This window comes from Myotis myotis, unplaced genomic scaffold (assembly GCF_014108235.1).
Source record: "Myotis myotis isolate mMyoMyo1 unplaced genomic scaffold, mMyoMyo1.p scaffold_m19_p_2, whole genome shotgun sequence".
NCBI classification, from domain to species: Eukaryota; Metazoa; Chordata; class Mammalia; order Chiroptera; family Vespertilionidae; genus Myotis; species Myotis myotis.
The window spans coordinates 169085640-169332881 of record NW_023416324.1 but is presented as its reverse complement, the minus strand read 5'-3'; the positions used below and the strand labels follow the sequence as shown (position 1 = coordinate 169332881).

General features: G+C 39.9%; 1 protein-coding gene, 1 long non-coding RNA gene, 1 other non-coding gene and 1 pseudogene across 4 annotated transcripts; 1 reads left to right on the top strand and 3 right to left on the bottom strand.

The window, feature by feature from the left end:
* Nucleotides 1-59431: 59431 nt before the first annotated feature.
* Nucleotides 59432-232661, bottom strand: P3H2 (prolyl 3-hydroxylase 2). 2 transcript variants are annotated; one of them, XM_036350253.1, is made up of 15 exons: nt 231871-232661; nt 99956-100108; nt 96333-96522; nt 88593-88724; nt 87127-87269; nt 86682-86771; nt 84325-84365; nt 82620-82717; nt 74495-74622; nt 73846-73941; nt 73119-73269; nt 72127-72244; nt 71152-71227; nt 66110-66250; nt 59432-60443 (listed from the first exon to the last, which is right to left on the bottom strand). In XM_036350253.1, the coding sequence occupies exons 1-15, from the start codon at nt 232342-232344 to the stop codon at nt 60351-60353; spliced, it is 2124 nt and encodes a 707-aa protein (XP_036206146.1). In that variant the 5' UTR covers nt 232345-232661; the 3' UTR covers nt 59432-60350. The 2 variants fall into 2 exon arrangements, with proteins under 2 accessions (XP_036206146.1, XP_036206148.1); XM_036350255.1 differs by having other exon boundaries at nt 82620-82714; nt 231871-232344.
* Nucleotides 76966-77072, bottom strand: LOC118677845. Its single transcript, XR_004974571.1, has one exon. It is a non-coding gene; the product is annotated as a U6 spliceosomal RNA (small nuclear RNA).
* On the top strand, nt 109615-110025 carry LOC118676395 (annotated as a pseudogene).
* On the bottom strand, nt 203328-208405 carry LOC118676396. Its single transcript, XR_004974095.1, has 2 exons — nt 206311-208405; nt 203328-205159 (listed from the first exon to the last, which is right to left on the bottom strand). It is a non-coding gene; the product is annotated as an uncharacterized LOC118676396 (long non-coding RNA).
* Nucleotides 232662-247242: the final 14581 nt, after the last annotated feature.

Below are 247242 nucleotides of genomic sequence, written 5' to 3'. Positions count from 1 at the left end.
ACACCCCCCCCCCCCGCCCCCGCCCTGACCCCTTCTAGCCTGCTTCGTCCTCCACCCCAGGACTTTACCACCCTATTGTCTGTGTCCAAGGGTTATCCTATATGATAAAAGCCTAATATGTTAAGTGTTAGCCATTCAACCAATCAAAGCATAATATACTAATGATATGCTAAGGCTGCTCAATCACTCACTATGATGTGCACTGACCACCAGGGGACAGACAGTTGACTGCTTGACCAGTCGCTATGACATGTACTGACCACAAGAGGGCAGACACTCTGACCAGTAGGTTAGCTTGCTGCTGGGGTCCAGCCGATTGGGACTGAGCAAGACAGACCCGACATGCTCTGGAGCCCTCCTGAGGTCCCTCCCCAACTGGCCAACCTCCTGCATTCCTCTCTAGTTCCAATCATGCACCCGTAGGGTCCCTAGACCTGGCCTGCATCCTCTCACAATCCGGGACCACTCAGGGGATGTCAGAGAGCCAGTCTCGACCCAATCCCTCAGGCCAGGCTGAGGGACCCCATTGGTGCGCTATTTTGTGCACCAGGCCTCTAGTGCACATATAAATACAAGTTCTTTGGTTGATCTCTTCCCACCCATCCCCGCCTTCCCCCTGAGATTCCACAGTCTATTCCATACTTCTATGTCTCTGGGACTATTTTGTTCATCCATTTATTTTGTTCATTAGATTCCACATATGAGTGAGATCATGTGATACTTGTCTTTCTCTGACAGGCTTGTTTCACTTAACATAATACTCTCCAAGTCCCTCCATGCTATCTCAACGGGTAAGAGATCCTTCGTTTTTACTGCTATATAGTATTCCATGGTGTAAATATAGCACAACTTTTTTGAAACTTGTGCACCAAAATATGTTTTTCAAGTGAAAAAATGGTGGAGGTAGGTGTGTATCAAAGATACTAGGAAGAAAATTGATTATGTAGAAATTTAACTCATTGAATTGGTCACTGTAATGGTACTTAATAAATGTAAAAATATTTTTTTTTATTTTGAAGAAAAGAATATGGTAATCTTTTCAACAAAATTATGAGCCATTAAATGTTCCAAAATGTTTTCAAGTATTGCATTTTGATAATGCAAATGCAAGAGAAATATTCAGAAATAATCATAAGCTAGAACATATTTGAAATCAATATTTACAAGATGGTTGTATCTCAGATTGCATGACAACCCGTGAGCAGTTAATTGCATTCAGAGGCTAGTTCCCATCATATATATATATATATATATATATATATATATATATATGAAAACAAAAAGCAAAATTTTATATTTATTATACTTAAGTTCTTATAAAAATTTCTGAAGATGTTTTTCACTATCTTTTTATTGTCTATTTCATTCACAAAATTAACACAATTTTTTAAAGATTAATTACATGCTGATTATAATGGGTAATGACTTATTCCTGTTCACTGTTAGTTATTAGAATAATTTACCCAATATTAATAGTTACAGAACACTAAAGACAATGTCAATTATATGTGCCTGGATTATCTAAAATCTGCATAGGACTTCTGAGATCTAGGAATCATATTTCTATACCTTCTTGATTATTTAGGAAGGCAATCAAAGAATTCTAGTGGTTTACAAGCCATTCCTTTAGCAAAATAAAATAATGGAATAAAGGGCTGTGCATGAGTGGTGGGTACACATTGGAGCCTTCCTGACCTAGAGAAGATACATGTGATCTTGAGTCAGGGCACCCACAGACCACAGGAGATGGCGTTCATTCTCCCTTCAATGATTCTTTTTATATATACTTTTTTAAAAAATTGATTTCAGAGAGGAAGGGAGAGGGAGAGAGAGATAGAAACATCAGTGATAAGAGAGAATCATTGACTGGCTGCCTCCCGCACACCCAATGCCCACACAGGGGATCAAGCCCATAACCCAGGCACATGTCCCAAATGGAATCCAACCTTAACCTCCTTGTTCATTGGTCAACACTCAACCACATAGCCACGCTAGTCGGGCTAATGATTCTTTCTCTTTCTTATTTATAGTTATCTTACAATATTTATAATTATCTTATTTATAGTTATCTTATTTATAGTTTTCTTACTATAAGTAAACTAGAGCGAAGGACACTTCCAGCCTGCAGTATAGATTTTTCCAGCATCCTCTTTGCACCCATAAAAGCCTTGCTGTGTCCATTATTTTTTTTTAACTTCATCAAACTGTGTTTTGCCTGGTGCTTCAAACTCATTCCAAAACTTGTTATGTGGTTTTATAAATGTTCATGGAAATATCAAGAGGCAGAGTGAAAAAAACACTGGCTTGAACAAAGTGTGCTGACTAGGGCCAGATTAATTCCCTGCACCTCTGAAAATGAGTGTGTGAACTCTTAACTTGTTACTATTACAGTAGTGTTTTAGGAGAGACCTGGCCTGAAGGATGGCATAAAACAGCACTGCCAAAATGTGTATGGGGTTATAGCTTTAAGACAAATTATAGTCCCAAAGCTCAAGTATACATATATATATATATTTTTCCAGATAATTGTAGTTCAAACTGGTAGTTTAAACTGGTGCTTTTAGAGTCAATGTTGGGTGTGTGCTTAAAATTTATGAGATTTGTAACTCCTCACACTAATCCTGAATCTATGTGCCAAGTGGGTGGCAAGTACTGGCAGGTAAATTTCTCTTTTGTGATTCTGATCAGAATGTTAGGCCTAGGATCTTGAAGGTACAGCATTTTGTAATTTGAGTAAAAGTTAGGTACACAGGGCCAAGAAAGGGAAAATCATTTCTAGCTAAGAGAGTTTAGCTTAGGGAAAAACAGTTAGTAAATTATGAATTTTATGGCACTTTCACTCATCTGACAGTTGCACTATAATTTGGAGAATGCCACAATTTATCTGTAAAAAAAAAATTATGATGACTTGGCATACTAGTTTATATTCTTAAACTCTAGGTACTACCATCTCTAAGTGGATCATTCTGCCCTACCGTTTTGTAGCTAACTTCACAACAGCCTGTCCAATTTTTCTCCAACTTACCAATACCTTCCTAACACTACTCAGCTCCATTAATGAGTAAAAGTTGGAGAAAGCACTTGAAAGCATTTATAACACCTAGGGTACAGAAAAGTTGAAATTTTAAATGAGAGTGAAAGGAGAAAGAATAAGAAGATCAACCCCTTGTCAGATTCTGGGCTGTAAAATGAAATTTTGTTGTGTCATTCCACTGGGCCTCCTGCCAACTGTATGTTGGCTATGTTCTCAAGAATTCTGGAAAAATGGTGGCATCAAGGTGCCAACATGTTTAATATATTAGAACAATATTAATATATTTAGATACCTAAATATCCAACATAGAGATTGTAAATGAATGTTCTAGGAAATTCACTTTATGGAACATCACATGGGAAGGAGAAGCCCTAGGGAAAGCATCAAACATGCAGTGTTCAAAGTGATTTTTAGGCCACTGAGACATGTGTATGTATACGCACTGATATTTTTTTCTTCTATTACTACTTTTGGGAAAGGGACATTTCAACATCCTTTTCTTTTTCAGGAAACCTAAGGTGTTTCGCCCTAACTGATTCACTCATAAGCAGCACAGGCTCTCAGCAAAATGACGTAATAATTTTCTTTAGACACTTCCCTGCTTATTTCCCTCTCTTCCTCTCTATGAAAGACAACCACATCCTATTCCATTCTCCACCCAAACCTGATATTTCTGAGCAAGTGGTAGTTCCCTCTATAGTGAATTGGGCATTGGGCTTATTTCTACTTTACCCGGAGTGTCAGGCCATTTCTTGGAGGTAGTTGTCTGCCTCCTCATTCTTATTGACCCCCACTCTCAAACCCGTGATACCTTCCATTGTCACATGCAGCACAGGAACTCATGTCCAAGTGCTGTCTCACCAAGGCTCAGCAGTAGGCATGGTATTGTCCCATGGCTGGCTCGTGTTCAACCAGCATTTGGCACTCACTGGGAGTTCTGTCTTCTCAGATGCTGCCTTTCTCCTTCCCTCATATAATATCTTACACATGAGACATTGCTTGGCTGCCTCTCCCCTCCATCTTTCATCTCCATAGCCTCATTACTTCTTGTCCTGGGGTACAATACCACAGCCTTTGCTCATCACCACAGCCTCTATAACACTTTGACCTCCCTTGGTGAAGAAGGCAGCAGTGGGGAATGTCTGCCTCTCCCATGACTGTAATGCATTCTTTCCTTCCCTGAGGAAGGGCTCTCCTGTCTCTTGGCTGACAGACTATGTTCTTATGAACTCCACTCCAATTATTTCTGTGATACTCTTGTGTAATACCAGGCTCTCCTCCTCATGTTGAATGAGGTGGGTGCATTCATGGTGAGGAAACCAGAGGTGGTAAACTTTGGCAAGGTGTGAGAATCTGATGGGGCAGGCTGAGCTCAACAGAGGTCTGCACAGACATGGCCTGTGGACTTTGTTGCTATTAGGGTTTCCTGTATGCCTCCTGTCCAAAGGGTTCCTCAGTTTCCCTTGATACTCTCTGGTATGTATAAGACACTGTGGGAAATTCCAGGTTGAGAAAGACACTGCACTACAATCTTAGAAACACAGACAAAAAGGAACTAATGCAGAAATCATCTAGCTAAGTTTCTCATTTTAATGTGTAGGAAACAAGGTCCAGGCAGGAAAGAAGACTGTCCAGCATCTCACAGAAGAGCTGCATCCAACCGACCAATAGCAAGGAAGAACCAGCTGGTCTTGACCTTCCTTTGCCACTTTTAGTAAAACCAAACCAAACCTCTACTTAGAAGAAGCTTCTTTTTTGTGCCATTGCAAGGCCCTATTCTGTTGCTTGTTCTTGTTACTCTCTCTTTCTCAGTGGAACTTCACAATAAATATCGTTGGGTGCTACTTACAAGTGGATCCTTCTCTTACTTTCTATTTGCTTTACTCTTTATTACCCCCTTGCTTTTTTCAGCCACAAATACTCTCGGCCGGAAACATTCTCTGCAATCCACACAATAGGGGTATTGGAACCAATTATGGCTTTTAGGCTTTTAGTGCTATACAGATCATCTCCTGATGCCTCTGCCACTTTATATTTATATATTAATGCCAAAAAAAAAAAAGTTCATTGTGGTGCCTGGATTAAGGATTAACAACATTTCTGCCTACACAGATTTTTTTAAGGAAGAAAAAAAAAAAAGGCTAGATAGACAGTTCCATTGCCTAGCAAAAATTCCTTTTGGAAAACCTATAGCTCCTTGACCCAAGAAAGACAAAATTCTTGCTCTAAGCCTAGCACCCCTCAGAGGAACAGGTCAAGTGTCCCTCTCAGTTGGACAATCTCCTGTAAGGAAAATGTTTGGGTCTAATTATTTCATATCACATCTCCCACACTATAGTATTTTGCTTTGAAGAGTTTGTAGAGGAAATGCATGCTGGATGAAAGAGTGAGCAAGAGCTTAAGTTCTATAGCTGACCCCCTATGTTCTCATCTAGACTTCAGCTGGTGACTTTGGAAAAGTTACTTAATTTCTCTTTGCCTAGTTTGCCACATGTATAAATGGGGATAGTTGTGGTACCTCATTACTCTTCATTATGAGAACTTGATAAGTTAATACCTGCAAAACATTTTTTAAAAGCCTAAATCATACTCAGTTTCTAAGTGTCGATTTTATTTTATTTTTTCAATGAGAAGACTTCTATATCTCTATCATAGGTGAATCCTGGGAGCTTATCAGGTTAAAGCTCCAAGTCCAAGTCTGAACATTTTGCAGAAGAACTTTCTCTAAGAAAAACTGGTCCACACTTTGGAAGGAAGACATTAGGCTTACTTTTTCTACTTCATGTTCAGAGGCATGTGGGAATTCAAATCCAGAATAATGGGAAGATAACACGGAGAGAAATGAAAGGGGCTATACTATAAGGCATGGGAACAACCCAGACGGGAGAGTCCAGAGCCTGGATCCTAATATTCCCTCTGCTATGAATTTATAAATGCTTGGACAAGACATGTCAGTCTCAATCTTTCTCATCTCTAAGAGAATAGAAGTTTTTCTCCACCATTAATATTCTAGAAACGTATAGTTCTATATGAGATAACCTACCACTTGAGAAAAACAACAAGGACTTGACTACATTCTGACATTACATAGCTAAAATTAAGAGGCCATAAGAATTAATAGCATTTAGAGGAAAGCTGTGGGAGGTGCTAATGGAAATCCCTGGGATAAAAGCAAAGATTTGTGCAACAGCTATAGGTATTTTCCATGGCATTATCCCTTCATACCACGCCTTTCCCAGCTGAGGCATCCTCTTCTAATCTCTTGGTAAATAGAAGAGACAATGTCAACACAAGGGAAAATTAAGTGGCCATTTTCTAGATCATTCATATTAAATAAATAAATAACCTACCAAGAAAAATAAAGTTGTAGAAAATCTGGTAAAAGGACTTATGACTTAGAATGATTGCATAAGTAAGTATTAAATATGTCTATTCTTTATATATACTGATTTATAATTTAATAGGAAATTGTATGTAAATTATCTTCTTTGATTTCCACAACCCTATAAAATAGGCAGAGCAAATATTATCAGCTATACTTTACAGTTGAGACAGATGAGTCTCTGAAGGGTTACATATAGGTCCCAGTTAAAAAAGCTAGTTAGTGGAAGAATCAGGGATCACATCAAGTCTTTGCATTCTACTTCAGAGCTCTTTTCCATGGTACCGCTAACTCCAAATTATCAAGTACATTTTTAGTGGATCACTCCCCTTGAACCACACAATACACATTTAGGAAGCAGAAGTCTGTAGTCTTGTACTGGGCAGTTCCAGAATCTGTCAGCCTCAGATTACATCCATTGCTCCCTGCACCTCATTGGGGGAATATTCTTTCAAAGGCCACTGGCAACAGGCTAAATCCCATCTACAGCCTGTCATTGGTTTACTCTTTAAGTTTAATGTCATCCAACCATATATGACTACTCAACATTCTGTGCTAGAGTATAATCTTCACTAGGCAAGGTTCTTTATGTTGTTCACTGATGAATCCCAAAGTAGTAGTCACACAAGAACTACTTGCGGAATGAACAAACAGTTCTTGAATTGCCATATTTCTGTGCATTTTTCATGCTGTTCTCTCCAGTACAGTGCCTTGACACTACCTTCACTCATCTCAGTAAACATCTTTCAGGGCTACCATCTTTTAAGGATTAACTCAAACATCACCTCTACAACATTTCCTTGGTTATCCACCTTGAGAATGATTTTATAGCACTTAGTTGTATTCCTATTTCCATGTTCCATGATACAGTAAAAATGATCTATACAACTGTTTGATTTTTTTAATTTGTTTTGTTTCTGAATGAAAAAAAAATTTAATTGTTGCACTGTAGAATATAAAAAACATTTTCTTTACCCTCTGGGAGAAAAAAATAAATTATATATATATATATATATATATATATATATATATATATATAGAGAGAGAGAGAGAGAGAGAGAGAGAGAGAGAGAGAGAGAGAGAGAGACCAGATTATTATGACCACCTGACATTTGTAGGCAAAGTAGCTATAATTTTGTGCTGAAGTTTCTAGAGGGCCAGACCATTGTAAATAGGGAAGCAGTTTGTTTACCACGAAAGTAAAAGCGATTTTTTTCTGAAGATATGGGTAAACAATGCAATTTAACAGCTTTTGAATGTGGGATATATTTGAACGTGAGTGGCCAGATTATTATGACCACCCCATCAGTACTTCGTTGGGCCACCTTTTGCCTTTAATACTGAGGCGATTCTTCTTGGCATTGACTCCACAATATGTTAAAAGGTGATGCAAGGAATCTGACACCATGCCTGATGAATAGCACTGTCCAGTTCTGTGAGATTTGATGGTTGTGGAACCAGCTGCCTGATGGCTCTTTTAACTTCATCCCACAAATGCTCAATTGCATTGAGATCTGGTAATTGTGGGGGCCACCTAAGCAAGGTAAAGTCTCCCTCATGTTCTTGAAACCACTCCTGCACAATATGAGCACCGTGGCATGGCGCACTGTCTTGTTGGAAGAAGCCATCTCCATTGGGATATGCCATCAACATGAAAGGATGAACTTGATCAGCAATGATATTTAGGTATGTTGTGCTATTCAGACATTGATTCACATGAATTAAAGGGCCCAAATCATGCCAGGAAAACATGCCCCAAACCATAACACTGCCCCCACCAGCTTGAAGGGTTGTACTCATGCATGTGGTGTGCCTGCTTTCATGCCATTTCCGCCAAATTCTCACTCTGCCATCTGCATGATGCAACTGGAAACGTGATTCATCGGACCACATGACTTTTTTCCAATGCTCGACTATCCAATACTTGTGTTCCTTTGCAATTTGGAGACGTTTTATCTTGGTAACTGCAGACAGCAAAGGTGTTCGAACAGGCCTTCGGTTTCCATATCCCATATGATGCAGTGTATGGCTAATTTGGCTACAAAGTCAGGTGGTCATAATAATCTGGCCACTCATAATAATATATATCCCACTTTCAAAGGCTGTTAAATCATATTGTTTACTCATATCTTCAGAAGAAAATCACTTCTACTGTCGTGGTAAACAACCTGCTTCCCTATTTATAATGGTCTGACCCTCTAGCATCTTCAGTGTGGAATTATAGCTAATTTGCCTTCAAACGTCAGGTGGTCATAATAATCTGGACACTTAATATATATATATATATATATATATATATATATATATATATCCTATCTAATAAAAGAGAAACATGGTAATTGGCGTATGACCGCTACCCTTCCCATTGGCTAATCAGGGTGATATGCAAATTAACTGCCAGCCAAGATGGCGGCCGGCAGCCAGGCAGCTTGAAACTAACATGAGGCTTGCTTGCTTCAGTGACGGAGGACTCCAACATTCCCCGCCTGCCTTGCCAGCTCCTGGGCTGCAACTCTAAGCAACTATGTAACAAATATAGAAGCTAAACAAAACCCCAGAAACCTGCTTTAGTCCGCCGGGCTTCAGCCAGCAGGATGGCAACATTGTAAGCAAAGGCCAGAAACCTACTTTCAGCAGTGGAGGCCTAAGAGCTGGAACCAAGCCTCAAAGCTAAAGCTGGCCCAGAATAAAAAAAAGAAAAGAAAAAGAAAAAAAGGAGCTGTTGGAAGCTTCAGTCACCCCCAGCCTGAAAACAGCCCTCAGCCCCTCACCCAGACTGGCCAGGCACCCCAGTGGGGACCCCCACCCTGATCCAGGACACCCTTCAGGGCAAACCAGCCGGCACCCACCCATGCACCAGGCCTCTACCCTATATAGTAAAAGGGTAATATGCCTCCCAGCACCGGGATCAGTGTGACAGGGGGCAGAGCCCAAACCTCCTGATCGCCCTGCGGCTCTGTGTGTGACGGGGTAGAGCCATAACCTCCCCATCGGCCTTGCCCTGAGTGTGAGAGTGGAGGCGCCCCAACCCCCTGATGGACCCTGCTCTGTGCATGACAGGGGCGGTGCCCCAACTCCCCTATTGGCCCTGCTCTGTGCGTGACAGGGGGCAGCGCCCCAACCCCCTGATTGGCCCTTCTCTGTGCGTGACAGGGGGTGGCGCCGCAACCTCCCCATCGACCCTGCCTTGAGTGTGACAGGGGACGGTGCCCCAACCCCCCAATCAGCTCTACCCTGAGCGTGACTGAGGGTGGCATCACAACCTCCCGATCACCCTGCTCTGTGCATGACAGGGGGCGGCGCCCCAACTCCCCAATTGGCCCTGCTCTGAGCCTGACCAGGGGCTGCACCTAGGGATTGGGCCTGCCCTCTGCCACTTGGGAGCAGGCCTAAGCCAGCAGGTCGTTATCTCCCGAGGGGTCCCAGACTGTGAGAAGGCACAGGTCAGGCCGAAGGACCCCCCTCCCCCCTGAGTGCACAAATTTTTGGGCACTGGGCCTCTAGTAATATATATAATTATATATATACATACACACATATAATTGACCATCATCTTACCAGAAACTTGCTTCCTCTTGCATAGAAAAGATAGAAAAGATTCAATGTCAACAAAGAATATCTTAAACTCTATGATGTGATATGAAGGTAGTAGAAGATACAGAAGTATAAGCAAATATCTATAAGGCCTTTTGGTGAGATTGTGATATAAACTACTTAGGAAAGACTAGAGAAAGAAAAGGTGCTTTTGCTTGCAGCGGTTCTCAACCTGTGGGTCGCGACCCCTTTGGGGGTCAAACGACCCTTTCACAGGGATTGCCTAAGACCATTGAAAAACACATATATAATTACATATTGTTTTTGTGATTAATCACTATGCTTTAATTATGTTCAATTTGTAACAATGAAATTGGGGGTCACCACAACATGAGGAACTATATTAAAGGGTCGCGGCATTAGGAAGGTTGAGAACCACTGGCTTAGAGAGATCTGAGGCAATATTAAAGAAGAAGCAGAATTTGGACTATTTTTTGTGATAAACATCACATGCAAAGCCAAAATTTGTGTGACAATGTAGGGGGCTAGTCAATATGTGGCTTAATTAAATGGGGAGATGAGTGGGAACCAACAGTATCACATTTGTATATAACTAAAGGCCAGGAAGGAGAGACCACTGCATCACCTTTAGGGATTTTTGCCTTTGAAAGGATTACAGAATTTGTGGAACATCTGTTTTTCTAATGCTCTACAACTCAGTTGAGCATTCAAAAATTGTTAGTGGGACCAGCCACCTTCCAGAATATTCAGGCAATTGTTCTGTTACCCCTGGAGTAACTTGCAGTTTCTATACTTCCCAAGATATGGAGGGAAGATCTGTAAAGCTCTTATGCCTTGGGGTAAATTTCATATTAGGAGTTGTCCAGTTTTCTCTGCTGAGACTAGCTCATAGAGGAACCATTCAATGATCAGGGAAACACTGGATACTACTGAGAGAATGACTAAATCATAGAATACTTGCAGTGGTGACTTCAAAGGTACCACTTCATTCAATAGATAGGGACATTATTGCCCAGGTAATTTGAGTCAAGTCAACTAGAGTCACACAGCTAGTCAGTGATTGTTCTGGAATGACTTCCAGGTATCTTCTTTGCATACACTGCAATATTCTTTCTATCACTCCATGGTAACAATATCCCTAAATGTTTATCTGATTTTATTGGGCAAAGCATAACCCTGTTTAGCTTGAGCCAAACAACAGTATGTTAATAAGATCCTGACTGTGAAAATTACTCCCTAGAGTATTAAGTGAGGCCTGCAACCTGCCTTCACTGTTGGTCATATGCGGTAAAGAAACAAGTCTGTGCTTCCCTAAATCTCCTGAGTGTTTGGAAGCCCACTTGGGCCTCAGGGGAGAAGACCTGTTCTAGTCATCTGATGCATAACTTGTGCCACGGCATCCATGCACTGCTGTTCTTTGATTTCTACTGCAGGCTCAGTAGATGACACAGGGGAAGGTGGCATCTGTGGGCCTAGTTTGAGAGACAGTCCCATCAAAACCACATGCATATCTTTATTCTTTAAAGGCCTTAAGTATTAATACTGTTCCAATACAGCCAAGGGCCTACTTTGAAAAGAGATCTAGCATGCTTTTTTTACAGCAAAGCTAATCCCACTGAAAGCTTCTACAATTAAAGCAAGCTCTAGGGGCCAAGAAACAGACAAATGAATAAAGCCCTAGTGACTCAGCTTCTCCTTCCTCCCTGCCCTTGTCTACCAGCCAGGTATGTGGGGAGGAAATGAGTTAGGTCAAATCTATGCTTGAGCCACCTGAAGCAAAGAACTAGAATCTGTACAAGCCCAAGGTGTTCTTGCTGCAAAAATGCTATTCCTTTGAAGTAAGTCTTCTCTGGCACTTAGCTCCAGTGAATAAGAATTTCATATTTACAAGTCTGGGAAGAATGTAAATGGAGAGAAAGGCATAGATGACTATCAACAAGTAAATAAAGTGTGACCAATGTATTCATATTTGCACAAACAGAAAACTAGGTGATTCACTATCTTATGTTAGATTTCCCACTATCAAACTCAGAAACAAAAATTCATAAGGCACAAGTGATTTATCGACAAAGTGCTCCAAGGAGAAATAGCAAAAGAGTGGGTAAAATGGGAAGGGATAGGAGAGAATGCCAAAGAAGCAAGGGTAGACAAAGGCTGAAGGAAGCAGCAGCAGCTTGAACTTGAAGGTGCACTCTGGAATGTCAAGCTGCCTCAAAAGGTCTCAACCTGAGGCCAAAGTGTTCATAATCCTGTACCTATCAGTCATTAGTAAAAGGCTCTCTAAGAGTATATAAACTCCCAGGCACTTCTAAGCTACCCATGTTTTCCAATAAAGGGCTGCCGTAACCCAGGAGCAATCCTCCAAACATAGCCACAATTACAGGCTATTGGAAGTAAAATATACCAAAGCTAGGGATACATATTTAAGAAAAAAATATTACTTAATCTGCAAACAAACAATAAACCAAAATACATTGTTCTGAGGCATCTATAACCTACTAGCTTTTCTTTTGACTTAGAGATTTCTGTTCCCTGGGAAGAACAATTAAGCAGAGACCTGAATGAGGGGTGAGCCACAAAAACACCTGAATAGTGTTCTTGGGAGAGTTCAGAATAAGAGCTAAGGTCCTGGATGAGAATATACTTGACATATTACAGAAACATTAAGAAACCAGTGGGGCTACAATGGAGTGAAGCAAGCCACGAGTACTAGGGATAAATTCAGACAGTGGCCAGGACTAGACCAAAATCACATAGAAACAAGTAATCCATGGTAAGCAGTGTGACTTTTATTTAATCTGAGTATAATAAGAAATTAGTGGAAAGTTTTGAACAGACAGCGACAAACCTGAGTTACATTTTGAAAACACTAGTCTTTTTTCCCCTGTGCCCCAAAGGACACAAGAACATCTATGAGAATCACTTTCAAGAAACAAATCTGGATCTCACACAACCCCTAAGCTCAATGAGCAAACTGCATGTTAATGGTAAACATCGGTTACTCATTCATTCACGTTGTTATGTTGTCCTTCAGACAGTCACAGTAATGATCCCTAACATTTGCAAAGCAAGTCTACATATGCAATCTCTAATTTAAAGATAAGGTTGCAGATGCACCAGCAGAGTATCTTTAATCTACAGTTCCTCTACTTTGCTGGCTTTCGGTTTGTCTTAAGTTTTTCTGCCGTTTTGGCATATAGTCTCCCTCATCAAACTAACTAACTGCTCTAGTATGACCTTATGTAACAAGCCTGCCTTGTTCGCTAGAAGCAAAATTACACACTGTTGGAAATTAATATTTTCTCTTTTTTTTAAATATATTTTATTGATTTTTTACAGAGAGAAAGGGAGAGGGATAGAGAGTTAGAAACATCGATGAGAGAGAAACATTGACCAGCCACCTCCTGCACACTCCCCACTGGGGATGTGCCCGCAACCAAGGTACATGCCCTTGACTGGAATCTAACCTGGGACCCTTCAGGCCGACGCTCTATTCACTGAGCCAAACCGGTTTGGCTGGAAATTAATATTTTCGATGTATCCCACTTCACAGAAAGTTCCTCCATTCATACACCTCTGATGACTCCTCACTGACTATGAAGTTCAATCCTTAGCTGAGTGTTCCATACCTCCTCTTCCTTGGACCAGGCAGACCTCTTCAATGTGTCTTACCTATGCTCTAACACAATGGAATTATCTGCTATAATGCAGCTAGTCTTCACTGACTCTCAAACACCAGGCACTATTTTACTGCCAAGTCATTACTTATTTATTTTATTTGCCTAAGTGTTATGCACCCTCAAGGCCAAGTTCAAGCCCCACCTCTGTTGTGGGACCTTCCCTGACAACAAAGCCTTCACTGATCTTTTCTTCATCTGAATTTCTTCTGCAGTTGTTACACTTAGCATACGATCCTTTGAATTATCACTGAACTTTTAAAGAATACTAGTACATTTATCAATATAGGCCACCTGTGATTCTCTTGAAGGTCAGGATCACATCATACATGTCTTTGTATTCGAGGCACTGTGCATATATCACTTAACTTGCCCACCAAACTCCTCAATGATCAGTCATGCTGAGTTCACACTTCTGTTCATTCCCAGCAAACCTACTTCATTTTCTCCCCCTTTTGTAGCATATATGCATCTCAGTCCACAAACTTAAATATGAAAGAAAGTTATCTCTTATTTTTATTAAACCTTGACCATTTCTATTTAAAACTCTCCTTTTGTCAATATGGAAACAATCCCAATCAATTCAGGCTTTCTCCTTCCTTTTCCTGAGGTTTATTCTAAGTTCTGTTGGAGGGTTTAGGTCCATTTGGTCCCTTGTCCATTTAGATATTTGCTAAGAATTCCATGATCCAAACTGGTCCTTACTCAGTAATCTATTTCTTAGGGATTTATTTCTCTAGTGTAAATGTCTATCCCAGCTCTCTCCATGGCAAACTTAGAAACTTGAAAATCTCTCTGACACTGTTTAGACTTCACCTGCCTAGATTCACGCAAAACTATGTCCACATTGAAGCCTTACAACTTTCCCAGGATTCTGTCCTTAGAACAGGAAGCCTGGCTCTTCTCTTTAGTGTCTATCAATGCCTATATTCTCATCACTTTCCCATCATGGCTCTTTCTCTCCAATTGAAAACAAAACTTCTATGGACTAGCAGTGGTTCTCAACCTTCTGGCCCTTTAAATACAGTTCCTCATGTTGTGACCCAACCATAAAATTATTTTCGTTGCTATTTCATAACTGTAATGTTGCTACTGTTATGAATCGTAATGTAAATATCTGCCATGCGGGATAGTCTTAGGCGACCCCTGTGAAAGGGTCGTTCGACACTCAAAGGGCTCGCGACCCACAGGTTGAGAACTATTGGACTAGAGGAAGCCAAATCCATCTTCTTTCAAATATTTTTGGCTATGTCTAAATTCTGTAATTTCCCTTTAGAAATTTATAACCCAAATCCAGGAAAACACCAGCAAATCATTTTCTCATTCTATCATGAATTATCTCTCTCCTAAGACAATAAAGCTAGAACAACTACTGATTTGAATAGGCAGATAAAAGATAATGGTGATGGGCATAAAATGTTATTCTATCATAATTATTTTAGTAAATAGCATGAATTTCTCCTTCTCTTCTGCCTAATTCATTAACTTGGGACTTAATTTAGGCTCTTCTACTTACCCACCTCCATGGGTTCATTTTGCATGAAACCAATACCAAAAATAAACCCTTGGTCTAAAATTGGGCCCAATCATAACACTGAGCCCCAGAAGATTCTGCTTAAAAAAAATAGAATAAATAAACTAATTCGAAAATTCAAAGTAGGTGGGAAGAAAGAAGAGGTAATGTGTTCTAAACATTCAGATGCAGAGAAACCAATTCCACCTTAGGGTCTCTTATCTTCTCCAAGGCTCACACAATTGCTTACATATTCTAGATATTTAGTAGGCATTTGTCTTTGATGGTAATAATGTTCATGGTGTCTATTTGAAGATCAACTTGTATTTTTTTTGTTATAGGGAGTAGATTATCTTTCCAAAAACTCACTTAATATAGTAAATGCAGGTTGATCACTACATCCAAACTGTGACCTTTACTATAGATATTATATACTTTTATATTTGTGACAAGAACTATGGAGAGCTTTAAAAAAAGTGTTCTGTTCTAACAAAATCAGCCTATAATGTTAACTTTCCAATAAATAGAAGTAAAGGTCTTGAGAAAATAGCACTATTTTATCATTTATGCAGTTACCATATAGGTTTAGGATTTTTGGCCCTAAGTATCAAAGAACACCCTAATTTGGCCCTAAAGGTTTTGCTTTTAATAACCATCAAGCTTTAGAAATATATGAAAGATCATCATTTAGTTTCAAATAAATAAGACACACATCAGAGACCCTGAGGCCTCTTCTTTCCTTCCACAGCTGTGCATTAATGTGTGCAAAGCATGGTATTAAGTAACCACCTGGAAGGAGCTAAAGTAAGATTATAGAAGACCTAGTCTTCACCCTCAGAGAAGTTCATAATCTAATTTATGAAATAAAACAAAATTAAATAGTTACAGTACAATGTGATGAGAGGTGTAACTATTACAAAGTGTTAAGGAATCACCAAGAAAACAAAACAAAACAAAACAAAACAAAACAAAACAAAACAAAAAAAACCTAACTCTCTCTTATGGAGTAAGAGAAAGCTTTGGTGAGAAAGTCACAGTTGATCTTATGATTTTTGAATGAGTGGGGAGTTTCCAGGTAAAGAAGGTGGGGAATGCTTCCCAGAAAAAAATGAAATAGCACATACCTGTTTTAGGGAAGTGAATGATTCTGCTATAAAATATTACCTGAGCCTAGAACTTGGGCTGCTTGGGTGTGGAGAAGTATGATGAAAGGCAAATCTGGTAAGGCTGGTTTAAGCCTGGGAAGATCACGGAGGTCCAGTCTGCCACGGAGCAAAGAAACCCAACCCCATAAAGGAGAAATTTCAGAAGCTGTTGGGGAAGAGTGAGGCACTGTAGGAAGTGAGTTTTAGAATTGTCTTTCTGGCAGCACCATGGGTATGGATTGGAGGAAAGCAAAGAACTAGTGAAGGTGCTAGTTGAGGTAACAGAAGAGCAACCCTAACTTGAGGAACCTCTTAGGAACCTTTGGCTTTGCAGGACATGATCCAAAAGCCCTACCTGTCTTGTCAACAAAAACCTATCTCTAATACTCCTTTTCTGTCCACAGAAGAGCAGCTCAAAGTGCCAATTTCCTGTGTGCCAACCACTCTTGAGGCCCACAAAGAATAGAGATATTTGCAATGTCTTTATTATTGGCTCTCATATAATTGCACTTCTTTTTTTCAGAGTATTTTACTCATATTTGGAATGACCTTTTTTCATATGTGTGATTATTTAACTACTGTTTGATGTTCCTCACTAGACACTAATCTCTGAAAGATCAGGGATTTTTCATATACTTTTTGTGTTCATTACTATCTCTGGAAGCTTGCAGAGAACCTGGCGCATAGTAGATGCTCAGTAAATGTGGTTTTTTTTTGAAAATGCTGACTGAAATGTTGAAAAACAGTTGAAGTGATGACATTCTGCTCTAGAAAAGGTTTGGTCTTTAAAATGATAAACAAAATATTCAATATTTGATTTAAGTATTGTTTAGTAGATATTTTTTGCCCTTTATATCCAAATTTCCTAACACTGCATGTGACACACTAGCTCTGTACATTAAATTCTGTCTCTAAAGTTCACTTAAAATAGAAAGTAAAGCCCTAACCAGTTTGACTCAATGGATAGAGTGTCGACCTGTGGACCAAAGGGTCACAGGTTCGATTTTGGTCAAGGGCACATGCCTGGATTGTGGGCTCGGTCCAATGTGCAGAGGAGGCAGCCAATCAATGATTCCCTCTCATCATTGATGTTTCTGTCTCTCTCTTCCTCTCCCTTCCCCTCTGAAATCAATAAAAAAATAAAAAATTAAATAAATAAAAAGAAAGTAAATTTGACCAAATTATTTTATTTTATGTACTTTAAATTCCCCAAATAAAATAATATCAACTACTTAACCAGGCTTTAATTATTGCTCTTTCCTTTTCTTTCTTTTTTTATTTTCTTCTATAACTAAATAGGACTTTTTAACCTAAGGCAAACAATTTTTTAATCATGACTTTAAATTTGATGAGGTTCCATTAAGAAACTCCATGCAAGTCCTACTTCTAACAGGCATACACGTAGAGAGTCAAAGCACTTCATTAAAGGCAGAAAGATTAAGGCAAAAGATTACACAACAAAACCACCTACATTCAGTTTTGCAAGTTTAACAGTCAGCCTGAATCACCACCCTAGAGCGGCCTACATTCCATTCCAACCTGAAGCTTCAGCTTATTATTCAAAACCAAAGAAAGTAAAATATTAGTATTGGTGACCAAAAAGGCAGGTGCGTTTCTCTTTCCTTGGTTACTCTTAGCCCTGGAGGCATCAATTGTTTCTTGATTTTTACTTAGTAAACATATCTCTTGGGAGGTAATTACAGAACCGACACACATCTTAAGATCACCGAAGAATAACAATTAGTCCTATTTCTTGCAACAGAATCACTGGCTTAAGGATTTCAGAAACGAGTTTTTAAATCAGCCTTCCCCATGCCCAGCTCACTCCTACAACAATATCCTCCACATTATTTATCCCATTTTTTACCACACTGTCCTATTGAATGTTCTATTTTTCTCCTTATTCATGTTCTTTGTTTATCCTGAAATAATGGCCCTCTTCTGGTAATCCTGCTCATTCTTCAAATGTCCACTCAAATGCCACCCTCACGTTCTCCTTCATCATTCTTGTCAAACAATTATATTCCTTTGTCTGCATCCCTACAGCTTGTGGTTTATGCAGTTACATAGTTTACTATTCCAATCATTTAATTTTTTGTCTCTTATTCTCCTGATATTTGATTCCAATACCCTTTAAACCAAGAATGTGGAGTTTGTATCCATAGGTCTACTTAGAGCCTAATTTGTGCGTAAACAAATTCTAAAGAACAGATAAGAATCTGTACAATAATAAATATAGCTACAAGACAAATTACAAGTAAATGAATATTTGTTATAAGAACAAATTAAAAAGACTCTATATATCTCAGGTAGATTAAATACAAAGTAACCATCCTTAGACAAATCAGTGGAAAACTACCAAAAAAAGGGGGGGGGGGGCAGGGGACAGGAAGAAAATTTTTAAAGCACTCAGAAAGTCAGACATATTCCTTGACATATCCTTTCAAAGAAGCAAGAGACTGATAAGATAGCTCTTCAAAGGAAATGAGGAAATCCAGAAGACAAGAAAAGGACATCCTATATAATGAAAGGCTAATATGCAAATTGTCCCCTCAGAAGTTCCACCAACTGGGAGCTCGACTACTCGCTATGATGTGTGCTGACCACCAGGGGATGGTGCGGAATGAAGGAAAGTCCTGATCAGCCCTGATCACTGGCCAGGTCTAGAGATCCTACCTATGCATGAATTTTATGCACCGGGCCTCTAGTTGAGAAATAAAACTCACAATTTAAAATTATATGCCAAGTGAAAATAGCTTTCAAAAATAAATATGAAATTAAAAAATTTCAAATAAATAGTGAGAAAATTCATTAGCAGTAAGGGCACACTAAAAGATATACTAAAGTTGTCCTTTGGGAAGAAGGAAAATGTAAATAAAAATGCAAGAAAATTATTTTAGACAAATGTAAATTGGAAAAAAATTACTGGTAAGCGTAACTTTGTAGGAATAGAAATACTGTACCAATAGTATAAAATAGCAACACTACAACATACAAAAAGTGATAATTCAAAAGAATAATGGTAATATAATGTGGGGTTATATAATATATATATGTATATTAAATAGGTAATATGCAAATTGACCATCATGCCCTCACACAGGTGGTCACCCCCATGTGGTCATAAGATGGCTGCCCCCATGAGGTCACAAGATGGCTGCCACAATATGGCCAGCAGGGAAGGGCAGCTGTGACTGATCAGGTCAGCAGGGGAGGGCAGTTAGGGGTGACCAGGCCTGCAGGGAAGGGCAGTTGTGGGGGAAACCAGGCCTGCAGGGAAGGGCAGTTGGGGGTGACCAGGCTGCCAAGGGAGACAAGTTAGAGGCAACCAGGCCAGCAGGGAGGGAAGTTAGGGGTGACCGGACAAGCAGGGGAGGGCAATTGGGGGCAACCAGGCCTACAGGGGAGGGCAGTTAGGGGTGACCAGGCCTGCAGGGGAGGGCAGTTGGGGGCAATCGGGCTGGCAGGGAAACCGTTAGGTGTCAATCAGGCTGGCAGGGGAGTGGTTAGGGGGTGATCAGGATGGTAGGCAGAAGTGGTTAGGGGCAATCAGGCAGGCAGGCAGGCAAGCGGTTGGGAGCCAGCAGTCCCAGATTGTGAGAAGGATGTCTGACTGTCAGTTTAGACCCCCCGCAAGGAGTCCCAGATAGGAGAGTGTGTAGGCTGGGCTTAGGGACACCTCTCTCCAGTGCACGAATTTTGTGCACCATGCCTCTAGTATATATATATATATATATATATATATATATATATATATATATATATATAAAATATTTGATAATACCAAAAAAGGCTGCTCAGAGAAATATGGAATTTAAGTGTCCTCAAGTACTCACATTATCTGAGAAATGGTCAAAATGCTGATTAAAAGTCAACACTAATTAAAAAAAAAATTAGCACTAATAATTTAAGGATTCATGCTGAGATCCCTAGGGTAATTACTAAAAGAAAAGAAAAGTAATTTATAACTAATAATCTAATAGGTGGGGAGAAATTATCAATTAAAAAGAAAACAACAGCTCAGCCTGTATGGCTCAGTTGTTGAGCATCAACCTATCAACCAGGATGTCACAATTCCTGGTCAGGGCCCATGCCCGGGTTGAGAGCTTGATCCCCAACTGATCAAGAATTCTCTCTCATCATTGATGTTTCTATCTCACTCTCACTCTCCCTTCCTCTCTGAAATCAATAAAAATATATTTTTTAAAAAGAAGACAACAAAAGAAGAAACAGAATGGGGCAAACATAAAACAATATGGCAGATTTAAACTTAAAAATATGTGATAATTATCCGTAAATTGACTACATATTTCATATTTGATAAAAATAATGAGTCACTTCTTAAGCATAAGTATATAGAGATGTTAAAAACTTTTCAAAAATTGGGAAATAATATAATAACCAAATAGTCACTAAAATTTACCTAATATTACTTTATTAATATTAGGCAAAGTAGGCCCTAAGACAAAAAGCATTATTAGAAATAATGAGATTAAAAATTACAAATCTGTACCTAATAACACAATCTTGATATATAGAGTAAGATGTGACACAACTATAGTCAAGGTGAGAGATTTAAAACTTTCTTTGAATAACTGCTAGAATGAGCAGACAAAAGTCAGTGCAATTAGAGTTTTAAGCTACATAATTAACGAACTTGATCTTAATGTTTCACAATATTAAAAACAATACAGAATAAGTTTACTAGAGGGATATATTACATAGTATACTTATAAAAATAATGAAAAAATTCCAAATGTTTGCATATTAACCAAAAATAACTCATGGGTAAAATGATAAATTACAGTGTAATTTACAAAGTAATTTGAATGGCATACAAAAAATGTGGCATATTAAACTTGTAGTACACAGTTATTACTGACATAAAAGAAAAAACTTTTGGCTTTACAGGCCTGTACCAGAAAGACTATATATCATGATTCAAGTTTTCATCTTAGAACATTAGGAAAATGACATTAAACACAAAGAAAACATGAGGAAGAAAGTTAAGAATGTAAATTAATGAACTAAAAAACAAAAGTATAATAGAGAATATTAAAAAGCCAAGAGTTGGTTACTGAAAAAATAATTAATGAAATGGACAAAACTTTTTAAAAAATTGATCAGAGAAATAAAAAAGTACAATGTACCAATATTAGGAAGAAAAAGGGGATATCATTCTTGATACAGATATTAGAAAGATAAAGGAATATTAAGAAAAAATGTTTGACTAATAATTTTATAAATTAAATGAACAAATTTACAAGATCATAATTTACAAAAATAAACACAGGAAAGAAGAGAAAATCTAAATAGTGTAATATTTGATTTTTAAAATTAGTTTGTCATTTTAAAACAGCTCACAAAACACTTTCTGGGCACAGATGGCTTCAAAAATAAGTTTACCCAAACATTCCTGAAAGGAAGAACAGCACAGAAGAAGCAAATAAAGGTAAAATAAAAATTTTTGTTTTTACCTTTCTTAATTGATCTAAAAGATAACTATTTTTAATATGATAAGAACATATTGGATAATCATAGCATATAGCTAAGTGAAATGGATAACAAAAATGTCATCAGAAACAGAAGGGAGGAATTGAGAATCCTTTGTTATAAGTTACCTGCATTGCATGTGAACTGCTCTAGTGTTATTTAGAAGGTGGACTTTGATTAACTTGAAATGAATATTACAAAAACCAGGGCAACAACCAGTAAATAATTCAAAGTAAGTGGAACAGATTTGCTAATAGAGGAGATAAATGCAATAATATAAAATAATAAATTAACCAGAGAGTTGAAAAAAGAGGGGGGAAAGAAACAATTGCAGCCAATAGGAAACAATTAAAAATATGTTAGCTTTCAATCCAACTATACCAATCCACTAATCACTTTAAATGGGAGAGATCTATATACACTTAAGAAGGTAGAATGTCAAAATGAATAAAAATAAAGACCATACAACATGTTGTCTACAAAATAACATTTTAAATATAAAGACTCTGATTAAAATAATGATATAGTATGCTAACTCTAATCAAAAGAAACATTACAAAAAAAAAAAAAAAGACCAATATTCTTCAGGAACACAGATGCAAAAATTCTTACTAGCAATTTGAACTAAACAATACAGAAAAATGATAACAAACCATGCTATATGTTTTTTCCCAGGAATGCAAGATTAGTAGGTGATCAGACATATAATCAGTGTTTTTTATAACATAAACAGAATAAATGAGAAAAGATTATCATTTAAGTAGATACACAAAATTCAGCACCCATTTATGATAAAAATTCTCCTCAAATGAGGAATTGAAGACAATTTATTTAATTTGATGAAGGGTATCCAATGGAAGTAGAATGTAACTTTATACTAAATGGTAAAAGATAAAGTGATACAAACGCATTGGTAATGAAAGGTTTGAAAAAAACTCCATTTTTGATTCCTGCTTATGAATTTTCAATAATTAACTTCAAGTAAGATCAAGTGAGTACTTTACTCACTTCAGTAGGAATATAAACAGGCCTAATCTTTCAGAAAATCAACTAGGCAACATGTTCAAGGAGCTTTAAAATGACTATACCCTTCGGCCTAGAATTTTACTTTCTAGAATCTACTAGAGAATCTTATCAAAGATATAGGTAAATATTTATGTATAAGAAAGTTCACTGAGTGATTTGTTTGTATTCATAGAACTATATATTGAACTTGAACTTTACAACTGTGGTAATTAAGATTACTTAACTTTCCTTTTAGACCTAGCAATTTACCTCCAAAACTATTTAGGGACTCAGTTGTTCCTTCCTTCCACAAAGAGAAAGAAAGGTCATTCATTCAACATTCTGCTACCAATCTCTAAACTGACAATGAAAGAAACTCCTGATGAGTGGCAAGCCTCATCTAGGGAGGCTCACAGCTCATAGTCAGAAAAGACAAAAGACACACACAAAAAATTATGCTCCTCAAAGAGTTTCAAGGAGGACAATCTTTCATGAAATTGCCCCATCTTGGAGTAGCTTGACAAAAGTTTTTAGTTTAGGTCAGTAGAGCATTGATGTGATAAGTGCTAACCAGAAGGTAATCAGACTTTTCTTTGTTAAAATTTGGGTCATTTCCTCTCTATAAGCTGTTGGGATCATTCTACCCCCACTCTTTAGATTCTAGGCACTATCTCAACAGAGTGTCTTACATGTTTACTATTGCTTTTATTCCCCCACCATCTTAGGTTGTTTACAGAGCTACATAGTCTATTAACTAAAAATAATTATAATTTATAATACCAACCAATATACACTAAATGGCCAGATTATTATGACCACCTGACGTTTGTAGGCAAATTAAGCTATAATTTCAAACTGAAGTTGCTAGAGGGCCAGACCATTATAAACAGGGGAGCAGGTTGTTTACCACGACAGTAAAAGTGATTTTTTTTCTGAAGATATGGGTAAACAACGCGATTTAACAGCTTTTGAATGTGGGATATATTTGAACGTGAGTGGCCAGATTATTATGACCAGCCCATCAGTACTTCGTTGGGCCACCTTTTGCCTTCAATACTGCAGCGATTCTTCTTGGCATTGACTCCATGAGATGTTGAAAGGTGATGCAAGGAATCTGACACCACGCCTGATGAATAGCACTGTCTAGTTCTGTGAGATTTGATGGTTGTGGAACCAGCTGCCTGATGGCTCTTTTAACTTCATCCCACAAATGCTCAATTGCATTGAGATCTGGTGATTGTGGGGGCCACCAAAGCAAGGTAAAGTCTCCCTCATGTTCTTGAAACCACTCCTGCACAATATGAGCACCATGGCATGGCGCACTGTCTTTTTGGAAGAAGCCATCTCCATTGGGATACGCCATCAAAGTGAAAGGATGAACTTGATCAGCAATGATACTTAGGTATGTTGTGCTATTCAGACATTGATTCACATGAATTAAAGGGCCCAAATCATGCCAGGAAAACATGCCCCAAACCATAACACTGCCCCCACCAGCTTGAAGGGTTGTACTCATGCATGTGGGGTGCCTGCTTTCATGCTGTTTCCACCAAATTCTCACTCTGCCATCTGCATGATGCAACTGGAAATGTTATTCATTGGCCCACATAAATTTTTTCCAATGCTCAACTGTCCAATCCTTGTGTTCCTGTGTGAATTGGAGACATTTTATCTTGGTAACTGCAGACAGCAAAGGTGTTCGAACAGGCCTTTGGCTTTCATATCCCATATGATGCAGTGTACGGCTAATTTGGCTACAAAGTCGGGTGGTCATAATAATCTGGTCACTCAGTATATATATATATATATATATATATATATATATATATATATCTCACACATTTTATAGCATTGCTTATTATCTAATGTGAGGTATAGGCTCAAATGGCCTTCCAATGATTTAAGATTTTTGTTGTGATCTCACCCTACAATAACAACAACAAATGCTAGAAATCAAAATTTCCATCAAGGAGAGATTGGTCAAACAAATTGTGGTATGATTACACAATGAAATATTTTTTTCCAACAGTTGTCTTTATGACCAAAGACTGTGAGAAAATTTCGCCATTATGTATAGCAGGTGCTCAAAAATTTTTTGAATTAATTTGTACTTTATATATGTTATAATATCAGCATAATACTATATATACAATGTATATGCTGTTTTTCCCCATTTATCACAATTAAAATGTCTATAAACATTCTTTGAAAATGTGACTATTAAGTACCTACATAAAATTGTATTATGTGTCAGAAAACAAATTAGGACTTGCTGTAACAAACTATATCATGTTGGTCCCAGGAAATAAATGTAGATAGTATTTTCCAACTATTTATTTTATTGTACTATATTGATAAATATTATCAAGAAATTTTTTCTTAAGATTTATATATCTGTATCAAAAAAAAAAAGAAAACACAACAAAGAAACAAAAAACAGAGTACTCTTCTAAGAAGCAAATTTCTAATTGTCCCAGGCTACCAAAAAAGACTCCACTGTGTCTTCCATGAAATGATCATGTTTGTGTAGGATTTATTAGTTTTTAATTGGTATGTTTAATTATATATCCTATCTAATAAAGAGGGAATATGCTAATTGATCCTCATGCTGTCACAAAGATGGCAGCGCCCACAGTCAATACGGAGAGACTATGCTAATTGACTGTTCCACCCTCAAAGATGGTGGTGCCTACAGCCAATAAGGAGGGAATATGCTAATTGACTGTCCCGCCCTCAAAGATGGCGGTGCCCACAGCCACAAGATGGCAGCCCACAGTCCCCTCAGCCCCCCAGCTTCCCAGGGCTGGCCTGAGGCACAGGCAAACCTCAAATGGCAGCTCCCCAGACACCCAGGACCACCCGAGGCTCAGGTAACCAGGGCTGGCCAAGGTTTGTGTTGCTGGCAGGGGCAGCAGCAGAGGTATGATGGGGCATTGCCTTCTCCTGATCACCAGGTCGCCTCCCACGCCTGAGGGCTCTTGGACTGTAAGAGGCAGTAGGCTGGGCTAAAAGAACCCCCCTCTCCAGTGCATGAATTTTCATGCAGCAGGCCTCTAATATTAATATAATTTAATTGATTAATTTTAATTACTTAGATTATATTTGTATTTAGACTTATAATAAGCTTATTACATTTGTATGTCAGGCATTAATCCATTTTTAAAAATGAAATATGGAGATCAGAGAAGTGAAGTAACTTATCTAAAGTCACATGAATAATTAGTAATAGAAGCATGGCTCAATTTCTCTGAAAATATATTCAATCAATGAATTTATTACATCTTGTGGTCTCCCATGAACTGTTCTGCAATAAATAAGAAACATCAATAATGGTTTTAAATAAAATGCATGGGACATTTCTTGACTACATAACCAGAACCTTTATACCAATCTAAAGACTTACTATGATATTGCTGCTGTTGTGGTTTTTACTAGGTTTGCCTGACACTCCGAAATACTGAAATTCTAGGAGGAATACCTGTAATGTCTCAACTACCAGATTTTGAGGATTGTTCTAGGTTCTTGTTATACAGAACTGGAGGAAGGTTGATAAATCTTATTCTAAATCCCAGAATAAGGATTCACTAAATTGACAGTTGAAAATGGGCAACACTCTGAAAACAGCATTGCAAAAACCTTTATCTAGCTTCAGGGACTTAAGAACCACCTTAGAGCCCTGCCATGATGGTTCAGTTGGTTGGAGTGTCGACCCATACACCAAAAGGTGGCAGGTTCTATTCCCAGTCAGACCATATACCCAGGTTGTGGGTTTCGATCTCTGGTCAGGGAGCATATGGGAGGCAACCAATAGATGTTTCTCTCTCATATCGATGCTTCTCTCTCTCGCTCTCTTTCTCAACCCCCCTTTCTCTCTCGAAAATCAATTTAAAAATGTATCCTTGGGTGAGGATTAAAAGACAAACAAGAACCACCTTAGGGAAGGCTAAAATGCAGATTAGTATATCTGATTGACCCTAACAGATCCACTTAATTTTGGGTTTAGAATCTACACATTAACAAGATTCTTCAGGTGGATTTAATGCAAATACTAATTGGAAACAATTATCTACAGTGATGTAATTTTTTTTTAACGTAAGCTGTTTGACAAAACAGTGAAAAGGATTCAGAGTCCAAGTATCCCTCCACCAAGATTAGATTTTGTACAACTCTGTTCTTTTAAGCATGAATACCTCTGCCTAACAGTTGTGTATCATTCACTTTAAGAAGAACCTTAGTTATTAAATAGAAGAAGTTGTGAACTTAGAATTTGGACATCGGCTGCTGACTAGCTGTGTGGCCATGATACCTTCAGTAAAATGGAAAGAAAAATTCACTTGAACCAATGCACACAATGGTTACTAGAATGAAATGGGGTAATAGAAGTGAGACATCATTGAAAACCAATTTCCATAATAAAAGGGTATTAGATTTGTTCTCAAACTCTGCTTTATATTAGAATATGAGCAATCTTTAAAAATTTCTGATGCCCAAGCATGAATAACTTTTATAAAACTCCAGGTGATTTCAATGTGCAGCCAAAGTTCAAGAACAGCAGAGTAGACCAATCCTTGCATTTTTACCATCTTGCATGGTTTAATCTCATTAGAAACTACCAGGCATTTATAAATCCCTGCTGTAAAATCAGTTCATTCAAGACTCTGGGATCAACTCCACTTTCACCATAAGTCAGCACTGTTTTATGATGGGCATTAGCAGAGCTTGTCAAATGGCTGTTTTCTTACTGTCTTTCAACATAGCTTCCCTTAAGTACTAACTGGCTTGGATCAAGGAAATTGACAGCCAAGTCAGGGGATCTCAGGAAAACAGCTGCCATACTGTACCTTGCCACAGGGGAAAGGATCAACCCTTCATTTCTGGGAACACTTAGTCACCAACCACATGTCATCAGCCTTACAACTACTTAGTTCCATTTCCCTTCGGGTGAGACTGAGTCACATTTCTAGAGCGATGACGGCAAGAGAAGATGGTGGAAAGGAGAAATGTGTTACCAACATGGGGATAAGGATGGCTTATCTCACTTAATTTATTCAATGTACATGCCTCTGGGTACAATTAGTTCAAAAAACCATTAAATTATTCAGGCTCCAGTCTAGATAAGGTCCTTTACCTCATAAAATATTTATTTAGGTTTAAAGGAGGCAATGGTTTGCATCTGATAGAGATCAGCACCTAATCCCCAACCCTATCTTGAAATTAAGAAGCATAGTGTGATTGAGGAGCGTGTTGAACCAAAATGACCTGGCAGAGACTTTATTTATCATGTTCAGCCTTCAGATAGTTTCAAAGACATTTGGACATGCAACATTGCTCCAGTTTCCCTCAGATTTACCTGCACCAGAGCATCAACCTTGCAATTCACTACCTGGCAATTTGAAGTCATCTCCAACCCCAACCCACCAGTACCACCACCATTAATTCTCATTGCAACATCACAAAATGGCAGCTTTCTTTTTCATAGTTTCTTAACATTTAATTCTATATCAGGAATCAGAGTAGCTTCAACCTAACTATATAACTGTTAGCAGTTTACATATTGTTTCTGAGTCTCATTTTCCTCATCTGTAAAATAGAGCTAGTAATTCTGATTCACTAATGTGCTGGGAGTTTTCAATGTCATGTTAAAGTGGAGAAGATACTTTCTAAATTATAGAACTGTTAGAATTAAAATGATGACAATGATTCAGAAAACCTGAAGAGGTCCTAGTATGTCAGTATCTGGAACAAAATGCCCCCTTGAATTTGGAACTCTATAGCCCCCTTTTGTGCAAGGAGAGGGTAGTGTAATGTAGTACACTACTGTGGACTAAAAAGAGGTTCTATGAAAAGTAACCTCCACACAGGTGATCTGGTCATAAATTCCTCACTGGGCAGGTCAAGGTGAGTGGCCACACCCCAAGAATATAACTTCTTTACTAAAAGGTTTATCTTTGCTTTAAGCAAACCTTATCTTTTGTTCTTGTGCATCAAGGTTAACACACCTTTGAAATAAGTGTAATCACCCTCAAAAAAGCACATAATCTTGTCATCTATCTTCTCTTCCTTATTTTTTTTTTTAAATGGGAACTTTTTATTTCAAGAAAAATGATTTGAAATATAATAATGTTACATGCAATAAACTAATATTTTAAGAAAAACAATCTTAAATATAATAATGCATGCAATAAACATTAATATCTCAGGAAAAATGACTTGAAATATAATAATGTTACATGCAGTAAACACCAATTATTCAAGAAAAACAATCTCCAATGTAATAATATTATATGCAATAAACATTAATATTTCAAGAAAAGGATTTTAAGCTAATAATATTACCAAAACTGTACTAATATAGTATGATATCACAAAAGTTGTAGGAAATATTAAAAATCTACAAATAACAGGATTACTTCCATTATATTATAAAATACTAGGGGCTGCTACTAAAACTGAGAATAAAAATAAAAATAAATATTTCTTGCAAAAAAAATACTAGGGGCCTGGTGCATGAAATTCATGCACTGGGGGGTGGAGGGGAGAGGGTGTCCCTCAGCCCAGCCTGCCCTCTCTCATATACTGGGAGCCCTCAGGGGATGTCCTACTGATGGCTTAGGCCTGTTCCCTGCTCCCCTTGGGGATAGGGCCTAAGCCGGAGTCTGGCCACCCTTTGTGGGAAATGACCAAGCTGATCAGGGGAAGGCACCAGCCCCATCACCCTGCTGCTGCAGCCACTGCCAGTCACCATAGCCAACAAGGTGTTTTCATCAACACAGACTCCCGTCCCTTCACCATGAAAATATGACAACTTTCTTTAGGCATTTTCAAGATGTGTCTTTCATATAATAATTATTTCTTTATTGTTTTTTTTTTTTTTATCCTCACCTGAGGATATGTTTCCATTGATTTTTAGAGAATGTGGAAGAGAAAGTGAAAGACAGAGAGAAACATCAAAGTGAGAGGAACACTTTGATTGTTTGCCTCCTGCATGAGCCCTGACCTGGGCCCCAGCCAGGGAGAAGCCTGCAACCTAGGTACATGCCCTTGGTCAGAATTGAACTCACAACCTGCCATCGGCAGGCCAAGGCATTATCCACTGAGCCAAACTGGCTAGGGCAGGATATGACATTTCTTAGCCGTCCAGCAGTGGACCTTTGTTTTTTTCTCCAGGAGTGTGGTGAAAAACCTTAGATCACCTTTTTGGATTCTTATTACCAAAGTTACTAAGAATATTACCAGTGGCATACAGGGAGCTTAACCAATGAGCGGTCAGAAAAGGTGTTTCCTCTGTAGTTCACACCAATCGAGGGCTTGGCACCCCCTACTCCCCACTCCGCCCCAGGCCTGATGCCTCTGGCCCAGGCTTCAGGCCTGGGCAGGGGATCCCCATCTCCCTCCTATTGCCAGATCAGCCTCTCGCCCAGGCCTGATGCCTTGGCCAGAGGCGTCGACCCCCATCACCCTCCAATCGCCAGATCAACCCCTTGCTCAGGCCTGACGCCTCTGGACCAGGCATCAGGCCTGGGCAGGGGACCCCCATCTCCCCCCGATCACTGGCTCCACCCTCGTCCAGTCCTGATGCCTCGGCCAGAAGTGTCGACCCCCATCACCCTCCGATCGCAGGATTGGCACCTTGCCCAGGCCTGACGCCTCCGCCAGAGGTGTCAGGCCTTGGCAGGGGACCCCCATCTCCCCACGATCACCAGCTTCTGGGAGGCTTCTGGGGCTTCTGGGGCTGGCCTGTGGCCTGGGATGGTGGCTTGTGTTGGCGGCTGCGCTGTCCCACCCTGCCTGCAGTATGCAAATTAGCTGCCATCTTTGTTGGCAGTTAATTTGCATATTGTGCTGATTAGCCAATGGGAGGCATAGTGAAGGTAGGGTCAATTACCATGTTTGTCTATTATTAGATAGGATTATATTTTTCCCTCTGGCTGTATTTTTGTTCATCAGTTTATGTTGTTCATTATATTCCACAAAAGAGTGATATCATGTTATATTTATCTTTCTCTGACTGGCTTATTTCACTTATCATGATGCTCTCCAGATCCACCCATGCTGTTTCAAATGCTAAGAGTTCCTTCTTTTTTACAGCAGCATAGTATTCCATTGAATAGATGTACCACTGTTTTCTAATCCACTCATCTACTGGTGGGCACTTAGGCTGTTTCCAAATCTTAGCTATTGTAAATTGTTCTGCTATGAACATAGGGGTGCATATATCCTTTCTGATTGGTGTTTCTGATTTCTTTGGATGTATTCCTAGAAGTGGGATTATTGAGTCAAATGGGAGTTCCATTTTAAATTTTTTGAGGAAACTCCATACTGTTTCCCACAATGGTTGCACCAGTCTGCATTCCCCACCAGCAGTGCAAGAGGGTTCCTTTTTCTCCGCATCCTCACCAGCACTTGTCATTTGTTGATTTGTTGATGATAGCCTTTCTGACAGGTGTGAAATGGTACCTCATTGTCATTTGGATTTCCATCTCTCAGATGATTAGTGACTTTGAGCATGTTTTCATATATATCTTGGACTTCTTTATGTCCTCTTTCGAAAGTGTCTATTTAGGTCCTTTGCCATTTTTTTATTGGATTGTTTATCTTCCTTTTGTTAAGTTGTATGAGTTCCCTATAAATTTTGGAGATTAAACCCTTATCAGATGTAACATTTGCAAATATATTCTCCCACGCAGTGGGCTTTCTTGTTTTGTTGATTGTTTCTTTTGCTGTGCAGAAGCTTTTAATTTTGATGTAGTCCATTTGTTTATTTTCTCCTTAGTTTCCATTGCCATAGGAACTGTATCAGTGAAGATGTTGTTTTGCTGATGTCTGAGATTTTACTGCCTATGGATTCTTCTAAGATTTTTACAGTTTCCCATCTTACATTTAAGTCCTTTGTCCATTTTGAGTTTATTTTTGTGTAGGGTGTAAGTTGGTGATCTAATTTCATTTTTTTGCATGTATCTGTCCAATTTTCCCAACACCATTTATTGAAGAGACTATCTTGACTGCATTATATACTCTTGCCTCATTTGTCAAATATTAATTGAGCATAACAGCTTGGGTCCATTTCTGGGTTCTCTGTTTGGTTCCATTGATCTATATGTCTGCTCTTGTGCCAATGGCAGGCAGTTTTGAGAACAGTGGCTTTATAATATAGCTTGATATCTGATAATGTGATCCCTCCAACTTTGTTCTTCTTCTTTAGGATCGCTGCAGCTATTTGGGGTCTTTTTTATTCCAGATGAATTTTTGGAGAGTTTGTTCTAGGTCTGTGAAATATTCTGTTGGTCTCTTAATTGGGATTGCATTGAGTCTGCAGATTGCTTTGGGTAGCATGGACATTTTAATGATGTTGATTCTACCAATCCATGAACATGGTATATTCTTCCATTTGTTTATGTCTTCCTCTATCTCTTTTTTCAATGTCTGGTAGTTTTCTGAGTATAGGTCTTTTATCTCCTTAGTTAAGTTTATTCCTAGGTATCTCAATTTTTTGTTGCAATGGTAAAGGGGATTGTTTGTTTAGTTTCTCTTTCTGTGAGTTCATTATTGGTGGATAAAAAAGCCATACATTTCTGGGTGTTAATTTTGTATCCTGCTACATTGCAAAATTCCTTTAAGTCTAGTAGTTTTTAGATGGATTCTTTGAGGTTCTGTATATACAATATCATGTCATCTGTGAATAAGGACAGTTTTACTTTTTCTTTTCCAATTTGGATGCCTCTTATTTCTTCTTCTTGTCTGATCACTATGTCTAGCACTTCCAGTACTGTGTTGAATAGGAGTGGTGAAAGTGGGCATCCCTGTTTTGTTCCTTTTCTTAGGGTTTTAGCTTTTGACCATTGAGTATGATGTTGGCTGTAGGTTTGTTACATATGGCCTTTATCATGTTGAGATATGATCTCTTTATTCCAACTTTGCTGAGAGTTTTTATCAAAAATGAGTGTTGGATTTTGTTGAATGCTTTTTCTGTGTCTATTGATATGATCATGTGATTTTTGTCTTTCGATTTGTTTATGTGATGTATCACATTTATTGATTTGCAAATATTGTACCAGCCTTGCATCCCTGGAATAAATCCCACTTGATCATGGTGTATGATCTTTTTAATATATTGCTGGATCTGATTTGCTAATATTTTGTTTAGGATTTTAGCATCTATGTTCATCAGGGATATTGGCCTGTAATTCCCTTTCTTTGTAGTGTCTTTATCTGATTTTGGAATTAGGATAATGCTGGCCTGTAGAGTTTCTGCTGAGAAATCAAGTGTCAGCCTTATGGGAACTCCTTTGTAGGTAACAGTTTTTGTGGGTTTTGTTTTTTTTCCTCTTGTTGCCTTTAAGATTCTCTCCTTGTCTTTAATTTTTTGTATTTTAATTATGATGTGTCTGGGCATGGGTCTGTTTTGGTTCTTCTTGCTTTGGGTTCTCTGTGCCTCCTAAACTTGTGTGACTTCTTCCTTTACCAGGTTAAGGAAGTTTTCTGCCATCATTTCTTCAAACACGTTCTCTATTCCTTTCTCCCTTTCTGCCTCTTCTGGCACACCTGCCATTCTAATATTGTTACATTTCACATTGACCCACAGCTCCCTTAAGCTGTCCTCCTGTTCTTTAATTGTTTTTTTTTTTCTTTTTGATTCTCTGACTGAGTGATATTTTCAACTCTGTCTTCTAATTCACTGATTCGATCCTCAGCTTCCCCTAATCTGTTATGTATTCCTTCCAATGTGTTCTTTATTTGTGTTATGTCATTCTTTATCTTAGACTGTTCTTTTTTCATAATTACTATATATTTTTTATACTGTTGAGCATTTTTACCATCATTACTCTGAATTCTGTTTCAGATAAATTTCTTATCTCTGCTTCATTTACTGGTATCTCATCTTCTGAAGTATTCTCTAGTTCTTTCATTTAGGGATTGTTTCTTTGTCTCCTCATTTTGGTTGTCTGTTTGGGTTTGTGACTATGTTTTAGGTAGATGCTCTACACCTCTCAATCTCTAGTGCAGGACAGTATTAAAGGCTGTTTCTGACAAACTGGATCAGGCAAAGACTCAAAGCCTCCAGAGACCTCCACGCTCTGTCTACAGACTAATAGGATTCTGACTTGAATTTCCCCCAGGTAATCATCCTCAGGTGTAGGGAGAGTTTTTCAACAGGGAGGGGTGTTTGCTTCTACCTGGAGGCTAATTGTTACTTTTAATCTCTTAAGTGGCCTCAGGGCAAGGTGTTTTCCAATTGGGTATGTCAACTGTCTTCCTCCCAGGCAAGGCAGATATCTATGTGAGAAAGATGTCCTCCACTGTGTGAGGGAATGACTCACCCCAGGAAACTTGGGGTGTCTGCCTTCTGAGCTTTTTCCCCAAGTCCCAAGTCCTGCATTCTGCTCTCACAGCTCCAGTCCTCTTCACCCTCCCTCTGCCAGAGCACAAGGTGGGTGGTTCCACAGGTAATTTTTGTGCATTAGCCCTTCAAGAGGGTGCCCAAACTTTCAGCTGTCACTCCCTGGAAAACAGCACCCTGGTGCCTTTCACAGATAGATGTTATGTGGGTACCCTCCTCAGATTTGATGCTCTTTGCTGGGGAGCCCAGCTTGGGGGATTACATTCCAGAGCTCTAAATGGCACCTTCCCCAACCTACCCCATCCACCCCCTTCCACAGCTGAGATATCTTTCCAGGACTTCAGTTGCAGTCTAAGAGTCCAGCCAGCCCTTTCGCACCTCTGTCCCTTCTATGATTCTCAATGTGGCCTCTACCTTTGGTCCTCAGGTATCAAGACTCTCTCCTGTGAGTCTTCCATTGATTATTCAGGAAGCCTTTCCATATTTCAGTTGTAATTCTATCATGTTCCTGGGAGCATGTCTGCACAGCCACCATTTTTAATTGCCTCTTCCTTAATTTTAAATTCATAAAATAAACTGCAAAACTGTCATTCTCCAGAGCATTTGAGATCTTACATCCCAGAAACTATCATTAGTTTTAGCTCAGATAAATTTATAAAAATTCTTTATAGGTTTGGACATTTCTTACAAATAAGTCAACATTTCTTTGGTCGAGCTGGCATAATTACAAAGAAACCCACCCCAAACCACCCTAACAACCTGGACCTGGGAGGTACCAACAAAGGCCCATTGTGCTTCACCTTGCATTGGATGAACTTAAGCAAGTTTTCTCTTAGAATCCCAGACCTCCTTAATTTAAGTAGCAGATTCTGACTTAATTTGAGCTGTTCTTACAAAATCTTTAAGGTGGATAAGGTTTGAGATAGTCCAGGAAGAGGAGAAGAAAAATGAATGGTTGTTTTTAATTGGGTTTCTTACTGAGAGTCTGAAAAAAACTTTGCTGGTTAAATGAGAAATTGAGTTCTCTTTAGTTCCAAAGGAGAAAGGACATTTGCTTCCCCAACCCAAATAGCCAACAGACAATAGTTGTTGCAGATCCTGGAACCTGGAAGTGGCAAAGATGGATGCAGCAAGGTTTCCAAGGAGGCAATGCAACCAATCCTGGAGAAACATGAGGGAGCCCCAGGGACTAGGTGCTCCAAAATGGGTTCATCCCAAAAGAGGAGCCTATGACTTGGAAAGTGTTGTGGTTCTTGCGGCATCTGGGAAGCTTTTGTGGTCCCTTGCTCAGGTGCTCTTACATGACTAAGAATCTCTGTGAGGTTGCCTGAGGAAAATTCTCCTCTAGGGTATGAAATGGTCCTACGGGAATAATCACTGCATTTAAGTCCTCTGGTGAAGTGCACCAAAGGTTTTTCTTACAAGTTTGTTCAGACTCTACAGACCTCAAAGGAAACGCTAAAAGAACATGGGAAATCATGCCTCTGAGCTTGACAAGCCCCAGGACAGTCATCCTCTCATTAATACTAAGGTGGTGGAGATGAAGATCCTTTGATACTTCTAAATAACATTTTTGCATGTGCAATTAGAAAAAGCCAGCAATAAAAGTATGCGGAATGAATGGAAAGAATATTTAATTGGCCTCTTGGAGCTTCAAAAAGAGGATTTAGATAAATGGATTAATCTATGATGTCATTCAGGTGTCAAGCCAATTCACTGTGGTATTGAAAATGGCTGTCCTTGTTTTAAAAAGAGGAAGGTTATTTAGAACTTGACTTGTCACGGTCAGATATAAATTGTAAATGCTTCCAAAACAAAATTTAGGTCCAACTGTTTTTTTATATCACTAATTACTGAACATAGATTTGCTTACTTTTGGCTTATGAAGAGTATTTGTCAATAAAAGAGCCTATGTTTATAGAGGTTATAAAATGTCTTCATAAATCTTTCAAGTTAAAGAATGGTAATAGCTTACTTCTGAAGCTTCATTGACAATTGAAGTTTTAAGAGTTAAAATTTCAGTATAACTAAGAATAACTTGTGGTGTCCCACAAGAGCCCCTGTAACACCTCAAAAAGATTTATCTTTTATGTTAATTTGCTTGGAAAGCATTGTAAAATAAGGGATAAAAAACAAATAGGGTATATAACATGGGTAAACAAATAGTCAAGGCTATGAGAAACACAAAACAGCCACTAGGTTTTATCAGGCTCCATGGCAAAACCCATATTTTTCCATTTTCACATTTCTTCATGTGTCATAGTGTATTTAAGCTGGATTTGGGTTAGATAAAGACACTTATGAGCTGACATTATTGGAGAAAAAGACATCTTATGCTTTTGCGAAGGTTTGATAAAGTCACCTCAAGAAAATGCCAAATTGGTAATACTTTCTTTCACATCGAGCTCCCAAGAGACAAAGACTTTAAAGATTATTACTGCAACCTGGAGATTTTGTTTATTGGAAATGACATCAAATAAAAGACAATTTCTAACCTTGTTGGAAGTGGCCTTATCTGGCACCCAACTATGAATGCACATCTCCCTGTCCTTGACACTAGCCTCCACCTAAAACAGACATCAAAGTCTTCTCTAGGATGAGAAGCCACTGCATCAGAGGCAGCCAGCTATCCCAGGACATCCATGAGGCCTGTGTATCTACAAATTGATGTTGAACTCAGAAACCGTTTGTTTGATTGCCTCTACCTGTCTGCTAATGACATTAGTCATAATAATAGTTATGCTTTTTTTCTATATAGTCCCGTTAGCAGCTGAAAAATGGCTCCAGGTGCTAGCAGTGAGTTGGGCTGGACCTCAGTTCAGCAACCTAGGTACTTGAAAGAATTCAGAATCAAGGAACTCCAACTGTAATGAAAAGTTTATGTAGAAAGTTACAAGGGTCCTAGTAGAAGGACCCTTGAGGTTTAGGAGAAAGCAGGAGAAAGATATGCACCTTGAGGGACCAAACGGGATGAGGCTCGGGTGTGTTCCAGAAAACAGAGAGAGAAAGCACTGGGTCCTCAGTCCTGAGAGCTTTTATGTGGGGTCTCAGGGAAGGATCTCAGTAAAATATTCCTCAGTTTTTCAGGTGTGCACCTCATGGTCTGTCTCCACTGATTGGTTCCTGGGGGTCATTAGTCAATACAGCTGGTCCTGATGTCAGCCATGGCATCACCTTCTGATTTTGCTGCCTCTCTGGGCCTGGGGCTGAAACAAAGCTGACACCTAGATGTCATCTTTCAGGAGTTAATTCTTAAGGGAGTGGTTGTGCAAGGGCTTATAGTTTTCCTGTTGCTAGGTACCCAGGGCCCCCTGCTCTGGTAACCCTCTGTACCCGGCCAATTGTTCTTACTACAATCCAACTACTTTTAATTACTAAGCATACATAAGATAACTTTTAGTATTCTTTTAATAACTTATATAAATGTTATATTACATGAAAAATACAGAAAAATGATGATAAAATGAATCATGATAGTTCACAGAATAGAAATGATCCAGAGGATGTTTGCAATAAAAGTCATGAGATGTGATTGCCTTCCATTTACCTTCCCTTCCTTATTTGGGAAAATAGGGTCTCAACTCATATCCATGGTTATGGTATGGCCCCATCCCCAGTGGCCCACCATTTCAACAAGATGGAGTTGATACTGAGCCTTCCTGGAATTGAGCATTCTTAGCACAGTGAGACCATACTATCTGACCAAAAGGTTCATCACCAGTGCATCCCTCTCATTGATTTATGGCCAAAAGTGGGAATTGTGGATGAAAAGGGGGTTCTACAGAAACTAACCTTAGGGTTATCTGATCATAAATTCCTAACTGGCTAGGTAATGTTGGATATGCATGCCCCAGACATAAAACCTTTTTAGTAAACGGTTTTATCTTTAGCTTAAGCAAGTTCTATCCATTGTGTTTTATGCATCTATGTTAGCATATCTTTGAAATAAAGTATAACCACTCTCAAGAGAACACAAAATCTTAACTACCCTGTAATCCAGGGGTCCTCAAACTACGGCCTGCGGGTCACATGCGGCCCGCCGAAAACATTTATCCGGCCCGCTGGGTGTTTTTGCCGCCGCTGCCTGTCCTGCTTAGCAGCTGACTTGTCCGGGGCCCGCAGTGCGCATGTGTGGAATGTCTGAGGGACAGTGAACTGGCCCCCTGTTTAAAAAGTTTGAGGACCTCTGCGTGTAATCCAATTCTGCCTTGCTTTCTCTCACCTTAATGTAACTTTCCTTATGTTCCCTCCTTAATTTTAAATGTATAAAAGAAACTGCAAAAGTGTCATTCTCCAGAGCATTTGAGGTCTTGCTTCCTGGCCATTGTCATCAGTTTTTACTCAAATCTATAATGATAAAAGTATAATATGCTAATTAGACCAGACAGCCAAACGACCTTCCAGATGTCCTCCTGGACATCCTTCTGGACCAAGCTGGGGCTGCAAGGGCAGAACCCCTTGCACGAATTTTGTGCATTGGGCCTCTAGTAAGTTTATAAAAATTCTATATAGGTTTGAACATTTCTTACATTGACACAAGAATCATAGAAGGGCATTGATTATTTTCAGAAGATCTGTAATTTATTCTCATCATTGTTATTAATAATTTAAGTCCCCTGAAGTCCTATTTTCTCACCTGTGAAAATGGTTGTTGAAAGCTCTATCTCATGGCTTGAGAAGAATATGACTTTAATGTCCCCAGGATCTGCTGAATAATAAGTGGCAATGGTCCATGCTCATTGAGTCACACTCTACCTCTCTGCTGATACCTGCCTACAAGAAAAGAAAATGCATTTTGGTCTCCCAGGCATCTACCTCTTTTAATCTCAGCTGTTATCCATGCACCTTATTTCCTTATTTTTTTTAACCTAAAAGTAAATGCATGAATAAATAAATAAATAAGAGGGAAGCAAGAAAAATGATCAAAAAATATCACAGCTTTGCTCATGATGGTTGTTCTCAGAAGAAGAGAAAGAGAAGCGGTAAACATCAATGGACTGGAGGCAGTACAGACAAGGTACATAACTGTCTCCTAAAGATGCCAAACAGGAAAATTTACAGCTCCTTACACACCCACAGCCAGGGTAAGTTGGGAAATAAGAAAAATAAAAACAAAACAAAAGATAAAACACAAGGAATAACAACATTAAAAAAACACATATACACACAGATGGCTGTTGGGTGGTTCCCAGCCATCCTGCTGTAAAACTATATCAAGTAATTAAGATGACAGATGGAGTGGAAGAATCACCCAGAGCCAGCTAAGTCGGGGCTTCTGACTGACTCTAAGATAAAGCATCTTGGAGCCTTGAGTGAAAGGATGTGAGTTGTTTTTGTGTTTTTTTTTTTGATGCCTTAAATTGATCAACTCCTACATTACCCCCACCACCACCACCACCACCACCACCCACCCACCTCCTATTGATTTCCTGGACTACTTTGGGAAAACCAATCTTCCTATTAGTTTTTTTAAAAAATATATTTTTATTGATTTCAGAGAGGAAAGCAAAGGGAGAGAGAGATAGAAACATCAATGATGAGAATCATTGATTGGCTGCCTCCTGCATGCCCCCTACAGGGGATCGAGCTCGAAATCCAGGCACATGCCCTTGACCGGAATTGAACCCGGGACTCTTCAGTCTGCAGGCCGATGCTCTCTATCCATTGAGCCAAACTGGCTAGGGCTATTCCTGTAGGTTTTAAGTAGCGGTGAAAGTTTCGTGATAATTTTAGAGAATGACATGGCTGGGGGGAGCTATGGAATAATGTTTAAAAAATAAAATAAAATTTTAAAAAAGCTGAATCATCTACTTTGCCTTAGTAGCCCCTATTTACTTACACACATTTGTCCCTCTAACTGGTATACTTTGTACTGTGTGGCAAACTCCTAGTCATTTTTCCAGACCCAACTCAGGTCTAACTTCCATGTGAAGCTTTTACTTTCCCTCTCAACCTGAAGCTACTCCTGGCTTTGTGTTTCCATGGCTTTTTGTATATATTTTCATTTGTAGAAATTATAAGGCATTTAATATTTTATGGTTTATCTTTCCCTCTAACTAGAACTGTCTGAGTATCTTTATTTTCCCCATAGCAAGTAGCACAAGTCTTAATTCATTAGGGGCAGACAATGTACACTAATAAAATAAACAAAGGAGCCCTAACCAGTTTGACTCAGTGGATAGAGCATCAGCCTGTGGACTCAAGGGTCCCAGGTTTGATTCCGGTCAAGGACATGTACCTTGGTTGCAGGCACATCCCCAGTAGGGAGTGTGCAGGAGGCAGCTGATTGATGTTTCTCTCTCATCGATGTTTCTAACTCTCTATCCCTCTCCCTTTCTCTCTGTAAAAAAATCAATAAAATATACTTAAAAAAAACACAAAAACAAAGGAGTAGATGAGTTGGTTGGCCTTTTCCCTTCTCTTCCTGACACTACAGGCATAACTAGTGCTTTCTGGAGCACTTTGAGGACCTGCCACTGCCATGTGCTATTCTTGTGGCTTTCCCCATGTGAATTTCCCTGGCCTCTGTCATGTAGGTCATCCCTTTTGTAGGCTGGAGGGTGATCAAACATGGGTGTTGGAAGTCAGCCCCACCACTGAGTCACAGTGCCTCTGGGTGCTGTGGTTTCACTCCCTATGATAGGTCTCCCTGCAGCATTCTTGTAAGGTGAGTTTTCTTTCTCATTATCTTTCCCTTATAAGGTGCCAGAGGGAATGATTGATCAGCACTGAGGGCCACAGATGGAGAAACAGTAGCTAGGAGACTTTGTCTAAGGCTATGGAATGGTCTGAAATCTTTTAGTTAACATCTGGTGAGAATGTCATGACTCAGTGCCCTATTTATTCTCCACCCCAGGTTTCTTTACCCATCAGCTCTTTTCATTCTGCCAGGCCTGGACTTCAAGACCATGAGATAGAGTGATATGATTCTATGATTGAGCCATTGGCTACATTCTGGGTTGGTTCAGGAATGCACAGTCTTAAGTGAATTTGCCTTTAAATGACTAGAAGAGGCCGTGATCCTTCACTGAGTACCCTTTGAAACTAGGGCACATTTAGGGGGCTAGTTGTCAGGTAAAGTGTGACATAGAATGGTCCAGGGACTACATAATAACCAAATGTCAATAACACTCACATGGGATGTCTTTTTGACTAATTAAAAGACTTGTATTCCACTGTAAACTGCCTTCTATAATATGTAATTTAAAATATCTACTTAGGATAAAATTAATAAATTGTTCTGTGTTTAACATTAGAAAATATGGAAAGAAAAACACACACACACACACACGCACACACACACACATTTATCCCACCATTTAAAAATCACTACTGTTGGTTTTAGATATTTCTCCATATTTTTAACATAGTTTCTCATCCTATATAATAAAAGGGTAATATGCAAATTGACCAAATGGCGGCATGACTGGTTGCTATGACACACACCGACCACCAGGGGGCAGGCGCTCAATGCAGGAGCTGCCCCCTGGTGGTCAGTGTGCTCCCACAGGGGGAGTGCTGCTCAGTCAGAAGCTGGGGATCAAGGCTGATGAGCACAGCTGCAGTGGTGGGAGCTCCCTGTGGGAAGTGGCCTAAGCCATCAGTGGGACATCCCCTGAGGGCCCCCAGAGTGCAAGAGAGTGCAGGCCGGGCTAAGGGACTTTCTGCCCCCCCAAGTGCACAAATTTCGTGCACCAGACCTCTAGTACTTTAATAAGGGAATAATTATTATCTTATTTAATGAACAAAGGATTATAAGGTGCTGAGATCATAAGACGCCTGGAAGAATAGTTTAGGAACTGGAAGATTCAGGCATCTGATCATTTCCTACATGATCTTGGCTACATCTTATAATTTTTTGATGCATAATTCCCCTCTCCCCCCAAAGCAGGTGAGAAAATTCAGAGCCAATGTCAATGCTAGCTCAAAGCCCTGAGAAAAAGGTTGATCTTTAAATTCTAAGTATTAGTGTGATTAAAAGTTCATGTACATTTAATTGGTAAAGATACCAACTAAATTAACCTTTAACTTTAGGCACACTGCTGGGATTTGTATAAACTAAGGGACTGTCTTATGAGTTAATTATTTACCTGAACTATAACCTTTTTCACTTGCCCCAAAATTTTGAAATATAAGAAGGGAAGGGAATAAGGTAGCTCAAAAGACAGTGATATGAGAGATTGGCTACCATTCTGATTCAAGAAATAGCCAAAGAGTCAATCATGCCATCAATCAGTCCTACACTAGTAGTGAACTATAGTGTGAAAGGTAGTTTTTTGCATCCAAATGACCACATATCTTATGATTTTAGCATACATATTTTGTGGGCCTCACACCCCCTCCTCTGATGCCCAGACACCATCACAAAGGAATTCCTATGAAATAGGCAAAGACTGAGGGAGATGGGAAAATTCCCAGTCTTGGTCAGAGGAATGGCACCCATCTTCAGTACCTACACCATTAGACTGTAGGAGCTATTGGGCAAGAAAACAAAAAGGTTTAGGTTTTTCATTATTGCATTGCTGGTCTGTGATCTCTTGAGACTTTTTTCCACCATATTTTTATTTTAGTGAAAAGTTGCTTTCTGTGTAGGAAGAAACTTTGATTCTGGGGACCAAAGGGACCAAGGTAGGATGTAGAAGAGAAGGTCAGAGCTGGAGTTTTGGCTTAGCCCTGGGCTCTGGGCTCTGGGCTCTGGGCTCTGGGTTGTATAACCAAGTTTAAGGTGGAAGACAAGAGGCTTTCAGGGCAGAAGTTCCATTCAGGAATAAAGACGGGGTATTAGCAGGAGCATTCCATGTGTCCTATTGTGGATTGGCAGCAAAAGGCAGAGAACTCTTTAGGCATATAATTTACAAAAATACCCAAACATCGTTTAAACTAAACTGTGTTGAGTAATGGTGATAACAGTGATGGGGATGATCATAATTACTGCTCTTGAGTGTGTTCTGTATGCCACTTGGCATGCATTATTCTCTTGACAAGCCCATAAGATAGGTATTATTTATTTCATTGCACAGATGAGAAGATAATGTTTATATAGAAGGTAAACAACTCTTTCAAGATCACCCAGCTAGTTAATAACTGTACCAGAAAGTGGGGGTTTTCACAGCCTGTGAACTTTTTATCACTACTTGCTATCCCCATTTTGGAGTAAAAGCTTTGGATTTGGCCCATGATCACGGCTACAGCCCCTGAGCAGAGAATGCAGGATGCAAAGGCTGGGTTCTCTGAAAACTCCAAAATGTCAGCACTACTGATCCAAAAAGCCCTCACAAGCAGATCCAATTTCACTGGGTGGTAGAGCTGGATGGCATTTTGTAGCAAAGGCTGCCACCAGAAGGGTAAGATTAGCCTTCATGAATTACAAATTATTTCCTAAGGTGTTCTCTAAGGGAAGAAAGACTGAGGGGTGGGGTCCCAGACAGATGGGAGAAGGTGCAGTGGGGCCTGGAATAGATGCAGGCAGGACACTGATAGCTATTTCCTGCATCTGTCAGGGCAGACCACAGCTCACTTATCTTTCATCAGCTCCAAATAACTACTTTTTTTTTAGAAAAAAAATTATCTTTAAACAAATGTGGCACCAGTATCTTGCCACCTTGATTAAAAGAAGGATGAAGATAAAATGATTCCTGGCCTTGGAAGCCAGCGTCTCCCAGGGAAGTGGCCCTCTCCCAGTGGCAGCCTAGCTCTCCACTTTTGAATCTGCCCCTAAACCTGTTTGCTCTCAGAACCCCATTAAGATCTGTGCTCGCTGCCACAGGCTGGCCCAGCGAGGCTGCCCATGCTGAGACCATGGCTGGCTTCCCAGGTGAACAACCTCGACAATCAATGACATCAACCCAATTAGCAGCAGCACCCACCTTGTGCAAGCAAGGCTTCCCTGCTGTCTTACCCATGTCTGGAAAAGGGCTCCCGGGCCTTGGTGGGGAAGCTGATGCATTGAGAGGCTAAATGTTTAGCAGTGACCTACTCTCAGAACCCTCTTGTCTTAGAGATAAGTGAAAGAACTGGAAAAAGACCAATCTCTTACACCATAGTTTGCCAAGCAGCCAGCAGAACATAGTAGTTTTCAGATAGTTCCATTGGGAAGGAACACAGTCTTCCCTCAGCACCTAGTGAATGATCAGAGGTGCAGCTTTATCAGATTTTGCCTTCAGTAATGAGGCTATGTTTGCCTGCCTCTCACAGAACACTGACTAAGGACAGGGCCCTCTGCAGAAGGTGGGAGGTGGGTAAGGAAATGAAGCAACTGTTTTCTTTGGCCTCACACGCCTGCTTTCCAACTTTACCGAGAAGCAGAAGTCTGGGTTCAAAGGCAAAATCTAACCATGCATTGGTTGCTGACCTTGAGCAAGTTGCTTAAACTTTCTGAGCTCTGGGTTTTATTTGTTAAAAATGTGATTATACAAACCATAGGGATGAAGAACAAACCAGTGATTGCCCAAAAGTTGGGTTGAAATGAATGATGGCCAAGGGCAGCATACGGGTGATGGAACAGTGATTGTAATTGTGACCACAGGACTCTGTGCACTTGTCAAAACTAATATACTGTACACTAAAAAGGGTGTGTGCATTTTAAAAATAAATTTAAGAAATGGGATTAAAATAATTTTTAAAGGTCAGTTATAAGGATCTATAATAAAAGCATAATATGCTAATTAGACTGGAGAGCAGAGTGACCTTCTGGACATCATTCCAGACGTCCTTCCCAATGAAGTCACGACAGCGGAGGCAAGGCAGAGTGGTTAGGGGTGATCAGGTAGGCAGACAGGCAGGCAGGCAAGCAGTTAGGAGCCAGCAGTCCCAGATTGTGAGAGGGGTGTCTGACTGCCAGTTTAGGCTCATTCCCACAGGGATCCTTGTGGGATAGGGCCTAAATTGGCAGTCGGACATCCCCCAAGGGGTCCCGGATTACGAGAGGGTGCAGTCCAGGCTGAGGAAACCCCCTGGCCCCCCATGCACGAATTTCATGCACCAAGCTTCTAGTAAAGATGATCAAAGGTTTGAATGTACCTGGCAAAATGAATGGTCCATCTGTGTCCTAAGTATATGTCAGGGTTTTGCTGTTGTTGCTTTGTTTTTCCTTTCTTTCCACATTTGTTTTTCTCACCCATAGAATGGGAAATAAAATATTACCCCTCAAAAGCATAAAAAGTTTTACTGTCTTCATAAACGTGGTGCAATGATAATATGAGATTATGAACATAAAAACTTTATTAGTAGTCAAGATGTAGCCATTCATTCACTCATTCATTCATCTGCATTTTTGAATTGTTGTGTTAGATCCTGTGGTAGGCCCTCTATGAGGCCTGCTGGATAAGCATAACAGAGCCAGTTTCTCCACTAGTGCAGCTCATAGCCCAGGGAGGAAAGCAGTTGAAAACCTGTTATCTGTGTAAAGTTGTGGTGGCTATAGAAATGTTCTAAGGGACAGCTAATGCAGCCCTTCAAATAGTTTCTGAAATCAGACTTGGAAAGCAAGTAGGACATGAGCCCAAAGGGCAGTAGGGAAAGTGGAAGGGTACTGCAAGCTGAAGAACTATATGTGGAAAGATCTGAAATTGAGAGAGACCTAGGCTCAGTCCAGAACAGAGCACTTTTTATTTCCAGTTGGGGTTAGAGATGGCTCATTTTGAAGATGCTAGCCTTCAACTGGATACTGGACCAAGTGACCATTAGAGAGTCTTCTAATCTCATGGGCATATAATCCTATGACCAACCTTGTCTCCCTCTTTGTACCCACTCAACTATGGCCTTGGTTCTTTTCTTCTCCTTCAGTACCTGGATCAGAACCTAGAAGAAAGTTTCTCTCTTGGGAGAGACTTTTAGTTTGCTTGCATTTGCTTTTGCATAATCACCCAGCTTCTAACCTTGGGTTTTCACTACCAGACAGGAGATGACAGGAGTCATGGAAGGGGTTCAAATCCTCTGAGGCTGCTAGATGATGTCAACCGCATTACCAGAGTCAGCACTGTCTTCCTGGCAAGGCCCCTCAGGTATCTGCCCCTGTGTGGAATTCTTTCATGTGACATTTGGCTGGCAGAAATTTTGCTTCTTCTTGCCTCTTTTATCCCCTGCTGAAAAAGGAAGCAGAATCAACAGGGGGGCAAAGTCCCAGTTCTGCTGAATAAATACTTAAAGGCTAGGACTGATCATCTACTATTGTGCACCAGGATGGTCATTAAATAATCCCAGTCTATTTATACATAGCCATTTCCCTCATCTCAGCTCCTGGACCATCCCAACTCTTGCTGCTGTAGCCACCTCAATCCCTCCTCTAGGACCCCTGGGACATTCTCACAGTCTAGCAACTGATAGGGTAAAGCTTGCCATGAAGGGCCTCCCCTGGCCACTGGCCACCAAGTGCTTTATTTGTCCTGTTTGGTTAGAATAAACCAGTTGTTCTATATTGTAAATATCACCTCTCTGGTAGAAGGAGGACAATTTATGAACTTACTTTTCCTGAGAAAATCATTTCTTTATGGGCTTCTATTAGTCAACAAAAATTAAAATTATTATCATTGGTACATGGAGTTTTGGGACTTGTTGACTTCTCAGGTCTCTTTCACGTTTAACAGGCTATGACTCTGTACACTATGATAATATTCAGATTCCTGTATCTGAGGCCAGACTAGTTCCAGTACTCATCCAGAGGGAGGAGTTGATAGTCTGTATCTAATATGAGTAGGAACTTCTCAGAATCATAGATCCATAGCATTTTAGAGCTGAGAGCAACTTAGAGTTCACCCAGCAGGCTTTTAGAAATGTTTCACAGAGTTCCTGGGAATCCACAGAGGTAGATGAAGAAGGCCAAGTAGACAGGGCTTCAAAATCCTGACTCTGCTTCTATCCAAACATCCCTGATATTTCCTGTTTTAGACAGTGCTATTATTCCTAAGAGTTTATTCAAGAATATTTCTGTGTTTGGGGAACAAATCTTAAAATCCTGACTTGGCAATCTGCTCTTACTAGTCCCTAATGAGATTACTTAACCTCTTCGAGCCTCCGTGTCCATATCTGTAAAATGGAACCAATGAAACCAGCTCCCAAGGTGTTAGAGCACAACAAAAGCTTTCACCTGCCATGAACTAGGGGTGTGGTATCTACTGGCTGGCTCTAAATCCAATGCTTGGTTACTTCCTTGAGGTGGAACATAAGTTCCCAGAGTCTTTCTGTAAAGACTGAGGGGGATGAAACACACACACACACACACACACACACACACACACACACACACCTGGAACTGCCAAAAGGGTATTTCAACAGCAACAATTGCACTTGCAACACTTGCTATTGCTGTGTTACCAAACAAGGTGACAATAGCAAATTCCATTCAACCACAACAGCAGGGGAAGATCACCCTGATAATCACTGCAACACCAGGGATTTGGTTACTGCAAGTAACTCGCTGACCTTATTGGGCTCAAGTCTGTATCTACACAGTAGCTACACAGAAGTTGAATAACCGGTCTTGTTCCTGGCACTTAGGGTGTGGCAGCTATAGCGCTTCTAACGTCTTCTTTAAATTGACTAATTCAGCTTCTCCACCATCTCCTCACGTACCCTCTCCAAGATGGTGTCTTCTATCCCAGACAGCATGAAATGAACAAAAAGAGGTGTGCATCTTGAATTACTTTCCTTTTCTAAAGGGATGATACTTTTCTGAATGGAACAGCCTAGAACTTCCTAGAATCTCGGCTCCAGGAAACCTCTGTTTTCATATGACTAATTAGAGAATCCACCTACTCTGGAGGCCATTAAGAGGGTGTGAGGAAAGATTCCAAGCAGTGTTCTAATCACAAATTGTATCAGTCATGGCTCTGTAATCAGATGGGGGTTGGCCCGCCCTTGGTGTCATTTTCCAGGCTGTTGGGGCAACGGATCCTTGGTTTGCGTTCAATCCCAGCCCTAAAATGAATTGTCGAGTCAGCTGGGCCAGTCGTGTGCTTTCTTTGCATTTCCTCATAAATGGAAATTTTATGTTTCTTAAACATATTTTTTTCCTCAATTGGAACTTAAGCTATGTTTCTCTTTCCCTTATTAATGTTTTCTTGCTTCTGAGCCCTGTTTAATGACAAATTTAGATTCTGGTTCTTATCTGTCATTGACTGGCAAACTTTGAAAACACCACTGTTTGTGACTCCGAAAAGGTCAGTGAGCCCAACGCTTCATTTTACAGTTGGAGAAAATAAGAAATAGAGGGGGAAAGTCGTTTTATCAAAATCACCCAAATCCTGAGTGGCTGAGCTAAAACTTGTGACTCAGTCAACTGTCTCTTCTACTGTGTTTGTTCACTCATTTATTTAATCACTTAGACATGCATTCAATCTACTTATCTATGTTTTTTTCTCTTTCATTGATTTCAGAGAGAAAGGGAAAGGGAGAGAGAGATAGAAACATCAATGATGAGAGAATCATTGATCAGCTGCCTCCTGATGCTCCCTACTGGGTAGTGAGCCTGCAACCCAGGCTTGTGCCCTTATCAGAATCCAACAGTGACCTCCAGATTCATAGGTCAATGCTCAACCACTGAGCCATACCAGCTGGGCAATAACTATTTTTAATTTCTATTCCATACCATGTACTATTCTAAACTCCAGAAATAAAGTGATGAATAAAATTCCTACCCTAGAAACTGTATTCTGAGTAGAAGGGGACAGACAATAGACTAAGTAAATTAGATGAACTGTACATAGGAAGTTAGATGGTGATAAGTGTTATGAAAATAAATAAAGCAGAAATGGAGAGTGGGAATGTCAGGTAGAAGAGCTCAAGTATAAAGCAAGGTCTGAGAAGACCTCCCTAAGAAGGTAAGCTTGGATCTCTACTTGATGGACTTGATAGATGAGCCATGTGGACACCTGAGGGAAGAATAGTTCAGGCATAAACAACAGTAAATGGAAAGGCCCTGAGGAAGAAGCGTGGTGGGTGTGTTGTAGGAACAATGAGGAGGCCAGTGCCACTGGAGCTGACAGGAGCTTATAGGAGGTAAGAACTGAGAGGTAACTGGCTCAGATCTGTGGGGCACTGGAATGACTTAGCCAGTGAGATGGAAAACCAGGGGAGGATTTTGAGCGGAGGAGTCACATGATCTGGAGGTGGCACAAAGACAGTTACTGTGGATCGCAGGGAAGACGGACATAAAAACTCAGTAATGAGGAGAGTGAGAAGGGTCATGGAAGGGAATGAAGGGCGGAGCTGACTGCTCAGCAGAGACACGGAACTTAGCCTGAAGCTTTATGGCTGTATCAGGTCTGGAAGGCTTCCTAGAGGAAGAAGTTTGCAAGAAATAAACAGCCACCAGATGTAGGGTGACCACCTCTCCAGATCTGCTGGAGATAATCCTGGTTTGAACACTCCTCAGTCCCTGGAAAACCAAGACAGTTGGCCACTGTACTATGAGAGTTTCCTGGTAAAGTTGGAGGGGTGGTGGGAGGTATGAAGGGGTTCTAGAGTAGAGAGGACAGGTTGTAAACATCTGAGAGGCAGGAGACGGTGATGCTGGAGGTGGGAGTATGGGGAGGAATAGACAGGGCCCTGATGTGCACAGTTCTGTGGGCCATAAGAATAAACAAGCCATAGGATTCATTATCAGTGGAAAGGTTTTAAGCAAGGAATTGTAACACTAATAACCTGTCAGTTTTATTCCTCCCCTCAGTTTCCTTATTGTAATAGAGCCATAAACAACACCCATCATTTGTAAGTTTCTGATGAAAACTGAAAAGCAAGAAATCAATAAACAGAGTGGGGAAATAAATTTGCATCAAAACATTCCATTTGAGTGTTCAGTTGCTACTGGAAAGTCCTCATGTCCAACAAGGTCAAGTTCCCTAGAAAACTAGTTTATTTTTTAATTTCTGTTTGTATTAATGATGTTATTGTTTTACTAACCTCAAAATCTCAGATATGTGATTTTTATATTCTTTCCTTGATGATTCTGTCAGCCATTAAATCCTTATTTCTTTTTTCTTCAAAATATCTCTCCTTAGTTCTTAACTTATGTCCCATCGCTGCGAACCTGGTCAGGCTGTCCTCACCTGTGCCTGGCAGTGGTGGGCTGGCTAAGGGTCTGTGTGTGGGGGCAGAGGGAGGGAGGAGTGGGATTAGATCTCCCTGGGTGCAGGCGATAAGGGGGTGTGCTGTCTGAAGGAAATTTAAAAACAACCAATTTAAAGTCAGTTTGTTTTGTATTATTTCTTTTTAAAAAATATATTTTTATTGATTTCAGAGAGGAAAGGAGAGGGAGAGAGGAAGAGAAATAGCAATGATGAGAGAGAATCATTGACTGGCTGCCTCCTGCACGTCCCCCCACACTGGGGATCAAGCCCGAAACCCAAGCATGTGCCCTGACCAGGAATTGAACCGTGACCCCCTGGTTCATAGGTCATAGCTCAACCACTGAGCCACGCCAGCGGGGCTGCTTTGCATTATTTCTATGAACTAGCCATTAGTGGCTAGGATAAAATCTCCCACCTCAACCTCTAATCCTGTTGTTTCCTTCATTGGTCTTCCTGAATCCTGTTCTTTTTCTCCCAATCCTCATATGCCAACTTCGCTATGCAACTATAGTGAATAACCATGCATCCCTAGCTGCCTGAAACCTCAGAAGTCTTCCTGAGGTTTACAAGATCAAGCCCCAATACCACAGTTTAGCTCTCAGTCAAGCCCTCAGAAACCCAAAGCCAGCCCAACAGCTGAAGCTTATCCTGTTACTCTGCATCCCAGACCCTGTTTGCTAGGAGACTCTGTGCCACAAAAGCCGTGGTTTCCTGCTGCATTTTCTGGGAGGAAACTAGTTTTCAACCCCAGCACACCAGATACCACTTCTGTGCCCTTAAGCAAGTCACTTTCCCTCTAAGAAACTTGATATTCTCATTAGCCAAATTAGGTGAATACATCTCTAGACTGAAGCCACAGGATTGCAGGAAGGGCCAAATGAGACCGTGGTTAGGAAATCATCTGCCCACGTGAGCCAGGATGATGATTGTAAGTGGTGGAGATAATTATTGTCAGAGTAGCGGCTGTCACCGTTCTTGTGTTGTTCATGGCAATACATGACTGTTTTTGCTGTCCATTTTTCCTTCACTCCTCCCATCTTTGCCATTCCATACCCCACTCATCATCTAGAGTAGACAAACTTCCTCAAAAATCCTTCTCTTGCTATTCAATATTTAAGCCTACCCTGAACTCTGCTCTTTTCAAAAACTTGCTTGCTCCCTGTGCTCGCTAGTTCTCTCTCCGTAGCCATGTGGCCCTAGCAGCCTTGTGGTGGATAGCCACAGGAACTCTAAAGGCAGGCTCCACGTGGGAGCCTGGATACCACAGCACAGCAAGGGATTGCAGCCTGGAACACAAGCTAATCTAGCCAGGGATGGTGAAAAGGCTGAACTGCCCTAAGCTTTACTATGGCACAGGACCTCTGGACATTGGCCCTGTTTCTGGCCCTGATTTTCCATTGGGGAATAGGACAGACAGAGATGGGACACTGGAAATCCAGGAGCTGCCTTCTATTTTCACCCAAATAAATCTTACCTCCTGACCTCATCCTCCCTTGTGGGCCCTCGAAAATGCTTTTTCTCACAACACCAAGGACCCTACTTCCACCGGCAACAGAGGCACCTATTTTTTACCCCTGAAAGCAGAATATGCTGATAGTGCCCTCTGCTGCTTAGTAATGATGCTCTTTTCTACACAGTGGAAAAGCAAGTGAGAGAATGCTTAGTAAAATAGGTAGGAATTGTGTCTTTCCCCTAGCCATCGTGGCTCAGTGGCTGAAGAGGTCACGGTTCAATTCCTGGTCAGGGCACATGCCCGGGTTGTGGGCTCGATCCCCAGGGTGGGGAATGCAGGAGGCAGCTGATCAATGATGCTCTCTCATCACTGATGTTTCTCTCTTCCTCTCGGAAATCAATAAACAGATTTTTCTTTTTTTAATTGTGTCTTTCAGTGTGCTGGGATAAAGAGGACTGGGAATAGCTGCTGAAAGGCCCCAGTACAGGCGAGGCCAAAGAGTCAGATGGCCAGAGACGGCGGGTGCAGGGAAGCCAGACATCTCTTTACACTGGTGATTGACAACCTGTTTGGAATCAAAACATCCTCTAGATTTTGTATAACAAGTTTCTCTTCTCCTGTGCCCTTATCCCAGAAAAACATGTTACTGATAACCAGAGATGCTTTTTAAATCCAATTGTATGAAAGTTAACTTTGAAGGTTTCAAGATGCTTCGTGGGAGAATGCATTTTTTAAAAAATGTCATGAGAGCTGGAAAAGGATTGCTAGAGAAATCTCAGCCTTATTTATTTTCCTTCTTGTTAGATGCGCTGATATGTAGTAAAAATAACAATAGACTTTTAATAATTGCCTGTTGTGTGTTGGCATTTTTGTTCCATTATCTCAGTTAAATCTCATGATAACTCATCAGATAGGTATTCCTAGCCCTTTACAGATGAAGACATTGAAAATAAGGGCAAGAAATATGTCCATTATTCCTGAGTTAATAAGAGGCAGCAAGGGGGCCTAAGTGTAGGTGGCACCATCCTGCCTTCTTCCCTATTCTACCCTGACTCCTCTCATGATGGAGCTCTGGAATAGCAGCCAAGCTGCCTGGGTATAAATCCAGATTCTACCAATAACTTGTAGTAAAGTCCAGTAAATAAATTTCCTTTCTGGGCCTCAGTTCCCTCCACTCTAAATGAGAGGTTTTGGACCAAATCCTATCTAAGGCCCCTTTCACCTCGCAGTCTGTTACTGGTAGTGGCAGTCATTTACTGAACTCTAAATACAAAGCCTTGTGAAGATGATTGGTTCTTGAGGGTACACCCCAGGCTTGATCTTCCCAGTTTAATCAGCTCTGAACAGTTCAATGTTGGTTTCAAATAAGCAATGACCAAAAGCACTCTATGCTGAGCTTTGCAGGCCATTTGAATAGTTTCCTATTTAATTTGTACATCATTTTGCACGTAAATGATGCACACACACCCCCTCCCCCCTACAGAGTCCAAACCATGTTGCTGATTCTGAGGGCAGGGCAGGGTGAAATTTTCAGCATGCCAGCTTGTCCCATGTGACAATAACTAGGCGTTAGTTGGTGAGTGCCCTGGTGGGCAGTGTGCCCCAGGTTGATGGGCCCATCTTGATAGGGCAGTGTCCCCAGGAAAAGCCTCTCTGAGTGCTGCTGAGCCTTTGAAGTGGCTCACCAGTGCTTCAACGCCAAGTTCATGGTACAAGGAGCAACATCTGATGTACTTTTTTTACCTTTAGAGACAAAATCATTACTCAGAAGCCAAACGTCTGGAAGGAAAAGCTGTGCCCTGTGCTCAGCCCTATGGCCTGGAAGTTCAGAGAAGGCTCCCTCCGAGTGCTCCCGCAAGGAAGCCCGAGCTGCCTGAACAGAGCTGCAATCAGACCTGGCGCATCTGAGCAGGCGCAGCAACCATCTTGCTGAAGACCGTAGCCTCCTTCTGAATCTCCATGGGGTGTGGAGGAGTGTTGAGGCTTGGGGGTCATATAAGTCTATGATAATTCCTCCTGCCTCCTAGCTCTTCATAAAAAGTGGTCAGTACTGCAAAGTATCTTTAGAGAGTACAATCACTTGGGGTTTTTTTTGTTTTGTTTGTTTGTTTTACTTAGGAAACACATCTACTGTGACTTTGACTTTAGTCAAATTATTCATCTAGTCTGGGTTTCTTTTTCCCTATGCGTGGCTAATGGCCCAGTCTACCCGGCTGCTGTCAAATGCTTAGTGACCACAGTGGTGGCCAGTGAAGGGAAGGGGGACATTCCTCCAGGAATCTTGACTGTCTCTAGTCAATGCCTTCATGCCTGTTCTTCACTGGGGGCTAAGCAGCTAACCGTGTAATGAATTGAAAATGAAGACTACTCAGCGCAATTCTGCTAAAAACACACGTCTTCCTTAGATCTGGAGGGGAGAAAACGACTAAACAATTTTTATTTAGTTATCAATATTAACTTCAAGGAAGCATAATTCGAATTCATATTATTTGTGAGAAAAGCATGTCCTGAAACTCTGAACTTCAAGTGCAATAGAAATACTGGGGTCTGTTCAGTAAACATTGCTACACACTGGAAATATCATGAGAGCCCAGAATATTACTCTGGTGACCGAAGCCTTGAAGTTGGCTTCTAAGCCTCGGGAACTCTATAATTTATTCTAAATGTAAGCAGTATGATTGCCTAAGTCTCAGGCCCTAAGACCTTCAAAGGCTTTTGCAAAGTGTAGCAAACCAAAAGCAGGTACAGAGAACACACATAGTAAGTGTGTTGGACACTTATTGCATGGTGTCTCATCCAGTTCTCTGGATGTTAAATGAGGCAAATGGACCCCATTAATGCCTGTGGGGGATGATTTGCATCTAAACATTCCCAAAGCTTCCGACACCTGTTCCGTCTGACACTGGAAGCGATGTCCTTACCAAAGTATTACAGTTTTCTGGTTTTACTAAAAGCTTGACTAATTTTACCAGATGCTTCAGCTTTTCAGACAACACACCTGAGCATTGCCAGCTGGCAGGAATCTCTTAATTATTTCCATTCCTGGGATGAATGCGTAAGGATCTGAGTGAGCAGACTGGGCCTAGGGCACGTGAAGCTTCTCTGACTCGCGGGCAGAAGAAAATGCCCCTGGGAGAGCTCGCAGACTTCGGTCTGAGTGATGGGGTTCCCTTCAGCTCGTTTGCTTTCCGTAAGAAGCACGGTCCAGGTGGCTACACCCCAGCCACTTACATATACCTGCTCACAAGGGAGCACAATAAAACTGTATTTTAAATTGGTATTTATTTGGGTTTTCACAGGATTCACGAGAGGGCTCTTCCCAGGACAATCTATAGAAAAGATCCCAATCCACCCACCTCCAAAGAACAGTTTAATATGAACTTTCCCAACTTTCTGAAAGCTTAATATTTTTGAACCCAAGATATCATCCAGTTCAAATTCCACACTCTTTCAGTTGAGGACACTGTGGTGAAAGGAGAGGTCATCTGGCTCATCTGCTTTTGGGTGGTGGAACAGGCACTAGACACCCAGCTTAACTGTCACCTTCTCTGTAAGCCTTCCCTGTCCCCAGCTGCTCCCCTCTCTGAACTAAGATGACCTTTTGTGTACTTGCCTCTGTCCCAACTTTTCTATCACAGCACGTGCCTCACTTTATAGTTTTCATTTGTTTATATCTATGTTTTTCCACTTTACTTTGAATTCCATAAAAAAGGGTTAAAGTCTTACTTATGTTTTGACTACCTCACTAAAACCACTACTGAGTAGCCATTCAAAACTGCCTGAAGAATTAATTCATGAATGACCATACCTTTGCTTTACCAACTTCCCTGCAACGGTTCCTTTTCTCTGTGTACAAAATGAAGATTGCACCGATGTGTCTCGAGATAATTGTCCACTTACGTATGGCAAGTGTTTCAAGGCCCTAAAAGAGCTCTATAAATGCCAACCATGATTACAACCCTTTGAAACAATGGGATATATGATTTACAAGTGGAAAAAGATGAGACACAGCAGGTAATGTTTCTTGCCTGGTTCACATTTCTATCCCCACCCATCATCAGATAGTGATTCAGAGGTAAAAACATCAACTTGGGAAGAGTGAGGAGGGTGTAAGTAGGGTCTAGGTAGAATTTCCAGGACCCATGCCATCACATCTGATGGGGCCAAGGGCAATGGCTTTCTGGTGGAATGATAATATTCAATTCCCTTCTGAAGTGGAGACTCAGATGATCAGCCCTACCGCAGCAGAAGACAACTTGGGACCAGGACCAGAAATTTGTCCAACCCTACGGCACCCTCGACCTTCTCTGTGGTGACCTCCCAAGAACAGGGAGGGCAAGGCTTGTCTTGTTCACCTTTTCTTCCCTCTCCTCAAAGGCATATCACATCAAGTGGCCAGAAAAGGTGACTGTCTATTGACTGAAGGGAGCATTCAGATTTCCTCCCTAATAATGTGTCAGGAAAAGAGGGGGCAGAAACGTTTTGTTTGGTTATTTTTCTGTGGGCCCTTAACAAGATCGCTGAAGGAAGAGGTGACTCACTGAGCCAACGTCTCATACGGCTGAGGTCATCATCCATTGTAGAGCGGAGCCAGAATCAATGATCAGATTGTTCCAGACGTGACATCGTCTGGCCTCAGAGGTCAGCAGCGGGCACAGAGAACACTGTGATTTCCCAGGGGGAGGAGGACTGGGGGAGGCTCTGACAGTGTGAATCCGCAGCTCAGCCCAGCAGTGAGCTCAGAAGTGGTTGATGTTACTTGTCTCTCTGCGTTTGAGGAAATCAACCAGGTCCAAAACAAAACGAGCCCTGATGTCTCCTGTTGGAAACATCAAATTACCTGGGACTAGAGGATTTGTGGGTGGGCTGTGGGATTCTGTGGGAGGTCACTTCACAACACAGGCTTCTTGGCAGGAGCTGGAGAGGGCATCATAAACGTGGGCCCAGTCTAAATGACGCATTAGGGTTTTCTGCCACATGGCTCCTGTTTCCCCCGAATTCTGGATGTGGCAACAGTTCAAATTGTTTTCCCACTTCTCAGCCGAACCATTGTCAGTCACCTCAGAATGGTAATCCTTCGGCATAAGGAACTGGTGAGGTGGCCCCCATTACCTCCTTTCTTGACGTCAGTGAGGGGTTGTTTGCTGTGGCTCTTCTGTGAAATATTCAGCATTTGGACTGCAATTAAAATTCATAGCTATGTATTATTAAATGGTACTGACTCATTCCATGACTTCTCCACTGAATAAGTGCCAGAAAGTGCCATATCCACTGGCTGCATGAAACTAAAAGTTCCTCGTCAAACAATTTACATTCAAGGCTCCGAAGACAGCACGTTACACATCCAAGAATATCACTCAGTGTTTTCTCAAGGGGAAATTTAAGTTCTGGATTCTTTCTGCTAGAGGGAGAGGAAGATGCCTCCTGAGAAGAACCTTCTTCCCTTTTGTGAGTTTCACGAAAGCAGTGCCTGGCTCACAGAATTTACTCAAAAATGGGCTGATCTGATTGAATTGTGTACCCCATACGCACTATATCTCAGAGGAGAAGGGCAAATGTGCCTTTACACATAATTCAGCAGGAAAATAAAGAAGAAAAAGTTTAGATTTTATAAAACCAACCAATTTTTCTTTCCCGTCATGTATTATTTAGTATTGGATATGTTTGGAAGCATGGCCGAGAGAGCAAACCACCCTAGTCCTTTTCTCCCCTCCTGTTAAAAAAAAACAAAACACTGTACTTCTGCCTCAGACAAGGACACTCCAAGCTCACCAATCACAGGCTCGCATCTCACTGTCCCCCACCTCCCCATCTGCAAAATGGGCACGTGAACAAGCTGTGTGTTACAAGCAATGGAATCACGTAGGTGAAAATAAAGCTTTGTAAAACTTCAGGCTTTTTATACACATGGTAATTCCCCAAGAGGTAGAGATTAAGAGTCCTTGACATGAAGTGATAAGTTGGGTTTTATAGCCTGGCCTGCCTCAAGCACATAGAATACTGTTGAGTGAAACTAGAGAAAGGCACCCCTTCTAGACAGGCCCAGGTCTGCGGGTCCACAGAGTGGGGAGCGAGCATCATTTTTGACAACTACAAAAGGCAGCCCTTCTTCTTGTGGATGTTGCCCTTTGCCAGGATTCCTGTGTCCATAAGCCTCCTGGGCCAGGCATTCTCCCATCACTCCAATTCTGTCACCAGGTCTTTCCGATCTCTGAGCCTCGGTTTCCTCCCAGGCATGGAATTGAACTGTGACTTCTAAGCCCTCCTACACACCTTCACTTTGTAGTTCTAAAAACTACAAAAACTCAAATGGGCTCTTCCAGCACATGGACTGTCATTTTTGAGTTCAATTTTTTAAAGTCATCCGATGACACTCCCTAACTATTTGAATGAAATCATGTATGGTTTGATGTGGAGCAGATTAAAAATATAAATGCTTTCCAGTATATATGATGTCCCAGGTGTAAAACAATATCGGTAACTTACAAAACAAGAAAAACTCCTCCGTTGTCAGCAAAAGGTGGGAGATATGGATCTACCACAAAGTAGATTTATGGAGGCCTTCACCTACTTTCTGTGAGGCTGAATGTCAGAATCCCTGCTGAAGCCCCTTGCTTGCTCAGAGCACCCAGAGCACCCAGGAAATGGGACTGCAAGGAGCCAAGGGCTGTTTTCTTTGTTGATGCCTTGTTGCCAGAAAACAGAAATCAGATCCTTGCCCAGATCTTCCTATCAGCAGATCTGAGTGCCAGCAAACACTTCTCAGAGATAGCAAACAAATAACAATCTACCTTTTCAGAGCTCAGGAACTTTTATGGCCTTAAAATTGGGTTTAAAGTTTTAAAATCACATCCTATAAAATAAAGAGCTATTATGCTAATTAGACTGAACAGCAGAATGATGATCCAGGCAACTTTCTGGACGACCGTCCAGATGACCTTCTGGACGAAGCCAGGGCTGTGAGGGCCAAGCCCCTTGCATGAATTTCATGCATGGGGCCTCTAGTATACATATAATGAACCTAGTCACACAAGTCTCAAAATGTTAGTAGAAATAAATGCGGTTGAATTTGTGAATATTTCCAAAACCAGTTCTTGTTGTTGTTTGTTTGTTTGTTTGTTTGTTTAGAGCCAGGCTTCTGGAAACAAGTACAGCCAATTATATCACTTATAGCGAAGAAAACTGGAGCCCAGAAAGGGAAGGAGAGTAGCTCCAGGTCACACAGCAGGGCATGTGTGATCGCGCTGCGATTATAATCTAATGTTCTTTCCACTCTCCCATGATGGAAATGCAACTAGAAGGTTGGGTGGAAAACAGCACGTAAATCACAATGACTCATTTGTTCAGTCTCAAGGATGAATGTTCTTATCACTCACTCAGATCATAAATGGCGGAAAGTCAATGTGAGTTTTAGAAAAAAAAATTATTTGCTGCTTTTCTGAAAAGCTACAGCCTCTAGCACTGTCCATCAGAGAGGCAGGTGACCTCCCACTGTCTAGGGAAGCAGGTTCCCCTTGGCTAGAACCACCCCAGCCCCATCCCAAATAATGTCTCAGAATTGGCACCAAGGACCAGACGTTGTCTGGATGAACACCCATTTCTGTTTCTTCAAAAGCAGTGCTCCCAGCTCTTGCAACCACAGAACATCTGCCAGCAAAACTAATCATTGCCCAACGTTGCCCCTGGGTCATCTCCAAAGCTCCTGTGGGACCACAAAACCATTACCTGAAGATAAACCAAATATTTGGGAGAAGAAAAACAAATGCCAGATATTAAAATAAGGCTCCCTTTATTAAACCAACCAGTCACAAGAACAAGCCCACATGCTGGACAGTAGCAAAGAGGAGGGACCACCAAGCTATGCAATGAAGACTAGAATCAATTAGAAATACATTTTTCTCAAGATCAACATGCTCCTTCTCACCCGTGGACTCCACTCTCAGGTGACATGCTCAGAATCAGATGGGATTCAAGATTTTCTTCTAAAAGTCACTGGGGTGAAGATCCATTCTATTTCAAACCCCTAAGCAACCTCCAGAAGAACACGACTCCCAGGGCGTCCTTCCTGGAGCATTGTGGAGGACGGATCGAAGCTTCCAGTGTAAGTTTGTCTTCAGTGGGAATACCACCAAGGCCTTGGAAAGGTTGGGCCCCTCCATCTCACGCAGTACTTATCAGAGTGGTTCTTTCCCAGAGCCTGGGGACCCTCGGCCAGTGATAGGTGAGGCAGTGCAGATGCCGCCACCACCGGGCACCTCAGGCTCAAGCTCATGGCCATCAGCACTATGAGAGGAGGTGGCTGAGAGGCTCAGAGCCAGAAAGGCCTTCTGAAATGGCAACACATGCTAGCTTTAGAACTACATCACACATAGTGTACCCCAAAAGGACTTACTCTTTCTGCTTTAGCTCTTGTATCTGCAGCCAATGAAGTGCATGTGTGTGTGTGTGTGTGTGGCTGGGGGGGGGGGGGGGGCGGAGGGGAGATGACTGGGCTTTGAGAGATGAACTGATGAAAAAAACAAGACAGACAGACAGACTGAGTGAGGCAAAGCAAACATCCTTAGGAACAGAAGGGAGATCTGATGACTCGTATTAACCTGTTAATTTATACCATGGCTCTGTACAAAAATAAAAAGGTTCTCATAAGATTATTAACAATTTAAATAAATATCTGATAGAACACTCTCATTTTTATAGCTCATCTTTTGGGTTGATGTTCAGTTCGTGTTTCCCTTGTTGTTCTTGATCCAGGATTGCGATCACTTCGTCGGCTTTTATCCGCTCCTGCAAAAAAGACAATTGGCACATTTTTGTTAGAAGCATCATAGTCAGTCCTGGTGGCAGATGCTTTCCCAACACTTCCAGGCATCCATCTGTCCATGGAATGGAAGCTAATTCCAGTTAAGGATTGAGCCTCATCTCATCCCTGCAATGGTGCCTTCTCCTGATCTCCCTGTGTCTTAGTCAATCTACTTTGCAAAATTTCTCTCTTGCCAATAAGTCTTCTATATTCAACTGCTGACTCCCTTTTCTATGTTGTGGTCCTATAGACATCTCCAGGTCAGCTCTACAGTTCAGTATTTCAAGCTGAATTCACTGTTATCTTCTGCACAGACCTACTCTATTCCTCCTCACAAATCCCCTCTCTCAGTGAGCCTGCTCCTGCTCACCCCTGTACCCTAAAAGCCTGACCATGGATCCTTGGATCTCATCTACCTCCTGTGCCCACCCTTCTTTTCAGTGCACATTACTGTTGCCTTAGCTTAGGCCAGGTTTCTCAACCTCAGCTCTACTGACATTTTGGAACAGATCATTTTTTCCTGTGAGGGCTGTCCCCTGTGTTGTGGGGTGTTTAGCAGCATCCCTGGCCAGTAGCAGCTCTCCTCAAGTCATGACAACCAAAATTGCTTCTGGACATTGTCAAATGTGCCTTAGGAGGCAAATCAGCTCCCGTTTATGCTTTCATGATCTCTCAACTCAATTGCTATAGCAACCTCCAAATTATCTGTTCCACACCCCACACCTACATGCTTCTAACAGAACCCATGCACTTGACTCATGACCATGTCATCTTCCTGTTCACTGCTCGCAGCCCTGGCATGGCCTCTCAGTGCCTAAAGTTCCAGGTCCAATCTCCCTGCTGTGCTTATAAGGAGTTGTTTGATTTACATCATTCTTTCTTTTCCAGCTCACCTGTCCTCTCTCACTTCACCTTACACTCCAACCTCCTAACTCACCTCAAGGTCTCTGAACCATCACTCTCAGAAGAATTCCCCAGTTCGAGTGTCAGCTAAATGCCCCGCTCCGCCCCCCATCCCTGGATGCTTCCATCATATCCTGTGATTTTTCTTACCATCCACATCAATCAAATAGTCGACCCAGTTGGTCTAGCTTCAAATGGCATCTCAAGCCTTCCACATTTTTTCACCTTCTCTCTAACTACCTTCGTCTACAACATGCTGGCTGGACAAGTGGAGCAGCAAATGGATGTTTCTCTCAAATCAATAAATAAAAATTAAAAAAAATAAAGCTATTCTGTAACCCTTTCATACCCTTTAATTCACCAGGACTAAGGGAGGTAGGGGAGGTAGGGCACATTGTTTCTCTCCCACACCCCCAGTTAGAATACAATTTATCTTCCTTAACCAGTTGTTGAGTCTGACCCCTGCCTCCTCTATGGCCTCTTTTCACACCACTCTCCATCTTGCTCAGCACATTCCAGTCACTGGGTTTCTTGTTTCTTGACCACTTTAAGCTCCCTCTTGTCCCTGGGCCTTTGTAACCTGTTCTCTGCATAGAATTCTCTTCCCAAGGCCATTATCAGAGTTGACTTCCTGTCATGCAGGTGGCAACTCACCTCTCATCAGTCCCAGTGGCCCTCAGGGTGCCACCCCTTCCCCATCACTCTCAAATCAGTGACCTTGTTCTCTTTTCCACACATTTCTCACTATCTGAAAATCTCTCAATTATTTATTCTTTTACATATCTGTTGTCTTTTTCCACTAGAACGGAAGCTCCATGAAAGCAGGGAATCCTGTCATTTTGCTCACCGCTGTATTTCCAGTGACTAAAAAAGCTATTGTCACTTTACCATTCTATCTGGTACATTAATGTAAAAGTCCTATAAAAATATCTCTTCCTAAAGAAACTGTGCTCATCCTCTGAGACTCATGTCAAATGTCATCTCCTCAATAAAGCCATTCCTGGTTTCTTGTTTATATCCCTTAATAACTATGATCGAACTGCTTCTTGTGTTTTAATTACTCAGGCACCTGTATTCACTGTCCACTTTGACTTGAAGCTCCTTTAAAATAGGAGTTTTGTCTGTCTTACCTATTTCGTATCCCTTGTAGATAGTCCCTAGCACAATGCCTTATACTGTATGTCATGAAAGTAACTATTTTGCAACTTGAAAACAAAGCCCCATTCATTCAAGAACTTGTAATTGAAAATGACGTCGGATATAAAACTAAAAGGCCCAACTACACCAAATAACATAAATCTAAATTGCTGTCATGATGCCTAAGTAAAATGCCTGGATGCCACTTTGTGAATATGGGAAGAACAACCTGCTTCTTAACAACAGATGTACACACCAAACTCTCTCCCAGACTGCCCGGGAGACCGCTGCATCCTCTCTCTCCAGAAAGGAAAGAAGTTCCACAGCGGGGACGCTACACACAGGAACTGAAGCCTCTGATACTGGGCGTCTTTAAGAGTTTATGATGTGAGATACTCCGGAAGAACTAAGTACCTTTAAAATAACCTGTAACGAGCATGGGAGTTGCCAGCTCCGGTCATGTATTCACAGACAGACTTCGTCTGCTCAGCGATTCAATCTGAGAAGAGGCGCCTAATTCAGGGACTTTCCAACTTTGCTGCACATTAGAATTACCTGAGCAGCTTTGAAAACTTCCGATACCCAGGTCACACCCCATGTCAATTAAATCAGAATTTCTGAGGAGGGCAGCCTGATGTCAGGAGTTCGTAAAGTTCCCCAGTTGATTCCAATGTAGAACATTGCTTGAGGCTCTGGTCATTTTTTTCTGTGGCCACTAGATGTCGCTATTGTCCAGCGACTGGAAACATTTCCCAGTACTTGCCCTTCAGAGGAGCACCGGTGTTACTGGTTAGGAAGGAGCAAAGGGAACTATTTTCTGTTAAAACTTTTATTTTTATAGAAAATACCTTGGAAGAGAGTTGAGATACTGAATAATAAAACAGATGAACTGTTTGCTGAATTGAACACTAAGGAGAGGAAACAGTAAGGCAATTTTCAACAAGCTATCTTCACTGTCGGCTCGCTTATCTAGGCTCCCTAGTACAGAGTGCTGTGGCGGCGTGCTGGCATTTGGAGGTGGAGAAGCACAGGAAAGAAAGGAATTAATCACAGATGAAGGAGATTGCTCAGTGTCCCTTGAAGTTTTCAGAACTCTGTGCTCCTTTCCCTCAGTTGGGACCATTTCTTTTTCTCTTTCTGAACTTTTATATGCTCTTCTTTTTCTTTAAAAAATATTTTATTAAATTTTAGAGAGAAGGGAGAAGGAGAGAGAGAAACATTGATATGAGAGAGGAACGTCAATAGGCGGCCTCCTGTACTTCCCCCTGGCCCCCACCAAGGGGCATTGAGCCTGCAACCTACCCAGGCATGTGCACTGACTGGAAATCAAATCAGCAACCCCTAGGTGCATGGGACAACACCCAACCAACTGAGCCACACCAACTAAGGCTATCTATGCCTTTCTTGATTCCCATACAACTCATACTGCTGTCTTCTCACTTTCTACTTCCTTGTCGACCTCCCCAAGCTCCTCCTGGTCAGGTACTATGTTTTGTTCCCCTTTGTCCCCACCCCTCACCCCTCCCCAGGGCCTACCTAGCAGAGTTTCTCAGGCACAGTAGTAGCTCTTCTGTAAACATTTGTTAAATATATGAATGAATGCTTAAAATACGGGTGAGTTAGGTTTGATGGCAAAAAAGTATATGAGAAACCCGGTTAATTTTAAACAGTTTCTGATTAAATTGGATTCAATTTAGGGATCTAAAGAGGAAAATTGGATGGAATGTCATTTTATTTATTTTTTAATTAATTTTTAAATATAGTTTTGATTTCAGAGAGGAAGGGAGAGGGAAAGAGAGAAACATCAATGACAAGAAAGAACCATTGATCGGCTATCTTCTGCATGCCCCCTACTGGGGGTTGAGCCAGAATTGAACTTGGGACCTTTCAGTCCACAGGCCAATGCTCTATCCACTGAGCCAAACCAGCTAGGGCAGGTGGAATGTCATTTTAAAGAATAGAATTCATCTACAGCTGGGGCCAGATAAGACTTGGAAGCTGTCCAGTTGAAATTTCCATTTCAATTTCAGCATTCTATGCCAAGCAGCTGCTAAGGCTTTGATTGGAGCCATCCTGTGATGAGGAACTCACTACTTCCAAAGCAATTTCAACAAATAGTGGTGACGATTTATAAGTTATTTCTAATATGTTAAATCCAACTTTTTTTCTAGGGAATTCGACCCATTGATCTTCATTTATTCCTCTGCAACTTCACAGATAGACCCTATAACCTCTGCCCAAGGGCATCCACAGGATAAGATCATAGTCTCTTAACCAGGCTAAGTGTCCTCGGCTGCTTCCCATATAATAAGAACAATATTTTAATATTTAGGATTTAATTTAATCATAATAAATAACATTGAACTTCCAGGTTCCCTTACCTCTTCTACATGTGTCATAAACTAGTCAGTGCTGCTTGAATGATTTGTTGAGAAAACGAATCATTCTTCCCAGTAACCAGTAGAAAGTGGTTCCTCTCTTCTGATGCTACAGTTGTTGTTGTTTTTTAAATAAAGCTTAAGGACAGCCAAATATCATTGATATATCAACTTCTGCAGACATTCACTTATTAGAACACTTGTGATTAAAAATTGCCTTCATCGGCAATGAGTATCACCTCACACCTGTCAGAATGGCTACCATCAACAAATCAACAAATGAAAGTACTGGTGAGGATTAGAGAAAAGGGAACCTTAGTACACTGCTGGGGGGAATGTAGACTGGTGCAGGCACCATGGAAAACAGTATGGACTTTCCTCAACTGCCATTTGACTCAGGGATGCCACTTCTAGGAATATATACTAAGAAACATCAGAAGGAATATATGCCCCCATATGTTCATAGTAGCACAATTTATAATAGCTAAGATCTGGAAACAGCCCAAGTGCCCATCAGTAGATGAGTGGATAAAAAGCTGTGGTTCATTTACATCATGGAATACTAAGCAGCTGTAAAGAAAGGATCTCTTACCCTTTGAGACAGCATGGAGGGACCTGGAGAGTATTATGCTAAGTGAAAAAAGCTAGTCAGAGGAAGAAAAGTATCACATATCTCACTCACATGTAGAATGCAGTAAACAAAATAAACTGATGAACAAAATAGATCCAGAGACATAAAAACATAGAGCAATCTGATGAATCTCAGAGGGAAGGCAGGGGTGGGTGGGTAGGTAGGAAGAGATTAACCAAAGAATTTATATGCATATATGCATAACCCATGGACACAGACAATAGTGTGCTGAAAGCCTGGGACAGGGGAGGGCTAGAAGGGGCCAATGGGGAGGAAGATGGGCATCTGTAATATTTTCAACAATAACGATAATTTTAAAAAAACAAGAAGAATTGCCTTCATCCTCTCTCTCTCCTTTCCCCCTCACCCACACCACAAATATTAGATGATCAGGAAAATTTGCTCTTGCATAAAAGACGGTCTGTGTTAGAAACACGAGAGAAAGGATTCTGTAACAGCTATAAAAAAGGTTTTTGTTTGTTTCCTATGTTCTCTAAGGTTTTTGAGGGGTTATTCAAGAACTTGAAGGACTTTTCAGATAAATCAGTTTATGAAGCAGGCCTATGAGGCATCTAATTGGCTTCCTCGGTGGGACACTCACCAATTCTCTATAAATTGGGTCCAAGGTAAACCACAAAGCCACAGCACACCTCTGGCCCTTGGTGACTGCCTTCACCCCATGCGGGTTCTCCCCTCCAGACGAGAAGCTGATCATCCGTCCACACTTTGGTTTGATAGAAGCCTGGGGAAAAAAGTGAAAATCAGACTCTCAATTCCCGTGTCACAAACATCTCTACAACCCCTGTTCTTTATCCTTCTATGACAATATTTGGGTCAAGTGTTAAGTCAAAGAATAAAGGAACCCTGAAGTTGAAGAAGACACAGATTATTTCAATTGCCTCATCTGTAAAACAAAGGTAGGTCAAAATAATACTAATTCAGAAAATAAAATTATTCAGGTGAAGGCCTCAGGTGGGGAGCAGGGGTTGGGTAGAGGAGGACAAAGAGGGACATCCGTAATACTGTCAAAAATTTTTAAAAATGTCTGAGACCGAGGGGAGTGTGTGTGTGTGTGTGTGTGTTCAAGGAAAGAGCAGAGAAAAGGAGTCAGTTCCAGTCTTCTTTTTTAAAAAGTTTTAAATATATTTTTATTGATTTCAGAGAGGAAGGGAGAGGGAGAGAGAGATAGAAACATCAATGATGAGAGAGAATCATTGATCAGCTGCCTCCTGCACACCTCTCACCAGGGATCAAGCCCACAACCTAGGTACTGGCCCTTGACCCCAATCAAACCCAGGACCCTTTGATCCACAGGCTGATGCTCTATCCCAGTGATGGCGAACCTATGACACGCAAACTCATTTTTTTGGTTGATTTTTCTTTGTTAAATGGCATTTAAATATATAAAATAAATATCAAAAATATAAGTCTTTGTTTTACTATGGCTGCAAATATCAAAAAATTTCTATATGTGACACGGCACCAGAGTTAAGTTAGGGTTTTTCAAAATGCTGACATGCCGAGCTCAAAAGGTTCGCCATCACTGCTCTATCCACTGAGGCAAATCAGGTAGGGCCCAGTTATTCTTCTTAATATTGAGGGGTGATTTGTCTTTGCTAGGGAAAGTTGCTTATGTTAAATAGCTTTACCAAGATAACTTTTCTGATGGCAATCTAGAGAGTTTAGTAGTTACTGGTACCCCCAGTATCTATCTGATTTCATTTTTCTGAAGAAGGAATTTATTGTACATTTCCACATAAAACCAGCAAAATAAATACTACCCAATGCATATTGCATAGGATGGTGTTAAGACCTGGTTTCAAGTTTTCTGGCTGCTCATTCCCTGGCACTGGTCAGGACTCACTCAACACACAAGGTTGCCATCACTTCTGTGTGATTCCTGAATCTCAGCATCAACTTCTTAAAATACTTCTTACAAGAAAGGGCATGAGGACAATGGTGTGCTTTCACTCTGATGGAAGAGGGAGGATGGAAAGCATTTTCACACATGAAGAACTTTGGGAAAGTTTTACAGTGGTTCTCAACCTTGGCTGCACATTAGAATCACCGGGGAATCTTTTTAAAATCCTGATTTGTGGGCCTCATCCTCCAGAAATTCTGTTGCTTTGTTACTAATGTTGTGGCCCAACCCCATCACAAAGAAACAGAATTTCAGGAGCATGAGGCCCAGAAATCAGGATTTTAAAAAGATTCCCAGGTGATTCTAATGTGCAGCCAAGGTTGAGAACCACTGGTTTAGGAAAAGAAGCTATCAACTGCCTGAAGCAGTTGAAATTGACTACAGGTGTGTGGACTCACAGAGTCTCTGGGACTAATGTTACCATACAGACAGCCTCACATGTTACATATCAGGTACATGGAGGAATGGACAAGCCCAATTGATGACTCTGCTTCTGTAGGAAAATATATTCTGAAGCACAGATAAGTGATTGTAAACATGCTATGGAACACAGCTCCAGAGTGATTTTAATTTTTCATGAAGCGAATGAAACTCATTAAATTTTATCTTTTGGAAACTTGCACAGAGAAACCCAAATCCCTAAATACCCATGTTTCACAGATAAATGCTGCTCTTGAAATAATCCATGTATCTTCCCAGTACAATAAAAGCAAGCGTCTTTTGCTTTTCATCTAACGGCTGATGACGTGTCAGAGAAGCCTTTGACTGGAGTAAACATAAACCTTCAGCTATCATTCAGTTCATTATATTATTTTCAAATTTTTCAAAAATAAAGGCATTACCCCCTTGTTGTAGTCCCAAACTGGGTTATTTCCCTACTTTGTCTGTCCCTCCAGGGGCAAAGAAGGGGAAGCTGAAAAGGAAAACTACCCATTTCTCTTTGTTATTGGGACCAGTTACCTAGGAATTTTGATTACCTACAAAATAAGAACTCTACCATATAAATTCATCTGAAGTAGAACTAATTTGGGAAATAAATCTCCCAACTTGGAGATTTTGAATAAAAATGTTGTTTAAATCAGGTTTTTCTTTTACTTTTGAGGGGGAAGAATGGTTATAGTCAGTAATTTTAAAAATAGCTAAGTTCTTAAAGGGATAGAACCATTGAAGTGGAGTATTATCTACTTTCACATAATTAAAAAACAGGACAACGATTAATTCACTTACCAAAATGAATCAACAAACAAAGCAGACTCATAGATACAAAGAACAGACTGACAGCTATCAGAGGGAAGAAGGTTGGGGGGTTGGGTAAAAAAGATAAAGGGATTTCAAAAGCAACCCATCACCCTCCCCCATAGGCTCAGACAACAGTATGATGATTACTAGAGGGAAAAGGGGATGGGGGGAGGTAGAAGAGGGTAAAGGAGGGATAAATGGTGATGGAAGGAGATTTAACTCTGGGTGGTGAACACACAATACAATATACAGATGATGTATGGTATACCTGAAACCTATATAATTTTATTCACCAATGTCATACCAATAAATTAAATTAAAATTAAAAGTATATATAAAATTAAAAAATAAAATAAAAGCCCTGAATACAAAAAAAAAAAAAAAAAAAAAAATTCCAGTTAGTTTGCATTCAACAATGAATGAATTACTGATTCGGACACTTTCAAACACTGAGCATTTCCAAATCTGGCCACAAGGTGGAGTAGAAGCAAAGAAATCTTTTCAACCACCAGTCTGATTTTCTTACCACCTGGGCAAGATGCATTTTTCAACCTCAGTTTTCAGTGTTAGCAGAGCTCAACAATCAAATCCTTCTGCACAGAGGCTCTTCAAAATATTAGAATTTTGTATAGTGACTTTAAAATCCAACCCAGACCACCCATCTTGATTTAATTTCCCAGATAATGAAGCATCACACTACTCCCATGTTAGTATTTAGCCTTTTTACCAAAAAGTGTAGGCACCATAGCCTTTTAAATATACATTATTATATTAAATTGTATTAAATATTATTTCTTAATAATAACAATGTTCCAGGACAATTTTAACCAGATCCTTATATTTCCTCCTTTACAGTAACATACAGTTTTTGAATACCATCTTGTCTAGCAGTATGTCATTAATGATAAATGACTGTTTCACTATTTTTTAAAAATACGTTGTTATTGATTTTAGGGAGAGAGGAAGAGAGAAAGAGAGAGAGAGGAACATCAATGTGAGAGAGAAACATCAACTGGTTGCCTCCTGCACATACCCTGACCAGGGGCTGTACCCTCAACCTGGGCATGTGCCCTGACTAGGAATCAACCAGCAAGTTTTCAGTGGTGCTTGAGATGACACTCAACCTAATGAGTCACATTGGCCAATGCATGGCTGTTTCACTATTAAGAAAAATATGTAAAATTTGAGGAGAAAATCATAAAACTAAGAAAATGTTGCAGAAATAGCATATATAATGCAAAATCCTTGAAGTTTGTCACATGCATGCCTCAACTATTTATATTTTGTATAGAGAAAAGAGATCTCTCATGGTCTATTTATAATTCAAGGCCCAGTGCACGAAATTTGTGTATGGGTAGGGTCCCTAGGTCTGGCCGGCGATCAGGGCCGACCGGGGCCTTCCAATTGCCAGCCAGGACCTCCCTTCCCTGACTGCCAGCTGCCAGCCAGGGCATCCCTTCATTCTGTGCTGCCTGCTGGTGGTCAGCGCATGTTATAGCAAGCGATTGGTCTCCCAGTCTAACTCCCATGGGGACAATTCGCATATTAGGTTTTTATATATATAGATTATCTCCTCAATTGGAAAACCTGTTTTTCTACATAAGTATCCTCTTTGCTGAAAGACCAGAGCATACTGCCCAGTGGTCTGTAAGTGCTCTCCAGTCTACTTTTCCAAAGGCATCAGTTGGCTTAGAAAGATGACAGTTAAATTTAACTTTTGATTTTCACCTATGAAGGTATGTTTGGAATCTCATCCAAAACATGTCATGTGACCACACACACAAATGTGTGCATATGTGAATGTATATATCAATGTTCAGGCATAGGTTTATTTGCAATCATAATCATACATACACACTCACACATTCACACCAATATACATACATACACACACATAAATGTGCACATGTATAATAGCTCTGATAACTTGGGTCTGATGGCCAATAATCAATCCAAGTATGTACAACACAGGATTACTTGAAAGTCACTCTGTGGAATCCTTTGACTTGCCCTAAGCTTGGGTGACTTGGGAATTAGTATATTTATGCTTCCACCAGATTATAATTGGAAGACTGAGGTTCTACTTCCAAGTCTAACTTAACTTATATGAGGATCAGGAAATCCTTAATATTTCTATTCTTTAACTTACCTATCTTTAAAATGGACAGGAATATTTCTATTTTGAAGGTTACATTTCTAACATTTTATGATGCATAAATCGAATGGGATTCTTTGCACCTCTTGAATTCTTGATCTCAGATATATATAAAACCCAACTGTCTCAGTACTTGTAAAATGGCAAAACTGACATAAAAATGCTGAATAAATATGCTAGAGAATAAGTTTACTTATCATGGACACGGATAATAGCATGGGGGAGGTTTGGGGAGGGGCAGGGGTTGGGTGGAGGGGGGGAGGCAGAAAAATGGGAGACATCTGTAATATTTAAACAACAACAAAAAATAAAGAATAGGTTTACTTACAGTCACAGTCTTGGCATCCATTTCAGTGAATATGAATTCTCCTCCTTCAAAGTCATCATTCATGTATAGCAGAGCACTATACGAAGAAAGGGGAATCATTTGTACTATTAATGCTTACAACATCATTACCACAGAATACTGAAGATTGCTGATGAATTGACCATTCTGATTGGTAAGTTTCCTTTGAACTAGACATTGAAATAATTGACCCTCCTAACCTCAAGAGTAAAATCAAATGTAGTTTGGATCATACCCTTGAAGTATTTATTCCACTTAGTTAATTTTTAATTATAGTTTAAAGCTCATTTCACATTTCACTTACTTCAGAGAAAACCTAACTGGATTTAATCTAGCCCTTTGAACCTGCTCATACTACTTACAACTCTCTTCTTCCCTGTCATACTAGTAACTCTACAGAATGTATTTTTTCCCTAACTGGAGAGCTCCAAGAGGTGTAGCTTAGCTTTGCCGATAGAGGGCGCTCAATAAATGTTTCTGTATAGAGCACAGAGTAATAATAATTAACACACTATTACCTATATGGTGACTACAAATCCTGACTCTTCTCTTTACACACGAAAATATCTTTCAATAAGAGAAAACATTTTTCCCTCTTGAGTGTCCAGTTTTGTATTGATAAAATGCAGACATAGATAAGTGATGTGATAAGATCCCTCTGCATAAAGAATATGTTTCAGTGAATGCTAAGGGATCATATATATACTTTATTTTTATATTAAAACAAAGTGGACATTTTGTGGAATAGAATAAGAAAAATATGCATGCATTTTTAAGATTAAAATATGAGATGAAGTCACTTCTCAATTGTGACAGCTGCTTTAAAAGATTATTTGAGACACTCTGCTTCCTAGCGATGAATGTGATGACAAGCAAAAAAGATCAGCTTTCTAGTTTCCATGGGTTTTTGATAACTGTTGGACAAAAGCTTGGCTTTGCAGCAGGTGCTGGCTTTACCTATAATCCCGGAATGTGTAAGCGGGAGGCTCCTTCCAACATTCATTGGCCTCTGGATCCAACAGGCAGTTGTCAGCATGGATGGGATGACTGAGGTCATTTCTTCTATCCTGTTGACCTGCCAGAAGAGGGAACAGGGAAGAATGAAAGGAGGGTGTTAACCTCCTACAGCAAAAGTGACCATCAGACTGCCTTCTCCCATTGCTGGTGCCCTTGTAAATCTGAAGATACAGAAAGCTGAACACAACAGATGAAGGAACACTGGGCAAGCAGTCAAGAGACTCTACTTTGGCCCTGCTTTGATATGAGCCTGATGTAAAACTGTAAGCAAGTCACACCTGCTGCTGCAGCTATAGAAGCTATCTGCTATAAATAGACATTCCATGCATTTCACAGGTTGTACTTCATGGGGAGCAGTAATAGGAGGAGGATGAAATAAAAATGTAAAAAAAAAAAAAAAAAAAAAGATTTGATTCAATTGAACTGTCCCAAGTGTAAAAGTCTTGCCCTGTGACATTATCCATTCCCTCCTACGCTGAAGGGGTGTAAGGGAAAGTCTAGAGAAGAAATAATGACAGCAGGTTGTGAGGGGGTCTCTGACTTTTTAAGAATATTTATTTCAACAACCCCTTCATCTTCTACATTACCACTCAATGCTTATGGATGTAATAGGAGACTAATTTCTAGGTTCCTAGTTCCCTGAAAAGTAAAAGCGAGAACAGAAACGCATTTTTCTGTGCAAACAAGAAAGTAGGAGAAGTTGATTTAAATGGGGAAAAAGGTACAGTTTTGGTCTGCTGGTACTTTATGGGATAAAAAAGGAGAAAAAGAGGGAAAGGAAAATAAGAGCTATCCAGTTTCTTTTGTTTTTGGAAATTTAGAACTCTTCTAAACCATTTGTAATGGATTTTTTTTTTTTTTTTTTTTGAGCATTGCTTTCTTTCTCAGCTCTCTGTGGGTAGACGGAACAAGTTCAGACTCTGAAATCTCACCAGACAGGGCTGTTCGGCAGACCATGTGCGTATAGGAAAAATACAGGGTTGAGTTCAGCATGAAATAGGATTCTACAATCTTTCGAGCCTTCTCGCTGATATCATAAAACAGGCGTGCACTCTTCAGTGGGACTCGGCCTTCATAACCAAACTGAGGAGAAAGGAGAACATTAGATACCATGGGGTTGATTGGAGAGCTGGAGAAAAACAGATGCTCGGTTTCAGTCAGCCAAGGTACAATGGTCATCTCTGCATTGGTTAGTGGGAATACTACTACACGCTTGTGGACTTGGGTTAGGAAAATGAACCATTGAAAGGAGCCTTCCTAATCACAGAGAGAACATGAAGAGCTAATCACTCCCTTTTCTCTCCTAACACTCTCCTCATTCCTCTCTAACAACATTTCTTGAAATATGGAACAATTACTTATTTGGGTATGTTTTCACCATTAGACCATGAGCTCCTTGAGAAAGGGGTGGCATGGGGGGATGGGAGCTGTCTGTGATTAGTCAGATACAAATTTAGAAAAGATTAAGTTTGACAAATAGATGATAAATAGATAAATGAAGAAGGATTTAATGCGATGCAGGTGCCATTTCATATTTGCTCCCTTCAAATGTCCTGATAAAACTGTATTCTAAGCTCTTTTCTTTCCTTTGTCTGCCATTCACAGAAGGTCCTGGATTAACACTTAGGAACCCACACCCCAAACAAGTTAAGACTTTACTTTGAGTGCTTTCAGGACAGTTGCGCCTTCAAACTTTTCATTGGGTGTATGAGGTGAAGTTTTCCCTCTGTATCCATCGCCAACAATCATGATTCCCTAGAAGTACAATACAAGAAGATGTTTTCTTAATGATAACTCTGAATGCATCAGGTCTTCCTTTCTGCCTTGATTTCCAGGAAGCTAAGAACCAAAGTCATCCCCATTTTGTTCTAGGATCCTGGTATCATTCATTTTTCCAAGCAAAAGGGATATGCTAGTATTTATTTTACTTTTACACTCAATTTTTATTACAAAACACCACTTTTTGTAGAGATATGTAGACTAGAAATGATTAAATGTTGGTTATTATTGATTAAAATAAAGGAATTTCTCGGTGACTTTATATGGTAGACAGGGCCCATGCTGGATGATGTCTGTCCTGGGAATTTAGCTGCTAACTATTCCAGATCCACTAGCCATATTCAGATCTGGACAAAACTAACATCTCAATCCAAAGGCTATGAAAGTGCCTCTGCAATCAATGTCCTTCTCCCAGAGAAAGTGACATTGCAGGCCTGGTTCTCTGGCTCCAGGTGAGACCAGACCCAAAGCACTTGCAGGCTCACAGCAGGCCAGCATAGTCAGGTCCCGCCCTCCCAGGGGTCCTCACACTGGCCACGCTGTGCAGCTCCCGGCACTGATCTTCTGACAGGACGTTATCCAGGAGGACCCGCTGAGTCCCGTTTAGCTGCTCTGAGTTGTAGACGAAGGTGATGTTCTCGTAGATCAGAGGGCCACCTGAAGGGACAGAGCACATTGTCTTCTCTGTTACCTCCGTCACCAAGGGGAAGCACAGAACACCCACCAGCTAGCAATGTGCAGCTGAGGAGAGCCAGTACCCTCATGAATATTTAGGACTGCTATGACAAATGACAAATTCAGAATCTGATAAACACAATGTGGATTCAAGAAAAGGGCAGCTGTGTGACTACCAGGCTTTTCCAAAATGACAGGATGATATATTATATTTGCATAGTATCTTGTATTTGATAAAATATCTTTTTATTTGTTTCCGGTGACAATCCAGCAAAGCAGACTGGGCATCTCACAGGATTCTCCCCTAGGAAGAATTTCCAGGATTCTCTCCATAACTGGACCCACCCGGCTCCACAGCCTTTGGTTCCTACCATTGTTATAACATCATATGCAATTACTCCATGACATGCCTCGTGCCCAGGCGTGACATAAACATCAGTTTCATGGCTATGTAGAGCAATGCCTTCACCAGGAAGTCCAGGTAAGGATCCAGTAAATGCACCACCAGTAAGTACAGTCGCACCCAAGTCACCCAACTCCTTCCAAGTCTTCTTTCCACCACTACCTGACTCTATATCAGTGGTTCTCAATCTTCCTAATGCCGCGACCCTTTAATGCAGTTCCTCATGTTGTGGCCCCCAATTTTATTGTTACAAATTGAACATAATTAAAGCATAGTGATTAATCACAAAAACAATATGGAATTATATATATATGTGTTCCGATGATCTTAGGCGACCCCTGTGAAAGGGTTGTTTAACCCCAAAGGGGTCGCGACCCACAGGTTGAGAACCGCTGCTCTATATGGTCTTGTTTTTGGAATATTTATTGTACTCTGCTCTATGGACATATCGTTATATCACTGCCTTTGCATCGGATGGTTTCCTGCAGGCACCTCTCTCTCCCTGGATGGGGTCCACAACTTTAGGAAATTAGCCCCACACAGGCTCTTCAGAGAATGACGCATTTGGACCATGTTTAGGTGGTGAAATGATAAAATCTAGATCTGACAAGATCTTTTCCTCACAGAAAGTAGGATTAAAGGACAAAACCTCTGACGGTGAGGAAATCTTCAAATGTAACCGTGTGTAACCATCTGGATTCGAACCAGAAAAGTGAACAGAAAAGAAAAACACTGTTTTTCTACTCTTTACAGTACTCCTAAGGGACCTGACATATACCTGTCAATAACAATAACTCGCCCCAGAGGGAGTGGTGGGGAGGGCACAACTCCTCCCTTCCGCCCGAGGTGACCAAGCAATGGTCTTGAGCATGCAGGTCTAAAACATGTCAGTTGAAGGGAGAAGAGACAATTGATGTCCACTATATCACTTTAAAATAGAGTAGTCAAACTAGGGAGCAGCACTAAGTGTTCATTAATCTTCTTAGGATAAAATAATCACTATAGCCTACAATTAAAGGAATTGTCTGCCATTCACAGAAGATCCTGGATTGACACTTAGGAACCCAAGTAAACCCAAAACAAATCAAGACTTTACTTTGAAATAATGAGGTAGTATTTCTTAATCTTGAGTAATATTTGGTTATCTGCTAAAACAAAAAGTTTCCTAAGTAATACGGTGCTGACAAATTATTTATACTATAATTTCATTTCCATATTTGCAATTATAAAATGATGAAAACAGTATTTATTTTCATGGCTTCATAATACAGAAAACCAATTTACAAGATTAAGTAAAAGCAAGACCATAAACTAAATATATTAAAATGAGCTATATTAATGAAATGATCAATGTTATTTTACAGAAACAAAAAAAGCTACATTCCTCATGAATATACTACTAACTGATCTGGTCAAGGTTCTTTGAGGCAACGTTCTTCTAGTACTTTTGGTGTGTAATAACTCATTTATTCTACCACAACTTTTCTATATTGAAATTACGACAAAATCTTAGTGTACCATGATAAATTTTGTTCTTCAACTGGTCCTCATACATTATTTATAAATTTGTACTATTTTATTTCTTATTAGTCTTCAATCATTGAATATTATTAACTGCTGCCAATGTGATGGTAACTGCACCCATACCATGGAGGTGTGAAATCTCATGGGAGTACTTGGTTATAAGGTGGTTATTCAGATGCCCCACTAGTTGTCCCTCTTAATATTTTTAAATTGTCATCAAACTTTATTATTATAGAATTTCAGGAATATATGCACAAGCTCCCAGTTTCAGTACAAATCTTTTGGGTGAATAGAAAAAAATAAAAATATATATTTTTCTACAGTTCAATGTTTCTCAAACTTTTTTCTACAGAAATGTTTTTGATGAAAAAAATAGTTTCTTTTTTTGTTTGTTTGTTTTTGATATGAAACACTTCACAAATTTGTGTGTCATCCTTGCGCAGGGACCACACTAATCTTCTCTGTATCATTTCAATTTTAATATATGTGTTGCCGAAGCAAGCACGAAAAGTAGTTTCTTTTTTTTTTTTTAAATATATTTTATTGATTTTTTACAGAGAGGAAGGGAGAGGGATAGAGAGTTAGAAACATCGATGAGAGAGAAACATCGATCAGCTGCCTCCTGCACGCCCCCTACTGAGGATGTGCCCGCAACCAAGGTACATGCCCTTGACCGGAATCGAACCCAGGACCCTTCAGTCCGCAGGCGGACGCTCTATCCACTGAGCCAAACCAGCCAGGGCAAAAAGTAGTTTCTTGATCAAATGTGTTTGGGAAGTACTGAGCTAAACCAAATTTAAGAGGACTTTTTAGAGCATGCATTATAAATATCCTAAGTATTAATACAATATGTAGTAGTGCTCACTCTTAATTGAGCACAAGATCCTTCCTTCCTTCCTTCCTTCCTTCCTTCCTTCCTTCCTTCCTTCCTTCCTTCCTTCCTATGGCAGAGAGACTGAAAGATGAACCCTAATGATCACTGTGCCTCCTGGTGTTCATAGGCCTGTGTAATTTGTTTCCCTCAAGTGTGGGCAGGGCTTGGATCTTGCTTGTAACCAATAGAATATGGAAAAAAGTGATGGGATGTCATTTCTGTGATTGCATTACATAAGATTACAACTTCTATCTTGCTAGCTGACTCAGTCTATTACCTTCTCAGCTTGCAATCTGATGCAGCAAGTGACTGTATTGGACAACCTCATATGGCAAAAAATTGATGGGTTCCTCTAGCCAAAAATCAACTAGGGCCCTAACTGGTTTGGCTGAGTGGATAGAGCGTTGGCCTGCAGACTGAAGGGTCCCAGGTTCGATTTTGGTCAAGGGCCTATGCCCGGGTTGTGGGCTCAATCCCCAGTGGGGGGCATGCAGGAGACAGCCAGTCAATGATTCTTTCTTATCATTGATGTTTCTATCTCCCTCTCCCTTGCTCTCTGAAATCAATAAAAATATATTTAAACAAAACAAAACAAACAAACACAACTAGGAACTGAGAACCACAGTCAAATAAGCTTTTAAGTTCCAAATTCTGTCATCTGAACTTGGGAGAAAATAGTTCCTCAGTCAAGCCTTAGAAAAGATGCCAGCTTATAAAGGTCTTCAAGCAATAGACCCTAGCTAAGTTATCCCCAGACTCCTGACCCCAAGAAACTGAGAAATAGTAAATGTATTTTATTGGAAGCTGCTATATTTGAGCTAATATTTTTCATAGCAATAAAAATCAACAACAGTAGACTTTGTCTCCCATCATGGAACCTCTTAAAATAAAACACAGTTTGCTTGGGGAAGGTTACTCTAATCTATATAGTTGAGTGAGATTCATAGCCAAATTGAGGCTATCCCACAAATATTTGGAAAAGTTAACTGCATATTCCACTCCCATTTAGAAATATAAAAGCATTTTCTTGCAACAAGAAAGACAAGATACTCATAGGTTCACTAACCGCGTTTTCTAATTAGGAATGGGAGACAGACCAAGAGTTGAGTGAATTAGGCTGGTTTGTACTTTGCCATGTTTATCTTGTTTTCTATATTGAGAGTGTATTACTTTAAATATAATTTGACTTATTTTAAAAGTATAACTTTAAAAGTTACTAAAACTAAATAAAACACTTAGAAAAATGCCTACTATTCTTAAGCTCCATATAAGTATTTACTATTACTATGATGATTATTACTGAATGAGTAATATATGACTAGTATACTGTATTAATTCTGACTGAGTCATCTTAATAAGCATAATGGAGTATATTTAAAAGAGAGCTACTGAGCCCTGGCTGGGTGGCTCAGTTGCTCGGTGCATCGTCCCATGCACCAAAAGGTTGTGGGTTCGATTCCTGGTCAGGACTCATACAGGAGGCAACTGGTAGATGTTTCTCTCTCACATAGATGTTTTTCTCTTTCTTCCTCTCTCTCAAAACCAATAAAAACGTGTAAGGATTAATAAATAGATAGATAAAAGAAAGCTACTGAGATATTGACAATTCCCCCAACAATGCTACAAGTAACAATATAGATCAAGTGAAGGAGCAGAATGCAAAGGGAGTCTTAAATGCCTAAAGTCCAGTGATGGCGAACCTTTTGAGCTCGGCGTGTCAGCATTTTGAAAAACCCTAACTTAACTCTGATGCCATGTCACATATAGAAATGTTTTGATATTTACAACCATAGTAAAACAAAGATTTATATTTTTGATATTTATTTTATATATTTAAATGCCATTTATCAAAGAAAAATCAACCAAAAAAATGAGTTCACGTGTCACCTCTGACACACGTGTCATAGGTTCGCCATCACTGGTAAACCCTACAGGTTCAGACAGAATCTGTACTAGAAAACTGCCTTATATGCAGCTGACACTGTCACCACAATGCAGTTTTATTAAGAGGTTTCTCACACATGCATTTAACCAAAAAACAACTAACTACCCACTCACTAACCAAAAGGGAAAAAAAAGAAAATAAAAAAAGAAATCCTGCCATTCAAAAATACAAGCTGACCAGCCTACAAATGACTAGTAGCACATCAGACAGAGGAAAACATTAAAATAAAATAAAAATGTAGTCCAGTAAGTTGTGGTTCCTGGGGCCTGATTTGATAGCTTCAGCCAACTCTTAACCACAGCCCAAAGGGATTTCAACAACTGAATTCTTCTCTCATTCATAAAGTATGTGCCTGGCTCCAACTCTCCATTTGCAATAAGGAGGGATCATCCAGGAAAACACCCCTCGTGCTCAATGTCTGTGGCTCATAGTAAGAAGAATCATTTTGCCGTAAATATCTCAATGTCATAAAGGCATGACAGGGATATGCTGACTAACAAGCCCTTATATGAGCACAACCCTTTAAAGTTTACCAAAAACTTCACATTCATCCTCTCCAACAGTAGCTATCCTTGTTGTACAGATGGGGAGCATAGGGCCCTGGGAGATTGAGTCTCTAGTTATCCATCACTTCAGAGCACATAAGACTGAGGCAATCCAGGAAACCTGGTCTCCTGATTCCAAGTCCAAAATTAGTTCTACTATACCCCACTGGCTCTGGGATTATTATCAAGCAGGACCTTTGGAAAACTGATGACTGAAAAGAGAATAGATAAGTGATAGATGTTTTTTAGAAGTTTACATGTATGTTCCATGGACTAGAACAGGGGTCCTCAAACTTTTTAAACAGGGGGACAGTTCACTGTCCCTCAGACGGTTGGAGGGCCGGGCTATAGTTTAAATAAAACTATGAACAAATTCCTATGCACACTGCACATATCTTATTTTGAAGTAAAAAAACAAAACAGGAACAAATACAATATTTGTATTTGCATGTGGCCCGCGGGCCGTAGTTTGAGGACCCCTGGACTAGAGTCACCCTGGGCCACTGCCATCTTAATACGTGGGATCTGTCCAATATGAATATGACTAACTACTGTTAGGTAACCAAAGTAGATGGCAATGTCTTTGTGGAAAATGAGAAAAGCTGAAATACATTCTACTCTGTAAAGCACGCATCCTTTCTTGTCTCCCTGACACCTGCTTTCAGCCAGGCTATGATAGGAAAGTGTTTTCTGGTTGGGAACTTTCTGTCTACCACTGTTCTTAATTTAGACACTATTTAGGTCTCTAGTGACTGCACCCAAAGCTTTCAGTGGATTCCCAGAGAACATTGTAAGGTCCGTTGGCCTAATTCAACTAAGAAAATTAAGCAGAAATGATAGAATTTGGTAACCCAGCCAATCATGATCTTTCTCCATCCTGTGTTGTCTTCTATTCAACTCTTCCCATTAATCCTCCTCATCAGTTGCTGGACATCAGATTCCTGGGTAGGCAGAAAAATAATGCTTTGAAATTTGGCAACTCTTCTGGAGTTTCCCAAACCTTTACAGCAAAGTTCTGGCTTATTGTCATGTACTTCCTGGGCGACTTCTTGGCTTAAATAGCAGCATGAACTCTGGCTGACCATGAAGCACTTATGAAACAGCGTGGGCTTTGTGGCTACAAATTAAGGTCCAGGTCAGATTAGATGATCATATTATCCTGTTTACTACCTCAAACTGACTTGGAAACTAAGGAAGGAAAGGGCTGGGAAATATGAGCTGTAGAGAGCCAGTAGTTTTCAAATCCGCTAGAACCGTGGTCAGCAAACTGCGGCTCGTGAGCCACATGTGGCTCTTTGGCCCCTTGAATGTGGCTCTTCCTAAGCCTTAGGAGTACCCTAATTAATAACAATGTACCTACCTATATAGTTTAAGTTTAAAAAATTTGGCTCTCAAAAGAAATTTCAATCATTGTACTGTTGATATTTGGCTCTGTTGACTAATGAGTTTGCCGACCACTGACTGCTAGAAGAATGTGCTGACAAGCTTCTTTCTGGGAAAGTAGTACTGTACTTCCTCTCCATGAGAGATTCTGCAAAATTATTTAATTTGGATTATTTTTGATATCTAGACACTTCTATGTTCCAGCCTCAGATGAAGAAGAGAGAATGGGGTTTTGATTCAAAAGCCTGGGCTTAAATGCCTGGAACCTATTCTGAGCTGTGAGACTTTGGAGAAATCACCAAATGTCTGAGTCTGGTTTTTCTTGTCTATGAAGTAGGGATACTTTTCTCACATGAGATGCTGCCATTATTAAAAGGAATTGTGGCCCTAACCAGTTTGGCTCACTGGATAGAGCGTCGGCCTGCAGACTGAAGGGTCCCAGGTTCGATTCCGGTCAAGGGCATGTACCAGTAGGGGGTGTGCAGGAGGCAGCTGATCGATGTTTCTAACTCTCCCTCTCCTTCCCTCTTTGTAAAGAATCAATAAAATTTATTAAAAAATAAAAATAAATAATTAAAAATAAATAAAAGGAATTGTGGGTATTATAGGGTGTGTGATTGTCTAACCACTATGCTGTACACCTGAAACTAATACAAAATAATATCGCATATAAAAATTTTTAAATAAATACAATAAAATGCTTTGTGCATGAATTTGTTTGAGAAATTGTTGATCTTAAGTAAGCATATGATCCTCTGCTTTCTCCTTCTCTGTGCCTTTGTTCCATTTGTTTTATCCACTAGAATGGCTCTCTCGACATCTCTGTCAATTCAACCTAAATTCTACTTCTCTCACATAGCCTTGATCTCAGATATATGTGCCTCAAACATCTTAGATGAACTAATCTAACATCCCACAAAGCTGTCTCTTCAAGTTCTTCTGATGCATAGTCTATTCTATACTGTCCAGCACTACTCACACACTGTATGCCAAAAGTGAGCCATGTGACCTCTCTAAGCCTCAGGTACTGAACTGAGAATGGCAATGATCATACAGCCCCTACCTGTCTCACAAGATTCTTGTAGGAAACAGAAGTCCTTTTGCTGGAAACTAAAGATAATGATATACAAATCTGAAACGTTCTTGTTTTTAAGCCTTGCTTTCAGAATTTCATGAATTGTAGTAGCTTAGTCCTTTTCTTCATGTTCCAGAGAAAGCACGTTTTGCCTTGATCTGAATAACAACTGGTCAAGTCCCATTCTACCCCTACCCTCCTTCTAAGAGTAAAAGTGCACAGATACTTACCCTCTCTTAGGTCTCGGTCTATCTTGGGTGATGGTTTTTTCCCTGCTGACAATCCATGAACTTCTGCTCCTTCCACATTCACTCCTGAAGGGACCCTGCTTATTTAAAAGTGGAAATGGCAATTTCTCGTTGAATAAAGATGTTCAAAAGCAAAGATACTTTACCCAGGTACTCTATGACTCCATATTTTATATGCTCATTGTACAGAAGTCTACCTATCTTTCAAGAGAAAATAAAATGTCACTACCTTCATGCAGTTTTTTTTTTAATATATTGATTATAGGAAGAGAGAGAGAGAGAGAGAGAGAGAGAGAGAGAGAGAGAGAGAGAGAGAGAGAGAGAATCCTGTGTATCTGGACAACACTCCAAACAACTGAGCTACTGGAAGTTCATTTCTATTCCTTCATGGGTGTGTTCTATTTCACTTCTCTAAATTTTCTTAGCAATCTTTACTACAGTTAATTGTATCCATAACTTAGTCTCCCTAATTCAAGACTGAATCACAACCAATCTAGAAAAAATTATCATATGCATCTATATAATGCTCAGAGTGTCACATTATATGTCTTGAACATAGAGTGTTCATCACTGAACAATAATTGAACTAAAATAAATCACGTCCTAATGTAGTGGTTCTAAACTATTTCAAGAAGGAAGACACAAATTTGTGTCAAACTTTGCAAACACACAAATAATAGCATGATGGTTTTTCAAAATATGCACACATATTGAACACAACCAAATGTGCATATGCATTCTTGGATCTCTTGCAATAATTCCAGGGTAGCCTGAGGCTGAGTCTTTGACGTCTAGGGAAAGACCACAAGATTTTGAATAAGAAGATCTGGATGTGCTGTCCCTGGTGGTGTACGACTATAAAGGAGTCCTTTGCCTTGTCAGGCCCTCAGCTTTAAAATTTGAAAATGAATAGGCTTGTCCATGTGATCTCAGACATGTAACACCAACATTCTATGATCCCTTGAACTGTTCATGACAGGTAAATTGACTTTTGACTTCCATCATTTCAAAAAATGAGTTATCTTCCAATTGAGTTAGCAACACCTAGTATTTTAGCTTGCAGTAAAGCTTTCAAGCTTTATTATACTAATAAATTTTTAAAAATCCAATTTGCTCTGCTAGAGAATTACAGAATGTTTAACCCTCAGAGATCACCTGTTTCAATTCCTTAATTTGAATAAAAACATGAGACCCAGAGAGGAAAATAAATTACTCTAGGTTACACAGAAGTGACAGGAACAGCTGGGACCAGTTCCCAGTTTGGAATTCTTTTAATTATATCTTTTTGCCTATTCATAGAACTCAATTTCTTATAATAGGTCTGACTCTATATATTTCTTTTAATTAAAAATAAACAGTTAACAAACAATAGTATATTAGTTTTAGGTGTACAACATAGTGATTAGACATTTATATAACTTGCGATGTTATCCTCCCAGATAAGTCTAATACCCATCTGATACCATAAATAGTTACTACAATATTATTGACTATATCCCTATGCTGTACTTTACATCCCTGTGACTGTTTTCATAACTAGCAATTTATACATCTTAATCCCTTTCCCCTTTCACCCATTCCCCCATCTGGCAACCATAATTGAAATTTTTTTAAAAGGAAAATGAATTCTATACCTTTGAAAAATATTTTAAAATTAAACAGTTGGTGTTCTGAATAGAGAACTCACCGATTCTCATCCTGTCGTCCTCCATATCGAATCCAATAGTTCTATTTTAAATTAAACATGGTTTTTAATTAGTTTTGTCACTAAAACATGACTTACAGAAATAGAATACCTATAAAACACTCCAAAGGCCTAAAATGTTATGAAACATTCATGTTATATATGATACTTTATATTTTTAGTTAAAAGTAATAGAAAGAAAGGCTAAGATTAATACAATTTTGATAAAGACAAAATAATGCACAGATTTTTTTTAAAATATCATGGAATTGCCCTAGCTGGCTTGGCTCAGTTGAGAGAGCGTCGGCCTGTGGACTGACTGGTCCCAGGTTCGATTCTGGTCAAGGGCACATGCCTGGGTTGTGGGCTCGATCCCCAGTGTGGGGCATGTAGGAGGCAGCCGATCAATGATTCTCTCTCAGCATTGATGTTTTTATCTCTTTCTCCCTCTCCCTTCCTCTCTGTAAAAAATTAATAAAATATATTTTTTTAAAAATCATCCAGTCTAATTCTCTTATGTTTTATGAATAAAACAAACACAAAGTCCAGCTCAATCATCTCTACAGGACTATAAAAGTGACCAAGTGGCTTTTTCTGGGGTCTCAGAATTATGCAGTTTTGAAAAAAAAATCCTTTGTAGGACTAGATAAAACTATTAGAAATGTTACATTAGAATTGGTAAATTAAAATTAACCTAATTTTTTTAAATGTGCCAATAAAACATGATATAACTAAGACAGAAATGAAAAGAATATGTTACAAATAGGATATTTTCAAATAGTGTTTTTTATAAACATATAACATGCAAACTGTATAAAGAACACATATAATAGCTAACAGATAAATGAACAAAAAGTATGTCCAGACAATTCAAATTAGAGGAAAAATAATAATTAATAATATGTGAAAAGTTTGTTTTTACTGACCATCAAAGGAATACAAATTAATGCAACAATGATGTACCATTTTGTATATAATATATGATTAATACACATTATTTTAAAATGTTATTTCTCATTGCTGAGATGTTTGTAGTAAACTGGTATTTTTATGCATTGCTAGGAGCATTAAAGGTCAGAAAACACTCTTAGAAAAGCAATTTCAAGAACTTTAAAACTTCTCATATCCCTGAATGGCAGAGTAATCCCACTCCTGGGAATTGATTCAAACAGTGTAGTTCAACAGAAAAATGCTTAATGCATTAAGTATTAGAGAAAACAAATCAAATGTTCAGCATCATGAGAAGAGTTTATTTATTGAACATCAATTGTATATATGTAGCTAAAATAATTTTAGAAACTGTAAAAATATAGAAATTGCTTATGGTTCCTGAAATAAAAATCAATACAGAAACATATCTATATGCCACAGTACTAGTTCTGCCAAAGATATGTCTTCATATGAAGAACAATTAAACAAGTGAAGAAAAGTTAGCATGTGGGTACTATAATCATGAGTGATTTGTCCTTTTTGAAGTTTTTAAAATGTTTTAAATGTTTAAGAGAAAATACAAATGCATTCATAATTCAGGAAATAAAACAAACCTGAGGCAAATGTATCATGTACAAAGTACTTCACTTCTATCCTAACAAATTTGCTTTTGACTTAGGATCTCAGTGGTATGGAAATCTATAAAAATCTTTTAAAGTTTATCACTTATCCTATATAATAAAAGCATAGTATGCAAATTGTCCCCTCAACTGGGAGTTCGTCCGGGAGTTTGACCAGGGGGCAGGGCTGGCCAGGGGAAGGGAGGGAGGCCTTGGCCAGCGGTGGCAGGCAGCCAGGGGAAGAGAGAGAGTACCCGGCTGGCGGCTGGCAGCTAGGGACCCTACCAGTAAATGAATTTCGTGCACTGAGCCTCTAGTCTATATATATATATGCTAAGCCTAATATGCTAAGTGTCCAATCATTTGATCATTCAACCAGTTGCTATGATGTGCACTGACCACCAGAGGGCAGACACTCTGGTTGGTTAGCTTGCTGCTGGAGTCCAGCCAATTGGGACTAGGTGAGACAGCCAGACACACCCTGGAACCTTCCGGCAGGCCCTCCCCAGCCCCGATCATGCACCAGTGGGGTCTCTCAACTTGACCTGTGCCCTCTCACAATCCAGGACCCCTTGGGGGATGTCAGAGAGCCAGTTTTGGCCTGATCCCCACAGGCCAGGCCGAGGGACCCCACCGGTGAACAAATCCGTGCACCGGGCCTCTAGTATTGAATCATTCACACATATCCTCTTTTTGTTCATGCAGGGGATTAGAATCTTCAACAAACAAGACTGGGTAATAAAAGTATAAAGAAAATGCCCACTGAACAGTTCTTTTAAAAAACACTCCCTTTTTCCTTTTTGCTCTTACCGGTTCAGTGTATGAAAACCCCAGGCCCTCTGCAGCCGATTTTATTAGTTCTGATTCCAGTTTATGACGCTTCACAAACACAGCCAAATCCTAGAGGAGAAAAATATGAAAGAAAAATTTAAATTTAAATAACAGTTAAGAGGTATAATAAGCATTTAAGTGGAAATAGGTTTTATTAGACAGTGACAGTAAGCAAAAAGAAAAAAAAGAAAAAGAAAAGAAAAACAGAGCTGCAAAAATGTCTCCATCTCAACAGGCTTTTACATATGAAAAGCTAGTACATATGAAAAAACATGCTCCTGGAATTAACAAAGTTCAAAAGAACCAAGTTCTAGAACCGTTACTAAATTTTCAGGTATATTTAAGTGCAGTATTATATTTTTTACTAACTCTCCCTGGAGCACCTAGTAGAATGCAGAATTCCTTCTGAGAACATTGATCTCACCTCTCGGGCCTCGATGGATGCCAGGTCCATGCTGTCGTCCAGCAGGCTCTCATAGTAATCCACATTGTCTAGGACATCCTGGTCATCCGGATGGAGAAGAAGATAGGCCTTGGCACACTCTAGGGCTTTCACATATTCACCAACTGAAAGATCAAGGAGTTGTAGCATTAGAGTCAGCTGAGGTCTGTCTAAAGGAGGTTGAAGGATACTTCAACATGTATGTGAAAAGTCAGTATTATATGTCAATAAGGGAAGATAGCAATCAGAAATAGTTATAGGTAGAAGAAACACGGTTTCAGGTATTCCAAATGTACTACTTTGGTCATCTTTGATGCTAGTTGTTTTACATAAATTATCAAAAGTTTCCATCTGAAGATGTATGCTGACAACTTATATTATTTAATATAGATACACAGAATGGAATTTTAATTGTTAATTCTGATTTTTGTACTGAGTTTGACAACACAGTACCTAAGACTAATTTCAGCAATCAAAATTATATTCAGTGCTCTTAAATATAAGAAAAGATGCTCAGTCTCTTTCTTAGATAAATGGAAATTAAACTATATTGAGATATTATTTTTCACCTAATAGATTGGGACAATTTGATATCTGACAATTTGATAATATATTCTGTTGATGAGCAATAAAAAATGTACTCAATGGAGAAAAAATTGGCAACATCTATTAAAATTACAAACAAATAAACCATTTAATCATAGAATTCCAACTTATAGGTATTATGTGCAAATGTAAAATAAGATATGTAAAATGTTATTCATTTTATCATTGATTATCATAAAAATTATAAAATACAATACCCATCAGTAAAGAATCACATGAAATAAATTATATGATATGCAGATGTAAAAAAAATTAATGAGGAAGGTCTGTATGTATTGATACAATTAGGTTGAGTCATATAAAATTAACCAAATTTGACCTTAAGCAAATATAGGCCAAACCTACTAAAAAAGTCAGATATGTATTTTTAGGTAAAGAAATCAATGTAGAGAACAGTGTAAATAATATGCTATCTTCATTGTGTAAGATGCAGAAATAAGTCAGGGTGTGTGTGTGTGTGTGTGTGTGTGTGTGTGTGTGTGTGGTGTTGTGTATGTGTGTATTGTTTCCATATAAACTTTTTAGAGGGATAAATAAGAAACTATGTTGCAGGACATAACATCAGGCTGTGAGGAAAAGGAAGGGGGGGGCTCTTATGATATTTGGTCTCTGAACCTGTGAATATATTACCTTTTATAATTAAATCGAAAAAAAAATTGAAAATCACATAAAATGTCAGTCTAGTATCATTTCCAGGACATTATCACAGCATTTCCCATTTACAGTTTCACCTCCTGCTCCTCTTGTCCTGAGCTATGCTGATGTGAGAGGAGAGAGCGATTCTGTAATGAGGAGCGCCACCCCTGGCCTGCAAAGGTCTTCACGGATAACCCACGCTTTACCTCGATAGTAGGCAAACTGTAGGTAGTCATAATGCAGGGGAAGAAAGTTCTCAATCGGGGAGAGGCGGCCAGGGCGGGTGGCAAGTTCCCTCACGCACTCATGCTGACAAACAAGCACCTGCACGTAGTGATCTGGAAGACAAGAGCCCACAGTGGGTCCCCCCAGTCAGCTCAATGTCCAGACCTCAGTTAGAGCCACAGTAGCAACAGGGCATTCCTCACCTCACCACACCTGGGAACCATATCATTATTGTCCTCACTCCATGACCAGAAATCCTTTTCACCAAGGGAGTTAAGTGACTTGCCAAGGCCTCCTAGCCAGTGATCGCTATAATAATTAACAGTAGAGTCAAGCTCTAGCCAGTTTGGCTCAGTGGATAGAGCGTCAGCCTGAGGACTGAAGAGTCCCGGGTTCGATTCCAGTCAAGAGCATAGGGCCTGCAGGAAGGGATGTGCAAGAGGCAGCCAATCAATGATTCTCTCTCATCATTGATGTTTCTCTCCTTTTCTCTCTTAAATCAATAAAAATATATATTTTTTTAAAAATAGTAGATTCCAAATCGTCTGTCTTCTGGTCTTGTGTCTGTACTGCCCTCTTCCCTTCCCTGTACCCTGTACATCTCCTAAAAGTGACATAGGCCATCTCACCCCACTCACACCCAGGTGAATAGCTCACTCTCCTATTATAACAACTTCAGAGCCTCTTTTTGGATATGTTAATAGGCTGAAATAGGCCAGAGTCAAAATATGAAGTTTGGGTCCCGGTTTTGTTAAGGACTAGTTGAGAGAAAGGAACTGTCCTGTAGGGACAGTTGGGGAGTTCCCTGCAGAGAAGTAAAGGAGAATGCTCTTTCTGTATATTAACATCTTCAGGCAACTTCTCCTAAAGGGGAAATAAAAACAATATTCCTTTACAGCTATAGCGTAGGAACCCATTTGGCCCAATTACAAATTAGTCCAACAACTGGACAAAATTTAGCTATGCCAAATCCTAATACCGTAGGGAATCGTAAAATAAGAGAAGGATGAAAGCTAAATAACTTAAATAAGCACTTTGCCTCTCTGTGTTCCCATTTTTTTGTTCCCATTCTCCTTGCCTGCAAACAGACCACGATCCTGAAGTATAAGGGTTTTCATGCTTCCTTTAGATGTGGGCTCTGGCTTATCTAAGCATGAGCTGAGGAAACACAAGTGGCTAATGAACCAGAGGATAAAAAAACAACACACTTGCTATATTTTGCCCCGATTTTGATTTTTACAATGAAGATGAAGGTAGTCTTTGCCAGCAAGAGAATAAATAGTTCATTCATGCTCGTGCTGAGTGCGCGGCTTCTCTTGAGAATGATGACTGTACGATTTAATTTACCACAACTGCCTTCTTTCAAAAGCTACTCAGTTAGGCAGAGTTCAAATTATATCTCGATGACCTTGAAGAAGAACCCCAAACCACAACAGGAAGGAAAGGTACATTTTCTGGTACATTAAAAAAAGAGTGTGCCATCCGGCCACGGTGGCTCAGTGGTTGAGTGTCGACCCATGAACCAGGAGGTCATGGTTCGATTCCTGGTCAGAGCACATGCCTGGGCATGCAGAAGGCAGTCTATCGATGATTCTCTCTCATTATTGATGTTTCTGTCTCTCTCTCTCCCTCTCCCTTCCTCTCTGAGATCAATAAAAAATAAAATTTTTTTTTTAAAAAGTGTGCTATTTTTTACATAAGCTGGCCAACTCAAGCCAATGTAGCATAGCTAACAGAATCCGTGCTGTCCATTGATTCTTATCTCCAGGTGGGGGAATGTGAGGGAAAGAATGAGTTCTGTTTATTTGATTAGAATATTAGAAACAAATAGCTAGCTATTTTATTTCTTAAGAAAATAACAACAAACAACCCTCAACTGTCTTCTCTTAGTTAGCTGGTCATTTACCTTAGCTGGTCACACTCCTAATTCCAAATGACAAGCAAAAGGAAAAGGTGGGAAACACATCCACCGAGAACTCAAAACTTGAATAAAAGTATTTTTCAAAGCAAGATGTAAATAGCAGCAAAGTAAAAGTGACACAATAATAGCCTTTAGGGCTTCAACAAGCATTACTAGTAATAAATAACTGTATTCAGAAAGCATTTGTATATTTCTCCAATTTTTAATGGTCTTCTAACTCTAAAAATTCAAATATTCTGGCTTTCTAAACACATTTATGTTTTAAAAGCCAGTTTTACTCCACATTTAGGACAGTTTTGAACCAAACAAGAATTTACATAGAGTTATAATGTCACTTTTTATTAGTTGTATTCCTTGCTTCTTTTACCAAACATTATTGTGCAATTAATATGTTTCTAATAAGTTTAGATCCAAGACACTGTGTGGTAATACTTTTTAAAATTTCTTTCTCATAAAAAATTGAATATGTTTCAAATTCCCAAGACTTACCATATTACTATAATCCTATATAATAAAAGAGAAACATGATAATTGGCGTACGACCGCTACCCTTCCCATTGGCTAATCAGGGCAATATGCAACTTAACTGCCAGCCAAGATGGCGGCCAGCAGCCAGGCAGCTTGAAACTAACATGAGGCTTGCTTGCTTCAGTGACAGAGGAAACCAACATTCCCCGCCTGCCTTGCCGGCCTCTGAGCTTGCAGCTTGAAACATTGTTACAAATATAGAAGCTAAACAAAACCCCAGAAACCAGCTTTCAGCGAGCCTGGGATCTCAGAGCTGGAGTTGATACATTGTTTCGATTATAGAACCGAAACAAACTGGATACCTTCTTCAGCAGCAGAAGCCTCAGAGCTGGAGCCAGAGCTAAAGCTGGCGCAGAATAAAAAAAAAGAAAAAAAGGAGCAGTTGGGAGCTTCAGTCGGCCTGAAAACAGCCCTCAGCCCCTCACCCAGACTGGCCAGGCACCCCAGTGGGGACCCCCACCCTGAAGGGTGTGTGACCAGCTGCAAACAGCCATCATTCCCTCACCCAGGTTGGCCAGGCACCCCAGTGGGGAACCCCACCCTGAAGGGTGTGTGACCAGCTGCAAACAGCCATCGTCCCCTCACCCAGGCTGCCCAGGCACCCCAGTGGGGACCCCCACCCTGATCCAGGACACCCTTCAGGGCAAACCATCCAGCCCCACCCATGCACCAGGCCTCTATCCTATATAGTAAAAGGGTAATATGCCTTCCAGCACCGGGATCAGTGGAGCCGAGAGGCCTCCCGGCACTGGGATCAGCGTGACAGGGGGCAGCGCCCAAACCCCCTTGATCACCCTGCGGCTCTGTGTGTGACAGGGTGCGGCGCCCCAACACCCCCCCCCCCCACGGGCCCTGCTCTGTGTGTGATGGGGTAGAGCCATAACCTCCCCATTGGCCCTGCCCTGAGTGTGACAGTGGCAGCGCCCCAACCCCCACATCCGCCCTGGCCTGAGTGTGACAGGGGGCGGTGCCCCCAACTCCCCTATCGGCCCTACTCTGTGAGTGACAGGGGAGAGCTCCTCAACCACCTGATCGGCCCTGCTCTGTGCATGACAGGGTATGGAGCCCCAACCCCCCTGATGGGCCCTGCTCTGTGCATGACAGGGGGCAGCACCCCAACCCCCTGATTGGCCCTGCTCTGTGCATGACGGGGGGTGGCACCGCAACCTCCCCATCGACCCTGCCTTGAGTGTGACGGGGAGGTGCCCCAACCCCCCAATCGGCCCTACCCTGAGCATGACTGGGGGTGGCATCGCAACCTCCTGATCCGCCCTGCTCTGTGCATGACAGGGGGCGGCACCCCAACTCCCCAATCGGCCCTTCTCTGAGCCCGACCAGGGGCTGCACCTAGGGATTGGGACTGCCTTCTGCCACCCGGGAGCAGGCCTAAGCCAGCAGGTCATTATCTCCCAAGGGGTCCCAGACTGCGAGAGGGCACAGGCCGGGCTGAGGGACCCCCCTTCCTCCCCGAGTGCATAAATTTTTGTGCACCAGACCTCTAGTATATAATATTTGGCTTGAACTTAAAGGACTATGACTTTTTCTTAAATCAATTTTCTTTACTGGAAGTGGGCGTCATGGTGTTGGAAGTCATGTTAAGTGTTAAGAGCCTGAGTTAGGAGATCTCTCTTCTTTTCCAGATAATAGCATGCTGTGGTGACCTTGAGGAAATTACTAAATGTTAAGCTGTGGGGAATTGTTAGTCAATTTTCCTAAACCAGATCTAGGACATTTGCCAAGGCTGTTTAGTAACCATTGGTAGAGGCAGGCACGTGAAGAGGCAAATGTGGAAGTGGAGGGAGAACACATATCATAAAAAGCCATAAGGTAGTAAACTATAATAAAGTATTTCTCTGTAGAGAAACACACAGCACTTAAAATGTAAAACACATGCAACTGGCATTTAAATGAGCAGTGCTCACAAAAATGCAGGCAAATGGTTCTGGCAGAAGCCCCATGAAACACAACTCTGGGGAAAAATTCCTCAATAATTCAAATATTGGTATCGATTTTAAGTGAATTTAGTTGATTTAGGGTAACCAAGTGTGTGGCAAGTTGGTCATTTGACAGATCAATTTTCAGTCTAACTTCCTTGTCTAATGTAAAAGATATTTCCCCAAGTGCCCCACTAAAGGACTTCAACAATGTATGACCTACATTTTCACTGTATAAATACAGAGTATTATTAACCCTTTTAATCTTTGCAGTATAACTGATGAATATGTCCTCTCCTTTGGTTATTCAACCCATTCATGTAACGCATATTTACTAAGAACCTACTATTTGCCAGACTCTGTACTTATGTACTGAGGACTGGGCACTGAACAAGACCGGACATTAGCCAGTGATAGAGGAAGAGGGTATTTAGAAGGTCTGTAAGTGGAAATGAGCTTGGCATATGCAAAGAATTAAAAGAACTACAGTAGGAATGTGTCACTAAGAGGGGAGGGGGGAAAGAGGATGAAAATGTAGACAAGTATGTCCTCCTTGTTAAAGGTTTTGGGTTTTATTCCAAGTGCAATGGAAGCCACGAGGGTTTTCAGCATGTCTGTGAGTACACTTTCCCTTTTTTGAGAAGACTACTCTGTCGGCCTACACACAGGTTCTCAACCTTCCTAATGCTGCATCCCTTTAATACAGTTCCTCATGTTGTGGTGACCCCCAACCATAAAATTATTTTCATTGCTATTTCATAACTATAGTTTTGCTACTGTTATGAATTGTAATGTAAATATCTGATATGCAGGATGTATTTAAAGGGGTCGCGACCCACAGGTTGAGTCCTACAGAGCCCTACACTGGGCCCTACAGAGTAAAACCTGAAGAGGACGTAAGGACCAGCAAGGAGGCTATCACAGTGGCTTAGCGAAAATATACTGTTGATTTGAAGCAGGGTGGTAGTGAAAGAGGTGAAGAGAACCAGGGAATCTTAAGTACTATTAGAAGGGGACATCTATCAAGGTTTGATAACAAATTAGAGGGGTACAGGAATTGAGGGAAATTTTGTATTGAAAGATAACTTCTTGAGGTTTGGTTTAAGCTACTAGGTAAGTGGCACTTTCTATGGAGAGAGAAAGCACTGAAAGTTGGGGAGAGCATACTGACTTCATGAATTTATGTTTCTATGAGTATATGTGAAGTTGAACGCTATTTTTCATCTATAATAATAAAAGCGTAATATGCAAATTGACCAAACGACTGAACAGCAGAACTACCATCCAGACGACCACACTATGACACTCACTGGCATCGGGGCAGCCAAGGAAGGTGCGATGTGATTGATCGGGGGGCCCTAATATCACTCCACAATTGCCCCACAGAGGAAGGCCCAGGCCAGCCAAGCAATCGCACCTCATGCCTGTGCCTGTGGCCTGCAGAGGGAGACAACTGGTGTGGGGGACGGGGGAGCTGCACTGCATAGATGGCAAGCAATGGCAGCAGCAGGGGGAGGTCAGCTGCTGGCAGTAGGGGAAAGGAAAGCCCCAATAGGCCCTGATTGCCGTCCAGGCCTAGGGACCCTACCGGAGGGATCCCGGATTGCAAGAGGGCACAGGCTGGGCTGAAGGATACTCCACTCCCCGTGCATGAATTTTGTGTACCAGGCCTCTACTATTTTTATAACCTGGAACATACTACACACTCAACAATTATTTGTTAAACATTTGTTATTGAATAAATCACCTTTTGCTCATTTTTTCAATTGTGTAAACCTTTAAAACATGGGGCCCCAGAGTGAGAAATGTCTAGTCTGGATTCCAAGTTTCACTTTAATCACATTACTTAGTCTTCCTGAGGTACAAATTCCTCATTTTTTAAAAAAGAAGAGAGTGAATAACAATAGTATCTACACAAGAAGTTGTTTAGAGAATTAAAAGAGAGATAAAGAAGTAAAGTGCTTTGTATATTGTAACTGCAAAGTGAGAGTTTGTTATTATTATTACTACTAGTAAGTAACAAATAAATTACTACTCATAATAATTTGCATGCTCCATTTAAATATTAAGTATACTAACACTTTGCCTATAATATTTTTTTTTTCAGTTTTTCCCACTTGTCCTTTGTAAATCAGCTTGACTTACTGTATCTTTTGTGTTTGTCTTATTAAGGTCTACCTTTTTCTTCATATTTCTTGTTTTTGCCTGCAAATAAGAGCTTTTCCTCTCCTACTATTACACAAATGTTCTACTGCATTTTCTTCTAACAGTTTTATTTTTACACCTACATTATTAATATAAATAGAATACATTTTTGTGTACATTTTTATATACACCAGAAAACTCACTTCCCACCACAAATGGTTAAGTAGTTAACCTCCTCACTTAATGTAGAATGTATATTACCTACTATTTTAAATACTACTTTGTAACACATTAAATTCTCACATATAATAGAATACCCTTTTAAATCATTAAAGAATACTATATAAAAGTATTCACTACTACATTGTTTATAGGAATAATAAATTGCAACTTCCTTAATATTCATCAGTAAAAAACTGTTCGAATAAATTGTGCTGTCACCATATAATGGAACATTGTGCAACCATTAAATACAATAAGGTAGATCTCCATGTACTTACATGAGAAGAAGTCCACAGTACATTGTTAAGCATAAAATAAAATAAAAAAATATGCTGGTAATTAGTATTTATAGTATTGTCCTATTTTTATAAAAAATAGAATTATCTCACATAAATATTTAGATATGCATCTGAAAATGTTTGGGAGCACAGTCACCAAAATTTAAACTACATAAATGTATCTACAAGCAGATATGAGTGTTTAGATTATGAGAATCTTTCACTTCTTACCATATATATATATATATATATATATATACACATATACAGTGGGGCCTTGACTTACGACTGTCCCGACTAATGAGTTTTTCGAGATATGAGCCGTCTCTCGGCCGATTTTTTGCTTTGAGTTGCGAGCTAAAATTCGGGTTACGAGCCAGCTTCAGATACCCCACCGCTAGTTGGCACAGCGAACGTCACAGTGAATGCCACAACATCAGCCCAGCATTCAATTCATTGTAATGGTGAAAATTGATTTGACATACGAGTAATTTGAGTTATGAGCTCAGTCACGGAACGAATTAACTCGTAAGTCAAGGCCCCACTGTGTGTGTGTGTGTGTGTGTGTGTGTGTATATATATATATATATATATATATATATATACACTTCTATGTTGTTGAAATATTTTTAGAGATTACATGTAGTATTTCTATAATCATAAAATAAATAAAAGAAAAAAAGTAAATTTTACCTGCAATAGCTTCATAGAGACCAGCTTTATACCTTAAATAATCATACTCTTCAAATCTCTGAGGCCCCTCACACAGGGCTCGACACTCTGTATCTTCATTGAAATATTCTCTCAAAGCTTGTTCAAAGTACTTGATAGCTTGGTCAAAGTCATCAGCCTCGTAATGTTTGACTCCTGCACTGTAACTCTCCTGCAAAGACACAGAAAAAATTTTTTTTCAAATAGCACCCACCCACAGGGCACTTGGATAGCAGGGTTCATGCAGACTCGGGACCAATCAGGCAGGTGGGATATTGGACTCCTGCGCTGTAACAGGGTAAAAAAGGATGGCACTGGGAGGTGAAGTATGACTTCCCCAGTTTCAACTAATTGTAGATAAGAAAGGACTTAACTGGGCAACTAATGTGGTGTCTGTCAATTTCATTTTCTTCCTGAACACACTCAAGACTATACTGTCTGCACCTGAAACCTCTATAATTCTTACAAGGAGAAGCCAACAGTAGGATTGGCAGGAGAAGCACCGCGGGCTTACGAGAGGCAGTTAAATAGGTACAGGTGCTTGGTATCTATGATCTAGCCCAGTGATGGTGAACCTTTTGAGCTCGGCGTGTCAGCATTTTGAAAAACCCTAACTTAACTCTGGTGCCGTGTCACATATAGAAATATTTTGATATTTGCAAACACAGTAAAACAAAGATTTATATTTTTGATATTTATTTTATATATTTAAATGCCATTTAACAAAGAAAAATCAACCAAAAAAATGAGTTTGCGTGTCACCTCTGACACGCGTGTCATAGGTTCGCCATCACTGATCTAGCCCTACTTGGGCAATTAAACATACATGTAACCCAGGAGGGGATGTCATGGGGGTCTCTGGCAGCCACAGGGGAGACTCCAAATCCCAAAAGGGTTTTGGTCCCAGGTATGGAAAGGGGCTGAAAATAGGACCTTGCTGGGGAGCGGAGAATAACCTGTTGTTGCCAGCACCCCGGGTTAATACCCTAGAGCTAGTGTATTAACCTGGCCCTGGGAAACTCAAACTGGTACCTGCTGGTGCGCTCCCCCAGCCCCATGGGGGGAGGAGGGTCTTGCCCCGGGCTTGCTCTTATAACCTACCATAATTGATAAGTGGCCAACTACTATTCCATCTGGCAGATTTGTATTCCTCTTCTCACCACTAGTATTCTTGGCTGGAGGGGATGTCACTTGTTAAAAGGTATGGTATAGAAGACCAGAAAGACCACATGAACAAGCCACTATTTTTACACAGGATAGAGCAATGGCCTGTATACTACCCACTAGTGCTCATTTGCCTCTGTTGGTACCTACTAAACATTTGTCTTATTCTCCTTAGTTCAGTGCAGGCTCACAGCTTTGCAAGATGGGCTAATGAAGTGGCTCTCAGGTCCAATGTTGCAGACTGTTAGGTTTGTTAATAAAGTGTCCCTCTTTACTACTGCTGGGCTGCCTTGGAGAACAAATCCGGTCAACCTGACAGAATGGTCCAATCTTAACATAATTTAAAAATGTTCTTGGGACTGACAATCAACTTTATGTACTTTGATACGAGTACATATAAATCTATTATATATCTTTATTATTCCTTTACTATATGCTATATGACTGCTGTAAAAAAACAAATGTAATGTCTCACCCACCCTCCTCCCTCTCCAGGATATATGTGGAAAATATATAGGCAGATTGTATGGGAATGGAAAGGAAAGCATCCATGTTGGGGTGGAATGTGTGGTAAATGGGAACATGGGCCCCATCTCATGCTTCAACTCCCCCTGGAAAATATAGTGACAGCCTCTGTAGATGGACTGTTATACATTGGGATAGGCAGGACTCCACCCTCCCCTCTCCTTTGGCAGTAAGATGCTTTCCGTAAGAAACTAATCTCATAGATATAAGACTTAAAAGTAATGGGGAATGACAGGGAAGGGGCACTAAATAGAAATAGAATCACAGTTGTTTGATAGCTACTCACTATAAAGAGATTTCCTTACAAATCCTGGGGAACTAAAGGACATGTTATAACAAGGAGAACAGCTCTAGCCAGTTTGCCCAGTGGATATCAGCCTGCAGACTGAAGGTTCCCAGGTTCGATTCCAGCCAAGGGCACATGCCCAGGTTGTAGGCTCAATCCCCAGTGTGAGGCGTGCAGGAGGCAGCCGATCAATGATTCTCTCTCATCATTGATGTTTCCATCTCTCTCTCCCTCTCCCTTCCTCTCTGAAATCAATAAAGCAATATTAAAAAAAAGAAAAAAAGAGAAGGAAGGAGAACAGGCCCTGGAGATAAGGCAGTCCAGAGCCCAGATCAAGGACAGAAGCTATCTGAAGGGAGATAGCGTTTGGGGCTAATCTTTGAAGCACATGTGGCTAATCTTTACAAATACAATGAAAGAGACACACCCTGGGAACTCACTAACTTTAAAATTTTTCCCAACCACTAACCTTATATAAGAGCTTGTTTAAAATGAACTGTTAGAGCCATCTTTTCAAGGTGTTACACTTCTGCTCCTCCCTCAGATTGCTGACTTTCTAATTAATAAATGCACCACAAAGATTCAACCTCGTCTCTACTTATTTGTAGGTAGCAGCAGACAGCTCAAACCCTTTCATGTCCTGTTTCATATTGACTGATGGAATTGTGACATATGGGGCTGAAAGATAGATAGAGGAACTGCACAATTATGAGAAAATTATGAGATCTTGTAGTTATTAGCTAGAGACCTTAGTATGCCAGATCATATATTGGCAGAGGAGGTTACCAAGCTCCTTTAATTTTATATTATCACAAATGTGCTATAGTTATAATGTGTATTGACACATTTCTCTTCATCTTACTTAAAGAGCAATGTGATTTTGTGCTGGCTACAGTACTAAATCCTGGGCTTTTTCTGGCTGCATGGGACCTAGTCCTTCCCCCCACCCCCAAAAAAGACGATACTTTCTAGTCCTTTTGAATGTAGGTAGGGCCATGCAACAAAATGCAGGAAGATTGATGGGGGTGGACATGACAACCATTTCCTGGCCTGGCCCAGTTGAAAAAATAAGGGGGGAGGGGAGGCTTCCATTTAAAATCTTCCTCTCTTATCATTTTATTTAATCATCGTGGAGTCCACATGTTGAGAATAGAAATGTCTCTAATTGTAAAAGAAGCCCTTCCAATATATTATCACCTTAAGTAAACAAATAATTATATAGCTTGAAACCAAAACCCCAGAATTTGAAAGTACAGGTACAAGGGAAAAACCACGGGGACTTGGAGCTAGGAAACTATAGTGTGACCTGAGCAGTTCACATTGGCTCAAGTCCCAGGTGGAAAATAATGCTGGCGGGGGAGCTGAAGCTGAGAAAGGGTTACAGATATTTATATAATATTCTACTTTTCACCGTGTCAAACTGATTTTCTAAAATAATTTTCATTGTCTCTCAATTTTTTAACCATGATAATTATAACATTTTATGTAATAACTCTAGAAGTATAAAAATGTCACTGTTTTGGAAATCAGGAACCATTTTGAGATATCCATTCACAGGAATCTGCTTTGAGGCAAATGAAACTTAGGAGCATTTAGCTCCACATGGTTGGCAGGGGTCCCCAGAGCTCACCAGGTGTGGTCTGGCTTCTCGATCTACCAATTGGGATTCTTCGACGCCGGCCATTGTTCTGTAATTCTCAATGTTCTGCTGCATTTCCATGTGTTCAGGATTGGCCATGAAAAATGTGTGCCCTGCTTCCACTGCTTTTTCCAACTGGTTAAGCTGTGGAGAAGAAAAAAAAAAAAAAAAGGATCAAATAAAGGTAAATATTTCTAAACCAGGCTCAGTACTAGGCTTGAAAGTGACAGTTCACATTCACGATATTAAACCTCCATCCCAAAGGGCAGGAGGTTAATAAATAGTACTACTAAAATGACATGTGGATGATTTGGTTTTAGTGAGAATGGATACATGTACTTTGTTACAAGTTCATTCTCTTCCCCTCTTTTCTAAGTCATCTGTGTTTTCTGGAAATTGAATCTTCAATTTGTTTTATAATTAATCAAAATAAAAAGCTGCCAGTGCTGTGCCACTTCTAATTCATATTTTCAACATCTTTTTCTTCTATTTTCTCTTCATTTCTTTTTGTCCCTTTTGCATTAGTCCTAACAATGGGAGTATAAACACACCTATGATTTTCCAAAACATGGGATTGGATGTATCATCTACTACACCAAGCGTGTTGCCAGGCTTTAGAATATGAAGAATACGAAGTTGTAAGATTAAATTATTCTAATAAGAGATGGGAAATATAGCACATACAATGTTCTACCACACTCCTTTGACTGAGGTATTTGATTTCAAATTTACAAGTTTGATTCTCATTAATTCAAAAGGAAGAACTTTTAATAACCACTATACTATAAGAAGACACTATAAATCTTCTCCTAACCCACTTAATATACTGCTTTCCATGTAACATACAGTGATAAATTTTTAACAAAATGGAATTAAATTTACTCAATTTAAGACATGTTTCCTTATGCTTTAGTCATGAAGAATGTCTGTAGATAGATCCATTTGCCCCATATCAGAAAACTGAATATTAGTAGCCTTTTCCATGGTAAATCCAAATAAAGTTTGATCTATTTTAAAGTATAAAGAATTAAAAACTAATTGTTCCTGAACAAGTAAATGTAAAATCATGGAATAGCATAGAAGATTCAACTTAGTATACTTTTAACAGTTTGGCCACTCAACTATGAGTAACATAAAGTCCCCAGTAATTGCATCTCATGATATATAAAGAATCTTAACACTTACCTCAGAAAAGATAAACTGGCTTATTTCAAAACCTGACATCCTTAAAGTTGTCTAATAATAGTAAAATGTTCCCCATTCCCCTTTAATTTTCATATTACTACCTACTGGCATTCCTTCCATTAAATCTCATCTGAAATCAACTTTCCCTACCACTTTGATTTTGTTCTCAATTGTATGCTCCCAGAATTATTTTGACTGTCAAAATCACTAATTTTGGACCTCGTTTCTTTCTCAATATCTCACACACTAAATTTCCTCAATATCTCACACACTAACTCAAATAAATATGAATTTTGTGGACATCTACATAGCAGCAAGTATATAGGTATAGAGGAAAAAGACTAGGTTGTAAATTGGGTGATGGTGTGAACCTGGAAAATGCCATCTAAGCATTTGTGCCTCAATTCTCCTTTAAGAAAAATGCCCATAAAACACCCATACCACCATCTACTACATAGGGTTTTGGAAGAAATTAATTGTGCAATATATATGAATGTGCTTCAGAAATCATTAAAACTCAAATAAAATAACATAATACAACTTATACATGATCTATCAGTTGCAAGGATGTAAATATGTTCTCCTTAATAATGGATATCCTCCTATATAATAAAGAGCTAATATGCTAATTAGACCAGATGGCAGAATGACCTTCCAGAATGACATTCCAGGATTACCTTCTAGAACAACCAGTGGGTGGGAGTTGGGGCCACAAGGCAGCTGGGGCTGCTGGGAGGGCTAAACCCCTTGGACAAATTTTGTGCATGGGGCCTCTGGTAGTATATAATGCTCATGGATACATAATTTGTAAGTATTGTTAAGGTTCTTGTGGTTGTGAAAACTGCCTCCAGTTAAGAGTCAAACTATAAGTCATGAGCAAAACAGACTTGCACTGACGTACTCAGGTTCTATAGCACCATTATAAGTGATAGAACATAAGTCAATATTTGTTTTACATTTTCCTACCTTCATGTTTTGCTCAGGTTGTTCCATTGACCTAGAGATCCTTTGTCCCTTGGTCTTTTCTGGATGAAATCTAACATATCCTATGAAGCCTCACTTCAACTCTGCTTTCTCTAATAGATCCTTTCCCCACTCTGTAGCTGTAGCCAAGCATTGCAATGCGATCCCTTTTCCTCTACTGTCACTTATATGCTGCCATACATTGTGTCTACCTAAGTATGTTTGTTTCTCTGACTAGAGCTCTGAGGAAAGGGACCATATGACTTATTTATCTTTTTGTTTCCCACCTACTTCACATACAGATGTCTATGAAATGTCTACGAAAAGAGAAAAGAAACTTCTGGCAGGTAAATGTTTTACACACAAATCAAAAGGTATATTAGTATACTATATGGGAGTGTGCTTCATTAGCTACCATGTACTGAAATGATATAAGTTTAATAACATCTCAGAAGTCATTATTCCCACTGAGAGCTCCCAATACTGTTGACCACTGATGACTGTGATCCAGTAGCTCCTGAAAACTGTCAGACAATGTTGATACACTGGTTCCTTTTCTTAAATTTGACCACATTGGTTTTTTGCTTATTTGGTGCTTTCCCCATTTATAACCCAGTATTGAACATAATACCATCATCCCTAAGTATAAAAAGATTCTATGACTTAAACCATAAAACTTACTCATGAACTGACCAAGGCTTTTAAATCATTGTGAACCAGTTCAGGAAACTAGAATTAGCTGCCAGAGTCTATAAAACAGGCCATTATTTTAACTGGAAGCTTAATATTTTTGTACTTTATTTTAGAAATTAGATACACATATCTGAAGTGGTAGGGAAAGTACAGGTGAACATTTTAGGTTGTAAATTGGGTGTATACTCCATATAATGCCATATTATTGGCTGGGGATTATTACAATGCCTTGTAGGTACAAGGTTTCAGCTAAGGAAGGATCTACCCACGATTCTATTAAAACAAACAGAAAGCCAACTACATTAAGGGCTCCAAACTGGGTTTCCTTTAAGACTAAAATAAAACAAACCACAGGAGAGGATAGCTCTAATATGAGGGTAACTCCATGCATCAGAAAAATAAATTGCAAATAAAGAACAACTGAGGAAAGGGAAATTATTTGACAGCAAGATGGTATCACTTTTAAGGAAGCCCACTGTTCCATTGAGATATGAGAGACGGGGGGTCAGACATGCCTTCAAGAAGCACTGGCTCATTTCCCCTAGGACTCTGAAGAACTAAGCAAAATTTTTTTGTTCCTGCCAGCCCAGAAGCACACTGTACGTGGTTGTCATGCTGCGTGGAAAAGAAATGAATACTGATTAAGTCAATACCCTGTTTGCATTCAGAAGTCCCTCTGTCCACTGCTGAGGGAATGAGACTCTTCTGAGACACACCTGATTTTCCAGGGCTAATCATAAAGGAGCATTTCATACACATTGACTACTTCAAAACCTTTAGCACCTATCCAATGACCACAAAGAGATTCCAGAAACTATGTGCCATGACATTCAAGAACCCCCATGATTTGGCCCTCACCCTATCTTTCTAGCATAACTTCTTCCTGTCATTATGCAAACTTTCCCCAAAAATGTTCTAGAAGAACTTCTAGAAGTTTTCTAATTTACCACCCTCCTGTTCAAGAAAACACACACGGGCCCAATACTCCAGTCATACCAAAATTATTTATTTAATGCATTCACTTATTTAGCTAAAATTTATTTTGCACAGAGCCTGTGCTAGACATTGTGATAGTCAATGAGAATAGAATACCCACATGACCCAAGTGGACAAAGAACCTGCTCTTTCCAGGTGTTCACAGTCTCATCCAGGGAGACAAGTCTCAGGTAAACAAATCATTAATGAAAATTATTTCAGTTTGTGCTAAGTGCCACAAAGAAACCAATGAACAAATAATACTGTAAGAGGCTGCTGTTGGAATGAAAACAGGACTTATTTAGGTAAATTAGTTAAGGAAGGTCTCTCTGCAAAGGAATTTTGAGGTGAGACCTAAATTTTTGGGAAGTCAGTCATGATCAAAATGGGAGGAAGAGTGTTCCAGGCAAAAGAATGTCAAGTGAAATAGATGGACCTGAAGTGGAAAAGTCTGGACATTTTTAAAAAGCAGAGCAGAGACTAGGGTGAGAGATTTGAGGAGTTGGAGGACAGATCACTTGTAGGCTACAATAAAGAGTTTGAATGTCATTCTAAGGGTAGGAGAAAACTATTAAAGAATTTGGAACATTATCCAACATGCATTTTAAAAGAATTCAGTCTGCTATGTGGAGAGTAGGTCTTTGGTAGCAGGTAGGAGAAGACCGGTAATCCAGGTCAGAGATAATATGTTTACTTTGCAGAATAAGAATATCACAGGATAGCTCAGTCCCCATCCTTTTTTCCCTTCTAACTTCCATTCCTTTCTCTTTCTTTCCATGTTGTCCATCCTTGCTATAGCAGTGTTTCTCAATTCGGAAGACAAACACATAGCACAAAAGAGAAGAATTCTAAAATTTCCAAGCATATTTTAGGGAAAACACACAAGTTCGCTCTTTCTGAATTAGAAGAAATATGAAGCTCACATATTTTGAATAGGAAATTTAAAACAGCTTGTAAGACACGCGCAAGGAAGGAAAAAGACATTCTGAAGCACATAAAAACATGTAAAGAACAGTGTGTACTTGTGAAATAGAATATTTAGGATCACTTTCTATCTCCTGGAGCCTTTTTTATACAATCAGGGTAAAAGGTCAAGTGTGAGGTAATTTCCATTCTTCTACTCAAACATCAACATTTTCAGTAAAAAAGGGAGTTCTTTCTCTACTTGTACTTTCATCACCTTAACTTTTGGAATTCACCCAGCATCATGCATTACATTTTGATAAAGTGCCATCATTTTTGCCTTGGCTCTTTACTTAAATTTCACAATATAGCAATTTTAGAGAATTTTTAACCCTATCTGAGGTTTCTTACCAACTGACAAGACATTCTGTTTCTAAGTCACAGCAGAATCTTTAAGTTCTACTTAGCAGCGGAAACACACTGGCTGAAGAGAAAGAAAGTCACCAGATTACAGGATGCACATTATGCTAAACACTAAAAATTTATGGGCTAACAACTTTAGTCTTCCTTTTATGGATCAGTAAGAATTTTTTCTTAGTAAGGATAACACCAGGCATTTCTGTAGATATTTTAACACATGCTAGTATCTCCAAATTTACTTTAAATTCTTGCCAGCCCAAAGTTAATTTTCTTCACAAAACCAAGTTAATTAATTAATTAAAATTAAATTAACATATCAAAAGAATACTCTAACAATGAAGACCCAGCAAATTTTAAAACAAAAATTTGAAGTAATTTGAACTACTAGATTAAACTAAGTTCTATAAGTCAGAGTGTTTCAAATGTAAACTTTGGGGCTGGTTAATCCTATTGAATGACACCTGTAATTGAAAAAAAAAAAAAAATTAGCCATATGGAAAACAATGTTGCATTCTTATTTCACAATTTCTGGTGATGGTACTATTCTTCGTGCTGTTAATGTAACTTGCAAAAACACCTATGTATTGGATTATTTTAATAATTCAGTTATGCAAAACAACTGCTTCTTTTGACAATTTGTAAAATAACATTGAGGCCTGGATAATATGTTGTGTTGTCCTTTTGCCTTGACCACTAGAAAGCTCAGAACTCAGTTGTATTTTTTTGAAGCTCATATATTTCCCCTTTTTAAATTTGTTGTTGTTTTTGTTTCCATTTCAAAAATCTAATTATACAAATAATTGTTTTAGAAGGGTAACTCAAAGTCCTTTGGGACACAGAAAAGATACAACTTATTCAAAAAATAAACCCCTATAGTAAGGGACACTTCTAGTAATTAAATTCTTTCCTATATTTTAACGTTGAAAATTTAGAAATTTCTAGCTTTAAAGATTACACATTAATTACATGTGATCTTTAGTTTTTCATGCTAAATGCAGAAAGTAATCTTATCTTTGCATTTATTGAATGTTAGTCTGAAATGTAGTCATGGTTATAAGTAAATATTTACAGTTTTCAAAGTATTATTTGGTAAGAATTAGATGGGAAGTGACATTTCTAAAGAGTAACATTTTCTCTGTGGAATAAGTTGGAAAGGAAGAATGTCTTTTAAAAGACACTTTCTTTTGCCAAACTGCTCATAGTCTTTCCTTCAATTCCTTATAGTCCTAAGCCTGATTAATATCTTCCTGCTCTTTTTAAATACTCTAGTGAAGCTTTAATCTGATGTTTACAACTTAATGTTAAACACTGATGGTGAATAGCCACTGTCAAATGAGGTTACCCTTATAAGCACAGTGGAACAACAGGTTCTATCAGCTATGTTAGAAGGTTTCTTATCAATGAAAAGCATCTTTCAGGGTAAGGAAAAACTAAAGTGAAGAGGCAGGACTTTTAGTCATTAAAGTCTAATTTGTGATTAATATGTGATCTCAGGTTAGAGACTATTTAAAACAAAAAGTCCCTGAAGTTATTTAAAGAAAAAATACCCTCAATGTATCTGCCAAAAAATAACTGCGTGCTTAATTGGACAAAATCCCTCAAGCCATCTGTGTATTGTCTAATTTCCTAACAAGAGAATAGCCAAGACTTGAATGCCTGCTGGATAAGGAGGAGAGAATACTATCTTTAGGATGGAATGTGGGCAAGTCATATCTGCAAGGGAGCAAATTAAATTAGTGTGTATGTTGTGTTGATATATTTCTATTGCTTTTGTTCTAAACATTGGGACAGAGTAATATGGAAGAACTGGGCTGGCATCTTAACCTCTGTGGTGTTGTCCAGAAGTCTCCCTTGAGGTGTCGGAGGATGACTAATGGTTACTGAAAAGGTTTGCGCCAAGACCTGTCTGACATTTGCTTCCTGCTACTGTTTTTGGAACCACAGCTTTAATCCTCTTTAAAATTTCTTTGGAAGGTAGATGCCACTCAATTCATACTCTAGTTTTGCCAACGTCCCATGACTACTGCAGTAGTCATCACTTTAACGTGTAAAAAATCTTATTCGTGTCTGAGTTTAGTAAATAAATAAATAGAATTCCAGTGTCCCTCTTTGTGAGCTCAGAACTGTAGTCCCCTCCTTTGGGACTACATATTGGTGACAATGATCCCATACATGAGGTTAATAAGAACTTACCCTTGTATGTTGTTGTATAGTTTTCAAAGAACTTTACAATACTGATAACCAAAAAATTGTCATTTATTGTCTACTCAACTCTATTGGAAAATTTTTCAAAAAGATGAAAAATGAGCTTCTATATCACATTGGGCCCAGGTGATCATTATGTACAAGGGCATATGATGATACAAACAATAAGCAATAGCACCATGTAGAAGCTAGTGCTGGGACAGACTGAGCTGCCCCTAATGAACTCCATGGTTCAAAACCAATTTTGTTGTTCTAACCATTCACTCATGCTTTGCTGCTTCAGCCTGGTTTTCATTATGATAAATGGAGATGAATGTTGTCTTTCCCTAGTGACCCATTTAAAAACATCTATCTGGACATCACTTCTCTAGAGCCAACAGCCAGCTTCCTAATTGCTCACTACTGGAATTATGTCTCTGTAGCCATCAGCAGCCAGACCACATCCTCCCTCCCTTACCACCCTCCCACACTCTACAAACTTGCAAATACTTGGATTTATTTGTCAAATATGATTGCAAAATGGCAATTAACTGTGGATTTGGGTTTTCTGATTCTAAGGTAGTCTTTAAAAATTGATAGCAAAATAGCTTAATATAGACCTAGCACTGATTTTTATGCTCTTGAGAAGATGAAAATTTCAAAACTTTTTTGTGTGCCTGTAGCTTTGTTTTGTGAAATAAAGCTACAGGCCCAAAATGCTTATCATATACAAGAAGGAATAGGCAGCCAGACAATAGGGAATCAAAGCGTGGGTTTCTTTCCTGTTAATCTCATGGGCACCCATCTTTCCTGCATGGTTCGCAGGTGGAGGCATGTGGACCAAGGAAAACAAAAAATAAATTGGGCCTTGCCTTGTTAAAAATGGTAAGGCTAACACTGGAGACAGTCTGGCCAAACTGATGATTTGGGCGGGGAGGGGGGGGGGGGCGGGGACTTCAGGGTCTAGTGAGCATATAGAAAAATGTCATTACTATTTCTAACATCTCCCATTTTGTGCTTATAAAGCAAATTTAACATTCCACCAAATCACTCCTCTGTGAGAAATATAAGAAAAGCAAACAAGCAAATCTAAAGCTTTTCCACTTGTACCTTTTTGATATAAATATGCCACATTCCCCTGTGAAATACAAACTCTCTCTTGCTCTTGTAAGGGTGGGGAGATTACATCATAAAGTATTTCCAAACATTCGCTGGAGCTCATGTAAAGGAAGGCACCATGGCTGGAAGCCAAGGGGAGTTTCACTCTAAAGACCCCTCATGCAGGGGTTTCAAGAAGGACTAAGGTCCCTTTAGGTATAACCCATCACACTGACTAATGGGTGCTCTTAACCTGACAGGTCACATGGTCTTATTAAAGAGGTGGTTTTGATGGCAACATTCTTTCAGTTTCATAAGTTCCTCTCCATCACATCTGCTCTTTATAAGCATTCATCCACAGCAATAACCTTCAGGCTGTATTATAAATTAAATATTCCTGCCTATACACAGACTAAATATAAATCCAAACATTCTCCTGTACCTTAGCCAACAGACTGTATTGGAAAGAAGTTCCAGGCTAGGTGAATTTGTGAAGAGTTAAAGCTTGGACAAAATCCATTTATTGAACATATCAGGTAGCCTTAATGCTTATGTTATTTTTGTAGTACTTGCATTGGTCTTATGAATACTAACTTTCATTAACCATAAGTGACCAGGGCTAGAAATTCTATTTAAATCATCTAGTATCACTGCTTCATTTACAGATAGAAGAAGGATTTGCTCAGAAAATTAGTGGCAAGACAATGGTTACAATCTGCATCTTTTATTAAAACATTCACAAACAAACAAACAAACAAACAAAAAAAGCCGAAACCGGTTTGGCTCAGTGGATAGAGCGTCGGCCTGCGGACTGAAAGGTCCCAGGTTCGATTCCGGTCAAGGGCATGTACCTGGGTTGCAGGCACATCCCCGGTGGGGGATGTGCAGGAGGCGGCTGGTCAATGTTTCTCTCTCATCGATGTTTCTGACTCTCTATCTCTCTCCCTTCCTCTCTGTAAAAAATCAATAAAATATAAAAAAAAAAAATTCACAAACATACATTTGGGACTTTAATTTACTATTTCTAAGTAGAGGTGAGTTTGTGCATATCTGGTCCATAAAAGAATGGTTTGCCATCTGAAGATAAAAACTATTTTCAACATGGTTCTTGACCTTTTATTAAATATAGTCCAGTAGGGCAAGGACATATTCACAAACTACTAATATCAAGAACTAAGGTTCTGTCTCTTCCTCTGCGCTGCCTACGGAGGTGGCAGCCATTTCCTACTTGGCACCATGGCTGCCCTCAGACCCCTTGTGAAACCCAAGATTGTCAAAAAGAGGACCAAGAAGTTCATCTGGCACCAGTCAGACTGATATGTCAAAATTAAGCGGAACTGGCGGAAGCCCAGAGGCATTGACAATAGGGTGCATAGAAGATTCAAGGGCCAGATCTTGATGCCCAACATTGGTTATCGGAACAACAAGAAAACAAAGCACATGATGCCCAGTGGCTTTCGGAAGTTCCTGGCCCATAAGGACAAGGAGCTTGAAGTGGTGCTGATGTGCAATAAATCTTACTGTGCTGAGATTGCTCACAACGTCTCCTCAAAGAACCGCAAAGCCATTGTGGAAAGAGCAGCCCAGCCATCAGAGTCACCAATCCCAATGCCAGGCTGCGCAGTGAAGAAAATGAATAGACAGATTGTGTACACATTGTATTTGTGTTAATAAAATCATAAAATTCTGCCATCTGGCAAAAAAAATAACTAAAGTTCTGCAGAATTAGAGGGCAGCATGAGTGGTTAACAGGCAACACAGTGCTATAAAAATTGAGATAAATTTAAAATCACAGTAACCTGTGTAGAAAAAAGACATCTACTAAGAAGGTATCCTGGTGGCTAACTGGGCTCAAATTTAAATAGCAACAAAAGAAAACAAACAAACAAACAACAAAAAAAGCCTAGCAGCCATTTCTACACAAGGGCCTCTCACTCTCATGCTCACTCCAACCACACTTCATGGAGAAGTATGCACTGAACACTGGCCTCTGTACTGAACTGCCTGCCTACATTGTTTCTGCCATCTGAGCCAGCTCTTTTATTTATTTACTTTTATTTATGTTTTATTGATTTCAGAGAGGAAGACAGAGAGAGATAGAAATCTCAATGATGAGAGAGAAACATTGATTGGCTGCCTCCTGCATGGCCCCACACTGGGGGTCAAGCCCTCAATCCAGGCATATGCCCTGACTGGAAATTGAACCATGACCTTGTGTTTCATAGGTTGATGCTCAACCACTGAGCCACGCCAGCTGGGCTGAGTCAGCCCTTTTAAAGGAGTTCTTGGAATCCAATTTTAACCAACAGGATTGCTATATCCCCATGAACAACTTCACTAATCAGAGCAGCTCCATTCTAACCAATCAGGAGAGTGCATTTTAGATCAACCAATCTGCAAGGATTTGGAATCCTCATTTGCATGAGGACAGACGAGTCAGAGACCAGGGCGGAGACTTGTCTATATGAGCCAGCTCCCTCTGGGAGCTCACTTTCCCTTTCCACTGAAGACCAAAAACTGTGTTTTCCTGGTTGAGTTGAAACACCAACTATGTCTCATTGGAGCAGAGTGGAGCAGACCAGTGCAGAGCGGACCAGCAAGGAGCAGAGCAGAACTGAGCTGTCTAGTTGGAGAGGGGCCTGGCCCCAGGGCTGCCTCACAGCCGTGCTATATCACAATAGAGCTGTTCCACAGCTGTGTTGTTTTCACAGATGTGCCTTGTCACAACTGAGCTGTTTCTGCACTGAATAAAGGTTTCTTCTTCACCACACGCCAAATTAAGGATTCCTGTTGGCATTGAATTGGCACCAACAAACATTGGTTGACACCGGGAAGGTTCAGAGAAAGTGGGACTGAGGCTGGGTCTTAATAACAGAAAACATGTGGATATCTCTGATGCAGAATAGCGGGGAGAAGGGGAAAATAGGAATGACTCAGATGTTTTCACAGCATAGTAATTTGACTAACCTGTCTCAGTTGGAAGGTCTAGATTGCAGAGTAATGGAAAACAAGGTTGAACAGGGCTGGATCATGGAGATCTATGAACACTAAACTGAGGTGTTTTGATTTTTGTTCTTGGGAAAAGAGAAACAGATGTATCTACGTGTTCATGTAAGAGAGTGTGGTCATGAAAATCTCCACTGTCTCACTCCAAAAAGTATTCAAAAAATAAAAACTAAAATATTTGATGTAGCTATGAAAAACCTTTTAAGACTATTTTTTTTTTTTTTTTTTTTTTAGCAACCTTGGGTTCCCAGCAAAATTGAAAGGAAAGAACAGAGATTCCCAATATGCCCACTATCCACAGGCATAAGATTCTCCCATTCTCAACATCCCCAACCAGAGTGGTACATTTGTTACAATTAAGGAACTACACTGCACATCATAATCACCCAAAGTCCATAGATTTCACTCTTGCTATTGTACATTCTTGGGTGTGTAGAAATATATAATGATAGGAATATTTCATTCTAGTGTCATCTAGAGCTTTTTCTGCTCTAAAATTCCTGCTCTCCAATCATTTAATTCCTTCACACCTCATCCCCTGATCTTTTTACTATCTCCATAAATTTGCCTTTCTCAGAATACCATATATTTGAAATTAAACAATATTGTGCCTTTTCGGGTTGTCTTCTTTCACTTTGTATATGCATTTAAGGTTCTTCCACATCTTTTCATAGTTTGATAATTCATTAATTTTTAACATTGATATTACATTGTCTGGAATATACCACAGTTTATCCATTCAACTACTGAAGGACACCTTCGTTGCTTCCAAGTTTGGTAATTGCAAATAAAGCTTTTATAAACATTCGTGTGCAGGTTATTGTGTGAACATAAGTTTTCAATTCTTTTGGGTAAATACGAAGGAGTGAGATTGCTAAATAGTAAGGTAAGAGTAGTTTAATTTGTAAGGAACTACCACACTATTTTCTGGAGAAGCTTCATCATTTTGTATTCCCACCAGCAATGAATGAGAATTCTTGTTGCTCCATGTCCTTGTCAGCATTTGATGCTGTCAGTATTCTGGATTTTGGCTATCCTAATAGTGTGTAGTGGTATCTCATTGCTTTAATTTGCATACCTTGATGATATATGATATGGAGAATTTTTATATGCTTATTTACCAACTGTATATCTTCTTTGGTGAGGTATTTGTTAAGGTCTTTGATACACTTTTTAGTTGGGTTGTTACCTTATTTTTGAGGTTTAAAAACTCTTTGTATGTTTTGGATAACAATTCCTTATCTCAAATGTGTCTTTTGCAAATACTTTTTCCTTGTCTGTTGCTTGTCATCTAATTCTCTTGACATTGTTGACTACAGAAGGTTTTTTTTCTTTTGTTTTAAATACCGTGTCCTCACTTCTTTTAGTACACACTAGAAAAGTTATTGGTTTTTCAGTCTGTTCAGCTTTTTACTGGTACCTGTTGTTAGGATGGAATGGCAACACCAAGCTTCTTATATGCAGAACCAGGAATCAGTAGTCTGAAATACTTTTCATTTCTCAGCAGGCAAAATGGTATGAGAATGAAGATGTATTATCGACTTAATAATTCTCTCTCATGGAAAGGTTAGCCTGGTTATTGTAGGATAAACTGGAAGCAAGCTCTCCGGTGTCTCTTCTTATGAGGCATTGGTCCTATCACGAGGCCCCACCCTCATGTGCTCCTCTAAACCTAATTACCTCCTAAAGGCCCATGTGCAAATACCATCACACTGAAAGTTAAGAATTCAACATATAAACTTGAGCGGGGAGAGGGACAATTCAGCCCATAGCATTAGCCAAAGGACATGTAAAAGTTAAAGATATCCTTAAAATTCCAAAACCAATCAATTAGGAATATGATAGAAACAGCAATGTAAATCAGTACTTTTTTTAGGTGACTCCAAAATTTGGTTGTGGATTGGAGAAAATAATTATTTCATTTGAACCAGTTTATATTTGATATAATAAAAAGGCATACAAAGGAATACATCTTCTTACTAGTAAAGAATATTGATTTGAGAATTGACTGGTTAAGTGTTGGGCAAGGTTTTCACTTGATGTACATCTGGGATCTTTGGCTCAGAAAAAGTAAGAGAAGACTTTCCAAAATGAGGGCATGACCATTTATATATTAACCCTACCAGACCGCTGTATCGATTTTTCCGTAATTTCCACACAAAGGTGGAATATTGGTGCTAGATGAAAGGCAGATGAAAGGTAGACCTATTTTCTACAATGTCTCCAAGTTCCATCTTATTCTAACGACTTGTTTGCATGTAACTTACATTTTTCTATATCATGTTGGTTTTTTCTCTTTAATGCTCAGGAGCCCAGGTATAGGGGACAGTTAAGTTCAGGGCCTCAGGTCTGGTAGGATTAATACAAGCAGCTCAGCGCAATCTAGAAGGATAGGAAAAAATGTCTTTGGGTTTGTAATTAGCTGTTATCTTGCTAAAATGTTTATTTCCCTGGGTGGTCATATGACATATAAAAAAAAGTTTTTACAGTTAAGTGTAACATAAAGCATATTAAATGTTAAGCATATTTACAATAATATTTTAGAATCTTTAATATGTTACTCTGATAGCTAATTTCCATGAATGGGTTACTGTGTTCTACATTTTTCAATTTATTTATTTATTTTTACCAAAGAATTATCCTTTCTGCTTCAGAGTGATTCAAAGACTAATTAGCTTTCTGAGACTCTACATTATTGGTATATATGTGGCAACCTGCACTTTGGGTAAACTTCATTAATTTTGATAAAATAGTGGTTTTACTTGTTAATTCATCATCTAAGTGATCTAAAAGTGCAAAGACTGATATGTGCTGGGGTCCAACCCCAGCAGGTCCACGGGTCCCCAAAGGTGTGGATGGAGTTGGCAAAGAAGGAATGACATGGAGACAGCATTCAGTTGATCAACAGCCTAGCCAGAATCTCCAGCCAAGTTCTGGTGTTTATTGTCTTGTTACATCTGTATTTATACCAGTTGATTTTAATCCTGTCAATTTCTATTGCAAAGGTTAGGGCGTTTCTTATCTCCATTCCAGGGAGTAAAGATTATGTAGCTTAAGTGTGATTGTTTGTAGTTAAAGTGATTAACTACCCTCCTGGCACTTAGTTAAGGGGTTTTATCCCCTCCCTAACTTCAGGGAAAAATCCCTACCTGGGGAAAAAATCTTTCTCGGAGAGGTGACCTTGGTTAAAACACATAGCGCTAAGGGGAGCAAACATATTAAGAACAGTATGCTATATACGCCAGGTCCCTTGAAACATATGGTGTGCAGATGTTTCTTTCCTACAGCAACTATGTCAAGCACCAAGGATGGACCGGCTTCTGGCAAATATGGTCCTTAGACATCATTTGGTGTAAGATACCTCCTCTTACTATACTTAGATGGACAAGTAAGAAATTGTTCTCAGGGCCACATGGGTCCTAATAGAAAAGCTGAATCCTACATCCTGGTCTTCTAACTCCAAAGTTAATTATTTTTCTGGTAAACTGCAATGTGTCTAAGACTAAGTAACCAATCTTCTGTATTCAGCAGGAAAATGAAGAATAGACCATTTTGGACAAGTGCATATCAAACAGTTACACCCAAATATATCTCTCCAAAAGTCATAAAGGAATACTTTTCTCCATGCCACCCAGAATAAGCCAAATTAAAGTTGCAAAGTAGCTGCTAATGAGTACAGAAGAGAATTAGGATTGTGTTCGATTGAAGAGCCTTGTTTGAACTGAACCACAGCCTAGAAAAATAATATCAAATAGACTATAAAATTATATTTAGTGGTTATAAAACTCAGGGTTTCTGATTTTGACTTTGCACATACTGTGGTTTACATTGGCTTCCTTCTCCTTGAAATGTTATATTGTGGCAGAGTTTAGTAGCTGCATGTTTGGGTGGTTTGTACTAAGAAAAGATTGCCACTATGATCCTCCATGGAATCCAATATTCCCACCTCGTCTGCATATGGTACTATAAGCTTTGTCTTTCTAGGGTCCCTGAGGCTCAGGTTACTCTACTTTGTCTTTCAATTCAACATTTAATGAAGGTCTTGTGCTAAGTATTGGATGAGTGAGATAAGTCCTGTTTTTCAGTAGCTACTCTGGGAATGGGATGAGAAATCAGACAAATACCTATAATTCAGGATTAAGTAAGGGACTATAAGAAAAAAAAAAGATTACTATAAGATTCAAAGTAGCAAAAATCACCTCTAACGAGGTGGATTTGGATCCCGAGAGTCGTCCTGAAGATCTTATTATGAATATGGCATTTGTAATGAACACTGAAGGATGGATGGGATTTCAATAGCCAGAGGTGCCAGGGAGAGCATTTCATCATGGGTAAGACACTGGGGACATACTATGTATGAGAATTAGTTTGTTGGGAGTACAAATATTGAGAGTGGGGTTTAGAGTAGCTGAAAATACTTAAGAAGTAGACTGGTGCCAAAGTATTGTGGATTTGAAGCTAAGCAAATATGGTGTCATATTTGGAAGGGCACTTGAACATTTCAGAGTAATGGAGTGACTTGAATCTTTTGAAGCTCTCTTCCAGAAACATCTCCATCTCATTGGAAAGGAGTAAGTCTAAATTACTAGGTTATACTAGCAATGTAGAATGATCTATAGTGACACAGGCAGATTAGATGAATCCCACTGAGCTCCAGGTGCCAGTACACCCTAAACCTCCAACCAGTTCTCCACCTGGCCTTGAAGCCTGAGCACTATGGAACCAGGCCACACACTTACACTCCAAAAGTACAGTATGTCATGCAGGCCAATAAAGCGCTAAAATGCCACAGTTCCCATTTCTGGAAGACTCACCTTCTGTCAATCTAAAACCTTGTATATTTTAAAGACTCCATAGCAAGTCCAATTTCAACCAGGGAGAAATCCCAGCCAAGTCATTAAAATGAACATAGCCTTCCATCTGGAAGTCGCCACCTCTACTCTTTCTACCCAGAAGAACATGTGGTCTTATTACAAAATAATGTAAGCAGTGCTCATGCTTTTCATTTGAAAACACTCCCATGGGGCACTGGAGGAATTCTCACCTGCCTCTACTTGGAGAGATTCTGTTACACTTTCATTAATTATTGCCTCATGCCCCATATGAGCAGAGTCTCTATGGGAAAGGCTTTATGAATTGGTAATTATTAACGTTTGCTTTCCTATGCAGGAAGTGAGAATTCTGAGACCTATAAGAATAAAAGGGAGATAAATGAGAGCCTAAATACTACTCTTGGAAATGCCAGCTCTAATGGAAAAGAGGCTAAGAGCAAATGCCTGGATAAAATGCGCATATTCTCAAAGGGAAGGGAGTAAATATGTATGTACACATCTGAAATTAACAACAAACTCCTACTACTTATTTTATAAATAAATTTAACATAAATTATCTCAAATCATCATCATAGGCAGGCTGGGTGGATATTAATTAATTAGTTAATTAATATCTAATTTTACACTGAGAAAAATGAAGCTCAGAGAGGCTAAATAATAATAGTTGCTACTATTATTGAGTGCATAATATGTCAGAGAACTGAAATAAATGTTTAGTTATATTACCAAATGTTATGGGCTAAACTTTATCTCCTAAAATGCATATACTGAGGCTCTAACTCCCAGTGCTTCAGAATGTGAGTGTATTTGGAGACAGGGACTTTTAGAGGTAATTAAGTTAAAATGAGGCCTTTAAGGTAGGCCCTAATCCCATCCGACTGGTGTCTTTATAAGAAAAGATTAGGACACGGAAAGACCAGGGACTCTTGGCACACAGAGGAAAAGACCAGATGAGGACACAGTGAGAAGGTGACCATCTGCAAGCCAAGAAGTTGACCTCAGAATATTATAGACACTGTGATCTTGAACCTCAGGCCTCAAGAACTGTGAGAAAATAAAGGTCTGTTATTTAAGCCACCTGTCTGAAATACTATGTTATGGAAGCCGTAGCAAGCTAACATACCACATTTTAAAAAATAATAGTGAAGTAGGAATCAATAACTTCATTTACAATTAAGAGAATTAAAAACCATGAGTAATTGAATCTGACTTTGAACCCAATGATGTCTTACACCAGATCTCAGACCCTTAATCTCTCAGCGATATTCTCAAGTAATAAACTGATCAATGACAATGCTAGCAACCAAATGAGAAAATTCTAACTTTTATTCAATGTTCTTTGTACAAAAAGTATCATGAAATTACCTTGGTAGACCCATTTAACATTAAAACAGGATGGAAAACATGTATACGAAAAAAGAGAGTTCCTAATACCTGGTTTCACTGAAGAGCATTATGCTAAGTGAAATAAGCCAGTCAATGAAAGAAAAATACCACATGATTTCACTCATTTATGGATAATTAAGACCATTATAAACTGATGAGCAAAAATAGATACAGACACAGAGCAACACTGAACAGACTGTCAAACTACAGCAGGAAGGCCTGGGAGGGTTGGGGGTTGGGTAAGAGATCAACCAAAGGACTTGTATGCATGCATATGAGCATAACCAGTGGACACAAGACACTTGGGGGTATGGGAGGCTAGGGAAGGGTCAAGGGGAGAAAAAAAAAAGGAGACATATATAATACTCTTTGTAATACTTTAAGCAATAAAACAATAAATAAATAAATAAATAAATAAATAAATAAATAAATAAATAAATAAATAAAATACCTGGTTTCCTTTATAATATCTTAGGATAAGGCTAAAAAAATCAAGGCAAATGATGCTTCTCTTATAGGCATTCTGGAGCGGTAAGTCTGTTTTTACTTATGGTACATAAACCTCCCATTTTGATTTATTCTAAAAAAGGAGTTTGATCAAGAATATTCCGCTAAGCATCTCCTTTCATTTTATTGTAAGTAAAAGGTTTTCCTAATGTAGAAAACTCCCAATGGGATGATACTTTCCAGGTATTATTTTAATTAGTGGTAAAGTTCCCCCAAAATGCTGAAAACCCATAATACCACATAATCAGACAGAGAAGTCTGCCTGGGAAATGTCATCTTAATTTTGTGGAAGAAGAATTTCTGAAACTCACATGGACTCCGGTCTGATCAAATGAAAAGTCAAGTTTCTAACAACAGGGATGGACTAAATTACAGTACAATCATATGGTAGAATATTTTGTGTCCACTGAGACTAATGAGGCATGCAGAGATGCTTATGATATGCTCTTGAGAACAAAGCAGACTGTATATGTATAGTATGAATCCAGTTATGTAATATAAACTCATAAGAAAAGTTTTATATGCCAAATAATAATAGTAGCTGTGGTCAAGTGGAATCAGGGGACTTAATTTAGGACTTAATAATTATTATTTTTATCTTGTCTCCTCATTTTCATAAGTAAACATATGGCATATGTGTGTTATGAAGAAACACATGGAAGTAGAGTGAGAAGTTTAGTGTGGTAGGCTATAAGTAAATATCTGATTCAATCCTACTTTTTTTAAATAGAAAAAATTGTGTGCTAACTAACCTTGATTCCCAGAGGAAAAATACTCCTCTAGGAATCAAGGTTTATCATGATTTCCTGAAAAAAATTATTTTTCAGGTAAGGAAGAGCTTAATCTTTGAAAATGGTCTATTAATGCCACCAGTGAATTTGATTTATGTAATTTAAAGAAGACAAGTGAAATTCTGAAAAGCTGTGCGTATGTGTTCATGTGTATATGTATGCACACACGTGTATAAAGGGCATCATATTCAAGCACACATTCTTGTGAACTCTTGCTCCCCTTAATCTATTTACCACACAGAAGCCAGAATAATCTTTCTAAAATGCATATCTGATCTTATCCCTCCCTGATTTAAACTTTCAAAGGCTCTCCCCTAATCTGAGGCTAAAGTTCAAATTCCTTAAGTGACTCAGAAGCTCCTACCTGGCTGGTCTGGGTGTACCTGCCAGACTCAACTGCTCTTTGTTGCTTTCTAAACTGAGTCCTGTAGAATTCTGTCTCAGTTCCATTCTCTCTCCCCTCTGAGAGTCCTTTCCCTGGAAAATTCTCCTTCCCAATCTTTGCCTCATTAGTTCTTATTCATCGTTAGTAGTTTGCTTAGACTTCATTTCCTCTGCTGTGTCTGCCATGAACCACCAAATCCCACATGCCTGGTTAAACTCCTGAGCTACCCCGCATAGTGCCTCCTTCAGAGTAACAACCATCCACAGACAGGTCCTCTGGGGGCAGAGTTCTAAAGATATCATTTACTAGTATACAGAAGAAGATTGAGATTTTGCAAGCTAAAAATAAATAACTCATTTGTAGAAAAAACAGGACTATCTTATCTTTTTAAATTTGAAATTATACCCAATTCATAAAAAGCTGTGTTTCTATGTCTCTCTGATTGGCTGTTGGTATAATTTGGGTCTCAATAAGAACTTGACGAAAGCCTGTTCATGTACTTGTCCACTCATCAAACACTTATTGAGAATCCTTGATGTTTCTGTGGTTAGTCACTGATTATACATGATAGGCAGCCAGGGCATGAGTGTGTCTCTCAATACATATGGTTATCCATATAATAAGAGATTATAGCATTGTGAGGGATACTGCAAGTAAACAGATAATAAATAGTGAGTTAAGTGCAAAAGGGAGTGGTGTGGGAACACGCAGAAAGAACACTTAACTCAAGACAGATGCCATTTATCGCCTCATCAAGTTTAAAAATTATGGTAGCTAATTAACAATTATAGCACTCTCTTGATAGCTACTTCTCAAAAGGAGTTTGGTTAAACTGGAACTATTAAGTCATTCTTAAGCATTTTAAAAAATTAAAATAAACTAATGATAATTTTAGCCAACTTTGATGAACTGAAACACATTTCACTTAAACAGGCAGAGACTTCACCAGCTACTGGATGGTGGATCCATCCATGGAAAGACAACTGGATCTCTCTTCTTGCCACGTGGGATGACGCAAGGGTGAGGCATGTAAGAAGAGAAAAATAGACAAATAAAATCTGTAAATTCCAAAGAGAAAACAGATTTTCCTTGTAAATATTTCCCCTTAGGATTTCTGACATCCTTTAGGAAAATGATGATTTTAACAACCCTAGCTTTGAATGCTGCAAGGTTTTCAAATATCTTTTCCAGAACTAGAAGGTAAATGGAATAGTCCTGGCTGCCAAATACTGATGACTTGAAAATCCCCTATGAGAGAGAAAAAGGGGGAAAAAAGTCAATTAAATCATCACCTCATCATTTTTGCATACTGCACGGAAACCAAAATTTTAGTGTGCTGGCTACCAGTAAATATCTGCTTCAATCCTATTTAAAAAATAAAATTGGGAAAAAAAAATGTGCATTATCTTTCGTTGGTATTTTCCCCCCAAGAAAAATAGCACTGATCTAGGAGTCTGATATGCACTCCTTTTTTGTGTCGTGCTCATCCCTTTTGGACCAACCTTGAACTACTCCTCAATATGAGAATGGGTCCAACATTTCTGATCTTTCCCAAGCTGCTATCATTAGGGTCTGGTTTAGTTCAGAATCATTGTACTCGCCTCTGGGAATTTATTGTCTACTAGAGGGAAAAAAATGTTTGGTTGAAAAATACAGACAATAAATAACTGATTTATGGGAAGCATTTATTACTTACAGGTGAGGAATTAGGAAGAGATTTATGAAGAACATATTTATGCTGGCCTTTGAGGAAAATATGTGACTTGGATACGAGAAGTAGGTGCTCAGCAAAAGTTTGTTAAACTAAAAGATTAAATGAATGAATGATTGATTGAATGAATGAATGTGTACTACATAAGGTCTTTATGAAGTCAGAGAATTTCTTGTATTTTCTTGTCACTGAAATTATTTTCTCTAAATATTTTTTATTCTTTCTGAGAGAAAAGTAGACAGATGACCAACAGGTATGGCTATGTGAGAACGCATATTATTGGGAGAGAGAAGTAAGACTCCATAAAGGAGTGACACTTGGGATCAACCATGATACATGAACAGGGTTGAACAGCTGAAGATAGATAGAGAAAGGTATTCTGGATGAAATAAGTGTAACTGACAAAAGTACAGTGCCTGGAAAGTATAGGTTATGTACTGAGAAAGGCATTCCAATTGTCTGAGGTTGATTGGCAAGAGTGGGAAATTAGGCTGGATGAGTAATTTACATTGTGAATGTATTCTACTCAAATGAATGTGGACACCAACCCTAAGCCCACATCTGTGGCTTGAGTCGAAATGAGGAGTTTACTGTCTTGTCTGCCATTCCTGGGCCTGATGTCTTTTCCACTTGGGTAATGAGGAAATGTGAGACCAGGATGCAGAAGACATAGATTCTAGTTCTGGCTCTGCTGGCAACTTGGTGAGTAACTTAAGCAAGCCAATCAATATCTCTGAATCTACTACTTCATTTTTAAAGTGAAAGGATTAGGCCAGAGGATCTTTAAGATGACTTCAAACTTGTTATTTTTATGTATTTATATCACATACATTCCAAGAATGAAAGTCTTAAATAGTATATTCAGCTTAATCCATATAAAAACCTACAGTGTGAAAAGTTTGAAAGGGTGCTTCATAAATAACAAGCCTTACTCAGAGACCCTTTGGCTCTCCCTACCTGGCTTCACTCACTGAAGAATAAATCATTCCCATCCCAGGACCTTCATTTCTTGCCAATATGAGACTATTCTACAGAAGAAACAGCACTGATCTAGGAGTCTGACATGCAACTTGCTCATCTTCTTTTGGCCAACCCTGAACTACTCCTCAAGAAGAAATATCTACTTGAGAATGGGTTCAGCATTTCTGATCTTTCCCAAGCGGCTATCATTAGTATCTGATTTAGTTCAGCATCATTGCACTCGCCCAGGGCTCATGTTACAGAATGCAGATGGGGCCCCTTAACACTTTAACCTTTTGGGTATTCCTGGAATGAACTAGGGTTCAGCCAGTACCTTTGGAGAACTGCTTTTAACAAGATCCTAAGTGTTACATTCTTGCCTGGCCTGAAACTTTTCCCAAAGGAAAGGGCTGGAGATAAATAGAGGTTGAAGAAGTTTGTGTGCAAGCATGTGTTGTGTCTGCATCTTGCTTTTTGACTGATATTTTCCCTTAGAACTAAGAAATGATGATATGTCTCTCAATTCTCTGCCTCAATCATCAGCAATATACCTATGGTTTGCTTATCCTGAAGGGAGAAGAAATCCACAATATAAATCATTGAGAGAATTTTCTATTCTTTTGTTGCTAAGAATATGTAAGTCCTAATTTATCTTAATTATTTCATGTATATAATGAGAATAATAATAATACTTAATTCTTATTTTATTTTTCACTTATAGTTTACATTCAATATTATCTTGTATTAGTTTTACTTGATTTTTCAATTTGGATGTGATTTGTGGGAAGAATGACAAACTTTTAAATTAAAAATTGAACAGAAGTTTACCATATTCCCACTACTTTATCCATTGAATCTCGGAGATAAAAAAAGACCTTGAGAAAACAAGCTTGGCCAAACCTCCATCCTCTCTTTTGGTACTTGAATCTTCTGAAAAGTTCTATCAATGGTCATGTTACTTCTTGAAGTAACCCCCAGTGACAGGAAATTCACCATCTTCCAAAGCAGCCCATTATAGTTTTATACAGCTTTGGCCATTCTAACATCCTGTTTTATGATGACTAGAACCTGTGTTACATTTTCACCAGATGGTTTCTAATCCACTCATCACATAGGTCTAAAGTAGCCCTTCAAATGTAGGTACACTAAACTAATGAGTCCTTTCAGTAGAAAATGTTGTTCCTTTAAAAATATTTTTATCATGGGCTATCAATATCTTAGATCTCAACTCTCTATCATGAAACCTACCCCATCTTCTCTCTCTGTGTTCCCTTACATTTGTTCTTTAGTCCCTTTCCAGCTGTTCTGTCAGTCACATACCCTAAAGAATTTTGTTCAAGGAAGCAGTGTATCATATGGCAATGTCATTTATTTTTCCTTCATAAATCAGGCAGCCATAACTCAAGCAGTGAAATTCTACTTAGTAGTTTAAATTTAAGCCACCTCAGCTGCTCTCTCAGGAAAAAAAAAAAAGCACACAACCAAAAAAACACAAAAAAAACTATTTTACTGTTGGTTCTCCAGTTACAGAAGTTTGGGAATCATCCCAAAAAATATTTCAAAAAGAGGTATTATTTCCAGAGGCTAAATAGCACACACATGGGGTACAAAAGATTTGTTAACTGCATGGAGCCAGCAACAGCATGGTAAATATATCTGATTCCTGACAATAACCAAAACAAGTCCAAAGACAGCTTGGATAATGGGAAATGGATTTAAAAAGAAGTTCTCTTCTGGATTTCTCCTTACCACAGTCACTGCCAGCAGTACACAGTTATGTGTTTGCCATTGAGCCACACCTCTAAGCCACAATGCATTATGCATGTGGTAAGAGATGCTGTATGCTGCTGATGCTATGGCCCGTGTTAATCTTGGATCAGGAGGCAAGCTTTGTGTGTGGATCTGCAAGCAAACAGATGAACATTATATCTCTCTACAATCTATTTCCTGAAAAATTTCTCTAATTTCAATGATCTTGTCTTTGTAATTAAAGCCAAATTCCTTTGGACATTGGAATGGTAACCATTGGTCCCAAGAGAGTAGAAAAATGCTTTAATGCCAGAGTATACTTGCTAATGCCATAGACACATACATCCTAGATATACATATTAACCTTAAGTATAACAGATTTGAACAAGTCGGTGAAAATAAACGTGCTTAACTTATCTTTCTCACAAATTGTCATGTGAGTGGACAATTCTATAGTCCTTTAGGAACCCATCCTCTCATAATGAAAGCTTTTACATGCTGCCACTCATGAAGTACATTAACCTTTATGAAGAAGTGCTGTACTACTCAGTAAGAATAATTTCTAAGAAGAGGATGCCTACTTTAAGTTATTTTCTCAGTCATTATGGTCTATTTGGTAAACTCATTATTCATATTTCCTCACCAATTAATCATCTTGCATACAGACGCACATTTATACAAATTAATAATAATAATAACAATAATAATAACAATAATGCTTAACACATATTGTACTATTGTGCAAAGCACTTTAAATTAATTACCATTAATTTAATCTTCTTAGTAACACTATAAGGTGGGTGCTAATAGTCTTTATTTTACTGGTGAGAAAACCACAGCTTAACTAAGTTAAATATTTCAGGTCTTTCTAACTCCACTACTTCATGCTGTTAGTTTATTTTTATATGGGCATAGGAGGGAATGAACTAAAAGTGGTTGTAGATAAATTTCTGCATGTACCACTTGAGAATGCTGTACTCCTCTCTTTAAATTGTTTACTATTTTAAGACAGAATAACTATCTCTATATTTCCCTCTAATACAGATGTCTGCAAACTCCTTAGATGGTAATGTACTAACTATTATGGAAATACACGCAGAGACCTTAGTGCCACTGTGACTGATGTAAGAAAAAAAAAAACTATTGGATTGTATACCATTCAGTCTTGTCCAAAACACACATGGAAGACTTGAAACACAGTCTGACCAAGGCCTCCCTTGAGAAAGCCAAGAAAATTGCTATTCATTTCAATAAATGAAGAGAAAAACCCAAAGGGGACTGGTCCGCCTAGTGTCTGTGAACACAGACTCCTCTCAGATAATTTTCATTAATGATACTGATGTTACATTTAAGCGTGTATTCTCCTAGAATAAATGCCTATCTTACATCCAAATACAAGATATTTCTTTCTAATCCAGAAGCACAATGCGAGAGCTCCATATTCAGAATATGGTACTGGACAGGGTGAGCTCAGTTTCCAGAGCTGAGAAATGTTATTGACTCAGTGACTTATTTATTTATTCTTACATGAAAATGTCCCTCTAGTCCTACATCCAGTCCTAAATCCGTACCTGTCAGAATGCTCATGGTTATTTCCACTACCATTAACTGTACTTTGTAATAGTAAGCAGGCAGATGACCCTGAGTCTGTCTTCCATTTGTGGAACCTCAGTCAAGTCGCTGCACTGCCCTCCTAGTTTTAATAACCTCATGAATAAAATAGTAATGACAATCCTGTTTGGTTTGCTTCAAGTGGTTGCTGCTAGAAGCAAATGGAAAAATCTATGTGACATTGCTTAAAACATACACACACAAATACATACACCCACAAACCCACAATTAATGTCGGTGTGATTATTTCTGTTTAAGTATGTCTTCTTTTCATTGTGACAAGAACTTGCCATGTTTCTTGCTGTCTTGAGACTTTAGGAAGGGTAGACTTTCAGTGGATGTTAATGATATTAATGAGAATGAATCTTAGCAAGCCTTGCCCAGTAGACACAATTCAGTCAGTAGCCATGATCAGTGTCAGCAGGAGGTGACACAAGCCCAATGGCTGTGATTAGAAAGGATCACAGTTGGTTTACTTCTGTAATAAAGTAAGAAGATATCAAATTCGTTTCAAAGTCTCTTCCATTAGCTGTGGTGGCTGCCACCTCCAGAAAGTCTAAGGCATTCAACACCAGGTGTCTGGTAAAAACAAAGGTAGTGATTCAAGAAATGGGCATCAGATACCATGAAATCAGGGATAACTTTTAGCACACAGATATTTTTCCTTAATAATGTAAAAGTCCAAGAGACTTAGGAAAAAGTAAAATCAATTAAAAGATGCTTTGGGGGGAAGAGTGGGAAAACTTTCCTAATAGCCAGGTTTGCCTCTTCTTTTCCATCTTAATCCAACATTTTTTCCTTCCTTTCTACTTAAGCAGTTTACTGGATCCCCAAATATAGCATCAGCAGTAACTTCAAAGAAGCCATGATGAGTCCTTCAAGTACTTTCCCTCATAAGCATCCTTTTTATGGCTGAACAGGCCTGACCTCCAGGTCTCATCTTAAAAGTCAGAACTTTCCCAGTTCATGAAAGCCTCCTATGTCTGATCAGTTCCAGATACATAGCAAAATTAAATAGGGTCACAGTTAAGTGTGGGCATTTAGTGTGAAGTCCATCCAGGGGTTGGGGGATTTCTCCTGTGCTTAGTCTGGCTGGGTGGCTGCCACAGACACATGTTGATTATTTTAATTCTGCTGAAGTGCCTGGAGCCTAATTTGGCCTAAAGCTTCGTATGGCGTCATTCTCCAAGGTGGAGAGGACTCTGTCAAAAATGTGAAACAAAAGGAAGCAATGTCTACAAAATCCCACTTAAAATGATGCTGGAGTAAGGGCTGGCAGTTATGGAGCTGCAGTGAGTTTTAGGCATACTTTAGTCCCATCTCTCAATTTTATGAAAGAGAGACTGAGATCCAGAATGGGTAAATGATGTTCCCAAATTCACTTGGGAAACCTCAGTCCCCAGGACCCAAGCTAACCATCTTTGCCTTACACCAGGCTAGAGCCTTCCAGATGTAAAGAATGCCAAATTACAAACATCTGGAAACACCCAGCATGGGATGTTTCCAAATAATCAGAAATTTGGATTTAAAAGTTAATATACAACAGAAAACATTTGGGTGGTTTCAGAGATTTCACACCATTTATGTAAATGTTTTAATATGGTGGAGAAATAAATGCAATCAAGAAATACAAAAGTGATTCCCTTTCTTATGCATCATTGTAGCTCATTAAAATCATGATGCTTTGCCTCTGTGTTTATTTTTTTGGCATTCCTGAAGCCTGGAAAAGTAGAATTCAATTGGCTTGTTTCACTTTGTTTTTAAAGTCTTCCTTTTTTGATTTTTTGGTTTTATAGCAATTAGATTTTCAACACTGTTAGAATGCATCAATCCAAACCAAACACATTTTTCTTTCATAATTTCCTTTTTCCAAAGAGTAACTTTTTCTTCTCTGAAAATATTTTATTCCTAGATTATGTAAAGTCTTTCTCATCCAGTTTTTTGAAAATTAAGTCCAGACTTAAAACTTACTTACATTAACCAAATCCGTAATATTCATACCACCAGATGCTTATCCACCAGGCCGCCCATTTGCCAATTCATCTACCCACCCATCCATCCATTGACTTCCTTTCTCCTAGCCTATTTACTTAAAAATGACATTCTTGAGAATTCATACATGCCTTCCTCATAGTACTGTAACAATTAAACTGAAATGAGGAGAGCTTTGTAAACTGAACATATCAAACAAATGATATTTGTTCCAATGGTCTGGGTCTGATTTTTCAATGGAAATTTTCTGGGGTATAAAGCCAAAACATTTAAAAGTTTAGGCTAGGAGAGAATATCTAAGTTTTATTTCCAATATCAGTATTTTTAACAAGCCAAAAACTGATATTAGATGAGCTACAAACTTTAACTCATTAAATCTACATAACAATCTTATAAAGTAGGTATTATTGTCATGCTCATTTACATATGGGGAAACTGAGGCACTAAGAAGTACCTGTAGAAGGAACTTGCCCAAGCCAATGGGGTTAGAAATAACAAAGAACATAATTCAAACCAGGCAGTTGGTTCTGAGGCATATGATTATAAGCTATGATGCCTAAGTCCTTACCACTTAGCTCTGGAGAGAGAAACTCCCAAACACATAACTTACTATGAAGTAGAAGTGATATAAACTTACCTCAGTGTTCTATCCATAAGGGCAATCAAACTAGGATATTATAGCAAGCTAATTCCCCACTATGTAAAATACAGTAAATCCATCCTTAACTGAGAAGAGAGAGAATGGTGGGGTACATGAGAAGACTTAGAATAAAAGAATTCACTCTGAGGAATTATGACCTCATAAGGAAACATCAGATTATAGGGAAGGAGGTTATTAGTTAATCTATAAATTATTGTAAATATTAGTGATAACATCACTAATATAAAATTAATATCTCAATGAAGTAGATATAAAATGCTGTTAATATTTAGTGAATTTTAAATGCACAATAGACTTATATACTCTTAATTTCCATTCATCATTCCCTGCTCAGGATTTTACTTTGCTATTCTCCCCTCTCACCTCCATGTTGGTACCTGAGGTTTACACTCAGGAGGTCCTCTGTGTTGGTTCTGAGCATCCGCCCTCCTCTCTACCTTTACAGAATAGAGTTCGACTAGGCTCATATTGTTCCCTGAGGCCTCTGAAGTCTATACTTTGCTCTTCCATTTGAGTGGCTTTTTCTATTCCTCACAAAAAATCTTCCTCTATTTTCTAATATTCCCCAAAGTAAAAACATGATTAGTATTCCCTTTGACTCTTATTCTGGTAGAGTGCAAAGTCAGGGTGAAAGGCCTAAAAAGCCAAGTAAGGATTTGTGAGAACAGGAAAACTCATTTTTGAGAGCTATTCCAGCCAAGCTCTGGAGTCTAGAACTCCTCTATTCCTCTTTCCAGTTGACACACTTGAAGGGAGATATTTCTGGGCTTAACCTTTATAGTAGCCCTTCATAGAGATTGATACTCAGTAAATGCTACTGGAATTAATTGAAACTCTTCATTCTAAGTTCTTCTTCTATTTGATTTTATTGTTATTTTAATTTTGTTTGGTTTCTTAGTTTGTTTACAAGGTCTATTCTTTGAAAGTCCAAACAGATCTCTGCTAAATATAAGAGAAGAAAATGATGATAGGTCTGGACCTAGGCTAAACAAGTCTAAAGAGAGGAGAGTGAGAAAAGCCAAGGGAGAAATTCTCAGAAGCCAAGATAAAGGTAGAAAGCCTGAATTACAACCAACTCACAAAATCATTCACAGGCCTTTTTTATTTCTTTAGGCTCTTGCCTACATTTCTTGAGTAAATATTAGATTATCTCTTAAAAGCTGGAGTGGGAATGGTTAATGTTTATTGAGTATCTATTGTGAATTTGACAGCTTGCTGGCAGCTCATGGACATTATCTGATTTAATGGAACTTCCAGTATCTGCATAGAAGCTGGTAATCTCAGCAACTAAAACCATTGATTCCGCTTACCATGAAATTCCTTATATCAGAGGTAGACCTCTCATTTAATCTCTTGTGGATAATTACAAAGACGATTTAGGAGGTCACAGGCATCCAGAAAATATTAAAAACTTCATACTGTTAACCGTATTAAATCTTAAATAGCCTCAATTTAACAATTTCATTTGGTGAGAACTACATATTTACATGTCAAGCTGTGGTCAGACTCTCACAATTGATAACTCTCTAGAAATGCCCATAAGCAAAAGAAAATTAGTGACTTTCCATATTTTTTTTCTCTTTTCATTAAAGCGTCTGATCTGTGCCCTACATTCAACATAATTTCTGACTCAAAATCATACTTAATGACAAAATATTAGAGAAATCCTTATACACAGTGTTTTTTAACCCTGTTTTAGAAAGTCAATCAATCTCAGACTATGACAAAAACTATTAGAAAAGGAAGAGATAAATTTATCATTTTTGAAGAACTCAAGAAAACATTGAATTATTATACTTATTTAGAGCTCAATTAAGTAACTTTACAAAAAGATAATTATATAAGAATATTTAGCTTTCTTGTATTTCTTTATTAAGCAATCTTATATAATAAAGAGGTAATATGCAAATTAACCCTCATGCCCTCACAAGATGGCTGCCTATGACAAGGCTGGCAGGGTGGTTAGTGAGGGACGACCGAATGACTGAACAGCAGGCTGCGTGGGGCAACCAGGCCAGTGGGGGGGCCATGAGGGGTGACCAGGCCAGCAGAGGGGGCAGTTGGGGGCAACCAGGCCAGCAGTGGGACAGTTGGGGGTGACCAGGCCAGCGGGGGACAGTTGGGAGTGACCTGACTGACAGCAGGGGGCAGTTAGGGGTGACCAGGTTGGCGGGGGGGTGGGGGATGGGGGGGCAGTCAAGGGTGATCAGGCTGGCATGCAGAGGCAGTGAGGTGTGATCAGGCCAGCAGGCAGGGGGCAGTTAGGGGTGACCAGGAAGGCAGGCAGGTGAGCGATTAGGAGCCAGCAGTCCAGGATTGTGAGAGGGATGTCCAACTGCTGGTTTAGGCCCTATCCCCGGGATTATGCCTAAACCGGCAGTCAAACATCCCCTTAGGGGTCCCAGATTGGAGAGGGTGGAGGCTGGGCTGAGGGGACCTTCCCCCTCATGTACTAATTTTGTGCACTGGGCCTCTAGTTTAAGTATATAATTTTAAAAGATACATCTACAGCTTAAATAGACAAAACTTTAAAACAATGACTTTTATAAGTTATGTGTTATTATAGCTACATGAAGGAAACTATAAAATCTCGCTAAAAGATCTAAATATTAGAAAAATAATGAGAATCTCTTAGAACTATACCAAATGATTCTGATATTCACATGGAAAAATGAGAAGGCAAAAGAGATAACATTTTGAAAAATCAAAAGTAATGGGTTAAAATTTGTTAGAATAAAGCAACAGTAATTAACATAGTCAATTAGTGAGAGAAAATTGGACATAAAATCAATTGAACAAAACAAATAAACCATAAACAGATCGTAGGATACAAAGAGACAATACCACTATATATGAAATCAATAAATGTTAGAGAATATTGATTAATTATTTAGAAAACATCACATAGATCTTAGCCTGATATCATATAAATAATAAACTACGGGTAGATTAAAACGTTATATGCACTAATATGTTTCTTTAAATTATATACATTTCAAAAAGTAGAATAAAATACATGTGAATATTTCTGATACTACCTGCATAAGGATAATTTCTTATGCTTAGAAGTAATAAAAGTAAATTATAAATCAATTAAATTGCCCTAAGATGATAAAACTATAAAACAACTGGAATAAAATATATGTGAATATTTCTGATTACTAGGTAAGAGAGAAGCTCTTATGTTTAAAATTATAGAAGACTTCACCAGGAAAAAGTTTATCAATGTAAACACACATAAACTAAGAAAAACAAAACAAAATAAACCACCACATACTTCAAATGGCGTACTCATGATGGAGAAAATATTTTAAGCAAATGTAATTTATGTCAATATTTTAATATATAAGAAAATCTTGTAACTTTTAAGCAAAATCACTAAAACTCTAATAAACACATCACAATCCAATAAGCCACAAAGGAACAAATACATACTGGTAATAAACATTTAAAATTTCAGCTAAGATTTGTGTCAAAAATATTTCAATTACCAGTACTCACTAAAGTGCCAAGGTCATGAAAGACAAGTTTTGACCAAGAAACTATCACAGACTTGAGGAGACTAAGGGGACACAACAACTAAATGCAGTGTGAGATCCTGGACTGGGTCTTGGAACAGAAAATGGTCAAGAAAGGAAGTATTGGTACAATTAAAATAAGTCCTGCAGTTTTGACCATTGTACCATGGATATATAAGTTGATATAAGGGAAACTGGGTAAAGGACATCTTATTTTTGTTATATTTGTGTAATTCTAATATTTTTTCAAAATAAAATTTAATTGTGACTAAAGGGAGGAGGAAAGTGTAATAAAATTGTTGCATATTATCAAAATATTTCTTAGGAGAGAAAAAGCTAGTTCAGTTATATAAGAATCAAAGAATCACAAACTATATATGAATGCCTCAGAAGTAAATTAAAAGTAAATCTACCGCAAAAGTGATAAACAAGGGTTATTTGTCTTCTCACTTTTTTAAAACAGAAAGCCAATATTATTTCCACAGTTAAGGAAGAAAGTTAAACATATATTTTAAGACGAGGAGGAAGAAATTGCAAAATACTGGGAGAAACATTTTGTAATTTTTCAAGGTATAAAGGACAGATGCTAATTTTCAAAGCCCAAGAAGTGCTAATGCAAGCTTATACGTTTCTAATACAATGTAGGAAACTTCTGTCAATAGTGTGCCTCATTGTTGTGGTCAAGAAGAGGACACTACTTAATTGAACAGAGGAAATGCATTTAACTGAAAGGTCAAATACTTAAATGAAAGGTGGCTGGTTATAGAAAAATTTAACAAAATATAAAAAATCTATTTTTTTTAAGACTCTACTTTTTCAGATAAGAAAGCTCAGGAATTCAGTGACTATATATTCAATCTCATGGAGTTAGTGTGATCCTATAGGAACTTAAGTATCTTATGTTGACAGACTGTTATACATCATCATAAGTTCCCCTTTCCATCTCTTGTGCTTTTTCTTTGCTGTCTTTCTTCAGTTTGTTCAAAACACTTACTGGGTGCCTATTAAATGCCAAGCCTGAGGAAGATGGCGGCGGTATAGGCAGACGCGTCCCAGGTCGTGTCCCTGAGCAAATGGAGTGAGCAGCTGAAACTAGTAACATCCACCCCGAATTGGCGAAATTCCTCAGCTGGCGAGACGGTTTACATCCGGGAAGAGCAGAACTCCCCTGGAAAGGTAAAAAAACCAGGGATTTGGGCAGGAAAGTTTGCCAGACCTCTGAGCCCAGAGAGTCGGAGGGAGACCGCGTGGCAGACAGCCGCGTCCCTTGGGACAGGCACAGCCCCTAACAGGGGAAAGGAGAACCGCGGGATTCCTGGCGCTGCCGGGGGAATTGAGAGCTGGGTCTGTGATCACAGAGGACTGAGCCTAAAGGGGGCAGCCTGAAGAGCTGATCAGACCATGCAGTCCCGGTAAGAGAAGAAGCTTACAGAAACCAAGCCTTCCCCGTTTCCGCGGCCGGCGTTTGTTTGTTTGTTTTCACTGAATCCTGTTCATGGGACATTTCGGATACAGACACTCACCTGTGCTGAAGAGAGGGAGAGTGTGCGGAGGAGTGGAATCTGGGGAGAGACTGAGGAGGAGAAGGGGGGCCGGGAGAGGTGGCAGCGAATTGAGTGCTGAGACACCCCTGAGCCCACGTCTGAGGCAGCCATTCTCTCCGGAGAGTGAGACTCCTCCCCCCAGCCCCCAGGCAAGGAGCACAGCCACACCCAGATTCCACCCTGTAGGAGATCAAGGATTAAAATAACCTGATCAGTCCCTGGGAGTTAACAGGGTCTGGCCTATAGAGGGATTTTCAATCCCAGCAACAACACAGCACTGGTAACTCTTACGCAGCCAGCTCTGGGCAGTGAACTTCCACTGGACAGAGAGGCCCTGTAGCCTCAGAGGCCAACCCCAGAACACTGCCACCCAGAGGCTGACCCACAAACTGACTCTTTGCTAAACACAAAATAAGGCAGTCTGGGAAACAAATGCGGCTTGCTTTAAAATAAGGACTGTGGTTTACAACACAGAGGAACAGTGTATCGCAGGGAAACTCAACACTCTCCTGAATACCGGGCAGGTCTAAGGCGAGCCACACTGAAGAATAGAAGAACCGAAGGACCTTCACTACTGCAATATTTTTTTTTTTCTTTTTTCACCTTTTAACTAAGAAACCAATTTTTTTTCTTTTTTTTTTCTTTTTTATTTTTCTTTTCCTCTTCTTCTTTTTTTTTTTTCTTCTTTTTTCCATCACCTGATTTTACCCTTTTAATTACTACCTTCTTATTTTTAACCAGTATTATTACTGCTACCATTTTACCATTTTTTTTAAAGTGCCATTTTATTTTCTCTTTATTTTATTTTGGGATTAGTGTTCTCCATTCTATTTTCATCGTTATATTATTGGTTGTTTCTAGTTTGCATTTATCTCCAGGGAGCTGTTGCTGGAATTTGTTGGGATTAATGGCTGTTCTATAGGAGCATTCTCCTCATATAAAAAGTCTCTTCCCCTCTTCCACTTCATTCTCTCTTTTCGCTCTTTTTTTTCTTTTCCTTTCTTTTCTCGCTTTTACTTTCCCCCCTCCTTTTTCCCACTTTCATTTTTGCACTCCTTTTTTTGGTCCCTAATTTTCTTTTCTTTTTTCTCTTTTCTCTTTTTCTCTTCCTTCTTCCTTATCCCCTAATTCTCTTAATTCAGGTGGTCACCTTTATTTGGGGTTATTAATATCGTGAATATATTTGTGTATAGTGCCTGGTACGTGGTGCCTTGTTGTGTTGTATTTTGTGCCTTTAAATCAACACAGCAGATCCAAGCAACAGCAACCTCCTGAGCACCACACCCTCTGCTGAGGAACAGCAGCTGTACGTGAAACCTCGCCCCACCAGCCAGAAGAGCCACCACAGCTGTGAACAGCACCCACCAGAGGAGTTGCTGCCAACTGAAGAGCAGCTGCTACCGCAACCGCCCGAAGAGGAACCGCAGACCAAGGAGTCACTGCCACCAAGGGAGCAGCCACTGAACGACTCAACGTCTAGATATGTCAGTGAGATCAAACATGGGTAGACAAAGAAACCCCCAAAGGAAAGAGAAGGAGGACTCTCCAGAAAAGCAGCTAAGTAATACAGAGGCATGCAACATGACAGAAAAAGAATTCAGAATAAGGGTCCTAGAGTGCATAAACCGGATGGAGGAAAAAATCGACAACCTCAGCAAGAAGCAAGAAGAAACAGATGAAAAAATCGATAACATATGGAAGAAGCTAGAAGAAACAGATGAAAAAATCGATAACATATGGAAGAAGCTAGAAGAAACAGATGAAAAAATCAACAACTTAAGTAAGACCCAAGAAGATATGAAGAGCGATATAGCTGCAATGAAAAACTCCATTGAAAGTATCAACAGTAGACTAGGAGAAGCGGAGGACCGAATTAGTGATTTAGAAGACAAGGAAGCAAAACACACCCAAAATGTACTGCAATTGGAGAAAAAAATGAAAAGACAGGAGGAGAGCCTAAGGGAGCTTTGGGACAACATGAAACGAAATAACATACGAATAATAGGGGTACCAGAACAACAGAAGGATGAACAAGGATTAGAAAACCTATTAGAAGAAATAATATCAGAAAACTTCCCTGAGGTGGGGAAGAAAAAAGTCACACAAGCCCAGAGAGTCCCAAACAAGGTGAACCCAAAAAGACCCACACCAAGACACATCATAATTACCATGGCAAATGTTCAGGACAAAGAGAGAATCTTACAGGCTGCAAGAGAGAGACGGAAAGTTACATACAAGGAATCTCCCATTAGATTGTCAAATGATTTCTCAACAGAAACACATCAGGCCAGAAAAGAATGGACGGAAATTTACAAAGTGATGCAAAGCAAAGGACTGAATCCAAGAATACTCTATCCAGCAAGGCTATCATTCAAACTTGAAGGGGAAATAAGAAGCTTCACAGACAAAAAAAGGCTAAGGGAGTTTATCACCACCAAGCCAGCAATGCAAGGAATGCTAAAGGGACTGGTATAAAAATAAGAAATTAAAAGCTCAGAAAGAAAACAGCCACACAAAAACAGAAATGCCTACAAACAAGTACCTTTCAATAATAACTTTAAACGTAAACGGACTAAATGCTCCAAACAAAAGACATCGAGTGGCTGAATGGATAAAAAAACATGACCCATACATCTGCTGTCTACAAGAAACCCACCTCATTAGAAGGGACTCACACAGACTGAAAGTGAAAGGATGGAAAAATATCTTTCAGGCAAATGGAAAGGAAAAGAAAGCTGGGGTAGCAATACTTATATCGGACAAAATAGACCTCAAAGTGAAGGCCATAACAAGAGATAAGGAAGGCCACTTCATAATACTAAAGGGATCAATACAACAAGAAGATATAATCCTGGTAAACATATATGCACCCAATGCAGGAGCACCCAAATTCATAAAAAAACTCCTGGAAGATATCAAAGGAGACATCGACAACAATACAATCATAGTAGGGGACTTTAATACACCACTGACAGCACTGGATAAGTCCTCTAGACAAATAATCAGCAAAGATACAGCAATCCTAAATGACTCACTAGATCAGATGGACTTAATAGACATCTTCAGAACACTTCACCCGAAAGCCAGGGAATATACATTCTACTCAAATGCTCATAGGACATATTCAAAAATAGACCATATATTGGGTCACAAGCAAAGTATCCCCAAATTCAAGAAAATTGAAATCATAAAAAGCGTCTTCGCAGACCACGATGGCATAATATTAGAAATAAACTACAATAAAAACAACCCAAAATACTCAAACACCTGGAAGCTGAATAGCATGCTATTAAATATTGATTGGGTTACCAATGAAATCAAAGAAGAAATTCGAAACATCCTGGAAACTAATGACAATGAAAACACAACAATCCAAAACCTATGGGACACAATGAAAGCAGTCCTGAGAGGGAAGTTTATAGCTCTACAGGCCTATCTCAAAAAACAAGAAAAAATGGTAGTAAATCATCTAACTCTACAACTCAAAGAATTAGAAAGAGAGCAACAAGAAAACCCCAGAGTGAGCAGAAGGAAGGAGATAATAAAGATTAGAGCAGAAATAAATGACATAGAGACCAAAAAAACAATACAGAAAATCAATGAAACCAAGAGCTGGTTCTTTGAAAGGATAAACAAGATTGACAAACCTCTAGCCAGACTCACCAAGAAGCAAAGAGAGAGGACCCAAATAAACAAAATCAGAAACGATAGAGGCGAAATAACAACAGACCCCACAGAAATACAAATGATTGTTAAAAAATACTATGGACAGCTCTACTCCAACAAACTAGACAACCTGGAGGAAATGGACAAATTCCTAGAAAAATACAACATTCCAAAACTCAATCAGGAAGAATCTAAAAATCTCAACAGGCCAATAACTATGGAAGAAATTGAAGCAGTCATCAAAAAGCTTCCAGCAAACAAAAGCCCAGGACCAGACGGCTTCACAGGGGAGTTTTACCAAACATTCAAGGAAGAACTAAAACCTATCCTCCTCAGACTACTACAAAAAATTCAAGAGAAAGGAACACTTCCAAGCTCATTCTATGAAGCCAGCATCACCCTAATACCAAAACCAGGTAAAGACAACACAATGAAAGAGAATTACAGGCCAATATCCCTCATGAACATAGATGCCAAAATCCTCAACAAAATCTTAGCAAATCGGATCCAGCAGTACATCAGAAAGATCATACACCATGACCAAGTAGGATTTATCCCAGGGATGCAAGGATGGTACAATATCCGCAAATCAATAAACGTGATACATCACATAAACAAATTGAAAGAAAAAAACCACATGGTCATATCAATTGATGCAGAAAAAGCATTTGACAAAATTCAACACCCATTTTTGATAAAAGCTCTCAGCAAGGTGGGAGTAGAAGGATCATACCTCAACATAATAAAAGCCATATATGACAGGCCCACAGCCAACATCATACTCAATGGACAAAAACTAACACCATTTCCCCTAAGAACAGGAACAAGACAGGGATGCCCCCTCTCACCACTCCTGTTCAACATAGTACTGGAAGTGTTAGCCATTGCAATTCGGCAAGAAGAAGAAATAAAAGGCATCCAAATTGGAAAAGAGGAAGTAAAACTGTCCTTATTTGCAGACGACATGATATTATACATACAAAACCCTAGAGACTCCATCAAAAAGCTACTGGACTTAATACATGAATTTGGCAATGTAGCAGGATACAAAATTAACCCCAAGAAATCCGAGGCATTTCTATACACCAATAGTGAACTCTCAGAAAGAGAGATTATAAAAACAATCCCGTTTACCATCGCACCAAAAAAATTAAGCTACCTAGGAATAAACTTAACTAAAGAGGTAAAAGACCTCTACTCAGAAAACTACAGGACGTTGAAAAAAGATATAGAGGAAGACATAAACAGATGGAAGAACATACCGTGTTCATGGATTGGTAGAATCAACATCATTAAAATGTCCATACTACCCAAAGCAATCTATAAATTCAACGCACTTCCCATTAAAATACCAACGGCATACTTCAGAGATCTAGAACGAACTCTCCAAAAATTCATCTGGAATAAAAAAAGACCTCGAATAGCTGCAGCAATCCTGAAAAAGACCAAAGTAGGTGGGATCTCAATACCAGATATCAAGATGTATTACAAAGCCACTGTTCTCAAAACTGCCTGGTACTGGCACAAGAATAGGCATATAGATCAATGGAATAGAATAGAGAGCCCAGAAATCGGCCCGAACCAATATGCTCAATTAATATTTGACAAAGGAGGCAAGAACATACAATGGAGCCAAGATAGTCTCTTCAATAAATGGTGCTGGGAAAATTGGACAGATATATGCAAGAAAATGAAACTAGACCACCAACTTACACCATACACAAAAATAAACTCAAAATGGATAAAGGACTTAAATGTACGACAGGAAACTATAAAAATTCTAGAAGAATCCAAAGGCAACAAAATCTCAGACATATGCCGAAGCAATTTCTTCACTGATACAGCTCCTAGGGCACTTGAAACTAAAGAGAAAATGAACAAATGGGACTACATCAAAATAAAAAGCTTCTGCACAGCAAAAGAAACCATCAACAAAACAACGAGAAAACCCACTGTGTGGGAAAACATATTTGCCAATGTCATATCCGATAAGGGCCTAATCTCCAAAATTTATAGGGAACTCATACAACTTAACAAAAGGAAGATAAACAATCCAATCAAAAAATGGGCAAAGGACCTAAATAGACACCTTTCAAAAGAGGACATTCAGAAAGCCAAGAGACATATGAAAACATGCTCAAAGTCACTAATCATCCGAGAGATGCAAATCAAAACAACAATGAGGTACCATCTCACACCTGTCAGACTGGCTATCATCAACAAATCAACAAACGACAAGTGCTGGAGAGGATGTGGAGAAAAAGGAACACTTGTGCACTGCTGGTGGGAATGCAGACTGGTGCAGCCACTATGGAAGACAGTATGGAGTTTCCTTAAAAAACTGAAAATGGAACTCCCATTTGACCCTGTGATCCCACTTCTAGGAATATATCCCAAGAAACCAGAAACACCAATCAGAAAGGATATATGCACCCCTATGTTCATAGCAGCACAATTCACCATAGCTAAGATCTGGAAACAGCCTAAGTGCCCATCAGTAGATGAATGGATTAGAAAACTGTGGTACATCTACACGATGGAATACTATGCTGCTCTAAAAAGGAAGGAACTCTTACCATTTGCAACGTCATGGATGGAACTGGAGAGCATTATGCTAAGTGAAATAAGCCAGTCAATGAAGGAAAAATACCACATGATCTCACTCATTCATGGATAATAGAGACCATTATAAACTTTTGAACAATAATAGATACAGAGGCAGAGCTCCCTCAAACAGATTGTCAAACTGCAGCAGGAAGCCGGGGAGGGTTGCGGGGCAGGAGGTAGGGGGGTAAGAGATCAACTAAAGGACTTGTATGCATGCATAGAACCATAACCAATGGACATAAGACATGGGGGGATAGGGGAGGCTAGGGGACTGTCTAGGGCGGGGGGATAAAATGGACACATATGTAATACCCTTTGTAATACTTTAAGCAATAAAAAAAAAAAAAAATAAAAAAAAAAAAAAAAAAATGCCAAGCCTATTTCTACACCTGGGGATATAATAATGGTTAGGACAAATCCCCTGTCCTTGAAGAAATAACGGTGTTTAATTGACGTTAGCTGATGTCCCAGAAACCTATGTCTAATGATGGAGGATGTACTTCTTTCCCACATTTTATTCTGAAGCAGATATTTATAAATTACTTATATCTTCAATTTCAGAAATGTTTATGGTAGAACTCCCTGGTCCACATTACTCATTCTCAAAGATAAAATAATTCTTTCAAGTCACTATAATCTTGTAGTGTGGTATCAAAATGCTGGTTCATCTGCTTGTGCACTTAATTTAACACCTGGATTGCCCTGGGATTCTGGTGAGATTCTAAATTCTTTGTCCTAAAGAAACATTTGGAGACTTCAGTTCCATAATTTCTGTGATTTGGCCTCAAGAAATTTAGAACAAAAATTCAATGTTAAGGTTTTAGTAACAACAAGGAGAGGAGGAAGAGAATGGAGGAGGCAGGAAAGAAGGAAGGGGAGGAAGGATCAAACATACAAAAGTAAATGTTGGCCACTGACTCAGAAACCATGAGAAAAGAGTAGCATAACATTAGCATTTACATGGTACATTTGGAGCTTTGGCTTTGCCAGATCAAAATTTGAGGCTTATTTCCTTCTAGAAACATTGCCCACAATTAGATGAATTGTCATTAGATTACAGAGGGCACCTAATCACCAAGGTGGGGTATTAAATTTTGGCTTTCTTAGTACCTTTACCTTAATTTACACTAAAAGACAGCAGGGTGAGGGTATTGCACTATTGATAACACAAAATTATTCCCATTTAAAGAAAAGGCAAATTGCCAAGCACCATCTGTTGAACTTTAGGGGACTTGAGACTTGAAACAAACCCAGATTGCATGTTAGAATGTTTCACTGGATTTTCCTAAACATATGCTGTTAATTAGCTGTGACGTTTGGAGTGGGAGCAAGAACCACGAGGTACATCAGAAATGTGCCCAGTTGGTAAGTAGTTTAGTTTAAAGTATACACAGTAAACTGTAGTGAAGAGTTCATGGGAAGTATCTATCAGCTGAATGAGTATTTCCTACTAATCATTTATTGTATTGCTATCGGTACTGTTGTAGTTCTGAATCATTTGACTTCCCATTTTCCACACTCAAAATAAAATTTACTTCTGAAAGTCCTAGTTTCCAACACCAGTTCCTTCCTACCTCTCTTGTTCTCTAATATTAAGTGGTAGTTTCTGCCTTGTGTATCAGTGACTAATAACATTTAAAGTGGCATATCACTTTATAGTTGACAAGCTGCATCCCACAGATATGATTATTTCAGGCTTAACAGAATCTTATGAGATCGTTCTTTTTTATCTGCATTTTAAAAACAGTAACACAGCATCTCAGAAAGAATATGACTTAACGATTGCATGAAAATAAGGCAGGGAGTTCAACTCAGAATTGTCAAGTCACATTCATTTCTCTTTGATTTCTTCCTCAGTCTCACTCACTCAACCTATCTTTGATCTTTATTGAAAGAAAAGAAAATTCGTTTTCCCCAGTTCCCTTTTTAGAATCTGACTCAGGCCAGGAACAACATGGGATCTACTACAGCTTGTTGGGCACCCTGCCCTGCCTCCACTGTGATGTTGACCAGGCACTGGCCATGGTATATTAAATGCTTACACTGACTCATTTAAAAATAAAGGCCTCAGAGGGAGGACAGGGGAGAGTAGGAGGGTGGGAAGAGATCAACCACTGACCTTATATTCATATAAGCATAACCCATGGACATAGACAATAGGATGGTAAAGGTCTGGGGTGGGGGGTGGAGGTGGGCTAGAAGGGGTCAATGGGGGAAAAGGGGGGACATATGCAATACTTTAACAATAAGGATTTTTTTTAAATAAATAAAAGAATGAAGCCTCCAAAGACATGGAAAGTCTATGAACTGAATAATCAATCTTTGAAAAACTAAACTGACAGCATTGGCAGGATAGAAAGGACATAGTTATTGGTAATGGGATAAAATTTTCAACTAGCAAAGGAAAATATCTTGGGTTGGCAGTTGCAAAAGCCCAAGCAATTTAAGACAATAGTAATAATCCCTACGTGTGCATATCTTTTATTGTTTATGTTGACCAGTCACATAGCTCATGTCATTTGACTCTCAAGAGGAAAGGGAGTATGGACCATTGTAAAGTGAAAGATATTATAGTTGAATAACTTCTCTGAGGGTGCACAGGTAAAAGGAAAAAATTAAAGACTATAATTTATGCCTTTCCATCCCAATTTTAAGATATTAGCACCAAGCAGAGTGTCTTCCCTAAAAGTAGAAGCAAATTATAAGTCAAACTCTGCATTAGTAATACTTAATATTACTGGATTATTATTTTAGAATAATAACCCAGTTTTAGATTTCTCCCCAGAAAGATACTCCTATATACACAATTTTATATGCAATTTTATAGACTTCACAGATCCCCAAGCCACAACAAAAATATGGGCTTCAAGGGAGAATTAGTACTCTGGATAGAGTATGCAGAAATGATAAGATACAGTGATCTCAGATTTTATTTTTACTTTATTTTTTTTATTTTCTTCATTGATTAAGGTATTACATATGTGTCCTTATCCCCTCCCCCAGCCCCCTACTCATGCTCTCATCCCCCTGGTGCCTGTGTCCATTGGTTGGGCTTCTATGCATGCATACAAGTCCTTGGGTTGATCTCTCTCCCTTACCCCAACCATCCCCTACCTTCCCTCTGAGGTTTGACGGTCTGATCGATGCTTCTCTGTCTCTGAATCTGTTTTTGTTCATCAATTTATGTTGTTCATTATATCCCACAAATGAGTGAGATCATGTGATATTTATCTTTCTCCAATTGACTTATTTTGCTTAGCATAATGCTCTCCAGTTCCATCCATGCTGTTGTAAATGGTAAGAGTTTCTTCCTTTTTATAGCAGTGTAATATTCCATTGTGTAGATGTACCACAGTTTTTTAATCCACTCATCTGCTGATGGGCACTTAGGCTATTTCCAAATCTTAGCTATGGTAAATTGTGCTGCTATGAATATAGGAGTGCATATGTCCTTTCTGATTGGTGTTTCTAGTTTCTTGGGATATATTCCTAAAAGTGGGATCACTGGGTCAAATGGGAGTTCCATTTTTAGTTTTTTGGGGAAAATCCATACTGTTCTCCATAGTGGCTGCACCAGTCTGCATTCCCACCAGCAGTGCACGAGGGTTCTTTTTTCCCCCATCCTCTCCAGCACTTGTTTGTTGATTTGTTGATGATAGCCATTCTGACAGGTGTGAGATGGCACCTCATTGTAGTTTTGATTTGCATCTCTCGGATGGTGATCTCAGATTTTAACAAAACGGCTTTTTTACTCTCTAGCAATCCTCTTCCCTAGGTCTCAATACCTTGGTCTCCTAGGCCTATGTTTCCTATTTGTATGGTACTGCTTTCTTCATGTAATTCTAAATCAGCATGCTTTTAATGGTTATTTAAATTACTAATGTACATTTATCATTGGAAATGCACGTTCTATGGTATGGCATTTTGATAAAATCAAATTATAAGCAATTTAATTATAGATACTGTTTCTAAATTTTTTGCATCTTCTTCAGTGTCATATATTGCACACTCAATATTTGGTCAATGAAATCATGATTTTTCATAATTAAAACAATAGATTATTTCCACAGCAAGGTAAACCTCAAAATGCGGGTTCAGATAATATTATCTATGTTATAATCAACATTTATTTTCAAAACAAAGTCATTTTCCAGGCTCTGCTAAAGTTATATTTCTTCACTGATCTCAAAGACCCCTAAAATGTAAGAACACACCTGACAATAGCTCACACTGATGATAGAAACTATCCTCTCAGGAAATAACAAGAAGAAAATTGAATTAGGGTTGGTACTGAGATATATTTAAATCTGGAAACAAATTAAAACAAACCTTTGTTGACACCAACTCTGCATTATGAATTTTAAAACTTCATATTTTTTGCTGTTTCAACATCCCCACAAAGAGGCTACGAAACCCCTGCCAGGTGGCCAGGTGCAGTTGTGTGATAAGGCTGTCCTTGACACAGTTCACCTTCTTGCCCTCCTCTGATTGTAATCTAGATAGTTAAACACACCAATGAAATCCTCTCATGGCTTTTGCTTATGTACTCTACCCTGACCCCCAATAAATTTACTTGCCCATGGGTCCTCACACTTTCTTGACTCCCCAATGCTTCTCCTTGGTTGAGCAGGTTCCCTTGGTACTCCCCTCACATGTCTCTCTCATTGCCTGAGTGTGGGGTCTAAGTTTTTCTGCCAGGGACTGGACCTCCTTGGATGCCAGGCATTAGAAGATAGAGAAGACATGAGAAGTCATCTATACTAATAAAAGCCTAGGTGGCCCTCGCGCCTCACATCATCACAAGATGGCCACCCCCATGTCATCACAAGATGGCCACCCCCATGTTGTCACAAGATGGCTGGCAGGGGAGGGCAGTTGGGAGCGACCAGGTCTGTAAGGAAGGGCAGTTAGGGGCAACCAGGCCGGCGGGGGTGGGGGGGTGGGGGCAGTTGGGGGTGATCAGGCCAGCAGGGGAGAAGTTAGGTGTCAATTAGGCCAGCAGGGGAGCAGTTAGGGGGCGTCAGGCTGGCAGGTAGAAGCAATTAGGGGCAACCAGGCAGGCAGGCAGGCAAGTGGTTAGGAGCCAGCAGTCCCACAGGGATCAGGCCTAAACTGGCAGTCAGACACCCCCAAAGGGTCCCAGATTGGAGAGAGTGCAGGCTGTGCTGAGGGACACACCCCGCCCCAGTGCACAAATTTCATGCACTGGGCCTCTACTGGGTATATAAAAGAGTCTTTATTATAATCCAAGTAGCCATTGCTACCAAGTAGCTATAAGACAAAGCAGCAGTCCTTGCTAATACAGGAGCTGTCCTAGTTAAAACAGCCAGCACCAGCTGATTAGTACTACATCTTCCCTACAATGCAGCCCCCAACATAGGAGCCATATAGGGGCCAGACACACTGGCTGGTCAGTAACATACTTTATACTAACTTAGACAAAAGAAGCTTCTTATCAAATAGTGACATCAATCTTTTGGGTTATAGAAGGGCATATTTATACAGTGAAACTGCTGTGTCTTTGCACTTGCCTATTGCAACCTGGCTTTGAACATCCTAATTAGGATTCCCACGCTCAGAGTGGCCTTGAACATCTGGCACACTCTAGACAGGGCCCCCAGAGTGTGTGTTGTAACTCTCTCTCTCTAGGACCTGTGAATATAACAAATTTTGTTTTTCGGTGTCTCCCCTTGTGGCTGCACCTGGCTAACCACATCATGAAAAAAATACAAAACATACTCAAATGGTTTCACAAGACACTCATATCCTGCACCTGAGGACCCAACAGTTCAAGATCTGGAATGAACAGGGAATCCTGATTGGTCCTGAGCCTCCTGCAGGCTGTGAGTGAGTGTATGGTAAGAGGCACAGAACCTGCTAACACTAGAGCCCTGGGCACAGCCCTGCATTATCTCAATCATATTGGATCTCCTTCTAGATAAAAGCCCACATATAAACAAAAGGAAGAGTTCATTCCAGAATGAAAAAAGAAAACTGGGAAAGACATAAGCAGGAGTAGAAAAAAAAAGTCACCCGAAATAAAAGCTAATTTTTTTTCCAGTTCACATTCCATCTAAAACTCCAAGGATGAAATAAGGATAGAAACTGCAATTGTATCTTAAAGGAAATTGTTCCTCTAGGATGTGTTAATCACTGAAACCAAAAATAGAAATGACTGAACAGGCCATTTATTTCTTCCTCATGACAAGCCAGAAACATACCTTATAGTTTCCTTCCCAAAGTACATACAGCATTTATCGTACCCTGAATAGAACCATATGCTATGATAATTCACATTTTATGAACAAGACAGAGGTTAACAGTTTTTAAGAATAAACTAGACCTAGTATGCTTCATTAGAACATACTTCTGAATTTTTTAACAGTTGCGCATTGTAAGAAAGAAAAATTTTATGGGACATATGATTGAGTTCTCCTCCAATAGTAAGGCCCCTCCGATACCTTCACACATCATCACCAGATGTGGTTAAATGGCAACTCATGGTTCAATGACAGCACATATTCAGTTTTAACAGGTCTGCTTCACAGTTTGCAAAATTTAATGAATCTAATTCTGAGGTCATGACTTTATAAGATGTAACATCCCTACTTCCTCACTTACAGATGAAGAAAAAGGACCCCGAAGTACTAGATTACTAGCTAAATGTCTCATAGATTGCTAGTGGCAAAACCGTCAGATCATGCATTCATTTAAAAAACATGTTAAGCTCATACCATGTCTTAAGAGCTATATTGGGATCTCTTTTCATTTTGTTGATTTTTTTTTTTTTCCTGTGCAGAAGCTTTTTATTTTGATGTAGTCCCAATTGTTTCTTTTTTTCCTTTGTTGTCCTTGCTCTGGGAGATGTATCCGCAAACAAATTGTTATGAGAGATGTCTGAGATTTTGCTGTCGATGGTTTCTTCGGGATTTTTATGGTTTCACAGCTTACATTTAAGTCTTTTATCCATTTTGAGTTTATTCTTGTGTATCACATTATCACACTTATATATGGGATCTAATGAACAAAATACTGACAAAATAAATCCAAAGCCATGGAAGCATGGAACAGACTGATGAATCTCAGAGGGAAGGTAGGAGGGGGGCAGGAAGAGATTAATTAAATAATTTAAAGGCATATATGCATAATCCATGGACACAGACAATAGTGCGGTAGTCCTGGGGGGTGCAGTGCAGGGTGGAGGGGATTAACAGGGGGAAAAGGGAACATCTATAATACTTTCAACACTAAAGATAATTTTTTTTAAAAGAACTATATTGGGAACCAGGGATACAAAGATGAGAAATACTTAACCTTTGCCTTATAGGGATTCCAAGTCTACCAAGGAGCATTTAAAAAGTCTCTAAAGTAAGAGAGGCTATGGTAAATCTCTTTAAATCCTTCCAAAATGGCATGGGGCTCACAGGAGGGAGAAATCAATATAAGAAATTACTTGAGTTTATTTTCTACTGATAGTGAACTTGTCAAGGGTGAAAAATAGGCCTTATTCATTGTTTCCTCATAGAGCCTAAAACATTCTATGGGTTGGTTGGAAGGAATAAACAAAGTGAATGCATTAAGTTGTCCAGCCCCTATATTCCCTTTATATGATATAGCTAAAACAAGCACTATTTACTCTAGAAATAAGGAACAGAACAAAAACCTACTGCACTAAAAAGAAATGAGAACATTGACTACAGCTATATTAGATATTTCTTAAAGGGATATTCAGCCTTTTAATCCTTTTCCATGTGATGATTCAGCATGTAGAGGGGTGGGCGAAAGTAGGTTTACAGTTGTGAATACATGAATTGTAATTATTATTTACTAGAGGCCCAGTGCACAAAAATTTGTGCACTCGGGGGGGGGGGGGTCCCTCAGCCCAGCCTGTACCCTCTCGCAGTCTGGGACCCCTTGGGAGATAACGACCTGCTGGCTTAGGCCTGCTCCCGGGTGGCAGAGGGCAGGCCCAATCCCTAGGTGCAGCCCCTGGTCGGGCTCAGAGCAGGGCCGATTGGGGAGTTGGGGCGCCGCCCCATCATGCACAGAGCAGGGCAGATTGGGAGGTTGTGATGCCACCCTCAGTCACGCTCAGGGTAGGGCCGATTGGGGGGTTGGGGCACTGTCCCCTGTCACACTCAAGGGAGGGTCGATGGGGAGGTTGTGGCGCCACCCCCTGTCACGCACAGAGCAGGGCCCATCAGGGGGTTGGGGCACCGCCCTCTATCACCCACAGAGCAGGGCCGATCAGGGGGTTGGGGCGCCGCACTCTCACACTCAGGGCAGGGCCGATGGGGAGGTTATGGCTCTACCCTATCACACACAGAGCAGGGCCCATGGGGGGGGGTGTTGGGGAGCTCCCCCCTATCAGGCACAGAGCAGGGCTGCTCAGGGGGTTGGGGCCCCGCCCCCTGTCACACACAGAGCCGCAGGGCGATCAGGGGGTTTGGGCGCTGCCCCCTGTCACGCTGATCCCTGTGCCGGGAGGCACATTACCCTTTTACTATATAGGGTAGAGGCCTGGTGCATGGGTGGGGCCAGCTGGTTTGCCCTGAAGGGTGTCTTGGATCAGGGTGGGGGTCCCCACTGTGGTGCCTGGCCAGTCTGGGTGAGGGGCTGAGGGCTGTTTTCAGGCTGGGAGTGACTGAAGTTTCCAACCGCTCCTTTTTTTCTTTTTTTTTTTTTTATTCTGGGCCAGCTTTACCTTGAGGCTTGGCTCCAGCTCTTAGGCCTGCCTCCGCGGCTGAAAGTAGTTTTCTGGCCTTTGCTTACAATGTTGCGAATCTGCTGGCTGAAGTCCTGCGGTATTTGTTACAATGTTTCTTAAACTGACCGCTCAGAGGCCTGCAGCCGCAGGCGGGGAACATTGGTTTCCTCCAAGGATCCTCCGTCACTGAGGCAAGCAAGCCTCATGTTAGTTTCAAGCTGCCTGGCTGCCGGCCGCCATCTTGGCTGACAGTTAATTTGCATATCTCGCTGATTAGCCAATGAAAAGGGTAGCGGTCGTACACCAATTACCATGTTTCTCTTTTATTAGTGTAGATTACTTGTGGCCTGGTGCACAAAATTTGTGCACAGGGGGAGGGTGGTTCCCTCAGCCTGGCCTGCACCCTTTCCAATCTTGGACCCCTAAGGGGATGTCTGTCTTCTGGTTTAGGCCAGATCTCACAGGGCACTCAGAGATCCCTCTCACAATCCAGGGCAGCTGGCTCCTAACCACTCACCTGCCTGCCTAATCACCCTCAACCACTCTGCCTGCTGGCCTGATCGCCCCCAACTACCCCCCTGCTGGCCAGCTTGCCCCAACTGCCCCCCCGCCACCGGTCTAATTGCCCCTAACCACCTCTGCGTTGGCCCCGCCACCATGGCTCTGTCCAGAAGGTCTCCCAGTCTAATTAGCATGTTACCCTTTTATTAGTATAGATTGTGTTATTTATCTGTATTATAACTGTAAACCTACTTTTGCTCACCTTATACTTTATCAGAGGGCATGCAGGAGACCGGCAACTATAAGACAACTACATATTTAGCAGCATAGATTCCAGGGAAGATTTGAAAGGTCTGGGATGGGAATGTTTGCAGAGCACTGTCAGAACACGGAAACACTTTTTATTGGGCCTATAAATGATTGTGTTGCTCATGTAGTCCACAAACCTGTTTGCAAAAACAGGTTACTTTAGGCTCGTAAAAGAGAATGCCAACTAATGGTTACTGAACCTGCCACTTACAGAATAACTTTGGAACATCATTCTATTCTGCTGAGACCCAGAGAAATGAGCTGAATTGTCTAAGGTTTACAGTGAGTTAGTGATGACACCAGTTTTCTGACTTCTAAACAGGATTCTTTTTGCTCTTTCACTATATATATATATATATATATATATATATATATATATATATATATATATATATATATGTAAGCTAGTTATGTGTTGGTGTAATGTTTAACAACAGGCTCTCTAGAGGGGAAAATGTCTTGATTTGTAGTGTTTATTGGTTTCTACAGTATAAATACTTTTACCTCGGTGAATTTCAAGACATCTATATGAAGTCACTGAACCAAGTCATGAAGAGTTGGTTCAAACAGGCCCCAAATTCCATGCTTGCTACTACCTTAAAGGTTCATAGTGCTTGGAAGTCAGTCATTCAAAAAGTGGTTGTTGTCAGAACATGCTAATTTCTGGCTATGAAATCATGCAAAGAGCTATAAATAAAAATAATAGCTCCAAAAGAATAACCTGTTGAAAATATGACCAGACTACCATGTAAATAGCAAGTGCAGTTCATTGTCATGTGTTGGAACCAAAAGCCACTGATAACTTCTGCAAAGATATGTTGATGTATCAGAAATACAAGTCCCCAAAGCAGGGCCACCTCCTCTCTGTAGTTTTATGATTTATCTCAGGGAGAAATAATTCCTCTTTTTTTAGTAGTTCCCATATATTTATATTCCGCTACTTTTTTAATTTTTAGAATTGCCTACAGAACATATCCAAACTTCCTAGCTTGGCAGAGAGGTCTTCTACCAAATGAGTTTCCAAAGAAGGTGGGTGGAGACATTGGGAATTCAGGCTTTGGAGCTTGATCAGCTCTGGGTGCAACTCCTGCCCTGCTGCTTAATGCTATGAAGTCTCAGGCTGGTGTCCTGACCAGTTTTTTCATTCTTAGATTCCTGCCTTGTAAGATTAACACAAGGATGTAACAACATAAGACATCTCAGGTGCCTAACATGTCACCTGGCACATGCTAAGGATCTAAGAAATACCTATTCCCCCCTTATACAGAAAAACATTCCCTGCCTCTTTAAATCACCTTTTAAAGACCCTGTTTGCCAATGAATGACCTTGTTTGCCAATGAATTCATTTACTCAGTCTCCTAACAAATATTTAGAGACAGGATAATGCCTCTGTGGAGTGAATCTCTGATTCCAATTTCTTTATTTTTTATTTTAATCTTTATTGTTGAAAGTATTGCATAAGTCCTCTCTTTTCCCCCATTCACCTCTTCTAGCCCATTTCGCCCCTCACTCCAGGCCAACCTATTGTCTGTCTCTATGGGTTATGCATATATGCATACACGTTTACTGTTTGATCTCTTCTCACCCACCCTCCCCTGCTTTCCCTCTGAGGTTCAACAGTCTGTTCCTTGCTTCTATGTCTCTGGATCTATTTTTGTTCATCAGTTTACTTTGTTCATTAGATTCTACATATAGTGAGGTCATGTGATACTTATCTTTCTCTGTCTTATTTTGCTCCATGTCCATCCATGCTGTTGCAAATGATAATTCTTACTTTTTTATAGCTGTGCAGTATTCCATTGTGTAAATGTACCACAGTTTATTGTCTTTAATATCTTTAATGTCTTTCAGAACTAGTACATGGGTAAGTTCTTGGGCTCAGGGGTTAGGAGGGCAAGGTAAGATCCCATGAAGGTTGTTCTTAAATGTGGACCAAAGTGCTAAAAGGAGGTAATGAGGGGCCTATTCATGATTAAGCCTCACCAAATGAACGCTATAATAGTGAGTGACACTAGTACCCCCATTAAAGGCTGGGCATTTAACCCACAGTCTGAAACTTACTCCTTTAATTCTCACATTAACTTTATGAGCATAATATTATGCCCTTTTGCTGATGGAAAAATAGATATTCAGAGAAGTCTATGCTCTATAGTGTTCCCTGTACACTTACTATGTGCCAGGCACTGTTCTAGGCATTAGAGATTGAGCATGGACAGCTGCCCTCATGGAGCTGACATTTGAGGAAAGAGTGCAGGAAAAAAAATGGACACTATAGGGAAGCTGAGAAAAAATCAGAGTAGACTAAAACATAAGGAAAATGATTTTATTTTACTTTAGCCTGGAAACTTAGTCTTTTGAACTTTTCAGTTGTGTGTCAATGCCTGGAGATCTATAAATTCTGTAGATAACTTTCTGAAACACTTAGGAAAGAATGTGCATGTGTCTAGACCATGGGACATTTGGAAGATCACCATCTCAGACCAAATCAGAAGCTAAGAATGCAGGACTGATTCTTATGAAAAATGTGCTTTTTACTATAAAAACTTTCAACTCTTTTCTTCAGAACACTCTGGGTATTATCTAATAGTGTTTCCTGAGTGGAAAGTCACGTGTTTAAGAACCTTGCCCTAACAGGTTTGGCTCAGTGGATAGAGCATCGGCCTGCGGACTCAAGGGTCCCAGGTTCGATTCCGGTCAAGGGCATGTACCTTGGTTGCTGGCATATCCCCAGTGGGGAGTGTGCAGGAGGCAGCTGATCAGTGTTTCTCTCTCATCAATGTTTCTAACTCTCTATCCCTCTCCCTTCTTCTCTGTAAAAAATCAAATATATATATATATATATATATATATATATATATATATATATTAAAAGAACCTTGAAAAAAACCTTTGTAATTTAATTCTAAAAGGAAAAAGAAAAATCAGCTTGTTCCACTAGAGCCAGACACAATGTGGACTATCTTTTCATAACACATGGCAATAATTCTAATTTCAATTCCAATGAGTGTTTGGTGGGGAAGGTGGGGGCCAACAAGTAATGCCCGACATCATCAGCTGGGTGTCCTATGATTCAACTTAATTCTGACACTACCTCCCTGGAGATCCAATCAGATTCCACAGGTTAAGTCTTCAGTCCCACCAAACTCCCTTCCTGATCTCCCCTCCTCCACTGCCCACTTCCAGACACTAATCAAAATTCCAGATTGTTACCTGTGTTTCTGATCTACTGGCTAAGGATCAGGGGTTCCAATAGCCCCCTCCTCAAGTTTGATTAATGTACTAGAGCAGTTGGCAGAACTCAGAAAAAAACATTTTATTTATTAGATCACCAGCTATTTTAAAAGAATGTAACTCAGGAACCAGCAGATGGAAGAGATGTGTAGGGGAAGGTATGGAGAAGGGGCATGAAGCATTCATGCTCTCTCTGAGCTCACCAAAACTTTTAGGGTGTCTAAAAGTTCCAATACTCTATTCATTTTTGGTTTCCCTGGAAACCAGCCCTCATCTTTAGGTGCTTTCCAGAAATCATCTTCATCAACATAAACCCAGTTTTAGTGGAAAGGGGCTTGTTATGAAAAACAAGACAGGACATTCATTTCAGCTTTATGGCTCTGAAGTGATTTCAGGAACTAAGACCAAATCTCTATATATAAAAGCCTAATATGCAAAGTGTCCCCTCAGGAGTTTGACCAACTGAGAGTGTGATCACTCGCCAAGACGTGTGCTGACCACCAAGGGGTGGCGCAGAATGAAGGAAGGCCCCAGCCAGCAGCCAGCAGCCAGCAGCCACTAGAGACCCTACCTGAGCAAGAATTTCATGCACTGCGCCTCTAGTTTTATAATAAAAGATGCTCCCATTGCTCTTATTACTCAGGAAATTCCAAAGGTTTGGGGAACTATGAGCCAGGAACCCTCGATGAAGACAAAATATATGAGAAATATATATTTGAATAATCTGAATGACCAAATACATATTTCTTATAAATCAAAATCTCGCACATGAAATCTAATCTATATGGTCATCTAAGGACACCATGTAAATGGGCTAAAAAAAAAAAAAAAATTCATAGCCATAGCCAAAAAAGGCAATGTTTTCATCTTCATGATCATGAACATGCAAAGTAGCACTTTTTTAGGAGTGGTGATGGTTTTGACTTAAGTCATTGACATTATTTCACTTTGTTAACCTCATATAAGTGGCCCTTACTTAGGACAAACTGAATTAATATCTGTGGGAAACTACTGGCCTTGCAGATAAGATTGTATACATTCTTATTACTCACAAAAACTGAGCTAACCAGCATGATCCATGCAACAACTATTTATTGAGCATCTACTACAAAGCTAGTATGTAATAGTCATAAATTAAGTTCCATATGGTGGGTTGTATGACCTTTAGGTTAGCACTAAAATCTGTGTTCAACACAAGTTCTTCATTTATTTTTTTTCATATCCTATTTCCTTTAATTTATTAAGAGTGTGTTTTCACAAAGAGTGTGGGAGTGAAGAGAAAACAACTTTACTGCCTAATCAGCAAAATGTTTAAAATTCTCAGTTCAATAAGAGGGTCTTGGGAGGCTCACAGCTGGCTTCTACTTAGTGCAATTATGAATGAAATCCAGCACTTTTGTCAGAGCTTGCTTAAAAGTTTCCATGCCTGACTTGCAAACGCTTAAAGAGAATAATAGCTATTCTGCAGCCTGAAAGGCCCCATAGACCTAGGTCAATAAGTTGAACATCTGGTCTGGTCATTGTTTGCCCTCTATTAAAATTTTAAAACTTAAATTAAATAATTTCTCCCAATTGTTTTTTTTTATGGTTTTATATGTCCCCAAGTACAGAGAAAGAGACAATCTGCCTTTATTGGCCACACTGGCAATATTTAATTGTTAATAGGAAATACTGTAAACAGAACTTTAAAATTCATGGTCACAAGAAGTCCCATTTCTTTGAAATTTCTCAACATACAAGAAAGCAATTACTTCATTTTTCATACTAGTTTTTCACAGTTTAGAATCACATGTAGTCCCCAAAGGAAAATATCTTAATGATTAAAGTCTGTAATTGGCTCACTGTCAACTGGCAATTAGCTGCTTTAAATTTCCTTAACTGGCCCCCATTGTCTGAATGCAATGGTAGAGGATGGGATAGGGAGGAAGAAAGTGATTTATTCTGTTGACCACCTTTCTGCAGTAGGATCCTAACAGACATGAATAGGAATCTCAGATTCTGAACTGTGTTGGAGTTTAGGGTGACTGGAATATTTGATGCTTTTTTTTTAAACTCACCCAGCCCATAAAGTTAGTTGCAAATGTCCATGAAACTGCACTGTAAACAGCAGGAAGAATCCAGTGTTAGGAATTAGATGGCATAATTCCAAAATGTTTTACTTGTTTACTCCGTGTGTCTTTAGTCAGAAAATCCTACAAATTTCATATAGAGATAGGTAGATATAGATATAGATATGGATACACCCTGGCCAAATTTCATATAGTGATAGAGAAGATATGGATACACTCATAGGAGTATTGTGGGATATATCAAAGTAGACTCTAAGCTTTAAGCACTCTTAGCAATGTCAGAGTATATTACATTTGTGAGAAAAGATTTTTAAAAATTAATGTAGCATTGCCCTAGCTAGTTTGGCTCAGTGGATAGAGCATTGGCCTGCAGAACAAAGGGTCCTGGGTTGGATTCTGGTCAAGGGCACGTACCTTGGTTGCAGGCTCCTTCCTGACCAAGGCCCTGGTCGGGGTTCATGCAGGAGGCAACCAATCAATGTGTTTCTCTCACATTGATGTTTCTCTCTGTCTTTCCCTCTCTCTTCCACTCTCCCTAAAAATCCATGGAAAATAGCCTCGGTTCAGGGTTAACAAAAAATTTAATGTAGCATCTTCTTCAGAAAAACAGTATGAATAAAACTATTGTATTTTCTATTTTATGTTATTTCTAGTCCTTATATTAAACTTTTTGGCCTGAAATCAGAGGAATGGTTCCTATTTTATATTGGCATAGTTACTGTTCTTTGTTAAGGATAAGTGGGATTCCAGCATGCTGACTATTCTTAGTAACAAGAAGCAGTGAAAATTTGTCCCTAGAGCTCCACATTCCGGAGAAATCTGGTGAACCCTGATGTTTATTTTTCATTCAAATAAAAGAATACTTTGGTAGGAAGCCAGAATAGGAAAGAAGGCCAACTGCATGTAATGCGAAAATAAAGGCAGATAGGTATTTTCATTTGAAATGTAACCATTAGAGATGGTCATTATATATATTTTTCCAAAAATAGTCTCCAATAGAACAGAGCCAGATACTTGTGTGTGTGTGTGTATTTGTGTGTGTGTGTTTTAATGAAGCACTGCATTTATCACATTTTTAGTTAATTATAGTAAGATCTCATATGAGGCTTATTATACACGTTCATAAAAATGCAGGCAGTTTTCATCCCCTAGGAACCAAAGCAACAGATCAAAATTAGGGAATCAGTGCCTATAACATCCCTGGGTCACCCTGATGAATGGAGATGATGAGGCCACAGAGCAATGAGTGGAAAGAGTTCTGATTTGCTGAGGCTGATTCACAGCTCTCAGAATTTTCTTATTTTTCTTGAACTGGTACTTTATGCTGGTGAAAGGGAGTACGGCAGAATACAAGTAGACTTGAGGAGCTTGGTACAATTTCATTATATAGAAATGTATCGTTATTAGGAAAATATTATACCTCTATCAAGCTCTCATACCACTTTTGATATCAAGCAAGAGTTTATATATCATGATTGGAGCACTAATTAGAATAATCGTAACCAACCTTGAGAGCCAACATGTTCCACAAGTCCTGACTCATCTCCCAGCATTAAATGGAGATGCCTGGGGTGGCAGAGTGATACTGTCTGGGCTGAAAGGAAGCACAGAGGCCATCCAGTTTGACCTTCTGGGGAGACACTCTGGGGTAGAGGTGAGACGGGTGGGAGGTGTTTTCAAGGTCCTTGAGGGTCAGTAGCAGAATCAGAGCCAGAACTCAGCTTTTCTGACCCATTCTTTCCATGGTACTCATACTGTCTCTCTTAGTTCTCCAGCAACTACAGGAAGAGGAAGTCATAGATAAGGAAATCCAATTAACTGGACTACTAAGTCAGCAAGTTCATTCTGACAGAAGAGGAAAAAACAAAAATTGAAACCAACAAAATATGCTTTGAAGCCAACAAGGCCTCCCTGTGAGTCCCAGTTTTATCAACTACTGGCAGAATACGAAGCCTCTGTGATCCTTACTTGCTTATCTGAAATTTAACTAGGAGATAGTGCATGCATACATTCTGCTCCTAGTTGCTAGGACAATATTTCGCATTTAGTAAACATTAAGTAAATGGCAGTGCTAAGGGAGGTGTGAAAACTTTAAACAAATCCGGGGCCTTATAAATACTCAAGTCATTTTTCTCACTTCTGTTTGCATCTGCCACAGAACAACCCAAGCTCTCTGTGAACTCCTTCAGAAGGAGGAGCTCATTTTAGATTTGACTGTGTTGAGCTCTAACCCTGTAAAATCCTCCCATTTGTACTGGTTCGCACTTTTCTAGCCATATCTAAGAAATCCCATCTAATTCACTCCAGAACTTGAAGATAGCACTCAAATCCCCATGTCATCTTTCCTCCAAGATAAACTTTCCCGTTTCTTAGAGCTAAATGAATTCCTTGACTTTATTTTTCATTGGCAACTCTGATGACTATGTTTGGTTCTCGGTGCAGGGCTAGGACATGCTACTGCTGACACAAAGCCAATTCAAAATTCCATGTAACCACTGAGCCAGGACACTTGAAGGGAAGGCAGATGACAAATTTGTATCATGTCCAAAAATGATCCAAAAATTTGTGTAAGTAACAACAGCAATTTGAATCTCCATTTGCAATATTCCTCTTATTTACCATTTTAGTTTTATAACTACTAAACCAACTTCAGCTAGATTAGACATTCCTTTTACAATTTATAAACATTGACAAAGCTACTGACTATGGGTCAAGGTCAATTACATAAACAGTAAGCAGATGTAAATAAATGAATACTTTTTTTTCTCTCAACATATTTATCTGTCTTTATCTGTCTTTATGCTGGTAAAATTTTCCAGAAAGAAACCAAATCCAGTCAATGGAATCATTTCATAATTCAAATAATCCCCACAGTATAGCTGGTCTTGACAGACAGAAAATTATATTCTTGCAAGAGCATCTTCATAAAAGCAAATGGCATTTGAGGAAACTTCTCTGAAACTAGAACACTCACACCTGCAGAACAACAATCATAAATCACATCATTATCTCTTCAGAATTCTATTACACTTGGTATCCATTGCTTTTCCAGTACACACTTTTTATGACCATCAGAGTAGGAGGTGGTGAAGTTCTAGGCAGCACATGTCCAATTCAGAAATGCTTACAGAGAACATAATCACTAATTCATTACCAAAAGGGCCCTAACGACACCCTAATAATCAACATACGTTCATGTTGCTTCAACAGGAGGACAGTATAGGTGATAGAGAAAATAGAGTGCAACTCTTTTCATTAAACATCTGCTAGACATAAGATTCAAACTTTGAAATTATAATCTGCCCATAAAATGGTTCCATTATTTGAAAAACACATCTTTTTAAAACAAACAAATGGATTTTTCTAACAAGCTGCCTTAAAAGCAGATCTTTGTTATTAAAATAAGTGTTTGGAATGTTATCTGTATGAATTCTGGGAGAAAATCAAATCAAAACAAACAACAGAATATATTGCTTTTCTGGACTTCCCAGATAATAATAAACACTTTGCAAAAAGTGTAAAAGTAAAAATGACAATTGTTTATATTTTATTTATACTTAGCATATTACACATCTGTTAAAATACATGCAGGGTCAAACAAGTGTGTTTAAATAAAAACAAAACAAAAGCACAAACAAGGGAGTGACTAAGTGCCCAACGCCACTCCTGAGATATTTTGAAAGCCGTCAGCTAATGCTTATTCAGAACTAGTTAGAAGTGGAAGTTATTCCCCAGATACTCACTGCTTTCTCACCACACTTCATAATTCTAACACATTAGTTTTGGCTGAACCAGATGCCAAATGGTTGCACAGTACAGAGCAGTCAGCGTGGTGGAATGATACAAAATATTTCAGCCAAGGCACATCCCCTGGGCTCTCAGTTCCCTCTCAGCTGTCACACCTCTTCCTAGGACGAATCACACACCAAATACTGACTTTTGCCTCCCTTGTGGTCCAAATAAGAATCCTAAGACATAGATATATTATATTCCATTCAGGACTGGAGCATGACACACCACACCAGGGACACTTGATGAATTCTGCATAAGTATAAAGTTTATACAGTACATACAACTTCCAAAAGTAATATTGTAAGGTTGATTATAATAAAAATGTATATAACAGGAATACAGTGTTAGAAGGAAGGACAAGATATGCCCCTGATCAGGCCCCCCACCCCAATCAGGGGCAGGGCCAGCCAGCCAACCACCCACTGCCCCTCCCCCTGGCTGGCCAACCTCCCAGGATCCTTCCCCCTGGGCCAGCCCCTCAATAGGCCTCGATCACCAGCTAGACCAAGGGACCCTACAAGTGCCCAAATTCAGGCACCAGGCCTCTATGTGTGTGTGTGTGTGTGTGTGTGTGTGTGTGTGTGTGTGTGTGTGTATAATTAATTGTACCCAGAAAGTAAATTGTGATTTATCCTTGCATTCCACAAATAGGGAGTAAAGCCTTACTAGATGTCAGGTAAGCAATTTGTCACTGTGATTTAGTGGAGAACAAAAGGAGATTAACCGAAGAACTTATATGCATATATGCATAGCCCATGGACACAGACAACATTGTAGAGAAAGCCTGGAGCAGAGGATGATTGCTGGCTAAAAGGGACCACTGGGGGGAAAGGAGACATCTGTAATGCTTTCAACAATAAAGATAAATTTTTAAAAAGAGAGAGAATCTTCATCTCAAAGGTGCAGATAAATTGGGGGTGTATGATAACTACAAAAACTGTTAAATCACTAAGACTATTATAGATATTTATTTTCACTACAAAAATTAAAATTGGAGCATGGATATAATAATTTGGGAGGAGGGAACTCTTAAATAGAGTGGCCAGGAAGGCCTCTCTAAGGAGGTAATATTTGAACTGAGACCTCAGTAATAAGGCCAGGAGAGAGAAGACTTGGAGGAAGGTATTCAAGGCAAAGAAAAAAGTGCAAAGTTTTTGGCATCTTTGAGAAAAAGAAAAATATGCTAGATTATCTGGAACCTGATAATATAAGGTAAGGCTGAATAAGCAAGCAAGGCCTAGATCATCTAAGGCATTTTAGGCCAAGGTAAGAAACTTAGATTTATTTCTAAATGATGAAAACATTAATGCAATTGAGCTTTACACTTATATCTGAGCCTTCTAGCAGCTAAGAACTCTAAATTTGCTTCTCCTTCAACAAGGAAAAATTGGGCAGTCATTGTTATAAAGGCATCTAAAAAAAAATCAACTCAAATTTTCTTCCCATTAACTTGCTTTCCTGTTTACTGAATTTTATTCTTGCCTCCCACCCCCAAATTCCTTCATAAGTACTAGTTCCAATTATGGCAGAGAGAAAGAGAGAGAGATAGAAAGATAGAGAGGCAGAGAGAGAGAACCAACTACAGAATGCGATGGTCATTTTATGTGTCAGCTTAGGTACACTACAGAGCCTAAGCAAGCATTAACCTAGACATGGCTGTGAAGATATTTTGTAGATATGATTATAATCAGTTTAAGTAAAGGAGATTATTCTAGATAATCTGAGTGGGTCTGATTCAATCAGCTGCAAGATCTTAAAACAAGAATTTCTTCTTCTCAAAGAAAAAATAAATTCCTTCTACAGACAACAACTTCAGCTTATGACCAAGAGTTTAATTATGCCCTTCCTTAATGGCCTGCCCTATGGATTTCAGGCTTGCTTAGTCAGCCCCCACCCCCCCACACCCCCCAAATGTAAGCCATTTCCTTGTAATAAATCTCTTAAAATGTATCTGATTCTATTTTTTCTGCTTGACCTGACTGATACAAGATGTTACACTTTAAAGTCATGCTTTAAAGATAACCTGTGCCAAACACTTCAGGGGTAAATATAAACAGAATTCCTTCACTTCTGCAATAGCACAATATTGATTTAATTATATGGAAGAAGAGTTAACTCAGATATCATGTGGCCAAATTCCATTACTCAGGCCAAATGCACTCATGGTAGATGTTGACAAAGACAGTATCAAAGCTCCAGAACCCTCACCAGGTTGAATGTCTGGGCTACTCCAGTCCTGGATGCTGTTGCTGGAGTAGCTCATCGTAGTGACCAATAATAACAAATAATTAAAATCAAACTTTCCAACATGATAACCTTACACAAGAGAATTTTCTTTACAAAAATAATTAAAATATGGATACAAAAATTGATATAAAGGGATTTCCTCAATCTTAAACAAATTTGGGTTAATTTATTTCATAAAATCCTAGGAAGTCATTCTAATCAGTGCTGCAGAAGAACACTTAAGAATATTGGAAGAATTTATGATATACTTCAGGTAGAAAATATAGGTTACAAACAGTATTAGTAAAGTATTAACCAGTTTTGAACCAAATATTCATAAGCATAGGGGGAAAAAAGACTGGAAATATACTTCATCATGTTATCAATGATTATTCTTGGGCATTGAGATTATCTAATGATTTTTATTTTCCTCTTTTTACTTATCACTATCCTCTAATTTTTATCCTTGACAAAGAATGCATATTATTCCTTAGAAGAGTAAAAGCCATTCAAATTATTTTAAGAACATAATAGTAAAAAAATATCTTAAAACAAACACTAAGCATTGTTTGAAGTTAAAAATCATTGTGGGAAAGAGTAAGTATTTATGTCCCTATTCTATCACCCAGTCATGTTCTGACACATCAGAACCATCAGACTAAGCCTGTGCCTAGCATACACTGTTACACCCACCATGTCTTCAGTATTCCTAACCTGCCACAGTTTCACCAGCTCGGTGTCAATTAAGGATCCTCATCCAAAATGCATCTATTCTTCATATTATCAGACTCTTAAACATGAATACACATCTTCCTCCCATGATGTCTACCATGGCCCCATCCCATTTATGCTCCTTATTTATCAGTATACTCTGATTTCCAAGTGCACATTTCCTCCATAATGGAATTTCTGCCTGAGAACTTCAAGAAGAACCCAAACCTGACTGAGGTCATCCTTAAAAAAAAGTCTTCTCTGATTCTTTTCTGACAAGGAGCTCCATCTTCCTACTCATCGGCCCCCTAACACGAATTTCCATATGTCATACTCCCTAGGTTTCCTCTATACCTATCCCCTTTGCCATGGCACAGAAATCTATTCATATTCCAAGGAAGAACTCAATGATCACATATTCCAGGTCCCTTTAATCATGGTCATCCCCATCAAGCTCTCAGAGAATTGTGTTTTCACCCTACTATGGTACTTAAGACAGCATGTTTTAATTCTAGATCAAGTATGTCAAACTCAAAGGCTAACAAGGGCCAAATAAATAAGGCATGCGGCCCACAGGCCGCGAGTTTGACATGCTTGTTCTAGATGGTTGAATTCATCTTCCTATTTAGAGCTAGATTTCCCCATACTTGTTTTTTAATCCCATACGTATTTTTCTTGTAGTAGACACTCAATATATTGATTTGAACTGAAATAATCCAGAATGTGAAAGAAAAAAATCATAGACATTAAGAATAAAATGAGAGACTAGACCTTCCACCTTCATATCAGCATCACTCTGGCAATCGAAAGTATTGACTGTACTGGAAATAAAGATCCAGTGCCTGTAAGATTCTATTTCTTTGTGGGGTGGAAAACAAGTAACCTAGAGCAGTAATTCCTAAACCTACAGGCACAAAAGACTTTTGTGAAGTATTTTTAATTATTTTAATTTTTTGGATTTAGATGCTGGAGCACAACGGAAGACCTACCAATTCTGAGCCTCCAGGGTTGTGAAGCAGAACTCTGTATTTTCAAAAGCTCTAGGTGATTTTGATGTCCAGTACTGCTTGGAAAATCTGACCTAAGAATATGTTTGTATTTTTCACTGGTTTGAGATGCAATGATGTAAGAAAAACAAAATATGTACTAGGTCATATTATTCAAAAACAAGATAATTTGTGTGGTTCTTGATCTAGATTTGCCTTCTATTTTATCACAGAAAATTCATTTTATCCTTTTGAATGCATACAAGTCTCTTGACTGCCAGTGTTCCAGAGCAGTGGTTGTCTCACTGAATTCTTGGAAGGACCTCAGAGGTGCCTCAAAGACGGAAGAACACAGAAAAGGCACAGATTTGCCAACACAACTCTCTTCATTTATTGCTATCTTTTTCTTTTTAAAAAAAAAAAAAATCACAATTATTCTAGGCTTTAATTTGAAAAAATGGCTTCTGCTAACTTAAGAAAACTGGTTTGAAAATAATGACATTAGATTTTGCTTCACTTTATTAGATATCCTTTTTCCTAGTAGGTTATTGATACTTATGGACTCTGACATTAATAAGGGGAGCCCTCGCTGGTTTGCTTCAGTGGATAGAGCGTTGGCCTACAGACTGAAGGGTCCTGGGTTTGATTCCAGTCAAGGGCACATGCCCGGGTTGCAGTCTCAATCCCCAGTAGGGGGCGTGCAGGAGGCAGCCGAGCAATGATTCTCTCTTATCATTGATGTTTCTATCTCTCTCTCCCTCTCCCTGCCTCTCTGAAATCAATAAAAATATAAATAAATAAATAAATAAATAAATAAATAAATAAATAAATAAATAAAAGGGAGCCCTACCAGTGTGGCTTAGTGGTTGAACGTTGACCTATGAACCAGGAGATCACGGTTCAATTCCAGATCAGGGCACATGCCCTGGTTGCTGTCTTGATCCCAAGTGGGGGCTATGCAGGAGGCAGCCAATCAATGATTCTCTTTCATGTTTCTATCTCTCTCTCCCTTCCTCTCTGAAATCAATAAAAATATTTTTTAAAAAAAAATAAGTAAGTGTGTGTGGGGGAGAGATTGATGTAAGCTTAATGTCATGTCTTTGGCTTATTTCAAAGCTATTATTTTCCATTTCTTTGGTTAACTGTACTGAGGTATGTAATATATATATAAAGCATTCCCACAAACATTTTCTTGGAGTAGCTTATCAGATTTGAAGACTTTTTGTGTCTGATTGGACTATAGGAACTACAGCTGGAGATCAGCTGCAAAATATTCTGGAAGCAGTGTTTCTTCTCATCAATATTATATCATTCACAAGTTTAAAAAAGTCCTGTAAGAGACAGGAAAGAGATTTTCCCTGCTGTCTCCTATCTACATATCCTCTCAGCCCCAGATCCTTCCAGAGGAACAAGAAAAATAGCTTTGCAGGTATGTGCATATGTGTGTGGATAGCATTTCAAGAGCTAAACAGCTGCCTGTCACTTATTGCAATCTGCCTCAGATTCTGGCTTCCGGTTTCAGAAGATGTGAGTGAGGGCACGTCCATGACTCAGTCCTCAACTCTTGCTAAAGTAGTAGTTTTCTAGAAAAAAAAAAAATACTAGAGAAAAAGAAAACAAAGTCAGAAAGAGAAGAGGAAAAGAAACTGCTATACACATTCATAATTTCTGCTCATGACTAAATCCTGACAATGTGATAAGGAGCACAGGGTCAGTGTGTTTAGCAAAGATAAATACACATAGTAAGGCCTACCTAACATTTCAATAGACACACGGTTATTTTCAGCCACATTAATTAAGCTCTGTGCATGGTGCTTGCACATAAATAAAACCAGATGTTTAAGATGTGGTTCAGACCTGTATTCTCTCATATCTTCCTGCCCTCCCTCACTGCTTTCAAGAAATTGGCTTTTGGCCTAAATGGCAGGGGAGGAAAGGGGAGAATAAAAAATAGTTGTGGGGTTACAGTCTTACTGCTGTGTTGATGAGCAGTTGATGATGTGTGATGACTGCATTTGGCTTTCACGACCTCTCTGAGGGAAAGCTAAGAATTGTCGTTTTCTTGAGGCAGTTGATATGCTGAAAGGTTTGTTTAATCGTTAAAACTAAGTTACACACAAACACACAAAATAACATGTGAATATGTTAATAAATGCGGAGAGAGTGGTCTCATGGAACCAAAATCATCAGGTCTCCCTCCCTGGATTGCATTTCTTTTTCTTTTTTTAAAAAACTGATTTCAGAGAGGAAGGGAGAGGGAAAGATAGAAACATCAATGATGAGTGAGAATCTGATCATTGGCCTCCTGCATGCCCCCCACCGGGGATCAAGCCTGCAACCCAGTTCATAGGTCGACACTCAACCACTGAGCCACACAGACGGGGCTGAGTTGCATTTCTAAGCACACTTGCTCCACCAATACGTGGAAAATTTTTAGAATTTAAATGAATCTGAGAAATGCTGGGTCACACCAAGTTAAACATATTTCCTTATTGTGGGATTGTCAGAGCCAATAATGTACTGGTGCACATTGTGAATATTCATGTGAGCAGTGTACTACTCAAAGCTGGCTCACTCAGACATTTGTGGGATATTTTCTGAGGGTAGTGATCTGCAAGACATGCTGTGAGAAATGCTACTCTAAATCAACCCATGGTGTTTGTCTAGTCTCTGGCTGAATTTTCCCTGTGTGAGGAAAAGAGCCACTTTCCAAAAAAAGTCCATTCTGTCCTACACAAAATCTAAGTCGAATGTAATTTTCCTAACATTAACCATAACCAACTTCCTTCTAACTTCCACTTTTATTTAGAAAAACAAAAACAAGTATAATGTAGTCCCTTTTTCCTATGATAACTCTTCAGATATTTGAAGACAACAATTACATTCCCACACAGTCTTCTATTTTGCAGAAAAACTCCAGTTCTTAAATAAATGTGTCAAATTACAAGGTCTAATCCTCTATATCTGAATGTCTTTTTTAAGCGAAGGCACCCCAAAGTGAACACAGAAATGCAGATATCCTTGTGTAAATGTAGTCCTAGATTTCACTAGCTTCTGTCTGGCACATGTTTCTTATTATTGATTCCCATTAATTTACCAAAACTTTTGAGCGCTTCTCACAAGTTTTGTGACGAAGTGTGTGTGAGTATACAGGAGTGTTTTGGGGGATGTTAGGAGCACATACATCCATTAGATTCCATTTTTCTCCATCATAGAGCATGTTCTGGTTCTCTTTTCTCAGTTATCTTATAAAGTCATCTCAGTTTTATGCAAATTTTATTACTTTAAGAGCATGGGCTGATCGACCCTGAAGCTTATTACAGGCACTAAGAGTCCTCCTTCCAGCTTAAAACTGACTCATTATGTGATACCACGTAAATCCTTTCAAGCAGTTACAAATGGACATAATACTAACTGGAAATTTCTCTAGCTGGTCATGAATTCAGAATATAATGAAAGATACCATCAAATGCCTTCTGATATTAAACTGCAGTGATTTCCTGATCTGCAAGTCTAAGTGGCTAGTCTCATTGGTGTAGATAATGCAGTTCTTATTAATTCACCATCTATGGCATCAGTAATTGGACCATCACGTAGTGCGACACAAGTGTTGTGGGAATAGGATGGTGTTAATCACAACTGATGTAGATGCAGGTTGGAATCTGAAGGAAGTAGGCTGTCAATAGCTGAGATCACTTCAAATTACAGGAGAGGAAGCAGCTAAAGGAAAAAATCACCATAGTTATGTTAATAGGCCACCAGTACACAGCAAGCCTTTTGTTTTTATTTTTTCTCTATTAAAAAAATGGAAATGGGAAAAGAGGTGACATCAAGTTTTATGGCATTAAAATAAACAATGTCATTTCAGTCTTTGTTCAAAGAATGATTTAATTTGAAAAAGGTTAATTTGCTCAACCTTCTGTACCACTGGACTCCTCAGTTTAAAAAAACAAAAACAAACACAAATCCTGAGTATTTAGTAGCTGCAATAATAAGATTTTACTAAAAGAAGAGCTGACTTTGAAAAGTTAGAGCTTAGTCTGCTTTCTTTAAAAATAAAAAAAATAAGAGAAGCAAAAGAAATCTTCCATTTGACAAATTCAAGTGTCTTATTGTCACTGATCTGGAAAATCCCCAAGAATTTAATTGAAACACAGATAATAATGAAAATCTGTAATACTTGTTTGTCATTTTAATGACAAATATTACTTTCAAATCACTTTCCCTTCCCAAGATTTAATCTGCCAGGTTTCTGCCCACGGTGAATTCTTGCAGCTAAGAAAGGGCATTCAAGAGAGAAACGCTGAGGGAGGCACTTCAGCTGTGGAGGAGGATGGAAATTTTCTGAGCACTAGGTTTTCCCCTATCAAGCCTGGGAATGCCATTTGAAAGCCTTCTTCACCCATGTGTTCAATTCATGCTGCCACAACAGTCAGACCTTGCAACCAAAAAAGAAAAAGTTATGGAGGGAATGCAATATTGTTCCTGGTAAAAGACACTCTCAAAAATAAAGAAAAAACCGAGAGGCAAAGTAAACAAACCGATAAGGTATATCATGATTAGCACAGGGTAAAAATTGTAGCTAACAGTTTGTAGATCTTGCTCTGTGCTCAGCATTTTGTTCTGAGGGAATATTATATCAACATTTTACACAAATATAAAGTGAGGCAGAGAGGTCATTAACTTGACTAAGAACATTTGGTTGTGTGTGTGTAAGTGTATGTAAAGCATACATATTTGTATGTATATATGTGTGTGTATATATATATATATATATATATGTGTGTATATATATATATATATATATATATATATATATATATATATATATATATATATATACTAGAGGCCCGGTGCACAAAAATTTGTGCACTCAGGGGGGAGGAGGGGTCCCTCAGCCCGGCCTGTACCCTCTCGCAGTCTGGGACCCTTCGGGAGATGACGACCTGCTGGCTTAGGCCTGCTCCTGGGTGGCAGAGGGCATGCCCAATCCCTAGGTGCAGCCCCTGGTTGGGCTCAGAGCAGGGCCGATTGGGGAGTTGGGGAGCCGCCCCCTGTCATGCACAGAGCAGGGCGATCGGGAGGTTGTGATGCCACCCTCAGTCACGCTCAGGGTAGGGCCAATTGGGGGGTTGGGGCACCATCCCCTGTCACACTCAAGGCAGGGTCGATGGGGAGGTTGTGGAGCCACCCCCTGTCATGCACAGAGCAGGGCCAATAAGGGGGTTGGGGCACTGCCCCCTGTCACTCACAGAGCAGGGCCCATCAGGGGGGTTGGGGCTCTGTACCCTGTCACGCACAGAGCAGGGCCCATCAGGGGGTTGGGGCACCGCCCTCTATCACCCACAGAGCAGGCCGATCAGGGGGTTGGGGTGCCGCCACTCTCACACTCAGGGCAGGGCCGATGGGGAGGTTATGGCTCTACCCTGTCACACACAGAGCAGGGCCCGTGGGGGCGGCGGGGTTGGGGTGCCACACCCTGTCACACACAGAGCCGCAGGGCGATCAGGGGGTTTGGGCGCTGCCCCCTGTCACGCTGATCCTGGTGCCGGGAGGCATATTACCCTTTTACTATATAGGATAGAGGCCTGGTGCATGGGTGGGTGCCTGCTGGTTTGCCCTTAAGGGTGTCCTGGATCAGGGTGGGGGTCCCCACTAGGGTGCCTGGCCAGTCTGGGTGAGGAGCTGAGGGCTGTTTTCAGGCTGGGGGTGACTGAAGCTCCCAACTGCTCCTTTTTTATTTTTTATTTTTTTATTCTGGGCCAGCTTTAGCTTTGAGGCTTGGCTCCAGCTCTTAGGCCTCCGCTGCTGAAAGTAGGTTTCTGGCCTTTGCTTACAATGTTGCAATCCTGCTGGCTGAAGCCCAGCAGGTTTCTGGGGTTTTGTTTAGCTTCTATGTTTGTTACATAGTTGCTTAGAGTTGCAGCTTCAAGGCCTGCAGCGGCAGGCGGGGAACGTTGGAGTCCTCCGTCACTGAAGCAAGCAAGACTCATGTTAGTTTCAAGCTGCCTGGCTGCCAGCCGCCATCTTGGCTGGCAGTTAATTTGCATATCACCCTGATTGGCCAATGCGAAGGGTAGCGGTCGTACACCAACTACCATGTTTCTCTTTTATTAGATAGGATATGTGTGTGTGTGTGTGTGTGTGTGTGTGTGTGTGTGTGCGCGTGCATGCGCATATACATGCATATAGATGGCCTTTACTAAAGTCTAAGTGAAGACCAATAAACTTCACAAATTAAAGAATACAATTTGAGTTGTTCTGACATGTATTTGCCCACAAAAAAATACCATGATCAAGATCATGAATATTCCCATCACCCCTAGAAGTTCCCTTGTACCCCTTGGCGATCCATCTCTTTGCCTTTGTTCATGCTGAAGCAACCATGCATCAGTTTCTTTTAAAAAATACATTGTATTGATTTGTTACAGAGGAAGGGAAACATCGATGAGAGGGCAACACCGATCAGCTGCCTCCTACACACCTCCTACTGGGGAAGTGCCCGCAACCAAGGTACATGTCCTTGACCGGAATCGAACCTGGGACCCTTCAGTCCACAGGCCGACGCTCTATCCACTGAGCCAAACCAGGTAGGGCAATCAGTTTTCCTTCTATAGATTACTGTGCATTTTTTAAAGAATTTTATATCAAAGGAATTTATACAGCATATACTTTTTTATCTGGCTTTTTTCACTCAGCCCCCATTTCTCTAAGGACACTCCTAACAGCTTTAAAGCTCTTCTTCGTGTTGTGCAAGTCTATGATCCTGAAACATTCACCTATTAATCCAGGTTAATCAGGCATATGAAGACACTCTCAAGTATTCCCCTAATCTTCCTTCCCGCCCAGAATTATGGGTGGAAACTAAAGGATAATATTCCCCCTTCTTCACATTATACAGTTCTGTGCTCCTTCCATCTCATTCTTCATCTTCAGTAGCTCTACTTTTTCAATATTCTTTTTAAATGGTTAGCCCAAAACGAAACACAACTCTCCAAGAAGGGTACAGTGGGACCCCGTTGGTGTGGCTCAGGGTTGAGCATTGACCCATAAGCCAGGAAATGACGATTCGATTCCCAGTCAGAGCACATGCCTGGGTTGTGGGCTCGATCCCCAATAGGGAGCATGCAGGAGGCAGTTGATCAGTGATTCTCTCTCATCATTGATGTTTCTATATCTCTCTCCCTCTCCTTCCTCTCAGAAATCAATAATATATATATATATATATATATATATATATATATATATATATATATATATATATTTTAAAAAAGAAGTACAGTGGGAAAGTCATCTGTCGTATTCTTTAGGCCTCTCTAAGCCCTTTGCATTCTGCAGCAGTCAGAGAAGGATATCTTTCTTGCTCTGTGAAGGAGAGGCCTCAGTCAATCAGAGGACTTCTGCATGTTCCCCGCATGTGTAACAAGGGCATCACATGGTAACCCTGGAACACTGACCTCTGTGCTCATAAACAAGCTTTAATAGTGCTTTTTAGAGTTAGGAATAATAACCAGGAGCACATAATATATTGCCTCATGATCAGTAGTCTCCTTATTTATCCAAGTTTGTTTTGGTTTGGATAAAAATGAAAAAATTTTCAAGTTGATTTTTCCTCTGCCAAAGAGTGACGTTATATTTGATTTTTGTAAAACTAAGTTTAAAAGTTGGAATTCACATCAATGTGTTTTTTATTAGATCCCTTTTACTTGAATACTAATCACAATAACAAAAAGGTTTTTGATTCATGTAACAAGGACCTTTAAATGCTAAACAAAATGTAAGCAAATTCTGGGATAGGAACTTCTGCCAGATACAAAGTGTTATGTTTCCCTTTCTCGGGTTTCACTAAATACCAAAAGGCCCACTGCTTAGATATGAAAGGCATCTACTAATTACATTTCAAGAGTCAGGCAGCGGTCATAGTTATATTTCACAAAACGATCATATTCTCTAGAAGGAAGTCAAAGATTACTATGTAGGCACTGAAGCAAGTATGAATAAAATAGACTCTGGTTTTCACAAAGGGAATACAGAATACAATATCATTCTCAATTTTATCCTCCTGGCTTTACTGATTTGTATTTTGGTGGATAATAAAACTAATTTTAAAAAGCAATTCCATTAAATAGAGCTCTAAAAAGAGCCTCTATCTTTTTTTTCATTTTAGCATGTACCATACTTTGAAATTAGGTATCATTTGTGTGTTTGTTTTGTAGATTGAATGTTTGTGCCCTTCCCAAAAAATTCATATGTTGAAGCCCAAGCTGTATTTGGAGACAGGGTCTCTGAGAAAGGTTAAATTACATGCTAAGGGTGGGGCCTGATCCATATGATTAGTGTCCTTATAAGAGAAGACATCAGAGAGTTCTCTCTCTCTCTCTCTCTCTCTCTCTCTCTCTCTCTCTCTCTCTCTTTCTCTCTCTCTCTCTGCATGCACTAAGGAAAGACCATATGAGAGCAGTTAGAAGGCAGCTGTTCTCACCAGAAAATCAATCAGAAGGAAACCTGATCTTGGACTTCTAGCCTCCAGAACTATGAGAAAACAAATGTCTGTTATTAAAACCAACCAGTCTGTGGCAGCCCCTCCTGTCCCCCCAGTGGACTAAAACACATTATTAAGTGGCTGTTTTCTCCAGCTAGACTATAGGCATTCCCATGTGGGCAGCTACCACCTCCATTTGGTTCACAACTGTATTCCCAAGTACTCAACACAGGGACTCCATATAGTGTTATTGGTGGGGTATCCTCTGTATCCCACTAGTTGCTGGTGGAAGTGGGCTTGAGAATAAGAATTCTCAGAGGCCTCCATGGGAGGATGAGATATCATGAAAACTTTTATTTCTGTGGAATTAAACCCCTTCTGGGCCACCAAGAAAAGGGTCCTATTTTGTCTTTAGCAGGAGTAGGATTAAAGCCATTGTTCAGTTTCTACTCCATATTTGCACAGTCCAGTCCAGCATCAGACTTGCTTAGCTTGTGTTCCCAGCAACAGTCCACTGTGTCTAGGGCCACATGGCTATGAAAGGGACATGGGTGAGTGCAAGGAAGCAGGAGCAAATCCAGAGAAACAGAGAGAGAATCCCTTTGCGGATTTTAACCTTCTAATATTTTGCATGCATGCAGTGGCTTCACCCCCTCTAAACAATTAATCTTCTTCCCATGTTAGACTAACAGGCAAGTATTTTCCCTACATCACCCCGACTTCACTGTATATGAATCAATCTTCCCCTTTGTTGGACTCCTTTCCCCAGTGATTGGCAGGGAATGGACCTCTGGTTCTCTGGGGAGTGTGAAATTGCAGCTTCCTGGTGAAGCTGCCCAGATGACCATGCTTATAATGTCTGGCCTTCCCTTTGCTCCTTTCCTATTATTAATATTAGTAACTGGATAATTACAATGGTAACAATAGCAGGCACTCAATAAATATCTAGGAAAAAATATGTAATTTTAACTAGAATTTTTTCAAATGAACTATGGGAAACCTTTATATATTCTCTTTTTATTCAGAATAGTTGATATTGGGACTCTCTGTAATTGATTCTGAGACAAATTCTGATGTGTGTGTAGTGGGCTGGTGGTGGTTTCCTCACATCAATAAGCAATTTGTTGGACATCAACTTGGGTCCTACAATTTAAACCAGTTCTGACACTATCTACCTGAATATGGCATCAGATCCCACAGGTTAAGGGCTCAGTCTTACCAATGCTAGTCAGAGGCCCAGGTTGTTACCTGTACTTCTTCTGACTGACCAACTATAAATCAAAGGTTCTCAAGACATCCTCCTTGGGTTTGATTAATTTGCTAGAGCAGCTCAAAAAAACTGGGAAAACCTGTTTACTCACTATAGTACCGAACAGCCCAATAGAAGAGAGGCATAGGGCGAGGTATCTGGAAGGGCACAGAGCTTCCTTGCCTTCTTCAGGTGTGCCTCTCTCCGCATCTCCACAAGTTGACCCACCCAAAAGCTTTCAAAAAATTTTTGGGTTTAGTGGAGGCTTCATTACATAAGCATGATTGATTAAATAACTGAACACTGACAACTGAGTTCCATTCCCAGCCACTTTCCCCTCCCCAGGGGAGAATGGGGGCTGGGACTGAAAGTTCTAACCTTTTAATCATAAGATGGTTCCCAGGGCAACCAGCCCCCATCTTTAGGTTACCCAAGGGCTTTCCAAGAGTCACCTCATTATAAAGACACCTTTATCACTCTATCATAGGAAATTCTGAGGGTTTTTAGCAGCTGTAAGCCAGGAACCATGGACAAAAATAAAATATAGGGTGTACTCCCAAAAATGTATATACACACTTTAAATAATTATAAAGGCAGTGTTATTAAAATACATTTCATTTTCAAAACTGAGCTATTAGCTCTTAAAGTGTGTATACATTTTTGAGACACCCTATTTTTTTTTTAATAAAGCACAGTATCACACTTGAAAATCCATATTGATAGGGAACATAATTTCAAGGTGTGGATGATAATCTGAGTTAATGTATTCCTCTTAAGAGTTGTCCACTCTAATGAAGCTTCTATGTATGCAGAAAAATAACAGAGACTTTTTCTGAGGTGCAGGTCACTGAGATGCCTTAAACATGCCAGGCCAGAATCTACTTCCATAAATCCATGAGACTGGATTAGAAAAGCAGAGGCAGCTTCTCAGACCTCCCCACATCCTCTGCCTGGGGAATGTCTTCAAATCCACGCTCTGCCCACACTCTGCTCTGTCTTACACAGGCTACATACACTTCCAGGCTTAACTCTCAGACGGACCCTCCCCCTTCACCACAGACTAGAAACATGTCTTTTGGAAAATGTGACCTCATCCCAGGATAACTTGGGTTCATTTATAGCAGAGAGGACTGATGAAGCTGCTGCCAACCTTCAGCCAAGGAGGGGTGGGAGGAGGGGAACTGGAGCAGAAAGAGGTGGAACTTGCAGTACCTATAAATCAATTTTGAAAAGTTTGGAAGGTTTGACTTTAAATCTTTAAATATCTTCTTATCCTTTTACATAGTGATGGGTAGTTAAGAGTCTTGCTATTCAGCCCTAACTGGTTTGGCTCAGCGAATAGAGTGTCAGCCTACGGACTCAAGGGTCCCAGGTTCGATTCTGGTCAAGGGCATGTACCTTGGTTGCGGGCACATACCCACTGGGTGTGTGCAGGAGGCAGCTGATCAATGTTTCCAACTCTCTATCCCTCTCCCTTCCTCTCTGTAAAAACTCAATAAAATATATATATTTTAAAAAGAGTCTTTCTATTTAGAGTGTGATCCTCAGACTAGAAGCAGAGGCATCAGCTGGGAACTTGTCAGAAATGCTCATCTCTGGCTCCATCCCAGACCTACTGAATAGAAGCCACATTTTAACTAAACCACAAGGGGATTTATATGCACAGGAAAGTTTGAGGAGCAGTGCTTTTAAGGGGTAGGAGTAAGATCTGGAGAAAGCTAAGTCCTGGGGGATATAGCTGAAATCGCCAGTTCTGATCCCTACTAAGGCCCTGGATGAACTCTTGGATCCCTCTCACAGCTCTCTCCTGAGGCCCCTCTTTCTCCAGGGCTATTCCCTTCTCCTGTCCCCTGGGAACAGAATCCGCATCTCTCTTCTACCTGAAGCAAGCATTTGGTCCTCTGGGGGTTTCCTAGAGGTTAATGATGTGGATGCTCAGAAGGAAGAAAGAGGCTGCCACACTTGACCTCACAGGATCTTCCTGTAGGAGAGAAAATTCAATAGTTGCTAAAGGGTGGGGCAAAAAGGGATGGTGTGGTGTGAGGTCTCTGTTTTGGGATAATTTTAAATTCATCTCTCTTTCAATAAAAAGACAAACTTTGCCTACGAAGAGCATCTTTCCATAGAAAGATGGGAGTGAAGAGAAAGATGAAGGAATAGGAAAATATCCAGTGCTAGAAACCTACTTTCAGCTCTGAAGGTAAGGAAGAGGGGTAGCAGAGATAGAGAAGCAGCTGGGGCAGATCAAAAGTAGGATGAATGGCTCTCATCAATTCCCCACCCCACCTGCAAAAAATAAAAAGAATACAAGGGAGAACATGGAAATTCCCAAGATCACCTCAGCAGTTCCAGATTTAATATACTTGAGTAACGTGCATACTCTTCTACACATAGCCTTAAGGTGTCAGCACAGTGCCTTGTATGTAGAAGACTTCAATCCAGGTCTGGTAATCGCCTTGTTGAAGGCCTACTCTTTTTCCATTATGATGGTGATAAGTTATACTCTCCTGTGTAAAGGAAGGAGCATTTATCAAATTCTTAGGGGTTCATTTTTTTTTAACTTTGTGGTGAAGTTAATGAGGTACTGGTGACTTCCCAGGAGGTAAAAGCTTGTCTTAAACAGAGGCAAAGATCGCTGGGACCCAAGGGAACTGTAAGAGACACACTCTTGGAGTCTGAGTCAAGGTTTCTGACATTGAATGGGAAGTAATGATCTCAGGAATGTGAGAAACAACTTAGTAACAGAGTGGGAGTGAGAGGAAGAGGGGAGTGGACCTGGAATGGAAACAATGACATGTTTATATCAACTTAAAAGAGCAAGGGAGATTCAATTGCTTTGACTTGTTCAACAATGTGGGAGAAGCTGGGGGGAGAAGGGCCCCGTGCTGTGCTGATGCAGACAGCAAGTTATAGAGGAAATGCAAAAAGGTCAGCAAAATTCAACCTTCACTTGAGCAACAGCTGTTATTTTAACCCTGTGCAAAGGATCACAGTGTCCTGTCCCTGATAACAAAAGGATGTTGGGAAAAGAGAGAATGTACCACACTTCCGATTTCCCCAAAGGCCAGATTTCATTTCAGGGAAGCAAACTGGCTTTTGCGGAGGGTCTCTAGTGGCATACTGTGTGGTTTCCTTCTTCTCCTGCTGTCCTATTAGCTTAATGGATTGGGGAAGGAGGCCATTCTTACAGAAGTTCTGCTTTCATAACCACCTGTGGACAAAAAGGGGCCACTTACTAAACCTGACAAGCTCAGGGGAGGCCTGCATGGCTAGCCTTATAAACTCAGAGGCCAAAAGTAACCACATAAAAAGCAAGTCAGGGGTCATGGCCAGTAGTCTCATCCTAGGCCTTTGCTTCTTTGACAAAGGTCAATCTTTACCTTAACTGAGCCTGTCTATTTTTTTATTATTATTATTATTATTATTATTATTATTATTATTATTACATCTAAGATAACATCCCTTTAAAATGTCAGAGAAGTAAAAAATAAATGTCAGAGTAACCTCCTTTTTCAGACCCCTCAGGGTACAACTTGCCATCAGAGCATGACACTCCAGAAGCCCTTGCTGTTATCTTGTTCCCCCAAATACTGTCTCTATGTGCTGTAAATGTTCATTACTAACTATCCTGTACCCACCAATGTAAAAGAAGCATGTGTCTCACTCTTTTACTTTTTTTACCCAATACCAGAGATTTCCCCACTTTTCTTTCTCCCACCCCATTAATCAAACACAAATGGATTTCATGTAACCCTCTTACATCTTTTGATTCTCATGTATAAAATAAGCTGCAAAACTGCCATTCTTTGGGGAATTTTCTCAATCTGTTGAGATTTTGTTTCCAGACAACTGTCGTCAGTTTGGCTCAAATAAACTCTTATAAGACTCTTATGCTGGACATTCTTTCATCAACACATCTTTCTGGATTGCCTCCTGGTACCCAAACCTTCTCTCAAACAAAGGCTGGGCCAGAGAGGAAGCCAGGCCAGACAGGCAGTGCCTGCTTCTTGGCAGCTGGTGAGTGCCCTGTGCTTCTGCAACCCTGCGGGCATGCCTCTGTTATCCATCCCCCCACCTGTGCCACATAGCATCATTATCTGCCTCATGCCTGTCTTCCCCCACTGACTGTGTGTCCCTTGAGCAGCAGGTCTGTGTACTCCATACTTTCAAAAAGCTGGCGTACATAGTGCATAATTGGAAAATGTATCACGGAAAGACAGTCTCTGTGAGTAAGGGACTCCCAGCACAGCCGTGCTGGGCAGGGGTACTCCCAGCGCTTGTTGCATCAGGCAACATCAAAAGCACATCCTTGTTAACCCACACTGGAGAATGGAAAATTGGAAAGGTCACTGGTTTCAGTCATGAAGGCCCTTTCCCTCCCCTGCATCTCCAGCCATAGTGTCATCTTAAAAGAAGCGAATACCAAGGGAACGAGAAAGCATGAACTGCCAGAATTGGAAAAAGTGACATTTTCCTGTGCATCATCACATCCTCACTTTGTTGCTCTACTCCACCTCCAGGGTCACTCACCGCCACTGTATCTGCCACCCACACCCTTCAGAAGCTCTTGCCACTTATTTCCAATAATACTGGCCTCTTCATTCTGGTAGTAGCTTTCTAGGCTGGGAAAGAAAACCTGAATGCCAAATAAGGACCCAGGACAAATACGTTCTCGAACTTTCTTTAGGAAACTTGCAAGAACCCTAACCATGCTCTTTTCATAGCGGACTTGTTCACTGACTCCTTTTTCATACTGTGGAAGTGAGATCTCTGCTGATAGCCTGAGGTTGTGTGAAGTCAAGGAGTGCCATCATGAGTCTATATAAATTGCACTGGCAAATCCTAAACAGGTATGGTTTCATTTTTAAGAGAAAAGATAAGAAATTTTTATCACGTATGACAGGCTAATACCAGTAAATGGAAAAATTCAAAGGACTTTTGGACTGCTGAGATATTGTAAGGCTTTGGCCAAAATCAACAATATTCTTGTAAAATCTGGCTTTATCTATGTCACTTATTAGTAAATTTAAGAATTTCGAGCATTTTGCTTAAAGGCTAATCTACTGCCTGATAAATACCTGGGTTTTGTAACAAATAGCTGGGATTGTTTGCCCTGAAGCAGCTTTTGGAAGAAACAACTTTACTGAAATTCCCTAAAATGTCCTAAAGTTAATGGAAAGAAGTAGCCATTAGAAAAATACAGTATGGACTACTATTAATGATGCACAAGGCTAAATCCTAATCTAGGACATCTATTTTTAAATCAGGTTTATGATTTATAAGGAAGTTCATTATCTAACTTGTAACTCAGTCAGCAGCTAAAGCTTCCAAGTTTCTGAAAGTTACAGTGACCACAAAATCTTTTCAAGTTCACATATTAATTTTGTGGGAATTAGAGAGACTATGAATGCCAAATCAGACTTAGAATAATTTCTGGATATTTTTAACAGTCAGTGACTCATGGTAGTAGTTCCCTCTCACTTGCTCTAATTCCTACTGACATTTTTTTTTTAATAGTTGTTCATGCATTTGGTCTAGTCATCCCTTCTCTCTCTCTCTCTCTCTCTCTCTCTCTCTCTCTCTCTCTCTCTCTCTCTCTCTCTCTCTCTCTCCCTCTCTCTCTCGTAACTGAATGTGAATGATATACTGTATCTTAGTCACAATGGCCTAATTTAAACTATGATCTCTACTTCTTGAGATGAAGTGTATCCCAAGAAACAAAGCAGAGAATTCACATCAAACTCTACTTTGGTGCTATTTTGTTCCACTGTCTCATAAATGGGTGAATCTAATTATGAAGACGTCACAGAAATAAGAGTGATGGTACACCATGACTCATCGATTAACATGCTAGAAAGGTAGGGACGAGGAGTACAGTAATGGCAGAGATGCTCACCCTAATGGAGCACGAGGAGCCTGCTTCATCCTGAACTCGGGGCTCTCAGTACCGCCAATGACGCTGTTTCTGACAAGGGGCATTTATGAAGTGAGGCTGAGCTGGAATCCAAAACAAAACTAAAACATCTTTCCTGCTCTCTTTTCTCCTTACTCCCCCCACAATTGCTTAAGAATCCCTGCTCCAGTTTCTTTCCCCTGGGCCTCAGAACAGCAGTCACACAGTATGATGTTTGGGAATTTACTGTGTACTCATCACAACTAAGGGAGAACTGATGTCCCTTAAGAACATACATTCCATTGCAGGGTTGATGCCAGGAGCTTATGGTTGGATTTTATTTAGTGCAATTGGGTCTATGTTTTTACTTTGATAAAATTCTGGTGCTCAGGTGAAAATGAGGACAACGGCGCAAGGAAAAATCAGGAATTACAAAGAGCAGCAGCAGGATGATGGGAATGAATATACGTATAACCACAAAATTCAAAGACAGTGTTAGGGACAGAAATCGAATAGTGGGGACCAGCTATAATTGTAAGGAATAGTCATCATGTTCTGTTAACCATGATTGTTTTGTTCTGATTAAAGAAAGCACATTCTAACCTGGCTGGGAGTTGCACACGGACCTGGGCGCTCACCTGGAAATGTGGACCATCCTCCCCATCTGGGAGCTGCCTATTACCAAGGAAAGATTAACAACCTGTTGTAGAAACCAGAGCCAAGCCCAGCCCTTTGAAGACGTCCCCAGCCCTTTGCATACTCACAGGCCTTTGCAAATCTCCAGCCCCCATTACCTGTAAACTGCCCATTTGGCATTCCCTTTTGCCTGCTTCCCCATGTAATCTCTGTCCTTCTACCCAATAGAAACACCTGGCTTATGGTGGGGGCAGAACATATTTTTGTGGATGACCTGCTGCTCTCCAATACTGTTGGTAGTGTTGGAATAAACATCCATATATGATTCAACCTTGTCTCTGCTGAACTGGCTCAAGTAGTGCCAGGCAGCCTGGACCCTTTGATTGTCTGGTTACAACAGGTCATCGAGTTTGTGTAACTCCTCCGTCTATACCGCTGCACAATCTAAACAATACTAAGCCTTACAGAGTTTAATTCTGTAATGTCCTGTCAGCCATTCTTATTCTCCATTCCCCTGCCAATGCCATGTTTAAGGCTACCAGTATCTTTTAATCTTGCTTTCTCTCTACTCATTAGGCAAACTAGTGCCAGTTACCATGTATTCTTCCCCAAAGAAAAATTTAAGGGTTCTTCATTAACTTCAGAAGAAACACAATATGATGGAAAGGAAAGAACACATGTTAGGATCCACGCAAGCCTGGATTAGGATCCTAGTACATTGCCAATGGGCCTCGGGCAAGTTCCTTAGTCTGTCTAGGCTTCAGTTTTTCCTTTAGTGAAATAGAGAAAACAACAACTATTTGTGAGAATCACATGAGAAAAAACATATCAAACGCCTGGTATATGATGAGGTACTCAATAAATAATGACAGATGTGCTTTCTTTCTCCTTAAGGTCTGTCATGATATGCCAGTTTACCTTTCCAATCTCAGCATGCCTCTACTCTTCAATGTGCACCAATATCACCTCAATGCATTTAATAAAAAAAGGAGGAAAAAAGAGAGGGTGGAACTGACAGGTTCAAACAGGGAGATGCTTTGTAACTTGATATAAATGCAAGTAATGCCAGCCTTTGTGCATTCACATATGTACTTATTTAACCTATTTTTATTAAGATTCAGGGTGTGCCAGGCACTCTGACAGGCAGAGGGTGCAGAGCAAAATCTGGCACAGCCTCAAACTTCATTGAGGTGACCATTTGAATGTGTATAGTATTTACAAAAACAAAGATGCCCACATTTTATTTTTTTAAATATTTTTATTGATTTTTAGAAAGTGAGAAAGGGAGAGAAAGTACAAAACAAAACATATATACGAGACAAAAATGTCAATTTGCTGACTCCTGTATGACCCCTGGTGGGGATCAAGCCCACAACCAGGCATGTGCCCTGACCTGGAATCAAACCAGCAACCTCTTGGTGCACGGGACAATGACCAACCAACAGAGCCGCACCAGCTACGGCATGTGCCCACGTTTTAAAAAGATAAAATTTGACTCATTCTGTATAGTTTTGTGAATACTCCACCACCACCACCCCAAATTAACACGGTATCTTGAGCATGTTCCTGGCTGGGGAAAGTAACAGGATGACCTGTCAGAGGACCTAAGATAAGCCTTCCCGATCTATGCTGGCCAGGCCTCAGATACAGAGCAAATTCCAATGTAATGAAGGCTCATTAGGCACAAACAGAAGACTGAGCTGTTCAGCAAATTCCATCTTCATCTGTGCTCTTGGTTTCTGGTAGACTGGCTCCCTGGGATTGGAGGAGTACATGCCTGAAAACCCCTTATGATAGAATGCAGAATGCCCATGGACCCCACTAAGAAATCAAGTATCTCCCAGAATCAGTGAAGGCAATGTCAGTATTTGAGACTGCTTGGTTGTCCACTAAATCTGCTTTCATCCTGTGAACAACGCTAGAGCATATTTTCCAGCCCCTTTGCATTAACTCAGGCTGCAAGACTGAGTTAAATAATACAATATGAGTGCAGGTGATACGCCATTTCTAAGCCTGGCCCATAACAACCTCTCCTGTAATCCTGCTCTCTCTCTTTCAATCTCTCCCCTCTCCCCTCTCCCTCTCCCTCTCCCCTCTCCCCTCTCCCCTCTCCCTCTCCCCTCTCCCCTCTCTCCTCACCCCTCTCCCCTCTCCCCTCTCCCCTCTCCCCTCTCCCTCCTCTCTTCTCCTCTCCTCTCCTCTTCTCCTCTCCTCTCCTCTCCTCTCCTCTCCTCTCCTCTCCTCTCCTCTCCTCTCCTCTCTCTCCTCTCCTCTCTCTCTCTCTCTCTCTCTCTCTCTCTCTCTCTCTCTCTCTCTCTCCTTGTCTATCAATTACACTGTCAATGCCAAGGATGACTTTGGAAGCCATTTATTAAAGATGCCAGAGGAGCAATACTCCCCACCACCATTTAGGCTTTATACAAAAAATAAAATTTTATTGTTTCAAGCCACTGAGATTTAGGAATTTCTCTTTTATAACAGACAGAGTTATATTAGTTAATAGAGAACAAATATGTTTATTTTATTTTATTTTTATCTGTCCTATGGAATTCTAACTGAAGGCTCGCTCTCACCAGCCAAATCCTTGGTCAACATAGGATTCAAAAAGAAACATTACATTTTGTTTATTTTGCCATTTCCTTAATCTATCTATCTATCTATCTATCTATCTATCTATCTATCTATCCCTAATATGCAAATAGACCAAATGGTGGAACAACTGAACAACCGAACAACCAGTAACTATGATGTGCACTGACCACCAGGGGGTGCACACAGAACATGGCAGGCGTCAGCAGCAGGTGGCAGAGTGTGGAACATGGTGGGCGCCGGTCACGGCGGGATGGCAAAGCAGGTGAGTGGGTGTGCCAGACCAAGGCTGGGCACCAGTCACTGTCATCGGGGCGAACCTCTGGTTTTACTGAAAATTCTTTGCTCCGCACACCACGGTCCCTGGCACTCACACCTGCTGCCAACACTGACCCTGCTCACACCCGCTGGCCCTGATCGCCCCTCAGGGCTTCTCCACCTCCCCCTGCTCCTGAGGGACAATCAGGGCAGAAGCCACTGCACACACCGGCTGACGGCACCGGCCCCACTTGCACCCGCTGCTGGCACCAGCCACAATTGCCCTGTGTCATCAGTGGGTTCAAGTGGGGCCAGTGCTGTCAGCGCGTAGTAGTGGTGGCGGTGGAAGCAGGGCTTCTGCCAGAGAGGGGACTTAGGCAGCAGTGGGAGGGGCCGGGCGGGGGTGTAGAGACCTGCCCCTGTGCCCACCTCAGCCTCGTGGCCCACAGTTCCTTTCAAGGTGCATAATTCTTGCACTGGACCCCTAATTTTATATAAAATGCCCCAATAATATTTGGTCATCATATCTGCCTTTGTCGCCAAGATCTGAGAAAGCCTTTCTGGGCTACTGCATAGCTTCCTATGTGGTATTCCATCAATATGTTCTACAATCTATAATCTATACAACTTTATGAAACAAATCTGGTAGTGAAATTCCTCTGCTCAAAATCATTCAAGACATCATCTACAACACAAATTTCTATTGTTCCATTCGAGCTCATGCTGGATCAGACTCCAACCTACATCTCTAGCCTTGTCTATTCAGAACCGTTCCCTGTGGTTTGTTTTGCTCACGCTGTTCCTCCTATCTAAATGTCTTCTGACTGCCTTCCCCTCCTACCATTCAAGATCCAGTTCAAAGATCACTGGCTAAACAGTAATTCTCTCCATGTGTAGTTTACCTTTCCATTTAACTGTCATTTGTATATTTTTGTAGATGTCTCCACTACCAGATTTTTAGCTTTTTGTAGACATGATTTGAATTGAATCTATCTTCTTATCCAGAGGAATTCCTGACATATGGCATTTAAGAAATGCTTATTGAATAAAAAGAAATGAGGTGGATGGGGGAGGAGGAGGAATGTAAATTACTGTGAAATCCCCTTCTAGGATCTACACTGTAGGACCTTGAGATCGATGTTTCTTGTATAGAAGCAAAGAGACAAATCCTTAGTGTTCTTCTCTAGAGGCTTTCTTTTGGATAAGTTATAATTTTGTGTTATTCTCTAATATTTAATATGATTTTACATAGGATGCTGACACATTTACTTTCTAAACATCTTGCCTATGATTTTTCCCACCCATAAGGACCTGGTAAAAAGTTTTTTTAATTATTTACAAAAGCTGTCTAAGATAAATTTTATGAATCACTTATAAAATATTTTCTTAGTATTTTAAAGAGAATACATTGTCACCAAATATTTTGAAAGGACCTTAAGATGAATATTAACCTGACTGGATTTCAACAAACAAAACTAAAAGTAACAGCTAAATAAAAAGAACTGGAATGAAAGTTGGCATGCTAAGCTTGCCCCATCCTCTGAAATATTACAAGACTCCAGATAGCTTCACCTCAATGGTCTCTCGGTAGGTTCCTAGTGATCTGGCCATGCAGGAGTGTGCTCAGATCACAGGACACACATAGATAATGGTGAAAAGTTATTCCCCTCTCTTTTTCTCTCAAAAAAATGCTGTTGGGTCTTAAAATGCCAGATTTGGTAAACTGAGCTCACTCCAAGTCCTAACTGATGTCAAAACTGAACAGTTTCCTATTTTTTAACATTTCTAGGGTCCTGGAAAAACTCATAGAGTTATTACATGTAGGAAATTAGTTTTCTTTGTAAAATCACTGCTTGTTCAATTTACCAATGCAGTATTCCTGGATGAAGATGCAGACAGACAAGGCAGTTTTATAAAAACCAGTTGCAATTTCTTGAGTGAGAAGGCTTATCAATTTAAAGGATCACCTATTTTTCTCAATGGAAAGATTGGTATATGTTGATCTACATGACACATATTTTCTTCTTTGGCAATAATTTTAAGTTCTCCTACATATTGAGGCTTTTGTATCCAAAAAGTTGAAAATAAAGTATAATTTCTAAGACTTTTTTTAAAAGTTGCAAACTTTTTTTTTAAAAGACCAGATTTAAACCTCTATTATGACTCTATAAACTATGGCTATGTAGACCATCCCATGCCCAGTGGTGTCCTCAGAAACCATGGAAAAAATGTTTCATATTAATGAGGTCAGTATTTTCATAGGTGGCACTTTAAATAGTTCCAACAGAAAATCCATTCTCTCGTATATTTATCCAAGACAGCCTCACCCATCAGTGCCTTCCACATAGTAGCAGCTCAACAAATATTTGGGGAATTAAGGAATGAATGTCAGCTTCCATGTGGTTTGGCCCCAGAACCTAGAGTACCTTTTGGAGAAAGTATACCAAGAAGAACAAGCAAGTCTATGATGACACACTTCTGGGACATTCCTAAGACTTTGGTTTCCAATAAAAGGTCATTGTTACCTTCAACATAGGGCCTAATTAGCTCACCAACCTCACTGAGTTGGCATCCTTTGACCTTTCACCGATTTCGGGACTAGAAAAAATTGTGAAATCACAATCCCTGGAAAACTTTCCTACTTTCAAGGTAGATATTATGTTTTAGGAGGCATCTCAAGCTCCTTCTATAAGTAAATTTCCTCTTCAACTAAACACCAACCACACAGTACTTTGCTGTAAAATTTATGTGTTCACCTTCCTCCTTTTCCAGTCCCTCTCTCTTCAGCCACTGAAGTATTCCAACATTCCAGGGTCTAGTAGAAGTACAGCCAATAAAGGAGGTAGTTAAAAACGGCCAGTTAAATAAAAGGAAATCTAGCAAGAGTGAGGGAAAAGAAAACTAGAGAAGGAAAGACTCCAAGGTATAATGTCATGAGAGGGAAATACTGCTGGGAGCTCAAGAAAGCTGAAGGCAGATAACTATCCATTGGCCCTAGCAAAAAGTAGACCACTGGGGACATTTATGAGCAGCCCTTCAGTGAGTGATATAGGTGGAAATCCAATTAACATGAGTTGTGGAAAAATGTGGGAGAAAATGGGTAGAGACAGCAAGTACAGATAAGTTTTTAAAGTTGTAATAATGGAGGAAAGTAAAGTCAAAGGTGGCTTATTTGTTTTAAAATGGATGCATTAAGGTAGGTTTGTGAGCTACTGGCAATCATCCAGTAGCTACAGAGAAATGGATGATTTAGGAGAAATAAAAAAGATAATTGCAAACATGAAATCTTTTGGAAGACTAGGAGAGATAGGCTACATCCAGGGTATGAGTCAAAAATCTTGACATCATATTGATTTCACATAGATTTTTTAATTTCATATTATCATTATTATCATTATTATTATCATTGAGATAGGAGGAAGAGCAGCAGTATCTATCTACCTACAGAAGCTAATGGGTTCGTGGAATTGATGACCAGATGAGATTTTTCTCATTTGATGACAATCTCATTTTTGTAAGTCATGCATGGATCATTAAAAGATACCAGAGGGGTCTAGCCAGTGTGGCTCAGTGGATGAGCAACGACCTATGAACCAGAAGGTCAGGGTTCAATTCCCAACCAGGGCATAAGCCTGAGTTGCGGGATCCATTCCCAGTGTTGGGTGTGCAGGAGGCAGCCAACCAATGATTCTCTCATCATTGATGTTTCTATCTCTCCCTCTCCCTTCCTCTCTGAAATCAACAAAATATATATATTTTAATTTTGTTTTATTTCTTAAAAAGTATTACATAGAATATTACATGTTTCCTTTTTTCCCCCCTTGACCTTTCCCCGGCATCCCCTAACCCCCAGTGTCTTGTGTCCATTGGTTATGCTTATATTCATGCATATAAGTCCTTCAGTTGATCTCTTACCCCACCCCCAATCCTCATTGACCTTCCCGCTGTAGTCTGACAGTCTGTTCAATGCTGCTCTGCCTCTATTTTTGTTCATCAGTTTATAATGGTCTTTATTATCCATAAATGAGTGAGATCATACAGTATTTTTCTTTCATTGACTGGCTTATTTCACTTAGCATAATGCTCTCCAGTTCCATCCATGCTGTTGCAAATGGTAAGAATTTTTTAAAAAGATACAGAAGGGGTTCTAGAAAGTCTTTGTTTGACTTTCTTGTCTTGCATTCAGGGTGACAGTTCTAGGAATGTGTTTCTGCAGTTAAAAAAATCCAATGTGTCCTCTGAAAGACTATCCTGTGACTTCTCTTATCCAGGTTGCCTCTCCTTTTCTTCTCCTGCAAAATCAAGAGCTGTAATCAGGAGTACCCCATCCAAGGAGGGAGTGCCCCGCAGTTACAGCAAAGAAAGCTTATAAGACAATAAATCTGGATTGTCTATATAACTATTTCCACTTCCAACATGAAACACTCGTGTTTCTCACAAGCCATGTTAACAGCTAGTCTTCTCAAAAAGTTATCTTTAGTAAAAACACATTGTGTGCCTGAAGCAGAAATTTCCATTACCTCAAACTTGCCTCAAATTCCCACCTCCTGCTGCAGCCTCATGTTTCACGCTTACGTGAGGCCCTCACTTCATTAACTGCTGCTAATTGAGTCCAAAATGTCCTTCTCTAAGCTGACCAGAGCAGAGCAACATAATCCTATAACACATAGACTGCTTGAGGTCTTTTTAAATGATTTAAAGGCACAATAAATTAAATCAAGGAAAATAATTATTAGAGAAATTTCAGAAAGTAAGACAGTCTTGGCTCTAATTCTGGACTCTAGCACATTTTCACTAGCTTCCAAGAGATCCATCACATCTGAAGTACCTATTTTTCCCAATAAATACCAACATATTCCATGATGATGTTTGTACTAAAATTGATGAACTAAAGCAAAGTCTTATGAGATTGGCTTTAGCTATCATGGTTTGTTTTAGGAATTCAAATAGTATCCAAAAGTTTACTAGGTAAATGCTCAAATAAAGCTCCTTCAAAAGGCTTACATCATCTTTGTAATCTTCTATTGCAAACCACAATAGTTTTTTTTCATGCCAGTCCCTAAAAGGAATATATCACCTAAAATAAACATTAAATTAAAGTTAAAATACTCAGTATGTCCTTTCCTGGAAAATTAGTTAAGTCTGTTTGCCATTTTAGGAACACAGATATTCAGTCTACTTCTATAATTACTAACTAACCCCTCATGACATTAATCAGTGAGCAAATATTGGTTGATACCTACTATAAATTTTTAATATAAAATTAAAAAAAATAATTTTATTTATTCAAAATAATTTCAGTGAGAATTTTAAAAACACTATTGGGCTCATGCACTACTTTCCATTCCAGGAAAGATCATAGTCACTGTCTTGTATTATTCATGGGTTTTTGTAGGCATATGTAAAAAGAAATCATATATAGCAATAAAAAATAACACCTCATTAAAATGGACAAAATACATAAACAATAACACTTTAAAAGATTTTCATATTGATAACCAAAAATGCATATTAAGATGTGTTTTTTTATCCATCAAATTGTCATAGCTCCCCTTTTTTAAAATATATTTTTACTGGAGGCCCAGTGCATGAAAATTCATGCACTTAGGTTGGGGTTTGCAGGTCCCTCAGCCCAGGCTGCGCCCTCTCACAGACCAGGAGACTTTGGGGGATGTTCGACAGACGGCCTTTGCAAGAGACGACCCTCAGGCCAATCTGGGGACAGTGCCAGCCAGTGAGCAGCCGGCCCCAACCCCCAATTGCCCTTCCGCCACCACTGGTTGCTGCCATCCCCCACCCCCAGATCACCGACCCCTCCCTTTGCCCGCTGTCACTTGTCTTGGCTGGCTTGGCGCCACCAGCTTGCTGGCCCCGCCCCCCACTGACAGGTCGTTCAGCCGTTTGGTCAATTTGCATATTAGACTTTTATTATATAGGACTGATTTCAGACAGAAAGGGGGGGGGGAGAGAGAGAGAGAGAGAGAGAGAGAGAGAGAGAGAGAGAGAGAGAGAAACATCAATGGTGAGAGAATATCATTGACTGACTGCCTTCTGAAAGCCCCACAACCAGGGCATGTGCCCTGACCAGGAATCGAACTGTGACCTCCAGGTTCATAGGTCAATGCTCAACTACTGAGCCATGCCAACCGGGCTGTCATAGCTTCCTTGATTTAAGTAAAATCTAGAATCTGGCCATGCTTCTAGGAAACAGATTCTCAGCCACTGCTATTTAGTGGAGTAAGTGGTACTGACTTTCTAAAGGACAATTTGGCAATATATACCAAATATCCTAAAGTGCACATACCATTTGATCCAACAATTCTCTGCTAGGAATGTACTTTACAGAAATGATAAGCAATGATTATTTAAATATAATAATGAGCCCCAAGCAATATTTATGAGACTGCAAGACTGTACAGAGGTCAAATAACTAGAGCAGGTATTTGTTAAATAGATTATACATATTCATATACAAGCATACCTCAGAGATACTGCAAGTTTCATTCCAGACCACGACAATAAAAGTGATGATCACATTAAAGTGGCCACAGGAATTTTTTGGATTCCCAGTGATTATTAAAGTTATGTTACACTATAATGTAGTCTATTATGTGTGTAATAGTATTATGTCTGAAAAAAACAATGTACATGCCTTAATTTAAAAATACCTTATTGCTAAAAATACTAACCATCATCTGAGCCTTCAGCAAGTTGTAAACTTTTTGCTAGTGGACGGTCTTACCTTTAATTTTTTGTTTTGTTTTGTTTTGTTAATCCTCACCCAAGGATATTTTTTCCATTGATTTTTAGAGAGAGTGGAAGGGAGGGGCACACACAGAGGGAAAGAAGCATTGATGTGAAAGAGACACATATTGGTTGCCTCCCACAAGTGCCCCGACATAGGCCGGGGATGGAGCCTGCAACCCAGGTATGTGTTCTTGACCAAGAAGTGAACCTGTGACCCTTTAGTCTGTGGGCCGACACTCCAAACATTGAACCAAACCAGCTAGGGCCTTACCTTTAATTTGTAAGAAATGTAATATCTGTGAAGCAAAAGGGATGCCTTTAATAATTACACTATAGCCATTTAAAAATAAAGGTGTCATTTTATATTTCTTAATTAATAAAAGCCATAAGAAAATGTGTATAATATGATTCAAATATTGCATATATATATATATGCAATATATATATATATATATATGCAATATATATGAAATATATATATGTTTATATATATATATACACACACACACATATGAGATATATGAGTATTTGAAATGGTTTATATTAAAGTGTTTTGAATGGTTAGGTCTGAGTGATGATGTTGAGTATTAATTACTTATTTGTCTCCTTTGTACTCTGTATTTTGTAAATTATCTACATTGAACATATATTAGTCCATAAAAAGTAAATATTATCCTTAAATCATTATTGCAACATCACATATCAGAGTTACTATCTTTCTGTATTATTTTCAAACTTCATTTATGTCACTGTGAAAATAGCAAAAACAAAATTACTTGACATATACAGAGACACTGCAAATAGTAACACTGTGAAAACACTATCAGGATTTGTCACTAATGAACAGACCGATCTAATTTGGAGCTGTGAAAAGATTGCAGTTGATGGTAAACAGTTTTTGTCAAATGAGTGCAAACTGTTACTTATAAACTTGCACTATTTTTTGTGTATATTATACTTCAATCAAGATTAAAAATAACTCTGGCCATTGACCCCTGACTTGCTTTTTACAGACTGAAGGCAGAGCTAGAAGGAAACCCAAGAGGTCATTAACTCCAGCGGCTCATCTCACTCCTTCAGTGCTACCGATAAGAAATTCCACAGTGGCTGGAATGTCCTTCCTGCTGGACAGCCCTGATAAAACCCTATTTCTCACAGTGAACCACAATCTGCCTCTTTTCAACTTCTGGGCAAGTCTGAGCTAATCAGCTACAGGAACACATGAGCATCAATGGTAAGAAGATCACCAATCAGTAAGGCCTAGAATGCATTCTGTCATTTGACCTGGAAACAGTGGTTGCCCCATCAGCCCGGGTGAGCATGACTGAAGGATGATGACAGCAGTGTGTCCAGAAACTGCAGTGCGGTCTACAAAAGTAGGACAAATGCAAAAAGTAGGGCCAGGGTTTCTAAGGCTCAGATGATGGCAAACTGAATTTCTTTTTCAGAGCTGGTGGTAAAGTGGTGTATGGATGTCCAATACATGTGGGCTGAAAGAAGAGATGCTGGCAATAATGGAAGCAGACAGTTCAAGGGTAGCCAGAGTTTGGCTCTTTTTGACCTAAGGCCATACCGCAAATGAACTACAAGTAAGACTGGTGAAATCATGTCTGCAGCTGTATGACTTTGCCTGAATTTTTAAAATTATAAACAAGACTTACAAACAATACTTTTAAGAGCAGTTCACTTTTTGCAGGTCAACTATTGAAGCAGCTCATACAGTGAATGATTTATTATTAAATTAAGAAATATTACTGGACAAACAAAAGACAAAACACTTAACCTATAAGTTAGGACACTTGGAATTTAAACTTCAGTCTTCATAACTAAATCATTCAATCTTATACTGTTGCAATTTATTCATTAGTAATGTGTAATTGGATCACTTATTTTTTTCACATTATAATATTTTTTTGTTTTTTTAACTAGTTTACATTGAATAGTATTTTGCATTAGTTTCAGGTGTACAGCATAGTGGTTAGAGACAATCATATACTTTATATAAAGTATTCCCCGTGGTATTTCCAATACCCAATAGGACCACTTAATCTTTTTTTTTAAATCCTCACCCAAGGATATGTTTTTAATTTATTTATTTATTTATTTATTTATTTATTTTTAGAGAAAGCAAGAGAGAAAACTCTAGATGTAAAAGAGAAACATTAACCAGTTGCCTCCCATATGAACCCAACTAGGGATTAAACACGCAACCTAGGTATGTGCCCTGACCAGGGATTGAACCTGCAACTTTTTTGTGTACCGGATGGTGCTCCAAGCAATTGAGCCACCCAGCCATGGCTGGACCACTTAATCTTAAATTCGCATTAATTCCAATGAGTCTGAATCTAAATCCAAAACATTGTGATTCTAAATTTATTGTCTCACCTGAAAAACTACTTTGTAATGAAAAATATGTTTCCTAACTTTTTAAAACAGCGTGTAATTCCCATATTTACAAAAGCTGTATTTGCATGAAAATATAGAACCAATCCTACCTCATTACAGCCACAAGAGGAAGGTAAAAAGAAAGGGTATGTGCACAATGAACATAGCTTGTTATCTCCTAAACCATATAGTTTTTTTGATTTTTAACCATTGATTTCATGTCTCTGTATCTCACTTCCTTATGCATCCTCTTAGACCCCTCTCATGCATTATAAAAATAAAATTAACAATGGAAAGATTTGAAGGCATTCTTCCAAGCTGCAGGGCTCCGGGAAAGCTTCCTAAAAGATACAGCACTGGAAAAGGCATTGAAAAGGGGGTAGGATTGGACATGAGGAGATGAAGGGAAAGGTACGCAGGGTATCTGAAAAGGATGATTGGAAGATCTTGCTGAAAGATAGGATGGGTCACAGAGTCGGAACCTGAAAGCCTTGAATTCCAGGCTAAAGCAGTCAGAATCTTTATACTACCCAGAAATCATTTCAGATTTTATAGTAGAGGAACAGCATGACTGGATCTGTACTTTAGAATGACATAAATTTCCTAAAACTTAAGTATTTCTTCTGAAGATGTATCAACTACCTTTCAGAGAAAATCCTCCAGGGAAATTAAACATAGCTTTGTCCTGTACTGCTCATGGTAACATAAACTTACTCCACAAGGCATTAGATACAAATTGAGAAGATTTTATTTCATCTATTCAGTTAATATTGCTTGGACAACTTCAGGTTTGTTTACTCTTGGCTCAATCAACTTTCTCTGTCAACAGTAGTGGCTTCCAGCCATTTTAAGTTTTAAGATGATAAAAAGGGATATATATGTTAAAACTGAAGCAGTTAAGAACAAATGTCCTTAATTTTGAGATATTTATTTGCTTTGGCAAGAGTACACTGGATCTCAAGAGCCAAGTGCTCCCTGCTTCCTGGAATCTTGACAAGAAAGAGAAAGTGTTCGACCATAAGCTCTGAAAAGCCAAAACACTCCCTGAAGTAGCTTTCTGGCTCTAGGAAATGGAATGCTGGGAAATTCTTAAATAGAGTCAAGTGGTACCCTAATCACACAAAGCCCCAGCAAAAGGGAGAGCACCTTCTTACTGATCGGCACATTCTCCCTTTCCCATTCTACCTTGGGACCCAGCGGAATGAATGTAAGTCGATCCAGGTTGGTGACTCCTATCTACGGTCCTGGAATCATATAAAGCCAAATATTCTATAAGGCCTGATAATCCACATTTCTGGCCTTATTTTTATGAGAAAAAGGCAATTCATGGGGGAAGCATGACCTGTGCAAGGCTGCACTGGCTATTGGGTGTAAGCACAGATGTCAGTCAGTAAGGAGGTCTGTTGAGTGGAGGTAAGAATACACCTTTGTTATTAACAGTGCAAAGAGTTTTGACATTAACTCAGTAATGCTTCATTTGATCAACAATTTAGACTACCTCAAAGGAACTTGGAAGACAAGCAAGTTAAACTCTCCTTGGGCTTACTTACTTATTTTTGGAGAAAGGATTTCTCATTCTGGATAGTGGCTTAAAATACATCACCATGTACCTCAGAGTGGCACTAAAAATTTCTATGCATCCCATGTCTACTCTTGGATCATTAATTAAGAATTTATATCTGAAATAAATAATTAATAAAAAGAGAAGAAACAAATAAGGGGTAGGAAAACTTTCTTGACTGTTTTTAGCTCTGGTTGATTCTGACTCAGTCCACTGGCACGCATGATTCAACAATTTTTGTCAGACATGAATTCCAGCCCAGTGCCCTCCATTGGGCATGTTCTCATTCCTCAGCCTGACAGGAGAACTGGTCTCCTAGCAACAGTGAGAATTTTCTCTGCCTACTCATCTGTAGCAACTGGCTCTTTTTCAGGGTTGTCTTTCTCTTATCTTCTGTCCAGACAAACTCATGTTGTCTAGCACAGGAAACATTGACTGTCACTCACCTAGTGTGTGGATCAGTAAGTAGGCACTCTCTCATTGCAGGTCACCTCTGATGACCTCATCATGTGAAAGGGGGATGATAAATATTCTGCTCACAGTGTTCTTGTAAGGCACAAAAGAAATAGGCTGACAGGCGTGGTTCAGTGGTTGAGCATCGACCTATGAACCAAGGGGTCACAGTTCGATTCCTGGTCAGGTCACATGCCCTGATTTAGGGCTCAATCCCCAATGTGCATTTGCATGCATAGTGGTTGGAGGTGTGGGCCTTGGTGCCCAAATGCCCACCATGATCCTATTGTACCTTAGTCATGCACTAGCTATGTGACCATGAACATGAACTTAACCCAGGGGTGGGCAAACTTTTTGACTCTAGGGCCACAATGGGTTCTTAAACTGGACCGGAGGGCCGGAACAAAAGCATGGATGGAGTGTTTGTGTGAACTAATATAAATTCAAAGTAAACATCATTACATAAAAGGGTACGGTCTTTTTTTTTTTTTTTTAGTTTTATTCATTTCAAACGGGCCAGATCCGGCCCGCGGGCCATAGTTTGCCCAAGGCTGACTTAACCTCTCTGTGTCTCAATAATCCACATTTGTAAAGTAAGGACATAATAGTGCCTACAACAAAGAAGTATTGTGAGAACTGAGTTAATGCATATAAGCACAAATGAACAAAAAATAAATTTAATTTTTATTTTTAAAATAATACAATTTGGCAGCATCCCTTTGGATATATATCCATAGCATACAACACCTTATTTCCTTAATAACTGATCTTCTTGAGATTGAGAGCCCACTACGTCCCCAAAACACAGAAAGACTGCCCAGTTTGCATCATGATTTCCACCTTCTTAACTGAGCCTCCACCAACACCATACATGGGGCTAGGAACTGGTCTACAAAAATGAATGACATTGAACCTCCTCTTTCTTAATTCACTGACTTCAGGTAGTATGTCTTAATGTTAAAAAGCCTTGGCTTTAAAGCAGATAAATCTGAATTGAAAATACTTTCTATCACTTACTAGCAACATGGCCTAGTGCCCAGTTTTCTCATCTACAGTGGGGAAGGAGGATAGTAATAGCAATTTCAGGGATTTACGGCAGACCATTCATTTAAATTATATATGAAAAGTACTTAGGATAGTGCTTAAACTATAAAAGTATTAAATAAATAACTTCACTGTTATTATAATGCAGTCAAGAAAGGCAGATTATACATTACATTTATAGTTAAGGCAGAAAAAACGAATAGTAAGAGAATTCATCGGCAATGATGAGTTTGGAAAGTGGCTGTGCAATCTGTCAGTTAAGAGGGTGGTGTTGAAGCCTGATGGGCAAAAAGAAGAGTATGGATAAAACCATAGATCCATAATTGAGCATGGAAAATTTAAGTGAGACCAATCCTACTTTGATTAGAGCTACAGAATAAGACTTGGGCATAAGCAGCAAGCAATGAGGCTGCAATGTAAATAAGGCTACATTTGTGTGAAGGACCTGGGTGTCATGGTTAAGAGTTTTAATTTTTACCTCATTGTCCTCAGATGATCTTTTTGACAAACCTGGAAAATAGTAAGTGAAATTTGATCACTTTTTCTACCCCCACTATAAATGGTCTCTACAAAACTTGAAGGGAAAATCATTAAAAAAAAACAACAAACACTTATCCAGAACGTGTCTGTGATGAGAAATAAGGGAGCATGAAATGAAAATAATGGCCTTCCTCTCTGTTGGATGTACATACACCTTCTAGAACCTCTTAATTAAATAAAAAGCAACATGCTGATGTTCCATTCCTACACAGATAATAATTTACTTCAAAAGAAGCTCGGGGTTTAAATTACAGTGACATTTACACCCAATTACACAAATGCTTACAAGTCAATCCAAGCAAACAACGGGATGTCTGTGCCTCAGTTTCTTGAGTATCCACCATACAGGAAAAGCATATACGTTCCTGTCTTTTTCATAGAGCTATGGAAATTATCAAATAGTCTAATAAATATAAATCAAACTGTAAACTATAAAGCATTTATGTGTGTGTGACATCTCTTATTATTATTTTAAGTTCATGTATGTAAATCACTTTGACACATGAAAGACTAGAAATAAATAGAGATTATAGTAAGTATTGTACATTCAAATAAAAGTCTAAGATTTTATTATCTGATTTTTCTTACTTTGGATTATAACAATATGTAAAAACATAGCTTCATATTACCACTGACCCCACAATAAATGGCTTCCTACATATAGGTGTATGTTACATGTTTAAAAACCTGACATTGAATATAAATGGAAAGAAAAAGAATGATTTGAAAAAGAAAAAAGGGCCTTCAAATTTTTTCAGGGGAACGACTCTGATTCCTAAAGTGAACTACCATCCAGTTTAACCTTTCTCTTCAGTCCTGAGAGAACCAGGGACTTTGGAATCCCATCATTCTAGTCTAGAGGAGAGGCACTCAGGTACACCCACTAGCACTGTTTCTATGCCTGCCCTGGGTATTACCACACTGCATTGCATTATGTTTACTCTAAACCAACTCTACATTAGAATTTAAACAAATTATAATATGAACTGAAAAAAAATCAAAGTGATTCAGAGTCAATGATAGGACCAGAATTATAGGAAAGACAATATTACAATACCTAGCTACTCATTCCAATAAAATGTTAATTCATGGGGTACAATATGTTCTGAATTGCTAAAGGGTTTGAGACATGAGACTCAAAGCATTCAGCTTGAAGAGGCTATACAACATAGATGGTGTTGTGGGACAAACCTGGATGCAAGTCCTGAAATTACCTTCTCCTGATCATATGAATATGCGAAAAGTAGTCTTGGTTTCCTCCTCTATAAAGAAAGAATAGCCCTAGCCAGTTTGGCGCCCTTGCTGGTTTGTTCAGTGATAGAGAGTTGGCCGCAGACTGAAGGATCCCAGATTTGATTCCAGTCAAAGGGCACTTACCTAGGTTGCAGGCTTGATCCCCCACCCAGAACCTCTTGTGGGAGGCAACCAATCAATATGTCTTTCACATCAATCTTTCTCTCTGTGTGTCTATCCCCCTCCCTTCCACTTTCTCTAAAAATCAATGGAAAAAGATCCTCAGAATTCTTATGAGGAATAAATGAGTTTGTGAAGCATATGGCCTTAGCAGGGTGTTTTGCATAGAATAAATGCTCAAGAAGGAGTAATTACCACTACTAATATAAATAATAAGTGGAAAGGGAGAATCCCTCTCAGGAAGAGATTATCCATACACATTTTTTAAAACAAAAATTGAAATTTTATTGTTTGTGTGTGTATGGAATTCATGCATTATATCTCATAATGCATGAATCCCATAATGCAGAGAATCATGGAACGTACATGTATTCACCTAAAGTCATCAAAACCAAGAAACTAACCAAAGTGTCTGGGTCTTTCCCTTATTATAAAATTAATTTTCTTAAAATCTTGAAAACCCAATTATAAAAAGAATTCACAATCTTCCTTCTTTGAGCTAATTGATCCAAGATCACATTTGGCCTGAGAAATAAAAAAAAATCTTATGTATTTTAAGGTACAGACAGGGAATGGGATGCTCACAGGAAAGGGCAAACAAACAGCAGGAAGCGCTAAAGTCATGAGAAGTGTTGGAGAGGAGGTGTGCCTCACCCACATCAAAGGAGCAAAACCCATCCCTTTCTATTTGGGGTGAGGAAAGGCCTGGACCCCGTGAGGTGTTCTTTTCCACTAAAAACTACAGTCTGCATAAATCCCCCAGAGACTGGAAAAAAAAATCTGCATGTGCAAAAAGGATCAAACCATTTTCAAAGGATTTTTAAATGGTAATCTTTTAAAGAGAAAATGAGGGGGTAGAAATTACATCTGTCATCAAAGAATCCTCCCTTCTAAAAATGTGTAATTGCAGCATGGCCTGCCCCATCCAGGCATAAAAGCAGCTCTAAATAAAAGTCCTCTCTAAAATTAACTGAGTATAAAAATTCCCCAGGGGCCCATAGAAGTCCACTCCATTTTCAAATCATGTACTGTTTCGCCTTCCAGAAACACTTCAGATTAACATCAAACCTTTTTACCCCTTTGCCAACTGCACCCAAGAGCAATGTTGGGCTCCAATAAGAGAATCTTGTTTTGTGACTCCCACTGGGCCTGTACTATGTTCAGACAAAGTAACTAACTAGCTTGTTTAAAAAGAGAACAAATAACCACAAACTTGGCCAGATTTTTAAAATGAGAATTTGAATGTTTTCATTAGAGTAACAACTAATAGGTTAAGAGCCTATGCCATATGCTCTGTGCTCACTATTTTGGGCGGGGGGGGGGGGGGGGGGGATTGTCACAAATCCAAAAGGTGTTTGTCTAAACAACTTGAGTGATCCATGAGAGGGATCCATGAGAGAATTCTGAGGATCTTTTTCCATTTGAAGAGCAGTGACTTCCCTCAGTGATTTAACCCAGGTCAAACAGCGAGTAAAGGGCAGAGTCAGGATTTGTTTGAATCAACCTATGAGGTAAGGACTCCAACAAGTGGACTAGGTACACTGTATATATTGTGGATACTGTGGCTACAGCTACTGTTCATGAGTAATTCCTCACAACCTGCTTTCTTTATCTTGCACCAAAACCTCTTCAATGTGTTTACAACTAACAAATTTCATCTTCAAACTAACTTCATCAGAATAGGAAGATGACAAAAATAAGAGGTCTCTGCTACGAGGAAAATGAATGGCAATTAACCTAATGATTTTTTAAACCAACTTTTGCCATCATTTAAAACAGCAGTTAAATAGCATTTAACATCATTTAAAACATAAATAGCCTTGTCTAACTTATTCAGAAAGTTTGTCTTCATTTTTTTCCATCTCTTGGACAGAAAACTTAGCTTTTTTTTTAGCCTTAGTCCTAAAGACGTATCGAAAAGGGAGGGGAACCCAAAGGTAAAACCTCTATAAAAGCCAAATGTCAACTGAGTAAATGAATAATTATTATTCTGACCAACGGTCTTGAGGTTTTAAAAGCTCAATAAATGTTTTAAAATTAATATATAATAATATGCCAAATTTATGAAATGCCATTACTCGATTTCTTTTTCCATTAATGATCCTATATAATAAAAGAGTCATATGCAAATCAACCAAACGGCAGAATGACCGGTTGCTATGACATGCACTGACTACCAGGGGCAGACGCTCAATGCAGGAGCTGCCCCCAGCCTTCAGACCCTGATGGCTGGATAGTGAACAGGGAACTGGCAGCAGGGGGGATGGGGTGGTTGCCGGCAGCAGGGGAAGATGGTCCTGATCACAGGCCAGGCCTAGGGGCCATACTGTGCACAAATTTTGTGCTCCGGGACTCTAGAACAATATAAAATAATGCAAAATATATAAGCTGTGGGGACAAGCCTCAGTACTAATCTTTTGAATTTTTTGAGCTGCAGTCTCCTCAGTCTTGAATGGATTTAATCTCTCTCACAACTTTTATTGAGATTAAAAAAAAAAAAAAGCACTATGCAGTTTTTGAAGAAAAAATTAGGATTATGTTAATCCCAAATGTTAGCGAGCATATGCAGGCTTTGTTTTTTGTTGTTGTTCTTTTAAATATATTTTATTGATTTTTTATAGAGAGGAAGGGAGAGGGATAGAGAGTTAGAAGCATCGATGAGAGAGAAACATCAATCAGCTGCCTCCTGCACACCCCCCCCCCATTGGGGATGTGCCCGCAACCAAGGTGCATGCCCTTGACCAGAATCGAACCCAGGACCCTTGAGTCTGCAGGCCGATGCTCTATCCACTGAGCAAAACTGGCCAGGGCATGCAGGCTTTGTTTAAGGACCTTTGGAAGATAGACTTTAGATTATTCTCTCTCTTTTTTTTTTAATCTTTATTGTTCAAAGGATTATATATGCCCTCCTCTCCTTTATTTTAAATGCTTGTGGTAAAACTCTCTTTTCACAGCTATAACAACTGAGGCCCTGGGAAGAACCGTGACTTTTCTGGGATCACAGAATGTCCCAGGGAGGAGAGGAAGCTAGAACCCAGAGCTCTTTCTGCTGCACAGGAATTACTCAGGAATCACAGCTGTGTTATCTAATGATGCAATCATTTGTGATGTCTGCTCTTTTCATTGAGAGTTTTTAGTGTAAGCATGATGTTAACCATGAAGGCCAAAATGATGACATACAATGTTTGTTAATAAAGGCATACTTAAGGATAGCTAACCCCTGAGATGCTATAAATCTCTGGCTATATTATGGTTAAACATGCAAGCTTTTAAGTGAGGAACAGTGTTGTCAGCAGAAAAATTACTGATTTTCCAATTGCTTGACTAGTTCAGGCACATGTTATCTAACCATTTACAGCTCCACACAGTCTAATAGATTAAGCACACTCCTTGTAAACAAATGGCTCTTTAGAATTATTACTCTTAGGGGAACTGGCTACATTTTCCCCTGTGGTAGCACATTTTTCACTGTTCAATAACAATTACTTTTAACCCTTTGTTTGAAACAGATTAGAAAACCTAAAGGGAGAAAATACTAATGTTTACGACCAAAATTGACTTTTGAATTATTGTTATATTTAATGTTTGTAAAAGCCCCCTTCCATTCATTGACACAGATCATAAGAATGTGATGTACCTTTATTTTGTTAATAAGTTCCTCCTTAATTTAGGTCTCAAATCTAAAAATCCACAGTTTTATATATTCCCAGTAATTTTACAAGATTAATATTATGTGTAGTCTGGTTTGTAAATTTTCAGGGTAATACTTTTTAATGGACAAGCAAAGAGAGATAGGAATGTTCTATTGAGTAAAGTATACTAGAAAGATTTAGACACAATTCATTCTTCATTACTGTGGAAGACTGAATGTTTGTGTCCCCTCAAAATTCCTATGTTGAAACCTAATCTCCAATGTGGCACTATTTGGAGGAGTGACCTTTAGAAGGTGATTAGGTCATGTGGGTGGACGCTCCTGGAATGGAATTAATCCTCTTATAAAAGAGACCCCAGAGTGCTCTCTTCACCTGCTACTACGTGTGGACACGGCCAAAGACGGGCATCCAAGATCCAGGACATGGGTTCGCACCGGGCTCAGCTTCTGTCAGTGCCTTGATTGACCTTGGACTTCCAGTTTCCAGAACTATGAGAAATAAGTTTGTTTTTGTTTATAGGCCAGTCTATGGTATTCTGTTATAGCAGCCTGAACAGACAAAGACAATTACCAAAGCTGACCTCACTAAATTCAACCCCAAACCTGTTACTCTATAACTGTATATTTTTATCAATGGCATCACCCAAGTAACAAATGTTGAAGTCATCTTCAACTAGTCATTCTCCAATTTCAAACTAAATCTGTTTGACTCTTAACTTTTCTAATGTGTCTTGGACCCAACTGCCTCCTATTACTCCTCAAACCCACTGTCCTATTTTAGTACCTTATTATCTCTCCATACCCAACTTCTGACCCCACTATCCAGTAGCATGGCAGCTTGTGGGAAAGGTTGGATATGTTAAGGAGCATAAGTTTTAACTTGAGTAGCAGTTAGAAATTAGTAGTAGTAAGTAAATTGCCATCCCAAATGATAGTCTGTGCACTTATTCCATCCTGCAAATTCTCACTCATCTATCCAGACCCAGTTAGGTTCACCTCCTCTTATCAAGTCACATCCTTACAAGTGCCAGCAGGTAGAGTAAATTCCTTCCTACACATATTTTTCAGCCCTCTAATTTACCTCTATAAAAATACTTTTTAAAATTCTATCCCTGCTTTTTACACATTTGCATCATTGGTTTTAATATAAAATTATTCAGGAAAATGTCAATGCCACCAATCTACATTACTCTTCATTTGATGAGGAATTGATTTATAATTCCAAATTCAGTTCTATAAAATTTCATAATGATGCCAGTTTTTGTTGGTGTTTGTTAATTTTGATGTTGATGATCCTTGGGTAGGAAATGAGTTCGGGAAAATAATGCAAGGGAGTAAAGAAAGAAGACAAAGACAAAAATTATCTTAATTACTATAAATTAAAGGCAGAGGTGACCACCCCACAGTTTCACAGATACCTAATCTGTAAGATGCCTTAGTATATTTCACATATTAACAAATATTAGAAATAAAAGCACCTGTCCAAGTTTTTAAAAAGCTTGTAAAAGTAATTGCCTTCTGACTTCTCAACACACGGATTGCACTGTGAAAATTTTTCTTTTCCAAAATGTATGTACTAGATTTTCAATTTGACTTAGTTCAAGGTAAATGTAACAGCGATCAAATATAAAATTCCATATGAAACACATGGAAATAATCTTTATTTCAATAGATCTAAAGTCTCATCTGATGATAAGCATAAAAGTTAAAGCCATTTTAGAAAAGGTCTTTAAAATGAATATCCCCTTTACTTTTTTTTGAATCACAAAAAATGTTATTTCCTCAGAAAATTAATACCTCTAATATTACATCTGGATAATCCTGTGTTGGGTAAAATCTCTTGGAAACACTGAGTGAAATATCTGTACAGGACTACATGAGAAACTTCTGAGATGTCTTGGGAAAAGGGGAGAGAAAGCCAATTATTCATTAAGTTCTCAAAATTTCCATATTTCTTTGCTGACCTGAAAAGTGATACGTGCGAACTAAGTGTGTGCTTCTTTCTACACGACTGATGTGTAAGAAAAACATGTGGTTCTCCCTTGTGACTGGACTGATTATAAACAAAATGAGTCAGAGTTGGAGACGGAAAGATAAGAACTGTGTCTACTTGAGAACTGAAGTATTGGGGTGAAAATTAACACAACATATGAAGCCAATCAGAAGACTGAAAAGAAAGATCCCTGTGCTTGGAGATTTTCTTACTTTTTAAAAAATAAGAAACTGAGGGGGAAAAAGAAAGTTTATTAATGAAATTCATTTTTATTAATATGAAAAATTATAGGTAGCATTTTTGCATATATACTGCCAGGAAAACAGTCTCTGTAGTAGGTTTATTCAGGAATGAACCTGGAACATGCAGGGCTTGATCCTCACCTGTATAATCCTTCAATTTGCTACAGTTACACCATCCTGAATACTCAGAGGGTATGAGTGGTGGGGTGGGAGGTACAAGAATGAGACCTGGATTTGTTAAAAGTCTTCCCCAAGGTCCCCGGGGCTCCACAAACCATGTGCTCTAATCTAACTCTTTGTCTCCTAGGATTTCTGCCACCATCATTCAGACAAAATTACCAAAGAAGGTTCCAACTGAGTGAATCAGAGGTTGAAGCTAATGAAAATTACCAAAGGAGTCTTTTGAAACAAGAGCAACACAGGATGAACCCCAAGCTCCCAGGCCAATCTTTTTCCATGGGATCTTGTGCTTCTGCTTTTCAAATCAGAGACAGCACCAGTGGATGGTCTGTCCTGACTCTAAAAGGTGCTTACATTATGCTACATCAGTAGTTCTCAACCTTCCTAATGCCTCGACCCTTTAATACAGTTCCTCATGTTGTGGTGACGCCCAACCATAAAATTATTTTTGTTGCTATTTCATAACTGTAATTTTGCTACTGTTATGAATCGTAATGTAAATATCTGATATGCAGGATGTATTTTCATTGTTACAAATTGAACATAAATAAAGCATAGTGATTAATCACAAAAACAATATGTAATTATATATGTGTTTTCCGATGGTCTTAGGTGACCCCTGTGAAAGGGTCGTTCGACCCCCAAAGGGGTCACGACCCACGGGTTGAGAACCGCTGTGCTACATTATGCCCCATGCCCTCCCTCCCCTCTTCCTCTCTCTCGTCAGTGCAGGGCTAGAGAATTTATAGGAATAAGCCATAGAGACTTTGAGACATGTGAGGGGAAGCACGTCAGAAGCTGGGAGACAAGTGCTGGCTGTCAGGCTGGGGTTTCCCAACCCCATGGAGTTGTAAGAATCTGGGCAGGACAAGATGGGTGTCCAATTTGTGAGGTCTGTTGAAAAAGACTCAGCTACCACAAAGCTACCACCCTAGTGCAATTGGGGTTTTCGATCCCATATTTAGCTCTAGTGTTGCCCGCTACCTCATCACATTTCAGTCACAGAGTGAAGAAATGATGAATGGGGGCCTGTGTGGGGAAGCTTTCTGGGCCTGGCAAAGTCTCAGTGGTGGGTGAAGGAAAAGGCTTGTGGTCTGGTGTCTGTGCCATGAAGTGGAAAGAATATGAAGTCAATGAGTCCTCTCTGTAGGTAGGTATATCTAAGGCTTATGGGTAAGTCTTCAGAACGGCTCCCTCCTTTGTGCCCCAACAGCATCTTTTTATTTCTGTTTGCATCAGGCCAAACGTGTGTCTTACCTTAATAAATATCACTATGACCTCAAATAGTTGGAAATTTCTTTAGAAGATGCTATTTGTTTCCTTTCCATTCATTTTTCCTGTGGGGGGTTACAGATAATAGGCACTGAAAGAACATGTTAAGTAAAATACTTACTGAGCCCTGGCCCAGTCACTGAATGGTCTCGGGTCCGATTCCTGATCAAGGGCAAGTACCTGGGTTGCAGGTTCACGCCTGCCCCAAGTCAGGAAGCGTGCAAGAGGCAACCAATTGATGTGTCTCTCTCATATTGATTTTTTTTTCTCTCTCCCCCTCCCTCCCTCCCTTGCACTCTCTCTAAAAATCAATGGAAAAGATATCCTCAGGTGAAGATTAACAACAACAAAAAAGTACTTATTAAAAACAAAATATTAATCAGGTAAATAGACTAACATTTTATGGATATAGTTTTTGCAGTTCTCACTGAGCATATTATAGATTCAAAAACACTGTACCACCTATTACCTTAGAAAATGGACTATACACTCAGAAGAATTCCTCATCAAGCTCTTAAACACCTCTGAGTCTTTACACAGGTTACTCCTCTTCTGGGGAGGGCCCGGACCTGTGTCTTCTGTCTGGGGACCTCTCTCATTTAAAGCATAACTTCAATGTCAGCTTCCCAGAGAGGTCTTCCTTGGCTCACCCACAGTCATCTGCTACTGGTCAGTACTCTCATAGTCTTTCTCACATACTATTTTTAATACTAAAATACGTGTCTGCCTGTCCCCTCTCAAAGCTATGAACCTTCAAGATATGGATTCTGTTATGTTTACTATACTAGTATGATGCTAGTTCTATAAATGAATTACATATTAAAGCTAGTTTTCTTTTTTTAATTGAGCAAATGGAGATAAATATCAGCCACAAATAAATTAAAAGGCAGTAGGTAATTTCAAAATTAGGTTTATTGGTTTTAGTATTATTAATTCTGATTTGAGAAAACAAATCTGCCTTCTAGAAAATGTTTGCTAAGAGACAGCATGAAGCTCGCATATGCTGACTGCCCTCTTGTCTGGCGTAAAACATTCAGATTGATGGAGGTGGCTCTCAGAGTCACACTTGCCAGGTAGAAACACAAAGTGAGCACATTTGTTACCTTAATAGGAACTACTCAAGGAACCCATACTCTCAATGTCATGCTTCCCCCAAATTCATAGTTAATGAAATAATATAACAGTCCACCCCAGGCTACTTCCCAGCCTGGCGAAGAAAATAAAGAAAGCACTGTTACAACAGGTGCGGAGCAAGTGACCATTTAGCTTAGGGAAAGATGCATCTCAGTGCTTATAAAGGGTGTTTAGCACTAGCCTATAAACCTATCCCAGAATGGTGTTTTGTTTTGTTTTTAAATACTAACCTACAAAAGTTCAAAAGGAAATGTCACAGGAGCCAGACCTTTGACAAACAGGCTACTTGGATCACTATGGAAAGAATGACGCTGCAGGATGTTTGCAAAGAGTGCACAGTCGGGCAGAGATTCTGACAGAATGCGAGCAAAAGGATGCTGGAAAATCATCTGTTTCTTAGGTTCTGGCATTTCTGTGACGTGGGGAAGGTGGGATACAAAGAAGCTGAGATACTAAAGAAAACACCATGGAAAAGGGAAGAGAGCATGGAACCTGAGCTTTGTCTTAGGAACCTCCTGGAATCCAGTTTATACTAACGGGTCATTTAGGATGTGCAGCCAGGTGTTGAACTAAAAATATTTTTCCAGTAGGTCTTAGCCATGCTGTATTTCTATCAAAGAGGAAATGTTTCAGCTGAGATTGTATATGAGGGACATTCGGGGCAAGTTGCTACTAAAATAACACCCATATTTTATGTCACTTCCTAACCATCTCTGTCAGTCTTTGACTAGCAAAACTCTTGGAGGAGACAGTGGGCTTAGCAAAATAGCTGGTGCTTAAGGCATAAAATCTAGAAAATTTTCCCATTAAGCTCTGCTGCATCTTGCTTCCATGGCTATTTTTTAAAATAAGAGGAAGGGCAAAGGATTGATGGCATTTTTCCAAAGGCAGAATGCTGTTCTAGTTATCTAACACTAGAGCCCTTCAACCTAACTTATTAAGAGGATTATTCTTTCTAGAAGCCAGGACCTAAACTCTTTAATCTTTCTGGTATGTGCCCTTTTATTATTATTGTTATTATTAATTTTATTATATTTTTAGTTTTTCTGGTATGTGCTCATTCATTTCAAGCAATAACACTTTCTCTTTTATTTAAGGTAATTAAGTACAAATAATTAGACTTTTACAAAGGGCAAAGAGGACCAGAAGTAGCCAAGGAAAATCACATCTTTCATCTCTAATGCCTTTCTCGTATTTCTTGTTTTTATTCATACTAGTAGAATCACAATCCATCGGTTCCCCAGGCTCTAAGTCTGTGGGTCAGTTCTGATCCCCCTCTTTTACCTTTACTTTCCCCTCCATAAAACGATACAAATGCCTGCTGATTTCACTATCTTAGTGTCTCATACATGCACTTGTCTCCTTTTTTCCCAGAATGCCCCTCTAAATATTTTTCCATATTAAAACTTGCCTTACGAGTGTAGGGGGGTAAGTCATGCAGAGAATGAAGGATTACAGATTTGAGGACTATAAATGATTCTCAACATCAACTTTGAGAAAAAATATTGAGCCACAACAGCAGAAAACTGCTAAAGAATACTAACATTACACACTAAGATACTATGAGCACACAGTGAAAATAAGTAGAAGACCTCAAAGGCATGGTTGTATGGCCTTTGTTTGCAGTGTTCATAGAACAAGGCTTGAGCACTGCAAAGCTTGACAAGATGGAAAGTTACAGAATAGAGTGATTGCAACCTTTAGTGCAATGCAAATGCCCATTGCCTCTATATAAGTAGATGGCTAAACACAGGCCATGGGGTTGGTCTGGATAGAAAAGTAAATAAAGATGGGTGGGAAGGACATCATGGAAGTTCAGAACCACAAGGTAGTTAGTAAGGGCAAAATCAGATCAAGAAATTTGAGAAGATTAGAGAAAAACTATCAAAGCAGTGTTTTTCCATACTCTCAATGCCATGCTTATAAAATTCACTGAGGTTGGTAGCTGGACAAAATCAAGGACTGTGATAAAACCACAAACCAGAAGCTGAAGTCATCCAGGAAGGTGTACAGAAGAGCAAGAAGATCAGTAAATGGCTCTGGTGAGAAGGTAATAGGGCTTGGGAATTAAAATAAGTGACTGAAGAAGTAGGAACATTTGTCTGCTTTGTTTTGTTTTGGTTTAATGTTATTATCATTAGGATTAACAGTAGATACCTTGGCAATACATGAAAAGCTGGTGGACTTTTTTGTAAAGTTTTGCAAAATTCATCACATGAATCTTCAATTAAAATGGGAGATTAAATGCTATAAGGTAACACTGTTCACTGAAAGATTCCAGTGAAGTTATTTAGGTTTCCTTTTATATGATTTTAAAAAAAAATACACCAAGAAGAAAAATGGTGTAGCAAAAACCAAGTAATTTAGATTAATTTTTCGAATTTCAGAAGCATTGGTACAGAACAATGGCAACAACCTGATATATATATATATATATATATATATATATATATATATATATATATATATAATAATCTGGAAAGTTAATCTCTATTCTACTGTCTGTAACTGTGGAGCTACATACATTTCATTGCAGAAAATGCTAATGAGCAATCTAATACTGATGCTATTCCTTCTACCCCGGAAAGCAAAATCATGGACCATAGCCTCATGTATGGTCCATGATTCTCAACATCAACTTTAAGAAAAAAAAATATTGAGCCACAACAGCAGAAAACTGCTAAAGAATACTAACATTACACACTAAGATACTATGAGCACACAGTGAAAATAAGTAGAAGACCTCAAATGCACGGTTGTATGGCCTTTGTTTGTGAAAATAAGTAGAAGGCCTCAAATGCACGGTTGTATGGCCTTTGTTTGTGAAAATAAGTAGAAGACCTCAAAGGCATGGTTGTATGTCCACATCAATATCCAAATCTGTTATCAGTTGCAAGCAGGAAATCTCAAGCCTAGAGCTTCCCATTTAGTTATCTTCAGCCCCGAAACTAGCCTTGGGATTCTTGCAAAAGGAGTTACTTTGGGAAGTTATTTTCCATTTATCTTGCCTATCTGATGCCCTTCAGTTCTGTGACCCTGGTTGCTGGTGGCAACAAGAACCATTTTAGACAGATCCTAATTTATGAAACAGTGAACCAAATTTAGAAGCCAACTAAACCAGCACACTGATTCACATTTTCCCTATAATTTCCACAGTATCCAGGCACAGTTCCATAAGCACTGGGACAATGGTGGCCTTGGAAAGGCTGACTCAAGGCCAATAGCCCTGATATAACAGTTTAGTTGGGCTTCAGTACAATATACCAACAACAGTAGGGTGCTGAGTTCTTCTGATATTCTGTCCAACCCCAAATAGTAATTTTTTAAAGCTAGAAGCCACGTGGATGCAGTCCTTTGCAATTTGCAAAGTATTTACACAACCAATATAAAGAAATATCCTTCAGATAAACCTGTACAGTAAGGAGCCCACGCATAAGTATGCCACTTTTCTTCACCATAAGAACATCAGATTTAAAGATGTAAAATGATTTGTCCAAAGTCATGCACCCAGAAAGGGAATGAGCAGGACAATCATCTGGATTTCCTGACTGATCATCCACAATCATTTGCTTATATGAGGACAATGCTGCCACAGCCAAGCCAACCCTAACGACTATCACAATTTTGAAAACTTACTAAAAAAAATAGAACCAGGATTTCCCAAAGTGTGATCCATTAGCTTTTAATAGGAAAGTTAATGAGTGCTTCGTGCTTATGACTTGCCAGACATACCTAAGCACTTTATGTGAATTAGCTCATTTAATCCTCATCATACTTCTAGAAGTTGCTCATTTATCAAACAGGAAAACTGAGACTTATTATACTCATTTTCCAGATGACAAAACTGATTCTTAAAGACATGAAATAACTTGCCCAAAGTTACAAAGCTATACATAAGGACTTGATATTGAACTGTGTGTCAAAACCAAACTCTCTCAAAGTCCATAAAACATAAAGATTTCCCCCTCAAAATGATAGCGTGTTTAACATTTTGCTTATAATTTTCCAGTGTGAAAGAACAACATGTCCCATCCAAAAGTTTAAGAGCACAGATTTGGTTGAAATCTCCCTTGGGCCACATAATGAACCACAATAAGAGAGAGCACCAAGTCCATGAAAATATGTCAACTTAGGAGAAAATTAAAAAACAATTATGATTTATGACAACTCAAGGGAAAGACATGTAAATAGTGCATAGAAGGCCAAAACCAAAACGAACCAATGCCAACAAAAAACATGGGTAATTGTGAACCATTTCTTTCAATGTGCTATCTTAGATTCTGAAAATCACATAGTCCTTTATTGGATCAGAGAATGAAATCCAGCAATGTCCTTCAATGTTTACACCAAGCACAAATAGAATGTTTAGAAACGGAACACTAACATACATCGAGAACTGGACAAATAATATAGGTCTATACAACTCTCATTTCCTTTATGTGACAGGGACAATCAGGAGTATTATGTTACCCAGAGGGCTCAAGAAAGAAAGAGGGGGTGTGCAGTCCACTTCAGATGGGACAAGCTTTTGGGTGACCCCACATTGACCTGTGCCACTGTGCTACTGCTTACTGAAAATGCTATCCTCCCACTCAGCCTTTCCCATGCTATCAGAGTCCAATGAGAACAGACACACAGCGGGCCAAAAGCTCCCGTCTCTTAAAGAAAGGGAAAAATGACTGAATTATAATCTGTAGCTTGAAAATACCACATGTCAGAAAAGATAAAGACATAAAACAGGCCCTCGCTGGTTTGGCTTAGTGGATAGAGCGTCGGCCTGTGGACTAAAGGGTCCGGGGTTCAATTCCGGTCAAGGGCACATGCTTGGGTTGCAGGCTGGGTCCCTGGTGGGGGGGCGTGCAGGAGGCAGCCAATCAATGACTCTCATCATTGATGTTTCTATCTCTCTCTCCCTCTCCCTTCTTCTCTGAAAGCAATAAAAATACCTTAAAAAAAAAAAAAAAAAAAGACATGAACAGTGGCATGATGAGGGCCTTAAAATGGAAACTTAGAATTTATAGCTTTGTGGCTACAAAGAACTCTTCAAATCTAAACAGACAGCAGCTGTGACATGTAGGCAAGAACATTGGCCTTAGAGCCAGAAAACTCTACTGCTCTGCCATTCTCTCAGTGTCTGAGTGGACAAACCATGAAACCTCGGCTTTCCCATAGGGCTCTCACAAGGAAGTGAGGATGTGTGTGTGAACGTACTGCACACATTTCCAAGCATGACACAAACATGAGAGGTGATTATCTGCATGCCCATTGTAATTCTCACCACTCAAATGCAAAGAGAACCAGTTCAGGAGGCAGAGTGCTGAGACATATTATGTATGTCCTTGAAGTGCTGCATGACTTAAAGGAAGATATTGATCTGATTTTAATAACACAATTCTTTCCATACATTTAAATATCAGAAGTAATGGTGCTGGCTTCTCATGTACAGTTCAATAAAGAAGTCAATAGAGTCTGATTCATAACACAAATAGCTACTGATTTAAAAAAAGAAAGAAAAAAGCACCGCTAAGAAGGAATAGCACTGACATAACTTCAGCCCTATGATCCATGCCTGTTATGACTTAACAAGTAACAAGACCACCCTGCTGATATGGCTTAGTGGCTGAGCATCGATCTATGAACCAGGAGGTCACAGCTGATTCCTGTTCAAGGCACATGCCTGGGTTGCAGGCTCAATCCCCAGTAGGAGGTGTGCAGGAGGCACCCAATCAATGATTCTTTCTCAACAATGATACTTATATCTCTCTTTCCCTCTCCCTTCTTCTCTGACATCAATAAAAATATATTTTTAAAAAACACTTACTATACTATGGGGCCAACTCAGACCTTCCACATTCACATTCTTTCATTTCTTACTACCTCATGTGCCATCTCAAGAAAATCTCTCTTGATTGTCCAATTTTTATTGCTGCTAGATTTCCCACAAATTGTCAGATAATCTTTGGAAGCTGATGTTATCACAGGAATTCAAAACAAGAAGTTGCAAATATTCTAACCATTGGCCTTATCAAACAATTCCTGTTCCAAGTGTTGTTTTAAGCAACAGCTTCCACTCCCCACTCCCTACCCCCAGGGATAAAGGTATGCATGGGTCTGGAACTTATTAAAGGAAGCCAGAGATCTTAAAATTGTCAAGGAAAAAAAGAAACCTCGACATATGCTCTCTTGTGTCTGCATAACCCATATTTGATTTCTGTAAGCTTGAAAAGATTTGGAAAACACTTTCAGGTCATATTAATGAACTTCATGACAATATGCAATTGTCATTGTTCAGATAAAAATGAGTAATTTAATGTGGTATAAAAAGAAAAGAAAAATGTTATTAATATAGAATAAAAGTAATCTCATCAGGTACAAACTATACATATTCTTTATAAACTATACATATTCTTGTATAAATAAAAATCACTTTGCTTTTACATTACCTTTGTATAGAACTTGAACATTTTCAAAATGCTTTCTTCAATCTTATAGTAAACTTGTTTTATAGACAGAGTAAATATCAGTAGTATTCCCATTTTATAGAAAGGAAAACTAAATTTCAAACTAGTTAAAGACTTTTTTAAAGATCTTTGGAATCAGTCTATTGTTTTTTAATCAGACTATGTTCCATTTTTGTTTTATATAACACTAGCGTAGAGTTAATCTCATACTACAAAATTTAAAATTAAGAGATGAGGCCTGAAAAGAACAATTGTCACAATTCTTCTTAGTTCATATAAGCAAGATGTGAGATGGATTAATAGATAGTCCATTAGAAAAATAGTAATGACAATAGCAGCAACAATTACTCTTCACTGAGTGCTTATGCTATAAGCCAGGTGCTTTCCTAGGCCCTTGACATATTGAACTCCTCATAATACCCCTACGGCTTAACGCTGCTTCACAGAAACGTTAATTTGCTGAGGGGAATAAAATCCCATCTCATTTACTTTCCAGATCAGTGTTTCTGAAAAGATGTCAATCATTCGTGGCTCATTATATGGAATGACAATAGTTTCAGACTTAAAAGTGATTTGATTCAGGTATATTATATTAATTTGAAATGTAGACTTAATCATGATTTTTGTAGAAATCCCATTTATGCTCTTAATAATAATGACATTCTTAAGGTCATAGAACCCTTTGCTGAACTTCACTGGGTGTTTCCTGTCCACCACCATTCAGTTATCAAGGTGCATTTAATCTTGCTTACTTTATATCATTCACATGCTGTTTGCTATTATTAAGTTTATGATTTTATTATTATTGTTATATTTTGTTACAAGTCCATTTCCCAAAAAAAAAAATAAAAAATGCATGGTTCCTTAGTGATTCACTGAAGCCCATTAGTAGAGACAAAAATAGTAGCAAACACTACAACTAAAAATAATTGGTTTTAAAAAAGGGCATTTTTCAAAGTTACACTCCTTATAGCAAAAATAATCACAATAAATACTATTGGCTAGAAGTTTACAAAAGTAGTCTCAAAACGAATATCACATATTATGATTGGAAAGAAAGAATGAACTTTTGGCAAAATTCTATTTTCAAATGACTCCGCAGGATATCACATAATATATTACAACAGGGAAGAATAATTACTATCACATAGTTAGATATAATGATATTTTGATTTATAGCTGGATACACCATGAAAGAACAATATCTGGACAATTGGAGCATGTGCAAGGGAGAAGTAGAGAATCACTTCTTGTTTATTTCCCACCAGAAGCCCATGCAGATTTCAGTGTTCTGGCTTAATGCACAATATTGTGTGAATCAGAACATAGATGTGTCAGAACAAGATGTGTTGAAATCAAAATTGGTAACAGACCACTGTTTTTTTTTGTTTTGGTTTTGGTTTTGCAGAAAGAAAAAAAAAAAAGTGCATTTCAAATAAGAAGTCACAACTTTGCCAATACATGAAGTGCTTTTTATTCATAGAGAACAGCCGGTGTTAATAATTTACATCTTGACCTTGATTTAGCATCACAGAAAATAATGAATATTTTGAATAAAATTGAATCTAAGCCATTAGCTTACATCATTTTAAAGGGGAGTATGCAGAACTGTGTAGTAAGTTGTTTTTTGTTTTGTTTTGTTTTGTTTTGTTTTTTTAACACTGAAATCAGAGAAGAGAGATACAGTTTTTGAATTAAGTGATGAGATCAACATATTTCTTCAGGCCACTGACTCTGCTACAAAAATCTATTTCTATGATTGCAAAGGGCTTACCCATTTGGCTTTCTTCTCCAATATATTCAATATTTTATATTGCCCAAGCCTATCATTCTAGCATCTCTATTTCAAATATGTTGTAGGTAAAGATTTATTAAGACTAAATTGAGGTGCAAACAATTCAATTGCTGAGAGTTTCATAGTTTAGTAAAATGTAACAACTTTGCTTATCAAAAGAAATATTATGTCAAACATGAAAATATATGAAAGCCAGTAGAGACTTTCAAGGTTATATATTCTAATTACCTCCTGTTATAAATGAAGATACTGAGACCAAGAAAGAGTCATCCACCATCGTAAAGCCAGAGTGAGTGACATACTTAGAATCTGAGCCACAGTTGCCCTGGCCAGTGTGGCTCAGTTGGTTGGAGCATTGGCCCATACACCGAAGCTGTGGGTTTGATTCCCAGTCAGGACACATACCCAGGGTGCAGGTTCATCCCCAGTCAGGATGTGTAAGGGAGGCAGTCAATTGATGTTTCTCTCTCTCTCCCTCCCTCCATCCCTCCCTCTCTCTAGAAATCAACAGAAAACATGTCCTTAGGTAAGGATTAAAAATAAGAAAGAATTATGGCCACAGTTTCCTAATTTCTTACCTAAATACTGTTTTCAGTATATCCCACACAACTTAATGTTAGTATTCTTACATCTCTCTATATAAAAGGCTAAGTGACTGACCATACGTCCATCTGACCATCCGGCTGATGCACCGGCAATTTAAAAATAAATGTTGACTCGCACATGTGTGATATTTGTCCCCATCTGACACTGGCCTCCCATTTAAATTAATTCGAAGACCATTTCCTGTGATCCAGCATTTGCAATGACTATTAATAAATTACAAGGACAGACAGAGTAGGAATATCCCTACCTGAACCCGTTTTCAGACATGGTCAGTTATATGTTGCTTTCTCTGGAGTTCGAAGAGTGTGTGACGTTAAACTTGTAAATACTTCATCACAAGGGAAATTAGTCAAGCACTCTGGAAGTGTTTTTACTCTTAATGTGGTATACAGGGAGATATTAGAATAAGTTTAATCAATTTATCAGTCATTGTTTTTATCAATGTTGTTTTTATATCATTTTTTGTATTATGTCTTTGTTGTTATATCATGTTATTTATTAATCAACTAGAGGCCCGGTGCACAAAAATTTGTGCACTCAGAGGGGACTGGGTGTCCCTCAGCCTGGCCTGTGCCCTCTTGCAGTCTGGGACCCCTCAGGAGATAACGACCTGCTGGCTTAGGCTTGCTCCCGGGTGGCAGAGGTCAGGCCCAATCCTTAGGTGCAGCCCCTGGTTGGGCTCAGAGCAGGGCCGATTGGGGAGTTGGGGCGCCGCCCCCTGTCATGCACAGAGCAGGGCGGATTGGGAGGTTGTGATGCCACCCTCAGTCACGCTCAGGGTAGGGTCGATTGGGGGGTTGGGGCACCGCCCCCTGTCACACTCAAGGCAGGGCCGATGGAGAGGTTGAGGTGCCACCCCCAGTCACACACAGAGCAGGGCCAATCAGGGGGTTGGGGCGCTGTCCCCTGTCACACACAAAGCAGGGCCCATCAGGGGGGTTGGGGTTCCGTACCTTGTCACGCACAGAGCAGGGTCAATCAGGGGGTTGGGGAGCTCTCCCCTGTCATTCACACAGTAGGGCCAATAGGAGAGTTGGGGCACCACCCCCTGTCACACACAGAGCAGGGCGGATCAGAGGGTTAGGGCGCCACCCTCTATCACCCACAGAGCAGGGACGATCAGGGGGTTGGGGCGCCACCACTGTCACACTCAGGGCAGGGCCGATGGGGAGGTTATGGCTCTACCCCATCACACACAGAGCAGGGCCCGTGGGGGGGCGGGTTGGGGCGCCACACCCTATCACACACAGAGCAGGGCCGATCAGGGGGTTGGGGCGCCGCACGCTGTCACACACAGAGCCGCAGGGCGATTGGGGGGTTGGGGAGCTCCCCCCTATCAGGCACAGAGCAGGGCTGATCAGGGGGTTGGGGGGCTGCCCCCTGTCACACACAGAGCTGCAGGGCGATCAAGGGGTTTGGGCGCTGCCCCCTGTCACGCTGATCCTGGTGCCAAGAGGCCTCACGGCTCCACTGATCCTGGTGCTGGGAGGCATATTACCCTTTTACTATATAGGAAAGAGGCCTGGTGCATGGGTGGGGCTGGCTGGTTTGCCCTGAAGGGTGTCCTGGATCAGGCTGGGGTCCCCACTGGGGTGCCTGGCCAGCCTGGGTGAGGGGATGATGGCTGTTTGCAGCTGGTCACACACCCTTCAGAGTGGGGGTCTCCACTGGGGTGCCTGGCCAGTCTGGGTGAGGGGCTGAGGGCTGTTTTCAGGCTGGTGGGTTACTGAAGCTCCCAACAGCTCCTTTTTTTCTTTTTTTTTATTCTGGGCCAGCTTTAGCTCTGGCTCCAGCTCTGAGGCCTCTGCTGCTGAAAGCAGGTATCTGGTTTGTTTGTGTTCTATAATCGAAACACTGTATCAACTCCAGCTCTGAGATCCCGGCTCGCTGAAAGCAGGTGTCTGGGGTTTTGTTTAGCTTCTATGTTTGTAACTATGTTTCAAACTGCAAGCTCACAGGTCGGCAGCAGGCGGGGAACATTGGTTTCCTCTGTCACTGAAGCAAGTAAGCCTCATGTTAGTTTCAAGCTGCCTGGCTGCCGGCCACCATCTTGGCTGGCAGTTAATTTGCATATCTTGCTGATTAGCCAATGGGAAGGGTAGCGGATGTACGCTAATTACCATGTTTCTCTTTTATTAGATATGATTTATATATTATTTTCGTATACATTTTATTGGTTTTCTTTCATATCTGACACTTCTTTTATAGAGAAAGGGCGAATAGTGATATTAAAATATTTCTTCTAATTAATTTCCTTTCAATGTGCACGAATCCATGCACGGGGCCACTAGTTGACTTATAAACCTGGTAGCCCCATGAAAGAGCTCTCTTAAAAAAATGGGGGTGGAGGGGTCAATGGGGGGAATGGGGGCATTTGCAATACTTTCAACAATAAAGAACAATTTTTATTTTTTTATTTTTTTTAATATATTTTATTGATTTTTTACAGAGAGGAAGGGAGAGATAGAGAGTTAGAAACATCGATGAGAGAGAAACGTTGATCAGCTGCCTTCTGCACATCTCCTACTGGGGTTGTGCCTACAACCCAGGTACATGCCCTTGACAGGAATCGAACCTGGGACCTTTCAGTCTGCAAGCCAGCGTTCTATCCACTGAGCCCACCCGGTTTCGGCAATTTTTTTAAAAGAATAAAAAAAAACAAAGCCAATTTACTGCTATGGACTTGTAGGGTCCAGAACTGTTTTTGGAATCACCCATGAGTAGAGTTTTATAGGGCTACTGATTCGGAAAGCAAACATCTCAGTGTCTGTAGAATTTAAAGGTCCTTGTGTTATGAATGGTCAGTGACAGGGTAGGGTAGACAATGAAGAAGAAATAAACAAAGCTGTCATTCCAGTCCTCCTAAAAAATGTATGATCAAATACACAGAACAGCATTTTAAATACCTAATAATGAGGAGTGTCATAGGTACAAACTTATGCTCTAGGAGCAATGACAATTCAAATTCAATTAACCTATTGAGTTAGTACCAAGAGTAGACTCAAACAGTGAAGTCAGTCAAGAATGAAGTTTAGGTCAAAGACTCACACATAATGACCTGGGACATAGGAGGTATTGATTATGGGAATGTCATATTTGTTCTGGGACAATGGGAAAAGGAGAAGGGAATCGTTAATTAGGAACATTTTTTTTTCTTATTCTAAATCCTACCTTAATTGGTTTCCCATCTATAACATAGTAGATAAAACTGTATTAAGTATCCTATTGGGAAAATGGAACAGGATGAACAACTACTCATTTATGTGTGGCATTAAATCACGGTGTTACAGAAGGAACTTCTCTGTGGACCTATAAACAAGTGAAAGGGCAACTGGTGGCAGCTCAGCAGAACATTTGAACCTCTGGAGCAGGAGTAGGAAAGAATGCTTTTAACAGCTTGACATGCACCATGGCACAGTCCAGGTGATCTACTTAGGTTTGCATTAATGGTAGTGAAAGTTGACTAGAGATTTTTATTAGAGGTCAGAAAGGTTTTTCTGTAGCTTTGGGCAATTAAGCATTGGTATCAAAGTTAATGCAGAGCCTTGAGATCAAGTCCACTCAACTTGTATGCACCATCGTCATTATAATTTAAAGATGATTTGAAGAATCTGCATGAAGACTTCTGGATGTGAACAAGATGGTAAACTCATTTCTCCACTACCTCCCCTTAGGTAAACCTAAAAACACTGGACAAACTATCACAGGCAAACACAGGAAGACTGAAAGGTGGCAAGAAGACAGCCTGGCCAGGGACCCGGCACTTGAACATTTCCTTCTTTTTGTCTCTTGTATATATACCAGCTTGGACTCTGGAGAAGCCTGCCACCTGGAAATGCCAATGGGAGCCAACAAAAGCGTGCTTCTCTAGTTAAAGGACCAGGAAAGTTGGGCATAACAGAACAGAAATGGTTGTGATAACACGTGCCCTACCCCAGTCAAACACCAGGGAATAAAAACATGTGCTCCCTCCACCCAAACCTTGGTCAGCCTGTATGGATTTCCACTCCTCTCCTTCCCAGGAGTAGCAGCCACTCCTACCTCTCCCAAATAGAGAGCAAAGGAGGGATTTCAGAAAGGAGGGGCCAAATAAAATGATCCTTTAAATATTCTTTAGCAATATTTAATGTTAAATATCCTTAAACATGAAGTCCTGGGAAGACTCCCTAGCAACCCAATGTGCAAATGAACACTGGCAAAAGGTTTCAGAACTGAACTATAGTGTGGAATATGGTAGTCAGGTTTTTACACTGGCCTCTGAATAGCACACAATTAATTGAAGCTAATTAGAATCGCCCTGCAAACACTCTGTAAATGAAATTGGGTTTTCTGAGTATATTGTGATGTACTTGCTAAAAGAAGTACACCCACTTTCAATTCTTAAGCATGGATGTTCTGATAACTTATTTTACGTTTAATTTAAAACTCATTGGTACTCTGTAACCACAAGTAAATTCTTTTTAGATATTATCTCAGAGACGCTTGAGTCAGAAATCAGAAGACTGATGCAGATCATACATGTGGATATTGTTACTGCTAAATATTCTATTCCTGTGTGTTCCTGTGTGTGTTTTAAGGCCTTGGTATTTTTTTTCCTCTTTCCTTTTTTGCATTATGTGAGTTACTTATAGATAGTGTGCTGGGAACCCTGGTCTAAGATTACATTAACCGGAATTAAGAAGCAGGACAGAGGGAGAACTGTATGTTTGTTTTTTCCAATGAAAAAGTCTTTAATGATCTACCATCTGTGAACATAAGACATATTTTCATTTTATAAGACCATGGAGTCTTATTAAGCCTGAATTGGAAAATATGTTAAACGTTATCTATTTCAACATCGCTTTAATGCTTGAACACTAAATGCAACCTCCCTGTTAAGTAAGCATTTGTCTGACTCATGCTCAAAGACTTTCTTCTGGGGTTCCTTATTGTATCTGAACAGATGTCAGGGTTAGGGAAGTCTTTGGGTTTGAACCCATATCTTGTTCTCTGTAACTTCTGTTACTTGGTCCTAGCTCTTTAATTGCTTCGTGCCATTAAGATCAAGAATAACTGTCTCACCCTAGCTAGTTTGTTCAGTGGTTAGAGCATCAGGCTGCAGACTAAAGGGTTGTGGGTTCAATTCTGGTCAAAGGCATGTACCTCGGTTGCAGGCTCAATCCCCAGCCCCAGTTGGGGCATGTATAGGAGGTAACTAATCGATGTATCTCTCTCACACATCATTGTTTCTTTCTCTCTGTCTCTCTATCTGTCCCCTCTCTTTCATTCTCTCTAAAAACCAATGGAAAAAATATCCTTGGTGAGGATTAACAAAACAAACAAAAAAAGAATAACTGTCTCACTGCTGGTGGGAATGCGGACTGGTGTAGCCACTATGGAAAACAGTGTGGGTTTTCCTCAAAAAGTTAAAAATGGAACTCCCATTTGACCCAGTGACCCCAATTCTAGGAATATATCTTAAGAAACTTGAAACACCCATCAGAAAGAATTTACATATGTACCCTTATGTTCATAGCAGCACAATTTACAATAGCTAAGATCTGGAAACAGCCCAAGTGCCCATCAGTAGATGAATGGATAAAAACAAAACAAAACTGTAGCACATTTACTCACTGGAATACTATGCAGCTGTCAGAAGGAGCAATTACCCTTTGAGACAGCATGGAAGGACCTGGAGATGATTATACTAAGCAAAATAAGCTAGTCAGAGAAAGACAAATATCATATGATCTCACTTATATCTGGAATCTAATGAACACGATATACTGATGAATAAAATAGAACCAGAGGCATGGAAACATGCAACAGACTGAGGAATCTCAGAGGGAAGGGCTGGGGGGAGGGGAAGAGATTAACCAAAGAATTTACATGCATACTAGAGTCCCAGTGCACAAAATTTGTGCATGGGGGAGGGTCCCTCAGCCCGGCCTACATCCTCTTGCAATCCAGGACCCCTCAGGGAATGTCGGGCCTAAACTGGTAATTGGACATCCCTTTTGCAATCCAGGACGCTGCATGTACCAGTGACCATACTGTTCATACAGGTGAAAGGCAGCTACATTTCTTTGTATAGGCAGCTACATTTTTTTTGCCCTGATTATAAAAAGTAGTACATAACATGATCCTTCTGAGGTAGTAATACCATTTCCCCCCATCTTATGGGTGGAAAACCTGAAGCAGAGAGAAGTTAAGTAACTGGTTTTGTCACACAGTTGTAAGTGTCAGAATCAGAGCTGACCACAAAATGTGCAAGCCAGAATCCATGCATGTCATCACTGCATCATCCTGTTTTTTCAGTGTTAGAGTAACCTTGCCAGGTTTTAATTTTTAAATCCAAGAGACTGTTCCCAATATATAGGGTAGGGTCCCTAGGCCTGGCTGGCAATCAGGGCCATTTGTGGGGGGACCGACAGGTGGGATGATCAGGGAGCCCCCACTGGCACCCACCTTGGCTGGCGGCCTGATGCCACCCATTGGCCAGTCACCCCCACCCCCAATTGCCTCCGCCACTGGTTGCCGGGGCAGCTCCTGTGTTGAGTGTCTGCCCCGTGGTGGTCAGTGCGCATCATGGCGACCAGTCGTTCTGCTGTTTGGTTGATTTGCATATTAGGGTTTTATTATATAAGATATGCATTGCCCACGAACATAGACAATAGGGTGCTGAAGGCCTGGGGCAGGGTGGGAACCAAATTTGGGAGGGGAAGGGGGGAGAAGAGGGGGAGATATTTGTAATACTTTCAACAATAACAATTAAAAAATGAAATGAAAATAAATAAATAAATAAATAAATAAATAAATAAATAAATAAATACCTACTTCTGATGGAATTCCAAAATGGAAAAAAAAGAGAATGTCTCCGATGATGCATTTTTTAAAAACCTCTTTTTTTTTGTTTAGTCTGTTCATCCCTATTTCAACTGTTTCTCATCATAGTTATGAGTCTTCTATCTATCTGTTTGTCCTTCCTGAACATGCCCTAGTTTATCTGGTACCTCTCAAAGAACCACCAAATTAGATACCAGTGTGACCATCTCGAAAGTTTTAAAGTGATTGACTGTTCAAAGATGAAAACTAGCATCAGGCACACTGGAAGCACTTGTTTTATTATCTCCTTTTAAACTCTTTTTATCTTCATTCTATTGTGTATTCCATTATCTCATCCTTTTTTCTTTTCCATAGGTAGATTGTTGGCTCTCTGTACCAGCCCACTAAAGTATTTTAGAATCTCCGGCTGGCAGAGATAAAAAGAACTCTCATAAGCCATATGGCCCAATGTTGCCCTTTGTCCAATGCAAATGGAGACCTCCAGGACTGAAGAGAAAAGTTAGTGACAGACTGGAGACAGAGTCTAAATTGCTTGACTCCCAGACTCATAACCCTCTACAATTTTTTTTTTTACTTTTATTTTTTAGCTTCTCTCCCATTTGCCTGTTATACAGGAAGCAGACTAGGTTTTGGTGTTTGTGATGATGAGATGTTTGTTGATTTCCAAACCTAGACCATCTCCGATGGGTACTCAAGATCGGGGTGGGGGAAAAAGCTTACAGGGATTTAAAATTCCCAAGACGTGTTAGTCTGCGGGGAGAGATTTTATCTATTAATATGAAACAGAGAAGGTTTGGAATGTGTTTGAACAGAGTCCCATTTTTTAAAAAAGACAAAGAAGAGGCCACAATCTCATGGAAATTGTGAATTCAGAGTGTTGAGAAATGTAGTGGAGAAAAGAACAGAAGGACTTTTCTCAACACAACAAAAAAAGCAATCCCCACTTCTCATTAAGAGGAGGATTTCTGCTTTAGCCTGAAGGTGAAAGGAGGCTGGTCAGCATGTGCTCCAAGGTATAGAGAACTGAAGGTGAAGTCCATGATGCAAACTGACCAGGTCAAGTTCTTGTTTTGTGTGTTCCCAAGTTTTCTGTACCTACTGTATGTGTTAATATCTTCTAAGTTTATCATGATGTATTGGCCTATTCTTTTGCCTTTCATCTTCCCTCACAAGTTTGCCCTCTGCCTAGAAACCATGAGGCAACAAACAAGTTCTTCTGTGTCAGTGCTGACCTACATGAGCCCACAATCTTTTTTTAAATTCTTACCAGAACCCTGTGAAATAGGTCTGACTATCATTCTTATTTTCCAGATAAAAAAACTCAGGTCCATGTGGGTGAGCTCTTTATACCACTAATAAAAGGCAGGACTTTTATGAATATAGAACTGGGTTTTGATGTTAAAACCCAAAAGTTATTCTAATAAAGTCAGAAAATTGTTTAACACATTGTAGCTGCATGAAGTGATGAATGTTGTATACATGACTTACTAGTAGCCTTCTCTGAGGATTTTAACGCCTCCTTGTCCTCATTTCTCATCTTATCTGTTTGCTCATTCCTCACACATGACTTTGAAAAATATTTTCCCCTTTTATCTTTACATCAACCCTGTGAGTTAGGTGGTTTTAGTATTATTATTTTATTATTATCTATCTTTCCCCAGAGATAGAGATTGAGTCAGAAAGACGGTAGGGAACTTGGCACACAGTAAAAGGACAGGTCAAACCACACCTAGGGTTTCAATAAAACCTGAAATGGCATATGATGGCATTTCCCTTAGCAAGTATAAAAAGTCACTAAAACAACAATTCACTCGGACTTAGCTTTGTTTTGAAATGGTATGTTTTATAACTATAATTAAAGTAAAATTCCTTGAAGATGTCATTTCATATAGTACCATATATCAATTTTTCAAGCCTCAGAATAGTATATATTATTTTTAAAAATATGATCAATTAGATCCACTCTGAAAACATCCTATACTCCAGATTAAATTAATTCTCCAAATTCTCCATTATGTCTACTTCAATGTTTTTTTTTCTTTTTTAGTCCTTTTTTTCCTATCTAAAAGTTAAAAATTACCAGTTTTTTTTTCTAAATGGAATTTCTCATATACCTTAAATCTTATGTCCTTCCCATACCTAACTCCATTGCTTTGAAACAAAACATCCCTGAACTGCCACCACATAATCTGTTACAGTCTGCATGTTTGCATCCCTGCAAAAATTCGTATGTTGAAACCTAGCCTCCAAGCTGATGTTATTAGGAGACAGGGCCTTCAGGAGGTCATTAGGTCATGGAGGCAGAGCCCTCATGAATGCAATTAGTGCCCTTATAAAAGAGGCCCCAGAAAGCTTCTGGCCCCTCCCATCATGTGTGGTTAAAGGGAAAAGATGGCTATCTTGGAAGCAGGGCTCTCAGCAGTTGGCCTTCCTGCCACTAGAAATATGATAAATAAATGTTTGGTGTTTAAAAGCTACCCAGCCTATGAGTATTCTGTCTTAGAAGCCTCAACAGACCGAGACTTCCTCTGACTCTCTCTCTCCATCTCTATGTCATTCTCCTTTCCTCTGCCTCTCTTACTTCCTCCACTGTCCAGACTTCTACAGGTTGGCATTTCGGGTTTCAGTCAAGCTGCTTTCCCTGGATATAAGTGATACATTGCTAACCCCAAGAAAACTAAGAGTTGCCATAGATTACTTTTAAATGTTGGTTCTGGGTACTTCCCAAGTAGAATGAGAAATACATTAACTCTGGAGTTTGGAGTTCACGACTGAAGGTGCTAGCTTGTGTTGCTGAAGCAATCTGTCCTGTCCTGTTCAGACAGTAAGTAGAGGGAAGCCAGAGCCTCTGGTCTTTCCCGAAAGCTGGATGAGTGCAGCCACAGGGGAGCACCAGCTATGGCCTATGAGCCCAGTGATTTGCATCTTGGGGAAAGCGGCTCTATTTCCAATGGATTTCCCCTCATGAAAAATCTCAAGTTGTAGCCAAACTTTCTCATAAATATCATGATTCACCAGTGGGCACCTTGCCATCCAGCAAAAAAAAAAAAAAAAAAAAAAATGATTATGTACTTGTCTAACCTTAATGTCCAGTTAGCTTCAGTGTGGCTAAATGTCTCAATCAGTGGCTCTCTACGTAGATTGGTTTTCACCCCCCAGAGACATTTGCAATGTATATGAAGACATCTTTTTTTGTTGCCACAGCTTGGAGTAGGGTGGAGTATGCTGATACTGCTGTCCTGTAGGTAATGGCCAGAGATGCAAACCATCCTAAAATTCTCAGAATAGTCCACCGCAACAAAGAATTATTCATCCCAAATGTCAGTAAGCCAAGCTTGAGAAACTCCAGCTTAAATGCCTACTGACCTGAGATCTGTAGACACCACTGTGTAACAGCCCGTAGTCATCCTATAGAAATAATGACTGACTATGAAAGTCTCTGTCCCTGGTGGTTGTGTGAGAATCAAATGCTGATTGTTGATACTGGATTCAATCTGAAAAATGTTATTAAGAAATAGCTCTTGCTGCAGTGGGGGAAATTATTAGCATGGTGTTCTGGATTACTCTTTGATACTATAATTTGAGATCATTTTCAAAAACAGCCAAATTTGGTTTTAAGGTAATTTCACTGTTTCTGTAGTCCTAATTATGTGTTGATTTCTTCATGCAAGCCTATTGATATTGGCAGAGTGCAAGCTAAAAAAAAAATCTAACATTCACGCAAGAATAAATCAAAATTGGCTCAATTAACTTTCTTATGATTCAGGGTTTGTTAACAGCTTCTCTGTTTTGTTTTGGATTTATTTATTTGATTATATCTTTTGCCTTCTTACATTGCCAACCAGGGTTCCAGTATAATTACACTGCAATCTTCAGCAGGGTCCCATTACTTGCACAAAAGTTGAATCCATTATCTGCAGATAATGAATTCCAGCAGGATCATTACGATAGCCCTGAACTTTTGGAAAACCTGCCATCTTGGACCTCCCTCTCTCTGGTTCTTATTCCTTCATTTCCCTTCCAAAGGACATTCTTTTCCTCATTCATTTTCATTAGGTTTATTAGGGAACAGCACTGACCAGGTTCCCATTTCTGAGTTTTTTCCAGAAGTGGGCAGAAGAGCACTGCAAGGAATAACATCACATAAGGAGATGGTAGCTTTTGTTTTCTAGATCTATTCCAGTTAGCAAATAATGTCAGGGACAAGCTATGTGTTTTAATTTTGTTGAGTTTATGTGTTCAGTGTGGGTCTTTGAATAGTGGTCATCAGCAGTGTTACAGAGGTGGGACTCAGAGTTCTTGAATTCTAATCTTGGTTCTTGCATTAAATGGCTGGATAAATATGGACAACTTGATTCGTTTTGGGGCTTTATTAGTCCATCTGTAAAATGGGGTGGTTGGAACACTAATGTTCCATGAATGTGGCAGAGAGCAGTTGCAGAAATATGGGGAGCTGTGAGGGAAGGGTAACAACTTCTCCAACAAATGCCTAAGTTTTACACAAGGCATATGAGGAAAAGGGACACGAAAAGTTTCAAAGAAGTAGATGCCTATGTCTGTGTTTCAAATTAAATAAGAAGCTCTATGCCCTTCATTGTATTATATTCAGAAACCTGACATTGCCTCTACCACTACCTGCAAGTCTCTTCCTTCTATTTGTTCCCCTCAACTCTCTCTCTCGCCATGTAGGTCACCAATAGGATAAGGGATGAAGAAGGAAAGGGAGGAAATCAGAAATAAACATAGAAAACTAAGTAAAGCAGAAAGGAGTGTAGTCAAGTGAAATCGGCTTCTTCCAACAATAGTCTGTTGCCCTCAGAAGTTCTAAAAACTGTAAATCATGCATAAGCACTAACTCATGCCACTCAGAAGTTTGAATCCGAAGCATTTTTTTTTTTTTTAAGATGTGTCTGGGCCATTTGGCAAAGGAGGGCCAGGTCTCATGAAAATTACATAGCTAGAAAGTCAGAGAACAGGAAAAGAGGGATAAATGAAAGGAAAGAAAATGAATTATAGAATAAGAGCTGAATGGAAAAAAAGACAGGAGAAATTATTTTTCCCAGTGAGAAATGCAAAATTTTCCACCAGACAACGGTGACTCTTGGCTGAGTGGTCGATGCATCATGTGAATGAAAATGTAGGGTGGGCGGGGCAGTGCAGGAAGATCTGTCTTGTGTCTGCCCGGTCTCCGAAGCAAAAGGTTCACTGCAGTCCCAGCTGCACCACTGGTTCACCACGCTGCCCCTTTACAGAGTCTGCCGGGGCCATTTACATAGAGGCAGCCATGACCATGACATAGAGTATGGAAAGAGCACTGGACCTTATGTTAGAATATCTGCATTCCGGACCCAGCTCTCCTTGCTGACCCGCCTTGATTTGTCATGGAACCTCTGAAGCCAGTGTTATTAGTTATTAAGTGACAGAGACAGCGTTCTTCATGATCTCTGAGAGTCTTTCAAGCTGTAGCATTTTTTTATAGTTGCAAAAATAACTACTCCAAACCCTTGCTAGACCACATTTCTTGAGCAAATATGGTACTTATCCCTCTCTCTCACCCCTCTTTCACTGCCCAAAAGTAATTCTTTTACCTGCAGAGAGAGAGAGAGAGAGTTGAACAAGATAGTCTCTTGGAGTCCCTTCCAGTCCCAAGATCTGTGATTCTAAGAAATCCACAGTTTACTGAATGCCTTAGCAATACAAAAGAACCATTATTATACCAAATCGGAGGAGTTTTCATTTTAAGTGAACCCACCCACCTTTCAGAATTTCTCAAGTCCCACCCATAAAACTGACATTTTATCAAACATCCCCAAAAGAATTCCACTGGCTATCCTTTTGGAGTTTATCAGTGAACAAATTATATTAGTGACAGAATATACCTGATTCTCAAAGATGGGATCTGTGAAGAGAGACAAGCAGTCTATTACTTTCTGTTATTAAAACCTGTAAAGGAATCCCTGATTCACCAAGCTGAGATAGAGGAGAAAACTAATAAGCAGTTGCTACCGCCATTTAATTGAATTTCAAACCTCTGTGGCACTATTTGTAATTGCAATGAAGAGCTGACTGGGCCTTCAAATGGACAACCCCCATGAGGGGACAACTGGGACTCTAACCCCTTAGCACACAGGACCTAAGAACTGGCTAGACAGGAAAAAAAAAAATCACCTAGGCTTCCTTCCTAAGGAGTGGGACAGAGGATGGTGACTTGGGAATTTTGATGATTTAAGCTCCAAATAAAGTTCAATTGTGAGAAGAAGAAGAAGAAGAAGAAGAAGAAGAAGAAGAAGAAGAAGAAGAAGAAGAAGAAGAAGAAGAAGAAGAAAAAAAAGCCTCATTCACTGAGGAAATCACCAGTAGAAAGATTTTAGAACAGGTATTTTTAAGACATAAAATTAGCCTCCAATTTGAAATAATTGGGAGAATAAAAGGCACAAAGTCTACATGTAGGTAAAAAGAAATTTAACTACGGGGTTTGGGAAAGGTTTTTATTCTAAACCAACAGTATGTATATCATGCAGGTGTGGCCTAGGGTTTCCAACTTTGTTGTTGTTGAGGCATTCATCTAGAAAGAGAAAGAAGTTCATAAAGCAGAATAAAAGTGAGAAAATTCCTTGAGCTTACTTTTTTTTCCTTTTTCTAGCAATCACTCATAAGATAGATGACGGTCAATAAAAGGGGGGTTTAGAGAGATGACTCTAGGAGGGAGATAACATTGCCTAAGTTAATTACATTTTTTTTCTGTGCCCCTTTAATTCTGAGGAAAATACAAAGGTCAAATAGCACAAAGCACCAACTCAGAAACAATGTATGCAGGAGCAGGCTTGTTTTAAGTAAAAAAATAAAAAGCACTAGGTTTGCTTGTTTTTTCTTAAATAGCTGAAATAGCAGGAGAAAAAGAGATACCATGCAAGTTTCCAGATTATAAAGCACACAGATGAGAAATAAATACATAAATAAATGAAAGGCTCTCTCTGCATTTGTTTAAATTCAACAAATGTACATAAAGCAAGCACAATGTGTCAAGGATTTGCTGAAGCACAGTCTTAGGTAATAAGAATTAAATGAGTGGTGGGGGTGGGAGGTGGGATGGAGAGGGAAAGAAAGGAGATTTGCAACACTAGCCAGAACCTGCAAGCAGAAGAGTGTCAAGTCAAACGATCTATAGTCCTTCTGTAACTTTCTCCCCCAACCAGCCAGCCAGGAAACCAACTTGTGTGGGGCAACCTGGGCCGCCACACTGCAATCCTTCTCAACAATATTTCATGCAGGAGGAATCAAGCTACTATTTATTCAGCAAATATATACTGAGCATTAACTGCTTTTACCCCTGGATTAGGTATCTGGGTGATACAGATGCTGAGGACCCAACACCAGCCTATTGGCTCCAAATCTCTCTTTTTAAATCACATGTTTAATTCCCAGATGATTAAGAATAATCATCAGCCGAAACCGGTTTGGCTCAGTGGATAGAGCGTCAGCCTGCGGACTGAAAGGTCCCAGGTTCGATTCTGGTCAAGGGCATGTACCTGGGTTGCGGGCACATCCCCAGTAGGAGATGTGAAGGAGGCAGCTGATCGGTGTTTCTCTCTCATTGATGTTTCTAACTCTCTATCCCTCTCCATTCCTCTCTGTAAAAAATCAATAAAATATATTTTTATAAAAAGAATAATCATCTATCTAATAATCACGCGGATCTGAAAACTCCAATTTTAGGAGATATAACAATGACTAAGAGAGTTCTTAATCTCAAGGAGCTCACGAAGTGATAGGCAAATATATGAATTTCCCAAAACATGGTTGAAAGTGAAACATGATATGCGAGGAACAAATTCTTCGCTGTGGCTGGACATTTAGAGGAGGGAGGAATGATGGGTTGTTGGGAGTTGCAGAGAGAGTGAAACAGGACCTCACCCAAATAGGTACATTTGTGGTAGTCGAGTTACCATTTCAACACGTAGAGAAGGAAACACCTACTATTAGAATTAATAATAAGCAGAACATGGCTCCAGTGTTCAGAGAGAAAGAGACCTTGTCCTGGGCGATTTACATAAGCCTCCTCTGAAACACAATCCAAACAGCCAGATACATCCTATTGTTTCCCCATTTTGCAGACGGGGCAAGTGAAGCTCAGAAATATTATAAAATTTGCTCACTGTCACACAGCTAGAGATTGAGGAGCTGAAGTTCAATCTCAGGACTATCCATTCCAGAGCCTACATGCCTCCCAAAGAAGAATAAACAAAGCCCAGATGTGCAAAAGTGTGAGACACATAAGCACATAAGACCAGGCATCTATTGTTCCCTCTGGCTGAAGGGTGGCAGAGTGGGGGGAGACAGGGCTGGTAGAGTTAAGGGGGAGCCAGACTATAGACGCTGTATTAAACGAGGTGGGCTATAAATGGTAGCAAGGGGAAACCACTGAAGGTTTCCCACAGAATACTGTAATAAAGCTTTATTTTAGGGTTTAGGCTCTGAATCATGAGTTATATCATACAATCAGAAATAATAAAAATCAAAAGTTTGAATAGTCTTTCCCTGGCTAAGAACCAGGTGGAACTGTTGTCTAATAGCTGTTCAGATGAACATGCCAGGTCTTAAGGAAGATTCTACAAGCAGGCCTTCAGATAAATGCACTGCGTGTCTGGTATCCTGCAGGACAAGGATCAGCTCATCCCTGGAGCTGTCCAAATCTGGCAGAAGGATAGCCCTGGAGACTACAGCATTCCCTGGGACCTGAAGCGGCCCCAAGGGGCAGTGGGCACAGCACAAGCATAGGCATCAGTTATTGTCAAAGCGCAGACTCCTGAATTCTAGTCCTATGCTCATTTCATCAAATCAAATCAGGTAACACTGGGCAAGCCCCTTTCACTCTCTGAATCTCCCTCTCCTTGTCAGGGAAATGTGAAATTGATCTGGACGGGTCTCAGATTTCACAAAATTCAATTCTTCCCTTCCAACATCCCAGCATAAAAGATCTGCTTCTATCTATGCCTCACTTTCTGGGATTTGGGGGTGGGAGGAGCAGCATTTCCCAAGAGCTTCCACAGTTTGTAAAGCCCTAGCGAGAGTAACTGTACTTCCTTATCCCTAGGAAGCCCACTAGTTCTGACTCTATTATAGGTTTTCCATTCTCAAATCCTGGCTGCAGTGTCCTCACTGAAATCAATCTGGCCCAAGATTATCTTTTTTCAAGTGCAAACTGGATCACTGATCAAAAGTAATCCAACAACAGCATGACCATATCCAAGCACATGCAGGGATCTCCTCATTGTATCATCAGGGAATGAACTTTAGGATCCATGCCTGTCAGGATATTCCATTACTATTTGAGATTTTTGTTTTGCTCTCAAAAGATTGTGTGTGTGTGTGTGTGTGTGTGTGTGTGTGTGTGTGTGAAATTCCAAATTCCTTGGACGCCAAGCAAAGGCTTAAAACTGTGGAGGGAGGGGAGAGAACCGTGATGCATCTTATTCGACGTTCACACAAAACATTCTTGCAAATTCCAACCATCAAAAATAAATTTCCAAAGAGATGATCAATTACATGGATCCAAGAAGACTTGCCTATAGGAGAAGGGGTGAATATGGAGAAGACACAAGATTTGTTCTGCTCTCAGAAACATTGCTGGTAATTTTTTTTTGCGTTGCTTCACATATTTTTAAAAGAACTTTTAAACATCATGGGTTCATCAGACCACACCTAGTAGTTCATCCATGGAGGTGCCCATGAATGACTAACTCCTGTAATCAATTCACTGCAACAATGTGACACATGTTCAAGTTATTGGTGTCACCTTCTTTGACCTCCAGCCATGGGACAGGAGCAGGAGAATGACATAAATGCTAACGTTTACAGTGAAGCAAGCTTAATTACAGGACCGAAGAAACACACATTTTGTTACCTCATGGTTATTTATTTTTATAGGACCCGAGAAAAGAAAATCTGCCCAAGATGTGTGACAGAGCTCTCAGCAGGTCTGCCAAGCTCACATCTGTGACTCCTGGGAAGAGCATATTACAGGGGACCACCCACGCTCTGCCCTGGGAACTAGCTTATATATCTTCAGCTGTCAGGCACTCAAGGTCCCCTCTCCGCTTACCATTGACTGATTTTTGTAAGGCCACCAAAACTGTTCACTTATTCAAAAGAAATCAGATTTACATGCCTTTGTAAATCTATCAGGAGGCACAAGTAAATAGAAGACAAATCCTGGAAAGGATTCAGGCTCTCTCCTTATTTCTTGTCCAAGATCATATAGGAAAGTCCAGCATCTTAGCCACAACACTGGGAGTTAAGAGTTTGTCCTGACTGGTTTGGCTCCGTGGATAGAGTGTTGGCCTGCGGACTGAGGGGTCCAGGGTTCGATTCCAGTCAAGGGCATGTACCTTGGTTGCAGGCACATCCCCAGTAGGGGGTGTGCAGGAAGCAACTGATCGATGTTTCTCTCTCATCGATGTTTCTAACTCTCTATCCCTTTCCCTTCTTCTCTATAAAAAATCAATAAAATAGATTTTAAAAAAAAGTTTGCCCATGTTGTGATTTCCTAAACTCCACCCATATCTGCAAATCTACTGAAAGCTTGAGGGGAGAGACCTTGAGGGAGGAGCTGTTAAATGCACCCGGATATCTGCACATAATGTGTATTTATTTCACCACCCCAGAAATGTAGCCTGGTACACTGGCGGGCATGAACTGCCACTTCAACAGCTGTAGAAGAGACATTGATATATTGACATAGAAAGGCAGAAAGTTAAGAGCAACATGAGTGAGAGTGGGAGTGAGGTTGAGGACCACAAGCTAAGTGCTCTCTGCTGAAGCATCCAGATAGATCTTCAACATTGTGGATATGGAGGAAATGTTAATACTAGTATATATCGCATATACCTCCTGACACTAAGTTCAGGCATGTTGAATACACAAAAATAAAAACAGAATGAGAGCACTGGGCATCTGATGATGTATCACCCAGTCTAACACTTACCTCCAAAAATTGGAAGCCTTCGTGAGATTGCCTCACAAAGATCTCACCTCTCCCAGCATTCCTTCTCTTTAACCTTTGAACTTAACTTTTGTAGATGCAGGGGAGAAGAGAGAGAAATTTATTTCAGAGCAAACCTACTTTTATCTCCACTGTTTTCAGAATGCTTTCTTTGAAACTTCAGAGAAAAGTTACAGACTAGCGTGTAGGAGGGATGGAGGAGTGGAACCAGCAGAGAAATGGGTGTGGAGCTACACCAAGAAATGAAGTGAGAGAAACCTTATGCTAGACCCAGCTCTGACAACGTCTCAAAGATTAGTGCTTAGTGGGGACTTTAAACATCGTCGTATCAGCACAGTCCTTTTGGAGAGAGAGAGGCTGATTGCAGCCGAGCTAATGACTTGCCCAGCTTCATTTAGGGTTGGTTACAGAGCTCATGCCACCAGATACCTGAATCCGCAAACACATGACAGAAACATTGAAGGATGACTATGGCCTTGCAGTACAGTTTGATATCAGGTAGTGTGATTTCTCCAACTTTGTTCTTCTTTCTCAAGATTGCTGAGGCTTTTTGGGGTCCTTTGTGGTTCCATATAAAATTTTGGAATATTTGTTCTAATTCTGTGAAATATTCCATTTGGTATCTTCATAAGAATTGTGTTGAATCTATTGATTGCTTTGGGCAGTATGGACATTTGAATAATTTTAATTCTTCCTATCCATGAGCATGGTATATGTTTCCACTTATTTGTATCTTCTTGAATTTCTTTCTCTAGTGTCTTATAATTTTCTGAGTACATACATCCTTGTTTAAATTTATTCCAAGGTATTTTTTATGCAATTGTAAGTGGAATCTTTTTTTTTGTTTGTTTCCCTTTCTGATAGTTGATTATTGGCATATATAAAAAAATGTAACTGATTTCTGGGTATGTATTTTGTTTCCTGCCACTCTACTGAATTCATTTATCAGTTCTAGTCGTTTTTTGGTGGAATCTTTAGGGTTCTCTATATAAGGCTCTGGTACATTTACACAATGGAATACTGCTCAGCCATAAAAAAGAAGGAAATCTTACCTTTTGCAACATGAATAGACATGAAGGGTATTATGATAAGTGAAATAAGCCAGTCAGAAAAAAGACAAGTACCATATGATTTCACTTATATGAGGAATGTAATGAACAAAATAACTAACAAACAAAACAGAAACTGACTCACAGATAGAGAACAAACTGTCGGAAGGGAGGGGGGTTGGGAAGCTAGGTGAAAAAGGCGATGGGATTAAGCAAAAACAACAAAAAACCTCATAGACACAGACAACAGTATAGTGATTACCAGAAGGAAAAGGAGGTGGGGTGGTGGAAGAGGGTAAAAGGGGATAAATGGTGGCCAAAAGAGATCTGACTTTGGATGGTGAACACACACACACACACACATACATACACAGACGATGCATTACAGAATTGTACACCTGCACCTATATAATCTTATTAACCAACGTCACCCCAATAAATTCAATAATTTTTTTAAAAAAAAGACGAAACTTTAAAAGACACCCAATCTGGCAAGGAAACAACAGTGGGGAGGACTCAGGAGAGCACCTGGAGCCACAGGGAGCTCAGGTGTGCGGCTGGGTACCTTGATGTAGGCTCGCTGCAGGTAGTTGTAGGGCACTCGGCGCTGGAAGTCGCTGCGCACATCCTCGCTGACCTGGTGGCGGGACGCGGGGCCACCGAGGCGCTGGGTCTCGCAGCGGCTGTAGCAGCGCGCCCGCTCCAGCACCGCGCGGAAGAAGGGCAGCTCTGCCCCGGGCCCGGCGCCCGGGGGCGCGAGCGGGCGGCGCGCGGCGCAGTGGCGGGCACAACGCGCGCGGATCTGCCGCAGGCGCCGGTGGCTGCGCAGCGCCGCTTCCAAGTCGCGCACGGCCAGCTCGTAGTCCCCCGTGTAGTAGGCGGCCACGCCGCTGGCATAGAGCAGGTCGTAGGGCTGCAGAGGCCCTGGCTCGGGCTCCAGCTCCGGGCGCGGGCTCTCCGGGGGGCCGCCCCACAGCGGCGGCGGTAGCAGCGGTAGCAGCAGCAGCGGCGGCAGCAGCGGCCAGATGCGCTCCCGCATCCTCCGCCTCGGAGAGACGCGGGACCGCCGCGCTCTCCAGTCCGCTCCCGCACCTGGCGTCGGTGCCCCTTCTCCCACCGCCGAGGGCGAGAGCACCGGCCCCGCCGCGATCTGACTGCCCTGCGAGCCCCAGGTGACCGGTGACCGCCGGCACTCGGAGGACTGAGAGGCGGAGGCCGGTCGGCCGGCAGCTCTTAAAGGGACGCCCACAGCTCACACGCTCCTCCTGCTGCCCGATCCTCCACGAGCCTCCCGCCGGAGCTCAGCGCGCGCCCTGCCGGCTCCGGGAGGGCTGCAGCCACAGGGATGCCAAGGGTTGCACACCCAAGTGCCAGCCAGAGAGCAGAGCCAGTGCCGCTTGAGGGCAACCTGGGCGGGTGAAGCTCTACACGTGGTTCCCCTGGCTAGGATCACTCCTTTTTTTGGAGAGGAAGAAATCCGGCTGAGGGAGGTGAAGATTCTAACCATTTTCTGGAGTTTATACCTGACTTCACAGTTAACAGAGGCCTTCACCTTCAGAGGAAGCACGGATGCTCCATCGCAGGCTGTGTGGGAAGCACTGGAGGGCCATCTGGCCCAGTTGTGGGGGCTTGACCAGAGCGATCGGCCCTCGTTTATAGACCTGTGAAAGGGCAAAGGAAAACTTCACCCCTGGGTCTTGGGATTCAAAGCTTAGAGTTCCTTCCCTTAGAGAGGGTCCCTCCCTTGCTTCTCACCCCACTGTGTGTGGGTCTGTGTGTTGGAGCAGGAGGAGGGGCCAACGAGGGGCAATCAAGAGTCTGCCTTTCTATGCAGAAGGTGGTATTACAGGACACAGAGAACTCGGAGGAAGGAGCAGCTGCCTTCAATTCTGCCTCTGTTTACCCACCATGTGACCTTGTGCAACTGAACCTCAGTTCCCCCATCCCGACAGCAGACAAATGTCCCAACACGTCATAGTTTTCAGATATAAATTCTTCTAAGAGTTGAACAAAGAGGCAATTTAATAAATCCAGTACCCGCAGGACTTAAGCAATGAGTATCAGTCTAGGAATGGGAAAGCTGACAGAAATGGCTGCCAGATTCCAAAGGACTAGCTGAAGGCTTTCCTGTTCCTCTGCTTCTCCTCTCTCATAAATCCCTCCTGCGGCAAGCCGTTCCCCTCTTTCCTGTGCCTTGGCTCCACACTCACAAGGATTCCTGAGAGCTGATCCGCTGGACCCTTGACTCCAGCCTGCCTCCTGAAGGCATTCCTGTGGTCTCCTAGTGCCATAGCAGTTTCACCAAAGTCTTCTTGGCTACCAGATAGTGAGTAAGAGGAAAGGGCAATAGTAAAGAACCTCATATATCATGCAGTTGATATGAATTTCCTAAAGAAGGCTTTCGTGAGGAATCGCCACTATGCCCCGGAGGTTGCCAGAGTTTCATGCTCATTCCTTCATTGATTTTGTTGAGTTTAACCGCTCTGATCATAATCAGCCTTGGTTCTGTTACTCCAAAGGATTCCCCCAAATCATGTTCTTATTATTTTTTACCTATCAAACCTCACTCATTTGGCTCATCCCACTGATGGAAAAACTCCATTTTGGAGCTGAGTGTGTACTGAATGCTTTGGATATTCAATTTTCCAGAATTTGCATTTGACTAATCTGCCTAGACATTTTCTCTAGGGATTGTCTCTCTTTTCAGATAAAGATTTTGGAGTCCAGAGTTATCAGTCAACTTGTGGGACATTTTGAAGTATACTAGACTAGGGATTCCTGCTGTGGGGGGATGTTTAACCACAGATTACCTTTACATCCTGTGCCATTTACACATTATTTAATATTTGTCAATTAAATTCATATATTTGGATGCCTACTCTCAAAGTAGGTGTTCTAGTGGAGAGAATAGACAAATAAGCCAGGGCCCTTATCCCTGAATCTAACAATGTTGTATAGGAGACAAACATGAAGTACAGGGCTATGATATAAGGTAGAGTGTGGTACATGTTAGATTAGATTCAAAGTGCTATAGAGATTCAGAGCCTGCAAAGATTTCTGGTGGAAGGATCTAGGAAAACTTAGGGAAGAGTTGACATTGGCAGAGAGTAAAAAAACTTATAGGCTGTAGCCATACCAAACTTTCTGCTGACCCCCAAACAGGCCATGTGCTTTCAAGACATGTGCTACATGTCTTACTACTTTATCTACCTCTGTACAAATCCTACCTGACTTTATAGAAAGTGTTCAATTAACATCTCAAATTTGCTTGAACATTGGAATCACCCAAGAAGGCAAAAATAGTGATATCTGCCTCTCACTCTGAGATACTGTGATTTGATTAATTTGGGATATGGCCTGAGCATTGAAATTTTTAAATAGTTCCCTAGGTCAGTGGTCGGCAAACTCATTAGTCAACAGAGCCAAATATCAACAGTCCAACAATTGAAATTTCTTTTGAGAGCCAAATGTTTTAAACTTAAACTATATAGGTAGGTACATTGTTATTAATTAGGGTACTCCTAAGGCTTAGGAAGAGCCACACTCAAGGGGCCAAAGAGCCACATGTGGCTCTTGAGCCGCAGTTTGCCGACCACTGCCCTAGGCGATTCTAATATGAAACAAAAATTGAGAACCACTGATCTAGAGTCAATGTCTTAGTTCAGAAAATAACTCAGGGCTCCAGGTGCTGTGGAGGATTCATGAATCTGAGATGTACCATCTCTCCATCTGCCTTTCCCAAGGACAATCTGATCTGCCTTTGAAGCCTAGATTAGGACCAAAGTTCATGGCAATATGGTGATAAGAGTCATGCAGGGCCAAGAAGTTGATTTCAAGGGATGCTCTGCCCAGTGGAATCAACTCTGCGTTGAGAAAGACAAACCTCCCTGGATCTCTCAAACTCCTGCATGTCTTGATGGGTGTGCCAAGATGGCACTTCTTTACCAGGGCCATTTCTTAGTCAACTGACTTCCCTCTCAGAGTTTCTGACTCACTAAGTTTGGGATGGAGCCTCAAAATGTTCATTTCTAACAAGTTCCTTGGTGATGCTCCTCAAAATGTTCATTTCTAACAAGTTTCTCTTGCTGCAAGAATCATACATTGAATTCCGTCAATACAATTCCTTATGAACAATGGTTGCCAAACTTTGTTGTGTACAAAAAAAACAAAACAAAACAAAAAAACTAATAAAATACATAGAGGCCCTGGCTTTTGAAATAGAAGTAAATCTGGGTCTTTATGTTTTCACCTAAGTTCCCCAGGGGTTCTGATAGCCACCAGTGTTTGAGAATCAGTGTTTTAGTGCTTTTTCTCCCCTGAAGACATTGTTGGTTGTCACTAGGGCAAGGGAGTGCAGTTGTACTACTGGCATCTAATGTGCTAATCATCCCTAGATGAAGAGGACAGCCTCCCATGACAAGGAATTGTCCAGCCTAAAGTATCAACAATGTACAAGTTGAAGAACCCTGGGATAGAATATAATTTGAGCTCTGCAAGTCTTATTCAATTGCTTTTTTTTTTTTTTTGTACAAATGAGGACATTTAGGCCCCTCTGTTCACATAGTTAGGTAGTAACAGGAGCAGTGTACTTGATTGTATATACCAAAATTTAAAACGTGTGTTGAATGTCATGGAGCATTAGATGATATAGCCTTGTGAATTTTTTTTTTTTTTTTAAGAGAAAGAAAGCATGAAAAGTAAGAAAGACAGAAATGATAGTTTGAGAAAAGGAGACATTGGAAGCATCAGATGTTGAAATTCCTGCTAAGATAGGTATGGATTGGAAACTTGTGATTTCTCTATTGTTTCCCATTTTTTATAAGATCAGAGAACAGCCGAAACCCAAGAAAATCCATTCAAAAATGTTAAAAGGGATTCAACCACTTCCTTTTTTATTTTATTTGGAATGAAACTTGACAGAAGCTTGAATTTCCTTTTAACTTCTGTTTACAAGTCAATAGCATCATGGCACCAGCTTGCTTTAGGGAATCTCCAGCAGGAAGGAATTCAGAAAAGAGCTCTTCAAATTCTTACTATTTTCCCCAAATCAGCTTTGCTTTTCAAAGATGACGCCTCTGTTTCCTGCAAAATCCTTATGGAACAATAAAAAAATGTACTCAAACTCCAGCAGGAGACTCCATTGATAGTGGACTCTTTCAATAAGCAAATCTAATATTAGGTTATTTTGATCATGTGTAACCAGGGCTCTTGCTTGCCCCAAACAGCTTTGATTCCTTTGAAATGAAAGGAATAATTCTCAATACACAACAACCCAACCCTGTTCAGCTGCTGTTGATGCTGGCGACAAGGGAGCTGTTTTGAAGACTTGTTTTTTTCCCCTTATACAAATAGGATCATCTGAAGGCTTTTTTCTCTCCAAGTAAGTTAGTGTGAAAGGCAAGCCACTAACAGTCTGTCAACATAAGGAAGAGAGAGAGAAAAAAAAAGGCCTCCCTAGAAGAAGAGTGTTTTTTTTAGAAAAAAATTAATATTTAACTTACATTTAAAATCAAACAGGAGCTGCCACATTCCAGGGCTGTCTGTTCCTTTCCAGTTTCCTTAATAGCCCTGTCGCTGTACATACCTTAATTCCTGATTGGGCTTTAAAATTCCAAATCAAACAAAACACCGCAAGCACTCTGTGCCCACACTCCTGTCGTGGAGGCATTCTAGTAGTATTCCTTGGGAGGCTCACATTTTAGTTGAATAAGAAACAAGTGAAATAAAGAATACTAATTATTCCCAAAATAATTGAAGCTAAAAACACAATTCAGATGTAAACCCAGAGAATTGGGCAGATCCTATGTGCTGGGTAGCAGGCCAGTTCTTTTCACAGACATGCAGTCATTTAACTTTTAAGGGTCTCTTTGAATAAGGCATTAGTGTTATAATTATACCATTGAGAAAGTTGAGTCTCATAAAAGAGAAATGACTTGCCAAAGCCCAGTTTGAAAATTACAAGGCCAGGACCTATTTAGTGCTTTTCCCACTCCACTATGCTGCCTCTTTCCAAGCCTAAACTGTCTTCATAGCTGCCGTCAACATTCTGCTTTGGTTAAACTTGGACCACATGTTTTCTTTCGTCACCAACTTTCCTGTATGTTTCTCATTCAGCTAGAGTCACAGACTGATAAAATTGTTCTTCAGGATAAATATAAACAAGGTGTGTGTGTGTGTGTGTGTGTGTGTGTGTGTGTGTGTGTGAGAGAGAGAGAGAGAGAGAGAGAGAGAGACCATATGTATTAGACAGAGGCTGACTATGACTGTGAACTCAACTTGATAGGTGACGTAATGCGAATAGAAACAGTCGTGACCACCAGAGAACATAAACAGGTCTTCAATCATATCTACATAAGAGATGCCAGATTGCTTCAGATGGATGCAAGGAAAAAACCTTACCTATTAGAAATTCTGGGAGAGAAGATTATTCTGTATGTGTATGTAATCCATCATTCTGAGATTACCCCCGTGCCCTGCCGATCTTTGAGACCCCCTTCCCATCTCCATCCCTGAATGCTTCATAGCAGAATTGGTGCTGAATTCATGTTCTGAGTCCACGTTCTGAACTTGTTCTGCATTCTCTCTTACCAGTCTGCTCTGCCTTTAAACTCTAGTTTAGAAACTAAATCCTTGTCTTAGAAACTAACCCTTTGTCCTCTCTTGTTTGGGTATATTAAGGTTTATAACTAATCATTTATCTTTTTTTTCAACTTCAAGTTTGGAACCACTTGGGTAGACCCAGAAATGGAAGTAATAAATACCCAAATATTACCATTATTGCTGAAAAGCAGGTTTGGAGGGTATGGGTTTTAATATGCAGTAAATGGTCTGTTTATTCCTTCTGCTGCCCACATCCACAAATCAAACTTGACCACTCTCAGGCAAGCTAGGAAACTTCTGAAATATTACTCTAGAATTTCCCTCATGAACACAGATAAGGAAAATAGGAGCTCCCCTCCAACATTCTGTTTATCTAATTAGAATAATCACCCCACAGCCTCTGAAGTGGCTCTCCTGCTATTCCTTGCTTGCTCAAAGACCATTTCTAAACCCAGCCCCTGTTTCCATCTGTAAGGCATCACTAAGCCAGTCACCTGCCTGGACCAGCACCTAGTTCTTGCTGACAGAATGCTTGGGATTAGCTTCATCTCTCTGCTGTTAGACCCTTTGTCTCATCTTAGAGCCAGCCTTGATGCTGACTGCTTTGCTCTTGGACACCTGGCTGAATTTCAGCCTGCTGCTTGCTGATTCTGTAACCCTAAATCTGACCCACCAACGTGTTTCAGATCAGTCGTCAGGAACTTCCTTCCGGAAGGTCTACTCTGCTTCTGACTGGTCTGCAAGCCGACTCTGGCGCCTATCTTCACTGCAGCAGAGCCATGAGTGTCTCACCTCTCTGGCCTCAGCTTCCTGAATTGTATCATGTACCCATTTCCAGGAAAACATAGGCTGCTGCAGTGTCCACATTGTAATGGGGACCTAGATAGAAGGCCAAATACAAAAAGCACAGGAAAAATATAAAGCTATTATTTGAGTGGTAGAGAATCTGTGTTGAATTCCTTCATAGCATTAAACTTTCATCTTTGTTCAGATTTAAGTAACATTAATTGAGATTTTTGAGCTGGGAACATTTTGTGATTTTATTTGATCTTTGGGGTTGGAGGATGGGGAGAAATTAAGGATATATTATTATGCAGACTTTACAAATAAAGAAATTTTGGTAGAAAATGTTTAAATGTTCACAGTGCAAATGAGTTGGGGAGTCAGGACTTGAATCTGAGTCCAGAGCCCACTTACTGAAAAAGGCATACTTCTCTTAGGGTCTCCAGACAGGAATTCGTTTTAGCACCTGTCCACAGAGGATTTGTTCTAGCAAACCTCTCCAGCCTTCTTCTAGTAGCTATCAGACTCATCTTCTGCTGGGATCACAGGGAAAAACACAGATGCAAATATTAAAGCAATAAAGTTTCAGCTACCGTAAGCCCCTAAATTCTAGTGCTGGTTGCCTGCCTCTCTCATTATTCTAGTCTGCTTTGCCTGCATTTAACACCATTCCCCTCTTTTGGGACTATCTCCAACAGTATTCTCATCAGGAATGGTCTGACCTGTGGTACCCTGCACACTGGCATCCCCACTTCTCTGGATAGCATCTAAATGTGCCTCTGCTGGGGCTGTTGAGACTCTTCTTCTGTTTTAAGAAATTCATTCAAATGAAAACATTGGCAGAACCCATAAAATTCACCAATGTGGCTCTGCTGGAGAACTTGTCACTCATACCTAAATACTTAACATTCTGACTTCACCATTTATTTGGCTCCTGGAAATGGATTCCAGCCTCCTGATTACCTGACCAACTGTTCCTTGCCAACCTGGCAGGGGGTCCACCTGTGGTTTCTTTCAACATCTGCCTCCCACACCATGCTGCTCCTGCTGTGTTCACATCTAAATTACTTTTTTCTAAAACATTTTAAAAATATATTTTTATTGATTTCAGAGAGGAAGGGAGAGGGATAAAGTGATAGAAACATCAATGATGAGAGGGAAATAATTGATTGGCTGCCTCCTACATGCTCCCTACTGGAGATCAAGGCCACAACCCGGGCATGTGCCCTGACTAGGAATCAAACAAACTGTGACCTCCTGGTTCATAGGTCCTTGCTCAATCACTAACCCACATCAACTGAGCTCTAAATTACTTTTTATTAGCAGCACCTGACAATGTGCAGATTGCCCAATAAATGAAAACTCAATTCAAAAAGATACCTAATGATCATCATCCTCTTAATCTCTTGTGAAGAAAGAGACTTAGTAGATCTCAACGTTGTGCCTATGTTACAGAAAATGCTATTTAAATGAGTGAACCAAATTAAGTTATAGAATAACCTTGAACATTAAATTAGGATGTCCTAGATCTGGTGCTTGCTCTGCCATGGGCTAATTGTGATACCTTAGGTCAATAAACTTCTCTTTGGGTCCTCTTTTAGCCCCATCAATAAAGAAAGGTCTGGGACTAGACTTTTGAGAGTCCTTCCAGCAATAAGTATTCTCTGATTCTTTCATTTTAAAAATACTGTTATCACATTCCTATTGGTCCCCCCAAAGAATTACTCCTCCTCTCCCTACATCTATCTCTGGGATAAAGTTAAATTCCAGTTCCCAAACACATTTCCAAGCTCCCTCAGGGGTCATTAAAGGTCTCAGCTTACTCAGAGCTTGTTGGTTTTGCCTAGAAATGTCAGCCAGCCTCAGCCAGTAGAGCAGGAGACTGGCCTTGTTGTTTTCGGGCATCTTGCAGCATAATAACAATTCCAGGCACAGCAGAGTTGATCCACATGCCCCAGCTCCCGAGGGAACTTCCTGCTTTAGTCTGTCCAGCATATGTCTTCTCTTTCTGCATTTACCCAAAGGAATGAATCATGAAGAAAATCCAGGATTTAAAAAAAAAATAGTGAGTAGAAGGATACTGCCCAACTTTCCCAACCCATTTGATAAATGGAGAAAGTAAGACCAAATGCAGTGATGAAGTGGTTCGCCTGAAAAGAGAGAGAGAGAGAGAGAGAGAGAGAGAGAGAGAGAGAGAGAGAGAGCAATTAGCCAAACCAATATCTTAATTCCTTTATTCTATTAAATCTGATCCTCTTACCACCTTAGTCTTTGAAAACATTTAGGATCTAAGTAATAAACTTATCTGGACCAATTTACATTTGGGGGATAGGACAATTTATATTTAAATTATTACTTTTAAGGTACTGTAAAAGTATACAAATGTATGTTTAAAAATTCTATAGACAACTCCTTCCTCTTACTTTCAAGAGAAAGTAGGTTGTAAGTTGTATAAATAAAATCTTGCGTAAGTTGTAGAAATAAAATCTCCATTTTCCCCCCACTTCAGTCCCAATGTACCCACAAGAAAACAAGGGTCACTAACTTGACATTCTGCTTCTGAAAGCCTGCCAGGCTTCAGATTCTACCACACAACATGTAATCAGAGGTTGATTTGTTAAAATAAACACAGAATAAACCATAAAGTCAATTTCCTTCAAAGTCAACATCATGGGAAGCCATATGCTGATCCCATTTAAAATAGCAATGCTTTGGGAGGGACTTGCAGATAAATTGTGCATATTATTTTATAATCAACACTGATTTTTTACCAAAAAAGAGTTTTTCTTACCTTATTTTCCAGAATGAACTTCAGGTGACATTGAGATTCAAAAATAACCATTCCATATGTAATAATAATCTCTATTTTAAAAAAAACTAATGTCACTTTAACATTTGTAGTACTTTATCATTTTCAAAACCCTTCATATATAAAATGATAGATGCTGTCTCTCCACCTCTCGGGGTCTCCTAGGCATTCCCTACACAAAGGCTTTGTATTACAATGCAAAACGGGAGAAATTCAAAAGCTCACTGCACTCCTAGGATTGCTTTTAGCAAAGACAATCTGCTCACTCATACCCAGAGACTAGATACTCTAAATTAATCGGTCCCCTCCTCTTTTAAGCAACTCCACTGGGTCTTTCTCATTACTGAAAACTTTCTAGGATGAAAAAACTTTTAATAAAACTATATACGTAAGTTTCTGGAGATGTTGCAGCACTTTAAAAGTTAAATTTAAACAAAAATGATTTTCAAACTTTGAGATATATGAAAAAATGACTGTTGAGTGTCCCTTTCCTCTACCCCCCCCCATTTCATTCTTGATATACCCACAAGGAAACAAGGCTAACTTCCACATTCTGCATCTGAAAGACTGCCAGACCTCAGATTGTATCACACAAAATTTGAAATTCTCTAGGGATCTGTTTCTGTATTATTGCCGGATAACAGAAAAGAACAGATGAGAACAGGAGCTTATACTTGTATTACATTTGCTGCCTCATTTTAATTGGCAAAACTTATAACTTTTTCCTAGGAATATTATGTCATAATTGACTAAGGCTTTCTGACAAGTTTTAATGACATTAAAATGAGATGATTTTTTTCCATTTATTCTTTTTTCTTCAGAGATATTCATCTTAAAAGAGTCTCTCATCTGACATTTTAAGAAGAGAACAGTGAGGCTATATTATGTATTTATTCATGATCTCTGCTCTTTCTCCCATAAGCATAGATCAAAACTTCTCACATTCTCCTGATAATGAAATAGATCAGGACCCAAGAACTTGCCTTATCCCCAGTCTCACAGTGAGCCCAGAACTAAGTCACTGAATGAAGTTCCCATAATCAGCTTTCTGATGGTGGTGAACCCAGTCACACAGCCTCCTATTAGCATTCTTTTTTTTAAATATATTTTATTGATTTTTTACAGAGAGGAATGGAGAGGGATAGAGAGTTAGAAACATCGATGAGAGAGAAACATTGATCAGCTGCCTCCTGCACATCTCCTACTGGGGATGTGCCCGCAGCCAAGATACATGCCCTTGACCGGAATCGAACCTGGGACCCCTCAGTCCACAGGTCAATGCTCTATCCACTGAGCCAAACCGGTTAGGCCTATTAGCATTCTTATCCAAACGTTCTACTACCTTCCCTTTCCTTACAATTACACACTACCTATCATTCAAAAGAAAAGTTAAAGCAGTTATATGTGCATATATCTCCTCAATACAGACAAGCTTATGAATAGTTAAACTCACAGGACGTTCCAGGATGAAAGAAACTTTTAACATTAACTAGCATAGATTCCTGACTCAGCTGAAGACCTCTACACCTAGATTGGTAAGTGACTTGTTAACACTCGAACATACAGTGATTTGGTAGCTAAACTAGCATGAAAATCACACTTTTGTGGACAAAGCTTATCAAGATTGACTTTTGAACTGTTTCTTGCTGATTTCCTGAAAGTCACTATTAGACTGTGAACTGAGATGCTAAGGAGTCCCTGAAGCCTTTTAGAACCCCTCCTCCCACTTCAGCCAGAGCTTTTGGATTTTATTTGCATACTAAAAGTCTGGTGCACAAAATTTGTGCACGGGGGATGTCCCTCAGCCCATCCTGCACCCTCGCTAATCTGGAACCCTGCAGGGGATGTCCGACTGCCGGTTTAGGCCCGATCCCTGTGGAACCTGCCTAAACCGGCAGTTGGACATCCCTCTCACAATACAGGACTGCTGGCTCCCAACCACTTGCTTGCCTGACTGCCTGATTTCCCCTAACTGCTTCTGCCTGCCAACCTGATCACCCCATAACCACTCCCCTGCCAGCCTGATCGACACCTAACTGCTCCCCTGTTGGCCCCATTGCCCCCAACTGCCCTCCCCTGCTGGCCTGGTTGCCCCCAACTGCCCTCCCCTGCTGGCCATCTTGTGGTGTCCATCTTGTGACCACATGAGGGCAGCCATCTTTGACCACATGGGGGTGGCCATCTTGTGCGAGGGCATGATGGTCAATTTGCATATCACCTATCTATTATATAGGATAATGCATGTAAAGAAAAAAAGATACTGCTGCTTTGAAACTTTGAAAAACACACTCTCATTTCAAATATGCCTTACTTCCAGCCAACACAGGTTCATAAAAGTTCAGGTAGTATCTGGGGAAAAAACATTCCTAAGAACAACTATAAGAACAAAAATACACAAAATTTCTTAAGGATCCCAAGTTAAAAACATCTGCGTTGTTCAATTGCACATGACATTATAAATTGTTTTTGTTTTTACTTTTCATTGCATTTGTGGTATGCTCAGATTTCCATGGAAGATGTTAATGTAAAAACATTCAAACCTGTAAAGAATTTTGTTAGGGTTGACGAAGGAGGAACACATGAGGCCAAAGTGGTAAGGGATTATAAATTTATCAGGTCATCTGGATACCAGATGGGCTGAGCCCCAAAATGGCACTAGCACCTAAAGACGGGGAGTCAGAGTTTTTAAAGGACTCTAGGTGGGCTTTTTCTGGGTGGAGAATTCTCTGTGCAGGTATGGATTCTGGGAAAGTTTGGAGGGCAGAGATAATGGTCTAAGCAAGTGGAATGTCCATTGTGAAGTGGCCTAAAGGTTAATTCCCAGGGGAGGGGTATCAATTCAATTATTTAATCAGACCTTACATTCCAACCTTTTTTATTTTGTGGAATAGGGACGAAGGCCATGCCTCCCATAGTTACTTCCTGCTGAGAGGGGTGTTGAGATCACAGGGGGTTGGACTTTGATTGTAGTCAGCTGGAACACTGTATAGATGCCTCATGGTTGGAGCAAGGGGTTCAGCAGCATGATTTCCCCAAGAGACTGGTTGGTTAAGGCTCGAAAGCTGTCCTATTGAGGGACTTGGGAGGTAAAAGCTGGTCCTGAGGCTGCCACAGCATCACTTGTCTGGCTTTACTGATTTTCTGGGCTTAGAGCTGAAATACAAATGAGGCCTAGATGTTATATTTAGGGGAGGAAAAGATCAGGGGTCTAAGTTGCCTGACTAGTGATATGAAAGAGGAGGATAGGTTACCCTGAGGTTCTTGTTTTCCCAGTTCTGCCCCTTGTTAAGCATCCAGAGCTGTCTTATAGGTCCTGCCACCACAAACATGACCCGAGGCTCTGTCCTGGTGCTGGAAGTCGGTGGGACCTTGTCAGGGCCTGAGCAGTTTCAGTCTTCAGTGGCCAGTCCCAGGAGGTCTGGGAGCTCCAAACAGGATCCAGAGGGCAGCCTTGCTGGACTGGTTGAGGTCTGACCTGGAGGGGCCAGACTAAAGTCTGATCTCCAGTGGCCTTCCCTTGCGTACCTTGGGCAGGGCCCAGGTGGGGGTCTTGGGTTTGGGCAGGTCTGAGACTATTGTCCTTCCTTGTTGCATTTGAAGCATGGGCCAGAGAAGGCTTAACCCCTGACTTACCCTTGTTTAGAGGATCAGTACTTATTTGGGGTTTCTGGGAGCGGTGGCCAGGAGCTGGAAGGCCGTTTTCTAGGCCTCAGCCTTGGCCTGATCTCTCCTTTGCTTTTGGATTTGGGTCTCCTCATCTCTATTATTAAAGACATTAAAAGCCAGGATAATGAGGTCTTTTTGAGGGGTTTGTGGACCTGTGTCTATTTTTTGAAGTTTGTGGCATATGTCAGGGGCTGATTGGGATATAAAATGTGTGTTCAGAAGAAGGGTTTCCTCTGGGGAGGTGGGGTCCAAGGTGGTAAATTTCTGTAAGGCTTCCGTGAGGTGGGAGAGGAAGAGAGCTGGGTTTTTGTCAGGGCCCTGAGTGATTTTATAAAGTTTGTCATAGTTGACTGCCTTATGGGCAACTTTTTAAAATTTGGCAATTAGACAGATGATTATATGGCTACAGAGCTGGAGCCTTGGAGAATTAACCTTATAGTCACATATCATGTCAATTTGGGGGATCACATCAGTGCCAACGTGGTGGCCACCTCATTCTGTCTATGGAGGGCATCAGCATGGTCCTGAGCTACTAGTCAGATGTGCTCTTTCTCCTCTGGTGTGAGAAAGGAAGACAGGATGACATAGATGTCGTGCCAGTCAGGTCATAGGGCTGGGTCAGCCACTCAAATTCCTTAGTAAAAGTGGTTGGATCAGTAAAAAAAGACCCAACATGCCTCCCAATCTGTGCAAGGTCGGACATGAAAAATGAGATGTGTACCCAGACAATACACTCAGTTCCTGATACCTCTATCAGGGGTAGAATGAGCATGGGAATAGAAAAGGCTGTGAGGAAGGCAGTCTTTGGGTGGCCCCAGAGCAAGTGTTAGGAGGAAAAAGGCTGTATTGGAACTCCTGTTCTTGGAATTTGGGCTCTCAGGGGCCAGGGAGAAGGTGGTTTCTGGTCAGGAGGGTCTGGGTTTTGGAAATCTATTGCAAGTGAGGGTGGGGATGTGTAAGGGAGTGGAGGTCAGTGGTCTGTTGGGTCAATAGTAGATTCAGAGTCAGAAGTCTTAGGGATATGATGTGTGAAGGAGAAAGATCTAATGGGTAGAGCAGAACTGACAGAGAGGTCAGGACCAAAGGATGAAAAAGACCTAGATGTAGGGAATCTCTGACCATTTTCCATTGTGGTGACAGCAAGTATCTAAATTGTGCAATGTGTTAAAATGGAAAGTGCCATTTTCAGGACTTTGAGAGTTATTATCTAGTTTATATTGTGGCCAAACAGTGTTACAAAAGAAAATGAGGTGCTTGAGCATGATCTCCCCCATGAGTGTGCAGAAGGAGTATAGCATGGCCCATGAGAGAGGAAGGGTGAGTGACAGACCACAAATCCAAAGAGGACTGTTTAGGGCAGGCATCCCCACTACTAAACAAATCACCATGAGAAATGAGGGGGTGATCCTCCAGACTGGGCGTTCCCAATCCAGAAGGACCCAAAGCTGAATGACTGAAGAGTCTTCTGGCCTAGCACTAGGACTTTTGAGATGAGAAACTTTTGAGAAGTCAGTGAGAGAGAGTGGGCAGAAGACTCAAGATCAGGGAAATTGTGAAAAGTCACTCACCGAAAGAAGATTTGCCAGAAGCCAGTCCATCCTTGCTGCTTGACACAGTAGCTGCAGGGAAGAAACATCTGCACAGCATATGTTTCAAGGGACCTGGCGCATATGGCATACTGTTCTTAATATGTTTGCTCCCCTTCTTGGCACTATGTGTTTTAACCAAGGTCACCTCTCCGAGAAAGGTTGTTTCCCCAGGTAGGGATTTTTCCCTGAAGTTAGAGAGGGAATAAAACCCCTTACCTAAGTGCCAGGCGGGTAGTTAATCACTTTAACTACGAACAATCACGCTTAAGCTACATAATCTTTCCTCCCTGGAATGGAGATAAGAAATGCCCTAACCTTTGGAATAGAAATTGATAGGATTAAAATCAACTGGTATAAATACAAATGTAACAAGACAACAGAACATAGAACCTGGCAAGAGAACCTGGCTGGAGAACTTGGCTAGAACCTGGCTAGAGAACCTCATTATGCTGATCAACTGAATGCTGTCTCCGTGTCCTTCCTTCTTCGC

Bases quoted from the DNA above. Each gene is read 5' to 3' on its own strand.
- P3H2 (XM_036350253.1), bottom strand. From the start codon at position 232,344: ATGCGGGAGCGCATCTGGCCGCTGCTGCCGCCGCTGCTGCTGCTACCG. The intron at 96,523-99,955 runs GTGAGCTCTGGG...GTGTCTTTGCAG, and splicing joins GAGAAGCCAGACCACACCTG to GAGAGTTACAGTGCAGGAGT. The intron at 71,228-72,126 runs GTAAAGCCAGCA...TTCTTCGTATAG, and splicing joins TACACATTCCGGGATTATAG to TGCTCTGCTATACATGAATG.